At 48.4% G+C, this 232749-nt stretch overlaps 1 protein-coding gene across 1 annotated transcript; it reads left to right on the top strand.

Moving 5' to 3' along the window:
• The first annotated feature begins 54989 nt into the window (after window positions 1-54989).
• On the top strand, window positions 54990-232370 carry KATNIP (katanin interacting protein). The gene is made up of 27 exons (XM_052635696.1): window positions 54990-55118; window positions 61021-61097; window positions 70180-70349; window positions 72936-73033; window positions 85388-85519; window positions 112525-112792; window positions 120811-120942; window positions 136520-136692; window positions 137659-137718; window positions 139486-139592; window positions 141730-141832; window positions 147077-147292; window positions 161265-161402; window positions 185237-186104; window positions 201322-202047; window positions 203075-203280; window positions 205931-206009; window positions 214276-214453; window positions 221123-221288; window positions 224525-224682; window positions 226147-226211; window positions 227734-227844; window positions 228640-228779; window positions 230629-230730; window positions 231293-231453; window positions 231598-231686; window positions 232232-232370. Exons 1-27 carry the CDS (start codon window positions 54990-54992, stop codon window positions 232288-232290), a joined length of 4911 nt encoding a protein of 1636 aa, XP_052491656.1. The 3' UTR covers window positions 232291-232370.
• The last annotated feature ends 379 nt before the right edge of the window (window positions 232371-232749 follow it).

The following is a 232749-nucleotide window of genomic DNA, read 5'->3' as shown; positions in this document are numbered from 1 at the left end:
CGCAGTAACCAGGGGAACTGCAAACAGTGTAGAGGCCGCTTCCGGTTCGAGCTCCCGGAACCGCCGCCTCTAGAGATGGACGGTGAGTGTCCGTGGGCCCCTCCGGTAGGTCGGGCAGTTACTCTCCCATTCCTCCTGAGGGCCCTCCGGGCAGAATCCTAGGCCACAGACCCCTGGACCATCACTGCCTGACCCAAGCGAGTCGCCGTCGGAGGGAAAGGGAACCTAAGTGGTCCGGGATGGGAAGAGGAGCCTGGGGGGAGTGGTCATGATTTTGTCACTGTGCTGCCTGTGGTTGTGTTGGGGACCCGGTACTGGCCAGGGCATCAGAGAAGGGGTTTAGGGTGGGGGAAAAAAAAAAAAAAAACAAATAGAGGTCTGAGGGGGTGGGTCTTGTATGTCATGGGTGTGGAACTATGGAATATAGGAGTTAATGAGGGTAGGCATTTACAAGGGTAGTGCAGTCATGAGCTACTGGGTTTGGGAATCGGAAGAGACTAGGGAATACTCTCTGTGCTTTGATGTTAATGATACTGTTCCGTGCCAAAAACTCTGTAAATGCTGTTAAGTAGCTCGATAAGCTTCATAAATTCTTTGAGTGTTATCCCATTTTACAAATGAGGACACAGGCTCAGAGAAGTTGAAGTATCTTGCCCCAAATCAAAGTCATCAAGTGGCAGAGTGAGAAAGGGACCTAGGCTCTGGAGCTGGATTAGGGAGTTAGAGATATGGAAGGAATTTTAGAAGCCCTTCATTCCAGAAGTTGCAAATACAGATACTTGCAGGGGCAAGTCTAATGGGCTGGATTGGGCTGTGATTAAAAGTCAATTTCTTTTCTGAAAGAGAAGCTTCTCACTCAGCTCAAAGCAATTATTTTCCTGGAGGGTGCTTCTCAAAATGCTGTGATGGCTAATCATTCTGAAGGCCAGATGCAGCCTGTGGGCCATCATTTGGGGATCCTCAGTAAGAATCATGGCTTCCCCCGGTGGCTCAGATGGTAAAGAATCTGCGGGCAGCGCAGGAGACCTGAGTTCTATCCCTTGATCAGGAAGATTCCCTGGAGCAGGAAATGGCAACCCACTCCAGTATCCTTGCCTGGGAAATCCCATAGACCAAGGAGCCTGGCGAGCTACAGTCCATTGGGTCACAAAGAGTTGGACAGGACTGAGCAACGAACACTTTCACTTTCAATAAGAATCATAGAATTCTATCCTTCCAAAAATAGGCTACCCTGATAATCTCATTTTATAAATGAGAAGACTAAAGTCGAGAGAGATTGATAGAGTCTGCTACCAGCAGTACCTACTGGTAGACCAGTAGAGTCTACTACCAATAATTTTTCCCACTACACCACTCCCTCACTTCTGGGAAGTTTGTTCCTTTATTATATCTGCCTAATACAGTATGGAAAAAATTTTTAATTGAGTAATCTGTTTTATGCTTAAAAGACATCTTTGCCCTTTGGACTTCAGAGGTACTATAAAATGTCATTCACCAGTTTGCCCAGTGGAAAGGTCCATATTAATGTTGCTGCAGAACATCAAAAATCACATCTTCTTTTTACTTAGGATGCCTTTATGCTCTGACCTCAAAAGAGCTTTGTATGTATTATGTCTGTGATTTGACCATATCAGAAATGAAAGATGAGAAAATCTTACATTTATCATGTATCAATTCATTTAAAAGTAATAATAAGTGCATTACTTCTGAACATAATACTTTTAATGAAAAGAAGCTATATTTCCCACCAAAAAGATCAGTAGAAAATGTGGTATTGTTTTACATTTTCTTAAATCTCTTTAATACCTGGGTTAGTAGGAAATAGCTAGACTCATTTCTGCTTCATCAGCCAAACTGGTGGTGTTATTTTGGCTGATGTATTTGAAGAAAATGGGGCCTCACACAGACATATATTTGGGGGAGGGAATACTTTAATTGCCATTTTAGATAACTGTAGACATTCTTCTTTGATACGATTCCAAAACTTAGCAAGTGGTAATTTCTCAAAGGTCAGCCACAATGTGGCATCTGAAGCCATATCAGTGAGCTTTCGTACTCTGTTACATTAAAACCCATTGGTCTATCTTGCCCTTTGATTGCATATTTTACCCATGTATAATTTCGTAATATTAAGCATTGGTCATTTGGAAAATGTTATTTCACTGATTTATGCAAATCTTCAAATGTTGACATTGGAAATGACATGCCATTTATGTAGTATTAAATGGCATGTCATTACACAATGTCAAAAATTTCATTCCTTTAGTATTCCTATCATTTTTTTTAACTAGTTTATAAGTATTGGGAAACTATTAAACTCAAAGTGTAGACTAAACAAGTTTCCTACGTATTTCCACTGGAAAGCTTAAGGTTTTTCATTGGCAACACACACCATCAGTTGTTTCCATAAAGAGACAGGCTTACTTTTCTTGCATTTAAGAAAATGTCTGCCACACACTCATGTCTGAATAACTGTAGTTTGTCTTTTCATTGTTCATTCAAGTAAAGATGACATTTGATAAAATATTTGGCCAGTTCGGCTGGCAAATTAAATAATCACACAAGTGTTTTCTAGATCAACTGTTGTACTTTGGCTTATAGCAGAAGTGTTTGATGTGTACCTTGCATTTTTTCACACAGAATATTAAAACAAATGTGTTCTTATGGGTTCAAGTTTAATAAAATTAATTTTTTTTGTTTCATCAGTTCAGTTCAGTTCAGTTGCTCAGTCATGTCCAGCTCTTTGCGACCCCATGAACCACAGCACAGCAGGCCTCCCTGTCCATCACCAACTCCCGGAGTCCACCCAAACTCATGTCCATCAAGTCGGTTATGCCATTCAACCATCTCTTCCTCTGTTGTCCCCTTCTCCTGCCATCAATCTTTCCCAGCATCAGGGTCTTTTCCAATGAGTCAGCTCTTCACATCAGGTGGCCAAAGTATTGGAGTTTCAGCTTCAACATCAGTCCTTCCAATGAACACCCAGGACTGATCTCCTTTAGGATGGACTGGTTGGATCTCCTTGCAGTCCAAGGGACTCTCAACAGTCTTCTCCAACACACAGTTCAAAAGCACCAATTCTTGGGCACTCAGCTTTCTTTATAGTCCAACTCTCACATCCATACATGACCACTGGAAAAAGCATAGCCTTGACTAGACGGACCTTAGTCGGCAAAGTAATGTCTCTGCTGTTGAATATGCTACCTAGGTTGGTCATAACTTTCCTTCCAAGGAGTAAGCATCTTTTAATTTCATGGCTGCAGTCACCATCTGCAGTGATTTTGGAGCCCAGAAAAATAAAGTCAGCCACTGTTTCCACTGTTTCCCCATCTATTTGCCATAAAGTGATGGGACCGGATGCCATGATCTTCGTTTTCTGAATGTTGAGCTTTAAGCCAACTTTTTCACTCTCCTCTTTCACTTTCATCAAGAGGCTCTTTAGTTCTTCACTTTCTGCCATAAGGGTGGTGTCATCTGTATATCGGAGGTTATTGATATTTCTCCCAGAAACCTTGATTCCCGCTTGTGTTTCCTCCAGCCCAGCATTTTTCCTGATATACTCTGCATATAAGTTAAATCAGTAGGGTGACAATATACAGGACCTTCTTAAGTGAAAACGTATTGTCTGTTTTGTCATCAGTCGTGGCACTGAAGAATATAATAACAACTGGTACAGTACGGTGCCAGTGCCTTGTAGCCACTCCAGCTATAAGCGGTTTTATTAATACCTACTGTTGTTTTTGCATCATCCGTGCAAATACTGACCCAGTAGAAAGTCTTAGAATTATGATAGAGACAATAATTGTTCGTGGGAACCCCTCTTCCTCCCAGGATCTGTGGAGCACACCTTGAGAAACACCGCTACAGACCACTGGCAAGAGGTCTGTTCAGTCACTTCTAATTGCTATCTTCTGAGCACTCCTAGAGCATTTTTATGACCAAGCGGAGGAACCTGTCCATTTTTCAGACTGATTGAAAAGTGAAAGTGAAAGTCACTCAGTCCTGTCTGACTCTGCGACCCACCAGAATACTGGAATCAGTAGCCGTTCCTTTCTCCAGGGGATCTTCCCAACCCAGGGATCAAACCCTGATCACCCGCATTACAGGCAGATTGTTTACCAGCTGAGCCACCAGGGAAGCCCAAGAATATTCAAGTGGGTAGCCTATCCCTTCTCCAGGGATTGAACCAAGGTCTCCTGCATTGCAGACAGATTCTTTGCCAGCTGAGCTACCAAGGAATCCCTTTCAGACTGGTTACAAAAAAAAAAAGTTGTTCTCTTTAAGAAAGTATTTGCCCTGAGGTTAGATTTAGCATTCTAAGGATCCCTTTTTCCTTTGCGATTTTATAAACTTTGATCTCTACACAGTTTTCCAGGCACATATCTATTGGGTAAAGTGAAGCATACCTTGATGAATTATGATTCTAGCCAACTAGATAAATAAGTCAAGCCCAGCCTTGTTAGAAAGATGTTTACTTCCTAATCTCACAGAAGTTTAAATATCTGCTAAGTATCCCCAGACTGGATTGTAGTTTGGTGTATTCCACCTGTGCTAATCACCATAGCTTTTCACATCATTTTTCCCTGGCTCATTGGGTTTGGCTTTCGGCAGATTCTGTGTGGTTCTGAGATGAAAGTATTGTAATGCTCATAGGTTTTCTGGGCCAAATAACTCGACTTGGATCTCAGTGGTATACTCTGACCTTAGTTTTCTGAGTCTCAGTTTCTCTGAGCCTCAGTTTTCCTGTCAATAAAGTGGAGATGATACTGAAGCTTGCCTTGTTTTGTGTGCCAATTCGTTGGTGAATCTATTATTGTGGATTCAAGGAGACTGTGCAGACACACTTAATGCCAAGTCTGGCGTATGAAAAGCACTCCTACATGGAGGTTATGCTGTTATTACCTGCCATTGTGCAGATTTCTTGTGTACTGCTGACAGAAGAGGGAGGAGGGAAGCTCGCTAACAAATAATAATCTTGGTAATTAGCTCACTCTTTGTTTAAAAGAAATCCCAATGTTTGACATGGTTTATTTACACAAAAGTAAGTTGGCAGTGTAGGAGTCTTCCGCCTCTGAAAATGTTCACCTTTATGTCAAAGCGGAATTTCCCCCCGTGCTTTTAGAATATGAGATAGCTGAGAAGAAAAAAATTCTCCTCAGTTTTGCAGGAACATGATAATTAGACAAAAGTTCAGTGCATCGAGATAATTAGATAGGATTTTAAAGCTACGCCTTTGCTTTAGTTCCCCCCAGAGCAAATATTCGACGTCTCCCCTATTTATACTGTTCATTTGCTTAGCAAACTTTCTCCAAGAATTAATAATGCCAACATGAAATTTAGCCTCGCTTGTCTAAATAACCCCAAACTGCAAATCGGGTGATAGTTGAACTAGTATGGTCTTGCCGAAAGTACACTGTCAGCGTGTCTTTTCTGTCCTTGGGCGGTGTTTACCTGGGCTCCTGGTGATTTGTCTGTTTCTCTTCCTACTGAAAATAAATCAAGCCAAAATAATAATAATAACAATAAAATAAAACAAAGCATTCAGCAGGCAAAATAAATGTGTGGTCCATGTAGTCTCTGCGTTGGTTCTGTTTCCCTTCCTCCTTGGCTACAATCCTTCTATCTGATTGATTTCTTTTCCCTTGCCGTTCCTCAGCATTCATTCCATCCTGTCGTTTTAGCTCACAGGAACTTGGCACACTCTGTTTTGTTTATTTTTCTTTGGGGCATTCTTTCAGTGACTCCACATTTCAGTGCCTCCTGCGCACTGGGATCCAGAGACATCAAGATGAATTAGATTGAATCCAGGTGAAGAGGGGATGGGAGCTCAGTGTACTCTTCTCCAAGTTCTCTGTAAAGTCGATTTTTAAAGACATAAGTTACAATTTTTTTTAATCCTTAAAAAAACAGAGATGGAGCAAATTTGAAAATGAAGTCTGTATATCAGAGGTTGCAAACTGAGAGCCTCTGGCTGGGTCAGCCCACGAGCGTATTTATTTGGCCCATGATTTATTTCTTTTAATTTTTTTGAATTTGTTGTCACCACTGAAAAATTGGAAGATTTCTCATAAATCTCCGATTATGATGTTTTCTTTAAAATACTGGAAAAGTCAGTTGATGAATCCCAATAAATATCAATAAAGTTAATATCAAATTGAAATTCAGCATGGCAAGAGTTCCCTCTGCGGGAGCTATGTGGAGACCACCCCCTAAGAAGACAAGATCTCTTTCCAATCCATCACAGTCCCGACCTGGCTGGCTTCCCTCATTGCCTCTGATAGCTACCTGGGCCCCTGTAAGGCATTTGAAGTTACAGTCCTGCCCTAGCATTAACTGGGACCATTTTGAAAATCCCTGTACACTTTATTGTGTGCCACTCTGTGCTTTACTTGTTCTTTAAGCTTTAATCTGGGAGAAAAGAAAGGGGAGGCCTTATATTCTCTTCCCTTAAGAACTTCAGAGTTGGGTGAGAAAGCCAGATATAAACATAACTTTAGTCCAACTTGGTGGCCCTCAGAAGATAACATTTGTAAAGGTGTTCCCCACGCCCAAAGCACTCTGGTCCACTGCTGGCCTTTGTAAATAAAGTTTTATTGGAGCAGAGCCACGCCTATTTGTGTACAAATGTACACCCACGGTCTCTGGCTGTTTTCATGCTTCAGTGGCAGAGTTGACTCACTGAGACAGGGACCATATGGCCCACAAAGCCAAAAATATTTGCTGTCTGGCCCTTCACAGGAGGAGTTTGCCAACATCAGCCGCAGAGGACTCAGTTTGGTCCTTCCGATGGCTCAGTATGCTGCTGTAATTATGCTCCTTCTATACTGCAGAGCTAGTCAGTGGCAGAACCAGGACTCGTCTGAATAAAGTCTACATCCTAGTGTGTCATCGAAGACCTGTCCCTGCCAGTGCTGCCCCGGTTCTCACACCTGGGGAGCGAGTCTGCAAGCGAGGCTTGCCCTTTAGGCTGGTGAAGGAATAAACACAGTTTAAAAGACACCATCCCAAACTACTTTCCCAGCTCTCCCTGGACTCTGAGGCTGCTCCTCTATTCCCACGTAGGAGGGGGCTTACAAGAAGCAACATGGGTGGTTAGAAGGAGGAGCTTGGAGCTGTTTATAGAGTATTTTGTGTAGGAATAAGAAAGCATTCTTGTCCTCCACATGCCTTGTCCAGTACCCCTGGGCTGACTATGGATGCCCCATGGGGTTTTGAATAGCCCGAGCCTTGTAGCCTCAACAGTTGCCCTGTGGACATAGAACCTTTAACCAGAGAATTTTCCTGGGGAAGCTGTCCCCTCCCTTCCCCTATCCCTCAGTTGGCCTGATTTCTGTTTTTCTGGTGGACAAGGATGGTTCATCCAGACTTTGTCTTTTGCAATCATTCAACCCGTCTTAACAATATATTCTAGCCTAGCTACCTTCACTACACCCCAGAGCCTCTAGTTGTATTCTGTTCTTCCTCTACTTTTCATTTAGTGTTCCTATGCTCCCCCCTTCTCTAGCCCAGTGAAGTCCCTGTCACTGCTACCTCCCATCTCATCTTGGAGCCTGATGCTACCTTGACCACCCTGGGCTGATTACACGGCCCCCAACTTAACATCCCTCGGGGATAGTAAAACAGGTGAATGCAGCATCACCTATGTCTAGTCACCAACCACTGGACCCCTACAGAGACCATGACACTTTTCTAAACTCTAGTGAACTTGAACCTCATGATGTGTGTGTGTGTCCTCTCTGAAGAGTCCCAGAGTAATTAGATACATTGTATAAACCCATATAAAATCACAGAAGGTTAGAGCTGGAAGGGGCCTGACAGGTCTAGTCCAGGATCCCATTTGGGCATGCTGATATGTCTCAGAGCCCTGAAGATCCTGGAGAGATGTCACAGATTTAGAAGCCTGCCGGGACCGGGCAGGTAGTATAACACAGCAGCAGCCAGGTTTATTTCATTATGCTGCTTTGCCTCAGGTTCTTTCAACACCTGAATATATTTTGTATATCTGGGAATTTCCTAAAGAAATCTGCTGTCTACTAATTTCTTAAAGCTTGTGGCTTCCTCCATCTCGGATCATCTATGTTGTTGCTGCTTAGTTGCTAAGTTGTGTCCAACTCTTTTGTGACCCCACGGACTGTAGTCCCCCAGGCTCCTCCTCTGTCAATGGGATTCTCCAGGCAAAAATACTAGAAAGTGAAAGTTGCTCAGTCATGTCCAACTCTTTGTGACCCTATGGACTATACAGTCCATGGAATTCTCCAGGCCAGAATGCTGAGTGGGTACCCTTTCTCTTCTTTAGGGGATCTTCCCAACTCAGGGATCGAACCCAGGTCTCCCACATTGCTGGCGGATTCTTTACCACCTGAGCTGTCAGGAAAGCCCCTAGGGTGGGTTGCTATTCCCTTCTACAGGGGATCTTGCTGACCCAGGGATTAAACCAGTGTCTCCTGCATTGGCAGGCAGATTCTTTATCATTGAGCCACCAGGGAAACCCTCTGTCATCTATACAATAGAGATAATAAATGTATTCACCTCCTAGGGTTGTTGTGAGAATTAAATACATTAATAGCTGCCAAGCCTTTAAATCAAGGGTTAGCACATGAGAAGTACACATGTAAGTACTTATGATGACAATGATTCATTCTCCTGGAAACGTGAACCCATGAACCTTCACTTGAATCTTTACTGTAGGGAAAAACTCTGAGACCTGCTGATAAATGGCAACTTGGATTTGACCTCAGTGGCAGAGAGACAACTGGGGAGATGGGCGGGGATAAGGAACCAGAGGGTACCACGGGCCATCTGGTGGGCCATTGCCCTCAGCTCCCAACAACTGTTGCCAGGCAGGAGCACAGACCCCATGTCAACAGATATTTCAGTTTTTCAAAAGAATCCAGAACTCAGGATTTATACATGTGAAATCTGCCCAGTTTGAAATGTTAGCTGGAAAAAATAAAATTGTTTTTTGGAGACCAGACAAATGTATATGGGCTGGTTTCAGCCAGTAAGTGACTTTGAATGTAATCTGATCACTATCACATTAATCGGATATGGAGGCCATGGCATGGGAGGAGGGGGGCGATTAAGAACCCCTGGTGGGCAGCTCAGGAAGGGGAGAACAAGGCCCAGATCTCTTTCAGTCCATTGCTCTACCCCCACAACAAAGCCTTTCTCCCAGTGAACCTGCACAGTGGGAGTTCTGCCTCGTGCTTCCATTGGGATGGAGATTTTATTTTAACCATGCCGAGGGGAACCGTAAAAACCAGGGCTGAGAGTTTGGACTCTCCTCTCCTTCCCTTCAAGGGTTTCCCTGGTGGCTCAGTGGTAAAGAGTCTGCCTACCAGTGCAGGAGACTTGCAGGAGATGTGCGATCAATCCGTCGGTCAGGAAGATGCCCTGGAGAAGGAAAGGGCCACCCGCTCCAGTGTTCTTGACCGGGAAATCCCAGATCCCACAGTGGGCTACAGTCCATGGGGTTGCAAAAGAGTTAGACACCACTTAGAGACAAACAACAACAACTCCTTCTCTTCTTGTTGATGTTCACCTGTTGTTGAGTTGCTAAGTTGTGTCTGACTCTTTGTGACCCCATGGACTGCAGCACGCCAGGCTTCCCTGTCCTTCACTATCTCCCAGAGTTTGCTCAAACTCATCCTGGAGTTGACCTAAAGGGGTTTGAATTCTGGAACTCCTCTTCCCAGCCATGTGATCTCAGCCCAGGGTGGGGCGTAGGGGGTGGAAGTTAGTTACTTCATCTCAGTACCTAGACTCTTAAATTGTAAAATGGAGATTAGCTGTAGGATCTTCCCACAGGGCTGCTGCAAGAACCAGGTGAATTCATTTCTAAAGCCCTTAGAACAGTTCGCAGTACTTAATGAGCTCTCAGTGAAATTAGCTCTCAGGGGAAGGATTGCATCTTTTTCCTTAGGAATCTGGGGATCTTCTGCACAGTCTCATGTCTTCCAAGATACTATTAGTTTGGAGAGAGGGTGAAAATACCCAAAGGACACTTTGATTTGAATGCACATACACATACATGTATTTTCACAGATGCAGGGGCCTCACTTGTATTCCCTGGGGAACTGGAATGGGAGGCTGGGGAGTGTGGCATGGGAGTACGTCTGGAAACTTGTATGATGGATACAGAGGTAGACCAAAGTCCATCTTAGCCTAGGAATCATGTCTCACAGAGACACTGATTAGGTTACAGATGTGCGGCGTTTACTTACCTTTACTATTTCAAATGGAAAAAAAAAATCAATACTTTTCAATTATCTCCAATGGTGCATTAAACTTCCTTTGTCATATTTCATTTCGCTGTCCCGGAAAGAGAAAGGGGAAAGGGTCAAGAAAACACATTGTAAGAGAAGATGAAGTCTTTATAGCCATTCGTAATCATGCCTCCTGCCTTTCCATTCAGATATTTGGTCATTCTCTCATTCATCGATTTCAGAAATGTCTCCCCAAGCCTACTCCTTCTAGGCACTGTTCCAGGTGTGGGTAATACAGTAATTGAAGAAAGAAAAAAAAAAAAAGCCAGACAGCAGCCTCTGATCTCACAGAGCTGATATCTAGTAAGGCAGGCAGACCACAGCATCAAAAAAGAGATCAGATAAGTCCTGTGCAGAAGATCAAAGTCCGGAGAGCCGGGCGCTAGTCCTCTCTGAGCAAGGGGGTTCCTTTAGGCTGAGATTTGATTGACAAGAAGACCTAGAGGGTAAGGACAAAGGCCCCGAGGCAGGAAGGGATCCTGAATCCAGGGAGAACACTGGGGCCTGCAGAGGTGTGAACATAAAGGGGAAGAGGGAAATGTACAAAGTGAAACACACCAGAGGATGGTCAAGCCTAGAATGATGAGGTCTTATTTTTAGATGGCTGCCTGGGGTCGGGGCGGGGGCAGGGGGAGATCTACCAGGTGGCTATTGATGAGATAACGGAGTTCACAAAGGGATGATGGAGAGGAAGTGGCAGATTGAGGATATGTTTGGGTACCAGAGATCGCCAGAACTCCCTGAGATCCCGGAACAGCTGTTTCTGGGAGAGGAAACTGCTAAGTACCTACTACATGCAGGACACTTCTTTTCTGTGTTCGTTTGTTTGTTTTTGGCTGCCTCGGGTTCCAGTTGTGGCGCATGGGCTTAGTTCCTCTGCAGCACGTGGGATCCTTAGCCCCCCAACCAGGGATCGAACCTGAGACCCCTGCATTGCAAGGCGGATGCTTAGCCACTGGAGCCTGGGGGAAGTCCCTCACATGTACTACCTTAACCTTAAAATGGATAGAAATGGAGTCGGAACTATTAGGACTCCCAAACAGGTAATGAGTGGCTGACCCAGAGCCCAGCCTCTTAGCCACCGCACAGCATCCTTCCCAGGCTCTCATCTGATTACGAAGCCCAGCTGAAGAATGTACGGCTAAGCGTTTCTAAACCAAGCAAATGAGTGGAACGGTGTGCAGGATATAAATAACCATTTCTAGCTGCCAGCTGCTGTTTAGGTTTGGAAAGGAAAAGAGGATCTTAGCATGACTTGTTTATCTCAGGTAATTTGGCAGTAAACTGGGCCCTGGGAATTTCAGTTCCACAGAAAATGCAAAGGAAGAGTGACAGGGATATTGTTTCGGGTGTTCAGAAAACAGGATGGAACTCAAAGGACCAGAACCAGCCTGGAGGTGCACAAGAAGAATTTGAAGAGGAAAGTGTGTCTCGGAGCCAATGTTTGTTTACTTGGCTCCCAAACAGTCATGCTCTTTGTCTAATAGATTTTAGTTATTATGATGAGATTTCCTTAAAGAGGTCTGTTTCCACCCACATGCACAAGAAAGGGTCCATGACACAAAGATGAGGAAATAATGGGAGGAGTGATTTTCCCATCTTTTGCCCTAGCTGTCTATTAGGTTGGAAACTAGAGGCTTTTTTTTTTTAAGTCTTTATTGAATTTGTTACAATATAGTTTCTGTATTAGGTTTTGTGTTTTTTGGCCATGAGACATGTGGGATCTTAGTTCCCCAACCAGGGATCAAACCCACACCCCTTGCACTGGCAGGCGAAGTTTTAACCACTGGACCACCCGGGAAGTCCCAAGAGGCCTCTTTTGCTGGGCCTGTCCAGAGCACTGACATTTTTTTAATTGTTTGTCAACATTTAAAAATTAGAAGCTTTTTTCACAAACCTATGCTCCTCTGGAAGAATCTCACCCAACAAAACAGCCCACATTCCTGCCTGGAAACCAGCAGCTAGAGACAAACTGTGATTCCTCATTAGGCTGGGCAGGGGCTCAGCCCTGTCCCCACCCTGCCATTTTCCTCTGTCACACATGTCTCTGCAGAGGCTGTAGGTGGAAGGATCAAGGTTCAGAAAGCTGGGATGGGGTTGAAGGCCAGTGGGGCTGGGGCACTCCCATTCCTGGAGTTGAAGGACAGGCAGGCAGACTGCCAGGTGTAGTGAGCACTGGATTAGCAGCTAGGCTGACGGGTTGCTAACCCAAGTTCTTTCTCTTTTTTGCTCTGTGACCTTGGGCAAGTTACCTTGCTTCTCTGAGCTTCGTGGCTTTGCTGTTGTATATGACGGTGATGGTGGTCTAGTTGCTAAAGTCATATCTGACTCTTTGGCAACCCCATGGACTGTAGCCCACCAGGCTCCTCTGTCCGTGGGATTTTCCAGGCAAGAATCCTGGAGGGGGCTGCCATTCCCTTCTCCAGGGGATCTTCTCGACCCAGGGATTGAACCCGGGCCTTCTTGCACTGCAGGCGGATTCTTAACGGATTGAGCCACCAGGGAAGCCTGTTGTGGATGATAGGGAGTTCTGAGAACTGTCACCTGGGGAGGAACCTGGCAGTGGCAGGTGCCCAGTAAATACCTGGAAATTATGAGTCTGAGACAACCCATCTGGACAGGTTGTAATCTTCCTTTCCTTTTATCTTTTTCCTTTCTCACCTTGTCTAGCCGTTTTATTTAAAAACAAACAACAACAACAAAAAAACTTTACCCTCAAATAAACAAGCAAGTCACCAGCAGCCTACTGGCTTGGTTTAGAAATTGTTTCAATGTCCATAAACCGTATTTCATCCTTATTTTATTCTTACCTCTTACACATCACAGACTGATGTCTTGAAAGAAGTAGTTCAGCGAATTCCCTGGTCCAGTGGTTTAAGACTTCGAGCTTCCACTGCAGAGCGGGGCAGAAGGTGGGGGCAGGCTTGATCCCTGGTTGGGGAACCAAGATCCCGTGGTGCAGCCAAAAAAAAAAAGGCAGTTTGTCCTCCGATTGTGTTTTCTTTCAAGCAAGTTACAGGATCCCAAGGTCCATGGAGGCTTACTTTTTTTCCCTCCCTTGCACCTTGGATGGGAATGTCAACAGCATTTTTCACTATATTAAAAAAAATCTGAACCAGACCTTTTGGACATTTAATATTTTAAGTCTATTCTAGTTTCTTTCTTCTTTTTTTTAGAGTCCAAAATACATTTTTGTTGTTGGATTCTATGTATCATGTTTTCTGGGCTTCCCTGGTGGTTCAGATGGTAAAGAATCCACTTGCAATGAGGGAGACCTGGGTTTGATCCCTGGGTTGGGAAGATCCCCTGGAGAAGGGAATAGCTACCCACTGCAGTATTCTGGCCTGGAGAATTCCATAGTCAGAGGAGCCTGGCAGGCTACAGTCCATGGGGTCACAGAGTCGAACACAACTGAGTGACTCTCACATATGTCATGTTTTCTGACATACTAGTTAAATTACTTATGCCAATTCCAATCATAGTATGGTTTCTTTTGTTTCTTGCTCTTTAATTATTATTATTATTATTATTTTGCAGTTTAGTTGTTTTTGTGGTTGTGTTAGTTTCTGCTGTACAGCAAAGTATTTTAGTTTCCTGAATAGGAAATATATCCATCTAAATCCTTCAAAAATAAAAACAATATAAAAAGTTTACATTGAGCAGTCACTGTTGCTCATGTGCTTTCCAGGTAGTTCTCAGTATAAATAGAACCAGTACAGTCTTATTTTCCCTCTTTCACAGAGAAAAGAATCATATAATGTCAAGTTTCTGCCCCTTGAGTTTTTCACTGAACATATGGCCATCTTATCAGCTTGCCATTCTCTCACCCAGTATTCCATTCCCTTGTGTGGATCCAGCATATTTATTCAGCCAGTCCTCCGCTGTGATAGACTTATAGGTCACTTCTCATATTTTCCATTGCAAATTACAATGCAGGGAATACCTCGTGCATGCATTTGTTTCCTGTTTGTGGAGGTATTTCTTCCCGGTTGATTCCTAGAAAGGTATTGCTAGCTTAAAGGGATACTGCCAAAAGCCTCTCTGAAGATGTTGCCAAAATCCCCTCCACAGCGCCTGTATCATTTTATACGTCTCCCAACAGTACTCTAAAAGGCCTGCTTCCCAGCTCTCGTCAGCAGTATATTGCCACATCTCTGGATTTTTGCCAGCCCAATGATTGAGATGAAGTGGCATCTCAGTGGGATATTTGCCATTTAAATGAAATGACATAGATACATAAAATGAGAACAGGATGAGCCCTCGTATTTGGACAGCAGAAGAAATAAACTTCTTCAGGGATCAAACCCAGGTCTCCTACTTGGCAGGTGGATGCCAGATGCTTTACCACTGAGGCACCAGGAGAGCCCTCCTATACTGGTTTGTTTACGTGTATCAGTGGCTATTGTCACCCTCCAATGGCAGAGTTGAGTAGTTGCACCAGAGACCTTAAAACTGCAGGACTTTATGACCTATAAATTTTTTTTTCTTTAATTTTATTCTCTGGCCCTTTATAGAGAAACCCTATTGACGCCTGACCTGGAGGAGTGAATGTGAGAATACAGGAGATGAAGCTGGTGCATAGAACCTGGCCCCTAGTAGGTGTCCCGTCCAGAACATTTAGCCTTCATCATATTGGTGCCCGATTCGTGCCCCAACCTCTGACAAGTTCCTCCTACCCCAAGACAAAAGAATAGAGGGAAATAATTACAACAGTTATAATTTAGGGACTTCCCTGGTGGTCCAGTGGCTAAGACTCCACACCTCCCAAAGCAGGGGGAGCTGCATTCCCTCCCTGGTCTGGGAAATAGATTCCGCCTGCTGCAACTAGAGATCCCACGTGCCATAACTAAGATCAGAAATCCCACATGTCACAACTAAGATGTGGCACAGCCAAATAAATAAATAAAAATCAATATGTAAAAAAAAGCATAGATCATAAAAAATTAAAAATAGTTTAATTAGAAATACATAAAGTTATATTTTGCATATGTCTTTTATCACATACCATGGATTTCCAAATGCACCAAATATTACACATGCACATAGGTCTACATCAGTGGGTATAAAATCTTGTGTCCTGGAGACTGTTCTTTATAAGACGTTTAAGGCTGTTTTTCAAGGGGAATTTTGACACTGATTTTCCCATGCCTGCCGACTTCAGAATCTAACATCCAAGGAAAATGCAACTTCCCTCTAAGTGGCAGCGATGAACATTATTATCTGCATCTAGAGCAAAGTGAAACTGAAGTGTCAGAATCTTCCAACCATTGAAAATTAATCCTAAGTGCAGATACAATCTCTCTGAAAGCCTACATGGGAGAATGGTGTTATATTTACAACAATTCAATCCAGTCTTTTTTTTTTTCTTTTCCCCAGGCCAACATCTGTTTTCTAAAGTGAGGTGCACATGTAGTATTTACATTTGGCCTTATTTATTGTTTTCTGGCTGCAGCTGGCAGGTCACCTTGCAAAATGCGGAGGAACAGCCCCTTCATTTCACCAGCAGCATATATTGATGTTAATGTCACCTTCTCCCCCCCTCCCTGAGTTGTCATGAGGGTAAAATGAGATCTTGGTAGGAAGCTACTCAAAGGAGCTAAGTGCAGTAGACAGGCGCCATGTAATCTGGTTCCTCTGTCCGTGGGGAGAAGGAGCCGTCTCCACACTGAGCTACCTGGAGAGGAGAGGGGCTCAGTGATGTGAGGACAAAGGCATTTGATAACAAACGTGCATAATTAGAGTGAATTATCTTCACTGAAAAATAAGCAAATGATCTTCCAATTTAATGAATAAAGAATCTTCTAATTAACTCCAATAGAGAAATTTGCTTGCAAATTTCAGTGGTTAAGCTCTCTGTTCTTTGCATTAATATTTTTTTTATGGCCCACCCTAATTTTCTTTATTGCTCTTTATTGGTATCACAGAATTTTAGAGGTGGAAAGCAAACTCATTAGGTGATTCAGACTGCTTCTCATTAAAAAAAAAAAAAAATTGTAAGAAAATATGGCCCAGAGAGAACCTGTTGGATCCTGTGAATTATCTAAGATCTCATAACATGCAGCAATCCCCTGGACTGGATCCTCAAGCCTGTGTGTGACCAGCACGTGAAGGGCCTCCGCCGGACTCTGGGGTCTGCTGTGTTCACCCTGAACCAGCTTTGTTTCCCTCCTGCTCCCGGCCCTTGTCCCGGGCTTTGCTTGGCTCTGCAGGCATCTTGCCGACTGCTAGAGCTCCCTGACCTGTCAGCCCAGAGCAACCCCAGCCTGCTCTGTCCCCTTCCAGCTCCCGGCTCCCCTACTACCTGGTGTGTCATCCCTGGTCCACCTTAGGGCCGACCCAGAGGCCCTCAACCAACAGCCAGAGCAGGTGTGCACAAGGGTTTGGAGGAGCCGTCCACCCTAGCTCCTGCCCCAGAGCATTAGGGATCAGAAGTCAGGTTAAAATCGACATGACAGCCTGGATCACCTGATCCCTAGATCCCAGGCTGTTTTTTTAAATCAATAAACTTTATTTTATGGAGCAGATTTAGGTTCACAGGGAAATTGAGTGCAAAGTACGGAGTGTTTTCGTCTACCCCCTGTCCACCCATGTAAAACCTCCCCCGCCACGGGCATCCTGCAGCACAGTGGTATCTTTTTTCTGGGCTTTTTTTAAAAAAAGTAATTAATTAATTTTATTTTTGGCTGTGCTGGGCTTTCTCCAGTTGCAGTGCGTGGGTTTCTCCTTGCAGTGGCTTCTTTTGTTGCGGAACACGGGCTCTAGAGCTCACAGGCTTCAAATGTTTTGGCTCAAGGGCTTAGTTGCCCCAAGGCATGTGAAATTTTACCAGACCAGGGATCGAACCCATGTCCCCTGCGTTAGCAGTTGGATTCTCAATCACTGGACCACCAGGGAAGTCCTTTTCTGGGCTCTTTTTCATCTTTAAAACCCTAAGTTGTCTTAAGGCCAAAAAAAAAAAAAAAAAAGCAAACACACACACGAAGAACCTAAGCAAAGTAGGTGTCTGTGAAACACAAAGGCGTGCATGCTGTGGGTGTCAGATCCACTCACTCTGTCTTGTCACTCTCTGTTAATCTGTCCCTAAAGCCAGTGGCTGGTGGCTGCTCACACGTGGAGGTAGCCTTGCTCCAGCCCTCTCTCTTCTCTGTCTTTCAGAATCAATTTCAAATGTTAGGGGCTGGGATTCTCATTGGCTGTGATTGGGTCAAGGGCCCATACCCAGTGGAGCATACCAAACTCAGGGTATGGGGTCATGTACAGTCATGGTGGCCGCAGGACCACCGTGGGGATACAGAGGAAGAAAAGAGAGAAGGGAGCAGTCTAGAGTGTCATCATGAGCTCAGCAGATACCTCCAAAGGTGTCTGCTATACCATGATACTGTATTACCCAGGGTCTCCTACAGATAGCTGCCTCTTTTCTACGTCCTTTTATGTATTGGCCCAAAGTTTGGCCAGTGCCACAGGTTCATCTTTGCACCTTTGCTTTTTCCCTTATCCTTTTTTTGGAAAGAGCCTCATCCTTTGACCTGAGCTTTTTTTTTTTTTTTTACCAGCTATGAGCAGCTCTCTGCGTCTTAGTCATATGTGGACCCACTGGAAGTGACCACATGCAGAGATAAACATCTGGGACTTACCTGGCAGTCCGTGGCTAAGACTTTGTGCTCCCAGTTCAAGGAGCCCAGGTTCAATCCCCTGTCAGGGAACGAGATCCCACGTGCCACAGCTAAGACCTGGCGCAGCCAAATTAATTAAAAAGAGAAAGTCTTTCCTCTCTGACTCTGTCCACTTCTCTTGCGTCTCAATGAGTCATCACTCAGCCTTTTTGTTCCCACCTTCAGAATGCTCCTGGGTTGTTGAACATGTGGTTGTGACCTTCTCACAGATAGCCACCCGAGAGTGAAGCTGGACAATTTGTGAGACACACTGATGATGTGCAGTGAGACTCCTGTCTTATGTTCTAAAACCAGATCGATTCATTAATTTTCCATCAAGGACTCCTTTCATAATGGCCGCTTCCATCAAAGTTGTAAAAACTGCATTTGGAGTAGCATGTTTAAACATCCTGATGTCGATCTGTGAAATGTATGCATACCTTCAATGTTAGTCTTCTAGTTTTCTGAGAAAAGCAACAATTCTCTCTGAAATTGCCCCATTATGTGAAATGGGGGTGATTACTGCTAATTCACATTTGCACCAGCACCTATGCAGCGAGATCGGAGGTTTGGCGCTGCATATTGGCACGCACTCATCAAAGGTTATATGTATGCGCACGGTGGAAGGCATTTTATATAATTCCAAACAATTTAATAAAAATGTAATTTGACTGGGAAAAACTACAGTCTGTCGGCCCTTGCAAAGTGCAGATAATGTTCTAGATTAAAGAGCGGAGGTTTTGTTCATTATAGTCAAATAATGTGAGTGTGTGAATTACCATTTCATTGCCGTTGGTCTATTTCAAGAGTATGCCATTTTCCCATTATCATAATAGGCTACATTTTCTTAAAATCATTTGATTATGATTGGTCCCGTCTATTCAGTTTTGCAAATAAAAAGCTTTTTTGGTGATAAACTAGCTGTTTTAAAACAGCCTCAAAATCTCTGGTTCTGCTTTTGAACTGCTACAGGTCAGACTCTGCGAAAGGCTGAGAGAAGCCGGTCCTGCTCTCGGGAGAAAAAGGAGGTAAATGAGCCACTGATGAGGGCTGGTGGGAGGCAACTGAATTTAAAAGGATCTGAGGGAACGGGCTGGTGGTTTAAAGATCCCTGGATCTCCTTTTCTGAGTCTCTTGCTTGAATCCCTGACCCAAAGATAGTTGGCAACTGGAGTTATCAACCCAGTGTCACTAATAATCTCTTACTGAATGTATCAGTCAGTTATGGCTGTGTAACAAGTCACCCAGATTTTAGTGACTTGAAACAACTATGGGTTTAGTTCATGATTCTGAGGGTCAGCCATTTGGGCTCAGCTTCCCCTAAAGATTCTGCTGATGGGCCAGGCCGTGCTGACCACAGCTGGGCTTTATTTATGCATTGGCCATTAACAGCTGTGTCACCCTGGGGCTGTCTGAGCATCACTTATGGTGCTTTAATTCTCCTTCAGGGTCCTCCCCTCCTCCAGCAAGCTAGACAGGTTGGTTCACATAGGGGTTCAGAGATTCAAGAGTATAAGAGTGGAAGACTCAGAAACTCCTGAGCCTCAGGCTCAGCACTTGAACGGTGTCACTTCTGCTACTTTCTATTCTTTAAAGCAGATCAGAAGGTCAACACAGATTCAAGGGGAATGGGGAAATAGGCCCCAGTTCTTCATGGGAAGAGCTACAAAATATTGAAATATACCACATACTTGAAACTAACCATTCTTGAAATTTTTGAAATTCAGTACGCTGAGCCCACTAGCACTGTGCTAGGCACCAGGGCTAAGACTAAGGGAAGGATGAGAGACAGTCCTTGATTTAGGGTGTGCACAGCACCGTTGGAAGGATGTGCCACGAGGTCATCACAATACAGTGTGAAAGTACCAATCCCTGGAGAGAGGGACAAAGGGTGGGATTTCAGTGCAGAAAAGGGATCGCCTACCTCTGCCAGTGGTATCAAGAAAGGCTGATGTAAAGGTTAACTCTTGAGAGTGAGTAGTTTTCCAGGCCAGATAAACAACATGGTCAAATGCAGAAAGATACGAACAAGGAAAGTTGCAAGGTCATTGAGCTTGAGAGGGGAAGTGGCAGGTAGGACCTGTGAATGACTGAAGGGCCCTTCGATCGAGTCCCAAGCCTGTGGGAGTTTACATTTGAGTCTTATTTAGTGGCTGATGGGAGCAGGGGTCTGAAGTCTTGGGTGCTCATCACCTATATCGACCAATCCTGAAATTCATCAACACTTCAGTACTCACACTCTTGACTGTAAACAGACCTGATTCCAAAGACAAAAGGAAACTTCTCAGGCTCAGATGCATCCAGGGGCTTAAACGGCCACAGGACCTGATTCTTCTCTCTGTAGCTTGTGGTGCTGCTGCTTCTGTGATGGCCTCGCCCCAGCCAGCTCTGAGGAGGTGGGTTAGGGTGGGCCTGCAAAGGACCCTGTGTTCTTGACTATGACTCTCATCCTCTCTCCTATTACGTCCTCTCTCAGCTGTAGTCAGAACAGCCAGCATGGCTTTCCTTCCTATATTATCAGCCTGCCTGGGATGAGGGCTTGGAGATAACTGAGGAACTTGGATGCTAAGAAGACTGCAATGTCAGCCCCCAGTGGGCACTCCAGCAGCTGAACTAGGGTGGATCTTCCCACTCCTTTCTGATGGGGGCATTTTTCTGAAGAAGTATCAAATGTGAGAGTCCTTTTGAATATACAGAGTAGAAATACTTTAGGTCGGGGTCCCCAACCCCCAGGCCATGGACCAGTACCAGTCCATGGCCTGTTAGGAACCAAGCTGCACAGCAAGAGGGCAGCAGGTGAGCAAGTGAAGCTTCATCTGTATTTACAGCTGCTCCCTGTCACTCTTGTTACCGCCTGAGCTCTACCTCCTGTCAATCAGCAGCGGCATTAGATTCTCATGGGAGTTTGAACCCTACTGTGAAATGCCCATGCGAGGGATCTAGGGACATTATGAGAATCATCCCGAAGCCATCCCTCCCCTCATCCTCACTGCTCCCCCAATGCCACCCTGATCTGCAGAAAAATTGAAAGCAAAAGTGTTAATCCCTCTGTCATGTCTGACTCTTTGCAACCCTATGGACATCAGCCCATCAGCCTCCTCTGTCCACGGGATTTCCCAGGCAGTGGGTTGCCATTTCTTCCACCAAGGGATCTTCCCAACCCGGAGTCTCCTGCATTACAGGCAGATTCTTTACTGTCCACAAAATCGGCCCCTGGTGCCAAAAAGGTTGGGGACCACTGCTGCTTTAGGTGGTTTTTTTCGTGCTGCTCTTAAAATTCACGATTGATTCGTTGAAAGAAAATATTTGCAGTTGTTTCATCTGGGCAATAAGATTATGGAAGTGGGGTTTTTTTTGTTGTTTGTTTTCCCCTTGTGTTTTATGTACTGATTTTTATCATGAGGAATAAAGTAAAGCCTAAAAATGAAAAAAGAAAAAAGCAGATGTGCCTGTCTCCATGAAGATCCTTCCAGAAGCCTCAGGGTGGAGAAGCCAGAATGGGGGTGAACACTGGCCTGCAGGCACCTGGCCTCCCCCGATTAAATGATCAAGAGCGAGTACCAGCCCTCTAAGGCCAGGAATGAATTGTTTAAACCTGAGGCCTTTGGTTGTGTAATGACAGCATCTTATTTATCCATGTTAAGAAATTCACTGGAAAATGATGGTTAAGGCAGCCGATAACTAGCAGAGACACTTTTCCCCTCCCCTCCTCTCTCTCCTTGGCAACAGGACTCCCCTAATTGCCACTTTCCTGGCTACTCCCATCATGCCAGCCACGGAGAGCATTTCACATCACTCCTCTGAAAAATGCCTGAAGTGAGGGAAAACAGAGAATGGGGTTGTTTATCACAACATCCAAGTTCAATCCTGAAAGATGTTTAAAATGGTTTCAGGCCCTCTGAAAAAGAGAGCACTGACTTTCTTAACACGACTTTTGTTTGGTTAGAAAAACAAGAGAAAGAAACTAATAGCAAGCTGCCAGGACGCTCATCCTGTACATTGTAACATGCCTCTCCACCCACCTCCTCTTTCCGCATTCCTGCCCACGTTGTCTGTGAAGTTCGCACTTCCTGACTGTCTCTGCCTTACACAGGATGCCAGGTATAGTGGAAGCTTTGTCCCCATGAAAGGCAAGGGAAAGACAAGCTGGTGAGAACAAGCAGACAGGGTCCTGTGTCATGTTCCTTCGGGGCTAGGGTATACAGGACAGCACACACCTTGGCAGGTGGATGGGCAGTTTGTATCCTCAGTGGGGATTGGGTACCATCCTGCGTGGTGGTGGGCCAGCGCTGCAAAGGGAGGACGAGAAGCTGTTCTCAATGAGCTTGCCAGGCCACTTGCAGCTCCAAAGTTGTGTTTTTTGGGCCCATACCCTATGACAATCTTAAAATTAAGCGCTGTTGTTCTTCAGCCTCTAAGTCGTGTCTGACGCTTTTGCAGCCCTGTGGAGTGTAGCCCGCCAGGCTCCTCTGTCCATGGAATTTCCCAGGCCAGAATACTGGAGTGGGTAGCCATGTCCTTCTCCAGGGGATTTTCCCACCCCAGTGATCAAACCTGTGTCTCCTGCTTTGGCAGGCAGATTCTTTACCACTGAGCCACCTGGGAAGCCCAGAATTAGCTGATCACATTCAAAAATTGAGAGATTTCACCAAAAAAATGCAGGCTTCTGGCTTCTCTGCAAAATGGAGAGTGGCAACATTGAGTCCTTCCTTGTTCCTATAAGGCGGCGGTGGGCATTTAAGAAACAAACAATTTAGGGCTTTCCTGGTGGCTCAGCGGTAAATAATCTGCCTGCCAGCGCAGGAACTATGGTTCAATTTCCGATCCAGGAAGATCCCACATGCCCTGGAACAGCTAAGCCCGTGTGCTACAACTACTGAGACTGTGCTCTAGAGCCTGGGAACTGCAACTCCTGAAACCCTTGTGGCCTAGACCGTGCTTTGCAACAGTAGAAACCACCTCAATGAGAAGCCCGCAAACTGCACCTGCAGAGTAGCCCTCGCTCGCTGCAACTAGAGAAAAGCCTGCAGAGCAAGGAAGACCCAGCACCGCCAAAAATAAATAAGTAAAATTTAAATGTATATATCTGTGTATACAGATGTATGTTTGATATGCCAGGTCTTAGTTGCAGCATGTGGGTTCTAGTTTCCTAACCAGGGATCAAACCCGGACGTCCTGCGCTGGGAACTCGGAGTCTTAGCCACTGGACCACCAGGGAAGTCCCTGGGTAATGACTTTTGATGAAGACCTGTCTTCTTTTAATGGGATCCTCCCTGCGCCACCCCCACCCCCTCCTACCCCCCGACCTGCGTGACTGCAAGCAGGTATCAGAACCGGGCCTTGGGCTGGATGCTGGGATGTCAGCAGTTCACAAATATCACAGCATGTTTGTATCACTTGGGAGCTTTTCAATAACCTGATTCTGGGAAGGATTGAAGGCAGAAGGAGAAGAGGGAAGCAGAGGATGAGAGGGTTAGATAACATCACCAGCTCAGTGAACATGAATTTGAGTAAACTCCAGGAGACAGTGAAGGACAGGGAAGCCTGACGTGCTACAGTCCATGGGAATGTAAAGAGTTGGACACGACTTAGCAACTGAACAACAACAACGGTCCAGGTCTCTTTCCAGATCAGTTAAATCACAATCTCTGGGGGTGTGACCGAGGCATCAGAATTTTGTAATTCCCCCCAAGTGATTCTGACATGCAGCCATGGATGAGAACCAGCCTTTGTGTGTGTGTGTGTTATTATTTATTTTTAATTGGAGAATAATTGCTTTACAGTGTTGTGTTTGTTTTTGGCATACAACAACATGAGTATACTTATGCCCCTTCCCTCTTGAGCCTCTCCCCCACCCCGCCCAATCCCACCCCTCTAGGTTGTTACAGAGTGCCGGGCTGAGTACCCTGTCTTATTCAGCAGCTTCCCACTAGCAATCTATTTTACACATGATAGTGTATATGTGGGGGCTTCCCGGTGGTTCAGCGGTAAAGAATCCACCTGTGATGCAGGAGATGCGTTTGATCCCTGGGTTGGGAAGATCCCCTGGAAGAGGGCATGGCAACCCACTCCAGGATTCTTGCCTGGAGAATCCCATGGACAGAGGAGCCTGGTGGGCTACAGTCCAGTGGGGTGCCAAGACTTGGACCTGAGTGAAGCGACTGAGCACACACCCAATGTACATATGTCAATCCTAATCTCCCAGTTCACGCCACCCTCCCCTTTCCCACTGTGCCCACAGATACTGAGAACCAGCGTTTTATACTTATTAAGTTCTCAGCCTGGGTGCTTCCCCACGCACTGCATGCCTGCACTTCCCCCGCCAGACAGACAAGCTCATAGCATAGCAGAAACGCATAGAGGAGAGCCAGATCAAAGCCCCAGCGGGTGTTGGAGGAGAGAGAGAAGACTTCCTGGAAGAGGCGGCTTTAACAGAGGCTTAGGAAGCATGACAGTCATTTCTGAAAGAATATTGCTTGGATGGCTGGCCTGAAGTCAGTAGCTACTTTTGAAGTAGCTGGTAAAATTATCTGCCACCTCTTCTCTAGCAAGGATTCACGGCTCCCGCGTGTGGAGTTTATGTAGTGTTTCTGGCCTTTGGTCATGAATTGTTAATGATTTCTGAAATCGTGGCCATTGTGGTTTACTCAAAAATCATTAGAAAGTAAATTTTTCATACAGTGTTAAAAATTTTAAAAAACAAACATGAAAACATAGAGGAGGAAGAAATATTTATTCATCAACCCCTTACTGATCAGGGCCCACAGTGATGGCAACAGAAACACTGTGGGGCTCGAGAGCACGGTGTTGAGGACACGCCCTGCTCTTACGCAGAGCCACGGAGGCCCCAGGCCACTCTGTGAACGGAGCCCACAGTGTGCTTCTGCTCATATGCTTGTCCTGTGACCTTTAGCCTAGTCTCTTGACCCTTCTCACCTCATTTGATAATTCCCACCTTGGAGACTTGGTATACAGAATCAAGGCAGTGATAAAGTGCCTAGCGCTGTGCATAGTAAATATTCCATAAATGTTAGTTGCTGCATAATTGTGATCATTCCTTAGCGTGTGTAGAATTTAACAGATAGACAGCCATGGCCTTGGATGGAAAAGACAGCACAATTGCACTCAGGGCTGAAGGGGTCTTCCTTGCTCCAGGCGGACTGTAGGCTGATTCCAGGCTTCTGGGTTCCTGGCTGTGCACCCCAGGCAGGCAGCTCTGGGGCCCCCACTGTAAACCACTCTGAGAGCCTTCTGTGATAATGGACTGCCTCCTCTGGAGCTGATGGGAGATTCTGCAAAATGCCCCTGACAGCACACTCTTCTGCTGAGCTCAGTTTGTAAAGGACTGCAGAAGTCATTTAACTCAAGCGCCTAGAAAATGTTAAGCCTTCCCTTTGCACGCACGTGTAAGTGTGCACATGCACGCATACGCACACACAAGCACTTCCTGCTGTTAACAGAGCCTTGTGGTACAAGGACTAGAGACGCCTTTCATGTTCGCCAAGCAGAGGAGAAGACTGGGATCTCAGGGGGACCCAGCAAAGCAGGGAGGTGAGGATTCAGGGAGCCTCCAAGGACCAGGCTCTCTGGACAGCTTTTCTGTGTGCCACCATGAACACGCCTTCACTCCCTTCTGGGCCCTGGACCTGGTGTTGTCTTCATACTCCTCTCTTCCAGTTATTTCTTTTCCTGGCTCAGAGGCCAGAAAGAGTCTGATCAACCTGCCTAATCAATACTAAGCGGCAGGGACTCCCCTGCTGGTCCGGTGGTTAAGAATCTGCCCGTCAATGCAGTGGACCAGGGTTCGATCCCTGGTTGGGAAGATCCCACATGCCGCAGGGCAACTGAGCCCCCATGTGCCCCAGCTGCTGACGCCTGTGTGCCCTAGAGCCCCAGCTTCACAGCAGGAATACCCACAGCCATCAGAAGCCCATGCACCTCAATTAGGGTCTAGCACCCAATTGCCACAACTAGAGAAAACCATAGCATAGCAGTGAAGACCCAGAACAGGCAAAAATCAAATAAATAAGTGAAATTTTAAAAAAACCAACCACTAAATACATTGAGGGGTACGATGCTGTTGACATTGGCCCCCCAGCTGCCCTCCCAAGAGACAACCATTGTAATCAATCTCTGTCCTTCCAGAAATATTCTATCCTCTCTGCCCTTACCTCCACCCCCTGCCTTTTAACACAATGACAGCATGCAGTACATTGTTCTGGGGTTTTTCTTTTTACTTAACAATGTGTCTCAGAGAATATCCCGTAGCAGCACATGTGTACAAATCTCATTCATTCTTTTTTACGGCTGCCTAGTACTTCACTGTGAATGAACAGAAACCCAGTCCTTTTTGGAGCCAAATGTGTTTCTAGTTTTTTAGAATTTAGAAAGTAGTATTATCTAAGTATAGCCCTGGGTCAGCATTCTGTAGTCAAATATATTAACGTATCTGTAGGAAAATACGAATGTTCATACTACTACTAAGTGGGATAAAGACTAAATTTCATGTCAGTTCAGAGCTAGTTTTGCTACTAAAAAATGACATTTAGAGAATTGTGAAAGGGAGAAAATGAAATTCAGTCATGCCCGATTCTTTGCGACCCCATGGATAGTAGCCTGCACCAAGCTCCTCTGTCCATGGGATTTTCAAGGCAAGAGTACTGGAGTGGGTTACCGTTTCCTCCCTGGTGGCTCAGACGGTAAAGCGTCTGCCTGCAGTGCAGGAGACCTGGGTTCAATTCCTGGGTTGGGGATATCCCCTGGAGAAGGAAATGGCAATCCACTCCAGCACTCTTGCCTGGAAAATCTCATGGATGGAGGAGCCTGATAGGCTACGGTCTATGGGGTCGCAAAGAGTTGGACACACTTTCACTTTCACACTTTTCTCCAGGGAATCTTCCCAACCCAGGGAGTGAACCCAGGTCTCTCACATTGTAGACAGACGCTTTACCATCTGAGCCACCAGGGAAGTCCAAGAGAATTGTGAACTTGTCCATAAATATATGACTTGTTGTTTAGGCTGTAAGCTGTGTCTGAGTCTTTTACAACCGCATGGACTGTAGCCCGCCAAAGTTCCCCTGTCCATGGGATTCTCCAGACAAGAATACTGGAGTGGGTTGCCATTTCCTTCTCCAGGGGATCTTCCCGACCCAAGGACTGAGCCAGTGTCTTACATCTCCTGCACTGCAGGAGGATTCTTTACCACTGAACCTCCAGGAAAGCCTAAATATATAACTAGTTCCCGGTTAATGCCCTAGAGAAGGAAATGGCAACCCACTCCAGTATTCTTGCCTGGAGAAGTCTATGGACAAAGGAGCCTGGTGGGCTACAGTCTATGGCGTTGCAAAGAGTTGGACATGACGGAGCGACTGACCGACACTTCCCGGTTAATGACTAATCTAGGCTATCAGGAGTCTTCTGCTACTATAAGAATATTCTAGAGCAGGCATCTCTGTGCAGTTGTGCAGGTATAGCCAAAGGTTAACTCTTATAAGTAGAATTAATGGATCAAAGAGGTTGTGTTTTTTTAAAATCAATGATCCTAATTTGTCTTGTAATGGTGCATGAGTGGGGCAGAGTTTTTTGTTCAGGACACCTTGTGGGATTCTGGCCAGATTCAAGTACAGCTGCCCTTAGCTGAGGCACTCACACTCAGTCGCCTCAGCTGTGGGTCCCTGGTCCTTTTCTTAGCGGGGAATGGGAGCAGGGTATTATCCTGAAAACATGGGGGCATGTCCAGCACCTCGATTTCTGAGTGCCAGATCTGGGCCCTCGGCCCCAAGCACCTGTCGTGGCCAATTGCAGGAGGCCAGTGATTCTTCTTGTAAGTTTCAGACCCCGCCAGCCTGCAAACAGCAGACCCTTCCCTTTGCTCATTTCAGTTCTGTGTTCTTGCAGCTTCAGTCCTTCTGCGGGGATCAGGAGCTGCCTCTTGCATGTTTACAGATCTCCACTGCTTTGTTGAAAATGTTAAAAAAAAATTTTTTTTTAAGGAAGGAAGAGGGAAAAAAAGACAGTGGAAGCTAATGGTGCTGCATTACAAGAGCCTGTCCGGTGTGACAGCTGACATTCCAAATCTGTACTTTTCCTGGAATGAAGCCTTTTAGTTCACATTTCTGGGCAGAGAAGAGTGAATTCATTTTACATCCAACAGCTAGTTGCATTCCCTGTGGTGAAGTTAGTCTTTCTGCTTCTTGTGGTCTTGGTCTCTGTAGCTTTGAGAACTTGGACAGTGGGGGCTCCGGGGACATGAACAGCTTCTGATTTCTGTAGGGGCAGGTCAGTCACATGGTGGGTTTAGAAGCAGCAGAGCCAAGTAGTTGAGCCTGTGAACCCTGGACCCAAACAGCCCGGATTCCCAGGCTCCTGCCGTCACTCAGGCAAGATACCTATCCTGTCTGTGGCCTGACTTACTCTTCTAAAGAGTAGGAATATGGGCTTCAGCTGCCAAGGCGGTAGACACGGGTACAGTCCCTGATCCTGGAGGATCCCACGTGCCTCGGAGCAACTGAGTCCATGTACCACAACTACTGAACCAGTGCTCTATAGTCTGGGAACCACAACTACTGAGCCCACGTGTCACAACTACTGAAGCCTTTGCCCCCGGAGCCCTAGCTCAGCAACAAGAGAAGCCACCGAAATGAGAAGACTATGCACCATGCTTAGAGGCTTCCCTGGTGGCTCTGCTGGTAAAGAATCTGCCTGTAATGCAGAAGACCTGGGTTCCATCCCTGGGTCAGGAAGATCCCCTGGAGAAGGGAATGGCTACCCACTCCAGTATTCTGGCCTGGAGAATTCCAGGGACTGTATAGTCCATGGGGTTCACAAAGAGTTGGACCCAGCTGAGTGACTTGTGCTTTCCCGCCCTCCACAACTAGAAAAAAGCCGTGCAGCAACAAAGACCAAGTACAGCCAAAAATAAATAAATAAAATCATTTTTCTTTTATTTTTTCAAAAAAAGAGTAGGGATAGTATAGAACCTACAGTCTAGGCAGTCTAGGGGTGAGGTAAGGATCCAGTGAGCTAATGTATGTAAAGTGCTTAGAATGGTGCCTGGTACTTACTAGGAGCTGGAAAAATGAAAATGGTTACATATCTTTGGATACATCCAAAGATACACTTTGGATACGTGTTGAGTATTATAATTTAGGACTGGTATTGTAATTAGTATTATACTGAGGGCAAAATGGCCTGTTTAAAAAGTGAATCCCTTCCGAGTCACAGGTGGATGAGAACTCTTGCTAAGAAAAAGCAGGACACAGATTGGTCATTGTTCCTCGCCGCTTCAGTGCGATGGAACAGCACATCGTCCCTCTTGTGAGAATTACCTTGCCCTTGAAATCATCAGCCTACTCCCAGGCCCCTGCCTCAGGCTGTGAGCTGCAGGAAACGTGTACGCAGCTGCTGAGCCTGTAACCCAAGCTGAACAAACGGCAAGGCCAAGAATCGAGCTTCAAGAAGCAAAGAGAATCAATTTCTGATAAAGTGCCAGGAAGGAGATTGACACGTCTAAAACCTTCCTGGTATCAGCTGAGCTTCCAACACAAGATTAAATTTGAACAAAAAAACCCATCAGAGAGCTGCAATTTGTGACCAGAAGGAGATAATGTTGACAGCTTCTTCCCAAGTCAGGTTTGGATAAGCAGTGTGCCCTTCACCAGAGCATCAAAATTTTCTATATCCTCAAACCCTAGGCATTAAATTGCCCTGAGTCCTTTTACCTCTCCACCCACCCTCCCCCCAACCCCCATCACTTTAGAGAATGCAGAATATAATGAGAAAAGAAAATGATACTATTCAAGTGAAGGAGGTTCCTGCAAATTACTGATGACAGGTGTGTTTCATGATGAATAGGAGCCCACAGAACTGTTGCCCAGTCTGGGAACACCTCTGGAGAAGCAGGGCCAGGGCTGTAAGAGTGCCAGGCCCCCAGGGCTCCAGTCCTGTTACCATGGTTGACCGTAGGCACACCCTCTCTCCCTGCTCTGGGCCTCCATTTCCCCTGCAATCACCCCAGGTCTGATAAGAGCCAACATCAACTTCATCAGGGCCCACAAGCCATGTCTCTGAGGCTCTGTTCAAGTGATAGAAGCCCTCCTCAACCCAGCTTCAGGGCTTCTCTGGTGGTCTGGGTGCCATGCAGGGGACACCAGTTCGATCCCTGGTCGGGGAAGATCCCATATACTGTGGAGTATCTCAGCCTGTGAGCCACAGCTAGTGAGCCAGAGTGCAGCAACTGCTGAAACCTGCATGCCTAGGGCCTGTGCTCCACCGCGGTGAGAAGCCTTCCTTTCTCAATCCAGATGCCATGAGTTAACTTTCCCCTTTTATAGGTTTACCTAGACAGATATAACACACTCTAACATCTGTTAGGCACCTTCCTTAGCCCTTCTTGGTTTCCTTAACTGTAAAGTGGACAGCGTTCGTCCTTCCTCTCCAGATGTCCAAGGGCTCAGTGCGGATGAGGAAGATAAACATGGGAAGCCCAGCCCCGCTCAGAGGATGCCCCTGCCTCTCACACCAGGCACTATCTCTCTCCTCCCCATGGATCCTGCTGCCGGTTTAGAACTAGAGAGGGTCCCAGACTCCTGGGACCACAGGGCTGGGCGGGTGAATGAGAAGCTGGGACAGTGACTGCCAGATAAATGAAAGCCTCAGTTTCCTTGCCTGATGACCCAAGATGGTCTGACACTGACCTTCCCCAGCTAAGCACTGTTAATGATGGCTACATTCCCGTTTGTTGTTGTTTTAGTCGCTAAGTTGTATCCAACACTTTTGCAACCCCTTGGACTGTAGCCCACCAGGCTCCTCTGTCCATGGGATTTTCCAGGCAAGAATACTGGAATGGGTTGCCAATTTCCTTCTCCAGGGAACCTTCCTGACCCAGGGATTGAACCCAAGTCTCCTGCATTGGCAGGTGGATTCTTTGCCACTGAGCCACCTGGAAAGTCCTGCATTCCCCTTGGAGGCTGCTGAAGAGATTATATGCCCCTCCTCACCCTCTGCTATGTGTAGGAAAGTCCAAGAAAGTTCTCAGCTTCTTTTCCCAGGATGACTACTTTGATGGCCTTTTGCTTTTTCAATACAGAAGCCTAAACTCTTGCAAAAATCTCTTTGAACTGCCCATGCTCTGTTGATGCCCTGGGAGATGGTTTGAGTGATCAAGGGCAGGGAAGCTGTCCAAGCCTGACTGCTTTCGTTTGCAATCCTGGTTCTAACTCTTAATTTGCTGTGTGGTCTTTGAAAGTGAAAGTAAAAGTCACTCAGTCATGTCCAACTATATAGTCCATGGAATTCTCCAAGCTAGAATACTGGAGTGGGTAGCCTTTTACTTCTCCAGGGGATCTTCCCACCCCAGGGGTCAAACCCAGGTCTCCTGCATTGCAGGCAGATTCTTTACCAGCTGAGCTTTCTTGGCACTTTACATAACCTCTCTGTGCTTCAGTTTCCATCTGCTGAATGGAACTGAAAGCATAGTACCATCTCATGGAGCTGTTGAGAGAATTAAATAATACATATGAAGTACTTAGAACTATATCTGTAAGTCCTGTTTAAAAGTATGTTATTATTTGTCCAGTCCCACTGCTGAGTCCTGTTCCAGAATGTTCCATCAGCTAGGGTACCTGGGGGAGGTAGTGTCGGTGTAGTTCATATCTGCAGGCATTGACCTCAGTGGGGCTGGCTCCAGACATTTTTAATGTATTTTTGATTCCAGAACTAATGCATGCCAATTGTAGAAAAATAGAAGAGGCTTAATGCTATAAAAATTAGTCCTTATCCTACCACTTATAAAGTCACTATTTTTATTTATTTTTTTATTCCCTTCTCAGTTCAGTTCAGTTCAGTGGTTCAGTTGTTTCCCTGTCCATTACCAACTCCTGGAGCTTACTCAAACTCATGTCCACTGAGTCGGTGTTGCCATCCAACCATCTCATCCTCTGTCGTCCCCTTCTTCTCCTGCTTTCCATCTTTCCCAGCATCAGAGTCTTTTCCAATGAGTCAGTTCTTTGCATCAGGTAGCCAAAGTGTGGGAGTTTCAGCTTTAGCATCAGTCCTTCCAATGAATCTTCAGGACTGATTTTCTTTAGGATGGACTGATTGGATCTCCTTGCAGTCCAAGGGACTCTTGATAATCTTCTCCAACACCATACTTGAAAAGCATCAATTCTTCAGCACTCAGCTTTCTTTATAGTCCAACTCTCACACCCATACATAACTACTGGAAAAACCATAACTTTGATTAGATTAGACCTCTGTTGGCAAAGTCATGTCTCTGCTTTTTAATATGCTCTCTAGGTTGGTCATAGCTTTTCTTCCAAGGAACAAGCATCTTTTAATTTCATGGCTGCAGTCCCTATCTGCAGTGATTTTGGAGCCCAGGAAAATAAAGTCTCACTGTTTCCATTGTTGCCCCATTTGCTGTGAAGTGATGGGACTGGATGCCATGATCTTTGTTTTCTGAATGTTGAGTTTTAAGCCGACTTTTTCACTCTCCTCTTTCATTTTCTTTAAGAGGCTGTTTAGTTCTTCTTCACTTTCTGCCATAATGGTGGTGTCATCTGCGTATCTGAAGTTATCGATATTTCTCCCAGCAATCTTGATTCCAGCTTCTCCTTCTTCCAGCCCAGCGTTTCTCATGATGTACTCTGCACATAAGTTCAATAAGCAGGGTGACAACATACAGCCTTGACGTACTGCTTTCCCGATTTGGAACTAGTCTATCGTTCCATGTCCAGTTCTAACTGTTGCTTCTTGACCTGCATACGGATTTCTCAGGAGGCAGGTCGGGTGGCCTGGTATTCCCATCTCTTTAAGAATTTTCCACAGTTTGTTGTGATCCACACAGTCAAAGGCTTTGGCATAGTCAATAAAGCAGAAATAGATGTTTTTCTGGAACTCTTTTGCTTTTTCAGTGATCCAACGGATGTTGGCAATTTGACCTCTGGTTCCTCTGCCTTTTCTAAATCCAGCTTGAACATCTGGAAGTTCACAGTTCACGTACCGTTGAAGCCTGGCTTGGAGAATTTTGAGCATTACTTTGCTAGAGTGTGAGATGAGTGCAATTGTGCGGTAGTTTGAGCAGTTTTTGGCATTGCCTTTCTTTGGGATTGGAATGAAAACTGACCTTTTCCAGTACTGTGGCCACTGCTGAGTTTTCCAGATTTGGTGGCATATTGAGTGCAGCACTTTCACAGCATCATCTTTTAGGATTTGCAATACCTCTACTGGAATTTAATCACCTGCACTAGCTTTGTTCGTAGTGATGCTTCCTAAGGCCCATTTGACTTTGCATTCCAGGATGTCTGGCTCTAGATGAGTGATCACATGATCGTGGTTATCTGGGTCATGAAGATCTTTTTGGTATAGTTCTTCTGTGTATTCTTGCCACCTCTTCTTAATATGCAACTATATATATTTCGGGCTTAGGATTATACTAAAGGACAATTAGAAATGCCTACCTTCCATTTCTTTCTAATTTTTTTCTAATTGAGGTATAACTTACATACAATAAAGGAGACAATATTTGGTGTACACTTTTATGAATTTTATGAGTGCTCCTGTGTTACCACTACCCACATCAAAATATGGACCATTCCTAGCAAGGCAGGAGGCATCTTCATGCCCCCTCCCAGGTACTGCAGCTTTCCAGGAGGGTGACCACTGACTGTCTTGGCTCTGACGGTACAGAGTAGTTTTGCCTGTATTTGAGCTTCATATAAATGGATTCACAGAGTAAGCACATTTTTTTTGTCTTTGTTTTGTTTTTGTTAAACATATCTGTGAGATTCATCCATGTTTTTCTTTTATTTACTTATTGTGGGGCACTGGGTCTTTGTTGCTGCAGCGGGCTTTCTCTCGTTGCGGTGAGCAGGGGTTACTCTCCGGTTTGTGGTGCGCGGGCGTCTCACGGCAGTGGCTTCTCTTGTTGGGGCGCATGGTCTTGAGAGCTCCCGGCTTCAGTAGCTGCAACACACAGGCCAGCTATAGCACAGGGGCTCGGCTGCCCCACAGCTGCGGAGTCTTCCCTCACCAGGGATCAAACCCGTGTCCCCTGCACTGGCAGGTGGATTCGTATCCACCGGACCACCAAGGAAGTCTTCATCTGTGTTTTTAAATGTATTAATAGTTAAACTGTGGTATTAAACCTTCAGTTATCCTTTCATTAGAATAATTAAATTGTCAATTTAAAAAATAATTTACCTGTCACTATTTTTTTTAATTTCAAGTTTGTTCACTAAATTAAAAAATGTTCTTCAAACATACCCCAAGCTAATAACCCTATCTAGAAATAACTTGCTATTGGTAGAATGTTCATCTTTCTAGACTTTTTTTTCTGTTTATTACAGTTCTAGTCCCTGTTTCAGTTGGGAGTGCATTTGGCTGCAAAGAACAGGAAACCCAACTAACAATGGCCTAAACCAGGGATCAGCAAGCATTTTATGTCACAACTACTCAACTCTGTCATTGTAGTGTGGAAACAGCCTGGGGCTGTGTTTCAATAAAACTTTATTGACAGAAATATGTGGTGGGACAGATTTGGCCTATGGGGTATAATTTTTTGACCCTTGGGTTAACAATAGGGATTTATTTGACTCATGTGGCAAGAAATCTAGAAATGGCCTTATGAAAAAAAGCCTAAGGATTTATACTTCTACTAAAAATATTTGAGAATGCCAGCCTCTCTAAAACCTTGCTAATAGTGGCTAACAGGCTATCCTGTTTTTGCCAGTACTTCTTTGTCCTTATTCCTGTGTTTGGGGAAACACCTCTGCCTGATCTTCCTACTCAGTAATTTTCTCTATATCTATTCTGTTCTCCATTATCTTTTAAAAAAAGTTATTGATGGATTGATTTTTTTTTATTTTATTTTTTTTGTTGCACTGAATCTTCATTGCTGTGCACGGACTTTCTCCAGTTGCAGCAAGCAGGGGCCACTCTTCGTTATGGTACATGAGCTTCTCATTGCAGTGGCTTCTCTCACGGTGGAGCACAGGCTCTAGGCATGCAGGCTTCAGTAGCTGTGGCACACAGGTTTCGTTGCTTTGCAGTATGTGGGATCTTCTCAGACCAGGGATTGAACCCACGTCCCCTGCATTGGCAGCTGGACTCTTATCCACTGTACCACCAAGGAAGTCCTCTTCATTGTCTTTTGATTTTTTTTTTTTTTTTAGATTTGATGATTAAATGTTGTATTCATGATTTCTGATTCTCTTCCATAGTGGATTGTTCAAGGAGTCAGTGCCTTCTCTGATTCTTCTGATAATATTAAAAATGTTTCTAATGCCTCTGCTTGCATTGTTATCTCGGTTTCTTTCATTGTTAGTTTGTTTGTTGAGTTGGCCCCTCTCTTTCAAGGTGTGAGTTTTCTTGAAATGTTTGGTAATTTGTGAATAGGTGCTCTTCTATGTAATGCGATCTGTTTTGTTGTCTGTGAATGCTCTTTCTTTTTACGAGAGTTTGCTACCAGTGATTATGGGCAGAGGGGTGGAAATTACCACAAAAAATGTGATGCTTGTCTTCTGAGCACAGAATTCTTCCTTTTTCTTCTGGATATATCCTGCTCTTCTGTCCCAGAGACCCACGGTCACAGCTCCTACAATCTGGATGGATTGAAGAGCCACTTCTTGGCATCCTCATAGGCATTCTCAACCCATCTCTTTCACCTTTAACCTCAGGTCCTGTCCTCTCCCTGGAGAATGTGTTGCCTCTAGGCCTGGAGCAGCCCAAGACCCCCTTCCCATATCACAATCCTCCTTCCGAGCTTTCGATTTGGCCTGCGCTTGTTTTCATTCATCCAGTTCTGTCTGCCAGCATTTCTCAAGAATTTCTCAACATTTTAAATCCAGCAGTATCACCCCTCCTCATCTTCCTGTGAATTTTATTTTGTTTTTTAAAACTGTTTATTTATTTAGTTCAAAGTGTTAGCTGCTTAGTTGTGTCTGACTTTTTGCAACCCCAGGGACTGTAGCCCACAAGGCTCCTCTGTCCATGGGATTTTCCAGGCAAGGGTACTGGAGTGGGTTGCCATTTCCTTCTCCAGGGGATCTTCCTGACCCAGCGATGGGTCCCGGGTCTCCTGCACTGCAGGTGGATTCTTTCCTGTCTGAGCCACCAGGGAAGGTGGCATCATGTCTTAGTTGCAGCAGGTGGGGTCTTTTGCTGAGGTGCGTGGGCTTCTCTCTAGTTGTGGTGCCCAGTCTCCAGAGCCTAGGGGCTCAGCAGTTGCAGCACATGGGCTTAGCTGCTCCGTGACATGTGGCATCTCAATTCCCAGACCAGGGATCAAACGAACCGAGTCCCCTCTATTGGAAGGCAGATTCTTAACCATTGGGTCACCAGGGAAGTTCCTTATGAATTTTAAATGGTATCATTTCTGTGGATTTGGGTAGGAGAGGCTGCTGTGTGTACTTGCTCTTGGTCTTTCCAACTTGATTCAGTCTCAAGGTGACTTATTAAGAGTTTTCACCTTCCTGGTCACCTTCATCTGGACAAGTTCATTCTTCTCTAAAAATACACTGTCAGAACCAAACTGAGTATCCCGACTATGAACGGATCAGTATAGACCATGGAGATAGAGTGTACTTTCTAATAAGAACTGGGTTCCCATACTAACTCTGCTCTCTACTACACTGGTCAAGTCCCTTCACTCACCTAAGCCTCAGTTTTCTCACCTGTCAAATGGGAATAACACCCCCTTATAGGTTAATGAAGGCGTCAATTGCAATAATGTGTCAAGTGCTTAACGTGGGGCCTGGCCCACAGTAGGTGCCGAAATGTGTTAGTTCCCTTCTTCCCTCTGATCCTGACAAAATTTCCAACACACATCGCGTGTGCTATGGTTGTGGCATGCTTTTGGCAGCCCCATCACCCTGTTAGCTCATACTGAACACATTAGCTAAAAGACCTGCCTTTGTCTCATGAACTTTTCTCAAGCAGACTTTTCCAATGCCTCTCCTTGTATAGGACCTTTACCCTGGCATTTTATCAAGCTGTTCTTGATCCATGTCTAGCCTGTAGAAATTGACCTGAACCAGATTCCGTCATCCAGTTTATTCCATGTGCCACCCATCTGCATGTCATCTGCAGACTGAATTAAATAGCCTTCTACAGCCAGATCTGGCCATTGATAAAATTATGGCCTGGGATAGGACCAAGGACAGAACCCCATGGCATGCCACCCTTCAGGGGAGAGTAATTTAAGTGACTGAACAGGATGATTAATCTGTCTAGTTCCTGTAATAGTCTGTCCTTGTGACTTGATTGTAATAATAATGTTAGCAACCAGGTATTGGATGTTATTTACAGGCCAGGCACTGAGGTAAGCATTTATCATATATTATTTTTATTTTTCTTATAACAAGTCTATAAGGTAAGCATTTGTCTTACTTAGGACTTGGTTGTAAAAAATAAACTCCATCTAGCTTTTGCAGAACAAGGACTATATTACTTCATCGTTGTTGTTGTTTAGCCACTAAGTCGTGTCCTACTCTTTTTCAACCCCGTGGACTGTAGCCCGCCAGGCTCCTCTGTCCATGGAATTTTCCAGCAAGAATTATGGAGTGGGTTGCCATTTCCTTCTCCAGGGGATCTCCCTGACCAAGAAATCAAACCCACGTCTCCTGCATTGCAAGTACGTTCTTTACCACTGAACCACCAGGGAAGCCTGTATTACTTCATTCAGTTCAATTCAGTCGCTTAGTCGTGTCCGACTCTTTGCGACCCCATGAATCGCAGCACGCCAGGCCTCCCTGTCCATCACCAACTCCCGGAGTTCACTCAGACTCACGTCCATTGAGTCAGTGATGCCATCCAGCCATCTCATCCTCTGTCGTCTCCTTTTCCTTCTGCCCCCAATTCCTCCCAGCATCAGAGTCTTTTCCAATGAGTCAACTCTTTGCATGAGGTAGCCAAAGTACTGGAGTTTCAACTTTAGCATCCTTCCTTCCAAAGATATCCCAGGGCTGATCTCCTTCACAATGGACTGGTTGGATCTCCTTGCAGTCCAAGGGACTCTCAAGAGTCTTCTCCAACACCACAGCTCAAAAGCATCAATTCTTTGGTGCTCAGCTTTCTTCACAGTCCAACTCTCACATCCATACATGACCACTGGAAAAACCATAGCCTTGACTAGATGGACCTTTGTTGGCAAAGTAATGTCTCTGTTTTTCAATATGCTATCTAGGATGGTCATAACTTTTCTTCTAAGGAGTAAGCGTCTTTTAATTTCATGGCTTCAGTCACCATCTGCAGTGATTTTGGAGCCCCCCAAAATAAAGTCTGACACTGTTCCCACTGTTTCCCCATCTATTTCCCATGAAGTGATGGGCTCAGAAGCCATGATCTTCGTTTTCTGAATGTTGAACTTTAAGCCAACTTTTTCACTCTCCACTTTCACTTTCATCAAGGGGCTTTTGAGTTCCTCTTCACTTTCTGCCATAAGGGTGGTGTCATCTGCATATCTGAGGTTATTGATATTTCTCTCGGCAATCTTGATTCCAGCTTGTGCTTCTTCCAGCCCCGCATTTCTCATGATGTTCTCTACATATAAGTTAAATAAGCAGGGTGACAATATACAGCCTTGATGTACTCCTTTTCCTATTTGGAACCAGTCTGTTGGTCCATGTCCAATTCTAACTTTGCTTTCTGACCTGCATATAGGTTTCTCAAGAGGCAGGTCAGGTGGTCTGGTATTCCCATCTCTTTCAGAATTTTCCACACTTTATTGTGATCCACACAGTCAAAGGCTTTGGCATAGTCAATAAAGCAGAAATAGATGTTTTTCTGGAATTCTCTTGCTTTTTTGATGATCCAGCAGATGTTGGCAATTTGATCTCTGGTTCCTCTGCCTTTTCTAAATCCAGCTTGAACATCAGGGAGTTCACAGTTCATGTACTGCTGAAGCCTGGCTTGGAGAATTTTGAGCATTACTTTACTAGCATGTGAGATGAGTGCAATTGTGCGGTAGTTTGAGCATTCCTTGGCATTGCCTTTCTTTGGGATTGGAATGAAAACTGACCTTTTTCCAGTACTGTGGCCACTGCTGAGTTTTCCAAATTTGCTGGCATATTGAGTGCAGCACTTTCACAGCATCATCTTTCAGGATTTGAAATAGCTCTACTGGAATTCCATCACCTCCACTAGCTTTGTTTGTAGTGATGCTTTCTAAGGCCCACTTGACTTCACATTCCAGGAAGTCTGGCTATAGGTGAGTGATCACACCATCGTGATTATCTTGGTCATGAAGATTTTTTTGTATAGTTCTTCTGTATATTCTTGCCACCTCTTCTTAATATCTTCTGCTTTTGTTAGGTCTATACATTTCTGTCCTCTATCGAGCTCATCTTTGCATGAAATGTTCCCTTGGTATCTCTAATTGTCTTGAAGGGATCTCTAGTCTTTCCCATTCTGTTCTTTTCCTCTATTTCTTTGCATTGATCGCTAAGGAAGGCTTTCTTATTTCTTCTTGCTATTCTTTGGAACTCTGCATTCAGATGCTTATATCTTTCCTTTTCTCCTTTGCTTTTCGCTTCTCTTCTTTTCACAGCTATTTGTAAGGCCTCCTCAGACAGCCATTTTGCTTTTTTTGCATTTCTTTTCCATGGGGATGGTCTTGATCCCTGTCTCCTGTACAGTGTCACGAACCTCATTCCATAGTTCATCAGGCACTCTATCTATCAGATCTAGGCCCTTAAATGTATTTCTCACTTCCACTGTATAATCATAAGGGATTTGATTTGGGTCATACCTGAATGGTCTAGTGGTTTTCCCTACTTTCTTCAGTTTCAGTCTGAATTTGGCAATAAGGAGTTCATGATCTGAGCCACAGTCAGCTCCTGGTCTTGTTTTTGCTGACTGTGTAGAGCTTCTCCATCTTTGGCTGCAAAGAATATAATCAATCTGATTTCGGTGTTGACCATCTGGTGATGTCCCTGTGTAGAGTCTTCTCTTGTGTTGTTGGAAGAGGGTGTTTGCTATGACCAGTGCATTCTCTTGGCAAAACTCTATTAGTCTTTGCCCTGCTTCATTCTGTATCCCAAGGCCAAATTTGCCTGTTACTCCAGGTGTTTCTTGACTTCCTACTTTTGCATTCCAGTCCCGTATAATGAAAAGGATATCTTTTTGGGGTGTTAGTTCTAAAAGGTCTTGTAGGTCTTCATAGAACTGTTCAACTTCAGTGTCTTCAGGGTTACTGGTTGGGGCATAGACTTGGATTACTGTGATATTCAATGGTTTGCCTTGGAAACGAACAGAGATCATTCTGTCATTTTTGAGATTGCATCCAAGTACTGCATTTTGGACTCTTTTGTCAACCATGATGGCTACTCTGTTTCTTCTAAGGGATTCCTGCCCACAGTAGTAGATATAATGGTCATCTGAGTTAAATGCACCCATTCCAGTCCATTTTAGTTCGCTGATTCCTAGAATGCTGACGTTCACTCTTGCCATCTCCTGTTTGACCACTTCCAATTTGCCTTGATTCATGGACCTGACATTCCAGGTTCCTCTGCAATATTGCTTTTTACAGCATCGGACCTTGCTTCTATCACCAATCACATCCACAGCTGGGTATTGTTTTTGCTTTGGCTCCATCCCTTCATTCTTTCTGGAGTTATTTCTCCACTGATCTCCAGTAGCATATTGGGCACCTACTGACCTGGGGAGTTCCTCTTTCAGTATCCTATCATTTTGCCTTTTCATACTGTTCGTGGGGTTCTCAAGGCAAGAATACTGAAGTGGTTTGCCATTCCCTTCATTACAAGGTTCCAAAGGGGAGGTGCTCCCCAGAAGCCAAAAGCAGTGATGTTCCTGGGCGACATGAGGACAGAAACGGTGTCAGGAATGGTGAATCAGTGCCTGGGGCCCTCTGGGTTCCAGAAAGGCCTCTATGGCTCTTATCTTTCCATCTGTCAGTATCTATCCTTTTTTAATTTTTTAGTATTTATTTATTTGGCTATACCAGGCCTTAGTTGCAGCATATGGGATCTAGTTCCCTGACCAGGGATGGAACCCAAGCCCCTACATTGGGCACTTGGAGTCTTAGCCACTGGACCACCAGGGAAGTCCCCGTCCTTCTTCTCACCTGGTACAAACCAGCTTTCTGTTTCTTGGTTCACCTAGTAGACAGTAGTCCCACTAGCAACTCTGGGCTCATGTTCCCCTTTTCGAGAAAGCAGTCAGATCTTCCCTGAGCCTGTTCATCCCAATTCCCAAGGATTATTGGCGCTGCATGGAGGCTTCCCTGTAGCTCAGACAGTAAAGAGTCTGCCTGTAGTGAGGAGATCCGGGTTCGAGCTCTGGGTTGGGAAGATCCTCTGGAGAAAGAAATGGCAACCTGCTGCAGTATTCTTGCCTGGAGAATCCCGTGGACAGAGGAGTCTGGCTGGCTACAGTGTATGGGGTTGCAGAGAGTCAGGCATGGCTGAACACCTAACACTGCTACTGGCCCTGCCTGGGCCAGATGCCTGCTCCCAGGCGGCACTGGGATCGACACTGTCTGGACATGACCTCCAGGAGTCTTGGGCTATAACCTGGTGGCCGTGGGGCCAGCGATGTCCAGAGTCCTGCCCCGTGTCATTTGTACATTTTACAAGTGAAAGGGAGACCCAGAGTCACGTGGCAAGTAAGTAGAGGAACCAAGACGTGATCCTGGTCTGTCTGATGCCAAAGCTGGTGGAGCTGATGCTGTGCTCCTTGTATCAGGCCACGTGGTCCCAGAGCGGCCCCTGTGGTGGCATTGGATGGGGCTGGCCCTTGTCCCCACCGGGGGAGCTTGGGCACCCAGCTTTGCCTCTCTGTAGTTCAGTCCCAGATCAGGACTCCAAGGTTCTTGGTTAGTTGGTTTGCTTGTTTTATTTATTTGTTTATTTTTTTGGTGATTCGGCAGATGCTTCAGCTCTAGTCCTCACAGAACTCAGAACTGTGATGAGGAACCTGACGCTTCAGAGGTTACGCACAGACTGTGGAGTCCAGTGAAACTGGGTTCAGATTCCAGTGCTGCCACTTTTTCACTGCTGGCTCTCTGCCCCGGTTTCCGTAACTGTTAATATGCAATGGAGGTGATGCTACCTACTCTATGTGTTGGTGTGACGATTCAGTGAGATACTACAGGTAAACCACACGTGGCCCGTATAGACCAATCAGTTCTATTGATGTTACCAGTTGATTAACTCAGAAACAATGGGAAAGGCACAGGAATCCAGAGGAGAAAGCCTTTTTTTAGAGAAGATTTTTTGTTGTGTTTGTAGAACATGTTGTAAAGTCTTTATTGAATTTGTTACAGTATTATTTCTGCTGTATGTTTCGGTCTTTTGACCACAAGGCAGGTGGGAATCTTAGCTCCTTGACCAGGGTTCAAACCTGCACCCCTTGCATTGGAAGGCACAGCCTTAACCATCGGACTGCCAGGGAAGACCCCCAGCGGAGATAGCCTTTTACTCATTGACAGGGTAGGGAGCGAAAGGTAGATTGGCCAGGGTTCCAAGGGCAAAATGATGTTGAAACTTGAGAAGAGGAGAAGAGGATTGAGGGATGGGCCAGTCCGGTAAGAATAGGTACAGGCATATGAGCACATCCAGGCATGTGAGGGACCAGTGGGTAGTTTACTATGATAGAAGTAAAATATTGGGAGCAAATGGGGTTGTGAAGCTGGGGTCCGATCAAGAAAACATTGCTTGTTCGTGTGTCCATTCGGCAAGTATTTGTCGATGACTTGCTGTGTGCCAGCCACTGCCCTGGGTCCTGTCGGTTCTGCAGTGAACAGAACAGGCACAAATCTGCACGTTTGTGGCACTTACTGCTAATGATTAGAGGTAGGCACTAAGCAAATAGATAAAATACAAAGGGAGTTAGAGGGGGCGGAAAAAAAGGCAGGGAAGCAGGGTGGGGGCTGCGAAGAGGGTTGTTATGTCGCATAGGCCCTTGGGCAGAGACTAAAGGAGGGGCAAGGCAAGAGCTTTGGGCGGAGAAGACCGTGAAAATGAAAGGCCTGAGATTGCCACTTGTGTGGCTGAATTAAGGGGGATGAAGGGCAGGGTGGTGGGAGGCCAGTAAGGAGAGTTAAAGCCAGTCGTATAGAGCCTTGGGGCCATTTGTAGAACTTGTGGGCTTCCCCGGTGGTGCTAGCGGTAAAGAACCCACCTGCCAGTGCAGGAGACGTGAGATGCTGGTTTGATCCCTGGGTCAGGAAGATCCCCTGGAGGAGGGCATGGCAACCGACTCCAGTATTCTTGCCTGGAGAATCCCTTGGACAGAGGAGCCTGGCGGGCTACAGTCCATAGGGTCACAAAGAGTCAGACACAACTGAAGTGACTGAACACACACAGGATTTTGAATGAGTAGGGGGGACTCATGGGAATATTTTCACTGACGGAGGGCCAGGACCGGACAGATTTTAGCAGGATACGCTCCCTGGCTATGTGGGGAGAGTAGACAGTGGGGAAGGGCAGACGGGGAGGCCCATCAGGGCTGCTGCAGAAGGTCTGTGGAGGTGACAGTGACTCGGGCTGGGGGGCAGCAGTGAAGAAGAGAAGGCAGTGGGTGCAAGATGGAGTCACTTGGATCTGTGGTTGGACCCAGACATGCACCTGGATAGAGAGGAATCAAGGACTTTAAGTTTTGGTCTGAAAAGCAGAGAAAGTGGTCTTCTCCTGCGATGGGGAAGAGAGTGGAGACAGGTTTTAGGAGGAAGATCAGAGATTCAGCTTCAACGCTATGAAGACCTCAGTCAAACAGCTGGAGGGGACTTCCCTGGTGGTCCAAGTGGTTAAGACTCTGAAGTCTCAAGGCAACAGGCATGGGTCCAGCCCCTCTTTGGGGAACTAAGAGGGATGGCCAATAATAATAATAATAATGAAGGTAGCTGAATATGGGATTCTGGAATTCAGAGGAAAATCCTGTCAAGCTGTATCTATCTGCAATGTAGAACCATTGATTCTTTTTTGAGAAGAGAAGTAGGGTGGATGGAGGTCATTAGTTATGCAGGTAATATAAGAAAACAAATAAAAAATAAATAAATAAATGTAACTAGCCATAAAAAAATAAATAAATAAATAAAATACAAAAAAAAATAAAATTGAATTTGTTTTGCAATCAATAAAAAAAAAAAAAAGAAAACAACATCCCTAAGAAAATATTTTTAACCTGTTAGATCAACCCACAATCCCTTTTGGTAATTGTCACCCGTTCCTAATCCCAGTCTTCCCCTCCTGGAGTAACTGTTGTCCTAGGCTGGGCATGCCTCCTTCCAGACCTTTCTCTGTGCATCAACATACCTCAGTGAATCCATAGACTACATGTAGTATCTTGGGAGTGTATGTATTTTAACAAAATGGTAACATAATGAATGTGTCACACGTGCTTTTGTGACTTGTCATTTGCCCCTCTTCTCTGAACTGTGTTTTAGAGATCTGCCCTCGGTGTTACAAACAAACCTAGCTTTTTAAAAACTTGTCACCGTATGTTATAGACAGACTGTGGGTTATTCAGCCGTTTTCCAGATGGAGGACATTAGCATTTTGCACATTCCTCCTCCAGCACCTGTGTGGGTCTCTCTGGTAGATTCCAGGGATTGAGCTGACTGGGTCTGAGTAGATTGAAGCTAGGCGGGGTTTTGTTTTGTCTTGTTTTAGTGGAGACTGCCACGCCGCTCCCTGAAGTGCCTCTGTCAGCTTCTTCACCAGCTGTGGCAGGTTTTTAATGAGGGATGCCACGGGGATCTGTGCTTTAGAGCAAAGCACAGTGGCGGGCTGTGGGAAGGAACGAGCAGGAAGCCAAGAGACCAGGGAGTTTGTGGGCTGCTGTTCCACTTTTGGGTTTCCCTGGTGGTTCAGCAGGAAAGAACCCGCCTGCAATGCAGGAGACGCAGGAGATGCAGGTTTGATCCCTGGGTCAGGAAAATCCCCTGAAGGAGGGCGTGGCAACCCACTCCAGGATTCTTGCCTGGAGAATCCCATGGACAGGTACAGTCCATAGGGTTGCAGAGTCGGGCACGGCTGAAGCAACTTAGCATGCACTCACGTTCTGCTCTTAAGAACCCACATTTTAGGGGAGACACAGGCTACTTTCGGGGCTGAGAGAGATGGTTCCCTTCCCTTCCTTTCCTCCTGGAAATAGATGAACATAAACGAAATGCCGCTGTCCTGCAGCCTGCATGCCTGGCTTCTTCCCTGTCAGCCAGTTTCTATTCCTAGCCCTCCTCACCAGCTAGAAGTCATCCTCTCCTGACAAAGACACCAGTCGAGACATTATAAAATTGCTGTTTTTATTAGAGCAGACCAACTCCTCCATCATCGAGACCCTTATCCTGCCTGGTAGCATCCTTGCCTGACACGCTCGGCGGCGCGTTCAAGGGCTGGTGCAAGACCAAGGTTGTGTTTGTCACTAGCCTGGCGCCTGTTGGGAGAGTGTGATCCCAGCCCCACTCCCAGGACAGATGGAATCCTACAGCCAGCTGCTCTCCCGTTCCTACACTCTCCTGTTCCTGCATGGGGAAAGGAAAGTTGTAGCCTCCGAAAAGTTACGTCATCTTCTCTTTGGCTGAATTTCAGGTGGGTGTTAACTTTGTATAAATTGCCTTCCCGGTTAGCTCAGGGAACTAGGTCTAGGGTCTAAACTTCAAGTTTAGATTTTGTGCACTCATAATTAGAAACTTTGAAATGTTTCTCTTCAGCATCATCTTCATTGCTAACCTTTATCAAGAATGTATTACACAGTCGGCAATATTTTAAATGTTTTGTGTTTATAAAGTGGGTGCTTTTAATCACCATCCCACTTTTTTTTCCTTTTTTTTTTTCTTTTTGCATTTTTAAATTGAGATACTTAATTTATGTAACACAAAATCCGCCATTGTGTGTGCAATTCCTGGACCTCCCTGGTGGTCCAGTGATTAAGCGCCCCCACCCCCACCCCCTGCCGAGCTTACACTGTGGGTGGCGCAGGATCGATACTTGGTCAGGGAATTAAGATCCCGCATGCCTTGCATTAGGCTTCCCAGATGGTTCAGTGGTAAAGAATCTGCCTGTCAAGCGATTTCCCATTGTATGAATATGCAACAGCCTGTTTTTCCTTTCACCCATTGATGGACAGTTGGGCTGCTTCTGCTTTGGGGCTATTATGATGCATGTCCCTGGGACCACATCTCACTTTGACAGCTGAGGAGACTCGGGCACCAGCATCATTTCTCACTCAAACAAAACAGATGGGATTCTTACCCAGGTGCCTGGCTTCACAGCCGAGCCCTGACCACCCACCTTGGCTGTTTAGCTAACGAATGAAGGTCTGGGAATTCTGAACCTATGCCGCATACCTTCGCGGCAATTGTGTTTCCAAATTAAATATTGAGCCCTGTGGTCCGAGGAGTTCATTTTGGGGGACTTGGGTCTGTCCTGTTTGAATCATCACCACTGTGGGACATCCTGGCTAAGCCAGGATTGTTCATTTAATTCAAAATGTGTTTACCAATGGTCTTTGATGTAATTGACTCGGTCCTGCCCTTGGGAGTTCATGGTCAAGTAACTGACATAGGTTCCCAGGATGCAGACAGTGGGATGGAATTGTGTGTGCAGGAGGCTGATTTGGGTTGGGGCGGGAGGGCTCTCTGTAACAGCTGGAGGAGGAAATGCAACCCACTCCAATATTCTTGCCTGGAGAATCCCATGGGCAGAGGAGCCTGGTGGGCCACAGTCCAAAGGGTCACAATGAGTTGGATACATCTGAGCAACTGAGCACACACACTGTGGATGAGGGAAGTAGGGACTGGGCACAGGGAGGAGCTGAACTGTGATGCCAGCCGTGCCGATCCCCCAGGGAGCTGTGGGAATGGGTGGCCCTGCAGAGGTGCTCCCAGTCGAGGCAAGGAGCCTGGGTCTCTGTTCCTTTGTCACGAGTCAGTATCAGAGATCAGACATAACCCGGCGTGAGAGGGGCTTCTCCCTGGGAAGGGACACAGCTCCCAGCAGCTAGGGATGTGACCTGGGCTCACGTCCGCTATACACACCTAGCCCCATGTCCATGGTGGCTCGGATCAATGCTCCCACAGAGAAAGGTCTGTGAAGATGCTGCCGAAATGCAGCTGAATGGAGGGTGTAAGCCAGCCTGGGGTGGGGGTGATCAGGGAGGAAGGGTCATCTTAAATGTGCCGTGAAGTGGACCCCAGACCTGCATGTCCACTGCCAGCCATGCTCCTCGTGGGTGCCTCAGTGTCTCCACCCGACTGCCCTAAACCCAGCCCAGCCCTGCGCCTCCTCCAGCCTTGACCCCCTGAGAAGGGTACTGCTATCCCTCTAGTTACACAGGCTGGAAGCTGCAGGTGGTTGGTTCCACAGTCGCTAAGTCGCATCCGACTCTTTGTGACCCCATGGACTGTAGCCCGCCAGGCTACAGTTTTCCAGGCAAGAATAACTGGAGTGGGTTGCTTTTTCTTCTCCAGGGGATCTTCCCGACCCAGGGATCGAACCCTTGTCCCCTGCATTGGCAGGTGGATTCTTTACCACTGAACCACCAGAGATGCGGCAGAGTCATCCTTAATACCTTGTTCTTCCTTGCCGCCTTTTTCCAGACCATCACCCGGTCCTCCATCCTCACGCTGAAAATATGTTCTCCCTGCCTTTTCCTTGTTGCCGACACCTCTTGTCTGATCACCCACAGGAGCATCCTCCCAGCCCTCGCACCCCGCTATCACCCACTTCCGCTGACTTTCATTCCAACCTCTCATCCCAACATCGCCCCTCTGCCCCAGTAACCCCACGCAGCTTCCCATTGGTCCCAGGTTAAGAGCAAAACTCCCTTGTGTGGGCCACATGGCTTTGGTGGTCTTGCCCACCTGGTCCCAAGTCACCCGCCTGGCTCCCTTGCCCCCCATCTCCAGCCCCTCTGTTACTCCGTGTCCCTCTGACTCTGCTCTAACCAAGTGGCCTCCACGTGTATGTCCACTTTGCTTAGAGCACACACACCTCTGTGCCTCTCAGTTAACTAATTCATCCCTCACGCTGCAGATTTGTTGTCTCCCCTCCATGGAGCATCAGCTGACCTCCCAGCCACAGTCATGTTTCCCTTTGAAAACCAATCAGTCCTGAATATTCTCTGGAAGGACTGATGCTGAAGCTGAAGCTCTGATACTTTGGCCACCTGATGTGAACAGCCAGCTCTTTGGAAAAGACCCTGATGCTCAGAAAAATTAGAGGCAGGAGGAGAAGGGGGCGGCAGAGGATGAGATGGTTGGATGGATCACTGACTCGATGGACGTGAGTTTGAGCAAACTCTGGGAGATGGTGAAGGACAGAGGAGCCAGATGTGCTACAGTCTTTGGGTTCACAAGGGGTCAGACACGACTTAGCGACTGAACAACAAGGTGTCACTCACCCACTTCCAGAAATGGTTGATGATGTACATTTGGTTGTGGGACCCTTTGCTTAAAGTTGCTCTTCCTTCCTAGACCATCTGCTCCAAGAGGCAAAGGAACCTGTCCCCATGTTGAAGAGGAAGTGCTCAGTCAACCTAAAGAGGGGGAAGGGAAGGAGGGAGAAGAGGGGGACTGGGCGGGGAGAAAAAGATCCCAGTACCACATGGCCAGGGACGAGATAGGGTGAACCGTCGTCTCCTCTACGTGCCTGGATCTCTGGGACCTCACACAGCAGAAATCTTGACTAGTGTGTGAGATGACATCTATTCCGGGACCCTGAGTTCCACCCACTGCACCACCCTAGACTTGAGCAGGACATTTCACTCCTCACCACTTAGTACCCGTCATCGGCACAAACAGACTTTGCCCCTCATCAGGCTTTGAGCTGGCCTGGAAATGTCAGAAGCCAGGGGATCACCAGTGTGCCCTGACCACTCCTCTCAAGACGGCTCCCGGGTCTCCTGGCGCTGGGCCTTTGCACACACTGCTCCTGCCCGGATGCCTGCCCCTTCCCTCCTCTGCCCACCCCCACCCACCTATGAGCTCCCTGCAGCCGGCGTCCTGACCTCTCCTCTGTAGAGCCCGCCTGGCCCCGAGCCACACCGGGAACCCATCCTCTCCACCCACGGCTCCCGGGCCAACACCCCCCCAGCCCTGCCACCGCGTCCTCTCCACCCGCGGCTCCTCCAGTTCCTCGAGGACAAGGAGCTGATCTTCCTGCCTTCATCTCCTTCTTTCCCTCCTCATCCCTGCCTTTCCACAAATTCACCGCCTCAGCCCCCATGGGCCTGCCATCCCAGTAGGGGAACCACAAACAAAACAGGTAATTCCAGAGCGGGGTAGGTGTCACTGCCACGTCGAGGAGGCTGAGAAGGCCGGGGACGGTCAGAAGGGGTCCCCAGGAAGGGCCCCACGTGCCCGCAAGCAAGAGGAAGTGTTCCTGGCCAGGGAGACCGCAAGTGCCCCGGCCCTGAGAGGAGAGAGGCACGGCCTCTTGGAGAAACAGCCACAAGCGCTGCTGGGCTGAAGGGCTGTGCAGGGTGGGGATGAGGTCAGGAGGGTGGTGAATCCAGATTATTTATCGTTGTCTCCAGCTCTTAGCGTAGCACCCACCCCGTAGGAGAAGCTCAAGGAGTCTCTGTTGGATCGATGGGGTGGGGCCCTGAGGGCTCCCCCATCTTCAGAGGGGTGGGGAGGGGACGGTCCTGGGAGGAGAGCGTCCACTCAGGCAGCCCCGCTTGCTGGGCAGGAAGAGTTAGGGAAGGTCCTGGTGATGGATGCACTCGGTGAGAGGTCCATTCCTTTAGAAGGAGATTCTCAGTGGACCTCCCTGGTGGTCCAGTGGTTAAGCATCCGCCTGCCAAGGCAGGGGACGTGGGTCCGATCCCTGGTCCAGGAAGATCACACAGGCTGTGGAGCAGCTAAGCCTTTGAACCACAACTACTGAGCCCCAGCACCCTAGAGCCTGTGCTCCGCAGGAGAAGCCACCGCGATGAGAATTTCTTGTACCACAAGTAGAGTAACCCTGCTCACCGCCTCTAGAGGAAAGCCCGCCCGCAGCAACAAAGACCCAGTGCAGTCAAAAATAACTAATAAAACATTTTAAAAAAGAAGCTACTCTTTATATATATATGTAAAAAAAAGGCTCTCGGATGCAAACCAAGTGGTGGAGGCGGAGACTGGAGGGAAAATTCCACCCAGGTGACGTCTCTCCTCTCATCAGGCCAAGTGCTGCTGCTGTGGGCTTGGAGGCTCTGACAGGCAGCAGCCGCCCTGAGTCAGTTTAGCACCAGCCTGGCAGCTTGAGAGCAGACCTGCCTCGTTCCTTCCTGAACACTCAGAGGCTGTCTGTACAGCTGGGCTTGCCCGGGGACCCTCCAGGCCTGCGTCCCCTCCCGAGCTCTCCTCAGGGTGGACGGTGGGAACAGCCTCAGACCCCGGCAGTTCTGCTCCAAATCCTCCACTAGCCTCCTGGCTACTTCAGAGTAAGCCCAGAGTCCTCACCATGGCCTCTACCCCCACCTCAGGGCCTTTGCACGTGCTGTTCCTGCCACCTGGAAGCTCCTTTGTCCAGATTCCCATAGGGGTCTCCTCCTCCACTTCCTTCAGTTTCCATTTGAAAGTCATTTCACCAGAGGCCTTCTCTGACCCCCTGGCTAACATAGTAGCTCCACCCTCTAATCCCTCTGTCTTCTTCTACCTCTTATTTTCCGCAGCACTGAGCTTCATTTGATATAATATACCCCGCCCCCCACTTTTGTTTTTAAATAACCTGTCTCCTCTCACTAGAATGTAAGTTTCTTGAGAGCGGAGTCTTTGATGCGCTCGCTGTGTGCCCAGAGGAGTTGTTCAATAAATACTGAGTGAATGAATGAATTGGGGAAATGAGGTCAGCGCCACCCGCCACTCAGGGTCATGTGAATGTGGAATTTCGCGCCTTGCGCTTCCCCGTGTGTGGTTTGCACGCTTGCATTGCCCTGCAGGTGGCAAGTAAACACACGCTATTTCAGAAGGTCTGTATTTCTCTTTGCCTTCTGTTTATGGCAGGCGATAATGATTTTCCATTTATGGCATTAATATAAAGTTTCCTTTTTGAAGCACGCTCATTCAAGATTAAAAAAAGAGAAAATCTCTCTTTGCCTACCTAAAAGACAGTTTATAATGCACATTGCTGTCTTACAAAAAAGTTTTCTGAGAATAAAAAGAAATGTTAATTCTTTTCGAGTGGCTATTGAAAAAGATTTTATAGATAGCTGTGGAAGAAAAAATGGTTTCATAAAGATACAGTGTCCTGTGTCCCGGAGTCCAGGAGGAAACCCTAGATTCTGGATCTGCATGAATATTCTACTAACCTGAAACGAAGTATAAAATCTCAAGGTGTACATTGGTTGCAGGAAATAATGGTGCATTTGAGAAATAACCCCAAGTCTTCCTTTAATGATCCATCTGACTTGCGCATAAGCATGTGATTTTGTTGTTCTGTCTACCCCTGGCCATGAGAAACTTTGCTTCAATTTGTGTTGTTTTGATCCACCTCTAGGGGGCAGTCTCAACCGTTGGTTTAGATCTTGCAACCTAAGCGTACAGAATGTGGAGTCTGTTATTGTTTTAAGGATGGGAGTGCATCTGATATATCAGCAAAAGCCCCAACATACAAGCTCAGAACTATACTTTTTCATTCAAGTAATATGCATTCAGGACTTACTGTGCTCTGCTGGGAAACCCGAATCACTGGGAGAATACTAGGATGGGTTTTGAAGGCAGAGTAGGAGTTTCGTACTGTGAGATACATTTGGATCATCGATTTCTGGGAGCATAGGGCCATCATTGAGAACATTCACTACGTTTTTTTTTTTTTTAATTTATTTACTCATTTTTTATTTGGCTGTATTGGGTGTTAGTTGTGGGACCCAGGATCTTCATTTTGTCTTGGGGGGTTTTTCATTGGGGCCCGTGGATTCTCCAGCTGTGGCTCAGGCTCCAGAGCACGTGGGCTCAGTAGCTGTGGTGTGGGCTTAGTTGCGCAGCAGCTTGTGGGATCTTAGTTCCCCAACCAGGGATCGAACCCATATCCCCTGCTTTGCAAGGCGGATTCTTGACCGATGGACCACCAGGGAAGTCCCTCAGGTATTATTTTAAACCTCTACTAAATGCTCCGCTCTTGCTAGGACCTGGTAGTGACTTCAGATTCAGATACCTCTTAGAGTTAGTTCTACCACTACATCACTGAGAACTCACTCAGTGTGAATCACACACACACACACACACACACACACACGGCTTGAGTAAAGAAAATAATGTGTCAACTCTTGTGACTTGTAAGTCCAAGTAGTGCTGCCTTCAGGCGGGGCTAGATACAGGGATTAAACATGGTTGAGAAGTTCCCGTTTCTATCTGGTCGTCTATCTGTGTCCTCAATTCTGCTGCCTCTATGTTGGTGTTACTCTTGGACAGATCTCTTCATAGACCGTAGAAGGACATTTGCAACTGTGAACCTAATCAGCTGATAAAAATAGCTTCTTCATTTTGGTGGCCCTTATAGCTCACAGCTCATGCATGCATGCTAAGTCGCTTCAGTCGTGTCTGACTCTGTACAACCCTATGGACTGTAGTGTGCCAAGCTCCCCTCTCTATGGGATTCTCCAGGCAAGAATACTGGAGTGGGCTGCCATGCCTTTCTCCAGGGGATCATCCTGACGCAGGGATCGAACCTGAATCTCTTACATCTCCTGCACTGGCAAGCGGGTTCTTTACCACTAGTGCCACCTGGGAAGCCCCCTTCACAGCTCATATCAGCTAATAATTCCAGGGGAAGAGAGAGAGGGACTTTTCCAGCAGATTCAACCAATCCCTGGTTTGAGTCTGTTGACCTGACTTTGGGCACACCCCTAAACCAGGCACATGACCAGGGAGACAGACTAACCAGATTAGCCTGGCCTTGGCTGTCCAAGCCTCAGTCATGTGCCCACCCCTGAGGGGCCACCAGTGTGATTTCCACCCACACCATGTATGCTGAGAGTGAGGAGAGATGGTTTCCCAAAGGAAAACCGAGGAGATGTAACTAGAAAGTGAACAGGGGCTGCCCTGGTGGTCCAGTGGTTAAGACCCCGAGCTTCCACGGCAGGGGGCATGGGTTTGATACCTGGTCAGGGAGCTAAGATCCTGCATGCCCTGTGGTGCAGTCAAAAAAAAGGAAAGAAAGAAAAAATGACAAAAACAGCAGATGTCCACTATGTTCCCCTGGACATGGCTTTGGGGCAAGTGGCTTCAGCTTTCAAAGCCTCTGTTTCCTCCTCTGTAAAATGGGGATAATGATCCCAGGACATAGCATTCTTGCAGACACTCACAAAAAGCACCTTAAATGGTCATTGAAGTGGCCCAAAACCTGGGCTCCAGTAACCTGTAACGTTCGCTTGTCACTCATAGATGGTCCCTGCGGTAAGACGCGGCCCTTGGCCGGGGGAAGGGCAGAACAGATGGAGTAAGTCAGGTGTGTGGAAGTGCTCTGTGAACTCCACGTGGTGCCCCCGACACAGCATGTTCACAGCCTCATCGTTAAGCCATTCCAAGTTATTGTTCTTCTCCGATGGGACTTGACACCTGCAAAGTTGGGTCCCCGACATCTGCCGGCCCTGGAAACCAACCCAACGCTCTCAGCTGCTCGTGAATGCAGCTCAGCCTCTGGCGCTTGCTAAATCAACCCTTTTTAGGAGAATTCCAGTCTTCTGGCCTCAGAGGAGTATGTGATCCCTGAAATATAGACTCTGTCGAGCTCCTTTAAGCATAACTGATTCTAGGCCTTTCTTTCCAATTCCATTTTTTTCCCCCCAGAGAGAATTAATAATACGGCCATTGATAAAATTCTACAAATTTTCTCTGGGGCCAGCATTAGGGATAAAGATGATAAGGATAACAATGATGGCAGTGGGACTTGGCTTTCACGTCACGTCCGAATTCCTTAGACCATTTGCCGTACTTAACTCGAGCCTCCTTGGCACCTGTCACTCAAGGCAAACCCAACTTCTGACCGATCCATGGGCCTTTCAGGCTTTTTCAGACTCCCAAACCTCAGCTCCTGCTCCTCCTGCTGTGTGGAATGCCTTTCTCTTGTTGTCCAGTGAGCCTTTCAACTTTCTTTTTTTTAATATCTGTGTGTGTGTTGTGTGTGTTAGTCACTCAGTTGTGCCCGACTCTTTGTGACCCCATGGACTGCACCCCCAAGGCTCCTCTTGTCCGTGGGATTTTCCAGCTAAGGGTACTGCATTTCCTTCTCCAGGGCATCTTCCCGACCCAGGGATCGAACCTAGGTCTCCTGCGCTGCAGGCAGATTCTTTACCAACTGAGCTACGAGGGAAAATATTTAATATTTATTTTTATTTGTTAATATTTATTTGGCTGCTCCAGGTCTTAGTTGTGGCACGCAGGATCTTCCATCTTCGTTGCGGCGTGTGGGCTCTTCAATTTCGACATGTGGGATCTAGTTCCCTGACCAGGGATCGAATCCAGGATCCCTGCATTGAGAGCATAGAGTCTTAGCCACTGGACCAGCAGGGAAGTCCCCAGACTATTTGAAAAGTGAAAGTGAAGTTGCTCAGTTGTGTCTGACTCTTTGCGACCCCATGAACTGTAGCCCACCAGGCTCCTCTGTCCATGGGATTTTCCAGGCAAGAATACTGGAGTGGGTTGCCATTTCCTTCTCCAGAGGATCTTCCCAACCCAGGGATTGAACCCAGGTCTCCCAAACTGCAGGCAGATGCTTTAACCTCTGAGCTACCAGGGTAGGCCCAGACCATTTAGTTTTCAAATCTCAGCTCAAAGGTCTCTGTATTTATTCATTTATTGAGAGCCCATTGTGTGCCAGGCACTGTCCTAGGGGCTTAGAATACACAAAGCGATCAAAACAGACACAGTCTCTGCCTTCATGGAATTTACATTCTAGTGCAGGGGGGATGGCCCAGTAATAAGAGGCATGATGAATAAGATCAGGGAGAGTTTATATTAGTGAGGGTTTGGGAGAGTGTGTGTGTGTGTGTGTGTGTGTGTGTGTGTGTGTATACATGGCTTGCAATTTTTAAAAATATTTATTTTTTCCTGCATCAGGGTTTGGGTGATCTTTGCTGTGGCTCACAGAGTCTTTAGTTGCGATACCCGGGCTCAGTCTTTGTGGCATGTGGAATGTTAGTTCCCCAACTAGAGACTGAACCCACATTCCCTGGATTGGAAGCTCGGCTTTTTAATCACTGGACCACCAGGAAAGTCCCTGGAATTTTAAATAGGATGCCTGGGAAGGACGTCGCCAAGAAGGTAAGATCTGAGACCAGCCTTGAAGGAGATGAGGAATCTGGGTATTTGCCCGGGGGACGGATGGTGAGTCAAAGGCCCTGGGTGGGTGGGCACAGGCTGGGTGTTTCGGGTACTGGAGTGATGAGGTGGTCAGAGACGTAGGTGGAGGCCCAGTGGGCGGGGCCTGGTGGCCACTGGGAAGCCCTGCAGAGTCCAAGGCAGAGAAGTGAAATGATTCGGTTTCCCTTTCATCAGGACTCCCGGGCTGTCGCAGGGAGAATGGACGGCAGCAGGAGGGAAGGAGCAGTGAGGAGTCCTGAACTGGCGCGGTAGCAAGGAGGTGGGGAGACGTGGTCAGATTAGGGAATACATGGTATTTTTCACATGATGCTGATGGGTTGGACTGGAGTGGGAAAGTGAGGGAGTGAGTGAGGCTTTCAGGATGACTCCCAAGGATCTGAGCCTGGCCGTGCCCTCAGGAGCCTTCCCAGTCCCCTCCTTCATCCCTGGCATCACATTTGATACACTTTTGTTATAATCCCTTGGGGCTTCCCTGGTAACTCAGCTGGTAAAGAATCTGCCTGCAGTGCTGGAGACTGCTGTTCAATTTCTGGGTCGGGAAGAAACCCTGGAGGAGGGCATGGCAACTCCAGGATTATCGTCTGGAGAATCCCATGGACAGAGCAGCCCGGCGCGTTACAGTCCACAGGGTCGCAGAGTCGGACAGGACTGATTATGCACAGCACAGCATAGTTGATCGTCTCCTTTCTTTGGCCTTAGATGCCCTTGGGAATCTGATGAAAGTGACGGACTCTGTTCCCAGAAAAATACCCTTATGCATTCAATTGAATGGGTGTCCCCAGACCCCACTGCAGGCCTTTCCCTAAATTATAGACCCCTGGCCAGTGTGTTGCTTGACTGAGCACATGACAGCAGGGGCTGCCATTCACATCCCTCAGAACCAGAATGCGGGGCAGAGTTGTGAGGATCAGCCCCTGACTGCGGGTTGGGTACAGTCCACAGACAAGCTGGGATCTGGCTGCCCACTGGGTTGAAGTTTTTGTTAAATCCTCATTGCATAGGTAACAGCCACACAGTAAACACTTGATCAACATTTGCTAAAAGATGATGGTGATAAACTTGGTACTTTACACGTTTCTCCTGTTTGCAGGATGTCTGATGTGTGTGCGTGCTCAGTCATGTCTGATTCTTTGCCAATTCATAGGCTGCAGCCAGCCAGGGTCCTCTGTCCATGGGATTTTCCAGGCAAGAATACTGGAGTGGGTTGCCATTTCCTACTCCAGGGGGAAGGCTTAAATATTAATTCTCACTCACTCACTCTCACACTCCACATTCTATAGCCTGAGAAATAAAGCCTCAGCAAAGTGAAATATGCCGTACCAGGAAGAGAGGTGTCTGGCATCTGACCAGGGCGAGAGTTAACTGGTGGGCACTGGTCATCCTCAGCGGTTACCATCACGGAGCTGGACCATGTGGAAGCTGAGACTGGGGGCCAGGGCTCTAGGCTTCCCACAAGATGGTTGGTTCCCCCACTTCCTCACGGTTCTACACTCCAGAAATTTATAATCCAGGTAGGGAATCAGTACTAAGAAGAAAGAAAAGGATCCTTAATGACTTCCACTTTTCCCCTGGTTAATTCTTAGAGTAGACCTGCAAGGTAGACCTTATTAACATCCCCTCTTTACAGACAAGGAAACAGAGGCTCAGAGAAGGTAAGTAGCAGAGTTCAGGGCTCCCCTCCAGGTCTCCAAATCCCCAGATAATGAGTGAGCAATAGATATAGTTAAAGGCTTACAACGTAGCACTTAATTATATATGATTTCACCCTGTATTGTATGTAACTTAATACTAATTGCGGGGTTTCAAACTGAGCTGAAGTGAGAGGGGGTGAGAATGGCAGAGGAAGCCTTCATGGAGACTTGGGGAGCTGAGCTGGGCCTTGGAGAGGATCTCAGGGGAGCTGAGAGGGGAAGGGAATCGAATAATTAGGGCATCAGACAGCAGTGAGCTGGGTGGGGTGGGGCGGGGCTAAGATAGTACTATTTCAATAATGGAACTCCGTAAATGGAATTCCAACTAACATTCATTGAGAACTACCCAAGTGCCAGATTCCGTGCTGTGGCCTTTTTACTGCTATTGCATCCAACTCACCTTCCATCCTATGTCGTTGTTGCTGTTGTTTAGTCACTAATTTGTGTCTGTGACCCCGTGGACTGTAGTCCACCAGGCTCCCTGGCAATGGGATTTCCCAGGCAAGCATATTGGAGTGGGTAGCCATTCCCTTCTCCAGTGGATCTTCCCAGATCAGGGATGGAACCTGTGTCTCCTACATTGGCAGGTGGATTTTTTTTTTTTAAACCACTGAGTCACCAGGGAAGCCTATGAGGGAAAGACAGATCCAACCGGACAGGTACTATTGTCACCCCCATTTGACAGAAGCAAGTAGCACTGTTGTGACTTGAAGCCGTGTCTCCCAGGTCGCGCTAGTGGTAAAGAACCCACCTGCCAACGCAGGAGGCGTAAGAGATGTGGGTTTGATCCCTGGATCAGGAAAATCCCCTGGAGAGGGGAATGGCAACCCCTCTAGTATTCTTGCCTAGGAAATCCCACGGACAGAGGAGCCTGGCAGGCTACAGTCCATAAAGTCTCAAAGAGCTGGACTCAAGTTAGCTACTGAGCATGCAACCCACACTGGACTCCAAAGCTCACATTCTTCACAGCTCAAGTTCAATGCTGACCTGATTAGAGGTGGGCATATTGTGAATAACGAGGAGTAAACAGGGCTGGTCCAGTGCCTCGCTGGCAAAGTGTGGCCCACGGGCATTGCCTGGGAGCTTGTTACAGGTGTCAGCTTGGGCCCCTGAATCAGAACCCCGCTTTCCACACAGTCCCAGGTTATTTGTGCACGCATCAGCATTTGAGAAATATGGGGTTGATGAGAAGTTTTGCTGGCTCTGTGCCTGAGCTCTTCAAATCTTTCCAATGACATCTCCCTTCTGGCAGAGGCGAATGAATGTATTCCCGGAGGTGAAAACCCAGGGCAGCCCACCCCAAGCTGAGATCTCTTTGAAGTCTCATATTTCATCTAAAAATGTCATTGAATATTTCATCCCGTACCATAATATATCAGTGGCCATTTTAATATCTCAAAATAGTTATGTAAATTACCGTGGAGTAGGATCCGTGTTTCCAGAAGGCGCATGGGATGGGTTTCCTTGTATCTTAAATGGGGTGGTAATAACCACTTCAAGGGTTGCCGCGAAGATCAAAGCAGAATCATGTATATGGAAATGCTGCGTCAACGGTCCGCCTCGTATACACGTTGTTCTGAAAAAGGAACTGAGAATCCTCTCCAGACCCCATATCCCGCAACCTACCAGCTCTCCTGAGGTCACGGTGCTTTCCTCACAGTCAAGATGAGGCAGGACTCAGTCCAGGGAGGACCAAGGAATGTCTCTGGGCTTCTCAGGAAGCCAGGGAAATAGGAATAGGAACACCTATTGCTAGTTTGTTTAAATTTCTTATGATTTCATAGTGTCATCCTTTCTTATTATTCCTCACTTCCTGATTGGCTAGATTAGCTAGCTGGAAAAACCTCAGGAAAACTTGCAGGCTTCAGAGACTCAGGGTGAAAGAAAAGATGGGAATCCAGCATCCTGTCCCTAGGTGGCTCAGAGAGAGGGGAGCATGGGAGGAAAATGGGGGGCGACAGGGAAAGAAGGAAGCAGACAGCCACAACCTAGGGTCCTTCCTGCAGGAAAAGGGGTGAGAGGGGAGCTAGGGTGTCAGCGCTGGACTAGCAGGGCCCCTCTGGCCTCCCCACCCCGGGGACCCGTTTCCTTGGAATCAGAAGTAGACAGGAAGGCAGAGGGAGAAAGGCACAGATGGCTGAGATGGACACAGACAGCGACCATCCACGTCCAAGGCCAAGGAAGAGGGGCAGCCAGAGAAGGTGTCGGGGGAGGGGGTGGAGGAGCCTCATTCGGAACCTCAGAAGCTAGAGGGGGAGAACTTGGGGAACGGACGGGTGGGAACAGCTCCCCATGGCCCCGGATCAATGGAAAAAGATGAAGTCGGAAAGAGCTATCATATTTGCTTAAGGACGTTATGGGTCACCCTTGGGAAGAGTTCTGGTAGATTAATGGGGTGCAAGGCAGATTTTGAGAAGCTAAGAAGAGAATGATGGAAATTCTTTTTTTTTCTTCTCCCGATGATAATTGTTAGGATTTTCACACAAATTGTGTTTCTATTACAAGCGTCTCACTTGCCATTTAACACTTAATCTGTCTGACTTGTGACTAGAAGCCAACACTGTCTCTTTAGTTAAGAAGTTAAGTTAGTTAAGCATAGAAGGTGGCAAAGCACTGTTTACAGTATGACCCTACTTTCGTTTAAAAGAGTGTGTGTGTGTTTATAAATGTAGATATATGTATATTATAAGCAAAGAAAAGCATCTAGTGGAATATGTGTCGAATCATAATGGAGGTTTTACTGGTATTATGTACGTCACTTTATTCATTTGTTTTTGGCTGCGCTGGGTCTTCGTCGCTGCTTGTGGGATTTCTCTAGTTCCCTCGAATGGGGGCTACTCTTGGCTGGGGTGGGCGGGCTCCTCCCTGCTGTGGCTTCTCGTTTCGGAGCACAGGCTCTAGGTTTACCGGCTTCAGTAGTTGTGACACACGGGCTTAGTTACACCTGGACATGTGAACTCTTCCCAGACCAGGGATTGAACCCCTGTCCCCTGTATTGCCAGGCAGATTCTTATCCACCTCACCACCAGGGAGGTCCGTATGTCACTTTTAATATTTATAGTTTATTATACATTTACTACCCCTTCCCCCACAGGGCTGTAAAAGTCTTTAATAGGGGTTATCTCTAATCATCAGGCCATGGTATATGACTTAGAATTCTATTGGCTACAAATGACAGAAACTCAGTTGAAACAAAATAACGTTAGGGTCATAACTAAGTTGTCCAGCCGCTTCTTCAGGCATGGGTGGATCCAGGGGCTCAAATTCTGTCATTAGGACTCTCCATCTTTGCATCACTGGGATCTGCTGTCTTCTTCCTTGCCTTCGTTCTCAGGCATTTCCAAGCCTGCGTCTCGTTACCTTAGCACCCAAGTGGAAAGAGAGTAGCTTTTCCCCAGGAGTATCAGTAAAGTCCTTGGGCTGACTTTCAAGGGTCAGGCTCAGGCTGAGGCTCATCCCCTGACCAGTGGATCCTTGCGGCCAGGGGAAGTACTGTGTTGATGGGCGAGACCAAGGTCAAGGTCATATGACCTGAGCAGAGATCAAAGGAACTTTCAAGGGCATCTAAGGAAGCCAGCGAACTGGGAAAAGGGACTGAATGGTTCCCCCAAAGAAATCCAGAGTTCTGTGACCAGAAGGGGAAGCAGAAAACCACAAACGTCTGCTTCAAAGGGACCTTCACTCTCTGCATCCTATATCTTTGTAATGACCGAGTTGTTTATAATAAGCATGCATTTCTCTCACAGTGGCAAGAAAAAAAAGATGAGATTTCTCTCTCAAACAACTGATCTGGGTTCCATCTGGTTAGGGCAATAGAGATCACCAAATCACGAGCATGGAGAAAACAGTAAAGCCCAAATCTTCTCAGAGTCCTTGATTTTATTAGGGCATGGGAGGAATGAACAGTGAGGCTGGGGAATCAAATCGCCCTTCTCCTTTTCGTAGACTGTTGGTTGCGTATGTTCGAGACCCACTGGGCTGTCAGATAGTCTCTGGGGCTCTGGGTCGCCCCGGTGATGCGCCCAGGGAGCTGGGCCTTCGTCAAGGTCAGCCTCTGCCTCCCGGCCTCCCGTGGGGCGTGTGCTGTACCTGGGCCTCAGCAAACGCTCCCCTGCATTCCGACATCACACCGCTCTGTTTCTTCATTTCAGGGTTACGCTAAGGACATGGTGACAGACTTTGATGAGAAGCACGATGAGTATTTAATATTGCTCCAGCAGAGGAACCGGTAAGATGCAGCCGCCCGACAGCAGCCCTTGAAATTAACCAAATCAAAAGCCTATTTAGAGTTATTAACAGCGTGCAGGCTCGGTTTCACATCGGAACAGGCTGCAGTCGCCCTCCACGCGGAGGCTTGGAATAATATCTGCCATCCCAGTTCCTATTTCTCCATTCACTGATTTAATCGCATCTTTCGATTGAACTGTAGCAAACCGTCGGACGTGTGGGGCCCGCTTCTCGTCTCCGTGCCTCCGTTCTGGGAGGAGCTGGGTTTGTTAAGAAAAGCTAGAATTTGGCAGGGCCCGTGTGTGAATAACCTAGCCTGTGATCTCACAGGCTTTGAAGGTCCCCGGAAATCTGAGCCTGTAATCATGCCTTGTTATGTAAAGGGGGAGTCCTTTTACACTTGTGTTTGAAGTTGGTCAATGTCGTTTAAAGCTGTCAGTCCTGATTTGACTCTGCAGTGCCGGTTCTCATAAAAAACCTGCAGCCCGATGCCATGTGTACTGAGGTCAAATCTTGTGGTCTGGTTGGAGAGTATTATAATGTTCTCCGGGCCTTTGCAAGGCTGTGCAAGTTCACTTGCAGTTCATTATGGTTTGTCTTCAGGCCCTGGAACCTTGGGGAAAGCTGGGTTTGCAAACTTAGATATTAGGAGGGGTCAGGCAGTGAGTGAAGCTAGCTCAGTGGGGACAGTGGGCGCCTGGAACTCTCACGGGCCCAGGGGTTCATATCCTCCAGGGAGACACTGAAAATCTGGACTTGTGTGGTGAAATATCCTGAGTTTTAAAATGTTTGTGTGTACATGCTAAGAACCTTCGGTTGTGTCCAGCTCTTTGCGACTCTGTGGACTGTAGACTGCCAGGCTCCTCTGTCCATAGGATTCTCCAGGCAAGAAAAATGGAGTGGGTTGCCATGCCCCCCTCCAGGGGATCTTCCTGACCCAGGGTTCGAACGTGCATCTCTTGGGTCTCTTGCATTGGCAGGCAGGTTCTTTACCCCTAGCACCACCTGGAAAGCACCCCCAAGATGTTGGTAATGAATTCAAATCAAAGCCCCAAACAGACAGAAAGATACTACAGCTCCACACCCCCCAGATCTGCAGGAGCGGGAAGGACAGGGGAACTTATTTGGGACTTTGTGCTTTGGGGCTGTGCTTGGGGTCTTGTAGGCAAGAGAGTCTGGGGGTTCTTATTCTGAATATGAATTCAGCCCTTCTCTGATGGGCTGGATTCCAGGTGCTTGTCAGCTGGGGCCCTGGAGGGTGTTGCACCGGGAAAGCTTTTAATGTACAGGATTGCCCCATGTGTTGTAGGAGTTTAGCATCCCTGCCTACCTGTCCTCTTACTAAATTTCACTAAGACCTCCAGTATCTATGACAACGAGACCTGCCCTCATTCCAGATGCCTGCATGCAAGGCAGTCCTGCCCCCAATAGAGCACCTTTGAATAGATAAACTCTCTAAGACCAGCCAGAAATACCAGGCAACATCCCATGTGCCCAGCTGCTCTGTGCTCGTCTCCCTCCGTCCCAGGGGCAACCTCAAACCCAGGCTTGCACTGATTATACCAATGTGGGTTTTTATCATCATTAATGCTAGGGAACAGAATGTATTTATTCAGTTTCTGGCAGGCTGGATGGTGCCACCAAACACCTGGGCAATCATTGAATCATATACACGTGACTTGTCTGGGAAGAGAGTATCATAGTTCCTCGTGAGCAAATTGCTTCTCATTAATTGAGGGATCAATACGTGTGTGATCAAAGAGGCACCGGCCAATAGCATAGCTGGGAAGAGCCAGAGAGGAGGTCGCAGCACAAAGGCAATTAAAAAAATGTCCAAATGGAGCTGCCATAAAATTTGGGAGATGTGTTTGTCACCGAGAGGGAGCTGGCTTGATGACAGGGAATTAGAAGGTAAAGCTAGAAACGCCTCCAAATGGAGACATATGCAGAGTGGGAGTGCTCCGGAGCTGGCATCAGATCGAGCCTGAAAAGACACCTTTGCTGAAGTGCCAGCTGTGTGGCAGGCAGCTCGCCCCCATCCTCTCGTTTTATCCACACACTGCCCGATAAGGCAGTTATTTCACCCATTTTACAGATGAGGAAGTGGAGACCAGGACAGCAAGCATTTGCCCAGTGTCATGCAGCCAGAAAATGGTGGAGCTGGGCCCTACATTTTTTTTTCAGCCATGCCACGCAGTAGGTGGGATTGAATCTGCGCCTCCTGTGGTGGAAATACAGAGTCCTAACCACTGGACCACCAACAAATTCTCCGTACTTTCTTATTTATGTTTTGTTTGACGCTATCATGAGTAATCCAGAGGAGAGAAATCTGCCAGGATTGCCAGTGGCTCTAAGTTCACTATGGAGGGTTTTTGTAGGTATAAACTGAAATTAAGTTGGAAATCTACTTATAAGACTGGGTAGAGTAGGAAGGAGGTTCAAGATGGAGGGTACATATACACGTGTATATAGATATATACACATAGATATATACACATATAGCCGATTCACTTTGCTGTACAGGAGAAACTCATACAACGTTGTAAAGCAATTATACACCAATTAGAAAAACGACTGGATTGAAAACCAGCCTCTGAGCCTTTTTAAAACTCTTTTTTTCTACGTGGACTGTTTTTAAAGTCTTTACTGAATTTGTTACAACGCTGCTTCTGTTTTTTGTTTTGGTTTTGTGGCCACAAGGCATGTGGGATCTTAACTCCTCGACCAGCAATCAAACCCTCACCCCCTACACTGGAAGGTGAAGTCGTGACCACTGGACCACCAGGGAAATCCCAGCCTCTGAACTTCATATTGAGCACAGAGGGAGGTGTCTGTGTACTGGGTTGCCTGGGACCCAAGAAGCGGGTGTATAGTCACTGGGCTGAGTTCTTAGAGACCTGTCCGGAACACAGCTACCCACAAAATGCTGATCGGGTCTTTCTTTTGTTCTTTCAGCAGGATTCCACTGAGTACCTTCTCAGTACCTGCCACTAGTACGAAGGAGAACATTGCAATGAGGAGGACACAGGCAGTCTTAGTCAGTGCTTCTCTGCTCGAAGGGACAGGAGCCCAGAGTAAATGACTTTAAACAGTGAAACTGATTGCCCTGTGAAATAAACAGATCCGGGATGATAGGCGGGCTTCAAGCATAGTTGGATCCAGGTACTCAAAGTGGGTCACTGAAATCAGTCACTCTCCATCTCTCAGTTCTGTTTTCTCACCTTGGAACCATCTCACAAAGGTACCTCCCTCACAGAGGCCAAGGCAGTCCCTGGAAACCCACTGACATTCTCCCTCTAGAGGAAGAAAACACATCTTTCTTAATTGTTTCAGCAGAAGTGCTGAGGCCCATCCTCACTCAAAAGTCCTGAGTTTCCATCCATGAGCCAACCGCCGCCCTGTGCCTGGTGGAGTGGCAGAGTCTGCCTGGCCCCTCCTGGGCCACCCCATGAAGCTGGGCAAGGGTGTGAGTCTCACTCAAACCACGTGGAGTAAGAGGAGGAAGGGGGCGGTTCTCAAGGGGAATCTGAGCTGTGTTTGGAAGACGGGGGCGAGTGACTGGACAAATGAAAAGGACAGGTGTCTGCCACACAGCCCTGGCCTTCAAGGAACTCCCCCCAGCAGGGGCAGGTGAGCACAAGGCTACCCGGGACTGGGCCAGAAGGGGCAGAGAGTGATCACGAGCTCCAGGAGAGGACCAGGGAGGGTGGGGGAGATGCGGCAGCTCTTGTTGACCTGCGCACAACCCTCGCCCAGAGGATGCTTAGTGATTCTGCTCACTCAGTGGCCTCATGAAAGATGTAATCATGCCTAACAGGACCCACGAAAAAGCAGCCCGAATCATCAAAGGGCTGAGACAGGAGGAACAGTTAAGAGCTAACGGCCAAGCGGGGCTGGAATATACACTCAAGAGGGCGGCAGGTCTAAGATCTAAGAATCCAGCAATGGTATTGTTTTTTTTTTTGAAAGAAAGGTTGCTTGAGGGAAACTTACAGGAAAATGTACCCAATTGAGAGGTGATCCCACTGCCTCATGAGAAGATTTAGGCAGAGGAAGAAAGGGGAGAACCAGCTCCAAGGGGGTCTTGCACAGACCAGTCTCTGAGCTGGAGCTTCATCTGGCATCCCCTTCCATCCTCATGAGCTTAGGCATCCTGGGTCTCATTTTACAGAAGAGGAGACAGGCTCCAGAGGTGTAGGGACCTGCCCATGAAAGCTGGGAAATGGCAGAGCCTCCAGCACAGAGCTCAGTCCTCTGCACCATGCCACCTCCGCCCACAGGGATGGGGGCTGGTGACCTCCTAGAGGACAAACACTGGAGCTTGTGAGCCACTAGGTCCCAGGAGGAATGGCAAGCTCCTTGCACCACTGTCCTCTGCCTCTCCATCCTTCAAGGCTTCATTCAAATGCCACTGTCTCCAAAAAGCCCTACCTGGGAGCCACTGCTTCTCCTCTGAACTCTCCTTGTGTGGAGCTCTGTGGCGTGATGCCTGGTGAGGAGACAAGAAACGGCAGGATGACGTGGCAGGGAGATGAGCTCTGGAGCCTCATGGACCAGAATTTAAATCCCAGCCGCTTCCTCAATTGTCTGACCTTGAACAAGTACATCTATAAAACAGGCCAATGCCAGGATCTTAATTCCTGGGCCAGTGAAGGATTGAGCAGGACAAAGTGTTTGAGGGTCTGCAGTAAGCCCACCCATCCAAGTATGCGTTCTCCGTCACTATCGTCATCTTTTTGGTGATAAATATGTCTTCTTGACAGTGAGCTGAGGGACTTCTCTGGGTGTCCCAGTGGCTGGGACTCCGCACTCCCAATGCAGGGGGCCTGGGTTCGATCCCTGGTTCGGGAACTAGATTCCACATGCCACAACTAAGACCTGGCACAGCCAAATTAAAAAATAAAAAATCCAGATAATCCTTGAATGCCTGACACTTGGAGAGCCCCTCGGTTGACCCTGGGGTTTCCTGAGGTCCAAAGGAGGCATGTGGCTAGCCCACAGTCACACAGCAGCCAAGGCTATAGACCACAACAGTTGTTATAAGCCTGGTCATGAGCAGACCTGTGAGCAACGTGCCCCCTGCCCTTGGAGCTCAGCTAAGTCCTCTCCTCACCTGAACCCCTGCTTGTGCCCTGACCACCCATGTCAAGCATCTCGCGTCCCCGGTCACAGTCCCTTGTGCCTCCCAGTGCACTAACTCAGTGTTTCCACTTCATCTTCTGTACAAAAGAGCTCTCTGTACAAGTGCCCCCCCCCGAAGGTCATCACGAGATGAGCAGAAACGATGCCCGTGACATGGTTAGATGCCCGGGGTCTGTATTAGAATGCACGTCCATGCCTTCTCTCTCCTGCTAGACCTTGAGTTCCAGAAATAGGTTCTCAGAGTATTCCTCACCTTTCCTTGCCCTCAGCACAGACCCCACACCTGGGGTGGGGGACATGAGGGGAGAATAAACAGGCACACAGATACTACACTGCAGTGTGAGGCAGGGAGACTCGTGATAGGAAACCTACAGAATCTCTAAGGCAGTGGTCCCCAACCCATTTTGGCACCTGGGACTGGTTCCGTGGAAGATGATTTTTCCGTGGGCCGGGTGAGGGGGATGGTCTCAGGGTGGTTCAAACACATTATACATATTGTGCTCTTTATTTCTATTATCATTCCATCAGCTCTATCCTCAGATCATCAGGCGTTAGGTCCCAGAGGCTGGGGACCCCTGCTGGAAGGGGACAGAGTGTGATAGGGCAGCAGGTGCTTGGGAGCTCCATCTCCACCAGGGCAGGGGACTGAATCTGATTTTCCTGAATCCTGTACACCAAGGGCAGTTTTTTATGCAAAGTAGGCTATCCATTAAAAAAAAAAAACCACCCACTTTTCTTTGATGCCACGTGGGTATTCCTGATGCGCTCAGCTGCAGTAGAGGAGTTCCTCTAGTGAGTCCTTTCACAGTCTGACTAATTATCTCCTCGTTTATCAGTTTCATAAATCCACATTTTCATAAATCAGTCTGCTTAAAGAGAGACCCACGTGGAGCACCCGCCACAGAGCTTGGGTAGCGGGATGCCACGGCGACCACTCAGGAAGCGTCAGGAGAAAAGGTGGTCTCTGGAAGGAAGTTGAGACAGGCGCTGCCTGGCCAGGTGGTCAGATTTTTCCACCTGCTGACCATCTCAGGGTCTCGCAGGGCCTGGGTTCCCTGCTCTCCCTCCCCGGGGACCACTGGTATCCACTGCGTCCTTTGATTGTTTGCACCAGAGAGCGCAGCTCCTGCCGTGTTTGGAAACTGTCTCTTAGTTACTTATGTTTTCCTTCTGTTTTATGCTGTTGCCCAACAATCAGGCATCTCCCAGGCTTCAGAGGCTGGCAAGAGATAAGCAGTGTGTAATGAATGTTCCTGCCACGATTGGCGAAAAGATGGATGTATCAACCGCCAAAGAAACATTTAAAAAAGCAAACAAAGAAATCACCCACAATGCCGCCACCCTCCCTCAACAGCTGATTTAATTTTCACATCTATCACCTTCCACTCTGGGTCCCACAAACACACTTTTTTCCAACTTTGCGCTTATCGCCTAGGTACTGTTTTTATCCTGCCTCCTCCACCCCTCTCTGAACAGATCACAAACATCTGCCATGTTTCGACAGAATCTTCATAATTATAACAGCTACAAGAGATCTCCGTTTCCACTACCCTGGTGTGGGACATTCCGGTCGCTCTCGTGGTTTTGTTAGGACTGGGTGCCGACCATTGTTCCTGATCAGAAACTATTTGCTGACTGAGCGAAAACCAAGCGCGTAACATGTTCTGTTTCCAGCCATGTCTAAGCTTGTCAGTTTCAGCTTGCTAGCTCTTGAAGTTGTCTTTGTCGTGGCGAAGATTCTGGAGCCACACTGCTTCAATTTGCATCCTAGCCTCACTGCCGTACTAGCTGTGTGACCTCGGGCAAGTTACTTAACCTCTCTGTGCTCCAGTTTCCTTATCTATTAAATGAGGTTAAGAAAATTAATCACCCCATAGGGGGTGAATTATCACTGTGCCACCTGGGAAGCCCTTACCATATACAGTAAAGTGTCCTTTTTGTGTTTTACTTAGTGTCCTGTTTTTTACATTTCTGTGTTTTTCACTGGTGAATTACCTGTTTAAACTGGTCCCCGGCGTAAGGTGGAAGTGCTGTCCCACATTCCTAAGCCCAGGAGGCTATGATGTCCCTTGTGGAGAAAATACACGTGTTAGTTAAGCCTCATTCAGTCATGAGTTGGAGTGCTGCCGGCATGAGTGTTCCTGTATTAAGTATCAATATATATTAAATACTGGAGTGGGTAACCTTTCCCTCCTCCAGGGGATCTTTCCCACCCAGGGATCGAACCCAGGTCTCCTGCATTGCAGGCAGTTTCTTTACCAGCTGAGCCACAAGAGAAGCCCAATATATTTAAAAAGGTACCTTTAAACGGAAACACACATAAAGCAAGGTTTTATTTTGATCGGCTGATGAACACGTTGTGACCAGAGGCTCACAGGAACCAAATCCTGTATTTTGCCCTAGAAACAGTGGTTCAGTATTCACGAATTCAGTGTTTGCCTCAACTTTATGGGACTTATCTCAAACAATGGGAGATGGCTCTAATTTAGAGCGGCTTCCCAGGTGGCACTAGGGGTAAAGAACCCACCTGCCAATGCAGGCGATGTAAGAGATTCTGGTTCGTTCCATCCCTGGGTCAGGAAGATCCCTTGGAGAAGGGCATGGCAACCCTCTCCAGTATTTATGCCCGGAGAATCCCATGGACAGAGGCACCTGGCAGACAGCAGTCCACGGGGTCACAAAGAGTCAGACACGACTGAAGTGACTACACACCTACCGCACAGAAAGCATTTAGAACAGAGTGTGGCTTCTACCTTTTATGGTTTACCATTACTATTATATTTAAAAATCCTCTTTATTGGGTTGTGTCGGGGCACAGTTGCAACAGACAGGCTTCCCTGATGTAGTGTGCAGACTCCAGAGCACGGGCTCAGCCGTTGTGGCCAGTGGGCTTGGTCGTCCCGTGGCACATGAGATCTTAGACCAGGGATCAAACCTGTGTTCCCTGCATTGGAAGTCAGATTCTTATCCAGTGGGCTAGTAGGGAAATCCCACTACTGGTTTTAAAAATTTACATTTTGCTACTTTGGTAGGAGCTTATTTAATCGCTGAAGAGGATCCACTTTTTAATTTTAATTTTTTGCCACCATGGTTGTTTGCATTTCTCCTTCTGTGAAAAGAAATCTCGTTGGTGTAGGAGTGTGTGCAGGCATTTGTAAAGGCTCTGAAGGGTTTGACGTCAGATGGGAGCAATTCTGAAATGGACATTGGGCACTGTCTATGGCAGGGATCATCAGGAGTGGGGAAAGGATAAAGCCAAAGTACGAGGTTGGACTCTGGAGAAAGCTGAACAAGGAACCTGGCCACGCGCACGCCAAGCCCCTTGCAGGCAAAGGGTTTGATCATCACATCATTAATCTTGAACAAAGTCTGCACTGGTATATTTTTAAACTGCATCTGAATGTAAAATGATGACATTTGGGATATCAGGGGTGTTGGAGAACACATTTATTTCCTGAAGCCAAAAATCAGTCTGCCTGGCGTGATGGCAGCTGTTTTCTAACGTGAGGATGTGTTTCATGAAATCTATCTCACAGAGGCTTAGACCACATTTTGTTCCACGTGGAACAAAGTGCTGCTGTCCACACCAAGGGGAGGTGCACGAAATTGGGATCACCCCAGGAAATCCAGGCCGTGTGTAGCAGTGTGCACACACCTGCTTTTGTCCCTGTGCCACCATGGGGCAAGGATGGAACCCGGGTTTTGGCTGATGTACCTTTGAGCCTCAGGATGAAAGCAGGGCCCACGGAGCCTCCCGCTCCCTGCTCCTCCATGTGTGAAATGGGCCTCTTAGGGCTGTTTATAGATGAACAGCTGGGCACCCGCAACCCAGCCTCTGATTAGAAACGCTTGCCTGTCAGAGCGGCAGGTCCCTCCCCACATGGGGGTGGGCAGTGGCTCAGGCTCCTCGGATGAGACGCTGGTGATCGTTTCTCTTCCAGGATATTAAAGCATCTGAAAACCAAGGACCCCGTGCAGTTAAGGCTGGAGCACCTGGAACAAGGGTTCTCGGTCTATGTCAATGGGGCCAACTCCGAACTGAAGACATCCCCTCGGAAAGCCATCCATTGCGACTTTTCCAGAAGCGCCTCCCACACTGAGGGGACTCACGGTGAGCACAGGACTGCCAGGTCAGCACCAGCTCTGCTGACAAATGAGGGACGATGGAGCCACATCCCACACACAGAAACTAGTGAGCCTGTGCAAGTTAACTCTGTCCACTTGGCCACAAAGAGATAGCATGAAAATGAGAGACACAGAGAGAGAGAGAGATTCCTTTTTTTTTTTTTTAACTTCTTTTTAAATTAGTCTTGGCGTCCATTCCTGCAGGGCAAAGGAGACCAGAGTAGTCAATTCCTGGCTTTTACATTTCCTGGATCTCACGTACCAGTCGTTTAATGAAAGGTCTAGGATAATTTTTGGAGAAGGCAATGGCACCCCACTCCAGTACTCTTGCCTGGAAAATCCCATGGATGGAGGAGCCTGGTGGGCTGCAGTCCATGGGGTCGCTGAGTCGGACACGACTGAGCAACTTCACTTTCACTTTTCACTTTCATGCTTTGGAGAAGGACATGGCAACCCACTCCAGTGTTCTTGCCTGGAGAATCCCAGGGACCGGGGAGCCTGGTGGGCTGCCATCTATGGGGTCGCACAGAGCTGGACACGACTGAAGCAACTTAGCAGCAGCAGGATAATTTTAGTGAGACCTGATTTTCACTCACTGTGTCTTAACTTCAGTACCTAACCCCTGTGATAATTGATTCCAAATCCATACTCTACAGACTTTAATCAGATTTCATGTATCCTATAATAAAAGGACACATGAAATAAAATCTGGAAGTGGAATTGAAGACTGCCGATCCAGTGGTTGACCCCATATAGGCCCCCAAAATGTTTTGGTGAATCCCATGGACAGGGAAGCCTGGCGGGCCACAGTCCATAAAGAGAGTCAGACACAACTGAAGCTCCTTAGCAGAAATGAATGAAATGGCAGCACGTAGGAGTCAGACTGGGGCTTCCCAGGTGGTGAAGTGCCTGCTGATGCAAGAGACACAGGTTCGACCCCTGGGTAGGGAAGAGCCCCTGGAGTAGGAAATGGCGAAATCCCATGGACAGAGGAGCCTAGTGGGCTACAGTCCATGGCGTCTCAAAGAGCCGGATATGACTGAGTGACTAAGCATGTGCACACACACACACACACACAGGAGTCAGACACAGTTTGGCTGTGTTGCTTTGGGGAAGCCATTTGCTCATCTTTAACATGGGACGAATGAGTGCCAGAGTGCCTTTCAAGACTTGTCATTTTGTCTGAGAGGCCAGTGTGCTACTGACTTACGAGAAGAGGATTTGGAGCAAGGCTGCTGCTGCTGCTGCTGCTAAGTCGCTTCAGTCATGTCCAGCTCTGTGCAACCCCATAGATGGCCTCCTACCAGGCTCCTCTGTCCTTGGGATTCTCCAGGCAAGAACACTGGAGTGGGTTGCCATGTCCTTCTCCAATGCATGAAAGTGAAAAGTGAAAGTGAAGTCGCTCAGTCATGTCTGACTCTTGGGTTGGATTCAAACCCTATTCTGCCCCTTTCTAGCTTTGAGACCTCTGACAATTGGGTCCTTTCTGATCCTCGGTAAAATGGGAGTGATTATGCCTACCTTGCAGATTTCCCAGAAGGACTGAATGATAAGAATTCTAAAGTGTCCGGCACACAATAATCTTTTAAAAAACTTTTTATTTTATATTGGAGCATAGCTGATTCACCATAAGGAACTCAGCTATACATATCCATGTATCCATTCTCCCCCAAACTCCCCTCCCATCCAGGCTGCCACATAACATTGAGCAGAGTTCCCTGTAGCACACTATTCTTGATTTGTGTTCCAACTCATTGGCTCATAGGTATGTAAGATCCCAAGCCATTAACAGGCAATAAAAATGAATACAACAAGGGGATAAAAGGAGAAAGTGATGTCTTCAAACCTTCCCCAAGGAGAGCTACTGCATTTCAACTTGGAGTTTAGCATGAGTTTCCTAGCCCCCAGGGCAAAGAGGGAAATGGGATGGACTCTCCTAGCTTTCATAGGGGAGACTTACGCTGACCTGCTGGTTAGGAGAAGCAGGCCTTTCTAGGGCTCAGGGAAGGGCATATAATGGGAGTTTCTGAATTTGGGTCCCCAGTAGTATGTTCAGTCATTCAACAGTTCTCTCCCCTCGCCCCTCCTTTGGCTGGCCTGTTGTGCGTGCTGTCCTGACCTGCTTCTGTATCTTAGAGATGCTCCTTTTGTACGTAGACTGCCCAGTTCAGCTGCCCACTATTATACCTACTGTTCCATAGCATGAGGGGCTGTGACTAACTCGCCATCCCTTGTTGTTGGGCATTTAGCTTGTTTTCTTTCTCTCTCTCTCTCTTTTTTTTTTTTCGGCCCCACTGCTCAGCATGTGGGATCTTAGTTCCCCAATCAGGGATCAAACCCATGCCCTCTGCATTGGAAGCATGGACTCTTAACTGCTAAACCACCAGGGTAGTCCCCATTTAGCTCGTTTTCTGATGCTTTGTGGCTACAAAGAGTGCTATAAAAGTGAAGAGCTTCACAGATACGACCCTGGGCACCCCGATGGACATTGTAGCTGTAAGTTACAAAACCACCATCAGTGTGGGCTCATCTTTGGGGGCTCACCAATTCTCTTCCCTTCATCTCTGTACAGATTGTGGACGAAGAACGCTGTTTGGAGAAGCTGAAGAAGCTTTGAGACGCAGTGCACGGACAGCTCCCAGCAAAGTCCAGCGCCGAGGATGGCATCAGGTCTGGAAACCCTGGGCAGAGTCAGGACGGTGGCCCCAGCTCACACTTTAGACTAAAGAGCAGGCTTCTTGTGACAGTAGAAACGTAGAGTGTTCAGTATCCCCAGGGGCAGGGGGTGGGTCTAGCTGCGCACTGCCATGATGCCCTGTGGCACTGGCCTCTGGAGAGCAGAGGAGCCCTGGGGACCCGCCAGCCCTCTCTGTGACATGATCCCCCCTTCTGGATGGGGCCACCCCAGGTCAGACTCACAGCATCTCAGGTCAGACCCACAGTCCCGTCGTAATGCATTCTCACAGATGATTTTATTAAGCACCTGTGATATGCCAGGCATGGTCTCAGGTACCGGGGATACAGTGGGTGTGTAAGACAACACCCCCAACCCACAGACCTGAGATGCCACATCAGGTTGCTACTGATGCTGCTGGTTCAGCGGCTTGCTTTTTTGAGCACCTGCCGGTATCAGGCGTGGGCTAAGCTGCCATGTGACTCCTCTCCTTTGCCCTCACAGCAGACCTGCAGGATATATTCCAAAGTCCTTCCTCCTTTTTTTGGCCATGCCATGTGGCACGCGGAATCTTTAGTTCTGCAAACACCCCCGTGCCCCTTGAATTGGAAGCACAGAGTTTTAACCACTGGACCACCAGGGAAGTCCCATGTCCTTCCTACTTAAGGACGCTGAGGGCACAAAAGCTCAGAAGTGTTAAGTGAGCTTTCCAAGGTCAATCACTGAGAAAGGGTGGAATTAAGATTCAGGTCCAAATCTGTTGCTCCAAGCTCGGCTTGCTCGTTCTTGCTCCTGTAGTCCTTACACCTTCCCTGTGGCCTTATCTGGGACCAGGGGGACCCCCACTGTGCATTCGAATCACCTGGGATGCTCAGGCCCCACCCTCAGAGATTCTGGCTCACGTGATCTGAGATGAGGCTTAAGCAACATACATATAATATGTATATATATACACACACACACACACACTATATACATACATATGTATGTATATACACACACATATATGTATATATACTGTCATGGTTCGTATGCGAGTTGGAAAATAATTTCCAGACATGAGGCAGAATGAGAGGAGAATAAAGTTTATTGGAGAGGGAGACGCTGTTAGAACAGCAAGCTGGCTCAAGGCGGAGCCAAACCGTTTCACAGGCTAGCAGGCAATTTTTATAGCCTCAAGGCAGAGAAAGTTCCCACTGGAGTGGTGGCCTTAGGCGACTGGTTAGCATGCTATAGGGTGGGTAATAGGATGGGTATTTTACCTAATATGGGGTCAGGGAACTGGCTGGTTTAGATCTGGAGGCTCATGGCAACAGTTGATTGCTATGGGGCTTGGTCAGTTCCAGAGATTTAAAAAGAAATTAATTAATTTATTTTAATTGGAGACTAATTACTTTACAATATTGTGGTAGTTTTTGCCGTCCATCGACATGAATCAGCCATGGGTGCACATGTGTCCCCCCATCCTGAACCCCCCTCCCACCTCCCTCCCCACCCCATCCCTCTGGGTTGTCCCAGAGCACCAGCTTTGAGTGTCCTGCTTCACGCATTGTGCTTGCACTGGTCACCTATTTTACCTATGGTAATATACATGTTTCAGTGCTGTCCTGCTTCTCACCTGTGACCTTGGTATGCGCCCGGCTGTGCTTAATCGCTCAGTCGTGTCCGACTCTTTGCGACCCCATGAACTGTAACCCAGGGCTCCACATATAGCATATGTTCGGATCTATGTACATACTAGGGCTTCCCTGATGTCTCAGCAGTGAAGAATCTGCCTGTAGAGCAGGAGCCACGAGTTAGATCCCTGGGTTGGGAAGATCCCCTGGAGAAGGAAATGGCAACCTCTCCAGTCTTCTCGCCTGGGAAATCCCATGGACAGAGGAGCCTGGCGGGCTGCAGTCCTTGGGGTCTCGAAGCGTCAGACACGACTGAGCATGCGCATACAAACAACAAGTGAACATGAACAGCAAATACTTTTTATTGGCCCATCTTTGCTAACCCCAGAGGAACGTGAGTATCCTCATTGTGCCACTAAAGAAATCGAGGCCCAGAGAGGTAATAAGGTGACCTGCTCCCACAGATACTGGCGGAGGACAGTGGCTGAGGTTTGGACCCTCGGCCTGTGACTCCAAACCCAGTGATTCTACTTCTCTGCAGGCACTTTTGTACATCTAGGTGAAATGGGCAGGGGTGTTCCTGCCAGCCTAACTCCCAAGCCTCATCTCGCTGCTGATGAGCAAGGCCCTCGGGTCACACAGCCCGGAGGCTTCCTTTTGTCCCCAGCAATGAATATTAATTTCCCATTAATGAGGCCTTTCTCCACTTCTCACTTCAGACAGTTCTCCAAGCTGTCTTGAGAGCCTTCTATTATCAGGAGCCGTTATTTGCGTCTTAGACGGTGACTTAATGGCTGGCCCCGGAGTCTGTGCAATTTAAAGACTTGGCCTAAGATTAATTAGCATCCCTCCCTGGTCTCTCCCTGTGGTCCCACACTTCACAGGGCCTAATCATGGCTAATTCCCTGGCTTCCTGATGCCACGAAGGCTGTAATTGTCCTTCTGTACCCAGTCCGTCAGGGGTCAGTCAGTGCCTAACAGTGGAGACCCCCAGGCTATTTGAATCATAAATGAATGGAAGGCTAGGAATGGGGGGAGTGCTTACAAAATCCTTGGGCGGGTAAGAGGATGAGCTTGAGCTGGGCCTGCAGGAGCAGTATACCCAGTATCCTCGAATGGGCCGGCCAGGAAAGCTGTTACCTAGGACACAGGAGGGAAGATGGGGGATCAGCCTCAAGAATGTGTCACCTGGGACCTCCCTAGTGGTACAGTGGACAAGGATCAGCCCGCCAGTGCGTGGCACACAGGTTCTATTCCTGGTCCCGGAAGATCTCACATGCTGCAGAGCAACTATGCCCAGGTGCCACAACCATTGAGCCTGTGCTCTAACAGCCGGGGGACCACAACTACTGAAGTCCACGTGCCCTGGAGCCCCTGCTCTGCAACAAGAGGAGCCACCGCCATGAGAAGCCCCCACACACCGCATCTAAGCGAGTAGCCTCCGCTCGCCACAACGAGAGAAAGCCCGTGCTCAGCAACAAGGACCCAGCACAGCCAAAAATAAGTAACTAAGTAAGTAAAAGAATGTGCTACCTGAACTGTGAGCGAGGCATCAGGAAGCCAGTGCCACAGCCGTTGGCCTCCGAGCGACCCTGTGTCTGCGAGTGAGGCACGTGGAAGAAAGACCTCGCCCACAGCTCACCCAGCCGGGGTGGGACGTGAATGAAAACACTCCTGGCCTCTACCGCATGCTTGGCACAGAAGCAGCTGGCTTGTGTTCCCTTCATCTCCACTTCACTTCTGCTGTGCCTGCCTTCTACGAGGCCATCGGATCAGCCACACCCATGTCACATCCAGACCCTGGCTAAGAGGGAGGCTGGGAAACGCAGTGTCTGGCTTTCTGGCCTCTAGTGAACCAAAAGGCACCCTCAGAAGAGGGTGAAATGGGTGCTGGAGGGCACCGTCCCATCAACTCTGCTCCACCCATACACAGTCCTTTGGGGACCACCCCTCAGAGATGGAGACAAATACAGGAGTCTTTAGAAGTTGCAATTGGACTGGGAGCCAGTCATGAAGGAAGTCATCCATTAAGTTAATGAACATGTATTACCATGGGCCAGGCAGTCTGCAAGTGTGCCCCAAATGCCCAAATCAGGCTCAGTGCCTGCCCTGGAAGATCCAACTGTGAAGACATGCGCACAGGTCATCCTGGGAGGAAGATGCCACAGCTGTTCTCCAGTGTCTGGAAGGCCACTCTGGTAGACTCTGAAAATTAACCGCTCGAAGCCTGTGGGCTCAACTTGCCCCCCAGATAATGGTTTTGGGACTCACACAATTTATAAGAGACTTAGTCACTTGCTAACACTTTAATTCAAAAAATTTTATGTATTTTTTAAAAAAGCTTGATTCCTAATTCCCCGGGAAAATGGAAAGATCTAGCCCCCGGGCTGGGTTGCCTGCCCATAAGGCAGCCATCAGCAGTCCACTTCTTCAGGTAAGAACACCCGGTGGCAGGTGATAGGGAAGTCCAAAGGGTTAAGAGCACAGACTCAGGGACCGGCAGCCTGGGTTCCAAGCCTCAGCTGCACCACCTACTAGCTGAACGGTCCCAGAGAAGTGGCTTAACCTCTCTGTGCCTGTCTTCTCCTCTATAAGCAGGGTTGGTAATGGCACCCTCCCCACCAGGTAGTTAATGAGGATTGAATGACTGAGCTCGCCCAGTGGTGCCCAGCACAGAGGAAGCTGGCAGTGAATAGCACTGACTGCCGTTATCAGCCAAGGGGGACATGCCGAGGGTGGCTTTTCCCTCCAGTATGTTCTCACTCTCATTCAGTCCTTCATTCATCTGGGGACCATTTACTGGATACTTCTGGGTTCTGGAGTCAGAACATGAGTGAGGCAGGCCAGGCCCACTCTCCTGGTGCTCATGGTGGTGGAGTAAGTGAGTGTCGGGGTCAGTTACTCTCATAGGTCAGAGGACCTAGAAGACCCCAGGAAGGAATGTGGCTTTCATTTTAAATGCGAGGGCTCTCCTGGAGGGTTTTCAGCAGGAGAATTACGTGTTGGGCTCCTGTTTGGGAAACATCCCTGGAGGTTGCCCGAAAGGACCAGGCTTGGGGGTGGGGAAGGGGATTTGAAGCAGGGCTCCCCATAAGCCTGATGGGCCTGTTCTCTCCCCCAGCCTTCTCCAGCACCCACTCTCACAGCTGTTCCCTCCCCGTAGCTTCGTCTTCTCACTGCAGCCTTCTCTGGGTCACAGTTTTTCCTTCCCTCCATATTCGTTTGTTGAAATTTTCCAAGAGAGAGACCATCTGAATCTTTCCATTCTTTTTTTTTAAATTATTATTTCTAAAATAATTTTATTTATGTATTTATTTTTATTTTTGCCTGTGTTGTTTTGTTGCTGTGTAGGCTTTATCTCTAGTCACAGTGGCGGGGGCGGGTGGGGTGGGGGGCCCACTCTCTAGTTGTGATGCGCAGCTTCTCATTGTAGTGGCACCTCTTGTGGAGCCTGGGCTCTAGGGCCCATGGGCTTCAGTAGTTGCAGCCCCCCGGGTCCTAGAGCACAGACTCAATAGCCATGGTGCAGGAGCTGAGTTGCTCTGCAGCATGTGAGATCACCTGGGACCAACGATCGATCCCATGTCTCCTGCATTGCCAGGCAAATTCTTTACCCCTGAGCCACCAGGGAAGCCCTCTAATTTCATTTTTGTTCCTCGGGCCACGCGCTGGCCTGCTTCAGCCTGATGAGACACCCACTCAGGCCTCAGTCGGCTGCGACTGAAGGTGGGAGCCGGGTCAGATGATTCAAAGCCTGCCTGCCCTAGAGATGTCCCCCACACAGGGACTTGGTCCCCACCTTCTTGTCGAGGAGGCTGTAGGGAGGACAGTAAACAGACCCAATTTGCCAACTGCTCTACTATTGTCAGGAGGGGGAGGGAATGGATTGGCTTCTTTTGGCCCCAAGAAGTGGAGTTAAGTAGAAAGTTTCTCCACGGTGGAAAGTACATGGGGACAGATTTTGGGGTGTGGAGGATACAGAGGAAGGCAGTCTCTCTCTTTTCACCCTTTTGGATGGGTACCATCATCCAGAGGTCTGGCCGAGTGGTGATCAGGGCTACACAATTTCCAGTGGCCCCTGGTGGCTACCCCGTCAGGAGCAGAACCACAGCCTTGTCCCAGACCCAAGGTTTCTCTTGTACGCTGTGCCCAGCAGGATGGACAGGTGGGGCCACACAGTCCCTTGCTATAGTCACACTGGCCCAGGCTGGGTCAGCAGGGGACACAGTGGTCACAGTGTGCAGTGGACCCCACAGGCACAGGCTGCCTCCCAGCCAGCACCACTTCTTCCCCGTCACATCCCTGCACCCTCCGACTTGTCACCTTGCCAGTTTCTCTGCGTGCGTGCATGCTAAGTCGCTTCAGTCATGTCCGACTCTTTGTGACCCCATGGACAGTAGCCTGCCAGGCTCCTCTGTCTATGGGATTTCCCAGGCAAGAATACTGGAGTGGGTTGCCATTTCCTCCTCTGGGGGACTCTTCCCAATCCAGGAATCAGACCCATGTTTCCTGCTTTGCAGGTGGATTCTTTACCACTGAGCCACCTGGGAAGCCCTGGTTTCTCTGAACAGCCCCTGAAACTCTGTTGAGGCACTTGTAATCTTTCCACTGACCAAGCCCAATGCTACTTCCGGTAGAAAAGATTTCCCTCCTTAGGCTCTTGCCCAGCAACTAGGAAGCACTTTTGGGTGGAGCTACCCTGATGGAAGGGGCTGCAGGTGCACAGACTCCAGGATCCCTAGGCCAGAAGGTGAGAGAGTCATCCATACGCTGGCCAAGAAGCTGACTGCTCCACCTGTAAATGCCTTCCCGACTCTCCAGTGCTGGAGGGACCAGGGACCCAGATGGCTATGCTGGGCTGGGCTTCTGAGCGGCCGCCCGCACAATGGATCGGGCTGGTGGTGATAAATGGCTCTAGTTGGTGCTGTCCTTTCTTCCCCCACCACTTTTCGGCCTTAGATCTTTCTGCTGCTATCAGAGGATTAAGATTTATGGCTTCCTCAGCCTTGTAATACTTGGGTGGACAGCGGCCTAATCAACAGAGCCGTCGTTTACCAAAATGCTGTCAGATTTGATGAACGTCATCGACTCTTAGCATTAAATTGGTAGTGAAGGGATTGGCCTTCCAGCAATTTACTGTGGGGTGGGCTTTCCTTAAAGGCCTGAAAAGCAAGTTCATTGCAATTATTAAAGCACGGATTTTGTTCTCACTCTGCTGCCATATCCGGTTTCCTGTTGGGGGTCAGGCAGCTTAAGCACCTCTAGGAAAACTCACAAGTGAAAATGTGAAGCGTGGGGGACCCTTCCCTTTGTTTTGTTTTTTTCTTTTCCCCCTGAGTTTTGAAAACCCCTGCAATGAGAACAATAAGTGAAACAACCCATAAAGCATCAGCTTTACAGTGACCTTGCTCGACACAGACTGTCAGAGCGCAAGCACTGTTAGTTGTAAGAGATCAGACAGATCCAGGAAAACCAAATCAAATAAGATCAATTTATTCCCCACCCCAACCCAAAGCTGTCTCTGTCAGTATCTTCGGAGCTCTCCTGCCCCTAGAGGGAGCCATTTATATAATGCACAACCTGTGCAACCATCCAGGTCACCTCTCAGCTTTGCTCTTTTTTTTTTTTCTAAGTGATGATAAGTGTAAACGCACGCCCCTTAGAATACTGTGCTAAGAAGGGTGGTGATACACAAAAACTCTGGGCATGACACTGGGCTGAGTGTGGCTGAGTATAAAACAAGCTGGCCTTGGGCTGGCAAACTGGTTTGTGGGTGTTTAGGCATGTTTAGGGGCTTCCCTGGTGGCTCAGACAGTAAAGAATCCACCTGCAGTGCAGGAGAACTGGTTTCAATCCCTGGATCAGGCAGATCTCTTGGAGAAGGGAACGGCTCCCCACTTCAGTATTTTTGCCTGGAGAAGTTCATGGACAGAGGAACCTGGCGGGCTATAGTCCATGGGGTCGCAAAGAGTCAGACCCGACTCAGTGACTAACACTTTCACTTCAGGATGTTTAGGGCTTCTGAACCCTGTTCCAGTATATGGTTGATAGTGCAAGGGACTACCAGATCTGGGTGCTTGCAAGTAGGCAGGAGAGAGCAGCTGCTCAGAAACACCCACTCTGGGTAAAGCGGGGAGCCAGCCAGAACCTCGGGCATCATCTTTGCAAGGACGTGAAGGTGGGAGGCAGGGAGCGGGCTGGTGCACCCAGGGGCTGGCTCCTTGGTGGCAGCAGGTGGGCGTCCTTGTGTGGGTGGGGCTGCTCACCACCTCCTCTCCGTGGTGGCAGAGGCACCTCCTGGGGCTGGGGCGGGAGAGCCGGCCAGATGGAAGGACTATTTATTTCTCTCTCCAGCACCCACTCCGCATTTAGAAGCTCTTTCTGGACCACATTAATTTTGTCACATGTTGCTTCATAAACACATTTTTCCGTTATACGTGCTGAGTGGGTTCCTTGAGGCCAAGGCATTGGTTTACATTTTTTTTTTTCCCATCCTCATGTTTCCAGAGCCTTGTTATGCAGTTAGCACTTGGTAAGGACTTGCTGATTAAGTTCCTTAATGCCCTACTGCAAACCTGTCCTACCTCGGTGAGGCAAGTTGTTGTGCTAAGCTCCTTGGAGGGAAGGGGAAAACCATGGGACAGAGAGACACACACGTGGACTCTTCTCCGTGACCTGGAGTGCTTTCTTATGTTTATAATTAAGATCAAGCCAGTAGAGCTGCACTGAGCCCAGCTCTCTCACTTGCCTGTGGGAAGTTCCCACTTCAGACATGGCTGCATCCAGGTGCTCAGACACTGTAACAGGGCTCGTTCACCATCACCCAACTCTGCTTTTTTCCATGTTGTCCTGGCAGAGCCACAATGGCCACCAGCAAGCAGCCCACAACTCACATTCTGTCACCTGCTGTTGCAGCTCTTCGGTCCCCTAAACCTATCACTCAGACAGGAAGGGCCAGCGGGCTCAGACTGGCCAGGCCAGGGTCATGCACTCCCTCCACCCCTGGATGCAGTTCCACGTGAATGCTTGGCTTAGGGGTGGGGAGGGGGAGGATTTCCCAAAAGAAAACCAGGGTACTTTTACCAGAATACAGAGGACTGCATACTGGACAGGCAGAAGCAACAGTGCCCACCGCCAAGCCTCAGAGACTTTCTGATCTTACACTTCTTCCACTGCATGTGTGTTTAAACCACCTGGGGTCTTATTAAAATCCAGGTTCTGATTCCTGCATCTGAGATGGGGCTTGAAACTTTGTATTTCTCACCAATTCCCCGGAGAAGCCAATGCTACTGGGCCCTGGATCGCACGTGGAGTAGCAAGGCTCTTGTCCCAGGCCTCCCTTTCCAGATAAAGTAGTAGAAACGCACGGAGGGGCCAGGCTGCACCCCAAGCGGGGTCCCCGTGCCCAGTGGTCCTCCCTCTTTCCTCCTCTCTCATACTGTTTCTTCCCAGCATTTGAACATTATTGAATGATTCCTGGGAAAGAGGGAGGGGCACATGGTGGAAAACCCATCCCAGCCATGAACTTCAAAGCCTTCACAGCTTCACCCTGACCTGGGGCAGGGAAGTCCCCAGGTGCCTCCTGGCCTGGAAGCCCCAGTTCTATGGATTCTGTGACACTCATCCTCCACAGACCCCACTGCTGGTGCCAGCAAATGCTCTGAAAGTACATTGATAAAGCCTGGGAGGCAGTGATACCCCACGGGGAGCCAGAGCCCAGGGCAACAAGGTTGATGGTCAAACAGAAGATGGGTGGAAGTTGCCGTTCTGTAAACAGCCAGGCGCACTTGGAGTCTGGGGAGTGCCACCACATGGCAGGATGGCCTGTGAAAGAAAACGTGTCCCGGGCCCCTTCCTTCTGCATTTCTGCCTCCTGCCTGTTCTCCGTTGGGGAGCTCCGTACCTGCCTTCTGTGCCTCTTACACTCTCTCTCCAAGGCCTTTTCCTGGAATGATCTACGGCCCAGCTCTTGTGTCTTTAGTGTTAAATAGTCTCAGGAAAGTCTTGAATCCCTCTCTGATCTCCCCAAAGGCTACTCTAACCCAGCCTGGACACATTTCTTCTTCACATGCCTGTTGGGGTCAATACAGCGTGGAGGTTCAGAACTGGGGTCAGGCAGCAAACTACAGCCTTGGGGCCGAATTCAACCACAGCCTGTTTCTGTAAATCAAGTGTTTGGGGGACCCAGTCATGCCCATTATTATGTGTTATTATTTATCTTGTGGTGCTAGTGGTAAAGAACTCACCTGCCAGTGCAGGAGACATAAGAGACTCGGGTTCAATCCCTCGATCCGAAAGATCCCCTGGAAGAGGGCACAACAACCCACTTTAGTACCTGGAGACTCTCATGGACACGGAAGCCTGGCAGGCTGCAATCCATGGAGTTGCAAAGAGACAGACACGACTGAAGCGACTTAGCATGCATGCACGTATTTATTTAGGCAAGGCTGCTTTGAGCTACAATGAAACAGTGGAATACTGTAGCAGAGACCACAGGGCTGGCAAAGTCTTTAAATATTTACTCTTTACAGGAAACTGGCCCATCCCTGGTTTCCAGTAAGGCCCCTGGAGCCACGCTGCTGGGATTCAGATATAGGCTCTGGGGCCTCCTAGCTGTGGGACACTGACCACATGGCTTACAGTCTTGTGCCTCGGTTTCCCCCTGGAGTAGCTGTGAGGACTAAAGGAACACAGGCCCCTGAAGCTGTTGGAGTGGCACCTGCTCTTCATTAAGTGACTTGGTGTCCATTGTGATGGTGGCGGGGTGGGGGGCACAGGCAGTGTGGATGCGGCTCAGAAAGGACTTCCGTCCTGACCACCGCGAGTCCTGCCGGGCAACAAGGCTCAGGATCTTCATTATCAAGATAATGACACGATTTACTATGCTTGCAGGGAAGCTGCATCTTATCCAGGGGAGTGGAGGTTTCCAAAGCTAGGGCATCGGGAAATGCAAGCTCTGAGTCACTGTTGACTGTCCCTCGGCTGGGAAGTAGATCCAGTGCATGGGGCTTGGTGGACCTCTCCTGATTCTAAGGTGGGGGCTTGGTGGTTTAGTCGCTCAGTCATGTCTGACTCTCTTGCGGCCCCATGGACTGTAGTCCACCAGGCTCCTCTATCTATGGGATTTCCCAAGCAAGGATACTGGAGTGGGTTGCCAATTCCCTTCTCCAGGGGATCTTCCCAACCCAGGGATCGAACCTGTGTCTCCTGCATTGGTAGGTGATTCTTTACTACTGAGCCACCAGGGAAACCCATAAGCCCATCAGAATCTCAGAGTGACATTTAAAGAGGCCCTGGCTCTCGGGTTTGTGCGCATGCACAGCCTCACCAATAGGAAGCATCCCCTTAGATATTGCTCTCTGGGTACCTGACTCGCCCCTCACCCTCCGCTGGCCCCAGTCTTGTCCACCAATTTCAGCACAGCCAACGTTGGGAGTCAGAGCGCTGATCCAGTGACAGTTTCTTTCCTTGCCTAGCCGGGCAGCTTGCTCCTGGGTTCACGGTGGATGAAATATACCCTTGAGGGGGAGGTCTGGCCCCCTTATCTGGTACCATGTAGGGCGAGTAGTGCAGCCCTGCTACACACTGGATGGATTGCTAGGCTGACAAAGCTCCTGATACTCAGGTGCCAGGCAACAGTTATGCTTGGCCCAGGTGTCAGGTGTGTGAGTGTATGTGTGGGAATCAGCGTAGGAGAAAGAGGGTGGGGCCAGGTCTTACAGACCTTCACATGCCAGGTGTACCATCTGGGGTACAAGTCTGGTTGTGAAAGCAAGGGGACCCAAGTAACTCTGGCTTCAACAACGTGAAAGTTGGTGTCTCCAGCAAAGGTTAGCGGTGGTCCGTCACCTTGCTCCGAGAGGTGGCAGAGGAGGCCAGGCATAGCCTTTTTCGTCGCTTGAGCCTCCTCCACAGGCTGTCCCCTCCCCACCATGCTCAGCAGCTTGCCATCACCTCCTCACTCCAGCTGGCTGGAAAGGGGGTCAGGGCAAGGGTGGGCACAACCTCGAAGATACACACATTCCTCCTCACCCCCACGTCACTCAGGCCAGAACGCGCTCACCTGTTCCCCTACCCCTAGTCACAGGGAGTGCTGGGATCACCTGGAAATGCAATACAAGAAAGGGAGGGGAAATGGACGTTCAGGGGACACGGGGCCAAGGGGTGGGTTACCCAAAGAATGACTCAAGGGATGCTAGGAGGATGGGGTCCCACCACACAGCTTCCACAGCCTCAAAAGTTTGTGATCTGTTTCATGTGTATTTTATTGGATTGGCCAAACAGTTCATTCGAGTTTTTCTGTAAGATGTGATGGAAAGACCCGAATAAACTCTTTGGCCAACCCAGTATTTTTAGGATTGTCCCCAGTGTGTGTGGAGGAGGGTACAAGGGGGCTTATTAAAGGCCCTGGGAAGTCCTGATCCCAAACCCAGGCTTCTCTAAACTTATTTAGATCACAAAGCCCATTTGGTGAAGCTGAACACCTACTAAAATTCTACTGATATGTCCAAGCAAAAAATTACTGTAAAATTCTCTTGCACACACTTTGGGCATAAGAACCAGTAAAGACTTGACTAGGAGTGGTTCAACCCATCCAGCCGGCCTGTCCAGGGTGACGCCCAGTCAGGTGGACCCTGACCCTGACCATGACCGAGTCCCTACCACGCTCGCCCCTCAGAGGAATCAAGGAGTTCGTTTCACCATATCTGAAACGGCCTGGCTTTTTGTGCCTAGAAATCTGTGCAGATCAGAACGGAAGCTGGCCCGCGGCTCCACATCCAGCCTCCTCCGGACTATGCTGAAGACTCTGAGCCAAGTGGGGATGTGACTGTCAAGGTGAAGGATGCTTCTGGGGACCGTCCACAGGTAGGACCGGCTTCAGCTTGGGGCTAGAGCAGCTCTCAGGGGTGCTAACAGTTCTTATTTCCTTCCTCCCTTCGCAAGAGCCTGCCTCCCTTCCCTCTTGCACTTACTTGCTACACTTTAATGAGCACACAAACCTCGTGCTACACACTGCTGGGAACCCACATCCAGAGACCAGCGAGGCTGGTGTCTGGCCTAAAAGAGGCACCGACACAGAGTCCGCCTACTGAAAGAGGGAGGTGAGGGGTGGGGCAGGCATACGGGGACCAGGAGGGAGAGGATCTGGGAAGGCTTCCTGGAGGGAGTGGCATTTACCTGGTTCCTAAAAGCTGGAGGGGAGGGGAGGCAAGCCGAGCTGATAACCTGTCTGCACCTGTATACGTGCGTGCTAAGTCACTTCAGTCGTGTCCAATTCTTTGCAGTCCTATGCACTGTAGCCCGTCAGGCTCCTCTGTCCATGGGATTCTCCAGGCATGAATACTGGAGTGAGTTTCTATACCCTTCTCCAGGGGATCTTCCCGACCTAGGGATCAAACCCATGTCTCTTGCGTCTCCTGCATTGGCAGGCAGTTTCTTTACTCCTAGAGCCACCTGGGAAACCCTGTATGCATGCACCTGCTGTTAAATATTTTGAATATCCAACCCTCTGCCACCCCCACCGCCCAGGCCAGCAGAACCACACACATGGAAACACCCAGCGGCCCATGTGTAGCTGTAGCTCGGAGTCCCTGGCCATGCAGCAGCTGACAAGGTCGGCCCCCGAGGTGCTTCCCTTCCCTTCCTCCAACTGTCATTCCATTTCTGAAATCCTTGGAACTGTGGCAGTAAATCCCAGTCTCCCTTTCACCATGCATTTGTTGTGTACCCACTTTTGAGCATCAGGCTCAATCCTGGGCATCAGAGACACAGAAAAGAACAAAACTGACATGGCTCCTATTCTTAACCAACTTATGTTCCAGAGGGAGAGACAGACTATAAAGAATAAAATCAAAAACTCAGAAACCTTTCAAGACATGCAAAGTAAAAATTAAAAGTGAAATACAAAATTTTAAAAAAGAAGAAAATCAAGAAATAAATAATGTGTTCTGGGTTGAAGGGGAACCAGAAAGGGGAGGTGGGACAGTGTGGGCAAGAGGGAACATTACATGATAGAAAGGAAAAGGACGCTTCTCTCAGGTGTGACATTTCAGCTGAAACTTGATGGATCAAACAGAGCCAGCTGGGGAAAAGCATTCCAGGCCAAGGGAACAGCAGGCACAGGGGACCTGAGGCTGGGTTTGTTCAAGGCGCACGATGCAGGCATGATGTGAGCAAAGGGGAGTTAGGAGGTGATGAGGTCGGAGGAACAGGGCAGCCAACCAGACAGTGTGCACAGTGAGCAGGGTAGGGGTGGGGATGGAGGATGGGGTTTTATTTCAAGGGCATTGATTTTGCAATTAGGATGAGTGTGTAGATTATCACCACAGTTATGTAGAAGCTGAATTTTAGAGAGGAGGCAAAGTCAAGCTGCTGAGCCAGTCCTGCCCCATTTGCTGAGAATGAGATTGTTCAGCCATGGACCCAAGCTGCAGATTCCTCAGCCTCCCCAGGACAGACTCTTCCTTCTGCCTGCCGCTGCTGTACGTGAAACCTGCTTCTCTAGAGTTAAAATGACTCACAAAGGAGACAGGAATGTCACCCTGGAAACATTCCTCTGATCACCGTTGCATGTTGGTCTTCCCTTCTTTGCTCGTCAAGGAAGGACAATTAAGGAGCAAGGGATCACTTTGTTTCACATTCCGGCTGCAGAAAATCTGAACGTTAATTGCAAATTTTTGTTCTTCCTGGATAAAAAAAAATGTTCTTTTCTATGGAAGGACCCAATGTCCTTGTCTCTGTAAACAGTCCATAGAAATGGGATTTTTACAGCGGACAAAACTGTGGACTTTGTTGCCTTCAACACCCACCTCCCACACAACACACACAACACACACACACACACACACACACACACACACACACACTTGCTTTTGAATCAACCAAAAGGTTCCCTGCTCAGGAGTCTGTGCTAACAGCCTTCAGCTTCCCTTCACTGGGGAGGCTGGTTTGAAGCCAAGCTCAGTCTGTCACAGCCCCAGCCCCGCCCCGTCTCAGAACGCCTGCGTGGCCTTCAAGCATGTTAATCCTCTCTCCTGCTTTGGTCATTTGGTACCCCCCACCGCCACCCCTACCCCATTAAATGAACATATATTCCTTCCTTTGCAAGCTCCCAAGCTCCCTGGAACACCAGGCAGCTTGTCCCTCACAAGCTGTTAAGCTCCATTAGCATTCCTGGGTGCGCCTGCTCTGGAGCAGCATCGCCCCACTCGCCCGCACTTAATTTTTTTCCACTGTGAGTGCTTGATTGTATTTCCTCTCCTTCCCTTTTTCTCCCCATCTTGAGGGGGCCCTCCGTGAGGCTTCACAGTCAATTTCCCCTTGGAGTTATTTTCCTCCTAAGTGAAAGAGTAAAATGGCCACGCCAGTTTTCAGCAAAGGCAGAAGCCTTAAGAGATGCTATCTGAACAGGGAAAGGGAGGGGAAAAAAAAAAAAACAAAAAACGCCTGGCTAAATATACTCAGTCCCCCTCACACTGTTTGCAAGCGCAGCCTGAAGTGGAGCAAAAGGAATTGCTGTCCGCGTGTGTACTTTTCATCTGACCTTCACTGTTGAAACACACCAGCCTTTTCGCCTTCCATCAGATCCTTAGTGAACTTCAATTTCTTGGTGCTCTGAGTTCACAGATGGGGCATGTGCAAGCATGTTCTGTTGGCCTCCACCCCCCTCCCCCGTTGACTGTGCTTTTTAGAAAAATGTGAATTACTAGCTGACATTTAAGAATCAGGAGATTCCATGTCACTCTGCACTGAGGGCTTTTCTTGAAAAATGGAAAGATTTGGGAATCACATTCTTTAATGACAGCCATGTGTGGAGCTGGGGGGTAGTAGCTCTTCCCTTAGACAAGACCGTGTTGCATATACCACGGTCCCCACCACATCCGAGGCACCGTCTAGATCCTGGAGATAAAGCAGACAAGTATATGGTATGCCACTGGGCAGAGTAGGGCTTCCACAGTGGCTCAGACAATAAAGAATCTGCCTGCAATGCAGGAGACCTGGGTTCGATCACTGGGTTGGGAAGATCCCCTGGAGAAGGGAATGGCAACCCACTCCAGTATTCTTGCCTGGAAAATTCCAAGGACAGAGGAGCCTGGCGGGCTAGTCCATGGGGGTCACAAAGAGTCAGACATAGCTTAGCAACTAACACTTATTAACACTAGGGCAGAGTGAGGAGCTGGAGAAAGTGGGCAGAGGTTGCCATGTTATGTGGGAGGAGGGGGCTTGCCCTTGATGAGGTGCTGTGTGACCTGGGGCCTCAAGGAAGCCAGCAAGTGAGCAGGTGGAGCAGAGCTTCCACACACAGCGGGCAGCAGGCACAGAGGCCCCAAGGAGGGAAGACAGCACAGAGGCTGGTGTGGCCGGAGCTGAGCACGCTAGGGGGAGAGGAAGAGGGGGAGAGGCCAGAGGCAGAGCCGAGGCTCAGATGACACTGGACTTTGAGAGCTGTGCTCAAGACTGAGGGCTTCTACTGTGAGTCAGCGGAGGAGCCATTGTAGGGTTTTGAGCAGCTTAACAGCTCCAGGGGAAGGAGGGCACCTCTTTTTCTTTCCAGAGCATTCTGCTCAAGTGCCCAATCCTGGTCACGTTGGCTCTCTTTGGGGTATGTGTTGCAACAGTTAGTAAGTCTCCATCGAAATGCCTTTGGCTCCATTTAAGGACCAGGAATGAAAGTACATATTGTTTTCTATGATTAAGTTATCCTTTTCCCCCTGATAATGCATGATCAATAGTAAAAATTCAAAATGATACAAAGAAAAGTCCTCTCATAATTGCACTGCCCTGGAGACTACTACTGAGAATAGGTAGGTACATGACTATCCAGACTGAAAATTGCATATACACATTGTATTCCTTGAAAGTATACTTCAATTATATCCAACATGAGATAGTTGATCTGAAATGTTCTGGTCCTGGCCTGTTCCCAATGAGTGGGTGTTTTCTGCAATTAGTTATCTCGTCAGTCCCTGAGAGCATGACAGGTAATGGGAAGAAGGTTTGCCCACTGTGGCAACTTCCAGAAAGCCTTCTTGAGTTTTTCTTTGCATCGTGTAGATCCTGGAGTGGCGTGAATTAGATATTAGCCCACAATTACAATTCAGGGCTTTGAAGTCTTTGTTCCTTGCTGACACCTAGAGACCCGTGCCAACCCGTGTGCCACCAGGAGGGCTGCCACATACAGACTCTGCTGTGGCCCATGGCATCTCACCCACCTGTCGGTGCCATGTAGATTAGGTGGCGGTTCCCCCACTGGTGGAGCATCCCCCAGTGACCCACCTGTGCCACTCTGTCCCCAGCAGGGCTCTTCAGTAAATCCCTTCAGTCACCCTCCATTAATTTCAAAGGTGAGACTTAAGGAGGGATTTTTTTTTTTTTTTTTTTTTTAGGGCAGTTCTCTAGCTTGGGAACTTCTGCAGTTTCAGATTACCATATAAATAACCTTTAAGCAAGTGCCTTTTTTTTCCTTTCTTTTTTATTGTACTTTTCACATAAATGGGATTATACCATCCAGGCTCTGATAATCCCACAGTTTTTAGGTAACAACATACTGGGGCCATCTCACAATACCCGTATCACTCAGACATCTGAACCCAGTGGCTCTGGTTGTTGGTGGCCCCTAGTGTGAATCCTGGTCCACTTAGCAGCTGTGTCTTGAGGTGATATTGGTAAAGCAGGGGTGAGTTCCAACAGATGAAGAGTGAGAATGAATGAGGGGAGGCATGGAGACCAACAGAGGGGAAAGAGGACCCCGTTCATCTCCAGGGATGTAAGTTGCTTTTACCACGCCCAGTTCTTTCTGCTTGTCCTTAGGATACCAAATCTCCCACCAGCACCACGCCCTGTGATTTTAATTTCTCCCTTCCGAACGCAAAAGGACGCCCTGACCCTCGAAGCAGTACGGACAGAGAAAGGATCCTCTTAACTATTCAGGATGTAATGGTAAGATGGACTTTCAGATCCTAACTGTCAGGGGTCAGGGTCTTCTCTGTACTAAAATAGCTGGGCCATAGGATAGACCCCCATGGGAGAATCTCCAATTACACCTGGGAACACAGCACAGATCACAACAGGATTGGATGTGAAAAAAAAAATCTCTGGTCCACCCAGCAGGTTTCAAACAACACATTAGAGACTTGACTTGATCCCATGCCTTTCTTGTCTTTTTTTTAAATTGGACTATAACTGCTTTACAACGTTGCGTTAGCCTCTGCTGTACAGCACAGTGAATTGGCCATATGTATACATATATCCGCTCCCTCGGGAGCCTCCCTCCTCCCGCCGCCCCAGCCCTCTAAGTCATCACAGCACAGAGCTGAGCTCCCGCGGCTGTATCTCTTACACGTGGCTGTGTGTATATATCGGTGCTGCTCTCTCAGCTCAGCCCCCGCCCCCCGCGCCTTCCCCCACTGTGTCCACAAGTCCGTTCTTACATCTGTGCCTCTCTTCCTGCCCTGCAAATAGGTTCATCTATACCATTTTTCGAGACTCCATATATATATATATATATATATGCATTAACATACGCTATTTTGCTTTTCTCTTTCTGACTTACTTCACTCTGTGCGACAGACTCCAGGTTCCTCCGCATCACTCTCGTCGTTTTCTTGAGTGGTAGTAAAAGCGCTCATTAAATGAGCACTCACTCAGGGACCAGTGCTGACTGGAGAACATATCATCCATCGCTGCTTTCATGAATGCTGCGAGTTCAGTGCTAGCTATTTTCATTCTCCTTTTGTAGTTTGAGGAAACAGACATGAGAAATGATGTCACTTGTCCAAGTCTCAGAGAAGCCCAGACTGGAAACCCTGACCCCAGGACTCCTTGTTCCATGAAATTAGCAATCACAGGCCAGGAATCGCATTACGTTGTTTTTGCTTCTGAAAGGGCCCAGGTCTCCCTAGGGGCAGGGTCTATTATGAATATTATTGATGTTTTGCCTGGGAGGAAGGTGTTGAGAGGTGGCCATCCATCAGTTATGTTTTAAACAATGATGGGGAAGACCTCTCCTCTGCCAAACATTTCCCCACTGAACTCAAGGCTGGGAACATTGATGAAAAATGTTTTTCGAAAGTGAAATCCAATGGGGTATACAACCAGACAAAGCCAAATTGAGGGACAGTCTATAAAACAACTGGCCTGGAGGCTTCAGAAATGTCAGTTGCATTAACAAACAGCGAAAGGCTGTTCCAGGTTAAAGGGGGCTTAAGAGATATCACGGTTGTGTAATGTGAGATCTTGGGGGGAGGGGCAAGTGGTTTAAGGATAGTTTGGGAAAATTAATGAAGTTTTAAAATTAACCATATCATATAGCACTGTAACCATAATAGAAAATAATATTGTGATGTTAAATTTCCTGAATTTGATCATTGTGTTGTGGCAATGTAAGAGAAGGTCCTTGTTCTCAGGTCTCAGAGAACTGGTGAAGAATTGATGAATGTAGGTGCTGGGTATTTGGGTATTCATTGCACCCTTCTATTACACATTGCTGATAAATTTTTTGTGGGTTTTACATTTTTTCAAACTAAGTTTTTAAGAAGCTAGCTCATTAAGGAGGAGGTAAGCTGCTTCAATAGAGCTAAGCATCAGCAAAGAAAGAAATAGAAAAAAAGTGAAAAATTGAGACCTAGTTTTTTTTTTTAAAAACTTAGTATTGATGTCAGTTTCTAGATTGTGCTGTCATTATATGAGATGTTACCATGGGGAAGACTGGATGAAGGATACACAGGATGGCTTGGTATTGTCTGCAACTAGTTCAAAATAAAAAGTAAAAAGCTAGCTAAATAAAATAAGCACAAATGCCCAGTTTCCATCATCCAAAGGTTTTGATTCTGATCCTGTTTAGGCTCAAACAGACTCCTCTTGTTAGGCTCTCCACGTGATTATAATTTGCAGCAGTCTTTGAGAACCCACTTCCCTTGTGGCTCAGCTGGTAAAGAATCTGCCTGCAATGCAGGAGACCTGGGTTCTATCCCTGAGTTAGGAAGATGCTCTGGAGAAGGGAAAGGCTACCCACTCCAGTATTCTGGCCTGGAGAATTCCCTGGACTGTATAGTCCATGGGGTCGCAGAGAGTCGGACACGACTGAGTGACTTTCACTTTCACTTCACTTTGAGAACCACCATTATAAGGAAAAGAGAGAGAGATAGCCGTGGACCCTAAAATTTGATAGGCACAGGAATCACTAAGCATATCTGTTTAAGATGCATGTATTAGGTCTATTTTTTTAAGCTGAGAGACTTGTTTATGGGCAGTCACATAGTTTTTAACAGGCGAACTCCTGGGGATCCTGAATCAGAAGGTCTGAAGATCAGTTCAGTTCAGTCACTCAGTCGTGTCCAACTCTTTGAGACCCCATGGATTGCAGCACGAGCACGCCAGGCCTCCCTGTCCATCACCAATTCCTGGAGTTTACTCAAGCTCATGTCCATTGAGTCAGTGATGTCATCCAACCCTCTCATCCTCTGTCATCCCCTTCTCTTCCCACCTTCAATCCTTCCCAGCATCAGGGTCTTTTCCAATGAGTCAGTTCTTCGCATCAGGTGGTCAAAGTATTGGAGTTTCAGCTTCAGCATCAGTCCTTCCAGTGAATATTCAAGACTGATTTTAGAATATTCAGAATATTCAGGACCAAAGATTAGAGTTGACTTCAAATGGAAGGAAAGTTTTTGAGATCATTTGAAGTCTGTGGCTTGGATTTGGGGATTCTAAAAGAAAGAAATGTTAAAACTGGAAGTTAAAATCTCCTCTGAAAGTGAAGTCGCTCAGTCGTGTCCGACTCTTTGCAACCCCATGGACTGTAGCCTATCAGGCTCGTCCGTCCATGGGATTTTCCAGGCGAGAGTGCTGGAGTGGATTGCCATTTCCTTCTCCAGGGGATCTTCCTGACCCAGGAATTGAACCCAGGTCTCCTGCATTGCAGGCAGATGCTTTACCATCTGAGCCACCAGGGAACATCATATGAAAGTAAAATAACTGTCAAGAATCAAAATAGAACAACAACCACAAAATTCCATAGGTTCACAAAAGCCAGAAAAGGATGGGAGGGGCTCTGCCCTTGTCTTCAAACCACATCCTGCACTTCTGCGAACTCAGTCAGGAGAGGATGTCACTTAATAAATGAAAGATGTGAAAGCATAATAGCTCCTGGCAATATCTCCTGTGTTACAGATCAATTTCTATCCAGAATATCGACCATACATATTATGAAAAGTCTAAATTATGTTTACTATACATACTCTTTTTAAGAAGACAAGGAAGTCAATCTATTTTGGAAGTGTTTTAATATAAAATTATTTTATTTAGGTTTTTGACTAAATTATTTTATTTAGGTTGTTTAAAGAGGTGAATTTTAGAGAGACAGGAAATTTGTTTTGTGTTATTAAGGAATTATTATATTGAGACAATGACTATGCACCATTCATATTTGGTTTTCTCACCTTGGTCACATTCAAAACATGTCACACGTTCCAAATATGTCTCAAGCTTGAGGAAAAGCAATTCATGAAACATAGGGGCTTGTAAGAGAGGATTTGTTGTTGTTGTTCAGTTCAGTTCAGTCGCTCAGTACTCTCCGACTCTTTTCGACTCCACGGACTGCAGCACGCCTGGCCTCCCTGTCCATCACCAACTCCCAGAGCTTGCTCAAGCTCATGTCCATTGAGTCATTGATGCCATTCAACCATCTCATCCTCTGTCATCCCTTTCTCCTCCTGCCTTCCATCTTTCCCAGCATCAGGGTCTTTTCCAATGAGTCAGCTCTTCGCATTGAAAGGTTGTTGTTGAATCACGACGCCGGGATTCTTGGCCCTCAGTGGAGAAGAATTCAATCCGGGGCCAGAGACGAGGCTTGATCGCTCAGAGCTTTTGTGTAATAAAGTTTTATTAAAGTATAAAGGAGATAGAGAAAGCTTCTGACATAGGCATCAGAAGGGGGCAGAAAGAGTCCCCGCTTGTTAGTATTAGCAATGAGTTTATATACTCTCCAATGAATCCAAAGAATGTCTGGAGGTTGTAGAGACCTCACCAGACCTACTCCCATAATTTACATTTTAAGATAACAGAATTAGCCAGAAGGTTTAATCCAGAGACTGTCCTCAGGCAGAATACATTGTTGTTCTATAATCCTAAGGAATGTAGAGAAGGAAAAAAAGTTTGTCCTTTCCTCCTCCTTGAGAATTCCAGACCCCTCTCTCCTTGGGGACCCCTAGACTTCCTATCAACCTGCCTAGGAAATGACTCTCTCAGCATGAGGTGGCCAAAATACTGGAGTTTCAGCTTCAACATCAGTCCTTCCAATGAACACCCAGGACTGATCTCCTTTAGGATGGACTGGTTGGATCTCCTTGCAGTCCAAGGGACTCCCAAGAGTCTTCTCCAACACCACAGTTCAAAAGCATCAGTTCTTCAGCGCTCAGCTTACTTTATGGTCCAGCTCTCATATCCATACGTGACTACTGGAAAAGCCATAACTTTGACTAGACGGACCTTTGTTGGCAAAGTAATAGCTCTGCTTTTTAATATGCTGTCTAGGTTTGTTATAGCTTTTCTTCCAAGGAGCAAGCGTCTTTTAATTTCATGGCTGCAGTCACCATCTGCAGTAATTTTGGAGCCCAAGTAAATAAAGTCTGTCACTGTTTCCATTGTTCCCCATCTATTTGCCATGAAGTGATGGGACCGGATGCCATGATTTTAGTTTTTTGAATGTTGAGTTTTAAGCCAGGTTTTTCACTCTCCTCTTTCACTTTCATCAAGAAGCTCTTCAGTTCCTCTTTGATTTCTGCATAAGGGTGGTATCATCTGCATATCTGAGGTTATTGATATTTTAATCAGTTGTGACTTGGAAAAAAACTGTGCTCAAATTCAAGATAAGGGTAGATGCATGGGTGCTCAGCCACTAAACTGTGTCAGATTCGTTGTGACCCCTGTAGCCTGCCAGGCTCCTCTGTCCATGGAATCTTTTAGGCAGGAATACTGGAATGGGTTGCCCTTTCCTTCTCTGGTAGATCTTCCTGGCCCAAGGATCAAACCCACATCTCCTGCATTGGCATGAGAGTTCTTTACTACTGAGCCACTAGGGAAGCCCAGGAAGGGTAGATAGGTATTGACTAATGGAAAATGTATCCAAAGGGAAGGGCTTGGACACATGACCTCAATAGCCAGCTTCAACACGCAAGCATGTTTCATTGGCTGGCCTGGTGTTGTACTGTAATCATCATTGTTGCTGTTTTATTTTGAATTAGAAAACTTTTATTCTGAGCCTGAACCCTTCAGTTTGCCCTGGTCTTCACCACTCCATATTGTCTAATACCAAGGCTCCCATTACTATTTCACACAACAGTACATTTTCTGAAGATGTGGGAGTTTGTGGCTCCTGTTTTAGGAAGGAGAAAGAGCAAGATTAGACTCAGCAAGTCTGGAGAGGGTAGTTTGGGCTTTTCTATAAACTCTGGAGGGCCTTGGCTACCTCACACTGTTTTGGAGCCCCATTTCCTCCCCTGTGACAAAAAGGAGTAGATTAGGTATTTCCTGGGCCTGTCAGCTCTGAAATCATAAATCCCAGGGGGAGTTTATAGATGTTCCCATATGCCAAAATCCAGAGGATTTTGCAGAGGATACATAATAGTGCATGGAGCCCCCCTCTCATCTCAGGACTATTTCTGGAGGCTGTTTGCGAGTTACATATTTAGGGCTTGCAACACCCTCCCCCCACCCCAGATCTAAGTTTCAGTTTGGCAGAGACCTGTGCTGTCTCATTGCCTGCTGTGTCTCTGGTCCCTAGAAGAGTGCCTGGCCTAGAGATAGTTTGCAAATCTTTGTAAAGCAAGTGAATTGAGTAATTGATTGATTGAATCAATGAGCGAGCGTGGCAGAGATGTTGATTAGGCCCCCTGGCCAGCCTATACATAGCTGAGTTCAGTCATCACACTGCTAAGTTGTAATTATGGTGACAGTATTTTCCAAACTATGAATCAGGACCCATAATCTGACAAAAGAATTTTTGTGCTGCTTGGGGTAGAAGAGTCATTTTGGGAGATGTAGCTTGGATTCTGAAATATTGGGATTTCTGGCAGATGGTGCTAATTAAAATGAATATTTTAAGTGACATGAGTGACTCTTTGGCAGGGGTTGGGGGGAAGAAGGACAGCACTTGGCTTGGGTGTCAGAGCATGGCAGGGCATAGTGGGGACAGAGGGAATGGTCTCTACATAGCTTGGCCAACTTGTCATTATATGGAAATAGGGTCCCAGTGATACCAGCCTTTCTAGTTATAAAAGAAGCCAAGTGTCTGGGCTTGTTTGTGTTGTGATTTTCTCCCAAATTTTTATGTTGGCAACTAATTCACAAGGGCTTCAGTGATGAAACCTGATGGCTCAGTGGTAAAGAGTCCACCTGCAATGCAGGAGGCACGGGTTCCATCCCTGGCTTGGGACCATCCCCTGGAGAAGGGAATGCCTGCCCATGCCAGTATTCTTGCCTGGGAAATCTCATGGACAGAGGAGTCTGGTGGGCTCTAGTCCATGGTGTCACAAGATAGTTAGACACGACTTAGCTACTCAACAACAACAGCAAAACTGATTTATGATGTTCTGTGGACCAAGCAAAATGTGCCTGCCAGTCAGATTTGGTTTACAGACCACCAGCTTGTAACTTTTGATTTAGACAATGAAAGTTTTGTTCCCTCCTGAGTTTTTTGTCCTTTCCAGTGGTACTTGAGTTAGCCCCTCTGGTACCTAGAACCATCACGGGCATGCTGTCCTGAATGAATGTACCCAGAGATACCTAGCTGGATAGCTCAGACCAAAGGACCACCTGGCTGATGGCATTAGACTGGTTCCTGAGAAGGTAGGTCAGACAGCACAAAACCAGCTGAGCAGAAATAATTCAGCGATGAGCATGAATGATTCATGTGGAGTGATGCTGAACAAGCACAAATATCCATGAAATGCAGGTCCAGATCTGAGAGACATAGTAATCCTTTCACCCAGTAGAGCATTCCTGTAAGTGAAGATACTCAATGGTATTTGACTTCCTAAAGCATCCTTTTCAATCTTCATAAAAATGTAAAATGATCTCTGAATCAATACTGGAATAAATAATCTTTTTTATTTCTTGTATTTATAGCCTACTTAGGTATTTTCATATTATTTTGTGTCATTTTATATAACATCTAATATACGAGTCATTTCCCATTAGAAAAGAAGTTAAGAAGTAAACTGAATAAAATAGGAAAAGCTCTCTCTACCCAGACAAACCAGGCCCAGTTTTCAGTTCTACTGAGCATGCATTCTTTCTTTATTTTGTCATACATTCATTTATTGTTTTCTATTTCAGTTCATTTCTACTTTTATCTTGATTCCTTCCTTAAACTTTTTAGTTTATTGCTTTGATTCTCCACCATCCCCGTCCCATACCTGGCTTCTTACTTTAAATGCTTAATTCACTTATTTTCAGACTTATTTTCTAATACAGCGATTTTAAGGCTACATATTTTCCTCTGAATACTGCTTTTCCCTTATCTCATAAATTTTTTTTTATGTATATAAGTGTTTTCATTGTTGTTCACTCCAGTTGGTTTGTGATTTTAGAGTTTTTTTCCTGTTTATTTAGAAGAGTTTTACAAACGTTCTAAATAGAGAATTTTTGTCTTTCTGGGTTAGCTTCTAATTTTGCTGCATCCTGATTAGAGATCGGTCTGTTTGATTTCTGTTGTTTTGGAAGTTTTGGAGACTTTGTGGGTTTACCAAATCATTTTTTTTTGTGAATGTCCTATGGTATTTTAAAAGAATAATCATTCTCTTTCTGATATAAAGTTTTCATGATTAAAGCAAGCTATTAATTGTGCTATTTAACCAGGCAATTACGCAGGTCCCAGTATAGTCCCAGATCACTTTTTATCAGGATCACTAGCTTCTTATTTAAAATAAATTTAAACTAAAAGACTTTAAATCTAAAATGAAAATAAATTCTCATATTCCATTAAAAGATATAGAACTGAGTTGAGAAGGGAGCAAGGTGCTCAGTATCTGTATTTTTAATAGGACTCCCAGAAAATTCTTATGCTCAGTAGCAAACCACTGCAATAGAGTGTTACTCAATTTTTGTCTGTTTAATCTGGGTGATTTCTGTCAATTTTCTGTTATATTTTTCTGTTTTGCTTTATATATTTCAAATCTCTGTCATCATGTGCTTATAGAGTCAAGGTGTTTTCTAACAGGTTGTTCCTTTTACCATAGGAATATATCAGTATTGTTATCTTTGTCCTAGAATAAAGTGACGAGCTCTAATTTCAGGGTCCATACTGTGTATTTTTAAATCACATTTCCTTACATCAATTTTCACAGAACTATGGCTAGAAAAATTTGAGTTATACCCAAGTGTCAATTACCAGTGCAATGTTTTTGCTTTTCTGCTACTTTCTTACACCCCCCCAGCCAACCTTAGATTTACTTTCACTGATTTTCATTCAAAGATAAATTGATGTATGAAGCCCTTCCCCTAGAGTTCAGTCTCAAATGTCCACTGTTACGGAGGAAAAAGCCATCCTGAGTCCTTGTCTGGACTAGGTAGGTCTTCTCAGTCTAAAGGCTTGTCTTTTTCTTTAGCAGGAAAATGCCCATTAATTATTATTGTTGTTGTTACTGTTACTGTTTTCCTTGTTTCTGTTCTATCCTCTGGAGCTTCTCTTGGACAAATGTTGGCCCAGATCTGCAGGTCTCCTAAGTTTTCTTTCGTATTTTTGTCTTTTATACTGTGTTCTTATGAAATGGTTTGGCTTGAATTTGTAGCACACTAAATAGCTTTTCCTCCTATTTATCTTTTTAAAAATGTTAAGGGTAAAATTAAAACTTAAAATCTCTGTGTGCGTGCTAAGTCACATCCATCATCCAACTCTTTGTGACACTATGGACTGTAGCCCGCCAAGCTCCTCCGTCCATGGGGATTCTCCAGGCAAGAATACTGGAGTGGGTTGCCATGCCTTCCTCCAGGAGATATTTTCCACCTAGGAATCAAACTCGCCTCTCTTCCATCTCCTGCATTGGCAGCAAGTTCTTTGCCGCTAGCGCCACCTCGGAAGCCCAAGATCTCTAGTTGTTTCTTTTTCGTGGACGAAATGTCCTCTTAAATCTCTCCAGGGACGTTAATTTTCAGTATTCTAAAGTCTTCCTCTATTCCTTTTTTAAAAATTAATTTACTTTTGGCTGCACTGGGTCTCTGTTGCTTTCTCTAGTTTCGGCAAGTGGGAGCTACTTTCTGTTGTGGTGGTCAGACTTCTCATTGCGGTGGCTTCTCTTGTTGCGGAGCATGGGCTCTAGGGCATAGCTGCTAAGCCGCACGTGAAATCTTCCCAGACCTGGGAAGGAACCCACGTCCCCTGCATTGGCAGGCGGGTTCTTATCCACTGCACCACTAGGAAAGTCCTTTCCTCTACTTACTCTATTAACTTTCCTTCACTGGATATTTGTTCTTTTGGTCAGTTTTATCTTGTGCCAATCTTCAGGATTTGGATAAATGTTTGGTCATTCCTGCTTGTCTACTCATCTTTGTATCTGAGAATCCTTCTTCTTCTGCCTGTTCTATTCGGTGTAACCTGACCCTGATGTTGGCTGGGGCACAACACACTCCTGGAAGCTGTGTGCCTGGACTCCCCTTCCAGGAATGGGAGCTCCTAGTCTACCTTGGGGACAATGACCTCCTGGGGCATTGCCCTGCCTTCCTGCCCCAGTGCCTGCATTCAGGCCTCAGCCTGCAGGTGAACATCTCTCAACTTAATACAGCTGGGGAGGGGCCACTAGCCCTAAGAACAGGCCCCCGTGAATGCTCCAGGACTTCCTCTCACTCCACCTTGACTCTGGACTTGCGTTGTGTGTACACGCACACACACACACACACACACACACACACACACACACACACAGTTCCTTCTATGGAAAATTTTATTGCCCTTGTTTTAGTCTGTCATTTCCTCTGCTTTTACCGCTCCCTAAGTGTAATCTCTGCTTTCTTGCCTTTCAGGAATTCCTCAGAATTTCTAGCAGCATTCTGGCTTGTTTGGTCTCTATCCCGCCATCCCTATACAATGTCCTTCTCATGACCTTTCAGCCACCTCCCCACCCAACCCCTGCTGGGCAGGCTCAGGTGAGGCGTCCACAGCGCACTGATGCCACAGGGCTGGCCAGGTGGTACCCGTCTGCTTCCTGAGTCTGTGCTCTTTCTTTTACATCACTCCACACCCACAGACGAGGATGGCTTTCCCCTTCATAATAGTGGACATTTGAGACTGGAACACTGGGGGAAGGGCTTCAAACATCAATTTATCTGACTGGCGGCGGTGGTGTAAGAAAGTAGCAGAAGAGCAAAAACATTGCACTGGTAACTGACGCTTGGGTATAAAACTCAAGTTTTTCTAGCCATAGTTCTGTGAAAATTGATGTAAGGAAATGTGATTTAAAAATACACAGTAGGGACCCTGAAATTAGAGCTCGTCACTTAATTCTGGTAAGTTTGTGGTCTAGATGCCACCAGCTTGAGGTGTAGATTGGTAAGCCTCAGATGTGGGTTCCTGACACTTGTTATGCTTGTAATTTCTTATGGAATAGCCGTCTTTGTTGCCAGATTATAAATTTCATGAGAGCAAGGATACTGTCTTATTCATCACTCTGTCCCTAGCACTTAGCAATCAGACCTGCTTATGGGGACACATATATTCAACAAGAAATGAATGAAGGGAAGGACAAATTAGCTAATTAACCCCTTCCTGCGGGTAAAAGTCATTTCTGGGAAGGTTAATATCTGTAAAATGGTTCCCATCAAACAGTAGGAGTTACTGGAAACTATCACAACTAACAGTGTATGTGAATTTTTATAAAATTGCCGATGAAATAAGAGATGAGGGGTTCAGTGTGCATCTGTGACCTCTTCCCCAGAGACTGCTGCTTCCTCTTGAGGACTCTCTTAAAGTATCCAGTGTGGCTTCATGGGCTAAACATCTGATCTTCTTGTCGGCAGTGTCAATAGGGTCTGAGAAAGAAAAGAGAATATGCTGTCATCTCAATGTTAAATTTTCTGTAAAATCTAGACCTCTGTTACAGCAATCATGAAACACTAATTCATAGCTATTATCTCATTGCACCACTTCCACAACCTTGTCAGATTGTCAGGGCAGTTTTTCTCACATGAGAGCTGGGGGCTTGAGACGTGCTTGGGGGCTTAGGGTGACTGGAGTCGGGCCTGGAACCCATGCCCAGAACTTACTGAGCTGTTCTCCTTTCTAACTGTGGTTGCAGATTTAATGCTTCATCCACTAACACCAAACACACGCTTTAACACATCTAGTGGCCTCACAGCAGCTTTGTATCGAAAGCTCTTACAGGCAGATGTGATAAATTTCATGTAAACCAATGGATGATCACAGAGAACCTGACTTTCATCTCACTCTCGAGACCACTGGCTTCCAAGGCACTGGTGCCAGGCAGGGAATAAATGTGGGCACGGGATGAAAAACCTGGACTTTTGGGATAGACAATCTTTAATCCAAACCTCTGGCTCTGCCCTTTCTAGCCTCATGACCTTGGACTGCTACGTAAGTGAACTGAGCCTGTAAGATAAGGATACCTCCGGTACTCTTGCCTGGAAACTCCCATGGACAGAGGAGCCTGGTAGGCTGCAGTCCATGGAGTCTCGAAGAGTCGGACACGACTGAGCGACTTCACTTTCACTTTTCACTTTCATGCATTGGAGAAGGAAATGGCACCCCACTCCAGTGTTCTTGCCTGGAGAATCCCAAGTACGGAGGAGCCTGGTAGGCTGCCATCTATGGGGTCACACAGAGTCAGACATGACTGAAGTGACTTAGCAGCAGCAGGATTTCCCTGGGGCACGGATTTGATCTCTGGTTAGGGAAACTAAGATCCTGCATGCCCACCAGTGGGGCCAAAAATTAAAAAAAAAAAAGATAAGGACACCCTCACACAGGGATGGTGGGAGACTGCAGGAAGATGAGGCTCATAGAGGGGCTAGCTTGGTGCCTGATATGTGGCAAAAGCTTTGTAACTGGCAGGTTGATGTTGTTGATATTATAGTTGCTGTTGCTACTATTGCAGGGGCTTCCCAGGTGGTGTTAGTGGTAAAGATCCTGCCTGCCAATGTAGGAGATGTAAGAGACATGGGTTCGATTCCCCGGGTGGGGAAGATCCCCCAGAAGAGGAAATGGTAACCCTTAGTATTCTTGCCTGAAAAATCCCATGGACAGAGGAGCCTGGTCGGCTACAGTCCATGGGATCTCAAAGAGTGGAACACGACTGAAGTGACCTAGCACGCACACGTGCACTACCAGCACACACATGCACACGCGACCATTGCAGACATTTTGTGTGTTATGGTGACCTGTCTGGTTTTGCTCTTTTCCTAGCCCAACAGAAAAGAGAGAAGACCAGGAATGTAAGGCACTAATCCACTGACCATCAACCCTCAGCTGCATTTTAGCTACTGGTCCAGCATCCTTCCTTCCCTCCGTCTCCTCCCTGGCTCTCCAGCAAGGAGGCCAATTTATATACTGCCCTGTCATCTGCTTTCCACCTGTGGTGTTTGCAGCTGGCCTCCATGCAGAAGGCTTTCTTTTGAAAGGGCTTGAACTGAACATTTTAAGGGCTGAGCATTGAAACTGCATATAACAAGGTTTTGAAGCAAAGCTGTAAAGTAAGTTTTCACAGAGGCATTTCGGGATGATAGCTTCAAAGCCACTGGTAGATGGCCCAGCGTGGTGTCCCTTTGAAGTGTCGGCAGGTTGGCTTTCAAAGCCACCAGCCCAAGGTCCTCATCTTTCCAGATGGAAAGGGTTTGAATAACTTTCTCGAGGGAATGTGTCTACTTAGTTCAGCTCCCCTTTGCCCTGGAACAGATGGTTTTCAATCACATGGGCATTATAAGGGCCTAGGTTCCTAAATTTTGCTCTTTCAGTGTGAGCAAATGTGTTATTTTCCTTTGTGAAGAAGATAGCAGCCATACAGAATCTAGGTTCCTTTTATGTATAATATATATATATTTACTATATATGTGTATATACATAGTAAATACAATTATGGCATTTAAATTTGAGTTAGTTTAAAAGGAGCAAAACCAAACTGAAACAGAAGGGATGATTGAAATTCAGATTTCTTTATCACAAGTAAGATTTCTTAAAATATCCCATCAGTTTAATAAATTATGAACAAAATATTAAGAGGCCAGTGTTGCCATTTTCAAAAAAACTCTTGTTTCCACTTAAGATGGATTTGAACCGACTCATCTGCTATGGAAAATGATGCCAGGGTACACCCACACTGCCTGCCCTCTTCCAGTTCTGTGAGCTTAGCTAAGAGCTTAGGCTTAGAGTGTTACATTTCGTGACCTGCATGCGCATGATTGTCTAATACAGTTGACCTTTAAACAACATGGGTTTGAACTGCATGGGTCCACTTGTACACAGGTTTTTTTTTTTTTAAATAAATACAGTTCTTATATTTTTGTTTTATAGATCTGTAAGTATAGGGAAGAGTTTATGCTCCATTATAGCTCACAATATGTGGAATTAAAAGAACTAGGATTTGAGTCCTTATCTATCCAGAGTGCTTCAGCTTCCTGCTCTTGGGCAAGCCATTGATCAATTCCTTTGCTTTTGAGGCAGAGAGAGCAGTGCATGGGTTTTCAACCCCTTGGGGGGGTCAGCACCCCAACCCCTTGTGTTGTTCAAGGGTCCCCTGTATGTCTTTAATCACTAAACGGCATCAGTGTTCACTGTTAGACCTCTCATCGCAGCGTCTACTGGTCTCTGTGTGTTTTTTTTTTAAATACTCATTTATTTATTTTGGGCTGCACTGGGTCTTCATTGCTACGCAAGGGCGTTTTCTAGTTGCAGCGAGTGGGGGCTACTCTCTAGTTGTGGTTAGAGGGCTTCTCACTGTGGTGGCTTCTCTTATTGCAGAGCACAGACTCTAGAGCGTGGCCCCCTGGGCTCAGTTTCCCTAGTCATGTGCGATCTTCCCTGACCAGGGATCGAACCGGTGTCCTTTGCATTGCAAGGTGGATTCTTGACCACCAGACCACCGGGGAAGCCCCCATGTTCTTTATTTTGACTTTACTTTTCTTTGTTTGGATCTTGTCCTCTGGAGGTTCTTCCTGAGCAGGACTTGTGAGTGGTATATTTCAGTTCAGTTCAGTTCAGTCGCTCAGTCGTGTCTGACTCTTTGCAACTCCATGGACTGCAGCATGCCAGGTTTCCCTGTCCATCACCAACTCCACATGCCCGCAGTGTCTTCCTGTTAAGATTGATGATGCTGTTCCTCTCGAATCTGGACCACTGTCGATTCGATACAGGAAGTTAGGCTGTTCCATCATCTGATGGCATCAAGTGCTACTGCTCACCCATTTCTGAATCACTGTTTTGGAGAGAAGATGTTCCAGAGCTAGAGATCAGGGACTTTTCAGACACCTGACTATTGAGGGTCCTCCACACCACAGTTCCTACCACTCCTATAGGGAATTTAGTTTCAGGAGGAAGGAGCAGGATTTAAATGTAAATGTAAATACCTATTTTTTTTTTCTATTTATAAAATTGAGAACAATGCCTACAATGAAAAATTAAGTAAAACTGGGCTTCCCTGGTGGTACAGCGAATTAGAATCCACCTGCCGTTGCAGAGGACATGGGTTTGATCCCTAATCCGAGAAGATTCCTCATGCTGCAGGGCAACTAGCCCGAGAGCCCCAACTACTGAGCCCGCACGTCTAGAGCCCGTGCTTTGCAACAAGCAAGGCCGCCTCAATGAGAAGCCTGAGCATGGCAATGAAGACCCAGCGCAGCCAAAAATATATAAATAAAAATTAATTGCCATTTAAGGTAAAACATTTAAGTAAAACAAAGCTCCCATAATGCTACCCCCAATGAAGAATATTGTTAATAGTTGGATGTTTATTTTTCCAGGCTTTTTGTATGCCTATGTGTATGTGGCTCAGATGGTAAAGAATCCACCTGCAATACAGGAGACAAGGGTTCAATCCCTGGGTCAGGAAGATCCCCTGGAGAAGGGAAAGGCTACCCACTCTAGTGTTTGCTTGCCTGGAGAATCCCATGGACAGAGAAGCCCTGGCAGGCTACAGTCCACGGGGTCGCAAAGAATTGGACACGACTGAACGACTAACACTTTCACTTTCATACATGTAAATATGATAAATATTTTAAAAATCAGGTTTATAGGTACATTTATCAACCTGCTTCTTTTACTTAAACCTGTTTTTTTGTGAATAAGCACACAAGAGCTGCCTTATTCTCTGTAAGGGCTGCCTGGAGCTCCATGGACGCCTGCTCTATTAGTAACGTAACCCCTCTCTGACTATGAATAGATCATGCTCTATTACAAATGACGCCTCAACAGTCTTTGCTGCTGAAGGCTGAAGGATAAATTTCGAGACGGATGGCAGTGGAGAGTATGCACGTGGTTCATTTCTAGTCAATATTTCTGTGTCTCGGCCTCCAAAATACATCTCAAAAATGCATCTCCCATCCCCACTTCTGCCACCACCTTCCTCTTTACTTGCAACTGTCTGCCCTGCCTCCATCCTGACCCACCTCTCAGAATCCGCTTGGCATCCAAAAGCCGTAGTGATTATTTTTAATTTAAAAAATATTTATCTAAATATTTATCTATCTAATTAAAAAATATATTTATGTATTTATCTTTGTGCCAGGTCTTAGTCATGGCACACGGGATCTTCAGTCTTCATCGTGGCATGAATGAACTTTAGTTGGCATTGCAGGCATGCAGAATTTAGTTCCCTAACTGGAGATTGAACCCAGGCCCCCTGCATTGGGAGCACCAGGGAAGTCCCCTGTTTCTTTTTCTTGTTCTTTATGCATTGATTGTCTGAGCCTTTGCCATCCTGCTTCTCTGGTGGCTCAGACGGTTATGAATCTGCCTGCAATGCAAGAGACCGAGGTTCGATCCCTGGGTCAGGAAGATCCCCTGGAGACGGGATTGGCAACCCACTCTAGTATTCTTGCCTGGGAAATCCCATGGACAGAGGAGCCTAGCGGGCTACAGTCCATGGGGTTGCAAAGAGTAGGACACAACTGAACTACTAACACTTTCACTTTCCTTTTGCTTACTCCCCACCATTATCTCAGCCCTTAGCGTAGCACGCCTGTGTGTGGAAATAAAAAGATGATAGCAGTGGCCGCATCTTCTCCACCCTTGGTTGGATCATGAAAGTGTCTCTTTTACAGTTGGATAATCTAGAAGGGGGGCTTCCCTGGTGGCGCAGAGGTTAAAGTGTCTGTCTGCAATGTAGGAGACCCGGGTTCGATCCCTGGGTTGGGAAGATCCCCTGGAGAAAGAAATGGCAGCCCACTCCAGTATTCTTGCCTGGAAAATCCCATGGATGGCGGAGCCTGGTAGGCTACTGTCCATGGGGTCGCAAAGAGTCGGACATGACTGCGCAACTTCACTTCTAATCTAGAAGGAGCAGGGATCAGGGCTTGAGGGTACACGTCATGACTCTGCCATCTAATCATTGTGACAAGTTGGACCTGCTTGAAGTTTATAGACCCCAACTTGGGGGGACTCCAGAAATTCAGTCACTTAAACTATGAGGTTGCCACCCGGTGAAGGTAATGAAGAGGCTGAAGGGAACCTGCTCAGCTGGCCGTGGGTTCTAGAATCCTAAGGGTTAGTTGCCCAGTTGTGTCCGACTCTGTACTAGGCTCCTCTGTCCATGGGATTCTCGAGGCAAGAATACTGGAGTGGGTTGCCATTTCCTTCTGCAGGGGATCTTCCCAATCCAGGAATTGAACCCCAGTCTCCTGCACTGCAAGTGGATTCTTTACCGGTGGAGCCACCAGGGAAGCTCAGTCCTAACGTCCCATCCAAATATTTCCTGGAACTGGGGGTGGATGATGGATGGCTCTCCTCGGCCTTAGACATTAGTAGGCAGGATTCTGGGCCCTGGGACTGATCAAGATTTCCTGGAAGGTGCCACAGTCTCCCAGCTAGGAATCTCCCAGTTTGCTGGCACCCATTTAATTATTTTGACTCACATAACTGGATGAGAACACTAGGGAGGCAGAAAGAGGGGTTGCCCACTATTTGTTTGTTTTTAATACTTATTTGTGTGTTTGGCTGTGCTGGGTCTTAGTTGCGGTACATGGGTATTAGTTGTGGTACGTGGGATCTTCGATCTTCATTGTGGCATGTGGGATTTTTAGTTGTATCATGCAGACTCTTGGTTCCAACATGTGGGATCTAGTTCCTGACCAGGGATGGAACCCAGGCCCCCTGCATTTGGGAGCAGGAAGTCTTTGCCACTGGACCACCAGGGAAGTCCCAAGGAGTTTGCCCTCTGTTTTCTCACTCAGCCTTGCCTTCACCTCGGCAGAACATAAAACTGAAGATGACCCCATCTGAGATTGGGGGGAGAGTGGGCTAAGAACAGGAGCCAATCGCTCATCCTGTTGTAGCAGGAGTTCATGTTATCATTAGAGTAACTTTCACCCCACCCACCTGTCTTGCAGGCTTATTGTGAGGATCAAATGAGAGAAGGAGTTGAAACTGTTTTGTAAAGTGCAGAGCATTATTCCACTGTAAAGGATTACTGCTTTACAGTCAGTGCCTCTGCTGTTAAACAGCAGGCCACCCAGGAACTCATGTTTCCCTGTGGAGGAGCAGTAACTCTGTCCTCCAACTGCCCACCACAATCAGGCTTTGAAGACACAAGCCACGACCTCAGTCTGGCATCCATGCGGGTTGCATGGATCATGTCAGTACACTCAGTTAGAAGACCTTGTTATTATCTTTCTAAATGCCTTTGGTAAATACGTGCTCCCTTTCACATACGCTTTTCCAGTCACACCACCACTGACGTTTGACCAGATTATTCTTTGTTGTGGGAACTGTCCTGTACATTCTAGAATGTTTAGTGGCATCCCTGTTTAGCAGCTTTACCTACCAGTTGCCTCTAGCACTCCCTTCCCCTAGTTCCAACCAAAAACATCTCCAGTCATTGCCAAATATCCCCTGGGGGGCAGAATCATCCACAGATCACATCACTACTTTAATAAAACAGTTCAGCGAGGTTGGGATTTTTTAGCTCATTTTTTAGGGATATCAAAATGCAGATCAGGGACGTTAAGTTACTTGCCATGAATCACATCACTAATGTCACCTCCGAGGCAGGTGGGTGCTCTCCACCCCTACCCAGTCACTGGCATAAATTAGTCATTCAGCAAATATTTGTCAACCATCTACTATGTACCAGGCAGTGTTCTATTTGTTCAATAAATAGCACTGATACTTGACATTGGGCAGGGTGGGAGGAAGAGAGGTGTAACAGGCAAATAGCTGCATTAGTGTCCTGGGAAATTCCCTGGTGGTCCAATGGTTAGGACTTGGTGCTTTCGTTGCCCGGGGGTTGGGTTTGATCCCTGATTGGGAAACTGTAAAAAAGTGAAAGCGTCTAACTCTTTACAACTCTTTGCAACCTGACCCCATGGACTGAAGCCCACCAGGCTCCTCTGTCCCTGAAATTCTCCAGGCAAAAATACTAAAGTGGGTAACCATTCCTTTCTCCAGGGATGGAACCCAGGTCTCCTGCATTGCAGGTGGATTCTTTACTGTCTGGCCACCAGGCCACCATCTGGCCAAGTGATTGGGAAACTAAGGTCCCTCAAGCCTCATGGCACGGCACCCCCCTCCCCCCCAAAAAAGTTTCCTATTGTTGTTGTTAACAGCTTACCACAAACTTAGTGGTTTACTTTAAGTTACAGAGCTCAGAAGTCCAAGTTCAGCTTCACTGGTCTAAAGTCAAGACATCCTCAGACCTATGTTCTTTCTAGAAGCTCTAGGGGAGAATCCATTCCCTTGCCTTTTCCAGCTTCTAGAGGCCACCTACATTCCTTGGCTTGTTCCCTTTCTTCATTTTGGGCCAGCAGTGTAGCATCTTCTCTCCTTCCTAACCTCTGCTTCCATCTTTATATCTTCTCCTTCTGATGCTGATCTTCCTGCCACCTCTTAGTAGGACCCTTGGGATTACATAGACCCTCCCTAGATATCCAAGATAATCTTCCCCATCTCAAGATCATTAACTTAATCACATCTGCTAAGTTTGTTTGCCACATAAGGTGACATTCATCATCCAGGGGATGAGAACATGGACATCTTTGGGGCCCACAACAGTCTGCCCTCTGGCCCTGAACGATTCATGTCCACATGCAAAATACATCCATCTATCTGAAGGGTCCCCAAAGTCTCAACCCATTATAGTGCCAGCTTAAGTCCAAAATATCTTCTAAGTATCATCTTCCAGAACTCTCAAATCTCATCATTTACATCTAAATTGTGTAGGAGTGAGAGTATGAGTGTTACTTTTCTTAGAACAAAATTTCTCTCCCTCTGTAAACTTGTAAACTAGAAAATGAATTATCTGCTCCAAAATACAGTGGTGCTTCAGGCACAGGATTACAATTACAGATGTTCTCATGGCAATAGACAGAAAATTAAAGGAAAACAAACAAAAAAAAGAGTCACCAAACCCAAGCAGTTTTGAAATCCAACTGGGCAAACTCCATTAGGTTTCAAGGCATGGGAATAATTCTCTGTGGCCCAGGTTTCCACCCTCTGGACCCATGGCTCCACCCTGAGAGTCATTCTTCCTTTTCCATGAAGGGTAGCATGTGTTTGCAGCTACACAGTTTTATCAACCTGTTTCCTGCCTGTAGAATTTTGGGAGTCTGACAGCTTTCTTTAATTTTTTCCTTTCTCCCTCTCATTCAGTCCAGGCTGGCAGTGTTTCTGCTGGTATGACATTCTCAAAAACCACGTGAATTTCCTATGTATGTCTCTAGGCTTCACTCCTACAGAGTGAACAGGAGACTCCACCACAGATCTTTCCTGGATAATCCTATCTCTGTTCCTGGCTTCCACTGAGCTGTCTAAGGGGATTCATGAATCACATGTCTCATCTCTTCAAGGAACCCTCAGTTTTATTGAATACTCTAAACTGTGGATCCTTCTGAGGTTTTAGCCAAAGGTTGTCCAGCCACACCCTTCATTTTTCCTCCAGTCACTCAGTGACATCCAACTGTTTGCAACCCCATTGACTGTAGCCCACCAGGCTCCTCTGCCCATGGAGATTTTCCAGGCAAAAATACTGGAGTGGGTTGCCATGCCCTTCTCCAGGGGATCTTTCCAACCCAGGGATTGAACCCAGGTCTCCCGCAGTGCAGGTGGATTCTTTACCATCTGAGCCACAGCCACTTATACCCAGGCCTTTCTAACCGTGAATTTCCCAATTTTAGCATCTTTTGTGATCTGGATAGGCTGAGAGCTTCCCAAATCATCAAATCCTAGTTTCCTTTTTACTGAACAGTTCTTTTCTCAGTCTGTCCCTTTCCTCTAGCATTTTACTGTAAGCGGCAAGAAGAGACCAGACTGTATCTTTAACTCTTTGCTTGGAACTCTCTTCGGCTAAATATTCAAGTGTATCATTTAAAGTTCCACATAACTATGGGACACAGTTTGGCTAAGATTCTGCTGCCGCATAACAAGATTTTCTGCCCTTTAGTTCCCAATAACATGTTGCTTATTTCCTGAACCCTCACCAGCAACATCTTTGATGTCCATATTTCTATCACCAGGCTTTTTAGGATGATTTCTCTAAGATGATCAAAGTTTTCTATATGGTCTCCCTTCATGAGCCCTCACAAATTTGCTGGGCCCAGGGATCAGGACTTCAACGTCTTCGGGGAGTCATTAGCCAGGCTGTGCTGTGCTGTGCATAGCCGCTCAGTCTTGCCCAACTTTTTGCCTCCGCATGGACTGTAGCCCGCCAGGCTCCTCTGTCCATGGGATTCTCCAGGTAAGAATGCTGGAGGGGGTAGCCTATTCCTTCTCCAGGGGATCTTCCCGACCCAGGAATCAAACTGGGGTCTCCTGCATTGCAGGTGGATTCTTTACCCGCTGAGCTACCAGGGGAGCCCCATCATTCAGCCTGCCACACAGCTCTTAACTTTATGGTCAACCGTAAACTTGACTGTTTCTCATGGTCTCACATCTATGTTAATTATGACAAAGGCTACAGGGAGAGCACAGCTAGACTGACAAAACACACTGGTTTCCCCAGACAGTCCAGGGTATACTTTTGTCCCAGTGTAAAGGCAGGAGTACCCTTATTCTGTTTCCAAATTATCTTGGCTTCAGGGATCAATTGTCTGATCACCATAAGTATAGATCTTAATGCTTGGTCTCAAGATTGTAAATCCACAGTCTCATGGAGATGAAACACATACAAAAAAAAATCAAGCCACTATAGTTGAGAACTAAATGTTACAATGTTTATAGGTGCCTCTAAACATCCTTCAGTGTACAGGGCAGCCCCCCACAACCATCTGCCAGACATTTTACCACCTGGAATATCAGCATCATTTGGAGACCTTTGGGATTTCATAGTCAAGGTGTGGTCCCTGGACCAGCAGCATCAGCATCACCTTGTTAGAAATGCAAGTTCTCAGGCCCCACCCAGGCCCACTGGATTGGAAACTCAGGGGCTGGGACTCCACAATCTGTTTTAACAAGCCCCCACGTCAAAATTGTTACACACACAGTTTAGTGGCATCCTCAGCGTGTGAAACCACAATTAGTACTATAAATGTTGCTCAGTCCAGAAGGGAGTTGTTCGTTGCCCCTTTATTTTCTCATCTTCAAAGTGAGGATGACACATGGGTTGAGACGGCTTTAGTAAATGTTAGTTTGATGGAAATAGTTCTTTGATTCCTGTGATCTATTTTCAAAGGCGTTTTTCCTCAAAGGGACATATTTCATTTTTTGCTTTTCTTCTTGACTTTGGCAGGAGCTAAGAAAAAGCCTGGAACTTAGTGTCAATCTACAAAGGAAAGAAAAGGACGGTTCCAGTGATGAGTATGACTCTATCGAAGAAGATGTACTCCCTGAGCCAGAGCCCGAGGAGCAGGTGCTGGTGGGCTGTCCCAGAGATGACTCCCCTTTTTCCCGAAGGGACTCAGTGCAGAAAGATGCTCCCGAGGACCTGGAGACAGAAGAACGCCCTCCCCAGGGCCCAGACACCCTCATAGTGCTGGAATTTAACCCGACTTCCAAAAGTAAGCTCTGTCTTATGTGGCATTTCTTTGCCTTTGATGTCTCTAATAGCAGGGCTTAAATTTCCAGCGGTACTTTGATTTTCAGCTTTGCGTAGACTGTCTCACAGGCCAGGGTGTATATCAGTTCAGGTCTCTGCTGATTGCCAAAGGTGAAGGCTCCCAAAAGCTTACAAATGACCCTGAAATTCCAGATGATAAAGTCTGGCAGATAGTTGTGGGGGGCTGTCCTGCGCATTGTAGGATGTTTATCAGCATCTACACACCAACTGGCTGATGAAACTGACTTAAGCGAAAGGAACTGTTTATTGACCTGGATAACTGAGGAGTCCAGGACTGTGTTGTTGCTGTTATTCAGTCGCTAAACCTTGTCGGACTCTTTGCCACCCCGTGAATTGTAGCAGGCCAGGCACCTCTATCCTCTGCTATCTCCCGAAGTTTGCTCAAATTCATGTCCATTGAGTTGGTGATGTGATCTAACCGTCTCATCCTCTGTTACTCTCTTCTCCTCCTACTCTTAATCTTTCCCAGCATCAGGGTCTTTTCCAATGAGTCGGTTCTTTGCATCAGGTGGTCAAAGTATTGGTGCTTCAACTTCGGCATCAGTCCTTCCAATGAGTATTGTGGGTTTATTTCCAGGACTATAGCAGGACTCATATCTCTTCTCCTCCTCCCTCCTCCCCTCCCCTTCTTCCTCTTATCTCTGCCTTCTTTCATCTTGGTACCATCCTTACATGGGTTCTCCACATATAGACACAGAATTGAGACACAGGCTTTGCAACTTGATCAGAAAGTGGATTTTTCTTCCTAAAAGTTCTAGAAAATCCCTAGGCTTGGCTCCTGAACCTACACGGGGTGGCATCTCTGAACTAGTCACTGTGGCTCTGATTGGCCAGGTCCAGCCAACAGGACTCAGGGTATGAGTATCACCACCCAGACCACATGGAGAGAGATAGGAGTTTCCAAAGAAAAAAATCAAAGAGCATCTGAAGGAGAAGGAAAACAGATGGGCACCCATGGCAGTGGTCTACTAGAGAAGGCTTTTCAGGAAAGACCCTAGAAGGGACATCCCTGGCAGCCCAGCGATTGAGACTACACCTTCCAGTGCCGGGGTTGTGAGTCTGATCCTTGGTCGGGGAGCTAAGATGCAACATGCCTTGCAGCAAAAAACAAACATAAAACAGAAGCAATATTGTAACAAATTCTACAAAGACTTTACAAATGGTCCACATGAAAAAAAAAAAATTCTTAAAAAAAAAATAAACCCTAGAAGGTAAAGTCAGCAAAACAGTCGATGGGTTTGGCAGGGAGGGGCTCATCTACAATAGTCCTCGTCTCTGATCCCCAGCTGGCATGGCCTCTGCTTCCTCCTCCCTCTCCGTTCTGAGCTCATTTTCCCCAAAACTGGGTGAACGAAAGAAAAGAAATAAGGGAGTATTTGAAGTCAGGCAGTGAGCGCACTGGTCTGCTCAGGATGCTGTAACAAAGTACACAGACCAGAGGTGGCTTCAACAGTCACAGTTATGTATTTTTTCATAGTTATGGAGGCTTGGAGTCCAAGATTAGGGTGTCGGCAAACTTGGTGTCTTCTGTGGCTTCTATCCTTGGATTGCAGATGGCCACTTTCTCCCTGTGTCCTTACCTGGACTTCCCTCTGTGTGTTCCTGTGTCTTTTTTCTTTTTTTTCTATGACCTTATCTTATTTATTTATTTTTATTTGGCTGCACTGGGTCTTCATTGGAGCATGTAATATCTTTAGTTGCACCATGCAAACTCTTAGTTGCCACATGTAGACTCTAGTTCCCAGACCAGGGATCGAACCTGGGCCCCCTGCATTAGAAGCACTGAATCCTAACTACTGGATCACCAGGGAAGTCCCCTGTTCTTGGGTCCTATCTCCTTTTCTTATAAGGAAACCAGTCATGTTGGATTAGTGCCTACTCTAAAGGCCTCATTTTATTAATACCTTAACTAGCTCTCTAGAGATGCTATCTCCAAACACAGTCACATTCTGAGTTGCTGGGGATTAGGACTTGACCATATGAGTCTTGGAGGGGACATAATAACAGGCAGATCTGGAAAATCTACACCTCACAGTTGAGGTCTGCAGACAGGAGAACATTTGTCCCTTGGACATGCTCTCTCCTCCTTGCTGGGCTGTTCCCTCCACAGAGATCACTACCTTTCCTTTCCTCTCCACTCTGACCCATGAAACCCAGCTCCTTGCCTTTCCCAGAGGCTGCTTCCTCCAGGAAGCCTTCTTAACACTCCCATCCCAGCAAGCTAGGTTGCTGCCTCCTCCGCTCCTGTAGCATCATCTGGCCCTGGTCTCCCTGCCCCCAGTTGCCTTTCTTCCCCTCTGGTGGTGAGCTCCACCACCAGGGCACAGTCCAGCTCGTCCCCTCCATTGCAGCTCCAGCATGCAGCCCTCACCTGGCACATTCAAGTCATTCCGGGATCTTTGTCAAGTAAAGCAAAGACTTTTGCCCCCTCAGCCCACCCATGCCCCAACCCCACCTGCTGGGTAGCTCAGACAGTAAAGAATCTGCCTGCAATGCAGGAGACCTGGGTTCAATCTCTGTGTCAGGAAGTTCCCTTGGAGGAGGAAATGGAAACCCACTCCACTTCTGGCCTGGAGAAATCCATGGACAGAAGAGCCTGCTGGGCTACAGTCCATGGGGTCGCAAAGAGGCAGACACAGCTGAGCAACTGACACTTTCATGCCACCCTGCTAAAGCATCTGGTGATCAGGGGAGTGTTGATGCACTTCTGAGCGAGACCCACTGGGGCTGCATCCTTGCTGTGGCTGTATTTCCTCCAAGGGGACAGAAGGAGGGAAAGGCTGTGAAGAGATTGACTGGGCCCCTGTCCTGGAAGTGGGGGATGTGGTGTGAGCATGACATTCACTTCCAGGTATGAAAGACCAGGTCATTGAAGGAGAGCAGTTGGACCCCAGGCAGTTTAAGAGTCATTGTTGTTTAGTCCCTAAGTTATACCTGACTCTGCTACCCCATGGACTATAGCCCCACCCCCAGGCTCCTCTGTCCATGGGATTTGCCAGCAAGAATACTGGAGTGGGTAGCCATTCCCTTCTCCAGGGGATCTTCCCGACCCAGAGATCAAACCTGGGTCTCCTGCATTGCAGGTCAATTCTTTTACTGCTGAGCCGCTGGGGAAGCCCTTAAGAGTGATACTTTCCCATAAGCGGAAAGAGAGAACTTCACTTTTTGCCATTTTACATTTTTTAACAGATTGCTTGGCAGGCCCCACATTGATCATGGTGATGTCTGCTGGGGGTGGAGGGCAGGGCACATGCCCCCTACTGCCACCCTCAGCCACTGCTTTCATCTGCAGCTTCTTAGCTTCAGCAGGGGAGAGGCTCCCACAGAGGGGAGCAGGCAGGAGGCCTGTTACAAGGTCCCCCCAGACTCTGGCATAGGATTGGAGTTCTGAGCCACTCCTGAGCATTTACTCAAGAGCAGTCAGCAGTAACCTGAAAAGGTGTACCTGGTTCTGGGCTGTTCCTTCATTCATCTCCTGGCCATGTATCATGGCCCAGGTACTATGCCAGGACAGGACGAGCCCAGTCATTCTCCTACATCACGTAATCCTAGCAGAGAAAACAGACAATAAACATGCGTGCATGCTTAGTTGCTTAGTCATGTCTGACTCTTAGCAACCCCATGGATTATAGCTCACTGGGCTCTTCTATCCATGGGGATTCTCCAGGCAAGAATATTGGAGTAGGTTGCCATGCCCTCCTTTGGGGGATCTTCCTGACCTAGGGATCAAACCTGTGTCTCTTACATCTCCTGCATTAGCAGGCGGGTTCTTTATCGCTAGTATCATCTGGGAACCCTGACAATAAGCACATAACCAGATAAATGATAACACCTGCCAACACTGAGTTGTTACTGATATGAGCCAACCACTGTTCCAATGGCTTTACATATAATCCCTCATTCAATCCTCACCACAAACCCAAGGAAAGTCTTGTCATTGCACTTTTTTGCCGATGGGGAGAAGGAAGCACAGAGATGTCAAATAACTCATCCAAGGTCACAAAGCCAGGAAGGAGCAGAGCAGAAGTGAATCTGCGGCAGTCTGAGCCCAGAGCCTGTACTGTTAACCTTCCAGTTCAGTTCAGTTCAGTTCAGTTGTTCAGTCGTGTCCGACTCTTTGAGACCCCATGGACTGCATAGACACCAGGCTTCCCTGTCCCTCACCAACTCCTGGAGCTTGTTCAAATTCATGTCCATCAAGTCAGTGATGCCATCCAACCATCTCATCCTCTGTCATCCCTTTCTCCTCCTGCCTAAGGCTAAATAAATAAACCAGGTGAGATTACAAAGTGGTGACTGGGCTTTGAGAATCCTGTAAGTAACCCCAGGCCCCTCTGTTTCCCCTTCTAAGTTGTGAAACAAATGAGAGATAGCCATGGGATAGATGAGGAGCCAATGATCACCTTTCCAAGGATTGGTGGGTAGGCAGTACTGCCTCTCCGCTATAGACAAACCCCTGGCCCCAGAAGCTAATGGCATCTGGAAGGGGACCATGTGACCTGAGGGCAACCCTTGCCCCCCTCCCCTGCCCAGAGGGGAGGACTAAGCCCCAATGGCTTCCTGCCCCCACTCTCTCCCATCCTAGTCATCCTCCTGGTGAGCAAGGAGCAGTGAGTGAGTGGCACAGAGAAAGGCAGAAGTTATTTTTCCAGTAACTGGAAAGGGGAGAGTTGGGTCAGGGTCAGGTTAGAAATTCAGGGAGGAGGAAAGAATGGTACCCCGATGGTCTTGAAAGTTGTGAATGTTATAAGACAGGACACTGGCTGGGGAATCAGGGTCAGAGAAGGATGCTGGTAGCTGGAATGGTGAGAACAGCCTTCTCAGAGGAGGTGATGTTTAAATCAGGAATGAGGAGAAGGGGGCAGCCACGGGAACAGCCTTCCAGGTCCAGGGAACAGCAAGCATAAAGGGTTTGAACAGGGAAAGAGCTTGGTGTACCTGAGGACAGAGAAAGGGCATGTGGCTGGAGCTGAGTGAGCCTGGGAGAGGAGGGAGGGGCAGGCGGGAACATGGTGCAACACGAGTGTCCCAGCCTACTTTCCATGAAGACATGAGGGTTCCAGGGCTGCACCAAGAGGCTGGGTCCTTTGGTGCCCTAGGAAATAGCCTTGTATAGCCTTCTGATGGCCAAGGTAGACCTCCGCAACTGCCGGAGGGCCATCTTATGGAGAAGAGGGAGCCGGTAGGAAGGCAATAAAGTGGTTAAGCAAGTGTGCAGTCGCTCAGTTAAGTTGCTTTGAGTTGCTCAGTTGTGTTCGACTCTTTGCGATCTCTTGGACTGTAGCCTGCCAGGCTCCTCTGTCCATGGGATTTCCAGTGCAAGAATACTGGAATGGGTAGCCATTTCCTTCCCCAGGGGATCTTCCCAACCTAGGGATCAAACCAGAACCTCCTGCATTGCAGGCAGATTCTCTACCACCTGAGCCACCAGGGAAGCCAAAAGTGGTTAAGGGGAGGGCTCACACCCTGATTCCATCACTTCCTAGCTCTGTGACCTTGGAAAAATGACCTGAACCTCAGCGCCTTAGTCTGCAATAGTATGTATCAGTTTTCAACGGCTGCTGTAGCAAATGAGCAAAACAATGCAAATTTATTATCTTATAGTTCTGTGGGTTGTACGTGTGATGGGCTAAAATCACAGTGTCAACAGGAGGCTCCAGGGGAGAACCTGTTTCCTTGCCTTTTCCAGCTTCTGGAGGCTACTGCGCACCTTGGCTCCTGGCTCCTTCCTCCACCTCCAAAGCTAGCAGCATTGCCTCTTTGTGGCTTTCTTCTCTAGTCACACGTCCCTTTGACCCTCCTCATCAGCAGCCCTTTTGCACTTGTGTGTGCTTCATTGTGGTAAAATATACATAACCTTTCTTTATTATTATAACGTTCTGTATATAATATTGTAGCATTCTACACATAACATTTCTATTCTTTTACCTTCTTCACCATTTAAAAAAATGTATTCATTTGCTTTTGGCTGCACTGAGTCTTCATTGCTGCATTCGGAGGCCACTCTCTGGTTGCGGCGGCTTCTCTTTTTGTGGCCCACGGGCTTAGTTGCCCTGCGGCATGTGGAATCTTCTCGGACCAGGTACTGAACCCATGTCCCCCGCTCCCTTCTTCACTGTTTTTTAGAGCACAAATTGGTGTCATGAAGTAGACTCACACTATATGTAACCATCACCACTGTCTTTCACCAGAATTTTTTTCATCATCCTCAGCTGAAACTTCATCCCTCTTCCACTTTTAAATGAAGTGAGTGAAAGTTGCTCAGTTGTGTCCGACTCTTTGTGACCCCATGGACTATACAGTCCATGGAATTCTCCAGGCCAGAATGCTGGAGTGGGTAGCCTTTTCCTTCCAGGGGATCTTCCCAATCCAGGGATCGAACCCAAGTCTCCTACATTGCAGGCAGATTCTTTACCATCTGAGCCACAAGGGAAGCCCACTTTTAAGGACCCATGTAATCACATTGTGTCCAGCAGGATAATCCAGGATAACCTCCCTAGTTTAAGGTCAGCTGATTAGCACAGTTAATTCCCCTTTGCTTTGTCACCTAACACATTCACAGCTTCCGGGAATTAGGATGTGGCCAATTTTGAGGTCTATTATTCTGCCTACCCTCCACTCACTAGGATGGCTGGCAAGGGAAGTACACCAGAAAGTGTGTGCCAAGGGCCTGACCCAGTGCCGGGTCGTCTGGAGGAGAACTGAATATATGCTAGCAGTCATTCTCACCATCAGCAGCATATTTTCAGCACTTGGGCAGTCAGTCTCCATTTGAGCATTGGCCCTTCTCCTTTCTTCGTCTTGTCTCATTGGACACGGTGGGTTCTGGCTCACACACACACAGGTCTGCCCTTGGGTCCAGGGTGTCAGGACAACCAGGGACCAGCCACTTTAGAAAGTGTAGAGAAACATATGCCCTTCACAAAGTCAAGGGGGGAATGGCAGAGAAGTTAGTGCAAATCAGATAGACCTCACCCACGTCCCCATTATCTACCCTGAGCTGCCAAGAATCCCACGAGGCCCTTGATTCTGGGGCTTCACTCCTTTGGGCCATCACAGACCCCAGGATTTCCTCGGAATTTTAGCAGAAACTTCCCGAGGCTTTCTGCCTTCCCAGGTTGGGGGTTCCCAAGTCCAGGAACTATACTCTTCTCCCTGATTTTTCTCTTTAGTCCATTTAGCCACCTGCCTCGCTGCCCACCGGACTGCTTTCCCAAGCATGTCCTCTCACGTTCTTCTTTGTTTACTATTTATTTATTTGGCTGTGCTGGGTCTTAGCTGCAGCACTCAGGATCTCTGCTCTTCGTTATGGCTTGTGAACTCTTAGTTGTGGCATGTGGAATCTAGTTTCCTGACTGCGGATTGAACCCGGGTCCCCTGCATTGACAGCGTGGAGTCTTAGCCACCAGGCCACCAGGAAAGTCCCTGTCTTCTCATGTTCTTAAACGTCTGCTGGTTCTAAAGCCCTAGAACCACTGTCCCCAAACTCGCGTGCGTGTGTTCATGTTCAGTCACTCAGTCATGTTTGCGACCCCACCAGGCTCCTCTGTCCACGGAGTTCTCCAGGCAAAAACACTGGAGTGGGTTGCCACTTCCTTCTCCAGGGGATCTTCCCCATCCAGGGATTGAACCCGTATCTCTTGCATCCCCTGCATTGGCAGGCGGGTTCTTTACCATGGCACCAACTGGGAAGCCCCCTCCCCAAACCTGAGTCATGTTCAAACCTTCATAGTTCTTTGTACTATTTATTTTTTTAGCTGTTATTTAAACCGGCAAACTTATTTTGTTGTCTGCATTATTCACACCGCTAATTCCAAACTAGCATGGTGCCAGAGCAGGGGTTCCATTAATATTTGTTGAATGAATAAGTGAACAGACAAGTAAACAGATGCCTGAGCAGAGTGTGCCATCTCTGCTGGCACTCCGTGTTTGACATATAAACAATTGTGTTTTTTACAGGTAACAAAAAGGAAAGGAATTTGTCTGCTAAGCGGAAGGACAACGCTGAGGTCTTCATTCCCAGCAAACCTGAGCCACACCTGAGTCCCCAGCCCCCGACCATGTTCCTGGATCAAGACAGGGCGTGCTCAAGTAAGAGTTCCGGGGTCCATGATCGGGCTTGGCACTGGGCTTGCATCACTCTCATTCGGGTGCCATCAAGGAGGAGTCCTTGCTTCATCACCCTCCTTCCCCAGGCCTGAGCTGATCTTTAGCAAATGGATCATTCGTCAAGGTCTCTAGAGAAGGACTTTCCTGGTGGTCCAGTGGTTAAGACTTTGCCTTCCAAGGCAGGGAGTGCAGGTTCTATTCCTGGTCTGGGAACTAAGATCCCATATGCCTTGTGGCCCCCCAAAAATCAAAACACGCAACAGAAGCAATATTGTAGCAAATTCAATACAGACTTTTAAAATAGTCCACATTAAAAAAGAAAAAGAAAAACTTTGAAAAAGAAAAACGTCTCCAGAGAAACTGAACCAGTAGGATATATATATATTTATAGGGAGAAATTTATGTTTTTACTTCTTTAGAATTAGTTAATTTATTTTATTATTTTTGGTTGTGCTGGGGCTTTGTTGCTGTGTGCGGGCTTTCTCTAGTTGTGGCAAGGCAGGACTACTGGCTTTGACTGAATAGCTGGACTCTGCATGGCTCAGTTGAGTGGACACATAAAATTAATGGCCATAGTTACTTTCTGGGTCTATAGCTAAGATGTGGTTATGATTGAAAGTTTGTTTTATTTTTCTTTTTACTTTTAAATGAATTTTCTTACTTTATATGGATAACAATGCTTGTAGATGATACTACATTCTAAAGGTACAAAGGAGTTTATGGTGAAAGATTCATCTGATACCCTTTTAATGAAATCAGGGTGTCTAATGATTGAGCACTTGCCTTGAGCCAGCCACCACTGTAAGCAATTATTATATTTACTATATGTTTACTTATAACGTACTTATATACATTATATAGTTTATATACATGTGTGTGCCTGCTAAGTCACTTCAGTCGTGTCCAACTCTTTGAGACTCCATGGACTATAGCCCACCAGGCTCCTCTGTCCATGGAATTCTCCAGGCAAGAATACTGGTGGGTTGCCATACCCTCCTCCAGGGGGTCTTCCCCACCCAGGCATCTCTAGCACTGGCAGGCGGATTCTTTACCACCAGCCCCACCCAGGCCTGGACCAGTGCACTCCAAGCTTGAAGCTCTTTTCCAAGCAGCTCAGGCATGGTAGGAGGCAGAAGAAGGGGCCACAGTCCTTCCACTTTACTGAGCGTTTGCTCCCTGCTATGTGAATATTGTCTTGGTTTAGATTCCCCAGAACCAGACTCTGAGATAAGGATTCCAGAACAAGTCATCGAATTGGAAGGTGGTTCCTGGAAGAGGGCTGGAAAGGGAAGGAGCCAAAACTGGCTTCATCACCAAGCAAGGTCCCTGGGCAAGTGGAGCACCACTTGGCCGGGGGCGGGGGAGGGGGGGGAAGGGTGAGCAGAAGCCTGCTCCCCATCCCAGGGTGGATGAGGGACCCTCCTTTCAGTCCTGGGTGTGAGCTGTGTTGACCCTTGAGAGCTCTGGCTCTGGGGGTCACGGTTGGAGGTCTGGCCAGGGGATTGTGAACAGGGGGCACCCAGGCATTCGGTGATTAACCCTTATCAAACCCCACCCAACTGGGAGAAAGCACTATACTAATACAAGACAAGATGTTTTATCTTTTTTTTATTTTTTCAATTTTTTTACTTTTATTTTTGGCTGCACCGGGTCTTCATTGCTGTGCAGGCTGGTTGCGGGGCACAGGCTTCTCACTGTGGTGGTTTCTCTCCTTGCTAAGCACAGGCTCTAGGGCTCGAGGGCTGCAGCAGTTGTGGTTCTCGGGCTTAGTTGCTCTGCAGCATGTGGAATCTTCCCAGACCAGGAATCAAACCCATGTCCCCCGCATTGGCTGGCAGATTCCTAACCACCGGACCACCAGGGAAGTCCAAGACAAGGCGTTCTAGATAGCAAGTGATAAAAAGAGTGGACTGAAGGGAAAGCATCTACATCAATCCATGCCATTGAACTTCCGAAGGTGGTGTGATCACGGGCGCAGCCGGGCCCAGTGATTAAAATGTGTCAGCAGTCTGCCTCTCCCCACCTCCCGGCTTAGCTTTCTCCTTTTTGCCCTTCATTCTCAGAAAAGCTCTTAGACGTGGTGAGAGGGCCACCAGCAGCTCTGGGCCGACAGCCCACCAGCCCAGCAACCCTGGCAGAAGATAGACCTGGCAGACTCTGCAACCTGACCACCTGGTACAAATCCTGCCCTTCTGCCTACCAGCTCTGTGACCTTGGGCAGGTTACTTAACCTCTCTGGGCCTCCTTGGCCCATCTCTCTAATGGAGCTAAGAATAGCACTCTGGGGCTTCCCTGGTGGCTCAGTGGTAAAGAATCTGCCTGCCAGTGCAGGAGATATGGGTTGAACCCTTAATCTGGGAAGATTCCATATGCCTGGGAGCAACTAATCTCCACAACAAGAGAAGCTACCCAATGAGAAGCCTGGACACCACACCTAGAGAGAAGCCCACACTCACGGCAACTAGAGAAAAGCCCTTGGAGCAATAAAGGCCCAGTTCAGCCTAAATAAATGAATTATATATATATATATATATATATATATATATATATATATATATATATATATATATATTTTTTTTTTTTTTTAAAGAAGAGCACTCTGCCCTGAGGGTCACTATAAGGATTAAAAGGCTGGATGGGTAGTCAGCTTAGAGGAGCACCCGGCTCAAAGCAAGCCCTTGTTGAAGGTCAGTTGGTGGAGAGGGTAACGATTCCTGGGCCATCATTCCTTCTACACCCAGACTGGCTCCACTGACTGCTGCTCAGCTCGCCAGGACTCCAGTCTGTACTGCTGGTGTTCGCTCCACATGAAAAGTTGTAACGGCTTTTAAATTTCTCCAGAACAAGGTGGGAAATGAAGCCAAAGGTAGTGTACCATGGTGTAGGAACCTTCCAGAGGCCCTGATAGAGTGGGAGCAGCCTGGTGGTGGTCAAGCACCCTTCCTGGTTGCCTACTGGGCTCGCTGGGACCTCCCTCCTTTATGTGTGGGCTGTGATCACTAGATATTTACATTTCTGGGTAATACAATGAAGAGCCAGCACTTATAAACCCCCTGAATCAGCTCCCAGGCTGTGTTTTGTACCACATATGTTAATCTTACATTTAACCACCCAAACAGCCCTGTGTAGTAGGTACTGCTATAATCAATACTATTATACAGAGGAAACCCAGGCACAGAGAGGTTAAGGAATCTTAAAAACCTGGCTGCCGAGTATCTGTCCCTAATCACTCTATCGCATGGCCCCTCAGGTGCCAACTAAACTGCTGTTGGCTTATAACACACATACACCCACCTAGTCCTAAAGAATGACATACCTAAAGCCCACTGGTTGGAGTCACTTGGTCTATTTTTTCTAATATTCAGTAATATAAATATATAACAGTATTTTTAAAATATTTATTTACTTATTTATTTGGCTGCCTTATTTCTTAGTTGTGGCATGCAGGCTTAATTCCCCGCGGCATGTGGGATCTTAGTTCCCTAATCAGGGCTTGACCCTGTGTCCCCTGCATTGGAAGGTGGATTCTCAACCACTGGACCACCAGGGAAGTCCCCTAACTGTTATTATTTTTAAAGTTAAATCACGTATCAAGTAAAGTCATTTTGAATACTGTATTAGTTTCCTAGGCTGTTGTGACAAAGTACCAAGAGCTAATTGGTTTACACAATAGACAGTTATTATCCTATTTCTGGAGGTTGGGAAGTCCAAAATCAAGGTGTCAGCAGGACCATGTTCCTTCTGAAAGCACTAGGGATGAATCTGCTCCAGGCACCTCTCTACCTTCTGATAGTTCCTTGCTTTGTGACAACATAATTCCAACATTCACCTGGTGCTTTCCTATGTACATATCTGTCTCTAGGTTCAAGTTTACTCTTTTTTATAAGGACACCAGTCATGTTCAATTGAGGCCCACCCCAACGACCTCATCTTAACCTGGTCATCAGCAAAGACACTATTTCCAAATAAGGTGACATCCACAGGTCCTAGGGGTTTGTTTTCAACAAGTCAACAGGTAACACATACCTTGATGTGTAGCATTTTGAGAAGTGGAGCTTCATTAATTATTTATAATCTGCTTTTCTCCAGGAAGTTCTGACATAACAAATTGGGTAGTGCAAGAAGATTTTAACAAATATGTAAGGAAATGAAGGTAAAGGGAAAACAAGAGTAGGAACAATAAGATGACACCAGGGGATAAATAAATGAATGCCTGAAGTGGGGTCACAGTCGTGACCGTGAGCTTCCTGGCCATTGTGGCAAAGAAGCGTGCCTTCGCATACACAGTGTGTCCATCTGATAAATATCGGATTACCAGCTGTCCCTGGTACGTGGTTCTTAGCTTGTCCCATTGACTCCCTTAAAGAGGACTGAGGTGGTGGAATCCTCATTTTCAACAGATTTGGAGCTCAGCCTTTATCTGATAAAAGTGCATGCTCCTACAGAAGCCGAATTTGAAGAAAAGAAAGTTGAAAACCCTTGTGTTGCACAACCCTCACACTGAAACGGGATGCCATTGGAGCCACATGTCACACGCGGATGAGGTTCCAAAGGTCAAGGAGGCACAGGTGCCCAATCTGCCCTTGAAATCCCTCCAGCTGATGACCAAGTGTAGCATATATGCAGCTCTATCTAGAAACCCCCATAGAGACATATTATCTTTCCTTAAGCCCAAGAGAGTCGTTGCTCCTCCAGGGTGGGGACGACCAAAGCTTTTTGGCTGAGCCCCAGATGAAGCAGTTGGATATGTTTAGAGCCTGGGTTGTAGAAAAAAATGTGTTTTTAAGCACTGGCATTACGCTGAGGTCCCTGGGAGGTCCTTGCCTCCAGAGGCACAGGACCTTGACTTGCTGCAAGGACAGAAGAATCAAACCCACTTACCCTCTTCCAGGAAAGATCTGTACTGTTTAGATGCTTTACTTTCTGTTTGTGGGGGGATGTCTTTTGTGAGGGGCATACAAAATCAGCCTTTTTATGTCTTCTGGTGAAGTGAACCTTTTATCACTAGGTATTGTCTCTTTTTTACTCTAAAAATGCTTTTGTCTTTAAGTCAACCGGCTTTCTTTTGGTTAGTGTTTATGTGGTATGTTGTCTTTCTTTTTTTTTAATCTTCTATGTGGTGCATCCTTTTTCATCCTCTTATTTTCAAACTTTCTGCATCCTTACACTGGGGTTTATCTCTTGTAAACAACATGTAATTGGTTTTTATTTTTATCCTCTAACAATCTATGTGTTGTAATGGGCACATTTAGTCCATTTACATTTAATGTAATTGCTGATAGATTTGATTTTAAATCTACCATCTTATTGTTTTTTTTATTTGTTCCGCCTCTTTTATGTTCCTTTTCCTCTCCTTTCTTGCCCTATTCTGAACTGATTACTTTATATTATCCCTCTTTTTTCTTTATTAGCTTGTTAGTTATACATTCTTTTATTATCCTTTAGTCATTACCAGAGATTGCAACATGCATTCTTGACTTATTAGCGTCTCCTTTAAATTAGCAAGTTTACTGCTTCTCATTTGGTGGAGACCTTACAAGTCTAACTCCATTTACCCCTCTCCAAAATTAAATGCTTATTGTCATGCATTTTAATTCTCTGTAAATATTAAACCTCACCAGACATCATCATTATTATTACTGTTGTTGTTACAGTAGTCAACTGTAATTTGGATTTGCTTATACTGCTGTGCCCTTCACTCCTGACTATTTCTGGGTCACCCTGACTCTCAGACTGTAGCCCCAAGTCTGTCACCAGCTCTGTTCAGTTCCTCAGCTTTGCAGCAGCTCTTAGAATCAGCACCACCTTGAGGGGAAGCACTTCCCAGGTGCTGAGTTCAACTCTCTGGGTTTCTCATTTCCTGCCTGTAACCCTTCATAGTCTTATTCACTCCCCATGCCTTCAAACAGATTTCTCTTTATAAACAGAGTTTCATAATACTATTTGGTCCAGGTTTTCTGCTTGTGTTCCAGGGATGGGTTGATCTGGATTAGCTAGCTAGCTAGCCATTACCATAAGTATAACCTATGGCCTGCACTCTTAAAAGAATTATTTCTCTCCTTGTCCCTTTATCTGTGGCCGAAGTCATAAAATTGAATTTGTGTCAATTAAATGTACATATGAGGCAACTCCACAAGAGTTTAATTCCCCTCTATCACTATAATTATCCCTGCTTCTAATGAAAGGGCCTCATGTCTTGGATTACTTTGGTCTCGATCAAATAGCCTTCCAGGAAAGGACCTGTTGTCTTGTTGCGGGTGAGAGAACATTAGTCTTTAATGTAGAAAGTTTACTGTCCAAGGTGTCAGAGTGCTTTAGGGAAGTGATATATCTGAACCACTTTTCCCAGACAAGCTGCCAACGTAGAAATAAAGTAACACCCCTCAGCATGAGTGAATTAGAAGACCTGACAGCCCTGCAGTTAGCATTGCTGTCAAGAAGACCCGCTGCAGAAAGACCATTCTGCCAAAGTCCAGCGTCTCATAACACGTGTCAGTGTTCACGATTAACAGCAAGGGTCAGAAACCCAAACTGGCTGAAGCAACAAGGGAAAATGTATTGCTCACAGATCTGAAAAGTCTGGGACTAGAGTTTGGCTTCAGGCATGGTGGGATCCAGGTGTTCAGATGATGCTATCACCAGGAAGGTGTTTCTTTATCACTTAGCTCTACTCTCCTCTAATCCAGTGCATCTCAGACTTAAACATGCATCAGAATTATTTGATAAATAAGCAAATTAACACCCCATTTTTGGACCCTGCCCCAGTTTCTAATTCAGTGCATCTAGGGTGGAACATAAGTGTTTTGATTCTTAGTAAGTTCCAGGTGATACTGATTTTACTGTTCCAGGGACCACACTTTGGGAACCACATCTATAGTCTCAGCATGGCCTAGAGATGGTCCCTGATAGCTCCTCTTCCTAATAGTCCTAATAGTCCCAGCAGAGTCCAAGGACCAGCTCTCTTCTGAACTGATCTCTAAACTCCACAGTCAGGGAGAGGCACCTGTTTTCTTGTGGGCCCAGGCAGGGCCAGGAGTGCGGGTAGATGCAGTTGCCTCCAAACCATGTGGACTGAAAAGCTGGGGAAGGGGTGGTTCCCTGAAGGAAAACATGGATGCCATGAAGGTCCCTGTCTCTGGAGCCTGAAAGCAACTGCTGCTCATTTCATATAAAAATTAACCACACAGGACATTTTGCTACAAATTCTTCAGAGGCCAGGTACAGAGCAAAGAACTGTAATATGCAAGAGGAAAGAGTAGAAGTTGCTTAGTCAGTGATGAGGAGATGGGGGCTGACACCTTCTTTGAACATCATTAAAAATCATGTGCATTCCTGAGCTCACGAAGAGACAGCAGCGGAAAGATGATTGTTAAGGGCTGCAGAGAGCATCTGCCCCTAGAGGCCCCCAAACAAGCTTTAGAGATGAGATGAGCACAGGCTTTGACAAGCCAGGTGTATCAGCTATCTCCTGCTGCCTGACAATCCCCTCCACGCTGTAGTGGCTGCAAGCAACAATGCTTTTAATTATTGCTGCGGGTGGACTGGCTGGTTCCATAGTGAGCTAGTGGGCTGGATGATCTCACATGGCCTCACTCACAGTGTCTGGCAGGCCTCCTGGCCCGAGGACCTCAGCTGGGACAGTTTGTCTCTGCTCCATGTGGTCTCATTATCCAGCACCTGGGGGTCTCTAGGCAGCCAGAGAGGACACGCCTCAGCATGCAAGTGCTTTTTAAAGGATCTGCTCAGTTGTGACTGTGAAGGACCTGTTGGCCAAAGGAAGTCACCAGGCTAAACCCAGCTAGAGAAATAGGCTCCAGCTACCTCTTGATGGGGGGCTTCCCAAGTGGTGCTCGTGGTAAAAAACCCACCCGCCAATGCAGGAGACCTAAGAGACCCAGGTTTGATCCCTGGGTCAGGAAGATCCCCTGGAGGAGGACATGGCAACCCACTCCAGTGTTCTTGCCTGGAGAATCCCCATGGACAGAGGAGCCTGGCGGGCTACAGTCCATAGGGTTGCAGAGTCGGACATGACTGAAGCAACTGAGCAAGCACTCACCTCTTGATGGAGGGTGTGGGAGAGTCACAGCACAACATGGCATGTTGTATGTGGGAGTCGTTTGTGGTCATTTGTCACAGTCTGCTGAACCATGGGAAGAAGCAGCTAACGGATGAGGCTGTGTGTGCATGCTCAGTGAGTCAGGTTAAAATGCACAGAGGCTCTGGAGCACTCAGATGTCAGCGGTCCTCCCGGCAGGCAGCCCCCATCCCCCTCCTGGTTGGATTTCAGAGGGAGTGTGGGCAGCTCAAGACAGAACGGGGTTAAGTTAGCCATTTCCCAAACCTTTCACCACACACATCACGCAGTTGCCAGGCTGAGGGGCATGTGGCCACCACTGTGGAAACTGGAGGGCCAATGCCCTGCCTGCAGGGGGCGCTGCTCCCCACCGCATAGCTGCCACGTAGGCATGCCGGTGCGGGCTGTCAGATCACATGACTTTTCAAGAGAGGCCAGGAATCCCGATTTTCACGTGAATTTCCTCTTTTTTAAAAATTTATTTTAACTTAACATCTGTTTCCAGTTACAAAAGTCACTCAACACAGTGTACAGGCTTGCCTCAGCCATTGGGCTTCGGGTCTATGAGCTCTATACTAGAGCTGTGTGATTCTCAAACGTAATGTTTGCCATTTCGTCGGATTCCCGGCTGACCTCAAAGACCGCTTGCCTGTGGGAAGGGGCCATTTTGCTAAGACTCTGAATCACTGAATCACAGCCAGCGGGTGGGGAGAAGCTGCCTGGCTGGAGAGCCAACCGGACAGCCCGTATCTCACGTCTTCTTTGTGACATGTGCTGCGTTCACGGTAAATCTCCTCAGTTGATACGCTCTTTTGTTTCCAGAGATGAAAGCCAAGTTCTAGCGAAGCGAGGAGAAAGTGCAGTTCACAGAAGAGGGGTAGTTTTCAACCAGAAAAGAGCAGCTTTGGGATAAATTTAAATGTACCATTTGGCTTTCGCTGGTGGCACTGATCTATTGTGTGAATAAATCCACTGTTCTCCACAGCTGTGATGAAAATAAATCCACCCTCACATGGGGCTCAGGCCGGTGCAGAAACAGCTCCCCCAAAGGAGCAAGGGGAACTTCCAATGAAGTCAAAAAGGTGGCACCCTCGTGTGCAATGAGGAAATGCAGTCTACACAGCCCGGCAGCGGGGGTGTGAACCAGGAGGACGCGGGCACTGTGTGCACATTTCTGGGCAGCCATGAGTGGGGAGAACTCGGGTAGTGGAGCTGCGGCATTGACCTTCACTGGGAGAAAGGCTGATTTAATTTTTAAAAGCATCTTCTTAGCATAATATGACTCAAAGGGCACAGGCAGGACCCAACAGCCATGTTGTCGCAGGAGCGTTCCCTCCCAAATGAAAGACACTCAGGGCAGAAGGGTTTGTGCAGATGAAACTGGGTCCTGCATGAAGAAAATGCCTTCCTGATTATCCTTTCCCAAGAAGAGGCAAGTGTAAGGCCACAGATAATTATCTTGGATGTGCCGCTCCACCCCAGCCCCAGGTCACTGAGATGTAAGAGGAGGAGGCTTTTGCCCACGTGGTGGTGGTGGTTTGCTCGCTCAGTTGTATCCTACTCTTGCGACCTCTTGGACTGCAGCCTGCCAGGCTCCTCTGTCCATGGAAATTTCCAGGCAAGAACACTGGAGCGGGTTGCCATTTCCTACTCCAGGGGATCTTCCCAACCCAGGGATCGAACCCGGGTCTCCCACATTGCAGGCGGATTCTTTACCTTCTGAACAACCTGGGAAGTCCCATGTAGTGGTAATAAAAAGGCACGTAGCGCCTCTTTTTTGACTGACTTTGTAAGTGTTCTAAGCAGGAAATGCAGAAGGAGCTTACAGGAGAATGGATACTTGTGTTATGTATGGCTCAGCCCCTTTGATGTCCAGCTGGAAGGATCACAACACTGTTCATTGGCTCTGTGTGTGTGTGTGTGTGTGTGTGTGTGTGTGTGTGTGTGTTCAGTCGCTCAGTCATGTCTGATTCTTTGTGGCCCTGTGGACTGTAGCCTGGCAGATTCTTCTGCCCATGGGATTTTCCAGGCAAGAATACTGGAGTAGGCTGCCATTTCCTATTCCATCATTGGCTATACTTCAGTACAAAATAAAAAGGTTAATAAGAAAAATTCACAAACATCCAAAAAGAGAAAAGAAGGAACTTATGAAATCGCCCAGGTTCTCCTTATCCTTGTGCTGCCAGAATCTCACACTGACACTGGGGTTTGTACCCCTAGATCAGAGTGTTGATGTGTTTGTTTAACTGTACACAAGCTCTTCAGCCTTTATTTCTGGGGTCTTCTCTAGGATCTGAAGGGACGTTGAATTTCTCATGTCTGGTTTATTGTAGATGGTGGGGGGAACAATATGTTTTATCGACATTCGCAGATACTGAGATTGACAAGGTTCAGAGTTGAAATCATTTTCCATCCATTAATCGCGCTGGGAACCAGGGTGTAGCATTAAACAGGTAGGCATGGCCTCCTGGAATAGCAGGAGGCCTCTAAGGCTTAGGTGGCCTCGGGGTCCCATGAGAGCCCAGCTGAGACCTCTCCACCCCTGCTGCCCACCAGACTTCCCCTCGCTCCCCCAACCCAGCCCCCGGGGCATTCCTCAGTGTGCCAAGCCCCGCCCACCACACAGCCTTGGCACCTGCTGCCCCCTTGGCCTGGAGGAGCCTCCCCATCTGGGTATTCACAAGGCTCACCACTTTCAAGTCTCCACTCAGATGTCACCTTTCTTGACTGAGGGTCTGGAATAGTTTCCTTCCCCTGCTGTCATCTCCGGCCTTGACCCTGCTTGATTTTCCTCCCAGAACCTGTGACCTCCTGCCGGTGTGTCCTGTGTACTGATTCATGTCTGTCTCTGCCCTGTGACTGGGAGGTCTGTGAGGATGGGGTGTGCCTGTTCACCCTCATCTGTATCCCCCACCCACCCAGACCAGCATCTCATCTCACAGTGTAGTGACAGTTGAGAGCCTATGGCATTAATGCCTGTGCCGTGTGGGGAACCCATTTCTGCTTCAGCTCCCCTTGGGGTGAGGGTGCATTGATGCTTCAGGATTCCTCAGTTCCAGCTCCAGAGGAGCCCACACCCATGCCTTCCTTTCACCCTCTTTTCCATCCCCCAGCTGCTTCAGGGACCTGCGTGAGGAAGATGCCAGTGGCCTCACCGCACCCCCTGGACCCACCGTGTTTCCATAGCAATGAGGGTCCCCACATTCATCAGCTTGTTGAATCAGCTCCTTCCAGCTCTCACCTGCTTATCCCTCGAGGGGCAGAGCAGGCCGAGTAGCTGATAAGAAAGGAAAACAGTTAAAGCAGCCTTGACCAGAGAGACCGGAATCCCCAGGTCACGTGGCCAGCAGTGCTTACCGTCTGTCCCCAGGGGCAGCACTGGAGCCACGGCGAGGGTCCATCACAGTCAGAATGACCCACCGCCGCTATCACCCAGGCCAGCCTGCCACCCGAAGGCCCACAAAGGTTCCTGTGGGTGCCCGTGACTTGCCTGGGGGAGTAGCTTGGACTTGCCATGACCTGTACCAGACCAGCCCTTGAGTTCTGTTGGCTTTCATGTTTCCTAAAAACTGGAGTACTTTATGAACAAATACAATTTAGGGTTCAGTTTGGTTGCTCAGTCGTGTCTGACTCTTTGCGACCCCATGGACTATAGCATGCCAGGCTTCCCTATCCATCACTAGCTCCCGGAACTTGCTCAAACTCATGTCCATCGAGTCGGTGATGCCTTCCAGCCATCTCACCCTCTGTCACTTCATATTCTAGCTTTTCCTTTCAGATTCTAGCTTTTCTTTGGAAAAAAAGTTGGCACTAGAAGCACAGCACTATCTATCTGGTAGGTGTTGGCTGGAGCTTGGTGGTGGCTCAGCTGTTCCTCCCCCATCTTCCTCACTCCCTCCTTCTTCCCCCACCCCCCAAATTCAGTCTCAGTTACTCAGAGTGCCTGCCTTAGTCGCCGGACATTGACCTTCAAAGCCCCTCTACTGGATGCCTGGTAGAAATTGGTGTCCCTTCCTTTTAGCTTAGTTTTTCCATCAGCCCAATGGCAACCCACTCCAGTATTCTTGCCTGGAGAATCCCATGGACAGAGGAGCCTGTTGGGCTACAGTCCATGGGGTCACAAGAGTCAGGCATGACTGGATAAGCACACACGTGCCGCACCTTTTCCGTCAGCCCAGTATCTGGCTATCCTGGAAGCCACCCCAGTAGAGCTGCTGTGTGTTTCTTTCCCTCTCCAGCCAAAGCCATTCTTGATGTTGCTACTTGAACTCTCACTTAGATGCAAAATCTAATAGAACATAGCAGGAGGGTAAAGGGCTCCAGCTGAATCTTTGATAACCGTGGGTGCCTGTTTACTGAGGTCGTGGGGATTGAAGGCTGCTGGTTTTTTAACAAGTCTTTGCACCAGACCAGATATATATAGATAGTCCATATAGTCAAAGTATGGTTTTTCCACTGGTCATGTACTGATGTGAGAGTTGGACCATCAAGAAGACTGAGCACCAAAGAATTGATGCTTTTGGACTGTGGTGTTGGAGAAGACTCTTGAGAGTCCCTTGGACTGCAAGGAGATCAAAGCAGTCAATCCTAAAGGAAATCAACCCTGAATATTCATGAGAAGGACTGATGCTGAAGGTGAAGCTCCAGTACTTTGGCCACCTGATGCAAAGGGCCGACTCATTGGAAAAGACTCTGGGGAAGATTGAAGGCAGGAGGAGAAGGGGACGGCAGAGGATGACATGGTTGGATGGCATCACGGACTCAATGCACCTGAGTTTGAGCAAACTCTGAGAGATGTTGAAGGACTGGAAAGTCTGGTGTGCTGCAGTTCATGGGGTCGCAAAGAGTCGGACACGACTTAGTGACCGAACAACAACAAAACCCCAGAGAATTCATAGACGTTAATTCCCAGTTATTTGGTTATAAGGCAGCGTTAATGTCAATCCTTGATACTATTGTTTGTTTCTCTGTGGATTTTTTGTTTGCTTGTTTTGGCTGCACTGAGCCTTCGTTTCTGCCCTTGAGTCTCGGGAAGCAGGGGTTAGTCTTCACTGCAGTGCACAGGCTTCACTCATTGTGGCGGCTTCTCCTGTTGCAGAGCGTGGGCTCTAGGCACGCAGGCTCAGTAGTTGTGGTACACAGGCTTAGTTACTCTTTAGTGTGTGGGATCTTCCCAGATCAGGGGTCGAACCCATGTTCCCTGCATTGGCAGGTGGAATCTTAACCACGAGGCCACCAGGGAGGTCTGGAGACTATTGTTAAGTGGTGCCATCCAGTTGCCTATGTTGAATTCACGTCTCCAGCCCAGACCACCCTCCCAAACTTCACACTCATGTGTGTGTACAGCCCAACTGGACAGCTCCACCCTGATGCCAGTCACATCTCTTGGTTCCAAGATGCCCTTGCTCTTCTCTTCCAAACCTGCTCCTCCCACAGCCCTTCCCAGCTCAACCAAGAGCAACCCCATCATCCATTTCCTCAGACCAAAGTCTTGGAGCCATCCTTGACTCCTCTCTTTCTGTACCCGCCACATCTACTCTGGCCAGAAATCCTGTTGGCGCCATCTGTAACGTACATGCAGAAACTGACCACACTCTGTGTGCCCCCTCCCCTGCACAGCTGCAGGAGCCTGGCCCCTCTGCTTTCCCCTTCATCTCCCTTCATTCTGGTCTCCTCTCAGCACCTAAGTCAGATCAGGTCCCCTGCTCTAGAGCCTTCTCTGACTCCTCAGTTCTCTCAGAGTTATGACCTTACAGTGTCCTCCAAGGCCCTGTGTGACCTGTCCTCCCCACCCCTTCTCAGATCTCTCACTTCGCACTGGTGTGTGGACCACACTTCCCCAGTGCTCAGCGAGGCCCATCTTGCCATCCTGTACTTTTCATCTCTGTTACCTTGCTCTGCTTTTATTGTTTTTCCATATCATCTCCTGACATGGAACACCCTAGACTATTTATTGTTTCTCCAGCTATTGCCTCTCTCCACAAGGGTGAGAATCTTGGTCTGTCTGGTCACCGCTGTCCCCAGTACTAACAACAGAGCCTGGCAGAGTGGCACTCAATATATATTTGCCTAGAGGATGAAATTCAGTAGGTTAAAGCCTCTTTAAACATCCCAATGGCAACATTTTCAGCAGTTCTACTTTTAAATAGAGATTTTTTTTTTAAACAGAGGAAGAATCCAAATATGAGTAATTGAGATGTTATCATAAGACACCCGCCATGTTCATTGCCTAACCTAGGCAATAGTCTGTTGATGGCCAATTTCATCTGTGACCCCACCCACTCCCCACCAGATTATGAAGCAAATTCAAGTCGTCACATTTATCTGTAGATATTTTAGAATGCCTTTTGTTTTTTCCAACTGCATAGTATTCCACTGGGTGAACAAATCACCCAGCAATAGTACCTACGGGTCGGGGCTTCCCTGGTGGCTCAGTGGTAAAGAACCCACTTGGCAGGAGACTTGGGTTTGATCCCTGGGTCAGGAAGACCCCCTTGAGGAGGAAATGGCAACCCACTCCAGTATTCTTGCCTGGGAAATCCCATGGACAGAAGGAGCCGGGAAGGCTACAGTCCATGGGGTTGCAAAAGAATCAGACACAGCTTACTGACTAAACAAGAACAGCAACAGAACATAACAAAATGTATTTTTTTTTTCAACCAGTCTTATTGGTTGAACCAGTCTTATCACTTTATAAAGTCGATGTTCCACTCATTAGAACTTCTACCATCAACTTCAGTTTTGCAATACTTTTTTTTCTTCAACTGAAGAGTAATTTCTTTGTAATTCTTGTTACCTGCACAAAAACAAAATAAAATAAAGCACAATGATTCTGAACCACCCATTCTTCTCCACAATTTTAGGGATTATTCTTTATAGGCACTTTGCTAGAAGTCTACTTTTTTAACTTTTTATTTCGATTTTAGATGTAAAGGCAAACTGCAAGGACAGTACAACCAACACCCCCATCCCCCCAGGTTCACCAGTTGCTAACATTTTGCTGTGGCTGCTTTATATCTGCTCTCTCTGTGTATTTTTAAATCATTTGAGATTAAATTGTAGAAAGCAGCCCCCTTTACCCTTAACACTGCAGTATGTATCTCCTAAGAACAGGGGCATTCATCTTCCATTGCTACAGTGTACTTACATGTGACATTCAGGATATTTAGCATTAATACAATACTGTTATCCAAGCCACAGACTCTACTCCGATTTCTCCACTTGCTACAATTATGTTCTTTAGTGAGATGTCTGCCCACCCAGGATCCACCCCCAGGATCGCTGTTGCATTCAGCTACCTTTTCTGCCCCATCCCCTTTCATCCGGAGCATCTCTCCAGGCTATCTATGTCTTTCTTGACCTTGACATTTTTGGAGAGTACAGGCCAGTTGTTTTATAGAATGTTCCTCAATTTGAGTCTAATCGATTTGGAGCAACCCTCCCAGAATGCAGTCTAAAGCAGAACCCCCTGCTTTCCGCCCCCAGGACCTGGAAGCCGCCGAGAGAGACCCCTATCCGCAACCCGGAAACTGGTACGCGAGGCTGAGGACCGAGAGGAAGATGCCTCAGCTGTGCTCAGAGCCATCCAGGTGGAGAATGAGGCCCTGCAGAGGGCGATCCTCAGCAGAAAGGCTGAGCCCTCCGCCAGCCCACCGCAGGTGCATTCCCTGCAGCAGGAAAGGGTGGAGGAGGACTTGGGCTACTCAGGGACCAGGCGGTGTCTGAGCCGTGCTTGCCAAGAGCACATGATGAGGAGAGAGAGCTGTGGGGTGCCCCTGACCTCAGACCAATCAGCCTGTCTCCTGCCTGATTTCGCTGACCTATCCCAGTCCCCATTTCCTCCGCCTCCTTTCCGTCTTTTGCGTCCTAAGTGCCTCCAATCCTTGCTGGTTTCCCTGCAAACCCTGAACACCTTAAACCAGGGCTGTAGACTGGTGGGTCAGAGCAAGAATGGAGACAACAGCCATCTCTGGCTTCTCTGGAAAGACCCTCCTTTCCCAGAGCATGAGCCCTTCTGGCCTCAGCAGTCCTCACCATTCCCTAAAGCCCCGCCCCTGGCCTGCTTCACCTGCTCAGGAAACTCCCCGACCCCCGGCCCTACAGGAGTTGAAGTTGGCGCCCACAGCCTTGGCGTTTGAGCACCAAACAGAAAGATGGATGATGGGGTGGAGTGGGGGGCCTCGGGCATCCTTCGGTGTCCACATCCTTTCTCAGAAGCATGTTCCCCGACTCACCTGTTGAAACCCTTTGCCTTAACTTGTCCCACTTGATGCTCACAGTAGTCCTGAGACAGGCAGGGCTGGTTTCATGACCCTGTTTTCTAGATATGGCTGATGGCACCCAGGAATCAGAGGGGCTTTCTCGAGGCATGTCTGTCTATGGAAGTGGCTGAGGTCTGAGTGCCTACAAGCCTAGAGCCCCGTCCACCACCAGTTGCTCCCCAGGCCCTGTCTCGGGCTACTCTTTGGGGCGATCATCAAGCATCATCTGTTGCCTGTTTTCCTGGTGCTCAGCCCTATGCCCCCGACATTCACGTCTGTGATCGCAAGATGGTCTTTGTCAGTGAAGGGGGTGCAGTGGATGGCTTTATTCTGACCTCAGATCATGTGATTCCATCATTCCAGGACACAGAGGGGCCACGAGCAAAGTCATGGACCAGTCTGCTCAAGGAGGAGACCCCTGAGGTCAGTGAAGTCCTGAGAGGAACAGCAGAGCGCCGTGCCCAGCAGCGCCTGGCAGTCTCGAGAGGGCCTCCCCGGCCCGGTCCCAGCAGGCCCTCGCTGTGCTTCCCGAGCAGGCCAGCATTCTGCCCATCTCCCAGCTCGGGAGACCCAGGCTGGAGCACTTTGCCCATGATTATGAGCAGAAGCCAGAACTCACCCAGGCTCTGCTGACTCCCAGTCCCTTGTTAGGTTTCTATTTTTTCACAAGGTAATACAAAAACAGATATTCAGTTCAGTTCAGTCGCTCAGTCGTGTCCGACTCCTTGCGACCCCATGAATCGCAGCACACCAGGCCTCCCTGTCCATCACCAACTCCCGGAGTTCACTCAGACTCATGTCCATCGAGTCCGTGATGCCATCCAGCCATCTCATCCTCGGTCGTCCCCTTCTCCTCCTGCCCCCAATCCCTCCCAGCATCAGAGTCTTTTCCAATGAGTCAACTCTTCGCATGAGGTGGCCAAAGTACTGGAGTTTCAGCTTCAGCATCATTCCCTCCAAAGAAATCCCAGGGCTGATCTTCAGAATGGACTGGTTGGATCTTAGTATCCTAGATAAATATATATCTACCTACTTGAATTAGGCCAATCTCAGCAAAGGTGGCCCCAGGAAAGATGGATATGAGTTAATAAAACAGCTGGGAATGTCTTTGCTAGATTGTGCCCAAGGCTATTCCACGTCCTCAGAATACAGAGGTGGCCGAGACAGACCAGATTAGCCCCTGGCCTCGGAGCTTGCAGACAACATTGCAATTAAGCCATCCATAACCCGGTGACTTCAGAGATGACAATAAAAGGTGCTAAAGGTGAGGGTGGGAGACTCTGGGATGGTGGCTGCCTCCCACGGGGTGGTCTGGGGAGGCCCCTTGGAGGGCATCTGATCTAGACTGAGCCCTGTCTATTAAGAAGGAGTCAGCCGGCAAGAGAATAGCATTCCACGTGGAAGGAACAGGGGGAAAGCTTTGAAGTGGGAATGAGCCTAGCCTAATCCAGGAGGGGAGGAACTCCTGGAGGAGAAGAGGGCAGGGGAAGTAGGGGGTGGGCAGTGGGGACCTGGAGAGAGAGCTAATGAAATAGAGTGCTAGGCAGGGCAGCATCCCAGAGCAACACTATGGTTTTCTTTTTGCAACCCTCCTGCTTTTTCTATTATTTCCTGGTCCTCTGAAACTGTTGCCAGTCAATATTTCTGACAGGTTTGCCACACTGCCTACCCTGTGGTCCAGGATTTCTGGATGACCTGACCCCTGATTCACAGAGCTTCCAATGACTACAATTACTTGCAGATAGAGACCAAAGCACATTTTTAGTTCAGATAATAAATGAAAAAGAAGGGGAAAAGGCTTGGAGGATTGAAAATCAAAGGGTCTAATGTTACTGGAATTCTCCACAGAGTCCCATTACTTTGTAGCAAACAGCACAGAGGTTCACTGGAGGTGGGCAAAGGTTTTGATGAGAGAGAAATTTTTCAATAGCTCATTGAAGCTGATCATTCCCTGGGACTTCCCAGATCATAAGAGACGGAGACCCCATCTTTTGCCGAAGAGCGTGTGAGGGTTTTCTAGAAACCTAATCAGCCCCGGGCACTTGCTGTCACCCTCATTCCAGCTCCCAGCTGCCCGCAACGTGGCTGATGATCTGCGGAGCATGTCCTTTCGACCATGGCTCTGCTGTGGCTTGGGCCAGGAGGGTCGCCTCAGACGTCTGTCTCATGAGATTATGCATCCTTCCTCAGCTACCTCCCATCACCACAGCGACCAGCACGCAGGAGCCAGCCAGGGCAGCAGGGGGAGCCAGAGCCGTCAGTGAAGCCATCGACAGAATCGGCCTTTTGGGGAGCAGGTACTTATCTAAGTGGCTTCAAAACGAAAACAAGCAGCCCATAGTCATGCTGGAGAAGGCAATGGCACCCCACTCCAGTATTCTTGCCCGGAGAATCCTGTGGACAGAGGAGCCTGATGGGCTGCTGTCCATGGGGTCACACAGAGTCAGACACGACTGAAGCGACTTAGCATAGTCATGCAGCCATGAGAATCTTATTAACTGAGTTTTTCTTTGCATTTCCTATATGATTCCAGACCATTTAAAGCTGGTCGCTTAGACTGCATCCCCCCTCCCCCTCCTTTCAGCCCAGAAGCATGAAATTGACTTGATTGCTTTCAGACCCTTGGCTTGTTTGGTTTGGTTTGGTTCAGCCAGTGTAAAACTTCAATCTTCTCAGAGCTTTCCAGGGAAGTGGCCCACACGGCAGGCAGTGACCCAAAGCAGTGCCCTTCGAACCTTTTTTTCTCTATTCAGGGTTGGTTCAAACTCCGCTTTCTATTCCCTTTACACATAGCTTCAGTGATTGGCGCTGTCAGGCTTTATTATCAAAATAAAGGCTTTCCTCTAGTCTTCAGGCAACATCGATCTTCAGAAAGATGCACCAGCCCATAGGTCGAAGAATGCACTCATACCCCGCCACACTCGCCAGGCCGCCGTGGAGAGTGGGCGCATGGTAGGCTGTGCAGTGCTGGTGCTGAGAGGCGAGAGCAGCTGTAGTCCAGCCCGCGTGGTGGTCGCTAAGCTGAGGCTCTGGCCTGGGGCTGCATCAGCCCTGAAAGATGGGGGCTTTTTCTTTGCATGAAGAAAGAGTTTCCTGGCCAAGCTGCATACTCTCCAGATCTGTGTCTGCCCAGAGGGAGTTTGCCTTTGATAATTTATAGAAAAATTCCGAATAGGCTAAAAGCACTGCTAGCCATTCCTCCAGGATTCTGCAGACCCCAGATTGGAAACCACACCGTGTACCCCTGTGACCATAAATCAGAACTTGAAGTTTCCTCCAGGAGCAAAAGGGCTGAGCCACGAGGATGTATCACATCAGATACAGTTTTATTTACAAGTGCTTCTTTCCAAATGCTTCTTTCTTTGTCCTCAAGATCTTTGTGCTTCAGGGTCTCGGGGATTCTCAGCCTTAAACAGCAGAAGTGGGGTATGTTTGCAGACGACCCTCTTCTGGGTTTGAAATGCTGTGTCCTCAGAAACTAGAGGTGCTGAGCAGGTCAGGAATTGGCAAACTTTTTCAGTAAAGGAGGGGAGGGCAGGTTGGACTAAGGGAACCAAAGTTGCCTAGACAAGAAGTCATGAAAGTGTTAGTTGCTCAGTCGTGTCTGACTCTTGACGACCCCATGGGCTGTAGCCCATCAGGCTCCTCTGTCCATGGAATTCTCCAGACAAGAATACTGCAGTGGGTAGCCATTCCCTTTTCCAGGGGATCTTCCCGACCCAGGAGTTGAACCCAGATCTCCTGCATTGCAGGCAGATTCTTTACCATCTGAGCTACCAGGGAAGCGCCTTTCAGTAAAGGGCCAGATAACAAATACTTTAGGCTTTCCACTTTTTGTTTTGTTTTAATAACCATTTAACACCATAAAACCATTCTTAGCTTTCAGGCCACATAGAGACAGGCTGTTGGCTGCATTTGATCTGCAGGCTGTACTGGGTGGACCCTGCTCTAGACTCTGGGGGCTGCACTGCATCTTTGTTGTGGCATGCAGTGTTTCTCTAGTTACGGAACATGGGCTTAGTTGCCCTGCTAAGGGCATCTTAGTGGGATCTTAGTTTCCTGATCAGGGATCGAACCAGAGTCCCCTGTGTTGGAAGGTGGATGCTTAACCACTGGATGACCAGGAATATCTGCCCATCTAGACTTGTACAGGTTAAAAGTTTGCTTAAGGAGATCAGCTGGCTCTGGCCCCAGGCAGTTTCTCTTACTTGGCCCTTCTTTCAGGGCTAATTGTACAGTTACTTATAAAGGGAGAAAACCAGCCCATGTGTACCTTTGATCTCTCTGCTGGATGTGAGTATTTTCTTCTCAATTGTTACTTCTCTCTGAAATGGAAAAGTAAGCATGGTACCCTTAATGGGAATGCTGTCTAATGCTGTCTATTGTGTTATCATTTATTACTACTTGCTTGCTAAAACAAAAATCACATTTCAGACAACAGCAGAAGCTTCTGAAAGTCCTCCAGGCCATTGAAAGTGACTCCGCCCATCTCAGCTGGGTTGTTTCACCCACGGAGGAGCAAGTGCTGGACCCAGAGGTAAGAACCTTGACTTGCGAGGCTTTCCCAGGGCATTCTCAACTTGCCTGCAGGCTGAGGGGAAAAGGGCCCCTCAGGACGATCGTTTCTATCCAGTGGGAACTGCTCTGACAGCAGTAAACTTAGCATCTTTCTGCCCAGGTCTCCATCCCCCTCCCCAGCACTCAGACATCCATGTAATGAAGCACTGAGTTTCAGCAGACAGAAGTCTGTCCACCCAGGAGGAAATATAAGTGCCTATCTAATAGAAAAATATCCAACATCACTGATAAAAATTAGGGCAACCTTAACATTCCATTGATATCTGAGTTAAATCATTTTTGATGATCACCTCTAGCACTGGCAAGGTTACAGTAAAACTGACCATCTTACTCTGCTGGCAGCAACAGAAATAAGGGTGGAAAGCTTTTGAAAAGCAGAAAGGACTGACTTAGGAAAAGCCCTAGAAATATTTATGTCTTCCAGCCTGACAAGCCTACTTCTTTACCCTAAAGAAACCCCTCAACAGAAATTAAAAAATATATAGGCACAAAAATGTCTATTCCAAAAGTATTGAAAGTAGGCGAAAGTGAGAGGAAAAAAACACAGAAATAACATATATGTCTCACAATAATACAGTTAATCAGGAAAGTATGATATATGGGCACAAGGCAGTTGTGTAAAAGGATGGACATTTCATTATGGAGGTTATACAGAGAGAAAATGTTAAGGACGTAAAATTAACTGCAAAAGGTAATGTCCATCTTCATGGAGTCCAATATTATTATAGCAATTGGGCAAAGATATGACTGGCTGAGTGCTTTGATGGAGCTGAGACATGAAGAGTGAAAGGGCAAGATGGCATCAGGATGGAGGAATAACAGGTGATGCTTTTCTCTTTTTGGTCAAATGGTTTGTGTCCAACACCATCCTCTCCCCACTTCCTATACCCAAGCCTTTCTTATAACTGTTTGGTACAGCAGTCACTCACCTTGTGATTGGCCGATGGAGACTTAACAGGAAGTCCTCCCAAAGGCACACGTAAAGCTCATATGACATCAGAAGGAGCCCTGCTGCAACCTAGACCGGAGTCCTGGCTTGGAGTCTTTACCATCATTTAGAGGTCGTGTGACCCTAGACAAGCCTCTTAAGCTGTCTGGTCCTGGGAGTGGATGGCAGTCCAAGTGGGTAAATAATCCACAGCCCGAGGGGCCACTGTGTGTGGCTGCAACAGGAAAGGTCTCTGAGGGCAAGTGACTTAGTGCCTGGCACCAACCAGGAAATATGCCTTCTAGAAAAATCTACGGAAAGCAAAGCTAGTGGCAGCCCACTCTAGTACTCTTGCCTGGAAAAATCCCATGGACGGAGGAGCCTGGTGGGCTGCAGTCCATGGTGTCGCTAAGAGTCGGACACGACTGAGTGACTTCACTTTCACTTTTCACTTTCATGCATTGGAGAAGGAAATGGCAACCCACTCCAGTGTTCTTGCCTGGAGAATCCCAGGGACCGGGGAGCCTGGTGGGCTGCCATCTATGGGGTCGCACAGAGTCGGAAGCGACTTAGCAGCAGCAGCAGCAGCATTCTCCCTGTATGGTATAGTTGCTTTCTTAGCTATAAAGATCCTAAGTGTGGTGAAACCTCAGTCACATTAAAAAGAACCTAGATGGGACTTCCCTGGTGATACATTGGAGAATCCACCTGCCAATGCAGGGGACATGGGTTCGATCCTCAGTCAGGGAAGATTCTGCATGCTGGGGATCAACAAAGCCCAAGTGCTGAAAATACCGAGCCAGTGGTCTGGAGCTTGAGAGAAGCCACAGCTCCTGAATCCGAGAGCTGCAACTACTGAAGGCCTCATGCCCAAAGCCTGCACTCCCGAATAAAGAGAAGCCACCTCAGTGAGAAGCCCGTGCAATGCAATAGAGAGTAGTTCCTGCTCATTGCAACTGGAGAAAGCCTGCACACAGCAAGGAAGACCTAGGACAACCAAAAATTAATTAATTAAGAAAAAAAGAACCTGGATGGATCAAGTCTCCTTATATTATAGGAAACAAGAAACCCAGGGCAAACTGACTTATACAAAAAAGAGAAGAAAAATGAGAGATTTCTTTGTAGTGAATGTCATAGTCAGGCTCAGGTAGGACTTGATCCAGAAGCTTACAGTGTGTCTCCACCACGTCAGCTGAATCTCTGAGCCCCATCCCCACCTCAGTGCCCAGTCCCAGCTTTGCTCCCTCCCTATGATCTCTCAATGGCCAGTGATTCCCACTTCTCTCTGTTATACCCTGAGACCCCACAGTCAGGAGAACTGAGCGGTTTCTCCACACACAGATCTGAGACTAGGTCACATGCCCATCACTGACCCACTCCCTCCAGGTGGCCCAGGCATCAGGACACACTGATCGACTGGACCAGTTCAGCTCTTCCTCAGGGTAGGAAAGCATCCATCTCCTTGTTATCTCACAGCTCAGAAAAGAGAAGGGGCAACTTTGACAAAAGAAAAGCAGGTGGTCTTGGTGAAAGGGGGCAGTGATACCAGGGTCCAGAAACTTCCCAGCCAGTGTTCGCCTCACAGCCCTCCCTCCTAAATCGAGCAGGACTCACCATCAGGTTGCAGCACCGACAACTTGTGACACTTCCTTAGTTAACAGACCCTTCAGCTTCTTCATTTAGAAACGCTGCTGAGGGCATTCACACACTTTAGATCGCACCGGGCGTGAGATCCAGCAGCCCCTCCCGGGGGGCAGCTCGCCTCCCATCTGGCCTTCCTCCGACGGCCCACAGCCGCAGTGACCAGCCCCACTTCTTCACGCCTCCCACGCGGCTCAACCGGCAGCGGATGCGCCTCCCAAACACGAGTTCATTAACCTCCCAATCCTCACGCCTTGAGTCGGGCCTGTAGAGTTTTATCACCTTCCTGCCAGCCTGGGACTCAGGCCCAAGGCAACAGAGGGTTTGGCCCTGGCTCCACATGGGCCCGTGGGAGAGAAGGAGGAAGCCGTGAGGTCTGCTAATAAAAACAGGCCCTACGTTCCCTCCGGTAGCGGGGAGCTGACCTCCCTCCCTCCGCATCCCCCGCCCATCGCCTGGCAATCAAGGCTCATCCAAACGCACGCTGAGAGCTCTAGCACGTATCGCTGGCTATTAATTAAAAAAAAATAAGTAGGGAACAGTTGCTGTTCATTTGCTCAGCTTCCTGCTCACAGGACCGTCGCAGATTACAGTGCTAATTAAGAGAGGGCATGTGTATGTGGGGAAAGTACCATTTTCTGAGTGGCTGATCCATGGCGACCGGCCCTGCGGTCGGGGTGACAAGGGGCCTCAGGAAACCGTTCTGCGGCATGGCCATTGATTGATGGTGTTCACGCCCTCCCAGACCAGACAGCCTGCCCGAGAAGGAGGTGGGCATTAAAATCAGTGGAGGAGAGACATGGGCGGAAATGGCCACTTACAGAGGGCACACAGGCTGGGACTGCTGACCGGGCCTTCTTGGAGCGTTCACACGTGCTTAGTCACTCAGTTGTGTCTGACTCTTCGCGACTCTTTCGACTGTAGCCCGCCAGGCTCCTCCGTCCATGGGATTTTTCAGGCAAGAATACTGGAGTGGGTTGCTATGCCCTCCTCCAGGGGATCTTCCCAACCCAGGGACTGAACCCGGATCTCCTGGGTCTCCTGCGTTGCAGGGTGATTCTTTACCCACTGAGCCACGCATGTATCCTGCTTAATCTCCAGGATAGGATTGTCAGATTGATGGTGTCATCTCCTGGTCCCCATCCAGGCAGAGGGATGTCAACTGACCTGTCCAGCGTCCTGTGTTATCTGCTGCAGTGGTGCCCAGCCTTTTTGGCACCAGGGATCGGTTTCATGAAAGACAGTTTTTCCACGGACTGGGGGTGAGGGGATGGTTTCGGGATGATTCAAGCATATTACATTTATTGTGTGCTTTTTTTCCCCCAATCTATAATGCTGCTGCTGATCTGACAGGTAGTACCGGTCCTTGCCCCAGAAGTTGGGGACCCCTGATCTACTGTATTACATAGGCTGTCTGCTAGGCTGGCACAACCACGTGCCATAGTCTGGGGGCTTAAACAACGGAGACTTCTTTTCTCACCAATCCAGGAACAAGGTGTTGGCAGGCAGGCTTTCTGCCGAGGCCCGTCCTCGGCTCACACGTGGCCACCTTCTCACTGTGTCCCCACATGGCCTTTTCTCTGTGCCTGCCCATCCCTGGTGTCTCTCTTGGTGTCCTAATGTCCTTTTTTGGAAGGACGTCAGTCAGAATGGGTTAGGCCCACCCTAACAGCCTCATTGTGTCTTAATTACCTCTTTCTAGGCCCTATCCCCTTCTGAGCAATTAGGGTTTGGGCTTCAGTATCTGAATTCACGTTGGGGGGGTGGAGGTGACACAATTTAGTCCCTAGTGAAGTGAAAGTCGCTCAGTGGTGTCCAACTGTTTTCAACCCCATGGACTATGCAGTCCATGAAATTCTCCAGGCCAGATATCTGCCCAATTCAGCGGAAGTTGTGACATGCCTACAGAACCTGAACCCATGGTCGTGGGTGAGAAAAGTGCATACTCAGGAAGAATCTGCCTTTAAACATTTTTTAAGTTTTATTTTATTATTACTTATTTTATTTATTTTTGGCTGCGCTGAGTCTTCCTGGCTGTGCCCGGGCTTTCCCTAACTGTGGTGAGTGGGGGCTACTCTCCAGTTGTGGTGTGTGCTGATTTCTCTTGTTGCAGAGCGCCGGCTCAGTAGTCAGGGCGCACAGGTTTAGTTGCTCCATATGTGGGATCCTCCTAGACCAGTGATCAAACCCATGTCCCCTGCATTGGCAGGCGGATTCTTAACCGCTGGACCATGAGGGACATCCCTTTAAACGTTTATTGTTATTTGTGGACTCTCACAGAAAATACTAAGTGCCAGGGTTCACTGATAACTTTTTTTTTTTGGCCACACTGAGTGGCTTGCGGGATCTTAGTTCCTTGACCAGGGATGGAACCTGGGCCCCAGCAGGGAAAGAAGAGTGTCCTAACCACTGGACCGCCAGGGAATCCCCACAGGAACTATGTTTTAAATGCCTTACAAATATGAGCTCATTAAATCTCCATGGTAACCATCTGTAATGGGTGCTTCTCTTATCCTCATTGTACAGATGGGGAAACTGAGGCACTGAGAGCCCAAATACCTTGTCATTTCACGGTCGAGCTAGATTCCACCTGTCCTGTTTTCATCCAGTGGCATTACCTTTCTTCTTGTTTAGGATAAATCGGGACCAAAAGCAGAAGAGATCAAAGATGCCGTCTACGTGACCATGGAAATCCTGTCCAACTGGGGCAACACGTCGTGGGTGGGCCTCACGGAAGTTGAGTTCTTTGACCTGAACAACGCAAAGCTCTACGTGTCGCCTCATGACGTGGATATCCGGAACACAGACATGCCGGGGGACCTGGGCCACTTGGTCAACAGGAACTTAGCTGTAAGTGGAGGCGGTCCTGAGTGAGCCTTGGCCTCGTGCTTTAATGCTTTTTTTTCTGTTCAGGATAAGTCCATAGTGAGGGTGTGGGTGCGGGGAGGGGAAGGATGTTGTGATTGTCTCAGCCATTCATTTGGGCAGAGTGGGGAGGAGCCTGGGAACAAGGTACAGGCAGAGCCTCCAAACGGTCCCCCCCACTCCCTGAGCGCTCTTCCAGATCCCCTCTCAATAGGGCTTTCTTTGGGGTTTGGGGGACAAAGAGGACCCAATTCACCCACTTTATCTACCTTTGCGGTTTACCCAGTCATCACCACCAGACACAGGACCTGGGGAGGGGGAGCGTCATTGAGACCCTTGTTTTGTAGACGAAAAACTGAGACTTGGACAAGGGCATTGACTTGGTCAAGGTAACAGAGCTGGAAGGTGCGGGAAGGGCAAACCCTGCAGCCTGGCCCAGGGCCCATGTACCCTCTCCGGGCCCTGCTTCCCTGGGACACAGAGAATACACCTAGAAAACACAGAACGTTGCTTTCTTTCAAATATCTAAAAGAAAGAAAAGCTCTGGCATTTTCTGTTCCTCCACTTGCAAGCTGGACACGGGAGACGGAGCTAAGCTGAGACAGACCGCCCAGCACCGATGTCCGTACTGTGCTGTGGGGCTTCAGCGTCCATCACCTTGACCTCTGGGAGGGGCCTGGAACACGGGACCAGAGGTTGCCTCTGGGGCACGGAACGTGCCGAACAAGGGACAGGGGCGATAGGAAGGCTTTCTCTGGGATGCTTTTTTGTACCTTTTAAATTTCCTGCCCTGTACACATATTTTTCTATTCCAAAGAACAAATTATTAGATTTTTTCAAAAATTTTATGTATTTATTTATTTTTGGCTGTGCCGAGTCTTCGTTGCTGCGCTCAGGCTTTCTCTAGCTGTGGCCAGCAAGGCTACTGTTTGTTGCGGGGCACGGACTTCTCACTGCGGTGGCTTCCCTTGTTGCAGAGGGCAAGCTCTAGGCACTTGGGCTTACGTAGTTGCGGCGCCCGGGCTCCAGAGCGTGGGCTCAGTAGTTGTCATGCATGGGGTTACTTGGCCCCGTGGGATGTGGGATCTGCCCAGACTGGGAATCAAACCCGTGTCCACTGCGTCAGCAGGCACATTCTTATCCACTGTGCCACCAGGGAAGTCCAAGTTATTAATTTTAAAAAAGAATTGAAAATGAAAACGGTTGCCACAGTTGTAGTTCTTGCCTTGTGCCAGGCACAGTGCTAAGTATGTCGTATGTATAATCTTATTTAAACATAACAGTGCACAGACCCAAGAAGCAGAAAGGCCTGGCTCCAAGCTTAATCACGTACCGCTTCATGACCACCAGTAACTTACCTAACATCTACTTGGTTTTCTCTTCTGTGAAACAGGGATCATAGTGGCACTTACTTAGATACAATAGTAAGGATCAATGTAAATATAAAGAACTTGGCACCACGCCTCCGAAAGAGCTCTGAAACACCAGCTGTTGCTGTTTTCATTGTTACCAGTCATAGTAGTAGTAATACAGTGAGTGCTAAGTAGCTTCAGTTGTGTCTGACTCTTTGCAATGCCATGGACTGTAACCTGCCAGGCTCCTCTGTCCATGGGATCCTCCAGGCAAGAATACTGGAGTGGGTTGCCATGCCCTCCTTCAGGGGATCTTCCCTACCCATGGATCAAACCCATGTCTCTTTCGTCTCCTGCATTGGCAGGCGAGTTCTTTACCACTAATGCCACCTCTGTGAAGCAAATATTATTCCCGTTTAAAGAAAAAGAAGCCAGAAAGGAGGGCTTTGAAATCCCCAGTTCTAGATATTCAGGTTCTGGTCTTGACTCTGTGGCCTTGGGCATCTTACCTGCCTTCTCTGAGAGTCAGCTTTTTCCCTCCTCCTGTAGAATGGAAGTGGGAGGCCTGGATAATCCATGTGATTCTTATTTTGCCAGCAAGAGGCCCTGAGTCTGGCTCGCTATAGCAAATTTTTGGAAAGAAAATGTGTTGCAAGCCTCTTGCGTAGCTGGCGTATTCACTGAGACTCAGGCCAGAATTGGACAGGCCCCGTGGGAATCTTGGGGATTCTTGGCAACATCCAGGGATGCCTGAACACCGGAAGTTTGGTCATTTTTTTTGGTGGGAGGCTGCCCTCTTTGTCGGTTGATTGGTTGCTTAAATGACTTGTCATTTTGTCTTTCTGCTGGGGATATCCAGTCCTAGGAGAGGAAGGCTGATGGACCAACCTGACTAGGAGGCCGAGGCATCTTGGTGCCAGTCCCACTAAGATGCCCCAGTGGGGCAGGGAGGGAATCCTCCCTGAAGAAATTCATAGCTGTTACTGAAAGAAAGGCAGTGTAGATGTGAGATAGCCAAGAAACACCGCCTGTCCACAGGGCTGGACAGAGCAGTGTCTGAGCCCTCTTAAAGATCACCTATGTGACCATGAAGGAAACAGGTCCCCCCGTGGGCCACGGCTGCTTGGATGCCCTGGCCTTGCATTCCCCACTCTTCCTGCTTCAAGTCTGTGGACTCCCGCATGTGCCGCTGGGGCTTGGACCAGCCCTCGCCAAACCTCTCTGGTCCCCCTTGTGTATAAGGCAGCGAGTGACATTTTGGAAGTCTGCTGTACAGAATTGAGCGCACCAGGGGCGATAAAAAGCATCATTGGATTTGATGGGGACCAATTCTGATGATTACTCTCCCCTTTCCTCTGCTTAGCAGAGGCTGACGAGCTTTGCCTTGTCATAGCAGTAAGGACTTTAGCCCAGGATTTTGGTGGGGTTTTTTGTGTTATTTTTTTGTTTAATTTTGGGCCTTGAGGCTGGGACATGAGACAGCTATCTCACCCTAAGCTGCTGGCTCTCCGGGCCCAGCTGTGGGTGGGCTGGATTCCTCCTGCCATTCCAGTCTGAGGTCTCTCTGATAGTCATCGTGTGTGCCAGGTCCGGGGCCACCAGAGCACACCACCTCTCAGAACCATCACGTTTCACTGGGCCTCGGACATCCCTTGCTGAATTTCACGTGAACTTTGGGATGGCTCTCCCCATTTGGTAAACGGGAAAACCAAGCCTCCAGGAAGACAAGTGACTCCCCCAGGCCACACTGCTGTGGAGTGGCTGGGCTCCGCTGGAAGCTGAACAGATGGTACCTAAAAGCAGAGTCTGGGTTTGAAAGAGAAGTTACTTCAGTGGATGTGGTTGAGGGACACGTGGGGGCTGTGAGTGCCCCGTGTTTGGTGCAAACCCTCCTCCCTGCCCTGCCTGCCCCATCTCTCTCATTGGCCTCCCCCCAGGCTCATGGCTTCAAGATGACTCAAAATTTATACACCCAGCCCTGTCTGCTTCTCTGAGTTCCTGACTTGAATGTCAGTTTCTCCTCCATGTCTCAACCTCAGAGATCTATAACCTAAGTTTCCATTCCCCTGCCCAGGGCCACATCTCTTCCTCCTCCAGCAGCCTTTTGCTCAGAAAATGGCATTCTCATCTGCTCAGCTGCTAAGCTCACCACTTCCTTGATTGCCCCACTCCCCCCTCTCCTTCAAGCACATCAACCCGTCCTGTTGATTCTGCCTCCAACACGGAGCCTGGACTTGTCCCCTTCTCTCCATTTCCGCTGATTCCTCCCAAGTCCCTCTCATTGGAACATTAAACAGCCGCCTTTCATTCCTCTCTTCCATTCTTGCTCCATCCACTCCATTTTCCACCCTGTACCCAAAGGGAGCTTTTACAAATGTTACCTCCCCTGATTAAAACCTCTGCCATGACTTTCTGGGAGAAATGGGATGCCTCCCTGTGATCCGGGAGGCTGTCTGTAAACACACCTCCAGCTCCTCTCTGCCTGCTGCATCCACCAGGCTCCAGAAGCCACAAGGCTCCCTTCTGCTCCTCTGATCTGCCAAGCTCGTTCTCACCTCTGGGTTCAGCCCTTGCTGCCTCCTCTGCCCGGAGCATGCCTCCTTCAGATGCTCACGTGGCTCCTGCCTTTCTCCTCACTCAGATTTCAGCCCAGCTATCACTTTCTCAGTAAGACCTTCCCTGACTCTACAAACTGGAGGAGTTCTGTTCCCTCTCCACCTCAGTTTCTATCACAGCAGCCTTTCTCATTTTCTTCGGAGCACTTCTAGCTCTAAAAAATGATCCTGTTCGCTTGTTTCTGATCTGACTCCTCCCATCAACCTGTAAGTTCTTGTCTGTCCTAGTCACATTATATTCCCAGCACAGAAAGCAATACATTTTTGAAGTTTTTTGTAAAAAAAAAATAATTATAGTCTCACAGAAAATTGTAAAAAAAAAAAAAAAAAGGTGCAGAAAAGAGAATGACAACGCCAAAAGTTGTTGTTTTTGAAAGAATCAATAAAATGAATAAACCTTGATTGAGCAAAGAAAAGGAGGAAATATTCGAACTACTAAAATCAGAAATCAAAAGGGGGCCATTACTACCAAACTTAAGGGAATTTTTTATTCCCTTTTATTGTGGGAATATTATGAACAATTTTATGCCAAGTTAGATATCCCAGATGAAATGGACAGATTCCTAGAAAGACATGAATTACCAAAACTGACTCAAGAAGGAAGAAAAAATCTGATTAGACCTATAGCAAGAAAAGAGACTGAATTGGTAATCAATAAAAAAAGAAAGAAGAGCCCAGGACCAGGTGGCTTCACGGGTGAATCTTAGCAAATATTTAAAGAATCAATACCAGTCCTTCACACGCTGTCCTAAACTATGAAAGAGGAGGGCCCACTTCCCAACTCATTTTCCAAGGCCACTATTACCCTGAAACCAGAACCAGACAAAGCCATCAGAAGAAAACTACAGACCCGTCTTAGCCCTCATGAATATAGATGTAAAAATCCTCAATAAAACATTAGCAAATCAGATCTAGTAGTGTATAAAAAGATTTATGTATCAAGACCTAGTGGAATTTATTCCAAGAATGCAAAGCTTTCAACAAATGAAAATCAGTCGGTTGAATGTGACATATTAATACAATAAAGGGGGAAATAATCACGTGGCGTCTTAATAGACACAGAAGAGGCATTTGATAAAATTCAACATTCTTTAATGATAAAAACGTCAACAAACCAAGAACAGAAGGAAGGATCCTTAATCTGATAAAGGTTGTCTGTGAAAATCCATGGCTAACATCGTACTGAATGGGGAAAGACTAAAAGTTTACCCCTAAGATCAGAAATGGGTCAAGGATGCCTACTTTCACCACTTCTATTCAACTCTGTTCTGGAGATTCTACTCAAGAAAGTTAAGCTAGGAAAGGTTGAAAACAAAGAAATAAACCATATTTGCAGGTGATATGATCTTATTAAAAATTGTAAAGGATCAAGAAAATCTTAAAGAATCTGTAAAAATTACTGATAAAGCTAAAATCAAGTTCAGCAAGTTTAAAGGATAAAAGGTCAATATACAAAAATCAATTGTATTTCTATACACTCACTAGTGATGAACTATCCTAAAAGGGAGTTAAGAAAATTCTATGTATAATAGCATCAAAAAGAATAAAATACTTAAGGATAAACTTTGTCTAAGAAGTGAAAGACTTATACATTGAAAAGTATCAAATATTGTTGACAGAATTTAAAGATGACCCAAATGATGAAAGATGAAAATATATCTGTGTTCACGGATTGGAAGACTTAATACTGTTGATATGGCAATGCTCCCAAATAATCTCTAGATTCAATGTAATCCTATCAAAATTCCAACTACCTTTTTTTTTTTTTTGGTGGAAATTGATGAGCTCATAAAATGTTTATGGAAGTTCAAAGAATATATAATAGCCCTCAGAAGTGTTGTGAAAAAATAAAGTTGGAAGACTCACACTTCCCAATTTCAAAACTTACTGCCAAGTCACAGTAATTAAGACTTTGTGGTTCTGGCTTAAGTATAGACATATAGATCAATGGAGTGCAACTGAGACTGCAGAAATAGATGCATGCATCTATTGTCAATTCTTCTTTAACAAGGATGCCAATCCCGATGCCAATCCCATTCGATGAGGAAAGAATAATTTTGTTTCAACAAATGGCATCAGGACAGCTGGATTTCCACATGCAAAACAATTAAGTTGGACTCTTCTCTCACACCATCTACAAAAGCTAACTCAATGGATCAAAGACCTTGAAACTTTTATAGTTTTAAGGGCATAAAACTCTCTGATGAAAACATAGGTACAAATCTTCGTAGCTTGGAATTTTTCAATGGAGTTTTAGGTACGACACCCAAAGCATAAACAACAAAAGAAAAAAATAGATAAGACCTCATCAAAATTTTAAACCATTTTTGCTTTGAGGAACATTATCAAGAAAGTGAAAGGCAACCTACAGAAAAGGGAGAAACTGTTTGCAGATCATATATCTGAGAAGAGCCTTGTATCCAGAATATATGAAGAACTCAGACGCGACAGCGAAAAGACAAACAGCCTAGTGAAAAAAGGCCAAAGTACTTTGAATAGATATTTCTCAAAAGATTTACAAATGGCCAACAAGCACATGAAAAGATGCTCAACATCATTAGTCATTCAGTTCAGTTCAGTTCAGTCACTCAGTCGTGTCCAACTCTTTGCGACCCCATGGACTGCAGCATGCCAGGCTTTCCTGTCCATCACCAACTCCTGGAGCTTGTTCAAACTCATGTCCATCCAGTCGGCGATGCCATCCAACCATTTCATCCTCTGCCGTCCCCTTGTCCTCCTGCCTTCAATCTTTCCCTCATTAGTTATTAGGGAAATGCAAAGCAAAACCACAAAGATATACTTCATACCCCTTAGTTTGCTATACTTAAAAAAAAAAAGAAAACAAAAATAACAAGTGTTGTAAACATATGGAAAAATTGGAATCATCATACCTTGCTGTTGGGAATGTAAAAGGAAAATGGCATAGCCATTGTGCAAAACAGTTTGGCAGTTCCTCAAAACATTAAATGTAGGGACTTGCCTGGTGGTCCAGTGGCTGAGACTCTGCATTCCCAGTGCAGGCTAGGGTTCCATCCCTGGTGAGGAGAACTAGATCCCACATGCTGTAACTAAGATCCAGCACAGCCAAATAAATAAATGATTTTTTAAAATTAAATGTACAGTTACCATGTGACCAAGCATTTCCACTTCTAGGTATATATCCAAGAAAATAAAAAAATATTCACACAAAAACTTGTACACAAATGTTCATAGCAGTGTTATTCATAATGACCAAAAGGTGGAAATAACCCAGATGGCCATCAAATGATGCACGGACAAACACCTGTGGTCTGTCCATACAATGGGGTATTATTTGCTCGTAAACAGGAGCAAAGTCCTGAATAAACTTGGATAACTAGAAAGCATCATGCTGAATCACTAGACAGCACCATGCTGAAAGACGAAAGTCGGACATAAAAGACCATATATGTTGTATGACAGCATTTATATGAAATGTCCAGAATAGGCAAGTCTGTAGAGACAAAAGGCAGTCTAGTGGGTACCAAGGACAGGGGAAATGTAGGAACGGGAGTGACTGCTAAAGGGTATGGGGTTTCTTTGAGGGGCAATAAAAGTATGCTGGAAACAGATAATGGTGATGGTTGGATAACCTCATGAAGACACTAAAAAGCCACTGACTCGTCCACTTTGAAGTGGTGGTTTTCTATATGTGAATTTTATCTCCCTTTCTTTTGGCCACGCTCTGTGGCATGCGCCCCCTGCAGGGGAAGTGTGGAGCCTTAGCCACTGGGCCGCCAGAGTGATCCCTCAATTTTTAATAAGGTAGAGAGAGGTTCCATGTGCCTTTGTCTTGCTTCCCCAGTGGTAACATCACATGTGACCACAGTACATCATCAAAACTAGGACACTGACATTAGTATAACGAGCAGACCCTCATACACTTGTTTGTGCATATGTGTGTATACGTTCTTTTCAATTTTGTCACGTGTAGATTTGTGTAACCACACCACAGCAACATACAGAAGAGTTCTATCACCTCAAAGGAATTCCCTCATGGGACCCTTTCTAACCATCCCACCCCCTGCCTGTCCCTAACATGGGCGGCCATCAATCTGTTCTCTATAATTTTTGTCATTTCAAGAATGTCATAGGGACCTCCCTGGCAGTCCCATGGTTAAGATTCCATGCTTCCAGCACAGGGGATGTGGGTTCAATCCCTGGTTGGGGAACTAAGATCCCACATGCCATGCTGCACAGCAACCCCCCCCTACCCCAAATGCCATATCCATCAGATCATACTGTATGTAACCTTTCTGAGATTGACTTTTTCCCACTCAGGGTAATGCCCTTGAGGCTTCCCTGGTGGCTCAGACAGTAAAGAATCTGCCTGCAATTCAGGAGACCCAGGTTTGATCCCTGGGTCGGGAAGATCCCCTGGAGAAGGGAGTGGCTGCCCACTCCAGTATTCTTGCCTGGAGAATCCCGTGGACAGAGGAGCCTGGTGGGCTGCAGTCCATGGGGTCACAAAGAGTCGGATATGACTGAGCAACTAACAACAGCAACAACATAATGCCAGTGACACCCATCCAAATTGTTGCATCAATAGTTTGTTCCCTTCTTTAAAAAATGTATTTATTTTTGGCTGTGCTGGGTCTTTGCTGCTGCACAGGCTTGCTCTAGTTGTGGCAGGCGGGGTTACTCACGAATTGTGGAGCTCAGGCTCCTCATTGAGGTGGCGTCTCTTGGGACAGACCATGGGCTCTCGGACACGTGGGCTTAGTTGACCTGCACACGGGGGCTCTTCCCGGACCAGCGATCGAACCTGTGTCCCCTGCATTGGCAGATGAATTCTTTTTTTTCTTCAAATAACCTGTTTATTTTATTTGGAGTCTTCTGGGTAGTATTTTTAAATTTTATTTATTTTTTAATTGAAGGATAATTGCTTTACAGAATTTTGTTGTTTTCTGTCAACCCTCAACATGAATCAGCCATGCTAAGTTGCTTCAGTCGTGTCCGACCCTGTGCGACCTCATAGACGGCAGCCCACCAGGCTCCTCAGTCCACGGGATTGTCTAGGCAAGAATACTGGAATGGGTTGCTGTTTCCTTCTCCGAATCAGCCATCAGTTCAGTTCAGTTCAGTCGCTCAGTCGTGTCCGACTCTGCAACCCCATGAATCGCAGCACGCCAGGCCTCCCTGTCCATCACCAACTCCTGGAGTTCACTCAGACTGACGTCCATCGAGTCCGTGATGCCATCCAGCCATCTCATCCTCTGTCATCCCCTTCTCCTCCTGCCCCCAATCTCTCCCAGCATCAGAGTCTTTTCCAATGAGTCAACTCTTCGCATGAGGTGGCCAAAGTACTGGAGCTTCAGCTTTAGCATCATTCCTTCCAAAGAAATCCCAGGGCTGATCTCCTTTAGAATGGACTGGTTGGATCTCCTTGCAGTCCAAGGGACTCTCAAGAGTCTTCTCCAACACCACAGTTCAAAAGCATTAATTCTTTGGTGCTCAGCTTTCTTCACAGTCCAACTCTCACATCCATACATGACCACTGGAAAAACCATAGCCTTGACTAGACGGACCTTTGTTGGCAAAGTAATGTCTTTGCTTTTCAATATGCTATCTAGGTTGCTCATAACTTTTCTTCCAAGGAGTAAGCGTCTTTTAATTTCATGGCTGCAGTCACCATCTGCAGTGATTTTGGAGCCCTCAAAAATAAAGTCTGCCACTGTTTCCACTGTTTCCCCATCTATTTCCCATGAAGTGATGGGACATAGGTATACACATATCCCCTCCCTCTTGAATGTCCCCCGCATCCTCCTTCCCACCCCTCTAGGTTGATACAGAGCCAGTGTTTGAGTTTCCTGAGACATACAGCAAATTCCCATTGGCTATCTGTTTTACATATGGTAGTGTAAGTTTCCATGTTATTCTCTCCATACATCTCACCCTCGCCTCCCCTCTCCCCGTGTCCATAAGTCTGTTCTCTGTGTCTGTTTTTCCATTGCTGCCCTGAAAATAAATTCTTTGGTACCATCTTTTTAGACTCCGTTTATGTGCCTTAGTATACAGTATTTCTCTTTCTCTTTCTGACTTACTTTACTCTGCATAATAGGCTCTAGGTTCCCCACCAGGGAAGTCCAGTTTGTTTCCTTTTAAGATGCTAACTTATTAAAGCGAGGCTACTTCTGAGGGCTGTCCAGCATCACTCTGAGGGTGTGTGGATCTGTGTCGGGTTAATGTTGGAGACAGCAGCACCTTCCTTAGGAGTTAGAAAGAGACCTCCTGAGAGAGGCCTTCTCTGACCGTCGATTTTAAAATTGCCATTCTGGTGGCTATTAATAATTCTTCTATGTTTGCTTCATCAGATGTTTCCCCCTGCTTTTTTTTTTTTTTTTTATCCCTTGGCAATGTGACTTGTTTGCCTTCTCTGCTCACCCAGAGCCGGGACTGTCTGGGCGGGATCCCCCGCACTCAGGATTTGTTGAGCAAGCGGGTAGCAGATACCGCTGGTGCCTGCCCTGGTCCTTCACCCCTCCCACTGCGGTCCCTGCTGGCTGCTCTTCCGCCTGCCAGCAAACACCTCTCTCCTATGGAAGGTTTGTTTTCTGGCCTCCAGGACCCTCTTTGCTTCCGCTGCAGCAGGTCCAAACTGGCGGGGAGTGGAGCCCCCGGGAGCAGCTCTGAAGCATTGCAGATGGGAATTGGAGTATGGGCACAATGATGGGAACTGGAGTATGGATACACACCAGCTCCTTCGTCCTTCCCTGTCTAAATCAACTCCTTATACTGGAATCCTTGCCTCAGGGTCTGCTCCTGGGGGAACCCAGACCAAGACAGAGTGATTGAATGAGTGAATGAAAACCCTGAGTTTGAGTCCTCACTCCAAGGACTTCCCTGTGGTCCACTGGGTAAGACTCCACACTCCCAGTGCAGGGGCCCAGGTTCGATCCCTGGTCAGAGAACTAGATCCCACATGCCGTAACTAAAGATTCTGATTGCCTCAACTAAGACCAAGCACAGACAAATAAATCTTATCTTTCAAACAATTCTCACTCCACCACATGTGCAAACCACATCTCTGATGGACTTGGATCTTCCTTCAGTGACTCACCATCCATCTCCCTGTTCCCAGGGCTTGGAGGGAACCCAATGGAATAACAGCAGCAGTGCCCAGGTGCCCTGATTGTTGTTCGACCCTCTTGATTACCACCTGTGATGGGCAGGTGCAGCTGACATCCTGCCTGCTGGGCTGGCACCTGGAGGTTTGCCCAGTGAGCCTTGGGTCAGCCTTTGGCGGCTTTCCGCAGCCTTCCTCCCAGGCATTCTGTCAGTGGAAAGAAAGAGTCAGAAGGCCCAGTGGCTAATGAGGTTCAGAGTTACCTGTAGATTAACGTTCTCTGACTCTCAACAGCACGATTCCCGCTTAGCCCTCCCGCTGACAGAAATGTGATGGGAAATCAATTACAGTCCCCGCACTGGCGTCTAAGGGTCAGCCTTCCATCTCTGCCATTGTCAAGCAGCCTCAGCAACCCACTCTAGGCTCCAGCTCAGAGCAGGGATGAGATATCCCCGCTGGGTTTGGAGATGTGCTGTCCTGACCCCTCGCAGCTGCCCAGAGCACTAGAAGTTCCAGCAGAGCTCAAGAAACTTGCCAGGATAAGTCAGAAGCCCTTGAACTCATCTCAGCAGCGTCCCCCCTCCTGAAAGGCACCATTGTCCCTGGGACAAGCCACCTCTGTCCTCCGTGCAGCTGGAGACTGCGCCTCGTGTCTCCTGGGGGCCAGCAGACCCCCCGAGGCGGTCAGTGTCCCCCCTTCTCTGCTCTGTCAAGTAGCAGGCACGGTACGGGAGCCCATGGAGATGTCCTCAGATACAGGGTGATGCTCCTTCTAGATAAAAGGGGCAACTTCAGCCAGTGTCAGAGATGCACATTGCTTATTGGGATTTGTGGTTGTCAGCCCCTAAGCAGGGGCCCTAAACTTGAATGCCTGCATTTAAGGGGCCGGGCAAAAGCATAACCAGGGAGGCGAAATGAGTGTAGAACAGCAGTAAGTGCTGGGGACTGGGGCCTTGGCCACCAGGGCCGTGTACTCAGCTCCAGCTGTCAGGGACCCCGTGTTGCCACGTCTTCTAAGTCTATAGACAAGCCAGGCATCTATCTCTGAGGAGCAGGAGATATTTTCCATCTTTAAATTTTGGCAACAAGTTGCCTTTTCCAGAAAGCAACAACAATAGCACTTAGTGAGCTAAACAAAATAGCTCTGCCGGCCAGATCGTTTTAGTCTCTTCTTGAAAGTTTCAGTGAGGGACTTCCCTGGTGGTCCAATGGTTAGGACTCTGAGCTTCCAATGCAGGGGGCATGGGTTCAATCCTTGGTTGGGGAACTAAGATCCCACAGGCCCTGCGCCACAGCCAAAGAAAGAAAAATAAAGTTTCCATGAGAGGACAGATATTAGCAGGTGAATTTTGTGTGTTCAGTCATTTCTTTATTCAACTGTTGTTCCAAAAATTCGATTCAGAGGTTTTTATTGTCATTTCCCAGGTGCCAAGGAACTGTGCTGAATGCTAAAGGTTCTAGAATGAATGAGAAGAGCTTTGAAGCTGAGTGTGTGTGTGTGTTATGGGGGGGGTGGTGACATAGACTTGAAGACAGGGAATCGTGGGGCACCGAGTAAATGATACCCGCAGGCGTATTGAGGAGCTATGGGCACCTAGATGGGGGAGTAATTGTGTCAAGGGGAAGGGTGTGTTTTTGGTTTTGTTTTTTATCTATTTGTTTATTTTTGGCTGCCCCGAGTCTTAATGTTGCTCTGCACGGGCTTTCTCTAGTTGCAACGAGCAGATGCAACCCTCTAGTTGTGGAACACGGGCTTAGTTGCTCCGCGGCACGTGGGATCTTCCCGGACCAGGGAACCCGTGTCCCCTGCATTGGCAGGCGGATTCTCAACCACTGGACCACCAGGGAAGCCCCAGGGCAGGAGAGTATTGCACATGGAAGCCCAGCCGGTGCAAAGGCACAGAAGCCAAGCCAGCGTGGAGATGCTGGGGAGCAGCTGTGGGTTTTGTCCAGACAGAGAGCAGAAGAGGTGCCCAAAGAGACAAGGGGAGGCAACCGGAGCTGAGAGAAGTCCCCTCCCCACCCCCATTTCTCCTTTCCACCTCTATCCCAAGTGCTCATGATACAAAATCTTGGTGCGAATGAAAATGCCAGCCAGACTGCCCTGCCCCTCTGCCTCTGTGGCCTTGAGAGTGGGCTTGGCAGCTTCTCCGGCAGGCAGAAACTGCACGGGGGGTCCCGAGGCTTGGAAGCCCTGAAGGGAACAGAATAAATCCCAAGGCTCAGTGCCATGGCCCCGTCCCAACAGACGCCTGAGCCAGGTTCTTTCTTTTCTATTTTGACATTTTTAAAATTCTACAGGGTTTTACAAAAGAAAATCAAAGGCTCTGTTTGCCAGGTTTATCAAACAAGCGCACCTCGTGGCTCTTTTCCCGTCCTTCCCCCTTCGGTGGGTCTCTCTCCCCGCAAAGCCGATTAGGTTGATTAAAATAAAGCCCGCTGCAATTTTAATTCAGTCTGGTTGGCAGGGCCGAGGGGCCCCTGTGGCGGCTTTGTGCGGGGTCAGGGTCGAGGGTCAGTAGCCTGCTCCCAAGAGCGATCCAGATGGGGTGAGATCTAAGATGCCACCGGGATGATGTACAGGGGGCAGCTGGCTTCCCACCCTTATCCTTCCCTGGTTTCCATAGTCACTGCTCATTTACTGTGGGGGGTGGTGGTGGTTTAGTCACTCAGTGTGTCCCGGACTCTTTTGCGACCCCATGGGCTGTAGCCTGCCAGGCTCCTCTATTCAGGGGATTTCCCAGGCAAGAATACTGGAGTGGGTTGCCATTTTCTTCTCCAGGGGATCTTCCTGATTGAATCCATGTCTCCTGCATTGCAGCCTGAGCCAAAACTGGGAGGATTACTGTGGGGTAAGGCAGAAATGTGCTAACCATAACAATGTCCTTCTCCTGCTGGCATTTCAGGGCAAGAAAGACCCTTCCCTGTGGACATGCCCCTTCCACCCGCCGCTCCAGCTCTTTTTTGTTATCCGCAACACGGGACAGCTGCGTGACTTTGGTCTAACCAAGATCAAGGTTTGGAATTACTGGACGGCTGATGGTGTAAGTAACAGGCTCCGGTTCCTCACTGAGCATTTGACTGATGGCAGCACGTAGCGTTTTCCATAACCAGATTCATTCCCCCAGCTGCAAAATGAGGACCAGGTGGCCCCAATGCCCTTCCTCCTGGGTGTAGCAAGCACCTGCTGGGGACTTTCACTTCGTACTGTCAGAGCCCCCCAGGAACAGAGCCTTTGCTGCAGGTCGGGCCTCTGGGGGAACTGGAGAAACATGAACTGAGGCTCCATTTTAACAGATAAGGAAACAGATATATGGAGAGATTATGTCATGTGGCCCAAGTCACACAGCCAGTGAGTGTCAGAGTGAGAATCTGAACCCCCACAATTGGACTCCAGGCCCATTTGCTTCGCCAGCACTTCTCAAACCATAATCCGCCATGACCCCCTTGGGATCTTGATTAAATACAGGTCCTAATGAGATGGTTGGATGGCATCACTGATTCAATGGACATGAACTTGTGCGAAGTCCGAGAGATGGTGAGGGAAAGGGAGGCCTGGCGTGCTATAGTCTATGGGGTCACAAAGAGTCGGATACGACTTAGTGACTGAAAAACAACAATCCAGCAAGTCTATGGCGGGCCCAAGATTCTGTGTGTGCGGCCAGTTCCGAGGTGTACCAGCGCTCCTGCTGTGCGCCCCACTCCAAACAGCCAGGCTCTTCACTTCTATGCTCTTTGGCCTCTCTGATTTCAGAGCCCTTCCCCTTCTTCCTACCCTCACACCACTACCCGCCCCCAGGTCCTCATTCTTGCTTTCTCTAAGCTATTTTCCACGTATTCATTTGCATTTATTCCTTCACTGAATAGTGGTCCTTCAGCACATCCTAGGTAGCATCAGGTTTCATGATCGATTCTGAAGACACTGATATAAAGAAACAGTCTATGCCTTGGGGTATCCGTTGTCTAAGAGCCGGCAGACAAGTGATGTAGATAGATGAAGGAGACAGTGTGATGAAGACCTTGATCAAGCTGAACCCAGAGGGCCATGGGTTTCAGATAGAAACCTCAGGGACTCTGCAGGGAACTCAGTCAGTGAGGAGGGACAGAACTTGGTTTCCCTTCTTTTGATAGAAAGGGGGGCATGAACATTCTACCTTCCTTTATAAGTGGCTATAAGGGAATCGATAGAACAAGCGAGATGATAAACGGGGACCAATTCTCAGCCTCAGTCTTGTTAGGGGGACACGGGCCTGTTGGGGAGTGCAGCAGACTGGCCAACAACATGGCCCAGTTTAGCAGCAGGCCGCTTTTCAGTTTTTACTAATGTTCGCTATGGAGCAATGCCAGCCAGTGCTGTTCTCTTCCCAGCATTCCCAGGGAGCTGGAAATCTGAGCTGAGCTATTTTGTTTGCAAATGTCAGTAGCTACCTTAAATTCTTCCGGAACCACCGTACCCGTGCATGTTCAGTCGTGTCCAGCTCTTTGGGACCCTCAGGCTCCTGTGTCCCTTTTCCAGGCAAGAATAGTGGAGTGGCGTGCGTTTCCTTCTCCACGGGATCTTCCCAGCCCAGGGATCAAATCTGAGTCTCCTGCATCGGCAGGCAGATTCTTTACCACTGTGCTACCTGGGAAGACGAAACCACCATGTAGTGCAAACCAAATTCATCTTTGAGCCAGAGCTGGCTGTTCCCAGCTTGCACCCTCGAGGAGGAGGGTGTCCACCTCGAGCTGGAAGAGGTCAGGGAAGGTATGAAGGGAGAGCACACCTGAGCTCTAGTGGGAAGAGAAGCCTTGAGCCAGGCAGACAAGGGAAAGTATCTCCAGGTAGAGGGAGATACTTGGACGAAAAGAGGTGTGGAAAAGTATAGCCTCCTAACCGTTCTCCCTAATCCCAGGCCCAGGCCTCTGGTTTGTCTCCAGTAGCCCCTGGGGGGTCTGATCATGACTATGGTTTCAAACCCTCAACTTCAGTCAGTTCAGTCACTCAGTAGTGTCCGACTCTTTGCAACCCCATGAACTGTGGCACACCAGCCTTCCCTGTCCATCACCAATTTCTGGAGCTTGCTCAAAGTCATGTCCATCGAGTCAGTGATGACATCCAACCATCTCATCCTCTGTTGTCCCCTTCTCCTCCTGCCTTCAGTCTTTCCCAGCATCAGGGTCTTTTCTAAGGAGTCAGTTCTTTGCATCAGGTGGTCAAAGTATTGGAGCTTCAGCTTCAGCAACAGTCCTTCCAATGCTCAAACTTCAAAGGCTTTCCTTGATCCAGAAAATCCAGGTCAGACCTCTGAGTGTGACATCAGAGCCCCCTAATCCCCATATGTCATGCCTGCCTCTCTCTCAGCACCTGCCCCTTGTTCACGCCCCCCTCCAGAGTGCCAAATGCTCTTGAGGCTCTCCACCAGCCTTCCTTGTAGGCACAACTTTAGTCCCCGGCCCCTCCTGTCTCACTCAACTCCAGGTGCTTGTCAATGCCTCATATTCCTGGAAGACCCAGGCATCACTTTCTCCAGGCTGCTCACCTGACCCCCAACCCTTGTGCACTTCTGTACCACATGAACTAGTTACATCACCCCTAGATCAGGATACACACCTGCCTCCCCCATCACCCAGGGGGCATCTTGGGAGCAGGGCCTGAGACTTCACCGCTGTTCTATTCCAAGTAGCAAATCATGGCTATCTAATGAATGAATGAGTTCATTCCCCTAAGAGCCCGTAAGCAGTTGCCTCATCCTCCTTGAGATCCAGATGAGTGACCTAGAGCAGGAGATGCCCTCCACAGGTGCTACTGCAGGTTAGAGGCCAACCAGGAGACCCTGAGCCTCGTCCCTCCTTCCCGTCCTCTCCCCCCTCCTGCAGCTCTTCCTGCTGGTTCTCCACCCACCCACTCACCCAGCCATCCCACGTGTGCTCAGTTGCTTCACTTGTGTCTGACTCTTTGTGACCCTATGGACTAGCCCCACCAGGCTCCTCTGTCTATGGGATTTTCCAGGCAAGAATACTGGAGTGGGTTGCCATTTCATCCTCCAGGGGATCTTTTCCATCCAGGGATAAAATCCACATCTCCAGGTGGATTCTTTACCACTGAGCCATCCCTCCAGCTCCCAGATAAACATCTGCTAGGCTCTGGGGATCTAGGTGCTAACGTGGCAGACACAGTCCCAGCTCTGTGGCACACGACACTCCTCAGTGAAGTCGCAGCTCTGTTGACACACGACACTCCTCAGTGAAGTAACAAAACGCTTTCTCTGATTTATGTTTTTTCTTTAAAAAACAAATGCCTAAGGTTTAAATTTGAAAAACAGTCTAAACCACTGGATAAGTGAGGAGGTTCCTGTGGGCCTATCAGGCTCTCCTCCCCACCCCCATGGCCAGTTTTGACCCAGGGTGTATACGGGGCTGTCCTCCGGGCCCGGGATGGAGCCCCAGCCCTGAGTAGTGGGCTCCCAGCATCTCAGGCCGGGTCCCCCAGTCCACCCAACACTTCCTGGCAGGCGGTCATCAGCATCTTCTGGAATGAGTAATGAAACAGCACTGACTGCTCAAGCCTGTGCCCTGTAGCCCGGCCCTGTCATTGACTATACAGCTCAGGCCAAGAAAAGAGGATTTTTATGTGCTGGATTACAAAGGAGATAAGCTTCATCTCTTTTGGCTGCAGCCTGCCTTTCTTCTTTAACCTGCACTCAGCCTTCCCTGTGTGCCGAGAATAGAAAAGAGGGCCAGGACGTCAGGGCGTCGTGGCGGGCGCTCCGGGGGGCAGCCGGCTGTGGGGATCAGAGACTCAGGGTGTTCCGACACAGAGGAGCGCGTGCAGGACCGCAGGCCCCGGCAGGGCCACCACTTACATAACGCACACCCATCTGTTGCCAGCATTTTCCGGGGGCAGAAAGCACAAACAAATGCAGCTGCAGGTTGGTTTGATTTAATATTCTCCAGAGAATGCTATTACTGTGTGTTTTAGAGGAGATAAAATTAGAGTTTATAGGAAATATAGCTCAGCCCGGTAGACACGGCTTGTTAAGACGGGTGTTTTGTGTCTGGGAATCCGAGGAAGCAAAGTTCAACGTGAGGCACTAATCCAACCAAGGCTTATTTACAGCATAAGAAAAGAAGGTGCTGCAAGAATGGGAGTCTCTTATTGGAAGATCTGCTGCCTGTTTAAATCCTTGGGCTAACTTGGATGGGCTCCGTCACCCTCCTTAGGTAATGCGGGGATTCGGAGCTGGCCCGGAGGAGAGGACTTCCCGGCAGGTTAAGGACAGGGAAGCCAGCATCGGTTCACGCAGCCGCACGGGGCAGCCCGCAGATGTGGGTGCTCATCACGGCCGCCGTTTTACCCAGCATAGCACGCATCGGGCAGGCATGAGGCCCCGAATAGGGGCTCCATAAACACTCTTTCCTTAAATAATTTTATTTACTTATTTATTTATTTTTGGCTCTGCTGGGTCCTCATTGCTGCGCGGGTTTTCTCTGGTTGCGGCGAGCGGAGTCCACTCTCCAGTTGGGGTGCACTGGCTTCTCATCGCAGTGGCTTCTCTTGATGCCGAGCATGGGCTCTGGGGCTCATGGGTTTCGGTGGTTGTGGCTCCCGGGCTCTTAGAGCACAGGCTCAGTAGTTGTGGTGCTCGGGATTTAGTTGCTCCGCAGCACGTGGGATCTTCCTGGATCAGCGATGGAACCCGTGTCTCCTGTATTGACATGCGGATTCTTTACCACTGAGCCGCCAGGGAAGCCTACTCAGTAAACATTTGATGCCTGATGATGAAATGCATCATCTCGGTTAACCTCCTACCCATCCTACAAGTAGAGGTTGTCAGGCCCCACCTTGTAGATGAAGCAGGGACTTAAGAGTAAAGAGATCTCAGGGAGCAAATAGACTGGTGTTTCTTTTGTTGGCTCTGCTTGGGAGTGGCTGCCTGGAGTGCTATTGAGAAGGATCTGGAACTTTCCTCCTGGTGCATCCAGGATTGATTAGTGTAGGCGATTGATCATCGATGTTTGTCTTGGGCTCAGGAAGAAGACTTGATAATAGGTTTTCACATTTTGTGATCCTTCCCCAGATTAAATGACTGGCCCCACTAGTGAGGAGTAAGGGGCTGAAGTGGGAAGGGAAGATGGGGTCTGTGGGTTTTCCTGCGGTTTTTCTCTGCATTGCTTCCCCTACAGAGCAACATCTGCTAGGAGAAAAGAATCAATAGTCTCTCCTAGGATGTTATAACTCATCCAAAAAGTGGACTTTCAGCTATTCCCCACAGTCCATCTGTTTTCCTTTATATTAATAACAAGCATATTAATCTGCTACGTGGTACCACCCTTGAGTAAGAACGGGCAGGTCATCACCATTTTTTGCCAACAGCATCACCACACAGGTTCTGCCTCCAGCCTGGTCACACCAGCAAGTGAAGCAGGACCCAGTGGTATATGTTATACATGGAAATGGTGCTAATGAAGTAGCTTTTGAATGAATGAATGAGTGAGTGAATGTTAGATTTACCCAGTGGTATGTTTCTGTGACTTGTCGTGGTCAACCAGGCCAGTACTGCCCAATAGAACTTTCTGCAATGATCTTAACACGTTCTCTCTGCCCTGTCCAGTGAGAACAATTCAAGTTCTCAGCCCCAGGTGGCTCCTGTAACTGACAGACCAACATTTTACAGTGTCTGTCATTTTAATATTCATGTCATTGTCCGCGTGTGGCTGGTGACCATGTATTGGACCACACAGGTCTTGGTGCTCAGGGAGCCGTGTTGAACAAATAGACAAGGCCCTGTTCATACAGTCCTCTCCCTTCTCATGAGGAAGGGAACAAAAAACAAGGGCACAGATGACTAGTGTCATCTCCAGTAATGCTAAGTGTTGTGAAGATGATAACATCTGGCGACCAGAGAGGGACAAGGGGAGAATGAAGCAGGGCCGCACTGGACAGGTAATCAAAGGCATCCCTGACCTGAGCGTTGAGAAGGAGTAGCCGTGGGGACGTAAGTGGAAAGGGAATTCTTGCAGGCGGCATAGCAAGAATAAAGGCTCTGCAGCAGGAACATCCAGTTTAGTCAGAGGCTGAGCTGGTGAACAAAGGATAGTGTGAGGGGAGGTCCCAAGGGTGCCTGGGAGCCAGGTCACGTAGGCCTCACTGGTTTGAAGGCACAATAGGGAGAGGGTCAGAGCCAGCTTGGCTGGGGCAACCCCTGGCTCCTCCTCGTCCTAGCTCTGTGACCTTGGGAGTGTTATTCTACGCCTCCCTGACTCAGTTTCCTCATCTGTAAAATGAGGGTGATTATTGTTCAGTTAATACATATGAAGTGCTCATAATGATTCCTGGCCTTCGTGAACTCTATACAAAGATCAGCTCTTGGTATCATTATGGGAGGGTTTTGGGCAAAGGGTGACACAATCTGATTGAGGAATTTAAAAGATCACTCTGGATGCTTTTTGGAGAAGGGGTCAGAGGGAAGGGGGAGCCGCAAGAGGTGTTTTGGGGTCTCCACAGTCTAGCTTGGTGGCTTGGATGAGGGTCCCAGTGCTTCTGAAATGCACCATTCAGTTCAGTTCAGTCTCTCAGTTGTGTCCGACTCTTTGCAACCCCATGAATCGCAGCACGCCAGGCCTCCCTGTCCATCACCATCTCCCGGAGTTCACTCAGACTCACGTCCATCGAGTCTGTGATGCCATCCAGCCATCTCATCCTGGGTCATCCCCTTCTTCTCCTGCCCCCAATCTCTCCCAGCATCAGAGTCTTTTCCAATGAGTCAACTCTTCACATGAGGTGTCCAAAGTACTGGAGCTTCAGCTTTAGCATCATTCCTTCCAAAGAAATCACAGGGCTGATCTCCTTCATAATGGACTGGTTGGATCTCCTTGCAGTCCAAGGGACTCTCAAGAGTCTTCTCCAACACCACAGTTCAAACGCATCAATTCTTCGGCGCTCAGCCTTCTTCACAGTCCAACTCTCACATCCATACATGACCACAGGAAAAACCATAGCCTTGACTAAGCAGACCTTAGTCGTCGGCAAAGTAATGTCTCTGCTTTTGAATATACTATCTAGATTGGTCATAACTTTTCTTCCAAGGAGTAAGCGTCTTTTAATTTCATGGCCACAGTCACCATCTGCAGTGATTTTGGAGCCCAAAAAAATAAAGTCTGACACTGTTTCCACTGTTTCCCCATCTATTTCCCATGAAGTGATGGGACCAGATGCCATAATCTTCATTTTCTGAATGTTGAGCTTTAAGCCAACTTTTCCACTCTCCTCTTTCACTTTCATCAAGAGGCTTTTTAGCTCCTCTTCACTTTCTGCCATAAGGGTGGTGTCATCTGCATATCTGAGGTTATTAATATTTCTCCCGGCAATCTTGATTCCAGCTTGTGTTTCTTCCAGTCCAGCGTTTCTCATGATGTACTCTGCATATAAGGATAGATTCAGTTCATCCCAGGGCAATGTTTGTATTTTCAGAAAGGCCTTTCATGGTGGGGTAGGAATGGATTTTCAAATGAACGCAAAGTGAAGAGGTTAGTTCATTAACAACCTATGTACCCTTCTTCAGCTTCAATAGTTATCTACATTCTGCCATTTTTGTTTCATCTCTTCCCCTAATGTTTAAAAAGAAATTGTAGGTATCATATCATCTCATTCATAATTTTTTGCGTGCATCTCTAACAGATAAGTTTGTTTTTATATCATCCCGATGCTGCTATCATACCTGACAATCATTCATTATTATGCTTCAGTACCCAGTCCACATTCAAATATCCCTAACTGCCTAATTTTTAATAGTTAATTTGTTTGGCCACACCATGTGGCATGCAAGATCTTAGTTCCCTGACCAGGGATTGAACCCTTGGCCCCTGCAGTGGAAGAGTCTTAGTCGCTCAGGTGTGTCTTACTCTTTGCAACCCCAAGGACTATAGCCTGTCAGGTTCCTCTGTCCATGGAATTCTCCAGGCAAGAGTACTGGAGTTGGTAGCTGTTCTCTTCTCTAGGGGAATCTTCCTGGCCCAGGTGTCGAACCCAGGTCTCCTGCATTGCAGGCGGATTCTTTACCATCTGAGCCACCAGGGCAGTAGAAGAGTGGAGTCTTAACCGCTGGACACCAAGGAAGTCCCAACAGTTGATTCGTTTGGATCAGGATACGAACCAAGGCCAAACATGGCAGTGGCTTTGCAGTCAAAGATGTGACCTTCATTTGGGCAACTGAGTCAGTGTAGCCTGATGGCTCCACCACATCGTAGGGTCTGGGCACCTCTGGTCTGGGGAGCACCCTCAGGCCTGGCGAGCATTCATGTGTGTGCATGCTAAGTCACTTCATCATGGACTGTAGCCCACCAGACCCCTCTGCCCATGAGATTCTTCAGGCAAGAATACGGGAGTGAGTTGCCATGTCCTTCTCCAGGGAATCTTCCCAACCCAGGGATTGAACCTGCATCTCTTAAGTCTCCTGCATTGGCAGGCAGGTTCTTTACCACTAGTGCCATCTGGGAAGCTCTTGGGGATCATGATGGCATCTTAATAGGGTGGCTGGGAGGAAGGGCACTGACCCAGATGCGCAAGAGCCTTCCTTAGGTGTTAACCTTGGGCTTGGTGTGGGCCACTGTCAATTGCGAGAGGGTGCTGTCTGTTGGGTGGGCTGCAGCCTCTAAAGTCTGTGTGCATAGCCCATGCTCGGGAAGGTAAGGCATGGTCACCTTGAGAGGTCCAGGAGGCTCAGATTTGAAGCAGGCCCCCAGCCAGCAGAGGACAGAGAGGTGAGCAGAGAATTCCACCTTGAGAGAGGGGGCCCCACGAGGTGTTCAGGCTCCATCCAGAAAGTCGGAATTCAGAGCCAAACTGTACTCCCAGCAGGAACGAGAACACAGATGCAGAACAGGGGTAGAAGCTGAGGCCTGGATCTCTGTACTGCACAGACCAGGGGACGAGCTGCTCTGGGACCAGACAGATGTCTAAGTAGAGAGGGCTGCTCACCCATGTGCAGGGGCCAGCCTAGGATAGCAAGACAAATCCCAGACCCCCTAGAGGGTAGAGCTCTCCTGTCCCCTCTCCTGCTTGCCTTGGCCAGGACTGACTTAGTAGCTGAATCTGTTGATTAAAATTCTCAGTCCCAACACTAGTGTTATCAGCCAGGATTCTTTTGGTAACAAAGGACAAGAAAACCCAATTAAATCCAGCTTAAGGACAAAAAAGCGTTCTTTGGCCCATGTTACAGGAGAGTATGAGTTGGCTGCCTCAGGCGTGGCAGGATCCAGGAGTTCACATGATGCCATCAGGAATCTCCTCCCTCTGTGTTGGCATCATTCTCAGGTTCCAAGTGGTGGTCCCCGTTGACATCGCTCTTGATTTCAGGAGTGCTTGCAGAAAGCCCCAGGTCTAGGGCCCACTGGCCAGGCCTGGGTTGTGACTTGGAGTGAGGCCTACATTATCCACATGAAGTAAGGTCAAGGGAAGAGTGGATTCCCAATGAAAAATTGAGATGCTGGCTAAGGAGGGAAAAATCACCAGGGAAAGTAGAAGACCCAGACTAGGTCCCTTCTTTTCCTCTAAGAACATGGAAGTCACCTGCTGGTGAACGTATTCATCAGCTCCCAAATCTAAACCTACCCCAAGGCTTAATTTCTGAACCAAGCTTCTCTCCTGGCCACGAGATGCTTTTCTTCAGCATTTCTGCCCGGCCATGTACTGAAGCCCTAGCTTTGGTACCCCAAACCCAGACCCCTCAGCCCCACTCCAGGCTCCGCTTCCTTTGGCTGTCTGCAGGAGCGCTTGACTCCCACCTTTGAATCCTCCGCTCCCCCTGTGCCCCTCCCTGTCAGTCATCTTCAGGTCTTACCGTTTCCACCGCCCGAACCTGCCTCCCTCCAAGTCCAGCTCCTCCTTCCCCTGCTGCCTGCTGTCTCCTCCGTCTCCCACTTAGCTCACTCATCTGCTCGTTCCCCGTCTCATCGGCAGAGCCATATCGATCGCCCCAGACATGGTGCTGGGGCCAGGAATCAGACATGCTGTCTGCCCCCATGAGCTCTTGCCCAGGCAGGTGGGCCCAGGGGGACCCCTGCAAACCACAGTTCAGTGGGGCCAGGACAGTGGTGAGAGATGAGCTGAGGGCCTACCTGCTGCAGAATGCCTCAGGGGAGTGACCACAGTCCCCGGCCAGCATGTGCTGCCCTGGACATCTTGGGAAGAGGCTGTGCCCCAGTGGACCGAAGGCAGCTCACAGACTGCAGCTGGCTCACACTGTGTTTTCAAAATTCTTTGGGTTTTGTGTGTGTGTATGTGTTTTAAGTTATTTATTTATTTGGCTGCATTGAGTCTGAGTTGAGGCGCTTGGGCTTCTCTCCAGTCGTAGTGTGCAGGCTTAGTTGCCCTGCAGCATGTGGGATCTTAGTTCCCCAACCAGGGATCGAACCCACATCGCCTGCGTTGGAATGCAGACTCTCAACCACAGGACCACCAGTGAAAGTGAGAGTCCCTCAGTCATATCCGATTCTTTGTGACCCCATGGACTATACAGTCCACGGAATTCTCCAGGCCACAATACTGGAGTGGGTAGCCTTTCCCTTCTCCAGGGGATCTTCCAAACTCAGGGATTGAACCCAGGTCTCCCACAGGCAGATTCTTTACCAGCTGAGCCACAAGGGAAGCCCAAGAATACTGGAGTGGGTAGCCTATCCCTTCTCCAGGGGATCTTCCCGACCCAGGAGTCAAACTGGGGTCTCTGGCATTGCAGGCTAATTCTTTACCAACTGAGCTATCAGGGAAGCCCACAGGACCACCAGGAAGTCCCCAAAGTTCTTTGAATCAATTCAGTTCAGTTCAGTCGCTCAGTCATCTCTGACTCTGTGCAACCCCATGGACTGCAGCATGTTAAGCTTCTCTGTCTGTCACCAACTCCCAGCGCTTGCTTCAAACTCATGTCCATTGAGTTGTTGATGCCACCCAACCGTCTGATCCTCTGTCATCCCCTTCTCCTCCTGTTTTCAATCTTTCCCATTATCAGGGTCTTTTCCAGTGAGTCAGTTCTTTGCATCAGGTGGTCAAAGGATTGGAGCTTCAGCTTCAGCATCAGTTCTTTCAATGGATCTTCAGGATTGATTTCCTTTAAGATTGACTGGTTTGATCTCCTTGCTGTCCAAGGGACTCTCAAGAGTCTTCCCCAACACCACAGTTCAAAAGCATCAATTCTTTGGTGCTCAGCCATCTTTATGGTCCAACTTTCACATCCCTAGGTGACTACTGGAAAAACCATAGCTTTGACTGGACAGACCTTTGTTGGTAAAGTAATGTCTCTGCTTTTTTTTTTTTAATTACTAACATTTAAAAATTGGTGAGTTTCCATGAAAAATAGGAACCTTTATCTAGAAGATCTGGTGACATCAGGTCACATCCACTCCTGGGAGCTTTGGTGGAGCTGAGTCAGGGTGCGGCAGTTGCCATCACGATCTGACTTGTGTCCCCTACACAGTGGCACCGTGGTCCTGACACCACACCACCCCTCCCACTTGACATGTTTCTGTGCGCCCTGCGCACATGTGTCTCCACCACTCTCAGACCCCAAAATGGGCTCTCTGGTGCTTCTATCCTTACGGAACCTCCATCCCCTCTGGTCCCGGGGAACTCTTCTCTCCTCTGTGACTTTGCTCCTGCCCTGCCCAGCACCTGGAATGCGTAGCCAGTCTTATTACAAACCCTGTCTTTGGAAACCTCAAAGTTCTACTTAAGTCTCTCTTTACCCACCAGCCACCCACACACCCCCAGCCTGCCCCAGGCCCCTGCTAGTGGTCTCAGCCCCTGCCCAGCACCTGGAATGTGTAGCCAGTCTTATTATAAACCCTGTCTTTGGAAACCTCAAAGTTCTGCTTAAGTCTCTCTTCACCCACCAGCCACCCGCACACCGCCAGCCTGCCCCAGGCCCCTGCTAGTGGTCTCAGCCACCCCTTCTGGGCACCAGATTTCATGCTTCCCTAGGGTATCCGTCAGTTTCCTGAGCCTCCCATGTCTCTAACAGACAGGTGCCCTTGGCCAAATCTATCCTGCAGGCGTGTTCCATTTGGCACTCACGACGTTGCACAGCTTGTGAAACATTTGATGACGCTGGAAAGTTGGCTTCTGATGAGCTGGTGGTATTCCCTCTGTAGTGTCCACCAGCTGGAGCCCAGTGACTCCTGCAGCCTATATATATCCATACATAATACATACACACACACACATACATATTAATATATAACTGAATCACTTTGTTGTATACCTGAGACGAACACAATATTGTAAATCAACCGGCGGGTGCTCCGCAGGCGGGTGCTCCGCAGTTCCCGTCCCTCCACGCTGGTGGTACTGTAAGCATCTGAGTCTGTGACCCCTAATTACTCAGGCTTTTGTGAACTCCTCAAGGAGAGGAGCCCCGCCTTCATCTTTTGTGTGTCACGCAGGCCAGGATCCTGAAAGGCCCCCGTGTGGTACATGCTGGGTTGGATACAATTGCAAGAATTGCCAGCTAGGGCCTGAGCCCAGATCAAGGGGAATCTTTTTTTTTTTTTCCTTAATTAAAATGTTGTTGATTTACAATATTGTGTTCATTTCAGGTATACAACAAAGTGATTCAGTTATATATTAATATGTGTGTGTGTATGTATTATGTATGGGTATATATAGGTGGGCTTCCTGAGTGCCACTAGTGGTAAAGAATCTGCCTGCCAATTCAGAAGACACAGAGACTCGGGTTTGATTGCTGGCTCCAGAAGATTCCCTGGAGTAGGAGATGCCAACCCACTCCAGGATTCTTGCCTGGAAAATTTCATGGACAGAGGAGCCTGGTGGGCTAGAGTCCTTGGGTTTGCAAAGAGTCAAACACAACTGAGTGACTGAATATACCCACATGTATATGGATACATACATACATATAAGCACACACAGACATATAGATAGATAAATAGATAGATTCCTTTTCACATTCTTTCCCCTTAAAGGTTATTGCAAAATATTGAGTATCATTCCCCATAACCAACAGAAGGTCCTTGTTGGTTATCTGTTTTATGTGAAAGTGAAAGATGTGTCTTGACTCTTTGGGACCCCCCTGGACTATACAGTCCATGGAATTCTCTGGGCCAGAATATGGGAGTGGGTAGCCTCTCCTTTCTCCAGGGGATCTTCCCAACCCAGGGACTGAACCCAAGTCTCCCACCTTGCAGGTGGATTCTTTACCAGCTGAGCTACAAGGGAAGCCCAAGAATACTGGAGCGGGTAGCCTATCCCTTCTCCAGCAGATTCTTCCCAACCCAGGAATCGAACCAGGGTCTCCTGCTTTGCAGGCAGATTCTTTACCAACTGAGCCATCAGGGAAGCTCTTATATAGTAGTATGTATCTATTAATCCCAACTCGAGGAGTATTGACCTAAGTTAGCGAGAGTAATTCTAGGCCCCATCCTAGAGTGAATGGGGTTCTCCTGCGCCTGCTGCCAACCTGGGCCAGGAACAGGGGGTCACTGCACCCGGCCTTAGGGGAACAGGGGGTTTCTGGCCTCCCTAGCCCTGAGCAGCCAGTGTCAATGGGTATAGCCGTCCAGGCAGTAGGTTGGATACAAGACAATGATGGCAGCTTCTTGAGTGTGTATTATGTGCCAGGCGGCATTGAAAGGACTTTACATATATCAGCTCATTTATTCCAAACTGCAGTGAGATGGGTACTATGGTGGTCAGCTCTATCCTACATATGGGGAAACTGAGGCACAGAACAGCTTGCTGGTGGTCACATGACTCCCAGGCAGTCTGGTACGCACCACCTGGCCCTGCCTTTCAATAGAGGGGCACTGTGGTCCCCAGTGAGCCAGGACCTGCCTAGGGCAGCTATCCCTGCCCTGGCTCCGTCCTGCCAGATGGCCTAAATTTTTAAGGGAAGCCAGAAATGCACACTGTTATGTGAACACTCTCAGTTTTTGGACAGCATCAGCTGGTTCTGAACATTTAACTCCTCTATAGGCCGAACAAGCCCAGGATCAGCTGTAGGGGCTCCAGTTAGTGACCCTGTCTGTCACGTCCCATCCCCGTCCTTCCTCCTCTGTGACTTTTGGGGGGGGGTGGGGGGTGGGTGTCAGTCATTGGCTCCCAGCCTGGCTTGTAGTAGGTTATCTGTAGCTTGTAAAGTGTCTCAAGCCCCACCATCTTCATCAAGTTACTGTGTCACAAAGAAGGGTTTTCATTGGTCTTCCTCCCAAGGGACAGACGAAAGGTCATTGAGATCTCATCCCCAGTAAAGCATTCTAGTTCAAGTGCTCCAGGAGGGGGCAACTTTAGTTCTCAGAGCCTGGTCTTAAGACAGATAGGAATAGGCCCGTTTCCCCATCCTTGAAGGCCTCCATCCGGGTGAGGACAGGTTTGCACATGGGACCACAAGGTCGTTAGTGCGAGAGTCCCAGTGCACACCCAGCTCTGAGAGCCCAGAGGAGGACCCTCGACCCAACCTGAAGAGTCAGGTGGGGCAGATGGTGAAGGCCGGGGGCTTCCCAGAGGGGTCAGCTCCTGAGCCGGGTCCTGAAGCCTGCATGATGGCTCTCTGGGCTGCAGCGGCTCACTCCCCAAAGGCCCCCGTCCCCAGAAAGCCTCCCAATCATCCCACAGCCCTTTGGCCCCTCCTGTTCGGGACCCAGCACTCCCGGGCAAAGAGAGCAGTGAAGGATGGAAGCTTGTCTTCTCCTTGTGCATAGGGGCCAGCGCGGGCACTCAGCAGGAGACAGAACAGCTGGGCTGGGGGGCTGCCTGGGTTGTACCCAGTGAGGTCCAGAGGCACACAGCTGGTTTGACTCCAGTCGTGCACCCATACCAATGAAGGCTTTGCCTTAAAGCTGCAGTCTTCAACCTTTTTGGCACCAGGGACCAGTTTCCTGAAAGACAGTTTTTCCACAGACTGGGGGTCAGGGGGTGGGGCTAGGTTTCAGGATGATTCAAACACATTACATTTATTGTGCACTTTATTTCTATTATTATTAACATCAGCCCCACCTCAGATCATCAGGCGTTAGATCCCAGAGGTCGGGGACCTGCAGTGGATCCTCCCTGGCATCCGGCGGGTGGGCCTAGCCAACGCTCTGCTCCAAATGATTTCCCTCAGGCTTTGCTGCCTGTGCTCAGGGCCAGGTATTAGTGTCTAGGCAAAGCGTTTTATGAGCACAAGAGCCCCCGCCTCTGCTAGGGTTGCTGTCATGATGAAACCGATCCGCCATCAGTCTTCCCTGAGCAATTCGTGTGCTCATTGGAAGAGACATGTCATTCGACCCCAGGGCCAAGGAGGAACGTGGCCTTACTGAGTCAATTCAATCACTTAGATCAAAATGATATTAATATTGTTGGGTTCAAATGCATTACAGTCCCAACGTGATTGGTTCTGGGCAGCTGGAACAAAGGGTAAAGCCCTTTTTTGGACAAGGAACGGTGCTCCCCTCCACCACGTGCCAGCCAGAGTTTCAGCGTCCTTTTGAAAATGCATTGCAAAAGGGGTTTGAGGCAGCGTCAACAAAGGACATAGCAATAACTCTAGTTAAACGAGGAAGAAAATATGAGTACCAAGGGAACAAATACACACACACACACACACAAATGATTCTCGAGGGTAAGGTCATCAGCAGGATGGAATTTCACCTGGAATTCTTGGAAGCCAAGGCAAAGGAGGAAATAGGACTAGAGCCCTCTAGTTGGAAGGAAGAAGCAGGCTCGTTCTTTAGCAGCAAGAGGATTTTCCCCTGGATTTATTCCCAAAGGCACCCTTCATCCAGAGCTTCACTGAGGGGATGCCGACGAGTACAGACCTGCAAAATCTCAACCCTGTCTTCGCCACGACACAGCAGTGTATCTCAGATGGCTTCCGACCACATGCTTGAGCTTTGACGGTTGCATCGATGTGTACATAAATACGTAGGAAAAGTCTGCAAGGACAGGAGCGTGGGCATGCCCCGCCCCCCACCAGCACCCATGTCAATTGCCTCTGGGGAGTGAGGAGGAGTCAGGATGGGAGTGTGAGACTCTTGGTCCGTGAGGACTAATTTGAAAAATAGAAGTAGGAGCTCAGAGTGAACCCAAAGCAGGTGATTCTGCCAGTGGCCAGGCAGGCACAACCGAGACCAAGGCCTTCTCTGGGTCCGGCTTGACCCAGAGAGAGATGGCAGTAGGAGATTGGGGTGCAGCAAGAGTGGCTCTCTGTGCACCAGCTGTGTGACCTCAGGGAAGGCTGAGCCTCAGTTTCTTCATCTGTCAGATGGGCGCTAAGGCCCACCCTGGCGAGTAGTTTGAAGGACAGCATGGGACAATGCGTGTGGCCTTTCATGTTTCACACTCGGCACCCCCAGATGCTGTTCCCCACCCAGGATCCCACCCTGGTGTTGCTTGGATCAGATTCACCTACAGAATCTGACAAATGGCTTGTTTGATCTGGAGAGTGTTGGAACTTTGGCAGATTTAAACACCATCAGGCAGGGGGCATGAGCCTCTCAGTTCCCCAGGACCCCCACCACTCCCTCTGGTTTCAAACCTAACCTTCTTCTCTCTCCTATCTGTCCAGTCCTGTGAGCACTGGCAGTCACACCCTGCTCCAGCCTGCTCCCCACTCTCTATCCCCACTCAGCCAGGCTTCTTTTTATTTTATGTATTTATTTGGCTGCCTTGGGTCTTAGCTGTGACATGCGGGATCTTCACTGCCTCACGTGGGTTCTTTCGTTGTGGCCCACAGGCTCCCTAGTTGCAGCCATCAGGCTCAGTAGTTGCAACACACAGGCTTAGTTTTGACATGCGAGAGCTTAGCTCCCCAACCAGGGATTGAACCCACGTCCCTTGCATTGCAAGGTGGATTCCTAACCCTTGGACCACCAAGGAAGTCCCTCGGCCAGGCTTCTTGGAGAGAGCTGAGATCAGGAGGGGCTCTAGATGGTTTGCGGATGGTCAGAGAGCCCATTGTGGAGACCAGGCATCTCCCGATGGGATCCAGGATACCCACCTCGTGACTATGGGACTGAAAAGCGTGCTTCCCACCCCCCTCCCCCCACCTCTTTCAGTGACAGCGTGTCTTCTCCAGATGTTTCCACGGCGGTAATTTTGCGGAACTAGTAACTGGAAGCTCCCCAGGCTGTCCTTCTCCAGTAGCTATTTCCTGATTAATTCACAGCACGCGCTTGCTCTGCACCTCCGCTAAACAGAGAACACATCCATATAAACATGAAAAAGGGTGCTCTGAGGATCAGCTTTTCTGACAGGCAGCAAATAGCAGCCTGCCATCCCGCAACTGGACGACTGAAGCCGGGTTCCTGTCGTCTAACACGGGCTTGACGGTTCTCATCCCAGATTGCTCCGGAAGTCTTCAGAGCAATAGCTCAGTGAGCTAGGAATTTAGTTAGAGCTTCCCTGCCTGGCTTTCAGGAAGGCAAAAGGGGGGAAATGAGTCTACATGGACACCTCTGGGAGTCTCTGCTCTCACATCCCAAGAGTAGATCAGAAGCCAAAGCAAGACGGAACACGGTCTGGGGTTGAAACCCACAGGCTGCCATTTTTCTGATCAGGCTTGTTCTCTGAGGATTGTTAGGAAGCAGCGCTACCTGGGGAGAAAAGTGGCTGTGTTGATTCGTTTGTAATTCCAAAATGACGGCTGAGCAAAGACTGTGTGCCAGGTACTTGCTGGGCCCTTGGATGAGACTGGTAGCACCTCTGCTGTCTCGAGCTTGTTTGTCTATTGTTTAATTGTGGCTGCGGCGGGTCTTCATTGCGGTGAGGGCTTTTCTCCAGTGTGGCAAGCAGGGGCTCCTCTCTAGCGGTGGTGGCTTCTGGCGTTGTGGCCCGTGGGCTCTGTGGTGCGTGGGCTTCAGTAGTTGCAGCTGTCAGGCTCTAAAGCACAGACTCGGTAGTTGTGGCATACGGGCTTAGATGCTTCATGATACGTGGGGTCTTCCTGGGTCAGGCATTGAACCCATGTCTCCTGCATTGGCAGGTGGATTCTTTACCACTGAGCCACCAGGGAAGCCCCTGGAACTTAAGTTTGAGTGTGTGTGTGTGGGCGTGCTCAGTCATGGCCAACTCTTTGCAACCACATGGACTGTTTGCCACCAGGCTCCTCTGTCCGTGGAATTTCCCAGGCAAGAATACCGGAGTGAGTTGCCCTTTCCTCCTGCAAGGATCTTCCTGACCTAGGGATCAAACCCAGGTCTCCTGGCTTGCAGGCAGATTTTTTTTTTACCACTTGAGCCATCAGGGCAGCCCTAACTTTGAGTGGGGGAGCCAATAAATAAATTAGAAAGCTGATGAACAAGACCATGTCAGAGACAGGAAGAAAATAGAACAGGACCATGGGCTAGAAAGGGGATTGGATAGGGCGGGGGCTGCCTTAGGGAGAGCAGCACCATCTCTTTGAAGACGAGGAGCCAGGCTTGCAGGTCTCTGGGGGCAGAACGTGCCAGGCAGTTGCCCAGGTCCCGAGGTGGCCTTGAGCTCCACAGAATCACGGAGCCGCAAGTGGAGTGGTGTGCTGGGAGGGGGAAAGGAAGGGGAGAGAGGTCATCCTGGGACCAGATCACACAGGCTATGTTGGCTCCTGAAGGGAGCTAGCATGTATTCTCAGAGTGATAGGAAATTGTGGGGTGGTTTTAAGCATGATCTGATTTGTTTTTGTCGTGGGTGTTTTGTTCTGTTTTCCGGACACACCACACAGTGTGTGGTGTCCTAGATCCCTGACCAGGAATTGAACCCGGGGCCCCTGCAGTGGACGTGCAGAGTCCTAACCACTGGACCACTCGGAAATCCCCTAGTGATTTAAGCTGCTTTTTAAGGAGGACTGGCTGCTGAAAATGAAATGTGTGTGCTGGGGTGTGTTGGGGGCGGGTGCGTGACGGTGCAGAGTGGAAACACGGAGACCAATTACAGTTGTTGTCTCTGGGAGAGATGGTGGTGGCCTGGGCTAGGAGGCAGGGGCCATCTGGGAAGAAGAGGTCAGATTAGGGAGAGGTTTGGGAGGTGGAACCGTGGGAGCTTCTGATGAACTGGACATGTGTGTGAAAGAGCAAGAAGGCTCAAGGACTCCTAGGTTTGGGGCAGCTGGTTGAATGAAGGAACCATTTTCAAGATGGATGAAAATGAGGTTTGGGAAAAGTGAATTGATCATTCTGTTCGGGGCTCATTAAGGTTGAGATCCTTGTTAGATATGCAGGAAGAATAGTCACGTGGTCACTGGGCCCAGATGGAGAGGCCTGAATTGGAGATTAGAACAGTCAGGAGTCCAGTGTCCACACAGCACTGTTTACATTAGCCAAGACATGGAAGCAACCTAAATGTCCATTGACAGAGGACTGGATTAAGGAAAAAAAAAAAAAATATATATATATATATATATATGTCATATATAGGAGAAAGCAATGGCGCCCCACTCCAGTACTCTTGCCTGGAAAACCCCATGGACCGCGGAGCCTGGTGGGCTGCAGTCCATGGGGTCGCTAAGAGTCAGCACGACTGAGCAGCTTCACTTTCACTTTTCACTTTTCACTTTCATGCATTGGAGAAGGAAATGGCAACCTACTCCAGTGTTCTTGCCTGAAGAATCCCAGGGACAGGGGAGCCTGGTGGGCTGCCGTCTATGGGGTCACACAGAGTCGGACACGACTGAAGCGACTTAGCAGCATGTCATATATATATCATATGATATATATGTCACACACACACACACAATGGCAACCCACTCCAGTGTTCTTGCCTGAAGAATTCCATGAACAGAGGAGCCTGTCAGGCTACAGTTCATGCGGTCACAGGAGTCTGACATGACTTTGTAACTAAACCACCACACTCACCAGGGAATACTGCTCAGCCATAAAAAGAATGAACTAATGCCAGTTGCAGCCATATGGATGGACTTAGAGATTTTCATACTAAGTGAAGTGGAACCTTTGTTGTGATTCACTCTCTCTGTCATGACTGACTCTTTCGCGATCCCATAGGCTATAGCCCCCAGGCTCCTCTGTCCATGGGATTTTCTGGGCAAGAATATTGGAGTGGATTGCCATTTCCTCCTCCAAGGGATCTTCCCAACTTAGGGATCGAACCCATGTCTCCATGTCTCCTGCAGTGCAGGCGGATTCCTTATTGCTGAGCCACTGGGGAAGGCCAGAGTAAAGTCAAGAGAAAGACAAACATCATATGGTATCACTTACGTGGAATCTAAAAGGTAATCCAGATGCATTTATTCACCAGACAGAAACAGACTCATGAGCATAGAAAACAAGCTTGTGGTTACCAAAGGGGAAAGGGAGTGGGAAAAGATGAATTAGGAGTTTAGGATTAACGGGTACAAACTACTATATATAAAACAGACAAACAACAGGGCCCACTGTATAGCACAGAGAACTATATTTAATATTTTGCAATAAAACATAATGCAAAAGAATCTGGCAAAGATATATATATATATAACTGAATCACTTTGCTGTACACCTGAAACTAATACAACATTGTAAATCAACTATACTCCAGTAAAATAAATTAAATAGTTGGGAGTCACCAATGCAAGGATGAAATTTAGGGCCTTGGGCCTGAGTGGGACCACCTAGTGAGAGAACACAGGAAAATCAGGAGGCCCGGGACCCACCCAGCCAGTCAAGGAGCAGCAGGGAGCCTGGGCTGCTGTGAGAACAGGGAGCCTGGGCTGCTGTGAGAACAGGAAGCAGGGGGATAACCCGCCTAAGGACTGAGAACTTCCCAGTGTGTCTGGTCACCTGCTGGACCCTAAAACTGGTTGTCCAAACCAGGGCACCCTTGAGAGTGAGAGGAGGGCCCTGTGAGTGATGGACCAGGACAAGAACCAATCAGAATCATCCAGAGAACAAGGATGATGGTTATCATCCCAGTTACTGGCACTCTTGGCAGGGTGGGTTCATGTAGAGGAGAGGAGGCAAAGGCCAGCTGGAGGGAGGTGCAGCCTCCCAGAGTTTGCTGTGAAGCTGGATGGACAGACAGACTGTGGGGCACCCCAGGATAGACTGCTCCTCAGCAATAAGAAGGCATGAAACTCTTCACATCAGCAACATGGATGAATCTCGGAGATATTATGCTGGGGGAAAGAAACCAGACCCCCAGGCCCCATGGAGGTCATAGTGTGTGACTCCTTTTGTATAAAAATTCTAGAAAATGCAACCTAATCTGTAGTGACAGAAGGCTGGTGAGTGGTTGCCTAGGGGCGGGGTGGAAGGGAATTTGAAGGGGTATGAGGAAGCCTCCGGGTAATGATCATGGGTGTATATGTGTTAAAACTTAACAAGTTGTATTTGTTGTTCGGTTGCTCAGTTGTATCCAACTCTTTACGACCCCGTGGACTGCAGCACTACAGGCTTCCCTGTCCTCCAGTGTCTCCCGGATCTTCCTCAGACTTACGCCCGCTGAGTCGATGAAGCCATCCAACTATCTCATCCTCTGTTGCCCCCTTCTCCTCCTGCCCTTAGTCTTTCCCAGCATCCAGGTCTTTTCCAATGAGCCAGCTCTTTGCATGAGGTGGCCAAAGTATTGAAGCTTCAGCTTCAGCATCAGTCCTTCCAATGAATATTCAGGGTTGGTTTCCTTTAGGATTGACTGGTTTGATCTCCTTGCTGTCTAAATTGTGCTTTACTATTTATTTTTAAATGAAGTATTGTTGATTTACAGTGTTGTTTTAGTTTCAGGTGTAAAGCACAGTGGTTCAAATATATATATATATATATATATATACATATATATACATATAAAAGATTATATATGTTTGTATCCTTTTTCAGATTCTTTTCACTTACAGGTTATTACAAAATATTGAATGTAGTCCTCTGTGCTTTAAGTAGACCCTTGTTGGTTATCTATTTTATAGATAGTTGTGTGTATCTGCTAATCTCAAGCTCCGAATTTATCCTTCCGTCGCTCCTTTCCCGTTTGGTAAATGTAAGTTTGTTTTCTAAGTCTCTGGGTCTGTTTCTGTTTTGCAAATAAGTTCATGTGTGTCTTTTTTGTAGGTTCCACATGTGGGTGATATCATATGATATTTGTCTTTCTCTGTCTCACTTCACTTTGTATAATATTTTCTGGGTCCATCCATGTTGCTGCAAATGGCATCACTTCATTCTTTTTTATGACTAATATTCCATTATATATATACTTCTAGCACATCTTCTTTATCCATTAAGTTGTACACTTTAAATATGTCCAGTTTACTGCATGAGGTAGGTATTACATTCCTCAAGAGAGCTGTTGATTAAAACTGTTTTTGTGTAAAAAAAGAATGACCAAATAGGGCAGTAGTAGAAGGTGTGATTTGATTTTAAGTGTGAAGCATTGTGGCCTGATGTGGGGCACACGTGCTAGGGGAGGGGAAGAGAGAAGACCAGGCAGGGACCCTCTTATGAAGGTCATTTTCTGTCACGCTGAAAGTGAAAGTGAAAGTCGCTCAGTCGTGTCCGACTCTTTGCAACCCTATGGACTATACAGTCCATGGAATTCTCCAGGCCAGAATACTGGAGTGGGTAGCCTTTCTGTTCTCCAGAGGATCTTCCCAACCCAGGATCAAACCCAGGTCTCCCTCACTGCAGCTGGGTTCTTTACCAGGGGTTCAGAGTTCCTCTCACATGCCTGGCATCGTTCAGCTTCTGTGTGCAAAGAAACAATCTGGATTATCCATCACAAGTGAAGTGCCCACACTGCATCGTCTGGGCTCCCCTCTGATTGTGGCTGCAGTGAGTTGAGACAGTTTCTGGGCATGCCAACTGGGCACCACCCCCAGTGCCTCCAGGCTCTCAGCCTTGCTGCTTGGGTCCTTTCCCCAAAGCCACCAGAGGGCTCAACCTGTGGACATGGCAGGGCATCAGTGCCCCCTGGGGCAGCCGTCAGCCACAGGGAAGGGGGTCAGTGGATAAATGTCCAACCCCCCACCTTTGGAGGGACATTTCTGAGATTCTTTCTGCAGGTCGCTCACAGTGTCCTAGCTGGAGGGAGCCCCAGTTGCCCACAGCAGTGACCAGCCCGAAAACCTTTTTGCATTCTCACCTGCCCTACCTGACTCTCCCTCAAAGGAGCAGCTACCCATAAGCTACCTGCACTCAAATCCTTGTCTCAGGCTCTGCTTTCAGAGCCCCCAAAATATGGATCCCCTGGGACCTAGGATGTCTGCATTTTATGTGCCTGCCCAGCTTTTCTGGTGCAGGAGGCCCAGGACCCATGCTTTAAGGAACTATATGTGGCGAAAACACATGAAGGATTTCACAAAGGGACGTGATGGGGCCAGATCCAGCTCTTGTAGGAAATTAACTCTGGTGGCAATGTGAAGCTGAGGATGAAGGAGCAAGAGACAGGAAGCAGGCAGACCAATTAGCAGGCTATTACCCGTGTCCCAGAAGGAGGTAATGATGACGAAGATGGCGACGGAGGCTCCTCTTTGTGAAAGGCCTTTGATTTATAGCATATAGAACCCTTTGCGCCAGAATGAGACAGAGCCTGATTTAACAGCCCTAGTGCTGTGGTCTCAGAAAGCTCACGTTTTTAGCATCCCACATTCCTCTTTTTCATCTGCTAGTTTTTTTTGGAGGGCTGCCCTGGGTTTTCACTGATGCACAGTGGACTTTCTCTAGTTGTTGCAAGAGGGGGTGACACTCTAGCTGTGCGTGGGCTTCTCACTGCAGTGGCTTCCCTTGACGCAGAGCACAGGCTCTAGGCAGGCAGGCTTCAGTCCTTGTCCACATGGGCTTAGTTGCCCCACCATATGTGGAATCTTCCCAGATCGGGGATCAAACCCATGACCCTGGCATTGGCAGGCAGCTTCTTAAACAGTGCATCACCAGGGAAGTCCCTCATTGGCTGCTTTCAAAACTTGATACATCAGTGCAATGCGGCGCACCTTCATTTTGTGAAATTTTGTGTTTTTAGGACTTTGACATTGGGGCTAAGAACGTGAAGCTTTATGTCAACAAAAAACTCATCTTTGACGGCAAGTTAGACAAAGGAGGTGGCGAGGCCCCACAGAGCATCCTGGTGGGGCTGCAGGATGAGAGGATGGAAAAGAGCGATGCTGCCCTCTCGGAAGAAAGCGGAGGTGTCCGCAAGACGCCCGGAACCGAGGGGCATGAGGAGCTCCACGCCAGTCACTCGCAGCCAGCTGGAGCAGGAGAGGATGTGAAGGTTTCTTCACAAGGAAATTTATTTGTTGGAAGGATGAATTCTCCCAAAGGCGTGAAAGACAGTTTGTCCCAGTTAGAGGAGGAGCTCAGCATTTTAGCCGCCCCATCCTCGATGGGTGGCGAGCCCAGTGGTCCTCCCCACTCCTCCCCTGTGGAGTGCCCTCCTCCTCCTGACCAGGAGCTCTCGCTGCTCCAACAGCTGGAAAACCTCACGGGCAGAAAAGTCTCTGAGCCACCAGGGAAAACCCCATCCTGGTTACAACCTTCTCCCGTGGGGAAAGGCAGGAAGCCGGGAGGCCCGAAGTTGAAACCCCTCTGGCTGAGTCCAGAGAAGCCACTGGACTGGAGAGAAGAGCTTCCATCAGACAATGTCATTGGCAAGGGGCCTGGAGGGTCTGAGGCCAGGGATAAAGGCCCCCGACGTGAGCAAGGGCGGGTGAACAGCTGGAATGTCATTGCCGCTGAGAGAGCTCAGAGGACAACCCCCACAGTCCACGGTGATGACTTTGACATCTTTAACCAGCCCCCCAACAGGGAGCAGCCTGCCAGTGGGAGGAGGGGCCTGAGGAGGGATGCCCTCAGTCTCAGTCATGGTGACGGCCAGCCAGCCAGCAGAGGTAAGTTCCAGAATCCATCTGACTCACTGGGTCTATCTCACTGGAGCCAGGGGCGCCAACTGTCATGAAGCTGTATTACTCCCTGGACCTCAGTTCCCCCAACTGCAAAACAAGAAGGTTCTTCTCAACCAAGGGTCACAGATTCCCTGTCTCAGGGGCCACAGGGGCAGTAGCAGTGAGTGAAGTGGGCAAGGCACCCTTCGCCCGTGAAACCCACAGGCGTGTTTGTCACTGGCTCCAAGATATGTTCCTTTGTCCATTTTTCTTGCCGACCATGGCTTTTCCAATCTAGTCTGTTATCTAACCTCTGATAAAGACTTTTGGTCTCTAATTACCTCACTTTATTCTTAACTGTACTGTTAGGGAAATAATGCAAGTGTGATGATAAATAGCAATTGATTCTTGCCTGGGAGTTGGAAGTACTATAGGGAGTGGTGAGGACTGTGGCAAACTGGAGAGCACAGACCCATCGAAAGGGGGCTTTTTGGCATTCAGAAATACAAGCCCAGGGCTTCCCTGGTGGCCCAGTGGTTGAGAATCTGCCTTGCCATGCAAGGGACATGGGTTTGATTCCTGGTCAGGGAACTAAGATCCCACATGACACAGAGCAACTAAGCCTGTGGGCTGCAACGAAAGCTCCCACATAATGCAGCTAAGACTGAAAGGCAGCCAAATAAACAAATATTAAAAGAAAAAGAAATATAAGGCCCTTGGGCTAGATCTCCCTTTTCCTTTTATCAAGATAAATCAAAATTGTAGAATATTCTTATTTTTCAACATTGACCACTGATGGAGATTATTTTTAAACCACTGTGTGGGTCAAAAAAAAAAAATACACATCTGGCAGCAGGATTCACCTGCTTTGTGAACTTTGCAGTAGATTATCTCTGAGAGATCTGAAAGGAGATGGGTTTCTGAATATTTGCACTCAGATTTGGCTCCCAGGACAGAATGTAGCAGAGCAACACGAGTCAAACCACTTGAATTCAGACTCTGCTACTTGCAGACCTGAGACTTCTCGCCTGGGTCCTGTAGAGCTGGACACTTGCGCTTTCGGAGCCTCAGCATCTTCATCTGTGAAATGGGAATGAACTCCCACAACTGGCCCTCCCCCGACAGCATTGTGAGAAATGAATGAGACGATGGCTTCAAGATAGTGACCAGAGCCTGGCATGTGGAATGTGCTCCAGAAGCGGGGGCCATTATTTCAACACTAGCTTCTACATCCTTTATTGTCCACAAAGCTCCTGGACCTACCGAGACAGGGTTCACCTCGAGATCCTCTGGGTTTATCCCCACTCTGTACCACATAGAAGCACAAGCCCTGAAATCAAACGTTTATCCTGGTTCCCCACTGCCAGCCCAGACTGTGGGCAAGTTCTGAAATCCCTCTGAGCCTCCATATCCTCATGTGGAAGGAGGCAGATAATACCCAACTCATGGTGGGTTAGAAGCCGGGAGGATCAAATGAGATCATACAGGGGCAGCATTCGGCACTGAGCCTGGCATATAAGAACACCCAACAGATGTTCGCTGCTGCTGTCTGCTATTATTGTCGGCGGCAGCAGCAGCATGCGCACTCTGTGATGCAGCGGCAGCAGCATGGGATGGTGGTTTAGCTGTATGCAAAACCCATGCATATATTTTTAGTGAATTACGTTAGCACCTGCACCATTCTTATTTAGTGGACAGACCCCAAAGGTCTGCATTTAGCCAGAGTTACACTTAGAAATGTGGAGAGTTTGTGGTCTCTTTCAGACCCTCAGTGTCACTTGGGGCAGAGCAGTCCCCTCAGACTCTTGAGTGCCTTTCCATGGTGAGAGATGGCTTCCTTCTCCCAGGCAGAGCTTCTGTTTCTGACTCCCCAGCCTTACAGACTGTGCTGCCCATCCCGCCAAGACTTAACCCTGAGACTGTGTCTCAGGGAGGAGTGCAGAGTGGAAGAAAAGGACCAAGAAGCTCTTTGGGGGCAGATGCTGTGTCTTATTTGTGTTGGGATCCCCAGGACCTCGGGCTTCCTAGGTAGCACTAATGGTAAAGAACCCACCTGCCAATGCAGGAGGCATAATGAGACACAGGTTCAATCCCTGGGTCCAGAAGATCCCGTGGAGGAGGGCGTGGCAATACACTCTGGTATTCTTGCCTGGAGAATCACATGGACAGAGGAGCTTGGTGAGCTCTACTCCAGGGTGTCACAAAGAGTTGGAAACTACTGAAACGACTTAGCACACACACACCCCGGGACCCAGGTGCCTGACTCATGGCGGGTCTCCTGCAGTGTGTGGGAGGAATGATGATAAAAAAGAATTGCAATGGCTAGATGCATGGCATGTTTGCAGTAAACCAGGCTGGGCATCTGTGCATATTACTCAAACGGGCTCATTTAATTCTCATATCAGCGCCATTTTACAGATAAAAAAAATGTGGGGATTTCCCTGGTGGCCCAGTGGTTAAGAATCCACCCACCAATGCAGAGGACATGGGTTCGATCCCTGCTCTGGGAAGATTCCACATGTCGCAGGGCAACTAAGCCTGTGCACCAGAACTACTGGAGCCTGTGAGTCGCGACAAGAGAAGTCACTGCAATGAGAAGCCTGCACCCTGCGACCAGAGAGCATCCCTCATTCGCCATTAGCTAGTCACTGCAATGAGAAGCCTGCACCCTGCGACCAGAGAGCATCCCTCATTCGCCAAAGCCCATGCACAGCAATGAAGACCCAGTGCAGCCAAAAATGAATTAATGAATTAAAAAAAGAAAATGTGAGGTAAGAAAGCAGGGTAAGATGGAAGGTTCAAAATGGTGGCATATGAAGATCCCACTCACTTCCTCCCATGCACGCAACAAAACTACAATTGCATGTGAAATAATTCCCCCTGAAAAGGACCTGAAAGCTGGATGAACAAAGTCTCCACAGTAAAGGGTAAAAGGACAGCATCAAGGTGGGTAAGGGAGGCACAGAGATGATCTCACTAAGGAAAAAAACCACACCCCAACCATGACATTCTGCAGATGCGAGGATTACACAGGTACTGTTACTTTCTCTGAGGATTAAGGAATTTGAGCATTAGGCACCCCAATTCTTGGATCCTGCACATGAGAGATGAGCCCCCCAAACATCTGGCTTTAAAAACCAATGAAGAATACACCCCAAACTATGGAACTGCAGAGAATGGAAAGCTAGTTTTTAAAGGGCTCACTCACAGATTCACTCAACCTGAAAACCAGCACAAAAACACTGGGTTAAAACATGCATGGACCATAAGTGAGTGGGACCCACATATTAATCTCCAAGCATCTGCTGGACCCATTTTGCACGCTCCCTGGGAACTGAGAAACCAGAGGGAGCCATTTTTGCAATTTCAGGCTACTTTGCTGATCCCAGTGCCTATGGGTGTCATTTTGGAATTCTCCCTCTAGTCTGAGCACCAGTAGGCACACCCCACTTAGAACCCTACCCACCCCTGCACCTCAGCCAGGCCTCACAGCTGACTAGGTGATAAACCCTGCCCACTAGAACTCAGCAGCCATCGGGCCAGCATTGCTGTATTTCCAGGGGTTAGCCCTGCCCCCAGTGCACAGCAGCACCCATGACCCTGCCACAACAAGAGCATGCATGCAACCCGTAAGGGGACACCCTTTGAGCACTTGGCTCTGGTTGCCAGGCAGAATTGCATTTCTGAGCCCTACAGGATATCTCTTACATAAGACCACTCCTTCAAGGCCAAGAGAGCTGATTTACCTAACATATAGAAACAAACACTGAGAATTAGGCAAAATGGGGAAACAGGAATATATTCCTATCAAAAGAACAAGACAAAACTACCAAAAAAGAACTAAACAAAACAAAGATAATAATCTACCTGGTAGAAAGTTCAAAATAATGGTCAGATGATGCTCACAGAAATTGGAAGAAGAATGGACAAACCCAGTGAGAACCTCAACAAAGAGATAGAAAATGTAAGAAATTATCAAGCAGAAATTATAACTGAACTGAGAAATGCGCTAGCGGGGTTCAACAGCGTATTGGATGAGGCAGAAGAACAAATCAGCAGGCTGGAAGACACAGCAATAGCATCACCCAGGGACAGAGCAGCACAAGAAAAAAGGAATGTTAAAAAATAAAGAGATTTTAAGGGAGCTTTGGAACCTCAAGAAGAATAACATTCATATTATAGGCTCCCAGAGGAAGAGAAAGGACATGAAAAATTATTTGAAGGAAAAGTGGCTGAAAACTCCCCTGGGGAAGGAAACAGACATCCAGATCCAGGAAGCCCAGAGAACTCTGAATAAGAAGAACCCAGACAGACACACACTAGCCTGTACACCGCAACTACTGAGCCTGCACGCTAGTGCCCTCGAACCACAACCACTGAGCCCACGTTCCCTAAAGCATGTGCTTGGCAACAAGAGAAGCTGCTGCAGTGAGAAGTCCGTACACGGCAACTGGAGAAAACCTGTGCACAGCAACATAAATAAATAGAATTTTTAAAAGAAAGAAAGAAATATGACATACCAAAATCTATGAGATATAGTAAAAGTGGTTCCAGGAGGGAAGTTCATGGCACTACAGGTTTGCCTCAAGAAATAAAAATCCCCAATAAACAACCTAATGTTACACCTAAAGGAACTAGAAAAAGAAGAACAAATGAAGCCCAAAATTAGTAGATGAAGGAAATAATAAAGATCAAAGCAGAAATAAATGAAGTAGAGACTAAAATAAAATAGAAAAAAAAAATTAGTGAAACTAAGAGCTGATTCTTTGAAAAGACAAATGAAGTTGGGAAACGTTTAGCTAGACTAACCAAGAAAAAAAGAGAGAGAGAGAGAGAGCTCAAATAAATAAAATCAGAAATGAAAGAGAAGTTACAACTAATACCACAGAGATACAAAAAGATCATAAGAGACTACTATGAACAATTATACACATAAATTGGACAACCTAGAAGAAATGAACAAATTCCTAGAAACAATCTTCTAAGACTGAATCATGAAGAAATAGAAGAGTTAAATAGACCAATTACTAGTAAGGAGATTGAAACAGTAATCAAAAAATCTTCCAACAAACAAAATACCAGGACCAGATAACTTCACTGGTGAAGTCTATAAAACATTCAAAGAAGGTTTAATATCTAGTCTTCTCAAACACTTTTAAAAAACTGAAGGGGAGGGAAAACTTTGAAACATTTTATGAAGTCAGCATTATCCTGATAGCAAAACTAGACAAGTACAGCACGAAAGAAAGAAAGGAAGGAAGGAAGAAAGAAAATCACAGGCCAGTATCACTGATGAATATATGTGCAGGAATTCTCAACAAATTAGCAAACCTAATCCAACAGTACATTAAAAGGCTCACACACCATGACTAAGTAGGGGTTTTTGAATCATAACAAACTGTGGAAAATTCTTAAAGAGATGGGCATACCAGACCACCTTACCTGCCTCCTGAGAAATCTGTATGCAGGTCAAGAGGCAACAGTTAGAACTGGACATAGAACCACAGACTGGTTTCAAATAAGGAAAGGAGTATGTCAAGGTTGTATATTGTCACACTGCTTATTTAACTTATATGCAGAATACATCATGAGAAATGCCAGGCTGGATGAAGCACAAGGTGGAATCAAGATTGCCAGGAGAAATATCAATAATCTCAGATATGCAGATGACACCACCCTTTTGGCAAAATGCAAAGAAGAACTAACAAGCCTCTTGATGAAAGTGAAAGAGGAGAGTGAAAAAGTTGGCTTAAAACTCAACATTCAGAAAACAAAGATCATGGCATCTGGTCCCATCACTTCATGGCAAACAGATGGGGAAACAGTGGAAACAGTGAGAGACTTTATTTTGGGGGGCTCCAAATCACTGCAGATGGTGACTGCAGCCATGAAATTAAAAGACACTTGCTGCTTGGAAGAAAAGCTATGACAAACCTAGACAGCATATTAAAAAGCAGAGACATTACTTTGCCAACAAAGGTCCGTCTAGTCAAAGCTATGGTTTTTCCAGTAGTCACGTATGGATGTGAGAGATAAAGAAAGATAAAGAAAGCTGAGTGCTGAAGAATTGATGCTTTTGAAGTGTGGTGTTGGAGAAGACTCTTGAGAGTCTCTTGGACTGCAAGGAGAACCAACCTGTGCATCCTAAGGGAAAACAGTCCTGAATATTCATTGGAAGGACTGATGCTGAAGCTGAAACGCCAATACTTTGGCCACTTGATTTGAAGAACTGATTCATTAGAAAAGACCCTGTTTCTGGGCAAGATTGAAGGCAGGAGGAGAAGAGGGTGACAGAGGATGAGATGATTGGATGGCATCACCAACTCAATGGACATGAGTTTGAGCAAGTTCCGGGAGTTGGTGATGGACTGGGAAGCCTGGTGTGCTATAGTCCGTGGGGTTGCAAAGAGTCAGACACTACTGAGTAACTGAACTGAACCGAACTGAACTGAATTCCAGGGATGCAAAGATGATTCAATATCCACAAATTAATCAATGTGATATAACAGAATGAAAGATAAAAATCATATGATTATCTCAGTAGATGTAAAAAAAATTGCTTTTGACAAAATTCAACATTTACTTAGGATAAAATTTCTCAACAAGATTGATATAGAGGGAACATAGCTCAATATAATAAAGACCATATATGAAAAGCTCACAGCTAACATTATACTCAGTGGTGAAAAGCTGAAAATATTTCCTCTAAGAGATCAGAAACAAGACAAGGATATACTCTCACTGCTTTCATTCAACACTGGAAGTCCTAGCCATAGCAATTAGGCAAGAAAGAGAAAAACATCATCCAAATCAGAACAGAAGAAATAAAAACTGTCACTCTTTGCAGAGGACATGATACTACGTATTGAAATAGAAAACCCTAAAGACTTTATCAAAAAATTGCTATAACTAATAAATGAATTCAGTAAAACTGCAGGATGCAAAGTCTAATATACAGAAATATGTGACATTTCTATATGCTAATAACAAACTAGCAGAAAGAGAAATAAAGAAAATAATCCCACTTATAATGGCATCAAAAAAGACGAAATACTTAAGAATAAATTTAATGAAGGAGGTGAAAGACACTGATGAAAGAAATTAAAGAAGACATAGACACACAAATGGAAGATATTCCTTGCTCATGGGTTTGAAGAACTAATATTCTTAAAATGTCCATACTACTCAAAGCAATCTATAGATTTAATGCAATCCTTATCAAAATTCCAATGGCATATTTCAAGAACTAGAAGAAATAATTCTAAAACGTGTATGGAGCCACAAAAGATTCCAAATAGTCAAAATAATCTTGAGAAAGAAGAACAAAGCTGGACGTATCATGCTCCCTAGTTTTAAGTTACACTACAAAGCTATAATAATCAAAACAGTATGATACTGATACAAAAAGAGCCACACAAATCAATGGAATACAATTGAGAGCCCAGAAATAGACCCATGCATATATGGACTATTTGTTAATCAATGACAAAGGAGTAAAGATACAGAATGGGGAAAGGACGGTCTCTGCAATAAATAATGTTGGGAAAACTGGACAGCCACATGCAAAAGGATAGAACTAGGCCACTATATTACGCCATACACAAAAATCAACTCAAAATGGATTAAAGACCCGATTTATTTAAGACCCGAAACCATAAAATTCCTAGAAGAAAATGCAGGCAGTAATCTCAATGACACCAGCCTTAGAGATGTTTTTGTGGCTCTGACTCCAAAGACAAGAGAAACAAAAGCAAAAATAAATAAATGGGACTACATCAATCAACAAAGCTTACATACAGTAAAGGAAACCATCATCAAGATGAAAAGGCAATCTGTTGAATAAGAGTTGATATTTGCACATCATATATGTTTTAAGGGGTTAATATCCAGAATATATAAAGGACTCATACAACTCAACAACAAAAACAACAAAAAACAGGTTTAAAAATGGGAAGAGGGCCTAAATAGACATTTTTCCAAAGAAGACATACAGATAACCAACAAGTACATGGAAAGATGCTCAGTATCACTAATTGTCAGGGAACTGCAAATCAAAACCACAAGGAGATACCTCCTCATACCTGTTAGGATGACCACTATCAACAAGACAAGAGAACTAATGTTGGAGAGGATGTGGAGAAAAGGGAATTCTTGTACACTGTTGGTGAGATTGTAAATTTGTATAACCACTATGGCAAACAGTATGGAGATTCCTTAAAATATTAAGAATAGACTGCTATATGACCCAGCTATGCCACTTCTGGGTACTTATCTGAAGAGCATGAAAACACTAATTTGAGAAGCTATACACACCCCCATGTTCATTGCAACATTATTTACAAGAGACAAGATAGGAAAAAAAACCTGAGTGTCTGTTGATGAATGAATAAAGCTGTGATATGGTACATATATACATGGAGTAATATATGTACAATGTAATGTACATGAGTGGACCTTGAGGGTATTATGCTAAGTGAAATAAGTCAGACAGAGAAAGACAAATACTGATGTCTTCACTCATATGTAGACTCTAATAAACAGAATAAAATAAAAACAAATTCACAGATATGGAAAGCAGACTAGTGGTTACCAGAGTGGAAGGTGACTGCAGTGTGGGTGAGATGGACGAAAGTGAAAGTGAAAGTTAAGTCACTCAGTTGTGTCCGACTCTTTGCGACCCCGTGGACTGTAGCCCATCAGGCTTCTCTGTTCATGGGATTCTCCAGGCAAGAATACTGGAGTGGGTTGCCATTTCCTTCTCCAGGGGATCTTCCTGACCCAGGGATTGAACCCAGGTCTCCTTCATTGCAGGCAGATGCTTTAACCTCTGAGCCACGAGATGGATGAAGGAGGTCAATTTTATGGTAATGGATGGGAGCTAGATTTATGGTGGTGATCACTTTTTTGTGTATACAGATATTGAACCACTATGCTACACACCTGAAAGTTATATGATTATAAAAAGAAAAGAAAATGTGAGGTTTAAGTCATTTTCCCCAGATCACACAATCAATAAGGGCTGGAGCAGGATTTAAGGCCAGGCAGCCCCGCTGGCTTCCGCAGTGTCTCAGCAGTAAAGAACCTGCCTGCAATGCAAGAGACGCCGGACACTCGAGTTCAGTCCCTGCGTCAGGAAGATTCCCTGGAGGAGGGCATGGCAACCCACTCCAGTATTCTCGGTGGAAAAATTCCATGGACCAGAGGAGCCTGGCGGGCTACAGTCCATGGGGCAGAGTCAGACATGACTGAAGCGACTGAACATCACGCACAGCCCGGCTCCAACATCCACGCTTCATGCTACTACCCTTCAGCGCCCTGCTTGCCCTGCTGTCATCAGCCACCTGCCCCCAGAAGACTTAGGCAATTCCAAGCTTTACTGGTAAACAGACCTGGAGAACCGCTGGGAGTTATGAGGTGATGGGCATTTTTCTAACTTGTCCACGATCAGAAGACTTTGTCTCACTTTAATTTCCTTCCAGGCATTTCACTGCTTAGCTCAACACACATTAAGAACTGAGCTCTTGAGATTTCATGCTTGTTAAGCTGGTCGTGCTAAAAAGGAGAGTTGCTTAGAAATTTTAAATTACTCATTACATAGAGCCAAATCCCACAGCCATGCCCTTCAGGAAAGGTTCGGGTCGAGCCCTCCAACAGTGCTTGTAGAATGAAGGGCTGCCCAAGTTCCTCCCTGGGGCTGGAATCCTTCTGTCATCATAAGACAGAGCCTGGAAATCCTTTTGTCCAACAAAGTATCTCATTGTAAGGATATCTGCATTTTGGAAATGTCTTTATCGGGGCTCAGTTAGCTACAGATGAATGAAATCTCATCAGTCCGGTTTGAGCAGTAACGAGGTGTTATTTGAGAAGCCTCTGGCCCTGCAAAGACAGGAAGCATCACATGGGATTGAAAGGAGGAGCCAGAAAGCCAGGAGGCACCAAGGATGCTTCTCCTAAACCCTCCAGGGCTGCTGGGCCCTCCCTCTGCTGCTCTGCAGGTCCATTTTCCCTCACTGTTCCTCCTGAGATCAGTTTTCTCAACTCTGTGCAAATAGCAGGAAGTGGCCTTGCAGTCTCTCTCTCTGACATGAGTGAAGTGAAGTGAAATTTGCTCAGTCATGTCCAATTTGCAACCCCATGGATTATACAGTCCATGGAATTCTCCAGGCCAGAATACAGGAATGGGTAGCCTTTCCCTTCTTCTGGGGATCTTCTCAACCCAGGGATCGAACCCAGGTCTCCCGCATTGCAGGTGGATTCTTTACCAGCTGAGCCGAAAGGAAACCCCAATTCCAAAGACTCACGGCAGAAGCTGATTGGTTGGCTTAGGTCAGATGTCCACTTCTTGTCCTATCAGCTATGGCTATCCACCTAGAATAAATGTGGCTCTGTTGCATCTCACTATGTGCTTTTGCACTTCCCCTTTTAGTAGCAATTAGTGCCTACCTCAGGGTTTCCCTAGTGGCTCAGCTGGTAAAGAATCCACCTGCAATGTGGGAGACCTGGGTTTGATCCCTGCGTTGGGAAGACCCCCTGGAGAAGGGAAAGGCTACCCATGCCAATATTCTTGCCGGGAAAATCCCTTGGACAGAGGACACTGGAGGGCTACGCTCCATGCAGTCGCAGAGTCGGACATGACTGAGCAACTAACACTTCATAGTGGTTTTTATAAAGTGAAGTTCAGAACTTTGCCGTTCATATTAATCTCCACCAAGGAATAGTTTTGAACCTTCAGTCCCGTCATCTCATATTGCTCCCTCCCAAACCGTGTTGACTGCAGATGAAAGCAATAGCTTTCTGTTGTCCATTCAGATCTGTGGGGAGGAATGTTGACGGACAGGACAAAGCACTGATCCCAGCAGTTGCCTGACTCCCAAGGTTAACAAGTCGCCTGTCCTACTGCAAACAGAGGGAAACTTGGCCTCAGCCTGCTGTCACATCTGAGAGGTCCAGGGCAAAGCCTGCACCTCTCCACTTTTGAAACCCAGAGCGTGCCTCTCTAGGGGAGAGTGGGTCAGAAAGCAGACACGGGATGAAAGCCAAGTCCTGCCTTTCTCGCACACCCCAGCAGAGAAAGGCACGCTGAGTCCCTGACACACATGACTTTCGGTGCTTTCTCCTTCCGTGCCCTTGAAGACCAGCCCGGCCCATTCATTTCAGTCAGTGGAAATCAAATCACAATAAACTGAGGTGGTGACGATCCATATGGAAGTTCCTTGTGCCAGATGTTAAGCCTCACGCTTGGAGGCAAGGATGGGAGGGACTCCTGGGGTCTTGTTAATGACAGATGAGAAGTGGAGGGTGGTGAAGAGGTGCAGGACTGACAGGTGGAGGGGGGAGTCCCTCGGCCTCCAGCCCTGAGCACAGCGGGGAACGTGATAGTGGTGCCAAGCCCCCGTCCCTTTACTGAGATACACTTAGGAGCATGTCCAGGCACCAGTTCTGTGCCAGGCCCTGGGATGCAGCAGGGGAGAGAGCAGAGAAGGCCTGTCCCAGAAGGAGGGTGTCTAGAAGAGCCAGTGTAGTGGGTCTCTGGGGCAAGAGCGTTCCTGGCAGAAGGGTGCCGTGAGGGCAAAGTCTCTGAGGCCAGGAGAGACTTGTATGGGTGGAAGGAAAGGCTGGCATGGTTGGAGTGGGATGCTCATGGAGAAAAGGGTGGGAGGTGAGGCTGGAGAAGTCAGCTGAGGTTGGGGGTTGGGGGGTCACACTCAGGGCCCTGGGGGCACAGTGAGGAGTTAGATTTTCTTTATTCTCAGTATTATAGTGAAAAGTGTTAGTTGCTCACTCATGTCCAACTCTTTGAGACCCCATGGACTGTAGCCCACCAGGCTCCTCTGTCCATGGAATTCTCCAGGCAAGAATAGTAAAGTGGGTTGCCTTTCCCTTCTCCAGGGGATCTTCCTGACCCAGGGATTGAAACCAGGTCTCCCACTTTGCAGGCAGATTCTTTACCATCTGAATCACTGGCATAGTAGGGATAATGCCAATTAGAGGATTTGGTCAACTCCACTTTAGATATCTAGAGGTGGAAGTGACAGAGTTGACATGTCTGGATGTTCCAAGGGATTGTGGGAATTAGAACATGGTACCCCAGGGAGAGAGGCCAAAACCTGGCTTATGACAGTGAGCGGGGCTTGCACGGGAGCCAGGAGCTGGATAAAGACAGTGCTGGGGGAGGACAGAGAGAGGCCAGAACCTAGCTTATGACAGTGAGTGGGGCTTGCACGGGAGCCAGGAGCTGGATGAAGGGAGTGTTTGGGGAGGACAGAGAGAGGCCAGAACCTGGCTTATGACAGTGAGCGGGGCTTGCACAGGAGCCAGGAGCTGGATGAAGGGAGTGTTGGGAGAGGACAGGAGGGGCTTGAGGCGTTCTGGTGCAGCCAGAGTTAGAGCACCAGGAGGAGCGGAGGGTACTGTGGCACAGAGAGAGGCGCAGTTGGCAGGGGAGGGCGGAGAACCAGGAAGAGATGTCTCCTGAGCAGGTGGAGGGGCACCTACCTTGACTGGGACATCAAACAGGGACAGAGGACCGAGAAAGATTGTGTGCTTGGAGTCATTGTGTACTTGGATAAAGTTGCTTCAGTGGAGGGGTGGTGGGAATTCTAAGACTCTTATGGATGCAAGGGACAGAAATCCACCAGGGGTTTGGCTTCAGGCATGGCTGGATCCAGGGGATCATATAAGTGTCATCAGGACTCTGTAGCTCTCAGTTCATATCCACCCACTTCATTCTCAGCCACGTTCTCCCCTCCCCACAACGTAGCCAGTGGCCACTCCATCCCTCTATCCGACCAGCTCAGAGTGCATGCGTGCGTGCTAAGTCGCTTCAGTCACGTGCGACGCTTTGCGACCCCATGGACTGTAGTCCACCAGGCTCCTCCATGGCATTCTCTGAGCAAGAATACTGGAGTGGGTTGCCATGCCCTCTTCCAGGAGACCTTCGTGACCCAGGGAGGGAACCTGGGTCTCTTATGTCTCCTACATTGGCAGGCCCATTCTTTACCACTAGTACTTCCTAGGAAGCAGCACCAACTTAAAGAGAGCCTTCCCCTTCCGCATAGTTCCTTTCATGAGCCCAGCTTGGAAAGGTGCTGTCAGCATTCACCTAAACTGCATGGCCTAAAAGTACAGGGCACCCAAAGAAAAGTCAGGATTTTTGTACCGACGAGGAGAAGTGGAGCTTGAGGTTGCAAAAAGCAACAGCTCTGCACAGAGGAGCCGGGTTACAGGGGGTAAAGCGAGGGTTGGGGTCACAAGGATGCAGTGTCTGCAATGAAAGGAGGGAGAAAATAGGACGACAGTTGGAGGGAGCCACAAGATCAGGTCAGCTTCCTTTTTCTTTCAGGTAGGAGAGATGTATGCGTGTCTGCAGGCAGAGAGAGGGGAGATGCCAGTGGGGAAGGAGTGATTGAAGATTCTAGAGAGAGGAGATAATTGATGGAGTCAGGCCCCCTAGGAGACAGGCAGAAAATGGAGTACAGGGCACAGGATGAGATGAAAGGAGAGAAAACAGAATGCCAGGGTCGTCAGCTGCTGTTTGTCCAGAATGACACCCTTAGGTGTCAGTTAGCCATGGCTTGCTGGATGCACATGCCTGGGCTTTACTGTCCTACAAGGGGGAGGGCACGACCTTCGGAGCCACCCCCTGAGGGCCAGGCCCCTGTTCTCCACATGCTCCGGACATAAACTCAGCTCTTGGAATCAATTTCATCACAAGTAGAAGTAAATTCCTTACCTTGTAGTATACCTGGGTCGTTTGGCTTTTTTAATAGAATTTTGTCCTTGATTATAAAAATAATACACGTAGGGAACTTAGAAGAGAAGGTGTCAAAGAAGAAAGTTCAAGTCTTTCCTATTCCCCAGCCAGGAATGATATTAACACGTTGGGACATGGTGCCCACACGAGAGGCCGCATCTGAAATGGCATATCTGGCTTCCCCTCGCCCCCCTCACGTAACATTCTTTCACAAGCCTTCCACCTGCCATTCGGCAGCCTTTGAAAAACTCCGTTAGGGTCATGTGGCCGTGACAGCCTCCAGATCAGACCCTGGGGTTGCTGACTCAGACGCCGCAGGCAGCCGCATCGCTTTGGGTCGGGTGAGTTTCTGAAGTGGAGATGACTTCCGGCAAAGGTTCTCCCACAACCAGGGAGTGTTCCCTTGATTTGCATAGTCGTTGCATTTTTTAAAAATCCAAAGTATATCGAAAAGATACTTGTCTCTTTGTAAAACAACAATGTTCCAGACTCGGGTGACCACAGACAGTTTTTTTTACCAACCTGAATGGTGCCTGAGACAGGAGACCAGATTCTGTGCCTGGACCATTCCTAGTCGCATCCCTGGCTCCGCCCTTCAAGGGCCAGCGGGCACTGAGACAGCCAAGAGCATCACACCACCCACTGGGGAAGAGTCGGGGGAAGAGAGAGGGAATTTGGGGTCAACAGGTACACACTGCCATCTTTAAAATGGATAACCAACAAGGACCTACTGTATAGCACAATGAACTCTCCTCAAAGTTATATGGCAGCCTGGATGGGAGAGGAGTTTGGGGGAGAATGGATATATGTATATGTATAGCTGAGTCCCTTTGGGGTTCATTTGGAACTATCACAACATTGTAAACTGGCTGTGTTGTTGTTTAATTGCTAAGTTGTATCCAACTCTTTGCGACCCCGTGGACAGTAGCCCACCAGGTTCCTCTGTCCATGGGATTTTCCAGGCAAGCGTACTGGAGTGGTTTGCCATTTCCTTCTCCAGGGGATCTTCCCGACCCAGGGATCAAACCCATGTCTTCTGCATTGCAGGTGGGTTTTTTACCACTGAGCCCATGTTAATTGGCTTATGCGTCCATGCTAAGTCAATTCAGTTGTGTGCGACTCTTATGAACTGTAGCCGCCAGGCTCCTCTGTCCATGGGGATTCTCTAGGCAAGAATACTAGACTGGGTTGCCATGCCCTCCTCCAGGGGGATCTTCCTGACCCAGAGGTCGAACCCTCATCTCATGTCTTCTGCATGGATGGGCAGGTTCTTTACTGCTAGCGCCACCTGGGAATTGGCTATACTCCAATATAAAAAAGTTTTTAAAAAAACACCCACGGTTTCTAGAATATGCCCCTGAGGGTGACCCCCACGCAGCTGAGAGCCACCAGATGAGACAATGTTTAGGGGTCCCCACTGCCTCATGCACCACTAATGGAGTTTCACCCCTCCTGTGTGCTTCCTTCCAGAAGACACCTGGTCCACCCAGATGCCACCACGGCCCCGGTGGCACAGTGAGCAGGAACACACCTTGCACGAATCGTGGGACTCCCTCACGGCCTTCGATCGCTCCCACCGGGGACGCATCTCCAACATGGAATTCCAGGGCGACATCCTGGACGAGTTCCTGCAGCAGCAGAAAAGCAGCCGGCAGAGCGACCAGCCACCCCCCTGGAAGGAGGGGAAGCCGGAGCCCGTGAAAGGGCAGGACCACGGCTCCCCCGAGACAGACGACGGGGGTGACTTCAAAATCCCCGTCCTGCCCTATGGACAGCACCTGGTCATCAACATCAAGTCCACATGGGGGGACAGGCACTACGTTGGCCTCAACGGGATAGAAATATTCAGTTCCAAGGGGGAACCAGTGAGAATCGAGAACATTCAAGCCGACCCCCCGGACATCAATATCTTACCGGCCTACGGGAGAGACCCCCGCGTGGCCAGCAACCTCATCGATGGGGTAAACAGGACACAGGACGACATGCACGTCTGGCTAGCCCCCTTCACGCCGGGCAAGTCCCACTCCATCTCCATGGACTTCATGCAGCCTTGCCAGGTCGCCCTGATCAGGATCTGGAATTACAATAAATCACGGATCCATTCTTTCCGGGGCGTGAAGGACATCACGATGCTGTTAGACGCGCAATGCATCTTTAAGGGAGAAATCGCCAAGGCCTCTGGAACCCTAACGGGAGGTACGATATGGCTGTAAGAGTGTTCTCGAAGCCCCTACCCACTACTCGCTGAAGCTCTGAGGAGAAACTAAACTTAGTGGCTGGCCAGGGACAGATAGGTCCCTCTGCTTTCCTAGACCTGGCCCTCTCCTTGCCTTTTACAGTGGGGTGTGCAAGAGCTGGCCTTACTGAGGTACCAGCCTTGCTCAGCTTCCTAGGGCCTGAGTCTGACAAGGGGATTCCTTCCACAAGTGACTGATGGAGAGAGTGTTCTCGGGAGAATCTGTAGGGCAGGGAAGGGTGTAGGATGTGGAAGGGTAGGAAGAGAAGCTAGGAAGGAAGCTTTTTCAGGGGAAGCCCAGCCTCAGCCTGATCCCAAGGGGAGCTCAGGAGTGTAAATTTCAGGATCTGTCCTGCCTGACAGCAAAGCAGCAAGGCTTTGGAACCCCCAGGCTCCCCTGGTTGGGGACATAACTCCCACACCCTTCCAGGCAAGGCCCCCTGCAAGGACCAGCAAAAGATCTGTGTGGAGCACCAGCAGGATCAGCTTCAGTGCCTCACCGGTGCCTGTGCAACATCCCTTATTTCACGACAGATCACAGTGATCCTCATTAGACTGTGCTAAGGCGCTCAGCTGTGTCCGATTCTTTAGGACCCCCTGGACCATAGCCCGCCAGGCTCCTCTGTCCATGGGATTCTCCAGGCAAGAATACTCGAGTGGGTTGCCATGCCCTTCTCCAGGGAATCTTCCCAAACCAGGGATGGAACCCGGGTTTCCCGCATTGCAGGCAGATTCTTTACTGTCTGAGCCCCCAGGGAAGCTGCCCTCACTAGATTAGGTGCCTTCATTAAATGTGTATGGTTCTTACAATCCGTGAATTCCATTTGCAAAGATGTAAAGAAGAATAAGGCTCAGTTACTCAAATCAAGACCTGTTAGTGGGTTGGGATTTTCCTAGCCCAAAGATTGATGGATTTAGGTTCCCAATCTGCTCCTCGTTGCGACGTGGGATGAGCTGACTCTTCCGTCTTCCCGGTCCCCCTGTCAGCTCCAGAGCACTTTGGCGACACGATCTTATTCACGACCGACGATGATATTCTTGAGGCCATATTCTGCTCCGACGAGACATTTGATCTGGACGTGGAGAGCCTGTGCAGCCTGCAGAGCGAGGAGGCCCTGCAGAGGCCCAGCACGGCCGACGGCCAGGGGGAGGAGAGGCCGCGCACCCAGGCCGGCTCGTGGGCCGATGACCGGGTAGGGCTGGTGGCAAGGGGAGCCGTGTGGGGGGGCAACGGGGAAGGCACCCAGATAGATTTCTGCTCCTGACTCAGAGTAGAGCAGGAGGGATGGAGATGGATGTCCCGTAAGCTGCTGGCGCTCCTGTTTTGACATTTCCCATTTTTCTGCTTCATTTTTTGTGCTGTGTGTCGTATTTCATTCTCTAATTTTTTTTTTTAACCAAAGTGAAGAAAGTATTCAAATTTTAATCAAAGCTGGGGAAATCAGTTCTGTGTCATCTCTGTAATTTAGAGGTTGGCAGTCTCGGGGGAGTTTTTGCTTTGGGTTGCATTTTGATCACTCACTGTTGTTTTTGATGGAAGGGCTGCAAATGCTTTTAATAGGCAGACTTGAGAATTAAAATAATGATGATCCTGGCAGTCACTTCTTGGGCACATATCGTGATCAGTCGTGGAGCACTTGTCTTGGTGTTTAACCCTCCTCACAGCCCTTGGAGTAGAGATGATTAATAACATCCCTATTGAGGAAACCAAGGCTCAGAAAGGCTAAGGGACCTATCCAAGGACACCTCGTGGGGGAGTAACAAGGCTCGAACTTGAATGCAAGACTCTACCAAGTCTGTGCTTTTCTTTTTTCAAATGTTTATTTATTTTGTTTATTTGACCAGACCGGGTCTTAGTTGCTGCATGCGGGACCTAGTTCCCCAACCAGGGATCGAACCTGGGCCCCCTTCATTGGGGGTGCAGAGTCCTAGACACTGGACCACCAGAGAAGTCCCAAGTCTGTGCTTTTAATGGACTAATTATCGAAAATGAAAGATGACCTTCAGGACAAGGGTCAGCCCAAGTCAAAGGCCAGTGGTCACAGTGAAGAGATGCCAGGGTTTCCGGGGATGCTCTTGAGGCCATAGGAGAAAGAGGACATAAAGAGGGTGGGGAGAAGAGTGCAAACAACCAACCAGGAACCAAGGACAAAATGTTCAGCTACAGGAAGGTCACGACCAAGACGGGGCAGTGATACGGCTTGTCAATTGCACCATGTTCACAGGTTGCAACCTGCAGGGGCCTGCAGAGCACTACGTGAGATGGGGAAGGGGCGAGGAAAGACCCTGTCCTCCCCTCACCAGACAAGCTAGCTCATTGCCAGTGATTGTCCTGATTCTTTCACAGAAAGCCAGAAATCTGGATTGTTACGTAAAATCTCCCCAGCAAAAAAAATGTTGGCCACCAATTCATAGTATTTTCAAACCTTCGGCAGGCCACAAAACACGTTTGCAGTCTGGCTTTGCTGTGTGGGCCTCCAGCTGAGAGAGGGTCTCGAAGCCTTTCACTCACCCACCGTTTTCCACATGGTGAAGTCCCTGCTCAGGGACTCTGATCCAATGGAGTCCTGCGAGGGGCAGAGATCACTCTCTCTGCCTAGGCCATTAGGACAGCGAGCTCAGGGAGGTCATGTCAGGGTCACACCCCTAGCAGGGGGCTCGCCTAGGTGTCCAGGTCTGTCCATCCAGCAGGGGGCGTCTTAGGAGGCTCAGGGAGGTCAGGGGATCGGGGAGGCAAGAGAAGGCACGTGGGCTTTAGGGCGGCAGTGTTCCCAGTGGCCCGAGGCTGCTCAGCATCAGAGGACAGCTTCTGGCAGACAGCCTTCCTCTTGTTCCTCCCCATAGCCAGGCAGGGGCCTGAAGGGGCTGGACTGAGGGGTCATTAGGGTGTCATCAGGTACCCAAACACTATCCCCACTAAAACTCTAAGATCCGGACAAGTGGCTCCACCTCTCTTTGCATCTCAGCTTTCCTGTCTAGGTCAGGAAGATCTCCTGGAGAAGGGAATGGCTACCCACTCCAGTATTCTTGCCTGGAGAATCCCATGGACAGACCTGGTGGGCTACAGTCCATAGGGTCACAAAGAGTCAGAAATGACTGAGCAACTAACACTTTCCCATCTGTGAAGAACTATGGGCTCTTCTACCCTGATTTACAGTGCAGAGATCTAATGAGAAAAGTTTCCGATTACACAGAGATCTAGCAGCAGGATGTGGTGGCCCACTCTGTCTATAGACCAGGGGTTCTTTATCTGCCTGCCCATGGGAATCATGGGAAGGTTTACAAAATGCAGATGCAGGGGGACTTCCCTGGCGGTCCCGTGGTTAAGACTCCACACTGAAAACGCAGGAGGCATGAGTTCGATCCCTAGTTGGAGGACTAGGGTCCTGCATGCCATGCAGAGCAGCCAAAAGATGTTTTTTAAGTTGAGGCACAGTCGCCAGGGTTGAGAACCGTTCTGTATGTTTGAATTCTTTCCCCTCCTTCCCTTCATCCCTCCCTCCCGATCTCTCTCTCTCCCCCTCCTTCTTCCAGCTCACTGGATAAACTAGATACAGTCCTTCCCTGGTCCAGAAAATCTGATCGCCTGAGCTGATTAGTGTCCAATACCTCCCCTAACAGTAAGAGCTTCTGGCAAAGATATCAGATGCAGGAGGGTTTCTGGGCCTGTCCGTATTACCAGTCACGGGGCTCCCATCAAGGCAGAAAACAAAACACCGGAAAAGACACCAGGACCTACCTGGGGCACGGGGTGGGCAGCAGTAGCTGGAAGAGTGGCCGGCCAGCTGCGTGGGTATCACTAGAATCACCCCTTCCCTCTGCTTTTCCCCACCCTGTGTGCAGGGCCTGGAGCCAGAGCTGCCCCCCAGTCCCCCTGTCCCTGATGTCACCACGCCAGAGCCGGGCGTCTACCACGGCATCTGTGAGTACCTTCCCCTGGGGCAGTGTCACAGGCAGGAGGACCTTCGGGGGTCGGGGGTGGGGAGGGAGTCATGGCCGCTTGGGACAGGGTTTCCCGGGACAGTGGAGGAGATTGTACCGTGTTCAGAGACACCAGGCCCTGGGACAAGTCAGGGCTGAAACCAGCTGGTGCTGGGCTCATTGGCTCTGGCAGGGCTGCAGCCCTTCAGAGGAGGGGTCCTCCTGGCAGTGTGCCCTCCCAGAGGGCCACACACAGAAGTCTGATGCGTTAGCTGCAGCCCTGACCCCAGAGGGTGCAGTGGGAGCCCGGAGTTATAGAGCAAGAAGACGTAAGAGCCGGAGAGACTTAGGCATCTGTCCGTCCAGGGTTAAAGTTGCCCCTTCAGACTGGACCACAGAGCAGATGCTGGAACAGAGGAAGCTTGCATCCTCCCCTCTCCATCTGGGGTGGGGCATCAGGAGTACTGGCCCAGGTGCCCCCTCTTCTAAAAAGTCAGAAATCTGGATTTTTACGTGAAATCTCCAGGTTTTTAAATGGTGGTGACTAACTTTACAATATTGTAAAAACATCCTGTGAGCCAAACATGTGTGTTTGCCCAGCCAGCTGCTGGCTGGTGGTCTCCGGGCAGATCTCATATGGGTTTCGCTGAGTCTGTTCTCTGTCCTCGGCCCATGTGCCCCTCGGGCCAGGTCCTCTCTGACTCGGCACACGTCCCCCACCTCTGCCTGAGTCCTCGGGGACCCTTGGGCCCCGGTCCCACTGGCTGTGGTCTCTGCCTCCCGTTCTCTGTTCACAGGGCTCTGCCAGCTTGCTCACTGCCACCTCCCCTCCTGCTCTTTCTTACCCCCTGTGCCCGCCGTCCACCTCCAGTTATCTTCTGAGAGGAAGAGATGCACCATGCCATCATCATGCCCCCTCCCCACCATCATCTCCAGAACGGAGCCTTAAGGTGTCAGAGTTTAGCCTCCTCTTTGCTCCGCTCCTCCCCACCCCATCTCCTGAGCCCCCACTCCCCGCCAAGCTTCCATGCAGGCCATGCCCACCTGGTGTGCCCTCGCTCTCCATCTCTGCCCTTTAAAAGGATGTCAAATGCCACTGTCTGGGCCCCCAAGAAGCAGTCTCTGCGATGGAGTTTACTGGGGCATGCTCTTGGGGGAGGGTAGGAAGCAGGGCTGGGCACAGAGAACTGGGCCACGGGGCAATCACACCAGGGCCTCTGCCAGCCTGCAGGGAGCTCAAAGGCCCCTTGAAGTAAGGGGGCTGAGTAAGGGGGTCTTGAGTAAGGGGGCTGGGCCTTTACACGCCTGCGTTAATAGGCCACCTGATGTAGGCTGGAGAGGGGCAACGCCAAGTGTGGTCACGGTCGGGGGTTGTCAACACTCCCCGTCCTAACGTGTCACCCCTGGGGGTGGGAGGTGGGATCTGGGGGGTGTCCCACAGTGCCCACCACACCCCCTTCTTAAGGCCTTGCTGTGACCCGCTCCCATCTCCGTGGTGCCCAGTGAGAATTCAGCTCCCCCTCCCTCATTCCACAAGCACAAATCGCCTCTGAGGAGAGAGGAAGCCTTCCCTTTGAATCCTCGGCCCCTTACTTTCCAGAACTCTCTCTCAATTGCTTTGTGACTTGGGGACAACTGAGTAATTTGAAAGCCAACCCAGTGTAGGCCAGGGCCCAGCTGAGGCTTGGTTTCATCCCCCATCCAGGCCCTGTGCTGGGGCTTTCCCTGGCTTATCTCACTTCCAGCTCTTATTCTCCCCATTTTCCAGATGAAGTTAGGAAACTGAGGCTCCGAGAGATGGAGAGAGCCACCTGGGGTCACACAGCTAGTTAGTTATGAGGTCAAGGACAGGACCGAGTCTGTCTGAATCCACAGTCCAGGTCCTCACCACTCAATAGACTCCAGAGAGGTCTTTGGGAAGAGTCAGCAGCTCACAAAACTGGGAGACAGCCGTCATTTCTGGTTTAGTCTGGGCTCCCCTAGGTTGGTCAGGATTCGGGGTGGGGAGCTGGGGATAAGGGAAATTGAATTCAAACTGAGTTAAGCAAAAAAGGAAATTTCTTAGCTTAGTAGCTAAAAGGGCTTCCCAGTGGCTCAGTGATAAAGAATTTGCCTGCAGTACAGAAGGCGCAGGAGACGATCTGTGGGTCAGGAAGAGCCCCTGGAGAAGGAAATGACAACCCACTCCAGCATTCTTGCCTGAAGAATCGCATGGACCGAGGAGCCTGGCGGGCTGCAGTCCACGGGGTCACAAAGCATCAGCCGTAACTGAGCACACGCTCGTGCATGTAACTAGGAAGGTCAGGGGTTGCTGGTTTTCCACACTGCTGGATCCAGGTGTGCAAATGATGTCATCAAGGCCTGGCGTCTCCTTCCGTCCTTCTGCCCCATCTCTTGGTCTCTAGTCTGTCTCCCATTCAGACCCTGTCCACAGGAGCTCCTTGAAGCTCCACCCTGTAATCCCAGGTCAAAGAGCTTTTGTTTCCCAGTAAGTCCAACAGTCTTCCTGGAATGTCTGCTCACCTGGCTCACGCGCCCATGCTTAACTAATCACTGTGGCTTACCTTGGTGGGAAGGGAAGGAATGGGGTGGAAAACATGGATTGGCCTGGCCTGGCCTGGGTCAGAGGCCCATCTTTAGAGCCAAGAATGGGGAGTCCGCCACCCTGATGGTGCTTCAGAGGAGGCTAGAGTGCCGTAACCAGAAGAAGGAAGGAAGGAAGGCCGGCCAGAAGCATCCAGTGTCCCCTCCATCTGATGACTTCCTCCAAAGATGCTGTCTGTAAATGTTTTTCCTGCTGAACCAGCTTCTGACCTTTCTCAGAAATGTTATTTCAATGCCCTGGGAGTTTTGCCCTGGAGTAGAGCTCCCAGACCTTTTTGCTACAAGAAAAGTGTAATTTCTCTGTGTCGCTACTCAGCAGGATGGCAGAAGAACCTGCTGCCCAAGGACCCTCTGCCCACTCTGAGACCTGTGATTTCCAAAGCTGCCTGCTCTGAACCTTTGCCTTTTTCCTCCCTGTATCCCAAATCCTAAATGTGCTCTCCTAGCCTGTGCAAATGACGAGTGCTTTGATAAAGTGACCCAGGGGAGATGCGTTGTGGCTGGTAAATATGGCCAATCCTATTAATGTTTTGAAAGGAGATATATGACTTGCTAATTTGCAGATGACACTAATTTTAGAAGTTTTGCAAATATCAGCAGTGATGAATAGGAAAGGAGCTGAGAGAGTTGAAACATGGGAGAGAAATAACAAAATTAATTTCCATTTATATAAATACTAATTGATACACCAGAGGAACATGAATATGGAACATGGATATTAGCTCAAAGAGGAGAGTAATCGCTTTCACAGCAGCCTTAGATTAGATGGTATATGAGTGCATCTCAGAGCTGACTCATCGGAAAAGACCCTGATTCAGGAGGAGAAGGGGGCGGCAGAGGATGAGATGGTTAGAGAGCATCACTGACTCAATGGGCATGAATCTGAGCAAACGCCGGGAGAAGGACAGGGGAGCCTCATGGAGTTGCAGAGTCGGGTACGACTTAGCAATGGAACAACAACAGTGCCTCTTGCCAGGCAAACAAAGTAGGGGCAGCTTGGGAGAATCCGGGGTGCTGCCTCTTGTTTCGAGAGGGAGGTGGCCTTTCTCCCTCACAGGGATCCCCCTGATCTAGGTCGGCTCCCTCCTGCCCTCCAGGCCTTCTCCATCTCAGGAATGTGGTGCCCGCAGCCGCTCTGCCCCTTGGGTCAGGAACACTTTCTCTTTCCTTCAATTCCGTCCAGGCCATTGAGAGTCCTGGTACTGCTGTCTCCCAGTCTGTGCACTTTGCCCCGTTTTCACTACTACCCACCTTGTCCCGGCCACAGGGATCACAACAGCGTCCTCCCTGGCCTCGTTATGGAGTCCAGCCCTAGTGCACTTTCCAAGACGCTGGTCATATTGTGGCACCTCTGCTCCCAGATCTATGCCTCCCTAGCTCCCCACTGAAGAGAAGAAAATCCAGACCTCCTGACATGGTCTAGCCCCGCACCTGCCCTTCTGATCTCACTTTCCTCCACCTTCTCCCTCAGTCACTTAGTTCCAACCACAAATCAAATGTGTTTCCATCCTAGCGCCTTTACTGTTTCTGTCCTCTCAGCCTAGAAAGTCCTTCCAGAAATGCTACAGGATGGTGGCCTCCTTCTCATCACCCAGGTCTCAGCTTAAATGTCACCTCCTCCAAGAAGTCCTCTGTGACTACCCCCCCCACCCATGCCTAGTCACTCCCTATCCCAGCCCTTTCACTTTTTTTCATGGTATTCATCGCTCTGTGGAACTATCCGATTGTTGTTGTTGTTGTTGTTATGTGTTCATTGTCTGTCTTCACTGCAATGGAAGCTCCTAGAGAGACTTTGCTGTGTATTGGTATTTACCCCTGAATCTCCAGTGCCAAGAACAGGGCTTGGTTCTGTTGCTGTACAGACACCATGGACTGCAGCATGCCAGGCTTCCCTGTCCATCACCAACTCTGGGAGCTTGCTCAAACTCATGTCCATCGAGTCGGTGATGCCAGCCAACCATCTCATCCTCTGTCCATCCCCTTCTCCTCCTGCCTTCAATCCTTCCCAGCATCGGGGTCTTTTCCAAGGAGTCAGTTTTTCGCATCAGGTGGCCAGAGTATTGGAGCTTCAGATTCAGTATCCGTCCTTCCAATGAATATTCATGAGAACCCCATGAACAGTATGCAAAGCACTTGTTACATTAGTGGCAATAAATATTTGTTTACCATTGGCTGTGATTTTGGTGAAACTCAAATGATTGTATTTTGATTCATTTACCTATAGGTATCTACTAAACATGTACTCTTCAATCAATCAATCATTTTTTTTTTTAAAGCCTTAACTGACCATCTGTTTTCAAGTACTGTTCTAGGATCTGGGAATAAAACAGTGAACACTGTCAACAGAGTTCCTGCCCTCAGGGAGCTTCCATCTAAGTGGGAAAGACTGATGAAAATAAATAAGCAAAATAATAAGCAAATCAATGAAAATAAATAAGCAAATCAATGTAGAACATCTTGTTGGATGACAGAAAATAAAGCAGAATAAGAGGTTTGAGAGAGATGCGGGAGGGTGCTATTTGAGCTCAGGTGGTTAGGCAGGGCCTCTCTGAGGAGTTGACAATTGAACGATGAATGTTCATTGGAAGGACTGATGCTGAAGCTAAAGCTCCAGTACTTTGGCCGCCTGATTCGAAGAGCCGACTGATGGAAAAAGACCCCAATGCTGGGAAAGATGGAGGGCAGGAGGAGAAGTGGGCAACAGAGGATGAAATGGTTGGATGGCATCACCGACTCAATGGACATGAGTTTGAGCAAACTCCAGGAGATAGTGAAAGACAGGGAAACCTTGCATGCTGCAGTTCATGGGGTCACAAAGAGTCGGACATGACTTAGCAACTGAACAACAACAACAAAGGGTTTTAAGAGTGATGGGGGAGGGTGCTATTTGAGCTCAGGTGATTAGGCAGGGCCCCTGGGCTTCCCTGGTGGCTCAGATGGTAGAGAATCTGCCTCCACTGCAGGAGACCCAGACTCCATCCCTGGGTCAGGAGGACCCCCTGGAGAAGGTAATGGCTATGCGCTCTAGTATTCTTGCCTGGAGAATTCCATGAAGAGAGGAAACTGGCAGGCTACAGTCCTGTGATGTCACAAAGAGTCGGATGCAACTAACACTTTCTCTTTCTCTGAGGAGTTAATTGAACATCGACTCACCATGAAAAGGAATGTATCAGTTAGCTTCTGCTGCTAAACAAACCAGCCCCCAATTTAGTGACCTAACATAATCGCCATTAATCGTGATTCATCATAATTCAATAGCTTGGTTGGGCGTTTCTTCACATCTGAGCGTAGCTGGCCTCTGTGGGGCCTGCTCTTGCATCTGGTCAGCTGGCAGAGGCACTGGCAGCTGAACAACCTAGGATGGCGTCAGCTGCACAGCCAGCAACTGGGAGGCTAGCCGGGCTCTTTCCCGTGGCAGGACTCTCAAGTGTAAAGGGATGGGCCAGAGCCCCCGGCACACGCACTTCACAGCCTCTGCTGGTTTCACTCACTTCTGCTTCTGTTCCATTGACCGAAGCAAATCACATTGCCCAGAACTCAGAGAGTGGAGAAATAGACTCCACTTCTGTATGAGAGAAGCAGCAGGATCACGTGACACAGAGGCAAGGATGCAGAGGGAGGGATTTGTGGCTGTATTGCAGGCCCTGATGCTGTGAGAGGCTGTGATACATCCAGAACCACTCTGGTCACCCATCCGTTTCATCTGCCCCCAAGATGCTCAGAGCTACCTTGGCATCATGAAGAGCAGAGGGATCTGAGGCCGAGTTATGAAGCATATGTTGGAAATGACAGAGGAAGCCATGTTCCAAGGTGGTTTTCTGCTTTGGCCTCACTTCCTGGCCACACAAATATCTTCAACCTCCCTGAGCTTCTGCCTCCTCATATGCGCTGAAGTGCGTGGGATGCCATGAATCCAGGCTTCCTTCTTCCAGTGCTACCATGCTGGCGTTCTGTAACAGTTGCAACAAGTGTGACTCTTTGGAACACAGCCACCCAGAAGAGCTCTAAAGTAGGCCCCCAATTCTCCAAGGGTAGAAGAGATCACTGGACTTGGTCCTGCTGATGGGAGACCAATAAGGGAAGAGAAGTTCCAGCCAGATATCAGACAGAGATTCATTTGCTTTGAGCTTCCTGGGCAAATGAATGACTCACCTGGGAAGTTTTGCCTTGAGACCACAGAAATTCACTCCTAAATGCTCCCTGATGATCCAATGGTTAAGAATCCACCCTGCAATGCAGGAGACTCAGGTTTAATCCCGCATGCCATGGAACAGCTAAGCCCACAGGCCACAGCTAGAGTTTGTGCACTACAATGAAAGATCCCACATGATGCAGTGAAGATCCTGCATGCTCCAACCAAGACCCGACGCAGCCAAATAGATAAATACATTTTTTTAAGAAATGCTCCATGATGGAGCAGGGGTGGAACAAGGGCAAAAGAATGGGGGTGTCACTTTGGATCACTTCCTTTCCCTTGAATCCATGTGAATCCCTGTGATAGTGGCCAGTTTGCATAAAGTGTCCATTTCCAACCTTGTGGCTTACTGGTGCAGCCACCTCCGTGTAGTTAGTTATTTAATTTTTCCATCTGTCCTGGGCTCCTTCTATGTGGCAGGTACTGTGCCTGGCTCTGGGGGCACTATGATCTAACAAAACTGATGGGATTTCTGCCCTCAAGGAGCTCACCATCTGACAGGGCAGATGGAAATTTACCAAACAGTCCCAAGCTCACCATGGTGACCAGGGCATGGAAGGGGACATTCACAGTGGCATGGCAGGCTGAGAATGGAGGCTTGGTGTGGTCAGAGAAGTTGGGAGGGCTTCCCCGAGAAAGCAAGCTGGGATCTGAGGGATGGGCACCAGTTAGCTAGGCTGTGTGAGTTCAGGAGTGAGGAAACAGCATGTGCAAAGGCCCTGTGGTGAGAGAGAGCATTGTGAATGTGAGGGACGGAAAGACCGTCTGGGTGGCCCCAGGGGTCCTGGGCCCAAGATGAGATTAAAAAAGCAGACGGAATCCAGATGGCAGGGGTGCTGGTTGAGCAGCATGGGAAACCATGCTAGGGTGCTAATCACGGGGTGGGCAACGTGACTGATGAGTGGAGAAAGGACCTACGGCTGTGTGCAGGGCTAAACCACACAGGTCCATTCATCCTGCAGACATTTCTTGAGTATCAACAGTGGCCCAGGCCCAAGGGCTACTGAGAAGAAAGCAGAGCCTACCCTGAAGGCCCTTTCATTCAAGTCTGAGTTTTCCAGCTGGTAGAATACAGAGTCTGAAATCAGTCCTCTTGCCACCTCTGTCCTGGGTTGTCTTTGTTCAGTCGCTCAGTCATGTCCAGTGCTTTGCGACTCCACGGGCTGCAGCACTCCAGGCTTCCCTGTCCCTCACTATCTCCCGGAGTTGATTCAAACTCATGTCCATGAGTCAGTGATGCCATCCAGCCATCTCATCCTCTATCGTTCCCTTCTCCTCTCACTTTCAATCTTTCCCAGCATCAGGGTCTTCTCCAGTGAGTCAGCTCTTCACATCAGGTGGCCAAAGTATTGGAGCTTCAGCTTCAGCATCTGTCCTTTCAGTGAATATTCAGAGTTGATTTCCTTTAGGATTGGGTACCTCCTGCAGAATCTCTGGCGCTCACCGGACACTTCTCTTCCTGCTGCAGGCCTGCAACTGAATTTCACCACCTCCTGGGGTGACCTGCACTACCTGGGGCTCACCGGCCTGGAGGTGGTGGGCCAGGATGGCCAGGCACTGCCCATCAACCCGCACCAGATCTCTGCCTCCCCCAGAGACTTAAATGACCTCCCTGAGTACACGGACGACTCCCGGACCCTGGACAAGTGAGTGTCTGTAAGAAGCACAAGGCTCATGACAGCAGGGGCTCGGGGACCTGATGTGCTTCGTAAATTTCAGACTTAACCATCAACTGGCATCCCCTGGCGTCCCCATTCCACCTTCTTCCGGCCACCCCAAGGTCTGGCATCTGCCCATTTTATAGTCAAGGGAAACTGAGGCCCGGGAAAGGGCCACACAGCTGGAAGAGGTAGACAGGATTGGAAGCCAGGCTCTCCCACTTCCAGACCCAGCTGTGCTTTGTGTTTCCTCCATGGTGTTGTGTTTCCTCCATGATGCTGGAAGCCCCTGGTGGCTCCGACAGTAAAGAGTCTGCCCGCAGTGCAGGAGGGGCAGGAGATGTGGGTTCGGTCCCTCAGCTGGGAAGATCCCCTGGAGAGGGGGTGGCTGCCCACTCTAGTATTCTTGCCTGGAAAATCCCATGGGCAGAGGCACCTGGTGGGCTACAGTCCGTGGAGTCACAAAGAGTGTTTGTGACTTTCACTTTACACTTCCATGGTGCTTAGCATGGGGCTTCAAACACAGTAACTGCTTGCTAAGCCTTTGGCTCTGTGTTTAGGCCTGAGGAACCCAACCTCTCGGGGGCTGAAAACTTTCCCCTCCCTGAGGCTGGAGATGATGGCTGAAGCTGCACTTTCCTCTGCATTTGTCCAATTTTATAAGCCCAGGTTGAGTCAAGTCAGTAAGAGGACAAGCCTGGACACAGCATTGATCCACAGTGTTCAGGCACCCCTGAACCAGGACAGCTGTCAGGCTTGGGCCCTGCCTGCAGGTGTGAACAAGAAGAGTCTAGGGGAGCCAGAGGGATGAGAATTCACATCCTGTCTCTGCCCCTTGCCAGCTAGTTTCTTAACTTCTCTAGTAATAATAATCATAATAATAACTGAAATTATAATTGCCATTTTTGGAGCACTTATTAAATGCCAGACCCTGGGCTGTGCTAAGCAGGTTATAGATATTAATTCATTTAAATCTCAAACAGCCCTAAGAGGCCCCTACTCTACAGATGGAGAAACAGAGGTACCTCAAAGGTCACCCACATTAGCTGAGTGGCAGAGTCATGATTTGAACACAAGCACGTGGAAGACCAACACCCATGCATTTAACCACAAAGTTATACTGTCTTCCCCTGCCTCAGTTTCCTTATCAGTAGAATGGGACAGTAATCTGGCTACTGGGCAGAAAGGGGGTTGCCACGTCACAGCTGCACCCACTGCCTGGCCCCGAGTGTGTGGGATCAGTGGTGGCCTCCTGCCTGCCTTCCTCCAAGGTGCTCCTTAGCCGTGGCCGTCACGGCTGCTGCGTTGCCCGATCAGGGGCCATCTTGGTGAGTCACACTCTCACAAACTTAGACTGGGAGCCTGTGGTCCCTGCTGCCAATTGTAAAAGCGGTCTGCTCATAGCTGGCCTGGCCTCGCTTGTTCATCCACACCCACCCAGTTCCTTCCCCTCTGCCCAGACTATGTTGCAGCGAATCCCAGGTCTGGAAGTATTTCATCTCTGGGTATGTCAGTATGTATCGCTGAACAGTAAGGACTTAAACCTGATCCAGGTATCATTATTCTACCTAAATGATTAACAGTCTTCCTTTAAATTTGAAGAAGGAAATGGCAACCCACTCCCGCATTCTTGTCTAGAGAATCCCACGGACAGAGGAGGCTGGCGGGGTCACAAAGAGTTGGACATGACTGAGTAACTGAGCACTCTTTTAAATTACTAGATCTCTAGCATATTTCTATTTCCCTCACCATCTTTTTTCCCCCTTTTATAACGATTTGTTCCTTGAACTGACATCTAGATATGATCTATACATTGTGATTGCTTACTATGTCTCTTAAAATTTTTTTTTTTGCAATTCCCTGGCAGTCCAGTGGTTAGGAGTCTGTGTTTCCACTGCTGGGGGCCTGGGTTTGATCCCTAGTTGATAGGAAACTAAAATCCTGCAAGCTGAGTGCCATAGGTAAAAAACAACTTTTTATTTTTAAAATTTATTTCAAAATTTTACTGACATATAGTTGATCTACAGTATTGTGTTAGTTTCTGGTATATGGCAAAGTGATCCAGATGTGTATACATACATATGTAAATAGACACATACGCATATGTGCTGCGCTGTGCTAAGTCACTTCTTGTCTGACTGCATGACTATGGACTGTAGCCCACCGGGCTCCTCTGTCCATGGGATTTTCCAGGCAAGAATACTGGAGTGGGTTGCCAGGCCCTCCTCCAGGGGATCATCCTGACCCAGGGATCACACTCACGTCTTTTAAGTCTCCTGCATTGGCAGGCAGACTGTTTACCACTAGCGCCACCTGGGATGCCTGTATAAGCATATACACATATGCATATATACACACATGTATGTATATACATAGATGCATATGTATGCTGCTGCTGCTAAGTTGCTTCAGTCGTGTCCGACTCTGTGCAACCCCATAGACGGCAGCCCACCAGGCTCCTCTGTCCATGGGATTTTCCAGGCCAGAGTACCTGAGTGGGTTGCCATTGCCTTCTCCATGCATATGTTTTTATATATGTAAATTTATGCATATGTGGGCTTCCTTGGTGGCTGACATGATAAAGAATCTGCCTGCAATGCAGGAGACCTGAGTTTGATCCCGGGTTGGGAAGATCCCCTGGAGAAGGGAATGGCTGCCCACTCCAGTATTCTTGCCTAGAGAATTCCAAGGACAGAGGGGTCTGGTGGGCTATAGTCCATGGGGTCGCAAAGGGTCAGACACAACTGAACAACTGAAACACACATATGCATGTATATGTGTATAATATATATATATGTGTGTATATTCATATTCTGTTTTAAACTCTTTTCTCTAAGAGGCTATTAAAATATTGAGTAGAGTTCCGTGTACTATACAGTAGGTCCTTGTTGGTTATCTGTTTTATATATAGCAGCGTGTATATGTTAATCCAAAACTCCTAATTTATTCCTCCCCTGCCTCTTTCCTCTTTGGTAACCATAAGTTTGTTTTCTATGACTGTGAGTCTATTTCTATTTGTTAATAAGTCCTTTAATGGTTGATATATCACCTAAGCCTCTCATAATCTCTGGGTTCCCTTCCATCTTTTTTCACTTTTTTCTTATAAATGATCTGTAGAAGAAACCAGGGTTTTTGCTCTGTTGAGTCTGGATTTTACTAGATCAGTAAAATCCAGATTACTGGATTTTAAAATTTAAATATTACTGGATTTAAAATCCAGTATTTAAATATTACTGGATTAATATTATACTATATTATAGTATAATATACAATACAATACACTATATTATATATTATATTTATATATTATATTAATATATCGATATAATATAGTATAATAGTATAGTATTATACTATATTATATATAATTTATATATATAATATAATGTATAATATAACATAATATATTATTATAATTATATATTTATTGTATATTATATATGTTATATATATTATATATACTATACTATTATATTATACTAACATTATACTAATTATAAAATATTACTGGATTAATTAATATTTAAAATATTACTGGATTTAAAATCCAGATTACCAGATTACTAAATCAGTAAATCCAGTGGATTTTACTGCATCGCTATGGTATTGTTTAACTTGTTCCTCAAGCTCCTGTATTTCTTGTAAACTGTTCACTAGATCCAGAGGCCTGATCATACTGAGATCTGGCCATTATGGCAAGACGTAACTATCAGGTCATGTACGTTTGTATTTCCTTCGGACTCATGGAACATCTGGTTGTCAGGCTTTTTGTGATGCTGTTAGCCAACACTTAGTGGTTAGATCTACTACTCTTTTAGGGGTTGTGACACAGTGATAGACTGATCCTATCACTCTTTTTGTTTGTTTTTGTCAGTAAAGGGAAAATTTGGCTCAATTACTTGGCTACTTTGAGGTACAGTTCAAACAGCAAAGACAGTTTGATGCTTGATTCTTTCCCTTTGTTTCTTCAGTTTTCAAAAGAGCAAATTCTTTCTCTAGAATCCTTTAAAACATTTGTTTGCTTTTGACTACCGTAAACTCATGGATTTAAATCTCCTGTGTCTGAAGGGTTTCAGTCTACAGCAGTTTTTATCCTATGGATGCTCAGATTGATCCCTCTTTGGACACGAGGGGCTCCCAAATCCTTCTGTAAAATAGTCTCTCATAACTGTCTTCCTTTCTGATATGACGAGGAATCCCAGGTTCCCCTTGTACATGTATTATCCCCGGTATGGGGTCAGCCATTTCTCCTAGAAGCCCAGGCTCCTTCTACTGGGAAATGGTATTTAGAAACCATAGTCTAGCCACTGGGGGTGCTCACTGCTACTGGGTCAGTCCTTGTTTCTAGGCTTTTTTGTGGACAGAGCTAGGAAGTACCATTTATATATTCTTGAGAGTGTCCGTTAGGGAATTCCCTTCACTGTCAGCTCTAAGTGCTTCAACAGGTCTCTCCACTCTCAGAACTGGGCACTAGTTCTTCTTTGGAAATGGCCCCATTTATAGGACAGGGAGGTAATTGCTTTTGGAAGGAAACAGAAGGTTCTCTAGTGGTAGACCTCAGCCAGCTTAATTCCACAAACACCCCAGGGTTAAACTGCTGAATTTGCTCAGTTCTAAGATGCCAGCAGTTGTAAGACACACCATCCATCAATTTAATAACAACCTTTTAGAGGGAAAAAAAAAGAGACATTACCTTCTTGGATGAACACTTTGCTTGTAAGATTTATTCCAAGTCCAAAACTTTAAAATGTAAAAAGGAAAAGCAAAGTATATCTTAAAATCTAGGAGGGACCTCCGTGACGGTCCAGTGGTTCAGACTTCGCCTTCCAGTGCAGGAGGTATGGGTTTGATCCCTGGTCCGGGATCTAAGAGCCCACATGCTTCTCAACTAAAAAACCAAAAAGTAAAACAAGCAATATTGTAACAAATTCAATAAAGACTTAAAACAGTTAATAATAATAAATTAGATCCAGGAAACGTGGCAGCAGCCTGAGGCCCTGCCAGAGCAGTGGCTTCAAAGTCACCTGGAAAATGGGAGAGTGCGGGGAGAGGGGCCCACCCAAGAGGCAGAGAGGCGGGCTCCTATCTCCAGGGCCAGGCCTCTCCGTGGAAGTGAGACCAGGGCTGGGGTCAGGGCTGAGGTGTGCTGGACAGAATTGGGAAGGATGAGGCCGGAGGACCAAACACTGGCTGGGGTGGAAGTGCAGTATGGGCCAGCTGGCGAGCTCTTTTAGAACATGATGGGGCTTCCTCAGTGGCTCGTGGTAGAGAATCCACCTGCCAGTGCAGGGAACACAGGTTAGATCCCTGGTCCGGGAAGATCCCACATGCCAAGGAGGAGCTAAGTCGGTGTGCCACAGCTACTAAGCCTGTGCCCTGGAGCTCGGGAGCTGCAACTACTGAGCCCGCATGCCACAACTACTGACGCGGGCACCTCTCTGAGCCTGTACTCTACAACGAGAAGACACCGCAATGAGAAGCCCGCCCACTGCAACCAGAGGGTAGCCCCTGCTCTCTGCAACTAGAGAAAAGCCCGCACAGCAACGGAAACTCAACACAGCAGAAAATAAAATTATTTCTTAAGAAAAGAACATGAGGGTGCTGGGGGCTCCCACCCAGTGGTGGGCAGGCTGCCCTGGGCTACCCAGGCTGAGTGACTGCAGGCCAGCCCACCTCCCTCCAGAGGCACCTGCCCCTTCTCGTACTTGTCCCACGGCAGGAGCTCCCAAGCTCCCCCTAGTGCTTTAGTATCATTTTCCTCCAGCACAAGGAAGAAGGAATAGAGTTCTTTCAAAGTGTACCATAGAGTCAATACAGTATTTTACAGAAAGCTGGGGAAATAGAAATTGTCACTTCCCATCCCCTCTGACAGAAATATATTTTTCATTTTTGGTGCTCTCTCTTGGTCCTTGTCCTCCTTTCACAACATTAAAACCAGTGCTCCTGCCATCCCACAGCCTGCCTCTGCGCTTTAGCGCACCATCCTCGTGAGGATCATCTTCACTACTGTGTAGATGAACGTTCCCCTCTTTTGAGATCTTGTGGCTAATCTAAGTAATATCTAGGTACAGATGGCTTTCTGACACGTGGAATAAACTTTTCTTAGGAGGAAAAATTCTAGAAGTGGGATCACTGGTTTAAAGAGTCCTGAAAAATAATACGTTCCCCACCCTCATCCTTTTTAAAAACCTTGATGATCACTTCACTGTACCTTTAACAGCATCTAAGTGTTAGTCTTTGCTACCCCGTGGCCTGTAGCCCACCAGGCTCCTCGGTGCATGGGATTTCCCAGGCAAGAATACTGGAGTGGGTTGCCATTTCCTTCTCCAGGGGATCTTCCCCACCCAGGGATCCAACCCAGTCTCCCACATTGCAGGCAGATTCTTTACCATCTGAGCCACCAGAGAATCCCTTTAATAGCACAGGCTGTTGTCTCCCCCAGTTTCTTGTTTTGTCTAACTTCACAGATAAGTGATGACTCCTCACTGTTGCTTTGATTAGTCTCACCTCCCCTTCATGAGCCTGATCCAGCCAGCCTAGCGCCAGACAGGGGTGGCCGTCGTGGTGGGGAGAGGAGTGGGTGCCGACCCCACACAGTGAGTTCTCCCAGCTGACCGGGCTGCCCTCAGCTCTCCTCGCCCTCCCCACTGAGCGCAGGTTAATTGATGGAGCCAACATCACGATGGAGGATGAGCATATGTGGCTGATCCCCTTCTCGCCGGGGCTGGACCACGTGGTCACGATCCGCTTCGACAGAGCCGAAAGCATCGCAGGCCTTCGCTTCTGGAACTACAATAAATCTCCCGAGGACACCTATCGAGGGGTAAGCCGGGGAACAGCGGCCGCGCTCGGTCCACTGTCAGGGAAACAGCGCCTTGATGAATGGCTGGTGTGGCTGCCGGAGAGGAGCATAAATCCTCCAGAACTTTCCAAATGGAGCTGGGGGAGGTTACCGCTGGGGAGCGAGAGAGCTGCTGCTGTTTCCTTCTTCTGCAAACAGGAAATGCAGGTGAAAGAGCCCAGGGCAGACTCAGGGGACTGCAGCGCCTCGTGGCCTCTGGGGACTCAGGGGTCCTCAGCAGGCCTAGCCCCGCTGTGTGGTGCCTAGTTGCACAGCCCTGTTGTTTCCTGAGAGCTTTGGGAACCAGGCCTGGGCTGAGGGCTTCTCACACCTTTGTCATTTCACTGGACCCGCATCCCAGCCTCTGGGAGGCAGGTGTTACTACCCCCATCTCAGGATATTGAAAACTGAAGTTCAGAAAGGCCCAGGCACTCACCCAAGGTCACACAGCTAGAGGCCCCATCCCCATGTGCCCGGCTTGGTTGCCCATATTCTGATTTCCACTCCATGTTCTTCTCCTGCTGGGTGTGGGAAAGCAGGGGCCTCTGTTGGCTTGTGGAAAAGAGTTATCAGGAGGTGCCCCCTTTCATGGGCTTTTCTGACCGGTGTGCCCATGAACCGTGAGACAGTTGTCTCCTCCCACTACGCAGACGTGATGATGACCAGGTCACCTAAAGTACAGCAAAGCAGTTAGGACCCTAAAGTCACCAGGCTCTGCGTCTAAGTCTGTGTGACCTTTGGCATGTGGCCTGCCTTCCCTGGACCTCAGTTTCCTCAGCTGTAGAAGGAAGAGGAGAAAGACATCCGCCGCTACCCCACAGAGGTTGACAAGGCCAGGACCTGGCCTGTGAGGCTGCTCTGAGCCCAGGTCTGGGCTCCTCACCACGTCCAGCGCCTTAAGACGCTGGTCATTTATCACAGCAGAGTGAGCAGCCCCCTTCCACTGCGCCCACCCCACATCCCACCTCCTTCAGGAGCCTCGGCTCCCCTGAGCATGCAATTTATAAACCCCCCGCCCAAGGCTGCCCTGGTGTCTGTAAGCACGCTCTCAGGTCAAGTGCATATAAAATGTCAGCTATATTGGCATTAAAAAACATTCTTCTGCCTCAACTTGTGCCTCTGGGCCTTGCTCTTCCCTTGAGTGAATCTGTCTATCCAGTTGAGCTTCCACGAAGCTAGATTTACCGCCTGGAAACGCTGGGCCTGGGGCCCCTCTTCCCAGGTGTGGCCCTCACCAGCAGCAGTACCAGTGACAAGTGGCCACCGTTGTGGGGTGGGCACCATCTGAGAGGGTGCAACCGGGCCGCAGTGGGATGGAAACTCTGGCCCCCTCCCTTCCTCCCCGGGAAAGGGTGCCTCAGATGCCTACCCCACAAGGCACTCCTGGAAACCCTGGCTCCGGGCCCCTGGCATGAGGTTAGAGCCAAGCCTGGCACTCCGGGAGGTGGGCTCCACACCCCTCCAGTGTGTCCTTGGGCAAATTGCTTGGCGTCTCTGAACTCTGGTTTCCTTCACTGTAAGATGGAGATGATAATTTAAGCTCCCCCTGAGGGAATGAATGGGGGGCTGGAGAAGCCAGGGATGCTTCCTGGAGGAGGTGGTGGTTCTAGAAGAAGGACAAGGGCTTCGTGGGCCTCGGCTTCACTTCAGATGGCTTTCTCCACCGGGCAAACCCTGGCAGTGCTAGACTTACATCCTGCCTGCTCTGAGTCCAGCAGAAGAGAGAACTCCTCTTTGCAAGCAAGCCAGCAAAACCCCAGGAGCCACGCCAATTGTTCTAGTCGAGTTCCATCTCTCTGAACCAATCACATGGCAAGGGGGTGACAGTTCTCCATCCGGCCAGGCCTGGGGCCTGGGCAGGAACCTTGAGGGAAGCAGAGGGGAGTTAGAGCGACAGCTTTGGGGTTGCCACATCCAGCCGTGCCCGGAGCTAGCCGCGCTAACACCTTCTGGGTGCATGCACCCTGTGACTGACTAGGAAGTGAACGTGAAAGTCGCTCAGTCGTGTCCGACTCTTTGCGACCCCATGGACTATACAGCATGGAATTCTCCAGACCAGAATATTGGAGTGGGTAGCCTTTCCCTTCTCCAGGGGCTCTTCCCAACCCAGCAGTCAAAGAGGGGTCTCCTGCACTGTAGGCAGATCTTTACCGGCTGAGCTACCAGGGAAGCCCTGACTGATTACGGGGACCCCCCAACTGCTGAAGGAATGAAGGGCCCCCAGGTACATTGTAATCATGAGACCCAAGTCAGGGCCCCTTTCTTTCTGCACAGAGAAGCCTCTCTGTGTCTCCCAGGGGTGAAACGCCATCAGTGTGGTCAGCAGCGGTCTGTTCTGCTAACCCTTCTCTGCTCACGTATCATTACCCCTGCCCAGGGGACCAGAGCTGAGCCACCTCAGACCTGGCTGTTAGGCTTTGACATTGAATGGCTGGTGACAGCCATCTGGCTAGCAAAATCTGGCCTAGAACAGGGGGACATGTTAGCTCACATCCAATCAATTCAGCAAGCTCTCAGTAAACACCTACTGTGTGCCGGGCCCTAAGGTGGATGTAGAGATAATCCAGCCAGAGTCTGCCATCAAGGGAGCCCAGAAACCACCCAGGATATAGCTATGGGGTACATGCCCTTAACAGGATGGGCCAAGGGCTCAAGAAGGAAAATCAGGAAGGGGTCCACTTCTGTCCCAAGGGAAAGGGCTAGGAGAGGAGAGGAGGTGTGAATCGGGGGTAGAGAAGGATTGATCTAGGATGACACTGGCCCACTGTGTACCAGGCACTGTTCTGTTCTGGAGACTTTATGTAAGTTAGCGCCTCATTGAGCCCATTTAACAGATGAGGAAAATTGAGGCAGAAGGGTCGAATAACTTGCACAGCCACTCACGGTGAATCCCAGAGCAGCTGAGTCCACGCCCTTGACGACCCCAGCCCTCTGCAGCTGAGTAGACCAGAGAAGGTCCATATGTGTCCTCCATGGCGGGGGCCTCACCCACCTGCTCCTCTGCTGCCTGCCCAGCACCTGGCACAGAGTAGGGATGGCAAGTGGAAAGGAGCCCCCTGACCAGGTGGGGTCTGGTCTGGGAGGAAGGCCTGGGGGGGCTCCGTGAAGGCCCTCAGTCGTAAACAGCAGCTACTAGGACCTCCAGCCACATCAGTACTCACCACCCTCCTCACACCGGCTCCTTCTCTTCAGCCTTATTGTTTTTTTTCATTTGCTAGGCCAAGATCGTCCACGTCTCCCTGGATGGCCTGTGCGTCTCCCCTCCCGAGGGCTTCCTCATCCGGAAGGGCCCGGGCAACTGCCACTTTGACTTTGCTCAAGAAATCCTCTTTGTGGACTACCTGCAGGCCCGACTGTTGCCCCCGCCGGCCCAGAGGTGAGTGGAGCGGCTCCCGAAACGGTCCTTCCCAGCCTACGGGCCCTGGCTCTGAAGCCTGTACCTAAAGGGCTTTGAAGTGATGATCAAACACATCGCTTTTCAACTTGGCCAGTTTTCTAAAGCTTAGCCAAGCCTCTCCGGAAGCCCGGGGATGTACCCACCTTGTCTGGGGATGTTTGGGTTTTTCACAGTCTTGGGTGTTAGAGATTTTAAATGCTTCGTTGGGCTTCCTGCTGGGGAAAGAGGCTCCAGGCTGCCTAGATTCCAGAAACGCCCGCTGGCCCATTCGTAGAAGGGCCTCCTTCGTCTTGTTTCTATATTCCTGATTTAGAAAGATTCAGAGAGGAAAACGGAGCCTAACATTTCATGGATTCACTGGGATTGCTTGGCCCCAGTCTCAGCTGCTTTAAGTTCCTAACAATTTGTAAATGCCACGTTAAGTTTATTCATTTAAACCCCCTGATGTCCAAATACCAGAGGCCAAGCTCTCGAAACAAAATGAGTTTCCCTTTACCATAGCTGGCATCACTCCTGGGGCCAGATACTGGGAATAGTCACTTAATTACAACATTGCCCTTGAAATTGAAGAAAGCAGGCCAGAGCCAGAAGTCACTGGCGGTAGACCAGGGAGAGAAGCCCTGCGGGGAGGAATCTGGGGGAGGAGAGAGGCTCCCTCCTGGGTGCCTGCTCTGAGCCAGATGCTTTGTATTCATCCTTCAGATAATCCTTTCAACCATCTTTGAAGCAGGGGTTGTTATGCCCATTTTACAGATGTGGGAACTGAGGCCCAGGCTAGTAAAGCCACTTGCTCAGGGTCCACGAAGCCAAAGCCTTCAAGGGCTCTCCGCACCTCCCAGCCTCCTCTCTCTGCCTGTCTCCTATCCCAGCCCACACCCCCGACTGGCTGCTTTTTGGGATAAACACCAACTGCCCAGCTCCTTCCCACCAGCCTTTGCTCTGGGTGCTGTTCATCTTGGAAGGCTCAGCTCTGACTCTTCCCTTGGCTGCTTTCTCCTTAGCTCAGACATCACATCCTTGACCACCGCCTGGGGTAGGAGCCTGCCCCCTCCCAGCACCACAATCCATGGGTCCATCATGGGTCTCAGCTTAGCATAGAGTGGACTTAACCTTGTTCATGAAGGGACTGAGGTCAAATGGGGTGGTTCAGAGTGTGGACCCTGAAACCAGACGACCTCGGGTCACATCCCACTTCTGCCACTTCCCAGCTGTGTGACCTTGAGCAAGTGACTTCACTTCCTTGTGCTCCAGGGACGTGAGAGTACTCAGCTCCCAGGGTTGTTGTGAGGATTATGAGTCAAACCCGAGGGGACGAGCCTCTCCCAGTGGATGGGAACTCTGTGTGAGCAGAAGCTGTGTGTCTGTCCCTCCCCCACCACCTCCCAGGGGGAATAACTGACCAGCAACTCGGGCCACTACAATCCTCTGCTTCTGTGTTTGCAGGCTGGACACGAAGAGCCTGGAGCGGGCGAGCATGGACTACGAGGCGCCCCCGATGCCCTGTGGCTGTATCCTCCTCCTGTTGGTGTTTTGTCAGTCAGTCGTGTCTGACTCTTTTGAGACCCCATGGACTGCAGCCCACCAGGCTCCTCTGTCCATGGGATTTCCCAGGCAAGAATACTGCAGTGGGTTGCCATTTCTTTCTCCAGAGCATCTTCCCCACCCAGGGATCGAACCCGAGTCTCCCGAGTCTCCCGCATGGCAGGAGGATTCTTTACTGCTGAGTCATCCAGGGACTCCTCCTCCTGCCACCCACACATCGCACATCGCAGGCCCTCGGGGCCACACCCAGAACCCAGGGAGAGGGCCAGGCCCTTGTATCTCCTTGCCGGCCCTGGGGCGGGATCTGGGCTTTAGCTGCAGCACTGGGTCTCAGCCAGGCCGCAGCAGAGGCAGCGGAGCCCATGCAGGGAAACTGCGGAGAGGTTAGGCAGGCTCCCAGGTCCTCAGGGAGACTGGTGCTTCTGGGACTGGGGGGCAACACGAGTTCTAGACCCCACCCCCCTGCTGGACTGAGGTTCAGAAGGCAGCACCAAGGACTGTTGATGGGAACCCACCTGGGGATGGGGCTAGGGGCTCTCCTTGGAACCAGGTGGGGAGGAGGTGAAAAGGGAAGGAGTCATAGCTCAAACGTGCTGGACCCCTCCTGCCACCTGGCAGTGTTGGCAGTGGGTCACCTGTGTGAACCCTCTGTGTTAGCCCTGTGAGGTGGGCACTGCTAGCACCCCCATTTCACAGCAGAGAACACTGAGGCACAGAATGGTTAAGTAATTTGCCGGCTCACACAGCTGGGAAGAAGCAGAGTCAGGTCTAGTGAGCACAGACAGCCTGGCACTCTCACTTGCCTGTTCTCCCGGGAGGACCACCTCTGACTTAACCCCCTCGGGATCACCCTCCCACTTCTCAGGCTCCTCGGCCCGCCTGCTCCTGGGGATGCTGGGAGCCAGTGGAGGGCAGGGCTGCGGAAGGGCTGGCACATGGGATGCAGTCAGCAGCAGGAGGGGGTCACCCTGGCACAGCCCATCCCCACGAAGCTGTGACTCTCCCACAACCTGCCTTGCCGTTCATGCCCTCCACACTTGAAATGGGTGGAGGAGGGAACAGGTATTCTGTTCTTGTCATTTTACAACCAGGGAAACTGAGGCAGGAGGTGGTTTTTGAGGTCTGGTCACTGTTCAGTCCTATACACTGAGTTTGTGACAGATGCTTCTCCATCCTGCCAGCTCCCTGAAGGTCACCCTCCCTGCCCATTGCCCTGTCTCCCAGGGCCTGGAGAAAGCTTCTGAATTCTTCAAACACACATACACACATTCATATTGCTGTTTAAATGAAAGAAAATTTCATGCCACATACATTTTGATAGACTTCAGTCTCGGAGGGGGAAAAATCATTTTTTTCTCTCGTTCATCTCTATAAACCTATATATATATACACACACACACACATATATATATCCCTGTTATCTTTGTAATTATTTCCCTCTGTTCTCCAGAAAATTAAGCCTGTTTTTTCCTTAATAACATGTTCCAGTCATTTTCCAGTTTCAGCTCCTGACCAGCTGGGGTGACCCCTATTACATCGGTCTTACCGGCCTGGAGCTGTATGATGAAAGGGGAGAAAAAATCCCTCTGTCAGAGAACAGTATCCTTTCTAGGCAGAAGGGGGGCCCCAGCCCGACTGCAGGGAGCACGGGAGGGTCCGGGGGAAGGAGCAGAATCCTTGAATGTAGAGGGAAGTGTCCCTGAAGGAACCAGACCTGGAAGAAATGCCACGGCTGTTGCCGCTCAGTCACGTCAGTCGTGCTGACTCTGTGTGACCCCATGGGCTGTAGCCTGCCCGGCTCCTCTGTCCATGGAATTCTCCAGGCAGGAATACTGGAGTGGGTTGCCATGCCCTCCTCCAGGGGATCTTCCCAACTCAGGGATCGAACCCAGGTCTCCCACTTTACAGGCGGATTCCTGACCAGCTGAGCCGCCAGGGAAGCCTATAAATATTGGGGTGGGTAGCCTCTCCCTTCTGCAGGGGGATCATCCCAACCTAGGGATTGAACCCAGGTCTCCTGCGCTGCAGGCAGATTCTTTCCCAGCTGAGCCGCTAGGGAAGCGCATCAAAGCGGCAGCAACCCCTTTCCACCTAACCCATGTTTTCCAGCCTGCCCTCTGCATACTTCCCTCTCCTTTCCTTGAAACTGGCCACCCCTCCACTCTCACCCCCACTCCCCTCAGCCTCCTCACCTTCCTTTTCCCCCAGAACATGTCTAATTTGGCTGACACTCCTCCAGCTGCCCCGAGCAGCAGACAGCGGCTCAGCCCACCCCGGCATCCCCTGCCAGGCCACGCCATCGGCGTGATGGGAGCTGGCGGCCACAAGAGGGGCCCACAGTGCTCGGGGCTGAACACACTGCTTTGGGTTATGACAGCTTAGAGGCATCCTCAGATATCGCCGCCTTCCCCGACAGCGTCAACTCCCTGGAGGGCGTGTGTGGGGACGTCCGTACCCCTGACAAGCTCATCGACCAAGTGAACAACACCAGCGACGGCAGACACATGTGGCTGGCCCCCATCCTGCCTGGCCTGGTGGGTTCCAGAGGCTCCCAGCCCTGGGGTGGATGGGGGTGGGGCTGGAAGGGGGGTGGTGTGTGTGGCACTTTCTGTCCCTAGTCTCAGCGACACATCTTCCTTCCAGGCCAAGTTAACCTTGAAATAAGTCAGAATGCCCGGGGGCTGCCAGGAAGGCTCAGGTGTTTGCTAACACATCTTCCCAGCCAGAGGTCTTTCCCTTTGCTCTGGGGGTGCTGATTATCAAGTGGGCCTCTGAGGCCAGAAGCCCAGCGCAGCAGGCCTGGGGGCGTGGGCAGCCCTCGGTCCCTGTGAGCCTCCCTCTCCAGTTCTCTTTCCTGTCTCTGCTTCGCTCTGCTCTTCCCTCCAGCCCAGCCTCTCCACATTCCTGATTTCTGCTCCTTCTTTGTGTCACCGGGTACTTGATCCCTACTTTGCCCTCTCTCTGTCCTCAGACCTGCCTGGTAAGCTCTTCCAACCCACCAACTCAGTCTCCCAGATCACAGACTCTACAAGTGGTCCCACCCATCTTTTTGCTCCAAGGCCTGATGGCGAACCTGGGGGTGGGCCTTTGCTCATCTGGGCCTGGCCGATGGCGGTAGCAAGGGAGGTGAGGGACCACTCGGGATGGGATGGGGCGGATCGCAGCCCCCCAGCCTGTCAGCCACGGGCCCAGATGCCTAGGTAGATGTGCAGCAGGGGCTGGGGTGCCCACCCCTGTGACCCCTGGAAGGAAGACAAGGGATACATTCTCCTCTCAAAATCCTCCCAGGAAGGGGCAGCACCCCTGCGATGTTCCGTCAGATTCCCTTGAGCAGAGGCTGACCCCTCCAGCCCAGCCCCACCACTGCAGACGGGAAATGCATAGATCTATCAGCCTTCACACCTGGGGCTGCAAACTGGTGGCCCCTAGCCAGTCTAGCCTTCGGCCATCTTGACCTTGACCTTCAAGCATTTGCCATTCTTTCACACGAAGACCTCTGGGTGTGGGGCAATCTCCCCGTCTGTCCCTCTCTCAGCTGGACTCAAATATTTGTATCCAGTTGAGTCCCATGGGCACTCACTTGGAGGCTCCTCATCTAAATAGTTTCCATGGTACAAGCAGAGAAGGCTGACCTTTCCCGTATCCCACTACATCCTCTTGGGGCTGAAACCCTGGGCCTGGGTCAAAGCTAAGCCTGCAGCCTATGGCCAACAGTGAATTCTATTTGCTTTATCCTGTCTTGCAAGAGCTCCCCCACTAATATTTGAGAGTCTATGTTCGGGGTGGGGAGCTGGTGGGGGGCTCTTGGGTCCCACTTTACTAGCTGATTTTTGCCACTGATTGGAACACCGCCCCCCTCCTGCCCCCACTACCCCACACCAGAGGTGCAAAGATCTCTGCTGAAATTAACCAGCACCGCCTTCCTGGCCAGTCAGCAATGCTTTTCATTTGTGATTCAGGGAAAGGACAAACGGGTCAAGGCTGTGCTGATTGCTCCGGGGGAGTGGGGGTGCGTGCCTCTTGACTCTGGAGTTGGAGGCCATCGCCCTTTGGCCCTGGGACCCCGGACTGTGTTTCTGGGCCTGGCCTGGAGGAAAAGGAAGGGTGTCCCTGATTCTCCGCGGGCATTTAAATGAGAGCCACGCCAGGCCCAGAAAACAGGCCCTTCAACAGCCAGCTCAGCGGTTTGTTGCAAACGCAGCCACACGTGACCTGACTCAAGATGGGCTTTGGGGAGATGAAAGGCGGTGAGAGCCCCACACCCGGCAGCCCTGGAGAAGCCCAGCCAGCTGACACGGGCCCACGCCTGGCACCCCCGCCTGGCCCAGCCCCGTGCCTCTGTTCCCAAACATGCCTGTTTGAATTAGTTCTTCCCTCTGACAGGTGAACCGGGTTTATGTGATTTTCGATCTGCCCACTACGGTGTCAATGATCAAACTGTGGAATTACGCAAAAACACCGCATCGAGGGGTGAAGGAGTTTGGCGTAAGTACTTATTGGCTGGGTTTTGGGAGATAATTATGCCCGTTGGTAATTAGGCCACCAGCAATTATCATTTGTCACACTTTGATTTACTTCTGTCGGCCGCAACCTTAGACACAAATGCTGGGTCCTCAGAGGCAGGGATCTATGCCATCCGTCTGTGAATTCAAAGGCTTCTCTGAGTGATTTGAGTCATCACCCCGAAAAAGCAGAATGTTGCTTTTCTTTCATCTTTTCTCCTTGAATCATAGTGGTGTGGGGAGTTCTTCCTGCCAGGGGGCAACTCAGGTGGGGAGAGTCAGGGGGTCCTGGGGGTCAGAGACCCGAGTTTGCCTCTGAGCTCTGCCACGTGGGTTTAAGATTTGAGCCCTTGGAGCCTCAGTATCCTTGTTGGCAATGTGGGGCTGATCCAGGCGCCTTTCCTGGCCATCGTGAAGATTTGAAATCACAACACGGGCTGAGTGTGTCGTAGGCGAGCCTCTGGGCAGTGATGCCCTTCACTAGAGGTCACACATGGGAAGGAGGAGGGCAGCGCTGGACTGCAGCCCCTCTTCTGCCTGTCCAGCTCCTGGTGGATGACTTGCTCGTGTACAACGGGATCCTGGCCATGGTAGGCCACCTGGTCGGGGGCATCTTGCCCACGTGCGAGCCCACGGTGCCCTACCACACCATCCTCTTCACCGAGGACGCGGACATCTGTCACCAGGAGAAGCACACCGCCATCAGGTGCGCCCCCCTCCCACACCGAGCTGGCCCTGTGACCTCCCCTCCCCTCCCCTCCGACCTCCCCCGCCAGCCCTAACGGCGGAGGATGCCAGGGACCTGCCGTCTGGAGCCGGAAGGCACCTTCTGGTTGTTCCCTCTCCGCAGTAATCAGGTAGAGGACCAGGACGTGCAGATGATGAATGAAAACCAAATCATTACCACCTCGAAGAGGAAGCAGAATGCAGTTGATCCAGGTCAGTTTCCTCAGAGCGCCCCTCCCACCCCGCTTCCAGGGTCTGGTTAGAACAGAGAAGGAGCTGGCAGCATCAGACACTGTCTGTCATCCCTGCCAGCCTTCAGCCCCCTCTTCTCCACCCAGGAGCCTTCCTGGGGGTCTGTGGAATGGGTGATCAGGTCAGAACCCTGGGAGTAACGTGGTATGCTTCCCGGAAGCCAGGTCTTGCGGGTACAGAGGGGAAAGGGCCATTAAGGGCAGAAGCACTGTATCAAGAGGATGGCCTTGGACCATGGGAAACCCGGAGAGGATTCGAAGGGTGAGGGCCTCCCGGAGAGGGGATGCTTGAACTGGATCTTAAAAGATGCACAGGGCTGGGCAGGCAGAGGGAACAGGGTGGGCCAGCCTGCTCCGAGCTGGAGGCTGTGGGGGCGGTGGCCAGGTCTCCAGGGGCCGTGAGTGCTGAGACCCCGGGCAGGGTGGGTTTCACCCCGAGGGCAGGGGGCAGCCCTCGGGGATGGGAGGCTGGGTAACACTGCTTCCTCTCATGCTCCCCCTCCACAGCCTTACGCCCCAAAACCTGCATCAGTGAGAAGGAGACAGCGAGACCATGGCGGTGCTGACCGGCGAAGGAGCGGGGCTGGTCCTCTCAGCCAGGACGGGGCTCTGCAACCAGCCCCGATGCAGCACCTGTGTCCCTGGCCCTCAGGCATTCATGCGGGCCTGCCCAGACTCCAGACCCCAGAGGGCGGAAGGGAGCTGCAGTGTGGAGGGGGCCGCTGGGGAGAAGGGACTCAAGGGGTGAACCGCCCTGGGAAACACAGGAGTTCAGGTGGAGGAAGGGGTGTGTGGTCTTCCACTGGCCCCTGCGGTCCTGGGGTCAGCACGGGGAGCCCGGAGACTCCTGGCTCTGTGACTTTTGGGTGAGATCCCGCAAAGCAGGGCCCGTCATGTGATCCGTGGGCTCTGCCTGACTCGAGGTAACACAGTGACATGGCCTGGCGAGGCCTCCCAGCCAGCCGCCCCAGGGCCCAGGGCATTACTGAGCCAGGTGGAGGAGACCAGGCCTCAGACACCAACAC

This window comes from Budorcas taxicolor, chromosome 2 (assembly GCF_023091745.1).
Source record: "Budorcas taxicolor isolate Tak-1 chromosome 2, Takin1.1, whole genome shotgun sequence".
In the NCBI taxonomy this organism is placed as follows: Eukaryota; Metazoa; Chordata; class Mammalia; order Artiodactyla; family Bovidae; genus Budorcas; species Budorcas taxicolor.
This window is presented reverse-complemented; position numbering and strand designations above follow the sequence as displayed.

What these genes read in the sequence shown, in the direction of transcription:
- KATNIP (XM_052635696.1), top strand. Translation starts at nt 54,990, where the DNA reads ATGTTAGTTCCCCAACTAGAGACTGAACCCACATTCCCTGGATTGGAA. An exon ending in ATTACTGGACGGCTGATGGT is followed by an intron (nt 161,403 to 185,236) that starts GTAAGTAACAGG and finishes TTGTGTTTTTAG; the next exon opens with GACTTTGACATTGGGGCTAA. An exon ending in GCTCGTGGGCCGATGACCGG is followed by an intron (nt 203,281 to 205,930) that starts GTAGGGCTGGTG and finishes CCCTGTGTGCAG; the next exon opens with GGCCTGGAGCCAGAGCTGCC.